Raw genomic sequence first — 275,711 nt, forward strand, 5'->3', positions numbered from 1 at the left:
GAGCTCCCACACACCTAGGTTTGTTGGGAGAGTAGTATGGGTGAGGCCACTAATCCTGCACATTTGGCAGCTCACCCTTGTTCAGTTGAGTGGTGGAGCTTATTTGCTCCATTTTATAGATGAGAGAGCTGAGAATCAGGGTCACTCAGCAGGAATTTGAAGAACTGTCTCCTGACTCCAGGACCACAATTTCTCTCAGAAATTGCTTCAGGTCCCACCATCTAAGGGGGCAGAGGATAAGGTGGTTATCCCACAAGGCCAGCTGTGTGTCCTTCTGAACTTTGGCTGGGAAGAAGTTAATCCTGGCCTTTGTGCTGGGAGGAGCCTATGCTGACCAGAGGCTCCCCCACCCCCACCTTTGCTGGAGAGGATTGAGAGGTCTGCCCTCTGCATGACTAGCTCTTTCCGGACTGGGCTTCCTCAGCCCCAGTTTTACTTAACAGCATTAAGGAGTGAGACTGGGCTTGACTCACTGGCCTCTGAGTAGGCCCAGGATCATGGGGTCACTGAACTGGGGGCATCCCTGACATTCAGCCCGGCCTCGCATGGGAGGAGGTGGGAGGGCTGTGCAATCCTCTTGTTGGGGTTTTTCAGTGAACTGCTCCAACAGAACCTCCCTCTACAGGGAGGAGGGGTGTTCAGTGAAGAATCTGGCTTCTGTTTCCACTTGACTCTTCCACTTCCCCAGAAGGAAGGAGAAACACAGCCAGGCCTTGGCGCTGTGCTCTTATTTGCCATGTCCTCCACTCTTTAAATTTCCACTTCTCTGGACAACTTTCCAAACCTTCTATGGGAGAACAGGTAGGGGCTAGAAGGCCAGCTGTTCCCAGGCTGAGGGCAGGAGCCACTGAACCCTGAATTACAGGAAAACTCAAAATGTGCCATCCCTGGCCAGCTGCCTGAGGCTAGGGCCCTTCCTGTCTCCAGCAGGACTGGTGAACTCTCAGTTTGGGCAGAGTGCTCTGCTGGACATGCCTGTCCAGGGCCCTGCCTCTCATGCCATATCCACAGAGGGCAGTACTAGTAGTAGTAGCTACCATTAATTAAGCACAGACGCTGTGCATATAGAGTTTCTAATTCTTTTAAGCTCTGTGAATTGGGCACTATCTTATCCTCATTTTATAGATAAGGAGACAGAGATTCAGAGAGCCTCAGTGATTTGGTCAAGGGCACACAGTCTAATAAGGAATGAGCTTGGGCTTTTGATTCCAGATCTGGTGCTGACCCCAAGACTTGCACTCTCTCTCTGTCCCAGGGTGGACATTATGGACATACACATCAGCTAACTTACTAGACATGTGCTATGGCCAGGCACTGTGGCCTGGGCTTCAAGGGCTTGAGAAGAGACGGCCTTTTGGCTCAGGTGTGCTGTGGATAAGGGAGGTGCTGACCCAGAGTTGAGAGAGGTTGAGGGAGCTTGGGTGGTAGAGAAAGCTTTGCCTGGGAGGTATCACTTGAACTCGTCTTTGAAGGGTCTGAGTTGTCCCCTAGTGGACATTCCAGAATGAGGAAGCAGAAGGATAAACAGCTGTGGTGTGACCTGGGGTCAGGAAACTATGGAGGAGTACTGAGGCCCTGCTGAGGGGACAGGCCTGCCTGTCCCCCTCCTTGATACTCATCATCAAAGGAATTTAACTCAGCTTGAGTCTTCTCCTTGCATGTGGGGACCCAGGGGAGGGAGAGGAGCAGCCATCCTGCCTCAGATGCCCAGAGAACCAGTTCCCCTTGCCTGCTGTGGAGGGGCTGTGTGGGCTCTGGACAGGGCAGGCCACCAGATGAGGGCAAAGTCCAGCTGCAGGAGAAGCTGTCAGGACAGGGAGGGGTCAGGTGTAAGTGTCCATGTGTACCTGTGCACCTGCCCCTGGAGAGAAGGATGTAAATCCTGGTTCACATTTCTGGAACATTTCCTGTGAGCCTGGTATGCTTCTGGTACTGGGCACTCAGCAGTGAGCAAAGATAGGAGTCCCTGCATTCCAGTGGAGAAGATGGGTGGTAAACACAGACCAGTAGGGCTGGGGGGTAGTCGTGCACATGCTCAGCACATGCAAGGCCCTGGGTTCCATCCCCAGCACTGCAAAAACAAACAAATGAATGAAGCAACAACCATGGCTGGGGTTGTGGCTCAGTGACAGAGTGCTTGCCTCGTATATGTGATGCCCTGGGTTCGATCCTCCCACATAAAGATAAATAAACAAAATAAAGATTTTGTGCCCATGTATAACTAAAAAAAAATTAAAAAACAAAAACCAAAACAAACAACAACAACAAAAAAAACTGAACAAAAAACACAGACCAGGGCTTGGTAGAGTGCTTGCCTTGCATGCACACGGCCCTGGGCTCGATCCCCAGCACCATACACGTGTGCGCGTGCATGCGCGTGTGCGCGCGCACACACACACACACACATACACACACACAAAAAAAAACACAGACCAATGAAGATTTCACACATCAGGGGTGTCAAGTGCTGTGAAGCATAAAGCAGGGAAAGGGATGGGGAGAGGATTGGTCAGGAAAGGCCTCTTCACAGGGACGTTTGCATAGAGACCAGAATGGAGGAGTGAGGGAACCAACAGAGCAAGGGCCCTGGGATTGGAGTGTGCTTGATGTGTCCAAGGACAAGAGACCAGTGGGTTGGAGTGGAGGATTCCAACAAGGGAAGAGGAGGACTTGTGGGCCATGTGGAAACTTTGACCCTGACTGGCTGAGCTGAAAGCCACTGGAGGTTTGGAGCACTGGGGAGATGCGGTCAGACTTTTAACAGGATCCCTGTGACTGCTGTGTGGAGAATAGACTTGGGACCAGGACAGGAGGAGGTCAGAACTCTGTGAAGAGATTATGGCTTGGACAGGGGACCTAGAGGTAGTTGACCAGCAGGCAGATACTGGCTGGATTTGGAAGGAAGAGCCCACATATTTGTTGATGGTTTGAATGTTGATGGGGAAGAAGGCTGAGCTGTCCATAGTCATTGGCTAGATGGTTCCTTAGCTCTTTGGGTCTCATGACACCTCTCTCCCCAGCCAAAGGCCCCTGGTAGCAGCTGCATTTGCATTTAGCAGTCCCAGCCCAGCTTAGGGGGAAGCCCACAAGGCCTTGGGGCCCACAAGGCTTTGTCTCTTCCTGGAATGGGACTGTGGACAGAGCTCTCAGAGTTTTAGTCTTTCCATAATAGAGTCATCCCCGCAGCTCTTGGTAGACATGTGATGATTAAAGGAGATGATGTCTGCAGGGTGCCACATGGGCCACTGCCAGCTCCTGCTGGTCTGGCCAACAGCAGGACATGAGCAAAGCCAGCCTCCTTCACCCCAGACCCTTGCTTTCTACCCCTTTGTGGACCTGCCATTAACTTGGGCATCCATAAGAGCTGCTTGACTGGGAACCTCACCCCCAACCCCAGCCAGCAGCCATCTCCAGGGCAATAGCCACTCAGGCTATCTTTTTTCTTTCTTTCTTTCTTTCTTTCTTTTTTAGTTGTTAATGGACCCTTATTTTATTTATTTATATGTGGTGCTGAGAATCGAACCCAGTGCCTCACACATGCCAGGCAAGTGCTCTACCGCTGAGCTACAACCCCAGCCCTCAAGGCTGTCTTTCTTTGGAGAGGAGGCAGAACAGGAATGACTGCTGACCCTCATGCAGTGGCTATTGTGTCAGGGATGCTCTAGGCCATTGCATTGAATGGGTCATTTACTTTTTACAGTAAAAAGTAGGTGCTGTTTTTTTGGGGGGCTGGGGCTGTGGCTCAATTGGTAGCGCGCTAGTCTGGCATGCGTGCAGCCCAGGTTCGATCCTCAGCACCACATACAAACAAAGATGTTGTGTCCGCCGAAAACTAAAAAAAAAAAAAAAATAAAAAAAAATTTTAAAAAAGTAGGTGCTGTTTTTAATCCCATTTTACAGAGAAGGAAACTGAGACACTGAGAGATGAAGTGGCTAGGAAGGTGGGAATTCAAAGTTTGACCCTTCTGTGGGCTTGAAGTCCAGTCCTCATTTGGCTTCACTGGTTTCCCCCACTTTGTCCTGGGTTATGGACCCCCTGGTCACCCTACCATATACACTGTGGCCATTTCTGAAGGAATGCAGAGCTACCCAGCATGCACAGCCATTTCTGCTCTTCCCCTTAGCTCCGAGAGGACTTGGAGAATCCACACTGCCCAGAAAGGTGGGTCCTTTCTGGGTATAGGTGAGACTTGTCCCCTAGTCAGTTCACACAGCACGGCTCTGTGGAACCAGCTCTAGCTCTAGACACTTTGGCCCAGCCCTCTGAATAAGGTTGGGGGTCAGAAAGGGAAAGGATAGAAGACACAGGTGGTGGGGTGGGCATCTGTCAAGCACTCAGCCCACGGTGCTGGGCTGCTCTAGACACTTCTCAGGCCTCGTTGTCTCCCTGGATGTCCAGCCAGTCCAGGGTCTGGACAGGTTTGTGCACTTTGCATGTGTGGCAGCTGCAGCTTACACAACAAGTAAGTGGCATTCATCGTGTCACAGACTTGCCTTGGCCAGGAAATGCCCATTGGGAGCTGCCGTCTGTCAAGCTACAGACAGGTGGTAGGACCTCTGGACTGTGGCTGGAGGGCTGACAAGGACTTCATCTGTGCCCTTGCCACTTAAGACTTTTGGAAATGAGGAACTGGGGTGGGTGGGTGGGAAGGGGGCTCACCATCTTGGCACCTTTCCCTCATGCATGGAGAGCGGGTAGTGTGGGAGATCAATCCTGGCACATCCCCGAGGGCCTGTGCAGGGAGCAATCCCCAGCTCTCTACCCCTTCCCAAGGTGGGAATCCGCCTTTGCCTAGAGCTGGAATAACTTGGCTTCCATATGATGAGGGAACCAGACTGAGAAGTTTGAGAGCTTGCCCTGGGTCACTCAGCAAGTGAATAGTAGAGTTATTAGGTTCTTTAAAAAATATTTATTTTTTAGTTGTAGTTGGACACAGTACCTTCATTTTATATATTACGTGGTGCTGAGGATCAAACCTAGGGCCCCTCATATGCTATGCGAGTGCTCTACTGCTGAGCCACACCCCCAGCCCCAGTTTTGTTTGTTTGATTTGTACTGGGGATCTAACCCATGGGCACTTAACCACTGAGCCCATCCTCAGCCCTTTTTATTTTTTATTTGAAACAGTGTTACTAAGTTGCTGAGGCTGGCTTTGAACTTGCAGTCCTTCTGCCTCAGGCTTCAGAGTTGCTGAGATTACAGGTGCCCGCCATTATGGCTCACTTAGAGTTCAACTTTGAACCCAGGCTGTTGAGGGTTTCCCCCACCCCGGGGAGGGGGGGCAGTGGGGGGGTATTGAACTCAGGGGCCACTTGACCACTGAGCCACATCCCCAGCCCTGTTTTGTATTTTATTTAGAAACAGGGTCTTAGTTGCTTAGTGCTTCCCTTTTGCTGAGTCTGGCTTTAAACTCCTGATCCTCCTGCCTCAGCCTCCTGAGCCGCTGGGATTAAGGGTGATTCTTATCACACATTCCTGAGTGTATCCCACCTGCTCCTGCCATTTTCCTCTTGCATGAAGGGTCTTGCCAGCTACTTGAACATCTGGCCCTCAGTATCTTCTCTTCTGAACATAAATTGGAATTCTTGTGTGGTATGTTTATGGAAGCTGAGCTATTAAGGCTTGAGAAGAGAGGGGAGAAGGCAGACAGAGAGGGAGGAAATACAGAACATGAAATTTACTGATGTAACAAGTTTTAGGTGTACATCAGGAGGATTAAGTATATTATTGTTGCCTTTTAAAAATGGATAAGGCCCCAAGTTAAATCCCCAGTATCAAAATAAAATAAAATAAAAACAAAAATAAATAAAAATCCATCTGAACTAGACATGGTGCCAGTGGTGCACACTTGTAATCCCAGCAGTTTCAGAGGCTGAGGCAGGCAGATTGCAAGTCCAGGGTCAGTCTGGGCAACTTAGCAAGACCCTCAGCAATTTAGCAAGACCCTGTCTCAGAATAAAAAATAAAAAGGGCTGGGGCTGTAGCTCAGTGACAGAGTGCTTGAGGTACCAGGTCGATCCTTAGCACTGCATATAACTAAACAACAACAACAATAGACAAACAAACAAATAAATAAATAAAGGCATTCTCTCCATCTACAACTACCCAAAAAGAAAAAAAAAAAAAACAACCGAGGGGCTGAGGGTGTAAGTAACAGTGGTAGAGTAAGGACTTAGCATGCTTGAGGCCCTGGGCTTGATCTTCAGTAAAACACATACGCGCGCGCGCGCACACACACACACACACACTCACACTCACTCTTTGACCGAGGAAATGGCCTCACAAAGATCACAGGTTTAGGAAGGGGGAAGTCCAGGCTTTGAACCCAAGTCTCAGGGTCCATTCTTTTCCTTTCTTTCTTTCTCTTTTTCTTTTTTTTGGGGGGGGGGGGCTGGGGATGGGACCCAGGGGCTCAGGTGTGCTAGGCAAGTGCTGTACCACTGAGCTATCTCCCCAGTCCCAGTCCATTCCTTTTTCCAGGATATTGGCTGCTGCCTGAGTCTGTTGCCCAGCCAAAACCCTGTTGTAAGCTGAACTGTAACTAGCATGTCCTGGAGAGACGGTCTGGGAAGGGCCTTGAGGCCTGTACCCATCCATTCCCTTTGCCTCAAGAGCTGCAGTAACTTGAATAACCCCTGCACCTGACTTGCCCATCCCCGCCCAGTCTAGGGCAACTGGAACCTCTGAGTCCTTGCTGCCTGCCTCCGTCCCCCCTCCCCACGCCTAACAGTTCAGCTTCCACACCCACAGTGTCAAGTGTGCAGCTGTCCCAGGCTGACTGCTTCACGCCACAAGTGCTGTTCCTCTCCTGACACCTCTGAAGGTGCTTGGGAGGGGGGGCAGCTCCCAGGGGCTGGGTGGCAGCCCTGCCATCTCCGTCCTCACAGCTCTCACTCTTGCCTCCCTGTGGTAGTGCATGTGCCAGCCTCTGCCCTCTGACGGAGGTCTGGAAACAGCCAGAGAAGCAGCGCTTGGGGAACTGATGGGGCTGTTTTCAGGCCAAGGCATGTTTCACTCTCTAGCCTGGTGAGCTCAAGGGCTTTTTTTTTTTTTTTTTTAATATTTTTTAGTGTTGATGGACCTTTATTTTATTCATTTATTTATATGCGGTGCTGAGAATTGAACCCAGTGCCTCACACATGTGAGGCAAGCACTCTACTACTGAGCCACAACCCCAGCCCCTCAAAGGCTTTTTGAAGTCATGTGAATGAGCCACACTTTCACACTGCAACCTGGGGACTCTGCAGCCACCGTCACTCACAGCAGTCCTTTTTGGTTTGTTTCTTTAATTTTGGTGCTGGTGATTGAATTTAGGGCCTTGCGTATGCTGTACACATGCTCTACCACTGAGTTACACTCCCAGCAGTCAGGTTTTTATGTTTTACATACTGAGGTTCTGAGTTAAAAAAAAAAAAAAAAGTAAGTTTCTCTTGATTAAAAAAAGGAATTTAAGCTGGGCGCTGTAGCGCACGCCTGTAAGCCCTGCGGCTGGGGGAAGCAGAGGCAGGAGGATCCCGAGTTCAAAGCCAACCTCAGCAATTTGGCAGGTGCTAAGCAACTCAGTGAGAGTTGCTTAATAAACTCTAATAAAATACAAAATAGGGCTGGGGATGGGACTCAGTGTGCCCCTGAGTTCATCCCCGGTACCCCCCTTCTCCCCTAAAAAAAGGAGTATATAAACCACTCAGAATCAGTGACTACCTAAGATCAGGTGCAGGTCTCTTAATTTGGGACCCAGGCTCTCTGTCGACTTGGAGCTGCTTGGTGAGGAGGCTGATTTGGAACCCCTTCAGCTGACTCTTGGCCACTCCCCCTCCCGCTGAGCCCAGGGCCTGGTCCTGTGCGCCCTAGCTGCTTCAGCGCTCCTGGATCCCAGCACCTCTGCTCTAAGCCTCGTCTTATCTCTCGCCCAGGGACTTCTGGGTGTGTGAGTGTCAGTGTGGTTGCCACTCCAAGTGAGTCTCACATCTAAGTATTGTGCCACCCAAGTCCTGTGCTCAGGGAGGGAGGCGGAAACCAGGATGAGCTGGGGAAGGAGGTAGGGAGGGGCACGGATAGAGGTGATGGGGGTGGAAGCACCAGTCCTAAGGGTAGAGAGGTGGAGAGGAAAAATCCCAGACAGACATGCGGGACATCCCATCTGTGGGCTCTGGACACCCTCATACATTCCTGGCGGGAATGCATGCTGCAAAGGGAATTTGGCAGCAGCCTAACAAGACCACACACGCAGCTTGACCCAGCAATTCCACTTCCAGGAATCTGTCCTGAAGATACACTTCCAGCAACAGGGAAATAACTACATACTATGTTTTTCATTGTAGTGTTTCTGATCGTTACATATCTAAATGTTTCTTCATAGGAGGTGGATTGGCTCAAATGTGGCTCATCACAAATAAAGTACTAGGGCTGGAGAGGTAGCTCAATGTGTACAAGGTCATGCTCCAGCACTAAGAGAGAAAAAAGGGTACTTAACAACTTTATAAACTAGGAAGATCTCTATAGGGAGATATAATAGGGAGTGATTTCTAAGATATATTGTTAAGTGAAAAAAACAAACAAACAAACAAAAAAAACCCAAAACAGCATCTGTGACAGGCCACTGTATATATAAGAAAGATACAAGATATATATATATATATAAAGAAATACAGGAGTGTAAATCAAGATACTAAATAAGGGCCCTGGGTTCAATCCCTAGCACCATAAAAAAAAAAGGACACTTAAAGAGAAATTACTATTATGATTGAAATCTGTCCCCTGCCCCCCCTCCTTGCAAAAAAGGATACATCAAAGTGCTGTCCCCTGAACTTCAGAATGTGACCATTGTCTGGAAATGGGTTCATTGCAGATTTTTTTTTTTTTTAAAGAGAGAGTGAGATAGGAGAGAGAGAGAGAGAGAGAGAGAATTTTTAATATTTATTTTTTAGTTCTCGGCGGACACAACATCTTTGTTGGTATGTGGTGCTGAGGATCGAACCCGGGCCGCACGCACACCAGGCAAGTGCGCTACCGCTTGAGCCACATCCCCAGCCCTCATTGCAGATTTATGAGTTAAGCTGAGCTCATGCTGGAGTGGGGTGGGCCCCTAATCCAATAGGACTAGTGTCCCTATAAGAAGACAGCCATGTGAAGAAGGTGCAGTGGAAGCATCATGTGACAGCAGCCTAGAGTTACACAGCTGCAGGGCAAGGAATGCCAGAGGTTGCTGGCGACAGCCGGACCCGGGAAGAGGCAAAAAAATCAGAGGGGAGTATGGCTCTGGCTTGGTTTTGAACTTTAGCTTCCAGAACTATGAGAAAGAAAAATGGTTTTTTCTTCTTTTGGTATTGGCAGTTGAGTCCAGGGGTATTTTACCACCGAACTACCTCTCTAGTCCTTTTTATGTTTTGGTACTGGGGATTAAATTCAGGGGCACTCATCCACTGAGCCACATCCCAGTCCTATTTTTTTTTTTTTTTTAATTTAGAGACAGGATTTCACTGAGTTGCTTTGTGCTTCACCATTGCTGAGCTGGCTTTGAACTCGGGATCCTCCTGCCTCAGCCTCCTGAGCCGCTGGAATTACTGGCATGCATTACCATGTCTGGCCCTCTCTAGTCATTTTTATTTTTAATCTTGAGGCAGGGTCTTGCTGAGTTGCTGAGTTCATGCCAAATTGCTGAGGCTGGTCTCAAACTTGTGATCCTCCTGTCTTAGCCTCCAGAGTTGCTGCGATACAGGCATGGACTACCAGCAAATTGGTACATCAAGGACGCTATGCCTGGGGGCCACACAGCAGGGAGGGGGTGCTCTGGAGCTCCTTTTCTCTTAGGATTTATAAGAGCCCTATGGTTGCACAGGATGTTAAGGAATCCCTGTGGGCTTTGGTGGTCTTATCTGTAAAATAGAAGGAACCATCCTTCTCTGTGTGGGCATGGACACCATGGTAGAAGTTCAGGCTTTGGGCAGCAGAACACTGGGCTTACCTTGGAAATGGCAGGCTCTCGCTCTCTGTAGGCTTTTCTCTGTTCCTTTCTGCTGCATAGCAAGGAGCTGAGGGCCAGGAGCCCCTCTGGAGTGTTTGTTTATTCAGCAGTAGTTATGAACTACTACATGCATTGTGTTGAGTACCAGGGAGACCGCAGTGACCATGTCACCCACCCCCGAGGTTTATAGAAGTTCTACTAAGAGAAAGGGTGAACCATAAACTAGAACAGCAGAGATTCCAGACAATGAGGAGTTGGCTGAGGAGGTTAAAGCAGTGTGACATACTGTGCTCTAAGTGGGGAGGGACGCTGAGCCGAGGGCCTTTGAGCTGCCTTTGGAAGAGCTGTGGAAGAATATTCCAGACAATGGAGAGAGTCAGATCCTGGGGCCGGAGGCAAATCAGGGCTGCCACATTGAGGGATTTGAAAGAAGGCCATGTTGTGGTGGTGGTAGTGAGATGGGGCTCCCTGGTAAGAGCTGGGCAGAGGCTACCCCCAGAGGGACTGATGAGGAGAGGGCCTGCCGTCCCATGAGTGGCAGGAGCCCTGGGGTGGTGCTTTGTAAAGCTTCCTTTGGCCACAGTGTGGGGAAGGGGTGGTTAAGGGGTGCAAGAGCAGCCACCGGTGGGAGGTGATGAAAGTTGGGCCTGGGGTGGCGCTGAGCGGGTGGAGTTGGAGAGAAGGTCCAAGATGTCCACAGAGCGCGCGCACACACACACACACACACACACACACACACACACACACTCTGCTGAGTCCCTCCCAGTTGCCATGGATTAGTGGTGGAGGGGAGGGCTGGCTGCTGGGAGGGAAAGTGGCTTTGTGCTGGGAAAACAAAGAACAGAGCCTGGGGCCTCTTCTGCTGGGGGTGGTGTAGGCCAAGAGGCTATTGACAGGACCAGAGGCTGACCACCAAGCTGGGCTTGGCAGGAACAGGCTGTGTCCCTGGGCATCTGGGAGTGGGTAGGTGCCCAGCTGAGGAGCCCCAGGGCCCTCCAGGGTGAACCATGGGGCTGCTGGGCTCTTGGCATTGAGGGCAAAGAAGGGCAGAGAGTAGGATGGATGCTCACTGCCCTCCCCAGCCTGGGAAGCCGGACCCATGGAGGGAATTTGAGCAGAGACTGTCCTGGATTGTGGGGTTGGGATAGGGTGGGGTGCCAGATGTTTTTGGAACAAATGAGGGCCCAGGGGATGTATGTGGCCTTCAAGACCCTGACAGCCACTTCCCTCTTTCCTAGCCCTGCTGCTGAGGCCCTGCCTTCCCCACCCCAACGTGGGGCCACCAGGATGAGCACACGACCCGGGGAACTGACTCGTGACTTGGAGCGTAGCCTGCCAGCCGTGGCTTCCCTGGGCTCATCATTGTCCCATAGCCAAAGCCTCTCATCACACTTCCTCCCACCACCTCCAGAGAAGCGCAGGGCCATCTCTGATGTCCGCCGCACCTTCTGCCTCTTTGTCACCTTTGACCTGCTTTTTATCTCCCTGCTGTGGATTATCGAGCTGAACGTGAGTAGGGGCAACGCTGGAGGGACAAGCTATGTTTGGGGGTCACCCCGGCGCAGTTCAGCATCTACTGCGTGGGGGGATTGTCTCTTCCATGGGGTTGATTATCCGGGTCTAGTGAAGAACAGGAGACAAGAACAGTTGCTGTCATCTGCATGAAGAAAACAGGGTTATGACCGGCTGAGTCTTTTGGCTGCTGCTGCTCAACAAGTATGCGAAGGAGGGGGTTGAACAGACCCACTGGGTGCTGAGCTGGGCGCTTGGCTCTGCACCATGCTGCCCCCTAGTGGAAGTGGAGGACAACCAGAGCTGGCTGAGCCCATGAAACTTTCTTGTCTTCTTTCTGCCCTACTTTATTGTCTGGCTCTAATTCATTCATTCATTCAGAGAACATTTTTTGAGTTCCTGCTCTGCCCAGGCATTGTGCTAAAAGCAGAGGGACAGTGGGAAGGAAAACAGTAAAACTCTTGAGTTCCTCATGGCTCTGGTTTTGGTGAGATGCCACCTCGTGCTTGGAGACAGAACTGTCTCACCCCACCCCACACAGTGCTCGCCACAGTCTAGCTGGTGGCGGGGCCTCATCTGACCTCAGCACTGAGAGCAGGGTGTCCCAGGCCTGGTCTCACCCCAGCTCCTCCTCTGTTCACCGTGACCTCAGCCCCTTGGGGCCTCCCTCTGCTTTCCTCTGCAGCGTGGGCAGAGGTTCTGAGTGGCAGTAGCCCGGTCTTAACTTGGGTGATAGGAAAGCAAAGCCTCTTCTTTTTCCTCTCCTCTTCTTTCCCCTTTTCTTCTTTCCTCCCTTTCTGCCTCCCTCCCTCCCTCCCTCCCTTCCTTCCTTGGTCTCACTGTGTTGTCCAGGCTGGCCTTGAGCTTGTGGGCTCAAGTGGTCCTCCTGCCTCAGCCTCCTGAGTAGCTGGGACAGTAGGCGCACACCACCAGACTGGCTGACAGTGCCTTTCTTTATAGAAGTGGAGTTTGGGGAAGGGGCTGGCATAGGTGTAGAGACAACAAGTTTTATTTGGGGCATGTTGGTCTGAAAAGAAAGGCAGGGCTCAGGGCAGGTGTCTGTCCTTTGTGCACTGGAGATGAGATGGCACTGTCAGCTGCCACGGAGGGCCCTGGGACATCTTTTTTTTTTTAATATTTATTTATTTTTTCTTAGTTCTCGGCGGACACAACATCTTTGTTTGTATGTGGTGCTGAGGATCGAATCCGGGCCGCATGCACGCCAGGCGAGCGCGCTACCGCTTGAGCCACATCCCCAGCCCGCTGGGACATCTTAACAATGAAAAAACTGAGACCCAGCAAGGTCCAGGGCCTTTTGCAGAGCTTCTGAGTGCTCAGAATCCTTCCTTTCAAAGGTTCCAACTAATACAAAGCAAAGAAGAAAATTCACACACAGCCTACGTTCAATCCAGATTTTATAACTGGAGAAGGGGCTGAAAATTTTTTGATAATTTTTCTTTTGAGATTATTTGGCTGTCAGGTGAGAAGACTCAGCAGTCCTCATGTGTACTTGAGATTCCTACAAAGAGAATCCAACCACAAATTGTTTTCAAATGTAATGAAAATGCCAGAATACTGAATTTAACTCTTTGTAGAATCCCTGTAATGTTTCCCCTGGATGACACTTAATGAAAATTTTATTAATTTTCAGTTTTATAGTTCTATCTTGGTATTTTGGACTGTATATATTTTCAGTTCTCTAGCAGACTGTGTTGTCCAGTGGGCACAAGGACCCCTGTTGGGTTGTATGACCAGCAGAGAGACTGGCAAAGCAGGGAGTGAAACATGATTATTGAGTCCTGATCTGGGTGGTGCTGGTGGGTCCCCACGCTGTGTGTGACTGAGGGACCTGGTCCGGCATTTAGAGCCACAGAGACTGCAAAGGGTAGGAGGGGCTGTGGAGCCCAAGGGCAGGAAGAAGAGGGCAGGGCTGGGTGCCAGACTGGTACTCTTCGGGTAGGCCAAAGGAGAGGTGATGTCAGATTTCATGAGGCCCAGGTGGTCTTGGGGTAGAACCACATGGTGGGGATTGGAGGGGCATTCAGATGTCAGTGTATGTCCATCAGCATTCAGACTGCTGTCCCTCTTCCTAGCCCCAGGATTTCCTGGAAGCTTTGTAAAGATTCCTGGTATTCAGCCTCAGATTCACACTGAGGCCTGATTGTCAATGTCTTTAATAAGCCCCCTAAATCCATATTATCTGCCAGAGGCCAGAAGCCCCAGTCTAGGTGACTGTGAAGGGTCGTCCTCAGTGGGGTCCCTGGGCTCCATTCCCTGGGGTCACCTCAGACCCCCTCCTATCCAGGAGTGCTGGCACCCCCATTCTTCAGAGGACTCACACCTCAGTCTGGTTCCCAGTGTCCATACAGCCCTTCACCTTCCACACCCCTGACATTGAAGTCTCAGGGTTCCTGGTGAAAATGAGGCAGTGAGGTGCCTTCGGCTGATTTCCTTCTTTCTACCACACACTCAGTTTTATCAGGGGACTTGGCTCCCATCCTCCGTCTTTGGGGTAGAGACAGGAGCGAGGACAAGTCTTCTGACTCCCCACACCATCTTCTCTGGCACGTTGATAGATTTTGTCCATTAAGCCCAAACCTAATCAATTGATTTGCTACCTGGGGCTCTGTCTGACACCACCACCCACCCTCGCCCCCACCACCCACCTCAGCCCCCATCACCTCAGATGGATTGTTGGCTGGGAAGGTGGAGCACCACAGTGCTGGCAGGAAAATGGAATTACATGAGAGCAGACTCCCAGCACCTCCCTGCACTGCTCCAAGGCCATCAGACCTGCCGCCCTAGGCCAGCGCACTGGAACCCAGCCTTGCCCGGCTGCGCTGCCTTGCTCCTGGAGGAATAGTATTGGTACCTCTGGCTGAGCTCCCTTGGTGCTTTGGGAACCCCTTTGGGTGGTGGCTTAGCCTTTTTGGCCTCTTCTCCAGGTCCCCCAGCCCCTCCTACCTCCCCCTTCTGGGAGGTGGGGGCAGCCCCGGGGGCTCGGCTCTGCCCACAGAGCTCTTCCTGTCTTCCTCCCCCAGACCAACACAGGCATCCGCAAGAACCTGGAGCAGGAGATCATCCACTACAACTTTAAGACATCCTTCTTTGACATCTTTGTGAGTGGCTTTGGGAGACCCCAGGGCCCTGGGGGCAGAGGGAGCAGTGAGGTGCCTTCGGCTGGTCCCCTTCTTTCTGCCACACACCCAGTCTAATCAGGAGACTTGGCCCCCATCCTCCGTCTTCCAGAAGTGGGGCCCACCTTCAGAGAGCCCCAGTGGGATGAGGGAGACAGGATCCCTTCCAAAATCGCATCCAAATTGTCTCAAAGAAATGCTGAGCAGGCTGGGGGCAGTTCACCCTGCAGCTGGGTGGGGATGCAGCTTGCCTCTGATGGTCTGGTGCCCTCCTCGGTCAGGTCCTGGCCTTCTTCCGCTTCTCTGGACTACTCCTGGGCTATGCTGTGCTGCGGCTCCGCCACTGGTGGGTGATTGCGGTAAGATGCCACTTTGCCACCACCTGGGGGCAGGGGCTGGGATGGGGGAGGACTCACCCCCAGCCTCTGTCTTCCCTCTTGACCTCTTTCCTTCTCTCCTGTCAGGTCACTACACTGGTCTCCAGTGCCTTCCTCATTGTCAAGGTTATCCTCTCTGAGGTCAGTGGCTCAGTGGGCTTCTCCTAAGAAAGGGCCCTTTCTTTGGCTTTGGGTGTCTGCCTCTGTTGTCAGGGTTGGAATGAGGGGGACTCCTGTCTTTTGATATTTCCAAGGAATCAGCCTCTGCTTCCTGCACTTATCCCCCCACCCCAGAAACCAAAGTTCTTCCTACAGCCTAACCCTGGTATGTCCTGCTGCAGACCCAATTAATCCATCTCAGAGGCATGTGCCACAGAGGGTATCCAAGCATAAGGTGCCGGGAATGGGGTGTATGATACCAGAGTTGGTGGCTCTAGGAAGGGGCCCTGGGTTTAAGGCGACCCCCGCCCCCCCGCCGCTGTGGAACTCAGCCCCCTCCTTCCACCTTAGCTGCTCAGCAAAGGTGCATTTGGCTACCTGCTTCCCATCGTCTCCTTTGTCCTTGCCTGGTTGGAGACCTGGTTCCTTGACTTCAAAGTTCTACCCCAGGAGGCTGAGGAGAAGCGATGTGAGTCCTGGGGGACAGAGTGAGGGCAGTGAGGGTAAGCCCAGCCCTAAGGGAGGAGAGTTTCAGGAATGAGAGTGAGTTCTGAGCCATTTGCCTCCTAGGAGCAGCTCTAGTGCCTGGGTGGGGAGAGGGGACCCCAGGCTGCTTCTGCATGACTGTCCTTGGTCTGGGATGATGGCTGCCCATGTCTGCTCCCCCAGGGTATCTTGCTGCCCAGGCTGCTGTTGCACGTGGACCCCTGCTGTTCTCTGGCGCACTGTCTGAGGGCCAGTTCTACTCACCCCCAGAATCCTTTGCAGGTGAGGGCTGGTGGGTGGGGAGCTTACAGGGAGGGGCTGTGTGAGGTGAGGGTGGGCTGGGCCTGTTCTTTCTGTTCTTCCCTCAGGCTCCCTGGGGAAAGCCAGCAACCTCTCCCCCACATCCCTGCACTTCAGGTCCCTGAGCCCTACCCCCTCCCACACTCCCCACCCCCTGCCATTGTCATCTGTGCTTGTTTTCCACAGGGTCTGACAACGAATCAGATGAGGAAGTCACTGGGAAGAAAAGTTTCTCTGCCCAGGTATTTGGCTGCCTACCCTGAGCCTCCTCAGAGTGTGCACCTGAAGGGGCCAGCGCTGGCCTCAGCCAGGTGGACCTCAGGACTGCTTCTTGGGCCAGACAAGCCCCCTGGTGTGCCCCATGCCACAGGGGACCAAGGAGGAGCTGGCACAGCCACAGGCCTCAGGAAGCCCCCAAGACCCCTGGGAGAGCAGCCCAGACCCCATGTCTAACTGGATCAGGCCCCCATCTGACCCCTTCCTGCCTCTCACTCCTGACCAGGAGCGAGAGTACCTCCTCCAGGGGAAGGAGGCCACTGCCGTGGTGGACCAGATCCTGGCCCAGGAGGAGAACTGGAAGTTTGAGAAGAATAATGTAAGAAGCCCCTTTGCCACCTGCCCCTCCTGTGTGTGTTAGAGTTTTCACTCCTTTCCTGAGGCCCAAGCCATATATTTGAGGGTTGCATGGGTTGGAGTCCTATTCCTGCCCCGAGAGGGGGCCCAGGCTGGATCTGACACTTCCTGTCTCCCCATGTGGGAGCCTCAGTCCTCACTCCCTGCTGCTCTGAGCCCTCAGCTCCCACTTTGATGGGGAAGCCAGGCTCTGCCCTGTGTCCGGTGTTTTGTTTCATGATCAAAACAACATTATCTACAAAGATTGCACAGAGCTTAGAAAACAGGGAAACATGCCCCAGTCCCTCTCTCTCTAGCCAGTCCCTCTGGCAGCCCTTGTTGGCTTAGAGATGTGGTTCTTCATGGTCACAGCTGTAGCTGGACTCCTGTCCTTCAACTTAAGATCAGAAGCTTTCCTCAGAACCACCATTTAAAAAAATTTTTTTTTTAGTTGTTGATGAACCTTTATTTTATTTTATTTATTTTTATGTGGTGCTGAGAATTGAACCCAGTACCTCACACATGCCAGGTAAGCGCTCTACCACTGAGCCACAGCCCTGGCCCAGAACCACCATTTTTTAATGGCTGCTCAGATAGCCCCCAAATCCTGGTGAAAACCTGTCCTGCCTGTCACTCATTCATGCCACAACCCACCCCAAGCTCCTCCCTACCACCCTTCTGTCCCTGCCGCAGGAGTATGGGGACACTGTGTACACCATCGAGGTTCCCTTTCATGGCAAGACCTTCATCCTGAAGGTGAGTGAAGGGAGGAGGATCCTGGAGCCTCCTGTTCCATCTGGGGCTTTAGGAAGGGGCTGAGGGACCCCCCTGTAGCACCCCCACCACAGAGAAGGGCTGGTGTGCCCGAGCCCTTCTGACACCATCCGCCTCCACCTGTCCTGCCCAGACCTTCCTGCCCTGTCCTGCGGAGCTGGTGTACCAAGAGGTGATTCTGCAGCCCGAGAGGATGGTGCTGTGGAACAAGACGGTGACTGCCTGCCAGGTCAGCCCTGCCTCCCCACATGTGTCAGGGCCCAGCCATATCCTAGAGTGACCATTAACAATAAGGAGACGTGGCTTCCCCTCTGTAAAATGCAGTGATGGTCTTAGTGCCTCCTGGGCCAGGGCAGGAGGTGGGAAGCAGGAGTATGCTCGTGGAGTGCCCAGCCCAGGGCCCACAAAGGGTGATGGCTTTTAGTCCTGGGTCCCAGGCAGGGAGGAGGCTGGTTTAGGAGGTTCCTGACATGTGGACTGTCCCTGGGGCTTTCCTGGCATGGGCTATACCTCATGTCCCCCTGATGGGCCCTCAGATCCTGCAGCGGGTGGAAGACAACACCCTTGTTTCCTACGACGTGTCTGCAGGGGCTGCAGGCGGTGTGGTCTCTCCCAGGTGAGTGTCCCCACACCCTCTTCTCACAGTCAGGCCTCCTTGGGCTCTGTTTTTGTTTTGTTTTTTGTTTTTTGTACTGGACATTGAACTCAGGGCACTTGACTACTGACCCACATCCCCAGTCCTATTTTGTATTTTATTTAGAGACAGGGTCTCACTGAGTTGCTTAGTGCCTCGCTTTTTGCTGAGGCTGGGTTTGAACTTGTGATCCTCCTGCCTCAGCCTCCCTAGTTTCTGGTATTGCAGGCGTGTGCCACCATGCCCAGCTCTCCTTGAGCTCTGTGCCCCCAGTTCTAACCTTCCCTCCCCCAGGGACTTTGTGAATGTCCGGCGCATAGAGCGGCGCAGAGACCGGTACCTCTCATCAGGAATTGCCACCACACACTGTGCTAAGCCTCCAACGCACAAATACGTCAGGTGAGCCAGGGCCTTGCCTGGGATCATCCCGCAGCCCCTCTCCTGGAAGCAGTGAGCAGCACAGGGTACAGTGTGTGCAGCTGGGCACATTCTCCTGCTGAGGTCGTGTTCCTGCTCCCTGTCCCGCCAGGCCTTGCCCCTCCCAGCCCCTAATCCTGTTAATCTTGCTGACTGGAACCAGGCCACCAGGCTGGAGGGACATGTGTGGTGGGCAGCTGGCTGGGAGAGATCAGGGTGGGAACTAGTCCAGGAAGCAGGGCTGGGAGCCATGGGGTTGCTCTGGAGCTGGCTTCTGGGCTTCATCTTCCTGCCTCAGGAGACTCGGGTCCCCCGAGGGTCCCTTTCCTCCTCCTCCTCCCCCATCCCCTTAGCCTCACCGTTCTCTTGGACTGTGCAGGAGTCCCCTCAGAGGAAGAGGAGTGGGGTCTTCCTGTGCCTGTCCCAGGCTTCCTTCTGCTTCTCCCCACCCTCTAACCCCGACTGCAAAGCCGCGGGCCTCCTGTGGGTCTCACGCTCCCCACAGAACGCTGTTCTTGGAATGTGAGATTGGGGCTCTCGGCCCTGCGAGGGACTTGCTGGGTGAAGGGCAAGCTCATTTCCACTCTGGGTGCCAACTCCCTTATCTCTGGAGTGGGCCTAATCGTGCTCGGTGGCCTGAGGGAGAATGAAAGGCCATCAGAGGTGAACTGGGTCCCAGCCCTGATGGCCTCCTGGGAAGGCGCCCTCTTCTGGAGGCTGATGGCACACGTGCTCCCTGAGTTGGGCAGGGGTGAGGAGTGGCACCCTTTCACAGCCAGAGCTGACCTCACTCACATCCCTGGGCAGAGCTGGTGAGGGCTGAAAAGATAGCGAGCTCTCTGCCATTGGGGTGTACAAGCACCAGCAACTATTGGAGGAGCAGCACGGAGTGGGTGGCACTGACGGCTGATACCCCAGCTTCTGGACACCAGGTGTGAGCCTGCTGAGACAGGGTGCAGTTCCTGGACCAGCATCTGCACTCCCTCTTCCACCCCAATGCAAGCTGGGCCTGGAGCAGACAGTGAGGTGGGCAGGGGCCTTGCTGGCTCCCGTGTGCCCCTCCCTCAGTGATAACTCTGTCCTCAGGGGAGAGAATGGTCCTGGGGGCTTCGTCGTGCTCAAATCAGCCAGCAACCCTCGAGTCTGCACTTTTGTCTGGATTCTTAACACAGATCTCAAGGTGGGCACCCGGGGCTATGAGTCAGGCCTGTGGGGTGGAGGGGACGCTGCTCCTGGCTTGGTTGCTGAGTGACCTTGAGGGCTCTCTGCCTTGCTCAGGGGCCCCTACTCAGCCCACTTCGTGACTTGAGGATTGGGGCAGGGTCCAGATGGTGTTCTAGCCTCGAGTTGCAGGAGGACACGGGCCTTCCCCATCTTACCTCTGATCCTGAGGCCCTGAAGTGGGGTGGCTGGCTGCCAGCCCAGACCCACCAGCTCTGTTTGTGTGGCTGCTGCCAAGCTCCAGCACAGCGTGTTCTTCCCACCAGGAGTGTGGGGAGCAGGGCCCAGGCAGGATCCCAGAGCTGCACCTGCATTCTGGCCAGAGCACTCCTCCCGGTGCCAGCTTGAGGGGGAGGCCCTGCTAAGGATGAGCCATGGTGTGACTTCTTCCTGCCTCCCCCAGGGTCGCCTGCCCCGGTACCTCATCCACCAGAGTCTTGCAGCCACCATGTTTGAATTTGCCTTTCACCTGCGGCAGCGCATTGGAGAGTTGGGGGCCCGGGTGTGAACATGCCCTTCTTCTACCCTGCAGGTCGGGGTACTGCCGCCACAGCCTCCAGAGCTAGAAAGGGGGCCTGGTTGGGCTTTCCATGGCCCACAGAGAACCTGGCCCCAAGCAGTGGGTAGCACTTTGGTCCCAAGCTACTTCCCTGCCCTGAGCCGCACTGTCTGGAACCACGGTCCTGAGCAGGTGTGGGGTGGAGCATGTGGACTCGGGGGGCTGCTGGCTGAAGAAGTGGGGTCTGTCCTGCTGATGTTTACATGACATCCCTGCCCTCTGGAGAAGTTGCCATCCCGGACTTTGCCAGGGGCAGAGCTGGGATGGAAGCTCAGACTTGGTTTCAGAGGGCCAGCGCCCCGGGGAAGACAGAGCAAGGCAGAGCAGCCTGTCACCAGTGTTAAGGTGAAGGAGCCTTCATCTGCCTCCTTTGTTATCAAGGTTTTTTAGAGTTATTTAAAGGGTCTGGGACCTTTTTCCATATGCACCTGTGGAGGAGTGGGGGCAAGTGAGGGGGCGGTGGGTGCTGGTAGTGAATTTCTGCCTTTCCCAGGTTGTCCCCCTCTCCCCAGGCCTCCTTGGGGACCTTTGTAATTTGAGCCAATTAAACACATGAATGAAAAAAAAAAGGCCCTTTCTGCTTCTGCTGCCTTGTCCTGGGCCTGGGTCTCCTCACTCATGAGTCTATCAAAGAGCAGCCCTTGGATGGGGAAGGAGTGGGTCACTAGCATGCAGCAAGGCCACCCGTCATGAGCTCACCCAGGAGGAGCAAGCCCTGGCTGGTTCAGCCCAGCTGGTATGTTGGAGGAGAGCAGTGTCCCCTGGGCCAGGGTTAGAGGTGGAAGAGCCACCATCAGCATCATAGCAGGTCTTGATTGTCCTGGGTCTGGAGTCCAGGGGGTCCTTTAGGTGGGCCCTGGGCTTCAGGGTCCCTGAGGCACCTCTGAGATCCCAGGACCCTGGGACCCTTGGGTTCCACTCTCCCCCCAACACACACTAGAACAGCTTGGAACTGGGCCTTACCCTCCTCCTGGCCTCCTCCCACCCGACCCCTGCTGTCCTCTGAATGGTTCATTTTGTTCTGAGCCAGGTGATCCTATCTTGGTCCCAGGAACAGGTGTATGACCCTGGGCAAATCTACCTCTGAGCCTCCATTTCCCACTTGATAGTAATGGAAGCAGCAGCAGGATCGGGAGATTAGATGTGCAGAATCGGTGTAGTGCCTCAGCAGTCAGCATGTAGGTCTGTGACCGGCCCAGCTGGGAGCTCTGCTATCTCCACTGGTCCCCATCCTCAGCTCCTGTCACTACCTCTTCCAGGGCCTTTGCTTGCTCCGCTCTGTGATTCCCTTGTTCCTCATGCCTCCATGCCCTGGACACCAGCTTCTTGTACCATGAGTTGCTCCCTGGGGTGCTGGGCAGCAGATTTATCTTTCTCCCCACGAATGACTGCTGGTCCCACCCCCAGGCTCTTCTGGCCATCCTGTTATAGCCAGAGAACAGGGAAAGTGAGACCCAGAGGGGACAGGGACTGGGCCATAGTCACATAGCCTGTTTATGACTGACTTGGGACTGTAGCCAGGTCTTCTGACTGCTCCTCCTCAGAGCCCCCGTGTTCCCACTTCACCCCATTCCTCCTTGCATGGGTGTCAGAGGTAGAATTGAGGGCCACATGCCCCCTCCACCCTGACTGGATCTGCTTAGAGAGACCATTCTCTAACCACTGACCACAAGGAAGGAAAACCCTGACAGAGGTCCATGCTGCAGGACTCCAGGTGTGGGGGTGGCATTCACTCCCCTTGCTGATAATATATGGTGGTTGGGAACCAGAACTTTGGTGCACTGTCCCTCCTGGTCCAGGGGACCCAGCTGAGGATGTGCCCTTGAGCCCAGGAGAGGAGAAAGTGGGGGTGGGGGGGACCTGGCAGTCTTGGAACAGAGCGAGGGGCATCAGTCCCTGCTCTCTCCTGCTCTGTTTACAGACAAGTGCTGTCCTCCCTGGGCAAGGGGAACAGGCGGGGCAGAGGGCAATGCCAAGGTAGCACGAGGCTGGGCATGTGCCTGGTTTGAGACAGTGTCTGCAGAGTGTCAGATGCTTGGCGGTGCTGATCTGAAGACCCCTGCGCCCACCAGAGCACCTTGTTCCCTTCAGAAACTAACCTCTGACCTGGGGGCAGCCAGAGTCCAAAAGCCCCAACCCCTGTCCTAGACTCAGAGCCCCCCCCCCACCAGTGAGCCTTGGCTCTGCTTATAGCATCTGACGCCAGAGGGGCCAAAAATAGCCCCCAGAGAAGGGGAGAAGGAGACTATTTAAAGGACGTGGGAGGTGAGGAGCAGAGCGTAGGGAGCAAGAAGTGATCATGGCCACTTCAGAGCTGTGCTGCCAGGTGTCCGAGGAGAACCGCGAGCGCCGAGAGGCCTTCTGGGCTGAGTGGAAGGATCTGACTCTGTCCACACGGCCCGAGGAGGGGTGAGTGTGGGTCCGCTGGGAGTCCTGCCTCTGTGTCCCAAAGCCTCCTCCCCAAGTCCTATGAGGCCAGAGCACAAACCCCTGAAATTTCTGGGGGTGGGGCAAGAAGAGTGCCTACTGGGAAGAGCAGAGTGGAATCGCCCCTCCTGCCCTGGTCCTGGCAGCCCCAGGGAGCCCCCTACACAGCCCGTGTGACTGAAAGACAGCAGCTTGCAGGAGCTCACTGCCCCTCCCCTCTGCTTCCAGTTGCTCCCTGCATGAGGAGGATACGCAGCGGCATGAGACCTACCATCGGCAGGGGCAGTGCCAGGCGCTGGTGCAGCGCTCCCCCTGGCTGGTGATGCGTATGGGCATCCTGGGCCGCGGGCTGCAAGAGTACCAGCTGCCCTACCAGCGGGTGCTACCCCTGCCCATCTTCACACCCACCAAGGTGGGGGCTGCCAAGGAGGAGCGCGAGGAAACTCCTGTGCAGCTGCGGGAGCTGCTGGCACTGGAGACGGCCCTGGGTGGCCAGTGCCTGGAGCGCCAGGATGTGGCCGAGATCACCAAGCAGCTGCCCCCTGTGGTGCCCGTCAGCAAGCCTGGGACCCTTCGTCGTACCCTGTCCCGCTCCATGTCCCAGGAAGCACAGAGAGGCTGAGAGGGACTGTGACTCAGACTCCACTGTGCCTACCCTGGGCTGGGCCCTTCCTGGCTAGGACTGTGGAGGGGAGCTGCTGGCCATGGATGCTTTGTAGTTTGCCCAGAGTTGGGGGCTATGGGAAGAGGGAGCCAGAGGCCTGGATGCCTGGGTCCCCTGAGTTCCCAAAGGGAGGGGAGCAAAGACAGTGGGCACTAAGGTTGGAGAGCTGGGCGCCAGCACAGTCTAGCACCCTCAGCACCAGGAAAAGGGATAAGGGATGCTGGTGAAGGCAAGAGGTCCCTGGGAGCAGTGACCCGGGTCCAGGTTTCAGCTTTGGAGGAGGACTAGGACAAGTGTGAGCGGAATGCTCTGGGATGGAGACGGAGAAGACTGGAGGGAGGGGAACGTGAAGAGGGCAGAGGCAGGGCGGGGCCCCCAGCACCCTCTGTTAGCGCTGCAATAAATGCTCAACCATGTTCCAGTCTCATCTCTTTCCTGTGGTTGTGGGGGCCAGTCCATCGATGTCCCCTTCATGCCCCCAGCACTTCTGGGACCAGGCTGTACCTCTGAACTAAATATGGTAAAGCCTGTGGATACACCCCATGCTTTGGGGTGGGGTGCAGGGCAGAACTGTAAACAGAGTTGCCGTCTGTCCAGTCCCCTTCCTGTGCCCTAACTCCACTGCCCAGTCCTGGCTTCCGAATTCAGTCCCTGGCACTGGGCAGTGCCCAGCATGCCAGCTGGCATCAGGGTTTGTTTAAATGATATCTCGTGGCGAACATGGAGGAGGCTAGCACCAGGACTGTCTTTGGCTGTGCCTCAGAGTGTGGATGGGGTCAGTGACCTCAAGGCCACTCAGCTGCAAATCCAGACAGAATCAATCCTGCCTGGGGTCAGGTGTGCCACCCTCCCTGACCTGAGTGGGTTTTATGGGAGGGGTTACAGGGGTCAGGTTCCTGTCTATGACCCCTGCAGCTGTCATGATGACTCATATCCCAACCTAGCTGTCTGACCCAACAAGGAGACTTTCCCCCTTGGGACAAGAAGAGAGCCCAGAGGAGGCCTGGATCAAGGGAGGCCAGAGGCTGATCTTGGCAGAGACCACTAGCCTACCCTGGGTAGAGGTGCACCTTTCTGATCCAGAGAAGTCCAGTTTCAGAAAGACCATGCACATGGAGAGAGTGGAACTGGCTTCTCACTTGGGGGGTAGGAGGGAAGACTGTAGCATCTTGCGGGCTGGATACCTGGAGCACCAAGTAGGACTTGCAGTCCTGGCTTGGCCAGAGTCCCAGAAGGAGCTAGAGTATGGGCTGGAAGAGGGGTCCAAGACCCCAGACCCACAGGAAACTGAACACGTGGGCTGCGCCCCCTAGTGGCCAGGTGGCTCGAAGAATGCTCCACGTGTCACTGCACTGACCTGTGTTCTCTGTCCCGGGAAGCAGCGGGAACATCCCGAATCTTTTGTCCTTAGCCCCCAGATAAGGAGCTCGGATCCCTGGGGCCCATTATTTCGCCTGCTAAGTTCATTATCCCCGCTCGCTTCCCCTATCGCTGCTGCCATCGGACGGGAAGGGCAGAACCTGACTCTGGGGCCCCGGGCAACGAGGCAGAGACTGGAACGGACAGTCCTTTCTAGAGGTGGGGAGGGGCACTGGAGAACAGAGATGGGATAGTGGCCTGGAGGAGGGATGGGAGTCAGGGTGACATTAATAAGGAAAGGGTGAGGGTTAGAAGGGGTGTCCTAGAGGAAGGGGAGCCAGGTAGGAGTCTGGGACCTTCCTAAAGGTGGGGATTTGGGGCAGGAGCAATTCCAAACCTTAGAAAAAAGGGATGGGGACTGGGGATGTAGCTCAGTTGGCAGAGTGCTTGACCCACCTGTACAAGGCCCTGGGTTCAATCCCCAGCACAAAAAAAAAAAAAAAAAAAAAAAAAAAAAAAAAAAAAAAAAAGAAAGAAAGAAAGAAAGAAAGAAAAAGAAAAAGAAAAAAGAAGGGATGGGATGCCAGGCAAAGGGGTGAATGGCTGCAGGGAGCTGGAGCTGGTGAAGAGAGGAGATGCGGCTGTGGGACAGGGGGTCGGGAGTCGAGGTAGGGTGCAGGACTGGGACCCGGGCAGGTGAGGCCAAGGGTGGAGGGCTGCGGGAACAAGTGTGGAGCAAGGGTGGGGCAGGAACTGATGTTCCAGCGGTCGCCCCCACACCACCGGCTTGTCTGCTGCTTCGACACTAACTGAGATGGATGGGGTGGCCACCACCAGGCGCGCATGGCCCGGGGCGGCTCATGGCTCAGCCCCCGCCCCCGCAGTGGAGGGGTCGGGCGGGGGTCCGGGGGTAGATAAAGGGGCCGCCAGACCGACGGGGGACAAGGCGGGCAGTGGGGACTGGGGAAAGGGACATAATTCAAACTTTGGGTAATTCAAACCAGCAGTATGAGCCAAGCAGACCGGAGCCACACAGCAGGTACCGACTGGGATCCCGGCCGGGCTGCGGTCGCCTCGGCCTACCAGCGCTTCGAGCCCGGAGCCTACCTGCGCAACAACTATACTCCCCCTCGAGGGGACCTGAGTAGCCCGGACGGTGTCGGGCCTTGGAAGCTGCGCTGCTTGGCGCAAACCTTCGCCACAGGTGAGTGCCAGGACACTGAGGCACCCCGGACACTGGAGTCCTGGGGACCTGTCATCAAGAAAGGGAAAGGAAAGAGAGGGAGGAAGGGAACCAACCAAATAGGGACCAAGAAACTGAGATAGGTAATAGGTACAAGAAGAGAAAGAGGGCCTAATGCGCGGTGGCCCTGCCTGTGGTCCCAATTACTGGGGATTCTGAGGCAGAGAAACCCTTAAGCCAAGGAGTACTAGACGACACAGTGAGAACCCGTCCTTTATTTTAATTTTTTAACAAGTGCAGAGAGAAGAGAAAGAGCAGCGCTACAGGAGAGAAGAGAGGTGGAAAGAGAAGGTGCGGGGTGGGTGAAAATGCTCCGAGTCAGTTGGGGAATGTAGGAGAGACTGAGATGAAGGCAGATACAGGGGAGGAAAAAAAATGGAGAAAATGCCTGGTGCAGGTCTGTAATTCCAGTGCCTGGAGGCTGAGGCAAGAGGATGGCAAGTTCAAAGTCAGCCTCAGCAATTTAGCAGACCCTGTCTCTAAATATTTTTGTAAAAAAGGCCGGAGATGTTGCTCAGTGGTTAAGCACCCCTGGGTTCAATCCCTGGTACTGATAAGAAAAAAAAAAAAAAAAAAAAAAAAGCAGGAAGAAGTCATTGAAGAGGGAGAGAAAAGCCACCTGTCTCAGGATTGTCCCTGGTAATCCTCATTGGGGATGTAGGTTTCTAGATGTGGAACCTGAGTTTCAAAGAAGCCAAGTTCCTTTTCCAAGGTAAATCAGTGAGTGCTTAGACCCGGGACAGCCCTGTTCAGTCTAACTGCAGAGGCAATGCGTCTTCCACAGAGACCCTCTTATCCAGGTGGAAGAGCTCAGGAGAGGGAGGGAGAAGCAGGTGAGACAGGGTTGTCTAAGGCAGAGGATGCCTGCCTTATGGTGCCTGGGCAGACCTGGCACAAGACCCTTTTCCTCTACTGCCCTCCCAGGTGAGGTGGCTGGCCACACCCTCATTGATATTGGTTCAGGACCTACCATATATCAGCTGCTCAGTGCCTGCGCCCACTTTGAAGACATTACCATGACAGATTTCCTGGAGGTCAACCGTCAAGAGCTGGGGCTCTGGCTGCGCGAGGAGCCAGGGGCTTTCAACTGGAGCGTGTACAGCCAGCACGTCTGCCTCATTGAGGGAAAGGGGTAAGGGCTGGAGGTGGGGGCAGGCCTTCCCATGGAGTGGCTGGAGGGGAGCAGCAGAGACTGAATGGGGCAGTCCTGAGCCTTGCTTGTGCCCCCTGCACAGTGAGTCCTGGCAGGAGAAGGAGCGCCAGCTACGAGCCAGAGTGAAGCGGGTCCTGCCCATTGATGTGCACCAACCCCAGCCCCTGGGCATTGCCAGCCTGGCGCCTCTGCCTGCTGATGCCCTAGTCTCTGCCTTCTGCCTGGAAGCTGTGAGTCCAGACCTTTCCAGCTTTCAGCGGGCCCTGGACCACATCACTACTCTGCTCAGGCCTGGGGGACACCTCCTCCTCATTGGGGCCCTAGAGGAGTCATGGTACCTGGCTGGGAAGGCCAGGCTGGCAGTGGTGCCTGTGCGTGAGGAGGAGGTGAGGGAGGCCCTGGTGCTCAGTGGCTATGAGGTACGGGACCTTCGCACCTACATCATGCCTACCCACCTCCGGACAGGCGTGGATGATGTCAAGGGCATCTTCTTTGCCTGGGCCCAGAAGAAGGTGGGGGTGGAGGTGTGAGCGTCCAGTGTGCCCAATGCCCTGTGGTCCTCTCCTACCAGATTCCCTTATTACTTGTGTGGCACCTAATAAAGAAATCATTCCCTGCAGTCAAGTGTCAGTACCATCTGTGACTTTCTTGGGAAGCAACAAGGGTGCAGAGTTCTCTTCTGAGTATAGGGGTGTGGGAGGCATCAACCCTAGCCTTTCTTCTTTTCCAGAAGTTTCCATGAAGGTAGCTTTCTGTACTACTCATTCTTCCTAAACTAGGGAAGGCCTAGCTCAGGGGAGCTCATTTGGTACCTGTTGTATGCCAGGCTCTTGTATCTGTCATGTCATTCAGTCATTGCATTCAGTGGTGGACCCTGTTAGCCTATTTCCAGGTGAAGCTCAGAGAGGTTAAGTAACAAGAAGTAGTGGAGCCTGCAGACCCAAAGCTGAAAAGCAGGGAGACAAGATTGCCAGGGTGCTGGGTGTGAATGGCGAGTATTACAATCCAGGCCTGGGATGTGAGAAAGAAAAAAACAGTGCCAGCTCCCTCCCCCAGGATGGACTTGAACCCTGCCCAGCTCTGCATCTGGTCCCTACCATTCCCACCCCCAATGCCTAGGTAGAGATCCCACCTCTGTCTACTGCCTCCAGCCAGCTCTTCCTTCCTTCCAGCCTACCCTATGCACACAAATGAACTGAAAAAGGGAGGGTGAGGGGAACTGGTTTATTAAGCATCATCCTCACTACCATCCTGCCTTCAAATAGTTTTTAGTATCAAAAGAGCCTCACATGGGCCACCTAAGTTTCTGAGATTAGAGTCTTAGCATAGCTCCCTATGCTAGGGAGCAGAGATAGAGCAAAACAACAGTATTCTGGCTTCAATTGCAGACTGCCTTCAGGATGGAAAGTTTCTGAAGCCACATACCCTATCCTTGTGGGGCAAGGGAGTGCCAGGGCTGCTGGCAGTTGCTAGGGGTCACCTTTATAAGGACACAAGCATAGTGTGGTTCCTGCCTTCCCTGGGGTCACCCTGGAATAGTGAGTGCCTCTGGGGATGGCAGAAACCAGACTCGGCCACAGTTCTCTTCCCTTGTCCCTAGAATTCACAGTGCAACCCCCCCCACACACACCAAAGTCCAGGCTGTGGCAAAGGGGCTAGAGCAGGGAACTGGGGAGGAAAGGCCAAACGTGCTAGGTGAGGAGACAGGGAGACTGAAGAAGGCCCAGGATCCCCATTTTCCTTCTTCACTCTGCTCCCAGGAGCTAGTACTGATCTTAAATTATGAGGGGGCCCTGTGAGGTTTGGAGGGGAATGGCAAAGGGGGCACTGGACAGGCAGGCATACAGCCTGGACCCCCAGACTCCACTCAGAGCATGTACACATCCTGGCTGAGGCCTTGGGCAGAGCTGGTGATTGGTGATGGTGACTTGATTCCCATCCTGCTCCCAATTCCCAGCACTGCATGGCACGTTCACTCGCATTTACACTCATCTCAAACACACCCACAAGCACACTCACACTCAATCTATGCATATTCCCCAAACCCACACATACCTAGCTGCCCTCGAACAGGCACAAACACTCTATACTACACACTCAGGCCCGAGTGCAGTAGCTTGTGCACAGGCATGCTGTCTCTTACACACATGCAGAGCCACGCTTGCTACCCAGTCACCTCTGTACTTGGCCTGCCCATGCTCTCCTATACATTCACACATAAGCTCCCAACCAGAAAGCATCAGATTCTTGTCCTGGGCCCTCTGGTGTCCTGGCTCAGAGGGATGTGTGGTGAGGTCTCCTGGGAGCCTGGCTGGGGCAAAAGTCAGGGTGAAACCCCTCCCCAGTCCCAATCCCAGCAGGTTAGTCCCTCTGCATCCCTCCTGGAACTTAAGACTGGCCTTAAAACCAGGTAGCCAAAGAGCAGGCCTCTAGCACCACCTAGTGGTGCCCCAAAGCAGGGTACCAATAATAGAAAGGGACCCCACTGGATCCCTAAAGGCCTTCCTCTCAGTGGAACTCAGAACACAGTTCTACCCCAGTTCAGCTTCAGGAACCAGAGGGGCTGCCCATTCTGTGACCCCAGATGATAGGTTTGAGGCCATCCCTAGGGCAGGCTCCAAGCCCTGTGAGGGCCAGTAAAGGGTGGGCAGCTACATGATTCTGGGCCCCACTCCTCATGTCCAAGTTCAAGAAACTAAAAGGAGAAAACAAATCATCTGAAGGTGGGAGGGGGAAGGAGGAGCCAGTAAGGAAAGGACCAGACGACTCCAAGTGTCTTCAGGCCAGCTTGAACTTGGCTTCTGATTCCTTCAGCAGGTACAGGCTGTCGTCTTCCAGGAAGCTGCGGGCCAAGGGAGGAGCCCACTAAAGAACCCAGCTCTAAAGCTCCCTGGGCAAGGGGGGTGAGCGCAGGCAAGCGGGAAGGGGTGAGAGGGTACATGGGGTCCCCAGTCTCTTCTAGGACCTGTCAAGGGACTGGGCACAAGGAAGGCAAACACCGGGCAAGGGATGGCACCAACCTGAAAAAGAGGATGTGAACAGGAATGGTGCTGATGTGCCAGATGGCATGGGCGTCCAGGACCCAGAAGAAGGGTGGGAAGTCGAGCAGCTCCAGCAGGGACAGCCCCTGCAGCAGCAAGACCACCACCACGCACTTTCGCACATGCGGCAGCCTCCGGTGGTTCCGTAGGCACCAGGTCAGCCACCACACCACATTCACCAGACCTGGGTGCCACAGGCAGGACAGGCTCACTCTCTGGGCCTCTCCCTCAGGCCACCCCTCCCATGCTCTCTGACCCTGGGACCATCCTCAGATACTCCTCCCAGCCTCCCCTCTCTCCCACTTCAAATTCTCTCCCTTCCTCCCTGCAAGTCTCTCTCCAGAACCTTCTCTTTTCTGAAGAGAGAAGGGCCACCCACCATGCCCACCCCAAAGTCCTGCAGATGGCCCAACCCAATGCCTCAGTTCTGTCTCACCGAAAGCCACGTTAGCCGCCAGGTTGTAGCCATAGTCAAAGTGCACGAGGCTCAAGTAGGAGACATGTGTGGTCAGCAGCAGCAGCAGGAAGGCCCGGAAGGCTCTGGCCACGGCTGGGTACTGCAACCCCACGGTCCTGCCCACCACCCAGAGCTGCTTAGGTGGTGGCAGGTGGCCCATGACCAGAGCAGCCCTCCCTGAAGTTCTCCTCCCCCAACATCAGTGAGTTCACTAAAGCTACTGCCCTTTCCCCCACCAAAACAGGCTGCTGGGGCAGAACTCCACCCACCCCACCCCCGGGGCTTTGGCCAAGTGCTGCAGCTCCCTGTGAGGAGCCAGGGCACCCAGTCCTCTGCAGAACCCCCATCCAGGACAGCAGGGATGTGTGGGAGACCAAAGAAGGCAGCCCTGGGGCAGCACCCCCCTTTTTGACCCCGGTCCTGAGTCTGTCCCTGCAGCCACCAACACAGGCATACCTGACGCAGCACAAGTAGACTGAGTGGAGGATGACAGTGGAGGCACAGAAGTAGTCCATTTTCTGAGGACAAGGGGAGCCCATGAGTGCTGCTGGAGACTGAACAGCTTTGTGGCCCAGATGAGCCACTGTGGGTGGAGGAAGGGAGGGGACAGGGCCTGACCTTGCAGCCAGAGGGGTCTCTTCTCCTGCTCCTTCTGCCTATTGCTGTTTCACTGTGGAGGTGACAGACTGACCCTTGTGCTCACAGCCTACAGTGTGCTGCTCAGCAGCGGGCTCTGCCAGACTGTGGGGCAGGAGAACCTACCATCAACGCCCAGTGCCTGGGTCTGTTAGCTGTGCGCTCTACCCTGACTGCAGCCCCTCACTCACCAGGTGGCCCTGAGCAAATGATTTCGCGTCCCAAGGCTCAGCTGCCTCATGGTTAGAGCTAACCATCAGACCTACCTCACCAGGCTGGGAAGCTCAAGTGTGTTCTAGAATGCCCAGCCGAGGGCAGCTGCACTCCCGAGCCCTGCTCTGCCACCCCCCGGGCTCTTGGGGACAGTCCCATGCAGGAGAGGGAAATGGGGGCTCTCACCTCTGTGAGGTCGGTGTCCCTGGTGTGGAAGACTGTGGACCAAAACCAAGCATTGAGGGACACCTGAGGACGGAAGGGCCAATGAACATGTTGCCCCAAGGTTGGGGAGACCCCAGGGTGCCTCTCCACCTCATCTTTAGGAAGGGGCTTTGGGGGCAAGAAATGTGCTTTCCCATGCCCCTGGAAAAACAAACTTGTGTCCCCCATCCAGGCCCAGCCCAGTCCCCTCAGGTCAACTCCCCATCATCCCCAGCCCCTAAGGCCATGGAGGAGGGGTTGGGGGGCTGCAGCCTCCACATGTTCTAGCCTGGCCTGGGAACCAGTTCTGGCAGAGCCAAGATCCTTGGTTACTCAATCACTAAGACAACAGGCCCCAGGGGCCTCGCCTCCTCCCCCAACTGCCAGGTGATGACAGCCCCACCCCGGCCCAGGGGAGCTGGTGACCTCAGCCTCTGGGGGCGGGAATGAGGTGGGTGGGGTGGAAAAGGCTTGAGCCAGCTTGGGGCGTGCCCCAAAAGCAAGCAAGGCAGGGAGATCCAGCAGATCCCACTGGGCCCAGTCCTAGGACCAGGACTCCAGTGGCAGCCTAGCCCAGCTTCCTCCTGGCTGGGCCGGCCTGACTTGCCAGACCAGAGCTGCTCTTAAGACCTGGGCGGAGCAGGGCAGGAATGAAGGGGCTGCAGTGGGCAAGGTCCAGGGGAATATCTGAGGCCTTCTTCCTGGAAATTAAATGCATTGAGAGAGTAAGAATCATCCTGTAAATGAGCCCCAGGTCTTCTGGGAGGTGGTGCTGGCACTTTCTTCGGGGAGGGGTGGGCTGAGAAGCTACAAATAGCAGCAGGGAAGCCAGGGACAGACAGTCCCAGGAAGAAAGAGCAGGGGCCAGGCCTGGCCTGCCCCGGAGCTGGGGAGGGGTGTCCAGGGTGGGCCCGGCCTGCCGGACATGGAAAAGGCTGCGCACTTAGGTGCCAGGACAACTGGCCAGGCAGAGGGCAGAGGGAGCAAGGGAAGAAGCCTCTCTGTGGGGCCTGACAGGCCTGGGGAGTGGAGGAGGGTGGGGGGACCCAGGGGGAGGCAGGGCAGGGCTCAGTGGCAAAGCCGTCAGGCACCCTCATGCTGCCAGGCTGCAGAGGCCCAAGGCAACTCCCATTCCTCTCCCCCAGGCCCAAGATCTCCCCTGGGACTTGTCACCAGCTGGCTTGAGTGGTCTTCAGAGCCTTCCTGCCCTGAGGGAAGGCCATTCTGCCCCTTCCACCAGCCTCGAGGCTCCTCCCCAGGGACAACATGGAGGCACAGTCTGGAGCTAGGAAGTGAGTCTACCCCTGGTGGCTTCTTTGGACATTCCCCCAGAGTCTGTGGGGTGTATAGTCAATGTGGGGAGAGGAGCAGGCCCTGGGCTGGACACAAGGCCTAGGTAGTCAGGCAGACCAGGCACAGGGAGATCCTTAGAAAGGACAGTGTCCCTGGAACCAGTGTGGGGAGGAGGAGGGGAAGACAGCTAGGACTGGCAGCCAGCCAGGCCTCCTTGTCACCCACAACAGGAAGGGGGAGGTGACAAGAGGACTGAGCTAAGTGGCGGTTGGAACACTGAAAGCAGGGGTGGAAGTGCATTGGCCAAGCTTCAGCTCCACACAGGGCAGGGCTGCTGGGTCCCTTGTCCACCTGCCTCCCCAGGGTGCCTTCCACTTACAGAGACCCACCTGAAGCTTGGACTCTGCACCCCTGAGATGGCCCTTTTCCCCTGGGAGTGTCCCATATGGGGCTCCTCTTCTGACCCTTCCCTCAGACTTGGGAAGCTGTGTCATTAACAATGCAGCCCCTAGAGCCAGACTGCCAGGGTTCAAATCCTGGCTCTGCATTTTCTGTGTGTCCTTAGGCAAGTTATTTAGCCTTGCTGTGCCTCAGTTGTCTCATCTGTAAAATGGGAATAATATCAGTGTAGATCAGGATTGAGTGAGCACCTGTACAAACACAGCATGCAGCACGGTGTCCAGGATGGGGTTTAAAGCCTTAGTTGCTATTTTCTTTACCGGTGGGCCAGCATGGAACTCTCACAGCTCTCCCATAACCCAAAGGCCACCGAGAACAAGTCTGCCTCTCAATCTCCCACCAGGCTAAGGTGGTCTAGGCTGAGAAACTGGTCTCCCCTGCTGCTAGCCCACCCCCACAGGTGCAGGCCAGAGACAGAAAAGTACAGTCTTTACAATGAGACAGACTCTGAGCTCAAGTACTGCTCCAGCCCCTAAACAACTGTGTTTTGTTTTGTTGGATTTTGTTTTTTGGGATAGGGACTCACTATGTTGCCCAGACTGGCCTCGAACTCCTGGGCTCAAGCGATCCTCCTGCTTCAGCTTCCCTAGGAGCTGGGAGGACAGGTGTGTGCCTCCTGCCCAGCTTACCTATGTGTTCTTCGACAAGTAACTGAGCTTCAGCTATTTGTTCACCTAGGAAATGGGGTTAGAAACAGCACTTCCTCCACAGGAGGGCTGTGAGGACGATGTCACAAAGGCCTGGCACGGAGCAGCCACTCCAGAAAGGGCCACTACTATCACTGCTGGCCTACGGCGGGGATTCCATAAATGTCCATGTCCTGCATCACGTACAGGCAGACCCCCACCACGCATTCCCATTCTCCTTTCCTCAAGGGTCACAAAATTCAAGGTTAGACTATGGGGCAGAAGAAGCCCCATGGATCCCAGACTGTAGATGTCTCAGCTATGAGAAGAGCCCCTTGGGGTCCCTGCTCCTGAGCCACAATCCCACCAGTATGGACCTAACAGATCCTGTTTCTCTTCAGAGTTTGTAATCAAGACACAAGCAAAAGGGACAGATGGATGTGGAAGCAAGGGACAGTCCCAAGATACAAATATACCACTACTCCCAGGCTTCTCGGCCAGGCCCTAGTGGGATGGGAGGGGGCAGACAGTGTAACTGGCCAGGAGGGTGATGGCTGGGCCCACAGCACTAAGAACTCTGTGCAAACACTGAGAAAAGGAGGCAGCCAGGGGCAGGGAGCCAGTGTGGGTGGGGATGAGGGGGACAGGAAAAGCTGGTGGGGGGAGCAGGAGGCTGTTTCAGTCTGTTGGAAAATAAGAAAATTGAGACAAAAATATCACAGCCGTGAAACTGGTTGGATGCCAAGTGAGCCAGATCTGTCAGGAATTCGACCCCAGTGCTAAGCCCCAGTGCTAGGGGCTGTCATTGACACCGTAGTGGTGGGGACAAGTGAGTCTTTAAATAGCTCTGTGTCTCAGAAGTGGGGGAGGTAGAATGTTAAATATGATGCCTACTGCCCCCACCACCGAGGCCACAGTGTCTCGCTCCATGCCTCAGGCAAGACAAGCCTGTCCCAGCTCACTCCTGAGAGATAGAGGCTTTTTCCAAAGAATTCCTTGATTTTCTGTTCCACTGACTTATCTGATGGTCAGGAAGTCCTTCCTGAAGTCTACCATCATTTTGCTATATCCTCAGCCTATCTTTTCTCATAGTTTCCTCAACAGGGATGATATAATCAGAGACAGACTGGATTCCCTGCCATTCTTCGTTTCACTCTTGTACGTGGGGGCTTTTCCCCACTAGATGAAGGGATGAAAAATTGGTTTACCCTTCTAATTTTGGCAAAGAGCCAGGGCCCCCTGCTCTGTGAAGTCCAAGGGCCACAGTGTACAGAGCTTTGGTGGGCTCCTCAGCTCTGCCCGGCTGCTGCCCAGCCCAAGCCCAAGCCTACAGGGGAATCCTGTGGCTGCCTTATGTTTTTTAAAAAATATTTATTTTTTTAGTTGTAGATGGACATAATGCCATTTATTTATTTATTTATTTGTGGTGCTGGGGATCGAACCCAGGGCTTCACACGTGGTAGGCAAGCTCACTGCCACTGAGCTACAGCCCCAGCCCAGGGGCTGCCTGATACAGCTTTGGCACAAGAGTTTCCTTGTCTCCCAGAGAAAAAGCCTGAGACACCCCTCCTGCAAGACTAACCTGGAGTAGGTGAGGGGCCTTCCCACCTGCAACCAACAGAAATCAGGGGCCCCACTCACTCCAGAAGACCCAGCCAAGGACAAAGTCCATTGTCACACCCTCTGAACGGCTTGGGATCCCTCCCTCCTGCAGAAACACACACAGGCTCAAGATCAAATGTAAAATCCAACTAGATCATCAAAGTGGTACGGGTTCTGAGGATGTGCCCCTTGAGGGCCTGGGGGTGGCATGAGAAGGACCCCAAACTCAGAATCCCATATTCTGTAGGGTACCCTCTCCCACCTCAACGTCCCTGGGGTCCTTTTCTAAGTGTCCTTGGTCACAATGGACTGCAGGGTATCCTTGGGAGGGGTGATCCCTTGCTAAGATGGAAGCTGAGCTGCTGATACCACTGAGACAAAAGACCCAAGAAACAAGGAGATCAAGACCAGAGTTGTGACGTGACTAGTGGTTTCTGGCACATTTTAGGCAGCCAAGGGCTGGGACCTTCTGAGGATCCCTCAGACCTGGGCCCTATCATGCAGGCTTTGAGCACTGCTCAGAGTGTTCAGGCACAGCTGTCCCACGTTCTCCAAGAGAGAAGGAGGCAAAGAGGAGATACAGGCAGTGAGCCCAGACAAGCGGTGTCCCTGAAGAATCCCAAGGGAAAGGGGACAGGTGTAATCTCCTCACTTCCTACTTTCCTGGCCAAGACCAAATTCCCTTCCCTGTGACAGGCCTACACAGGAAGTGGTGGCTCTATCTCACCCATGCCCAAAACCATGTGTGCCAAGCCCCTGCCTAAAGCAGAAGCTCTACCCCCACCTGGCATTTGGCCCTCTCTGCTCCATTTCATCTCCCTCTGTTCCTCTTCCCACAGCCACACTGCAGCCAAGCTGACCAATCCAAGCTTGCCTCTAGGTCCCATGTGTCATTCCTGAGCCCCTAGCTAGGAATTCTGGAAATGCCTGAATCCTATCTCCTCTCCCCCAGTGTGTCTGTGTCTAAGGCCTACCAGGCTTGCAAATTCCCAATGACACCTCACCCCCTCCCTGGGCTTCCCTGGCACCAACCAGAGGATGGGATCTCTCTGGCTCCTGGGTTCAGCCTGTGTCCTGCCACCAGGGATGGCTGGATCTGTACTCACACTATGCTCGGCTCCCTGGGGCAGGGGCTTCAGCCCCACAAGTGCGAATTCCTGCCTCTGCCCATGTTGACCAGTGCTCAACCAACATTCCTCACAGGACATGCTGGCAGCCAAGGAGAGGTGCTGAGCCCTCAGGCCCTGGAGTCAGACAGTGCTGGAGGCTACTCATTGCCACTGACTTGGTCGCTCTCACTCAGGCACAACTTTCCCACCTCTGAGAGTTACTCAGAGCTCAAGTGTGCACTACAAGGATCACAGGAGAGATGTGTGTGAAGTGTTTATGGAACAGGGCTTGTGTTCTACAATCCTTAATGATTGTTATTAATATTTGTTGAAAAGGAAGTAAAAGGGAGGCCCAGGATCTCCCAGAAATTTTAACAGCCTCCTGTGTGCCCATCTCCTAGGTCTTGGGCTCAGCCTGGACTTTTCAGCATGCCCACACTATCCTCAGGTCCTCGGGCCACCAGACCCTCAGTTCTCACCTGTCTGTCCAGCATCATTCAGGAGAGTACACTACTCTTTCCTTCTTGACCTGTCCTGGGGCTCCCCAATCCCATAATCTCCAAGTTTTCTGCCTTTCCTCTGGCCACCCCTGTCTCCATTTGCTGGTTCATCCTCCTCTATCCAGCCATTGAGTTTTGGGCTCCTCAGGTCTCCGCCTTAGACTCCTTCTCTTCTCACTGTCTCATTCCCTTTTGTGGCCTTACCCATACTAAGCAGCTTCAGTCACTAAAGCAGAGGGTCAACCTCAACTCCCTCCCTCTGTTCCTCTTCCCTCAGCCACACTGCAGCCAAGCTGACCAACCCAAGCTTCCTCGTAGGTCCCATGTGTCATTCCCGAGCCCCTAGCTAGGAATGCTGGGAATGCCTGCATCCTATCCTCTCCCACCACGTGTCTGTGTCTAAGCCCTGCCAGGCTTATCCACGGCCAAGAAGGTGAGAGTGTGGACTCTGGAGGAGACGCTGGACTCTGCCCTGGCTCATGACCCAGTGCTGGCTCCTTGCCCTCTGCAGCCCTCGCTTCCCTCATCTGTAAACTGGGGATAAGATTATCATCTACACCTTTTAATTCTGTTATGGGATGAACAAGGTTAATATTTATAAAATGGTTAGAATGGTGCCTAGCATACAGTAAGAGCTATATGTGTGTTTGTTAAATAAAATTTTAAAAAGTCTTAGCCGGGGCTGGGGTTATGGCTCAGTGGTAGATGGTCGCCTCAAACGTGCAAAGTCCTGCGTTGGATCCTCAGCACCACATATAAATAAATAAAGTAAAGGTATTGTGTCTAACTATAACTACAAAAAAAAAAAAAAAAAAAAGTCTTAGCCGGCTGTGGTGGTGCATGCCTGAAATCCCAGTGGCTGGGGAGGCAAAGGCAGGAGGATCGTCAGTTCAAAGTCAGCCTCAGCAATTTAGTGAGGCTCTAAGCAACTCAGTGAGACGCTGTCTCTAATAAAATACAAAATAGATGGGGATGTGGCTCAGTGGTCAAGTGCCCCTGAGTTCAATCCCTGGTAACCCCCACAAAAAAGTTATTATTAATGTCACCTCCAAAACATAGCTAAAATGTACTTCTCAAAAAAAAAAATTAAAAAAAAATAAAATAAAATGTACTTCTCCTTAACGCCTAAGACCAGAACACCCCTCTAGTCCAGTGACCGGGCATGTGCTAATGTTCCCACTGGCCCCCAGCATCCACCTCACCCTCCAATCTGTCCTCCACACAGTAGACAAAACAAGGTTTCCAAAGGACAAAGCTATTCTGAGATCATTTCTCTCCCCACCCTCACTCAAAATCCCTTAGCAAGCCAAGCATGGTGGAGCACATCTGCAATCCCAGAGACTTTGGAGGCTAAGGCAGGAGGATCACAGTGTGAGGCCAGCTTCAGGAATTTGGAGAGACGTTGGCTCAAAATAAAAACAAAAATAAAAAAGGGCTGGAGGTATATCTCAGTGGTAAACTCTTTAGTTCAATCTCCAACACAAAAATTGAATGAATGAATGAATGAATGAAAGAAAATCCCTTGGTGCTTCCTGACACTTTGAGAGTTGAGATCTAAAGTGTTAGGCTCTCCAGGGGCTGGCTTGGCCACTGCCCACCTGCATACCTGTCTTATACCAGATGCCTCCTGACTGCCTGAACATTAGGTCTTCTGGTCTTTCAGGCCCTGCACTGATCCTCATTCTCTCCTGTCTATGCACATTCTGTCTTCTGTTCACATTTTTTTTAAATATCCTTTTGCCGGGCGCAATAACACACATCTGTATTTCCAATTGGCTGGGGAAACTGAGGCAGGAGGATCATTAGATCAAAGCCAGCCTCAGCAAGAGCAAAGGCACTAAGGAAATCAGTAAGACCCTGTCTCTAAATAAAATACAAAATAGGGCTGGGGATGTGGCTCCATAGTTGGGTGCCACTGAGTTCAACCCCCAGTACCCCCCAAAAAATTTTTTATAGCTGTTGATAGTCCTTTATTTTATTTATTTATTTTTATGTGGTGCTGAGGATCGAACCCAGTGCCTCACACATGCTAGGCAAGTGCTCTCCCACTGAGCAACACCCCCAGCCCTCTTCTGCTCAAATTTACCTAGTAACTTTCACTCATCATTCCCATCTTTCCTCCCATTCCCTTCCTCAGGGAAGCCTTCTGACTGCTCTGTGCTAGTCCTGCCCCTTTCACATACCCTACAGCTCTTTTTCTTGGGAGTGGCGGTACCGAGGATTGAACTCAGGGGCACTCAACCACTGAGCCATATCCCCAGGTCTATTTTGTATTTTATTAAGAGACAGGGTCTCACTGAGTTGCTTAGGGCCTCGATAAATTGCTGAGGCTGGCTTTGAACTCGCGAAACTCCTGCCTCAGCCTCCCAAGCTGCTGGGATTACAGGTATGCGTCACTGTACTCAGCTTACTTTAAGTTTTGAGACAAGGTCTTGCTAAATTGCCCAGTAGGCCTTGAACTTTTGATGCTCCTGCCTCTGCCTCCCTGGTAGCTGGGTTTCTAGGCATGCACCACTGTGCCCAGCTTCCACTGCATCTTTTCATCACTGTACTTTTAAATTCAATTGTATGATTGTGTGATTAGTACCATAGGGCAGGAACCTATCTTTTTTAATATACTTTTGGATCCCCAGCACCCAACAAAGTGCCTGGCACATACATAGTACATGCTAAATATGTGAATGAGTGGTGGCTTTGATGGCATGAAGGTGAGTGAGAACTTTTTCCTTAAGGTCTAGCAGGGAGGCTCTGATCTAGAGACAATCACTGCAATATCTTACTTTTGACCCCATCCCAAGGTTGTCACAGTTCACATCTGTGCTTTAGTCCATTTTTTTCACACAGTTCCAGGCCCTGGATACTTGTTCTTCAAAGAGTAGCCTCACCATGAGGCTGAGAGCCCTTCTGTATTTGGATGGTACACACCTTGGATATACTAAGACCAGGGTGAGCTCCAGAAAGAGTGCTATAGCTGCTACTGCCTACAACCTGGGCTGGAACTGGGATCACTCCAAGTTCCCCAGAGTGGACCTCTGCAAAGCCCATGGTCCCAGCCTTCTCCCTGCTGCCCGTCTCTCTTCTGTGCTCATAAACTGCCCTACTGGGTCTTTTAGTGGCTTCTTCTGAGGACAAGAAAAATGTTTCTTTCTTCCTTCCTTTCCAAACAGCCTTCTAGACTGTTCTAAAAAGGTAAAGCTTGACTCAGCACCTTCCCGTCTTTCTCACTAGGGCTGACCCCCACCCCCCCATAGTTGCAACTTCAGCCCTGGAAACAGAGGAGAAGCTGGCTGGGCGGAAGCCCTGTCAGGTGTCAGTGGGAATCTCAGAGTTCCTCCTTCCTAGATGAAGTGTGCAGCAGGCATCCCGCCAGGTTACCTACCCAGGCGAAGGCCACACAGGTGTGGTACATAGGAGAGGAGGCTGGCACGGAAGTGCGGTAGCGGCAGAGCATCATCAGACTGGCCAAGCCATTGAGGAAAGAGGCCAGGGCAGAAGCTGGCTCTTGGAAGAACAGGAACCGGGAGAAAGGCCACTGAAAAAGGAGCAGAAGGAGGGGACCTGAGGGGCAGGCAACCCAATCTTTTTTATTTGGGGGAGGGCTCTGGGGATGGAATTCAGGACCTCAAGCATTCTAGACATGTGCTCTACTACTGATCTACATCCTCAGTCTTTTTTCTTTTTCCCTTTTGGTACTCTGGATTGAACCCATGGGCACTTACCACAGAGCACAACCTCAGTGGTACTTTGGAGACAGGTTCTCACTAAGTTGCCAAGGCTAGCCTTGTATGTGCAATTCTCCTGATTCAGCCTCCTGAGTCACTGGGATTATAGGTAAGTGCTACTGTACCTAGTTTCAATCAATCTTTTCTTGACACGCTGCATCTATAGGTCTTAGTTCTGAATTTTAGTCAAAGCCTCTGATTCTCTCCAGGTCAATTCTTCTCTCCAGTCCCTGGCTAAGGATAGGATCCCCTATCCCGGACAACATGCACAACTCTGTCAGCCCCATCTCTGGGGATACCAGTGGGATGACTTATGGCATAGCGGAAACAGTACAGACCTACTATCCAGAAAAAGGTCCCAATCCCTCCTCTGCTACTGACCCAGTGCTCTGAGTATCACCTTACTCTGTGGCAAATTGGGGAGAATAATTTCTGTTAACCTCAACAAGTTAGAATGAGATAATACTGGATCAAAAGACACCAGAAAAAAATTGCCTCACTGGGCAATCTGAGGGATATTACTATTGATCCAGATATGTATTGGAGAAACATGTCATAGTGGGGCAAGGAATTTATCCTTGAAGCAAGATGGGCACCTCAAGAAGTTGGAGGCTCCAAAGCTTCTCAGGTCTTGTTACTCAATATTCAGAAGCAAGACACATTGGTCCCATCAGATGCTATGAAAACAAACAGATTCTGAGAACAGGTACCTGCCTTAAATACATATCTGTCACCCATACCTCAAATAGCTTAGACAATGTTGGCCAACTTCAGAGCATCTTACTCCCACCATATAATTGCCATATCCTTCCCTGACCCTCCAACTCACCTTGCCATGGAACTGAGGCACTCTGTGACCATACTGGAGGTACATGTCAACAGTGACCCACATACATTCATACTTACAGTCGTCATGACAAGTCCAACCTGAAACAGACAAATTTGGTTTGTGTACTCTCCAGCCCAGGGAGGTGTAGAGGAGGTGTGAATGGAGTCCAAGCACAAATGCAGGCCAAGAGGGCCTGCAGGTTGGAGAGAACCAGAAGAAATTCCAAAATTATAGCTTCCCACTTGGAGAGAAGAGAGATAGTGGACACAAGGGCCAGGGGTGTGTATATATGTAACTGTAATCTAGGGTTGGGTATGCAGTGAGAAAATAGAGATATTTCATCTCCTTTTGTCCAAGATGGAGATCTTGGCATCTGATGGCCTTATCTACAGAGAATTGGGCTTATGTCTGACCTACCTCAACAAGGGATTTACTTTTATTTACCAGGGAGGAGTCCTTGCTGTCTTGTCCCTGCTATGAAAATAAACCCAAATCCTTCACCCTGACCTGAGGTCCTAAACCATCTTTCCATCTTTACTGCCACTACTCCTTTTCATGCTCCTTGCTCCCTGGGTAATCCAAGCTGCTGCCCAGGTCTTCCCAGGACACTCACTTTCTCTATTCCCTCTGTCTAGAATAGAAAGGCGTAGAAAAGAAGACAGGCTTGTGGTCAAATAAGTCAGAACTGGAAACTATTTACCACCCATATGACCTCAGGCTGGGTATTTAACTTCCACATCTAGGATTAGAGAAACTACTTCAAAGGGTTGTGGTGAAAGTTAACTGACCTATTGTGACATCTGTCACATGTAGTTTGTTGGTTCCTTGCCCAATACAGTCATGGGTGTAAATTTAATGTAAATATCTGGAAGACCCTCTTCCACAAAATATTCCCAGATAATCCCTTCCCCACCCCCTCAGAGCCAGAATTCCTTCTTTCCTCTCCCAAATACATCTAATGCTTAATTTAAAGGTCCTTTAGGACCTTCTCTGTTTGGGAAGGCTAATGTCCCCAAGGACTGAAAGCTCCAAAGATTAAAAGACTTTGGTCTGATTACTGTGTCATTCAGGGCCTTGTATGCAGTTAGTACTTAATAAATAACGGGTCTGACTTAGTAAACATAAAGTAAAAGCTTGTGGGAAAGTCAGACAGCTGATGAGACCCCCATAACCCTGAAGCCAATCACACTTACAAGAGACCAGAAGGGGAAACTAAGGGTCAAAGATCGCAGAACAACTAGGGTGTTATGGGCGGGGCCACGACCAAATGGGCGGGGCTTATGGTGGGTGGGGCTTACCTGCCAGAATCATGTAGATTGGCTGGCGGGAGCGGAAGTGCTTCAGTGCGCCCCCCGAGCAGTTCCGCTCCTCGCACCGAAGCACGCAGTCGCGGTACACCGGCTCGCGGTCGCCCTGAGAGCCGCTTGCTAGCGCGGCTGCTCCGGCTAGTAGCACCAGCCGCGCCGCGCGGCCGGCCATACTGTCACTCTGGCTGGCCTCCGAGGGAGGAACTTAAGAGCCTGTGACGCCTTCACTTCCGGAGTAACCGGAAGTACCTGTCATCTCCGTTTTACTCTACGCTGATGTCCGCCTACATTAAATGAAGGTTCCCGGATTTTTTGTGGGCGCCTGCCCCGCCCCTCGTCCCATAGCTATCTGCATATATTGAATCGAGAGTTAAGGGAAAGGGGACTCCTGGTGGGTTCAGGAGTGATTTTTTTTCCTCCTCTAGGGGCTCTTTTTGTTTGAAATAGGGCTAATTCTGTCACCAGCCCTGTTGGATTTCAGTTCCCAAATGTACCTGGCACTGTTTACTTACTTCTCTCCATCTCTTCTGGCACCACCTTGGTTAAAGACGTTATCATTTGTCCTTGAGACAGCTGCAGTAGCCCCTCAAAGCGTTTCCTTGTCTAATTTTGCATCCTCCAATCTGAGATCCATTTCTAAAACTCAAATTTGATCACGTCATTTTCCTTCTTAGAGTTCTTTACTAGTTTCCCATGATTGCCTTCAGGATAATAAAATACAAACTTCACAAGCCTTGCATAATCTGGCTCCTGCCCTCTGGACTTCACTTTTTGGCTTCAGATCTTCTTCAAAGAGCCATGTTTCTCAAGTCTGTCTTTGTTTTATTTGTATCACTCTCTCACTCTTGCTTACCCTTCCATTGTTAATTCAAACACCAACTCCTAGGGTGATTGTTAACACCTGGAGGGTGATACAATGGTCTGTTTTGCCCACAAGGGAGGAATAGGGTATTTCTCCTGTTTTGTTCTTTTGTTGTTGTTGTTGTTTTGTTTTTGTTTTTTGTTTTGTTTTGTTTTGGGCATGGGGAATTGAACCACTCTCTCAACCACTGAACCACATCCCCAGCCCTATTTTGTATTTGGAGACAGGGTCCCACTGAATTGCTTAGCGCCTCGCTTTTGCTGAGGCTGGCTTTGAACTCGCCATGCTCCTGCTTCAGCTTCTCCAGCCGCTGAGATTTCAGGTGTGTGCCACCTGCCCATCTGCCTCTCCTGTTTTGCTTACTACTCTACCTCCAGCACTAGCATAAAATTAGACTTAAGGAATTAGTGCACTTTCTTTTAATGAATGAACAACATAACACTGGTTACTTAAATCAGGAGCTGTGAAATCACCAGCATGCTTATACACTGAAATAGAATAACTGTAATATTTGAGGAAAAAATTAAGGGGGACCATTGGAAATAGGATGCTTGCTTTGGTAACTCCTCATACCTCCCTCAACGACCACCAGCACCCACTCACTCAAGCAAATCTCATTGAAGCATTGAAGTCAGGTAGCTAATGATTGCCTTTTCTCCTCCCCCATTCTTTGATTCCTTGTCAGATTGTTCCTTTGTATCCTGGAGAGGGAGTTAGGATTGGGGAGGTAGTGGAATAAGCAAGAAGTTAACATCTGCCTCCATTCATTCAGTCACCTAGCAAACATATCCTGAGTCCTTAGCTCTAGCACTATGCCACTAAGTAAAGCCAGGACACACAATTCACGTTTTATTTTCTGTGGATGGCACTTTTTCAAGTTAATATGACTTGAATAATGTGCCCTGGAGCTAAGTACCTAGTTGATACTAACTGGGAAGCTGAAATGAATAAAACAATTGCTCAGCCCTTCATTAGCTGATTGGAAACAATCAAGTGCCACTACTTCTTTGCATTTGACCTATTAGCCCTTTCATAACAATTTTTTCATTTTGTCCTTACAGTGTTGGGATGAATATTTTTATGAAGATCCTCATTTAAAAATGAGGACATTTGGGATCAAAGAGGATGAAGTCTTGTCAAATAAGTATTCTTCCTTTGAGAAAACTTGTATGCACAGACATGACTCTTTCAAAACTTTTAAGTTTCAACTTTTTTTTTTTTTTCAAACGCAGGACCTTGCACATTCTAGGCAGGTTCTGTACAACTGAGCTACATCCCAGCTCTTCAGGTTCCAAATTTGAAAGTCTCATCCTATATTATATTAAATATATTGAAATGTGGCAATATCTCATATTAAATAAAAATTATAGTTGAGTTACTGTTAATAACTTAAATATTGCTACACTTATATACATTTGATAAATATTAATTTTCGTAGCATATTTTGAGCTAACAGTGAAAATTTGTTCAGAATCCAAGTGCTTCATAGACCCCTGAGTACCTATATGCTTATGTGCTTGACAGAGAACACAATCCTCTTAAAGACATCTGTACTGTTGTCCTGTTGGGAGATAGGGTTGTTAAACAAAATTGTGGGAGGCCATTGTTTGGACTGTGCCCCTGCACTGGGGCCCAGCAGAAGAGATCAAAATGGAGTTATTTGTGCTAAATGCCACATAATCATTAGAGAAGTAGCTAGATGGCAAAACAGATCAGCTGTTCTGGAGAACAGAAAATTTCTAAGTGAGTGTAATAAGGAATTCCCCGCTGCCTTAATCCTTACAAAAGAAGTAACCTGATATGAACTGGGGCTATAGCTCAGTGTAAAATACTTGCCTAGCTCACTTGAAGCCCTAGCTGGATTCAATTTCCAACACACAGTCAAAAAAAGTCATCTGATGCCAGGGATGGTGGCACATACCTGTAATCTCAGCAGCTCAGGAGGCTGATGCAGGAGAATTGAGAGTTCAAAGCCAGCCTCAGCAACAGCAAGGCACAGAGCAACTCAGTGAGACCCTGTCTCTAAATAAAATACAAAATAGGGCTGGGGATGTGGCTCAATGGTCTAGTGCTCCTGAATTCAATCCCCAGTACCAAAACAAACAAACAAAAAACCAATTAACTTTTCCCCTACTGTTCTGTTCCCTTGTTCCTGCCTTAAAAACCCACTCTCCCAGTATTGCCCAGTGGAAGACTTCATTCTGTGTTGTAGAATGGAGGCTGCTCCAATCATGAACCATGAATGAAAATCAATTAGAAGCCAGGCGAGGTGATGCATGCCTGTAATCTCAGCAGCTCCAGAAGCTGAGGCAGGAGGATTGCAGGTTCAAAGCCAAACTCAGCAACTTAGTGAGGCTGTAAACAACCTAGTGAGACCCTGTCTCAAAAATAAATAAATAAATAAATAAATTAAAGAGCTGGGGATGTAGCTCAGTGGTTCAATCCCTGGTACAAAGAAAATAAAAGAAATGGTTCCCAGTACAGACAAAGCAAGTCACTCAGTATGGTAAGGGCTCAATGGCAAGCTGACCATGTCCTTAGAGCAAACACTGGTGATTATTTACCATGAGGGTTCCTTATTCATCAAATATTTATTAAGGTTTGTAATGTGCAACACTCTGGAGACAGAATGATCAACAAGGCTCTGTTCATTCTCATAGAGGAGGGACACAAACAAGTATCAGACAAAAGACCAAGATAATGCCATTGCTAAGGGAAGAACACATTGTACGACCACTCAGTAGGATAATTTGGCACTATCAGACTGGAAAATATGAACACTCTGTAACCCAGCAATTTCACTCCCAGGTATACCTACACAAGTGCAAATACTGTAAGTACAAAGCTAGTTGTGGCAGCACTTGTCATTTTGGAATAACAAAAATAATAATAATGAAATGCCCATTGATAGGGAATTAATTTCTTTCAATTAATGCTGAATAGAAATCAATAGAAATGTACTGGCATGGAAAAATCTTCTCTCTCTCTCTCTCTCTCTCTCTCTACACACACACACACACACACACACACACACACACACACACGGGATTGAACCTGAGGGTGGTTTACCACTGAGTTCCATCCCCAGCCCTTTTAATTTTTTATTTTGAGAAAAGTTCTCACTAAGTTTTTGAGGGCCTTGCTAAGTTGCTAAGGCTGACCTTGAACTGTGATCCTCCTGCCTCAACCTCCAGAGATGCTAGGATTACAGGTATGCACCATTGTGCTTGGCTCGCAGTATTTTTAATAAGCACAAAAAGGTGCAGAACTATATATATATACACACACACACATATACACACATTACTCATCATAAAAGAATATATGCTTGTTATTTTAGGGAATATATCTAGAAAGATATATAAGAGGGGCTGGGGATGTGGCTCAAGCGGTAGCGCGCTCACCTGGCATGCGTGCGGCCCGGGTTCGATCCTCAGCACCACATACAAACAAAGATGTTGTGTCCACCAAAATAAAAAATAATTATTAAAAATTCTCTCTCTCTCTGTCTCTCTCTCTCTCCTCACTCTCTCTTTAAAAAAAAATACAAAAATAAAGATGTTGTGTCCACTGAAAACTGAAAAATAAATATTAAAAAAAATCTCTCTCTCTCTCTTTAAAAAAAAAAAGAAAGATATATAAGAAAGTAGAAATAATTATTGTCTTTGGGCAGAAATAGAACTGTGTGTCTGAGTAACAGGGAGGTGAAAGACACTTTTTATCCTCAAATTATTAAAATTTTGTATCAGTGATCTGCATATATCTTCAGTTAAAAATAAAGAGCCAGGTGTGGTGGTGCATGCTTGTAATCTCAGCAGCTCAGGAGACTGAGGCAATTTAGCGAGGCCCTAAGCAACTCAGAGAGACCCTGTATATAAATAAAATACAAAAAAGGCTGGGTATTTTAGTTCAGTAGTAGTTCAGTGCCCTGGGATTCAATCCCCAGTACCAATAAATAAATAACTACAGAAAGAAAGAAAGAGAGAGCTTGGGATGTAGCTCAGAGGTAGAGTGCCTGCTTAGAATGTGTGAGACTCTGGGTTCTATCCCCAGTACTAGGGGAATAAAAGAAAGAAAAAAAAGATGTAAAAATAAGTTTTATGGATGGACAAGTATTAGGTGACATATGATGGCTAATAGGATAGTGACAGCAGGGAGAGGAGGGCCTGGGGAGGGAGGGAAAGACTACTTTGAATTGCATGACCATAGAAGATCTTTTGAGCTGAAACCCGAATGACCAGAAAGAACCAGCCCTGCAAAGCCCGGGGGCAGTTACCTCTAGGTTGAGGGAACAGTCAGTGCAAAGGCCCTAAGGCAGGAACAAGCTTGGCATCTTTGAAAAACAGAAAAGAAGCTTAGGTGGCTGTAATGCTGTGAGATTGAAGCAGCAGCCAGGGACCAGGCTCTGTCTGATCCCATAGATTCATGGAGACTGCAGGCAATGAAAGGCCATTTGAGGAGTATTTCACCCTAGGGGGAATTACATGATCTGATTTAGGTTTAATATATTTATTTGGCTTAGACTAGCCAGTGGTAGAGGTAGAAAAAGCATCAGTGTATTGAAAGAGAGTCGGTAGATCTCCAGGAATGATTGGGTATAAAGGGCAAGGAAACAGAAGGATCAACAAGGTGCGTTTAGTGAGTGAAATCATCTGAAACTGGAATTGTCCCCCAAATCAGGATCGTGTGATTGCCATAGCTGTATGCTTCTGAAAGTTTCTTAGTCTTGTCTTTCTAAAACCAAAAGCCAGAGGCAAGAGTGTCCTCATTCATACCCCAGTGGTCTATACCTCTAGCAACAGGAAAGGTGAGCTTGTGGTCCTGAAGGGCCTAGTGGAGCAATGGAGTGGGAAGACTCAGAGCTCATGAAACAAGGAATCTGGAATCCAGAAAGGGATGGCTCAATGAGCCTTTCAAGGGATAAGCATGGAGGTTGAAGGGATCACTACCCCCACACCAAATCCTAAAGCATTAACCAGAAGCTGTGAACAGTAGCAATGGCTAATGGGATAGTGACAGCAGGGAGGGGAGGGCCTGGGGAGGGAGGGGAAGGCTACTTTGAATTGTACTCAGTAGTGTCAAGCCCCTTTTACTCAGGAGGCAAGAGGATTGCTTTGTGTTCATGAGTTTGAGACCAATCTGGGAAACGGAAACCTTTCCTCAAAACAACCGAAGCAGGAAAATTTCTTAAGCCCATGAGTTTGAGAGGGTCTGGGCAAAATAGTACTCTAGGTACCACCCACATCTCATTAGGGAAATATCACTTCTCACTAATGGCCTGCATCTTTGAAATGCTTCAGTGTGAGGGCCATGGTTAGGGAACACAATCTTGCTAAATTTGGTGAGACTGGCCTCAAACTTGCCATAATCCTGCCTCAGCCTCAAGTAGCTGGGATTACAGGCATGTGCCACCATGCCCAGCTTGGACCATTGTTCTGATCATAAACTTCTGAATTACTCCCCTTTGGTCCCAGGGAAGCCTTATGCCTATTCTGGGGGATTCCTTCAAGTAACTAATCCGTACACACACACCCCCAGTCTCAAGGTCTGTGGGGTAGGCCCCAGTTTATGGACTGGACCTCGGACTCTGGACTGGACCATCGCATCCCTTTTTCTTTTTGTTCGTAGTCCTCTGACCCCAGGCTGGCTGGCGAGGTACGCAGAGGGGAAGAGACTCTAAACACACACAAACACACACACACACACACACAGGTCTCCTATGCCCCCCAGCCTAAGAGGCTGGTCAATGATTGACTGACATTTTACAGGCTGCTGGTTTCAGACCCTGGTAACCCTTAGAGGTCACCTCCATAAACCAGAGCCCCTTGCTGCCTCTTCCGTTCAGTGGCCACCTCCACTGCCTGCAGTTTTGGTACCTGTGGCGAAGCTCATGCATCTGCCTTCTAAGTCTGGGTTTGAGGGCCCCTGTCCCACGGCCACCCCTCCCTCTGTAGCCCCGTCTCCCAGCCTCCCAGGCCTCTCGCTGGGCTCTCCTCACACAACTCTGCAGTTCCAACAATCCCCCTTTTCTCCCCGAGGCTCCCCCCTCGGTCTTTGTCCCTCAGACATCCTCTTTCCTTGGCTCTCCTGCCAGGCCTGGCTGGAAGGACCGTTGAGGAAAGAATCAAATCAGTAGCGCCCACCCTGCCCCCCTTCCTCTTCTCTTGTCAAACACCAGACAAGGTTTTTCCCTCTTCCTCCCGGGCTTCTGAATGCGCTCTTTCTCTCTGCGCGGACCGGCCCTCCCGAGCCTCCTCCCGAGCCTCCTCCCCGGGGCGTGAGTTCTGACCCCAGCCCCGCCCCTCCCGCCCCGCCCCGGCCTCGGCCCCGCCCTCCCTCAACCCACTAGGATGGAGCGTAGTCCGCCTGCGCTGGTTCTTCCTGGGATCTGGGATCTCTCCTGGAATCTCTCCTGGGATCTGAGATCTCTCCTCGGCGTGGGGCAGGGAGTGAAGGGAGGGAGGAGAAGAGATGTTTGTTGATGGAGGGGCCCTGATGGCTTTTTGGAGGGGCCACCTCTGACTTCCTTACAAGGGCCTGGGGAAAGGGTGGGCTCATGGTACCCTTGATTCTTGGATCATGAGGATAATGAGTGGAAACCAAAGCTTCCGTGGCTCAGTTCCCAGCTCTGCCTGGAAAAGTTCCTTTACCTTTTGGAATCTCAGGGTTCCTCTTCTGCCAAGTGGGAAAGGAGTGCCTCCTCTGGAACTTCACAGATTCGGTGAAATGAGTGATGTGGCTCTAGGACAGAGTGGCACAAAGTAGGGGCCAGTAAAGGACAGCATCCACAACAGCTTTCCCATCTGGATGAGCCCTTCCTAACCAGAGGACATGGGAGGGATGGGGTCTGGCGGGGAAGAGACACCTCTAATTTTGACCCTAGCATTGGATATTTTCTCTAAAGCCATAGGTACACTTGCCTAGGCACAAACCCTCCAGGGTATGGCCAGCAAGTGAATATGGGAACCAGGTCACTGAATCCTCTCCCCCCAAAAAACTTAGAAGTTGCAGGTCCTGGAGACCTGTGGATTAGGACCTGGGTTGAACAATGGGGTAAGGGCAAGGGCTGGGGTTTGATGGATTCTTAACTTCTCTTGTTGGCCTGAAGATGTTCTGGACAAATAGCTTAACTCTTTTGAGGCCCAGTTTCCCCAGTCCTTACCCTAACCCTACAACTACCCCCAAGAGAATAAGGATATTGATGGCTATCCCACAGGTACAGCAGTATTTCTTGAATGTTCTTGACAATAATCCAGGGAATAAATATATCATCACACAGAACACACATACAATACTACACCTGAAGGGGGAAGATAACTCAGTGATAAAGCACTTGCCTAGCAGGCATGAGGCCATGGGTTCAATCCCCATCACCACATTAAAAACAACAACAGCAACAAAACTACACCTGACTCTTAGGACAGGTGGTATGTTTGGATCTTTTCTATTCCTTTCTCTTTTTCTTTTCTTGTTTTTCTTTTTGCAATGTTGGAGACCAAATCCAGGATCTTGCACATTCTAGACAAATGATCCACCACTGACCTATAACCCCATACCTCATTCTGTTTCTTTTTTTTAATATTTATTTTTAGTTTTCGGTGGACACAAGATCTTTATTTTATTTTTATGTGGTGCTGAGAATCAAACCCAGCGCCCCGCGCATGCCAGGTGAGTGCGTTACTGCTTGAGCCACATCCCCAGCCCCTCATTCTGTTTCTTAAAAAAAAAAAAAGAAAGAAAAAAAGACTCCACTCGATAGTCTAAATTGGTAAGAAAGGGTAAACTTTGGGCCCTCATTTGCATATGTGTCTAACTTTGTATTCCTTTTCTTAAATAGAGTCCCTCAAATTCTATAAACTTCAGGCCCCACAAAACCTGGATCTGCCATAGTATATAATTAAATATGGGATCATATATTGAGCAATTCTTGTGTGCCAACTTCTGTGCTGAGTGCTTCAGCAGCATTATCACCTTTAACCCCTAGCACAGTATGCCAGATCCTATATTATAGATAATCAAACTGAGAACCAGAGAAGCTCAGTAATTTGCCCAGGTCACACAGCTGCCAAGTAATGTAGTCAAGACTTGAACCCAGGTCATCTGGATACCAGAACCCCCTATTCTGTGGAACAACTCCCCTACTGTGGAAGTGCCTACAGAGAACTGTGCTCAGTAAGGCTGGGTGTGATGATGCCCAGCTGTAATCCCAGCAGCTCAGGAGGCTGAGGCAGGAGAATCTCAAGTTCAAAGCCAGTCTTAGCAACTTAGCAAGGCCCTAAGTAACTTGCTTTTACTGGGGCTGACTTTGAACTTCTGCCTCAGTCTCCTGAGCTGCTGGGATTACAGGCATGCCCCACTGTGCCTGGCTCTATAATCCCTTCTTGACCAGTACAGGTGTGTTCTTGGCTACAGCATTCCAACTAGCATTGCCAGATTTAGCAAATAAAAGTAAGGATGTCCAGTGAAATTTGAATTTCAGATAAACAATGACTAATTTGTTAGTATAAACATGTCCCATGCAATATGTTGTTGGAATTTTCAACAAAAATAGGCCTTCTCTCCAACCCCTCCCTACCACCAGGTCTTAGGAAAAGGGTCAGGGACTCAAAGTGGAATTAACAAGCTAATAAAAGGTAAGGAGCTGAGAAGAAACTTTGAACGAATTGGGTGCTTAGTGCCCCCATAAAGAAACCGGAAAGATGTTCTTGGAAGGATTGAGATAGAAGCCTCTCCAATCTGTCTCCTCCCAGATTTGTAGACCCCTTCAATATCATGCTTTTTTGACTGGAGAAACCCAAAAGATTTGAGAAGCTATCTCAGGGAGTCCTGGAAGACACAGTTAGACACAACACATGCCCTCCTTGACTGTCGATTTTACTTGAGAATGTAGTGGAGAAATCATTATTTGATATTAAAACAAATAGGCATGTGATGGAGTAGGATGCAAACTCCCCAGGAATGTTTAAGATAAAAACCTGAGGTTTCAAAGGGTCAAGGATGGCAGCCTGGAGAATTTGACCCAGACTCCACGGGAGGACGAGGATCACCCTCGTCTGCTTTTAGGGCTTCTCCACGGAAATGGGTGAGAACTGCAGGCAACCCAGGCGACTGAGCGCTGGGAGGGACGCACCCAGGCCTGCGCCGAGAGGGAGAAAGTGAAGCTGGGAGTTGCCACTCCCAGACTTGTTGGAATGCAGTTGGAGGGGTGGGGGGGCGAGCCGGGAGCGCGCTGCTCCCAATCACGGGCAGCGAAGGAGGTGGAGGAGGAGGGCAGCTTGAGGAAGTACAGCATGAAGTTGTGGAGCTGAGATTCCCCTCTACCGGGACCCTAGAGCCGGAGAGCCCCGCGAGCAGCTCGCGCCCCAGCCCAGGCCGCCTTTCCGGGCCGCGCGCCCGGCCCTTGCCCCCGCCGCACCCCGCACCCGCAGCCCGGTGCAGCCCGAGCCATGGGGCCGGAGCCGCAGTGAGCACCATGGAGCTGGCGGCCTGGTGCCGCTGGGGGCTCCTCCTCGCCCTCCTGCCCCCCGGAGCCGCGGGCACCCAAGGTGGGTCTGGTGTGGGGAGGGGACGGACCGGCCATCGGCCCTGCAGCCAGAGCCCCCGCCGACGGCCGAGGCGGGCAGAGCCGCCCGGCGACTGTGCGACCGTGCGACCGTGCGGGCACTCGGAGCCTAGGGGCCCACGGCCGAGAGGGGGCGGAGAAGGTGGGGCGGGGGTCGGTCACGCTGAAGCGGCGCCGGACAGCCGATTGTAGGGACCCGAGCTTTCGCGACTCGGAGAGGGCGCCGGGAGCTTGTCAGGAAAGTTCTCTGAGATTGTTCAGAAAGTTTTCCTCCAGAGGGTTTTTGCGTGGGGAGTGTGTGTGCGTGAGAGAGAGAGAGAGAGAGAGAGAGAGAGAGAGAGAGAGGGAGGGAGGGAGTGTGTGTGTGTGTGTGTGTGTGTGTGTGCATGCGTGCTGTGTGTTCCCCCTTCGGAGCCCCCGGACGCTTTCTCAAAGCTTTTCCAGTTGGCAGCCTCGCCTCGGGACTGGACTGGGCTGGATTCCTCGGGGGTCCCCGCTGCCCTGCCCCTCCCCCTCCCCGCCCCCCTTCAGTCCATTGGGTTTAGTTACTCAAGCTTCAGGCAGGGTCGGGAGAAGGGGGGCAGTGGGGAAAGGAACCTGTCCTGCCAAGCGGGGAGGAGGGGTGGCCGGTAGGCTGCAGAGTCGCCTCATGTTGGGGTCTGGGTTGGGGGGAGGGGCAGGCATTTGTTTTGAACAACTTTTTTGTGTGTGTGTGTGTGTGTGTGTGTGTGTGTGTGCTGGGGATGGTACCCAGGACCTCCAGCATGTTAGGCAAACGCCTTATCACTGAGTTTTGAACAAATTTTCTTAGGGCCAGCTTTGGGACTGCGTGCTTTGGGACTTTTGGAGAGTGTGGGCAAAGGAGGGTGGTGGTGGGGGTTTCCTGGTTTCTAGCTTAGTTAGAGAGGGAGAGGTTTAAGGAAGGGATTCCTGGGTGGTTGAGGGAAGGGAAGTTAAAAGAAATAAGGCCAGATGGGAGTGAATAGGGGGCTGGGTTGTGCCGCTGCCTCTTCCTTCATACTGCATGTGGAGGGGTGATCCCTGCAGTGTGTGTCTCCTGACCCATCCATCCATCTGTACCTGTAATGATAAAAGCTGACATACTCTGGGCTGGGTCTGCTCTGCCAGGCATCATGCATGGTGTTTTGCGTGCATTCCCTTCTTTAGTCCTGGGAACAAACTTAGAGTAGAAATCCTGTTAGTATCCCATTTTTCAGGTGAAAACCTGGACTGAAAGAGGTTAAGTAGCAACCAGTAAGTGGTGGGGCCCAGACTGGACTCAAGCAGGGTAACCAGACATTCTAGATCACAATTATTAATCCACCTGGAACACTGGGGGACACCGCTCACTGAATCACTGGGTCATGGGAAAGGGAAAAAAAAAAGAGGGTGTTCTGGGAGCAATGGGTAGTCTCCGTAGATCAGAGAATCTGGGGAGGGGGTGGGTGTCATCAAGCTTCGTGTTGCCCCAGTGGCCATGTCATTGTGTGTTTGAGGCTGCTCTGCGTGTCTACCCTGAGTTGTGTGGTGTGATTGTTTGTGTGTGTCTGGCTTTGTGTTGCCAAACAGCAGTCTCCCTGCTGACTTGGGGACACAAGCTGAACTCTGCCCTCTCCAGGAACTCCCTCAAGGTGCTGGGCCAGATCTGTTGTAAACAACGGGAGGTGGCCCTTCACCTCCTTGCCTAGGAAAAAGAAGGCTCCTCTCAAGGGAGCCCATCCTTCCCCTCCCTGTTTCCCAGGCAGCATCTTCACCTCTGACCTTCTGATGAGAAGGGTGAGGCCAGCCTGGCTGTGCCCTCCTCACCTTAGCCTGGGAGTGGAGCTGGCAGGGAGTGGCCTGGTGCTGCAGAGGTGGGATCTGAGGGCTGGGTTCTCTTCGCTGGGGCCTTCTCCTGTCTTCACCCCTCAAAATGCACAGAGACAGAGTGTGATGTGCAGGTGGAGCACCCGGATATATCCCAGGGCTGGAAGTTAGGGCTGGAGTGACAGGAAAGGCCCAGAAGTTTGGGATTTTGCTGGGATCTTTCTTTGAGGTCAAAGTTTTGGAAATTGCAGCCAAAACATCTTTTTACTCTTGTAGAGCTCATTTATATCTTAATTCCAGTATGGTTCTTCTAACAGTTATATGTTTCTTCTTTTTACTATATGTAGGGAAAGTACTTATTTTTTAATATTCAGGGAAAAACAGCTGAAAAGAGAAGATAAAATATGAAAAGATAAAATATATCACATTCCTAAGTCAAGTAGAAAGCACTTCTTCTTTTGATTTGGGATTACCCATATCCTGCTGTATTGAATGACCCTCTCTTGCCTCTTTTTGCCTTTTAAAAAAGGTACAGTGTGTTTCCTATAAGCCAGATGTAATCCAGAGCTGTTTTCATTTGATCTCTATAACATATGGTGAAGTAGGTGCAAGATGAAGTGGAGTTCAGAGAAATGAAGAGACTTATCCAAGGCTCTTCAGCTATCCAATAATGTCCAGGGCATTTTTGGACTCTCATGAGGAGGCATTGAGAGTTGGTTAAAGTCTTATTTCACTCAACAGGAATGGTTTGAGTAAAGTCTTGGGGCCACCAGGCAGCGCATGGGACAAGAGTGCTACCATGTTACTCAGAAGTGTGGCCTTCCCACCCACTTATCCCGGCTGTAGACTGAGAGGGCCTGAGGGTCTCTCCTGACTGAGTAGTCCTCTCCCTTCCTGTGTGGCCCATGCCTGCTTTCCTCTTGAGCCCTCCCATTCTGGCCAGTGATGGAGGTCCGTAGAGGGCAGAGGCCAGGGGGCACAGACATGCCTGTGGGCAAGGGAGGCAGCTGGAGTGGAAGTGTGAGGGGCCAGTGTGAGGCTGGGCTGGGGAGCTGTTACAAGGTCCCGGGTAGGTGTGCCTGCCCCTAGGTGATGGAGCGAGCTGGAAAGAGAACCCCTCCCTGCCTCTACCTGTGGGAAACCCATCTGGAGTGACACTTCCATCTTTTGCTAGGTCACCCATTATCCCCAGCCCTGGGAAGAGAGCCCAAGTAGGGGCAGGGCATGTGTGCTCTCAGGAGGAGTGGGAGAATTATTATAGCTAATGTTTGTGTTGCCCCAGTTCTGTTTACAAAGCCTTGTCATGTTTACAGACTGCTTCTGGATTTATCCTCTCTTTTAATCTCATGGACCTTCTCTGAGGGAGTAAGAGTTGTTAGGGCCAAGTTTAGGTCCGTAAATATTCACTGAGTGGCGACTAAATGGAGGCACTGCTGGGGGTAGAGATGACTGATTTGGCTTCTGCCCTGGAGGTCTAGAGATGTGCTCAAGGTCACACAATGAATGGTCCAGCTAGGGTTTTTGCTCCAAAGACCCTGAGCCCAGGCCTTAGCCTGATACCATGCTCTGTACTCCAGGTGTGTGTGGCAGGTGAGTCCTGGAGACACTTGAGTGGGCTCTGGCCTTGAGGGCTAGGGAGAGAGGAGCTTTGGCAACACCCATAGTTTCCTGGTAGTGTTGATGGAGATGGAAGGACGCTTTGACTTTTGTGCTGTAAGCAAGAGGAGCAGCTGGGGCTGATGGCCATGGGGAGAATTCACTGGAGAACTAGGGCTGGGGCCAAGCTGTGACCACCAAAGTCCAGCAGGAGGGACATGGACTGTAACCAGACAGAGGGATGAATACTGTGACCTCAGTGGTCCCTTTTGCTTTGCCCACTCTGGACATATTCATTGATTCATTTGGCAGCGCTCACTTATGGGTCCTGCCCTGGCTTTGGACTGGTCCTGCCTCAGTCTTTGCCCCAGAAAGTTGGAGGATGGGGCTCCTGAGAGGCAGATACCCTAGGGACAAAGAGCACCCTGTGTGGATTTAGGACCATCTGGCCCCCAAGAAAATCAATGAAGGCAGAATGGCTATGGGGACCTTGGTGAGGACTGGGGCTGGGGATACTGGTTGGGAGGTGGAGAGTCAGGTGGAAGGTGTCCAGCAGACCTTTTTGACCTCTCCTCATGGCTCAGGAGGGGGCTTGGTGGGCGTGTCAACCTCCAACTCCCTGTGTGTAGGTCTCAAGGGTACCAATTTTACCACCTGTCTGCAATCGCTTTTTAAGTCTTACTCAAATCAGCCACAAATCAGGTAAACAAACTGCCTGGTGGGGCGGGGCTCCCATTCTTTCTGACCTGCTGCCCAGCCCAGCCACCCTGCCCTGCTTGGTGCTCGGGTGTGTTGATTGGTAGCATCGGGAGAGTTGGTGTGTGTTTACGTTTGTGTGGGGTGTGGTGCTTTATTTGTGTGTGCAGTTAGGCTTAATGGCAGGGTCTAAGGCAGACAGACCTGAGTTCGAATCCTACCTCTGTCACTCACAAGCTTTATGACCTGACCTTGGGAGGATGTAATCCCTGTCCACCTGTTTTCTTCTTGGCAAAATAGGGATGCTAGCCCTAGTCTCTGGAGGATGAGGAGGCTCCACTGAGTTTCTGCTGAGCACACAGTAGGAGCTCAGCTCAGTTGCCTGTGGTGGTTGTCACTGTTGTTTTCCTGTTGCTTGGCTGCCACAGCTGGTATCCCTTGGAGGCTGCAGAGAACCACAGGGGTGAACTGTTGCAGCGGGTGGGTCCCTGTCCCCAGCTTGGCCAGGGCCTGGGGTCTGGGCCTAGAGACAGCTGCGCCTATAAAGCAGCTGAAGCCGCAAGGCCGGGGGAGGTCCTGGCAGCAGTGCGTTATTTTGGGCCTGGCCTGCCACCCCCAGCTCCTGTTTCTCTTGGGAGCCTAGTGGGGGGAGGGCCTGAGGAAGGGGAGTGGGAATAAGTGGGTGTGGCGTGGAGTGGGGAGGCCTGACAGTCTCTCTCCTCATCTGGGAGGCGGACCCTGGAGCTCTATTTTGGGGCCCTCCCCCTCCTTCCTCTTTGTTTCCTTTTCTATCTGCCCGGGAGCCATGCCAGTAGGGACCACTCTGGGTGTTACTGAGAGGCCACCAGTCTGTGGCCGTTGGCACAGGTGGAAAACCTGGGGACTTGCCCTCCAACCTCACCCAGCTCTCTGGAGGCAGGTGGATATCTTTTCACCACCTAGCATTTGACCTTAGGCTCCAAGTCGCTGGGAGAGCAGGTCCCCTGGCGTCAGCACCTGTAGCTGGTTATTGTGCTGTCCTTTGAATCTGCACGAGTCCCTGGGAGGTAGAGCAGCAATTGACAGGAATTCTGGGCATCAGGCACCTGTGGGCCTGTGTGTCCAAGGGTGCCCTCCCCCTCCTGCTCCCCAGCCTCCTGGGCAAGACGCACCAGGTGATTCATCTTCTCACCAGAGCAGAAAAACAAGTTGAACTGGGCACTTCAATCTCCCCCCCTGCTGGCAGGCCTGGTCCTAACTGCTGCCCAGAGCCCCCTCACAGGCTGATTTACACTTCTAGCACACCTGGGCTTGGTAGATGCTTCTGATCTCAAGGACACGAGGCCGAGATGCAGGTGGGTGAGGTGTGGCAGTTCATCCCGATGCCCCTTGGCAGACGGTTGGTGCTGGGCAGGTACACAGGGCTGACGTAGTGCCCTTGTGGCAGAAGTTTCGTGGCATAGGTTGTGCCAACTGGTTCTGGAGCTTTGCCCTGAGGAGGTGCCAAGGGTGAGGGTGCTGGCGTAGGAAGCTGTGGAACATGCTTCACTCTGGCCCATGATCTGCAGCTGGATCCCTTAGCTGGGCTCTGAGACTTTCTTCCTCTGCATGGGGGAATTCCAGAGGTCCCTGCAGTGATGACCAGGCCCCTGGGTGCCCAATGTTCCAGCTATGACTCCAGTTTACTCTCCTTCCCCACTTGCTGGGTTGATTGTGGGGGCCACTACCCCTTGCCAGGAGGTGGGCATGTGGGTGTGTTGGAATGGCTTGGAGAAGGGCAGGGGGTATCCAGAGGGTCCATGATTCATCGTCACTTCTTGGGGGATTTTTACCCCTTGGCCCTGAGTTGTGCCTTTGGGACAAAGGAAAGCTTTCTTTGCCAGTTGACACCCTGTATTGGCAGCAAGCCCTACAGGGCTGACACACTGGGGCCCCTCTGGATGCTCAGGGAGGCCCAGCCAGAAGGACCATCGTCCCAAATTTCCCTATTCTTCCCCAACACGAAAGCTTTCTTCTGCTGCGGATCCTGTAGGTGCAAGGAGGTGGGAGGAGGGGGCCAGTCAACCATGCTTTCTTCCTGTCAGAGCTGGCCTGACTCCACAGAGTGGGTGTGGAGGAGGTGGCCAGGTCAGAAGTCACTGGGCAGAGTCCTGACCCACCTCCTCTCTCCCACCAGTGTGCACGGGCACAGACATGAAGCTGCGGCTCCCGGCCAGTCCTGAGACCCACCTCGACATGCTCCGCCACCTCTACCAGGGTTGTCAGGTGGTGCAGGGTAACTTGGAACTGACCTACCTGCCCGCTAATGCCAGCCTCTCCTTCCTGCAGGTGAGGCCTATGGGCAGAGCAGCCAGGCCCACCGGGTGGGGCTGAACCTTCTGCTTATTGGTGGGTGGTAGAAGAGGGGATCCTTTCTACTGCAAAACTGCAAAACTGGTTGACTCCCTCTGTAATGGGACTGGCCATGGACATCTCTGAGTGAGATGCAATTCTGTTTCTGCTAAATTTTGTGACATCTTGCCAGAAGATCACTTCCCCCGCCAGCTGTCCTTCCAACCGTTGTTGTCCCTCTCCTGCCTAGAGTGGTAGAAAGGGTTGGTAGAGATATGCTTCCCAGGTCCCATTCTGTCACTGACCAGGAATGTGAATGTGGTCTAGACTTCTTAGCTTCACTAGGTCTCAATTTCCCTATCTGTATATTGGGACCAATAGGCATTCCAGGGGACCCATTGTGAAGGTCACAGAGAAATGTCTGTGGAAAGGTTATGAGCAGGAGAGAGGAGACCAGCCCGCTGTGTCCACGGGTCCTGCAGGGGAGCGGGGCTGCATGTGCACTAGATGGCAGACATCACTTATCTAGGCCTTCCCTTTTATAGAAGAAGATACTGAGATGCAGAGCAAGTGTGCAGACCTTGTTCACCTCTTACAAAACGCCCCCATCCCCAGCATTATCTTTCTAGATCATCCAAGAATCTGGCGAGGCCAGGTGAGGAGCGGCCTCCATCTCCATTTCCTGCCTGAGGGAGCAGACCTGCTCAATGGCTGGGGACCTTGCCAAAGATCCCAGAGCAGCCCCAGGGGTCCCAGGGGGATAGCAGTGGTCCAGGGCCAGGCCACCTCATCCCCCACCCTGCCCTGTTCCCTCCCAGGACATCCAGGAGGTGCAGGGCTACATGCTCATTGCTCACAACCAAGTGAGGCGAGTCCCTCTGCAGAGGCTGCGGATTGTACGAGGCACCCAACTCTTCGAGGACAGCTATGCCTTGGCGGTGTTAGACAATGGAGACCCTCTGGACAGTGCCACCCCTGCTCCGGGGGCTTTTCCTGGAGGGCTGCGGGAGCTGCAGCTTCGAAGCCTCACAGGTAGCCCTCGCCATCATTGAAGTCTCTTGGTTTTGGGGAGCAGGGCCACTGCTAGCCACAGAGAGGGTCTGTGTGAATTACAAGTAATGTCCCCTCTGGGTGGAGGCAGGCAGAGGCTGGGAAGGAGCCCTGTGAAGATTGGAAATAGGGTTGCCGTGTGGCTTCCTGGCAGAGCGCTTGTCTAGAACTGGGAGGTTCCGGTTCCGTTCCCGCACCACATGCACAAAACAACAGACAGACAGATTTCCTTTCTTTCTAGTAAGTCGCAGCAGCTTGCTCCAGCATGCACAATTTAATCGTTAGAATGCAGCCTAGGTTTTTGCCCCCACTTGACTCAGTACAAGTATGCAGTCAGCAATTTATGGAATTCTAGGTGATGGCCCTGGAGGTGACAGTGTCCCAACCTCTGGATGCCAGGTTTTTCATGCGGGATACAGTAATCTTGTGAATCTTGCTACTAATCCATCATTGCTAGTCTCATTTTACAGAGGAGTAAACTGAGGCAAACAGAGAATAAATGACTTGCTCAGGGTTATACAGCAAGTTATTGGTTAATCTGGGTTCCAGCCTCTTATTTTTTTGTGGTGCTGGGGATCAAACCCAGGATCTTGCATGTGCTGAGTTGTTGTTCTACCATTGAGCTGCACCCTCAAACCCCTTTTTTACTGCCAAGAGGTGTGCAAGGGTGAGGGGAAAGGAAAGGAGAGCGCTCATACCCATGGGAACATCTGGACCCCACCCATCTGCTCACTCCCGCCTGGTCGCCTGGTCTCAGGTTGTTCGGGTGGGGGGCAGGGCTGTCGGGGGGGTGTCGGCAGGCCTGAAAGATGCTAAAGATGTCTTTCTGCTTTCCGGGGAGCCAGGGGGTTGTTTAAGAGGCCTGCGCCCTTCAGAAGGCAGGAGGCCCCACAGGAGGACAGAGGTGACCCATGAGAATACGGTCCACTGATTATTGCCTACCCCACAGAGATCCTGAAGGGAGGGGTCTTGATCCAGCGGAACCCCCAGCTCTGCTACCAGGACACGATTTTGTGGAAGGACATCTTCCACAAGAACAACCAGCTGGCACTTACGGTGATAGATACCAACCGCTCACGGGCTTGTAAGTCACATCCCTCCCTCCTTGCCTGTGTCCTTCCCTACCTGTGGCCTCTTCTCTGACAGCCCACCCAACCCCAAACTCCTGACCTACAGCCACACCCCTGCCTTGACCTCCCCATTTCCCCCTTCTCGGGCCCTCCTGCTGTTCCTGTGTCTCTTAGTCTCTGTCTTACCCTCTCCCCTGGGTTTCCCACGTGGCACATCCCACCTCCTGTCTCTGTGGCTGTGTCTCTCCGATCTCTTGCTGCACCCCATCTCCTGCTACCTCTCTCTGGTTCTCTCCTAGGCCAACCCTGTTCTCCAGCCTGTAAAGCGAACCACTGCTGGGGAGAAGGTTCCCAGGACTGTCAGAGCTGTGAGTCTTGGGGAGGCCTAGCGTCTGGGGCGGGGTGGGAAAACAGGTGACATGGGAGAGGTGGGATAACAGGTCCCTGGTGACTTCCCTGGAACAGGAAGTCTCCCCAGAAGGTGATACTGGTGAGGATTGGTGTCAGGGCCACTGCATGGCCCTCATCCTGTCCTTTGCCCAACAGTGACACGCACCATTTGTGCCAGTGGCTGTGCCCGCTGCAAGGGCACGCTGCCCACCGACTGCTGCCACGAGCAGTGTGCTGCCGGCTGCACGGGCCCCAAGCATTCGGACTGCCTGGTATGTGCCTTTCTGCTTGGTGCCCATCGTGCCTCCTCACTAAGATGCAAGAGGGTGGGCACTTTGCCCTTTTTTCCCCGGTTGCCCCTGGCACACTGGGGAAACCGCTCAGTGACAGCCCGCTGCTTGTCCCCATCAGGCTTGCCTCCACTTCAACCATAGTGGCATCTGTGAGCTTCACTGCCCAGCCCTGGTCACTTACAACACAGACACCTTTGAATCCATGCCCAACCCTGAGGGCCGTTATACCTTTGGCGCCAGCTGTGTGACCACCTGTCCCTGTGAGTGCTGGGAGAAAAGCATGGTTCAATTATTTGGCTGGAGGATGGTGTATGTGAATGGGAATGGATTGGGAGTACTGTGTGCCCTTGCTTTGGAGGGCTGGTCATCTGGTTCTTTTAACAGCTATGGAGGAGGAGGCAGCAAAGACAGGCAGTTGAGAGCCAGACTTGGGAGCCAGACTGTTGGGTTTGAAATCTGGCCCTCCCGCTTACAAGGCATGTGGCTCACCGGGCCTTAGTTTCCTCATCTGTAAAATGGGGCAATAATAGTCCCAACCTCCTAAGAGTTGAGTGAGTTAATATTTTTCAAGCATTTAGAACACTGCCTAAAAGCTAGTTTAAGCATTTCTAATGGTCAGTTTTTATTTTATGGTCTGCAAAGATCAGGGTTTTATTTAATAGCAACTCTGTTCACTGATGGACATTTAGGGATTGGGCTTGAACCTGGGGAATCTCTTTCCTCATCTTGTGGGAGACTGTAGTGGGCCTTTAGGTCCAGGCTGCACCTCCTTTTGGTGGGTGAGAGGACAAGGTGTGGAGCCAGACCATTTGGGCTCCAGTCCTGGCTCTTCTGCTTACTAGCACAATGACTTTGAATAATTTACATAATTCTGTGCTTTGGTTTCCTTTTTGGCAAAAATGAAAATATAACTGCTGATCACATACAGTTGTTATAAGAGTAGATGAATGTCAAGTGCTCAGACATATAGTAAGGGAATTTAAGTATTGGTTGATAGTACTCTTGTACCTGGGCACAGTGACACTGCTCATGAAAGGAATAGGGCACATGGATACATGTTTCTGATCTCTGCAGACAACTACCTCTCTACGGATGTGGGATCCTGCACCCTGGTCTGCCCTCTGAACAACCAAGAAGTGACAGGGGAGGACGGGACCCAGCGGTGTGAGAAATGCAGCAAGCCCTGTGCTCGAGGTACCCAACCCCTGCTCCCAGACCAGCTGTGATTCCTGTCCCTGTGCATACCCAGCCTGGTCCAGCCTACTCTGTTCTACTATTCCTTGGGCCCTTCTGGGACCTGGTCCTTTTTTCCCACTGACTCTGCTCCTGGCCCTCCCTATATCAGTCCCCCAAGTTTCCCCGTGCCTCCTGCCTATGTGGGGAAAGGATCTGGGGGCCCAGGTGTGGACTGCAGTCAGGACCTGGTGCTCCACGTGGAGATGACCCAGCCCCTTCACCACCTGCCCCCTACTCCTGCAGTGTGCTATGGTCTGGGCATGGAGCACCTGCGGGCGGCGAGGGCAGTGACCAGTGCCAATATCCAGGAGTTTGCTGGCTGCAAGAAGATCTTTGGGAGCCTGGCATTTTTGCCAGAGAGCTTTGATGGGTAAGGGTGGGCACAATGGCCTAGGCAGTGTCAGGGCAGATACCTCATCCCGAGTACCCAGCTGTAGCAGCAGCCTCTCTGAGGAATGGAGGGAGACAGAGGTGGGGAGCCAGGAAGGCAAAGGAGGCAGCTGGGGGACCAGTAGGAGCTGGGAGGTGGAGGGGTATCTTTGCCAGTGATATGTTATCCATGAACATGGGCTTGTATGGAGATCAAGCCATCCAGGTAAGTATAATTCCCCAAGTTTATAGCAGCTTTATTCATAATAGCCTCAAATTGGAAATGATCCAAATGAATGTCAGTAGGTGGATGAATAAACCAACGGTGATACTGCCATACAGTGCAGTCCTGCACAAAGCAAAAAGAAATGAACCTCCTGTACCCACAGCGTGAGTGGATCTCAAAAAACATGTTAAGCAGAAGAGGCCAGAATCACATAGGCTCCACACTGTATGATTCTCTTTATGGACAGATAAAACCACTCTGGTGAGCTGGGATGACACATGCCTATAATCCCAGCAGCTTGGGAGGCTGAGGCACGAGGAGCTCAAGTTCAAGGCCAGCTTCGGCAACTTAGCAAGACCCTCAGCAACTTAGCAAGACCCTGTCTCAAAAGAGGGCTAGTGATGTGGCTCAGCTTTAAAGCACCCCTGGGTTCAATCCCCAGTATCTGGGGTGGGGGTTGGGGTAACCACTCTGTTGAGAAGATTAGTGGTTGCCCCAGGGCAGAGGCCTGGAAAGGGACACTAGGACTATTTCTTTTTTAAATTTTATTTATTTGTATGTGGTGCTGAGAATCGAACCCAGTGCCTCACACATGCTAGGCAAGTGTGCTACCACTGAGCTAGAGTCCCAGCCCGCTTACTAGGGCTATTTCTGAGGAGGTGGAAATGTACTGAATATCGATTGTGATAGATACATGGGTGAATGCAATTGCCAACAGTCATCACACGGGACACTAAAAATCTGCATGTTATTGTATGTAAATTATACTTTAATTAAAAATAATATTCAAAAAGAAGAAAATACCCTTCCAAAGTTTCCTTTACTTCTATTCCCCATCCCAGAGAGAACCACTATCAGTTGTGTTCATCTGAGCACTTGTATCTTTGTAGACAGATATACAGAGAAACAGTTTTGTGGCTGAGCTGGGAGGGTGGATTATTTAAATGGGAGCATGTTGTGAGCAACCGTGTGCCTTTGCTTTGGAGAACTGCTCAGTTTGCGTCGTACTGCCTGCTTCTTTTAACAACTACGGAGCAGGTGGCAGCAAAGACAGGCAGCTGAGAACCTGGACTTGGGAGGCTGACTGGTTTGAAACCAGGCTCTACCACTGTTTAATCTTGCACTTATTAGTCTTGTTGCTGGGCCTTAGTTTCCTCATCCGCACAATGGGGTCAATAATAGTACCGACATCCTAAGGTGGTTATAAAGTCTGAGTTAGAATTGGTTACACTCAGAACAGTGCCTGCAGATGCTAAACACTCCCAGGTTTTCATTCTGTAGTCTGCGGATATGAGGGTTTATTTAACCGCACCCCTCTTTATTGATGGACACTTAGGTCATTTTCAGTTTTTGTTCATTCAAACAGTTCTGCCTTGTGTCTACCTCTGACAACAGAGGCCAGTATCTCTCTGGGCCACATTCCTAGATGTAAGATTTTTAGATCAAAAGATACAAATATTGTTTTGATAGGTGCTGCCAAACTAGGGGCTGGGCTCTGATGCCCAGAATGGGAACAGCTGGGTTCAGTGGGTAAAGGGGTTAAGCAAAGGTGTTGGTGGGCGGTAGAGAGTGGGGTGGCTGGACCCTCTCTGGGTTCATGCCCGCCTGCTTCCTGGTCCTGCTGATTTCCTCCTGATCCTTCCAGGGATCCTGCCTCCAACACGGCCGCTCTACAACCTGAGCAGCTCAAAGTGTTTGAGACCCTGGAGGAGATCACAGGTGGGCTCTGGATGTCTGCATCCTGCTCCGTGGGGGTTGTGGGGGGGCTCTCTCCCTGTCCCCACACCTCTAGCCTCACCCTCTGCCTGCAGGTTACCTGTACATCTCAGCGTGGCCAGACAGCCTGCCTGACCTCAGTGTCTTCCAGAACCTGCGAGTCATCCGGGGACGAGTTCTGCATGAGTGAGCACTGGGAGAGTGGGGAGGGCCCTCTGTGAGAAGCTCTGAGCATGGGGGGGCCTCCTGTTCCCCAGGGACACTGCAGTAGCCTTTCACAGGAGTTCGCAGGGTGTGCTGGAGGCAGGCGGAAGGCATGGGCAGCCCTTGCTGACCTGGAAGGGGTGGGGGTCAGGTGCCCCTGCATCTGAGTGCCCCTCCTCCCATAGTGGCGCCTACTCATTGACCCTGCAAGGGCTGGGCATCAGCTGGCTGGGACTGCGTTCACTGAGGGAGCTGGGCAGCGGGCTGGCCCTCATTCACCGCAACACCCGCCTCTGCTTTGTGCACACGGTGCCCTGGGACCAGCTCTTTCGGAACCCCCACCAGGCCCTGCTCCACAGTGGCAACCGGCCGGAGAATGAGTGTGGTGAGACTGGGAGCCCAGCACTGGGGGCCCCTGGCTGGCTTGACCTCTTGCCTTAGCTTCTCACTGGGTTCTGCCACGCTGCCTTGGCATCATGCCCTCCCCTTCCCTCTGTTTGTGGACTCTTAGGACTCTTCTTGCATTGCCCAGCACCTGTCCCCACCCCTTCAGCCCAGAGCCACATCAACAGTCCCCTCTGACTCCTTTCTCCTCACTGCAGCGGGTGAGGGCCTGTCCTGCTACCCACTGTGTGCCAATGGGCACTGCTGGGGGCCAGGGCCCACCCAGTGTGTCAACTGCAGCCAGTTCCTTCGGGGCCAAGAGTGCGTGGAGGGATGCCGAGTCCTGCAGGGGTATGTGGGGTGAAGGAAGGGGAAGCTGGAGGGATGCACAGGTTTCTCTCAGACCCACTCATCATTCATCCCTTCTCTCAGGCTCCCCAGGGAGTATGAGAGTGACAGGCACTGTCTACCATGCCACCCCGAGTGTCAGCCCCAGAATGGCTCAGTGACCTGCTTTGGATTGGTGAGGTGCTGGTTGGCTTAGAGCTGGGAAGGGGTATCGACAGGAACGTGGCAGATTGGGGAGAAGCCTCAGGGTGTGTTGTCTAGTAAAATCTCCCTGGAGAGTGCGCAGGACTCAGACCTGGACGGCAGGAGGGCCAAAGGTCAGGAAAGCTGGAATGTGGGGACTGCCAGGCTGGGGCTGCCCCTTCAGACTGTGAGCCTAGGACCTTTCAGATGGTGACAAGGTCCCAGGGAGGCCTGTGTTCTTGGATGTGGCTTGCTAAGGAGATTAGACCTGTGTGCCCTGGCATCAGATTCCCTGGATTCGAATCCAGGCCCTGCTTCCAACCTTGCTTTTCTCATTTATGAAGTGATTGTTGTAATGGTACCTACCTGGTGGGGGTGTGATGAGAGCAAAATTAAATAGGGTTGGCACAGCACCTAGGCACTGAAGAGGCTTTCTACATAACAGTGATCATCGTCACTCGCTTTACACCTTGGATAACTCATGGCCCTCTCTGGGCACCTTCAGTTTCTCTGCTGAAACCCCTGCTTGGGATCAAGCTTTGAAGGAGGGTCCACAAGACTGAGTGAAGAGTAGGGAGACAAGTACTGCTGAGTGGCCACAAAGGGGACCTATGGGACTGATCCTGCTGCCCACAAACCTTTTCTCCCCATCCAGAAGGCTGACCAGTGTGTGGCCTGTGCCCACTACAAGGACCCTCCCTCCTGTGTGGCTCGCTGCCCCAGTGGTGTTAAAGCTGATGTCTCCTACATGCCCATCTGGAAGTTCCCGGATGAGGAGGGCATGTGCCAGCCCTGCCCAATCAACTGCACTCACTCGTGAGTCTGGGACCTTTTCTGCGGAAAGGAGGGCTTTCACTGCAGGGGCCTCTCTGGGGTTCTTTTTTGAAAAGGGGAACAACTCTACCTTCACTCACTCAGACTTAATTTAAACTAACACATGAGAAATTAATGAAGGTTGCTAGCAGATCTATCCTCTGTTACTAATTTGGAGCTTGCGCATGGTGGTGCATACTTGTAATTCCAGAAACTCAGGAGGCTGAGGCAGGAGGATGGCAAGTTCAAAGCCAGCTTCAGCAACTTAGCAAGGCCCTAAGCAACTCAGGGAGACCCTGTCTCAAAATAAAAAGGGCTGGTGATGTGGCTCAGTGGTTAAGCACCACGGGGTTAAATTCCTGTACATACATACATACATACAAAAATAAATAAATAAATGAAATTATAATGATTTGGAATATTTCCCCCCATCTTTTTTTTTCTCCCATACTGGGGCTCCAATCCAGGGCTCCATGCATGCTAGGTATGTATTCTACCTCTGAGCTACACCTCCAGCCTGTTTATCTGTGTATAGTCTAACACATTTCTTTTTCAAATTGGGATCATAGACCATACTATTATTTTCAATTTTTTTTTTAAATAGCATCTTGCAATGTTTTCCTGTGTTCTAAACATGCACTTTCACTCTCCAGCCAGCTTCCCTCCCTGGGGGGAACCACTGGATTGACTTCTCTGTGTATATTCTTCCAGACTTTTTCAACATTCTTTTTTTTTTTTTTTTTTTTTTAAGAGAGAGTGAGAGACAGAGAGAGAGAGAGTTAGAGAGATTTTTTTTTTAATATTTATTTTTTAGTTTTCGGCAGGCACAACATCTTTGTTTGTATGTGGTGCTGAGGATCGAACCCGGGCCGCATGCATGCCAGGCTAGCGCGCTACCACTTGAGCCACATCCCCAGCCCATTTCAACATTCTTCGATTGAATCATGTAAAATTGTTCTTTGTGGGGCTGGGATGTAGCTCTATCCCCAACATCAAAAGAAAAAAAAGAAAGAAAGAAAGAAAAAAGGATCACTGTGTAAATTCAAAATGGTCATTTTGTGTGCATTTTTTAAAGCATTACACATTTTTTTCTAAATTTTTTCATACCTTTATTTTATTTATTTATTTTTATGTGGTGCTGAGGATCAAACTCAGGGCCTCGCATGTGCAAGGCGAGCGCTCTACCGCTGAGCCACAATCCAAACCCTTATGTGCATTTCTTAATGTAAATGGACCACACTCTGCATATTATTCTGAATTTTGGTTTCTTCCTTATTTCATGCATCCTTTCTTATGAATTCAAATAGATTTATCTTCTTTTTTAAAGCAACTCACACTCTAGCATGGACATAATTTAACCCTGTCCTTATTTTTAGCTTACTTATTCTTTTTTTTTTTCAATAGCTTATTGCAATTCAGCTCCATGTGTGGAGGAACATCCTGTGCATGCCCCCTAGCACGCTGCTATTGGCATTTTTAGGGTGCATACTGACAGGTGGCACTGCTGATTGATTGGTTGGTGTTGGGGATTGAACCCAGGGCTTTGTGCATGCTGAGCACATGTGTGCTTTTACCACTGAATTAATTATCCTTATTTTTTAATAGGCATTGCCAGATTAGTCTCAGAAGTTGTGTAGTTTACCCTGAGATTCTTTCATAGAAGGAATAGTTGAGCTTTCAGGCTCAATGCTCCTCTGGTTGCTCCCCACTCCTATGCATCACAGGGAGGTGCAGGGGAGCCAGGATGTGGGTTCCCAATCTGGAGAAGGAATCACCTTGTGGGGTGATTCCTTGAGCTGGTGACCTTGAGCCCAGTTTCTGCCTTTGTCAAAAAGGGGATAATAACCAGCCACATCCACCCCAGGAGGCTGGTTCCCTGAGTTGTTGATGGGACTCTCTTTTCTGCAGCTGCGTGGACCTGGATGACAAAGGCTGCCCAGCTGAGCAGAGAGCCAGGTGGGCCTGGTCCCCAGGAGGTACCACTGTTGTCCCCGGGGGTGGGGGGTCACTGCTGCAGAGAGGGATCACCTGACAAATTCCTTTCCATCACATTCTTACACTGTTGAGCCTTCTTTCAATAAGTGGATGGAGGACCTGGTCGGGATGCTAGGGGTGGTGTGCTGCAGGGAAAGGGGGCTAATATACCCAGTATATTATGTATACCTTCCACCCTGGAGTAGCTTGATATCTTTTGAGGGACACGGGCCAAGTTCAACTCCCTGGAATTCAACTTAGATTGAGGAGGAATTAGCAAATTCATAACTGGGGGCAGTGGGAGTCTCCGAGGAGTAGGTGGCATTTGAGCCAGACCTTGAAAGAGGGGCAGGCATTTCCCTTGCATTTGGGTGGAAAGCCTGGGGAAGAGGTGTCAGGGAAATCTAGAGTTGATCAAAGGTTCTGGTGTGGTTGGCTGCTGAGTGCAGTCATGTTAGGGCCAGATCTGGAGGGCAGGCGCCTTGTCCCCCAAGCCACAGGACTTGATTGTCTGGACAGTGGGGAGCTTTGGAAAGAAGAAAAACAGACTGAAGTATGTCTTAGGCAATCATTTGTCCAAGATGCAAACATTCATTAGAGGTTTGCCATGTGTCAGGCCCTGTGCTGGGTGACAGGGGAGGGGGAGACAAGAATGTCAGGTAAACACCCATCTTTCTCTATCCAGGATGAGCTGAGTCTTAACAGATGAAATGGTGATCCTGGCAGTAGGAACAGCATGTGTAAATGCTGGGGGGTGTGGAAAATTATAACCTGAGGTGAAAAAATTGTCTAGAACACTAGGATCACTGGGTACACATTCCTGGCCCCACCCTATGCAACAATCAGAATCTCTGGGGGTGGGACTCCAGAATTATGAATATTAACAAGTTCCTTGGTGAGTTTTCTGCCATGAAGTTTTAGAGCCCTGAGTTAGAGCCAAGGACAAGAGCACAGGGGATAGGGAGATGGGGATGTCTGGTGCTGCAAGTGTTCACAGGGGTTTGGACTTTATTATGGAGGCAATAGGGAGCCAAGACGGGTTGCACAGTAGGAAAGAGAGGGTCAGAGCCTGTGGGTCACCCTTTCCAAATGCCAGAGAACTTTATGTCTTTCCATGGAGTCCCTTCAAACCCCCGCCCCATACTGGCCCCCCAACCCCTGACCTTGGCTTCTGTCCCCAGCCCTGTGACATCTATCATTGCTGCTGTGGTGGGCATTCTGCTGTTCGTGGTCATGGGACTCGTCTTTGGGATCCTAATCAAGCGAAGGCGACAGAAGATTCGGAAATACACGATGCGGAGGCTGCTGCAGGAAACCGAGGTGAGGCAGGCCGAGGACCTCCCAGCCAACCTGGGGTCTGCAGCCCAGTCCCAGCACTGACCCACCACCCCTCACCCAGCTGGTGGAGCCGCTGACACCCAGTGGAGCCATGCCCAACCAGGCTCAGATGCGAATCCTGAAAGAGACAGAGCTAAGGAAGGTGAAAGTTCTTGGATCCGGAGCTTTTGGCACAGTCTACAAGGTCAGGGGCCCAGCCAGGGTCTGGGTGGGTGGATCTGGAGAATGGGGCTGTGTTTGGAGGGGTGTAGTCAGGAGTTCTGATATGGAATGGGGGTGACAGCCGAGAACCTGGGCAGTGCTATCTGGGAGGGGGGGTGGGCCAAGCCAGAGGGCGGGAAAGGTATTCAGAGCACAGGGACCACAGTCCTCACTTACACTCTCTTCTTGCTGCATAGGGCATCTGGATCCCTGATGGGGAGAATGTGAAAATCCCTGTGGCCATCAAAGTGTTGAGGGAAAACACATCTCCCAAAGCCAACAAGGAAATCTTGGATGTAAGCCCCTCCACTCTGTCCTGCAAGAATCTGTGAGGGACCTTCTGGCTGTAGGGCTGGGGAGTCGTTCCCTCTTCACTGGGATTGGAGTGGGTGGGATCTCTAAAGCCTGACTAACCCCAGTCTGTAGACCCCAGCTGTGGTTTGTGATGGACGGGGTGGGGTAGGGCAAGGTGTGAGGGTCCCTAGCTATACCCTCACCCTTTGCGAGGGAAAGATGGTGGCTGGGGGTTTGTGCCCTCTCAGTGTGCCCTTCCTCCCAGGAAGCATATGTGATGGCTGGTGTGGGCTCCCCCTATGTGTCCCGACTCCTGGGCATCTGCCTGACATCCACGGTACAACTGGTGACCCAGCTTATGCCCTATGGCTGCCTCCTGGACCATGTCCGAGAACACCGTGGTCGCCTGGGCTCCCAGGACCTGCTGAACTGGTGTGTGCAGATTGCCAAGGTGTGCACTTGGAGCCGGGCTCGGCGGGCCCCTTGGAAGCAAACCCTTCTCTCCACAGAGCGAGGCTGGGAAGCATCCTGGCAGTGTGGCCAGGGTGAGGCCTGACCCCAAGATCCACCCTTCCAGGGGATGAGCTACCTGGAGGATGTGCGGCTCGTGCATAGGGACCTAGCTGCCCGGAATGTGCTGGTCAAGAGTCCCAACCATGTGAAGATTACAGATTTTGGGTTGGCTCGGCTGTTGGACATTGATGAGACAGAGTACCATGCCGATGGGGGCAAGGTCAGAGGAGGGAGCAGAGCAAGGCAGGGCAGAGTGGGATCTGCCCCACCCCCAAAACTGCGAGAAGGGCTACCTCCCCCACACCCAGCTGAAGGACTTCCTCTTCCGCTCTCTCAGGTGCCCATCAAGTGGATGGCGTTGGAGTCCATTCTTCGTCGGCGGTTCACCCATCAGAGTGATGTGTGGAGCTACGGTGTGCCGTGGGAACAGCAGGGAGGGCTGGATGAGGAGCCATGGAGGGGTGGGGGGAGGCTGGTGGAAGGATAAGACACAGTTTGAGGAGGGAGGGAGAAGAGCTAACTGTGCCCCACCCTGCAGGGTCTGTGCCCATCCAGTTTGTGGAAAGACTGGGTAGACCCTGTCTGTTGGTATCCTGTCCCACTCTCCTTGCCATGAAACCAGGCTCCTGGGCAGAGCCTCTGGGCTCCTTACACTAAAGCTCCCTCTGATCCCCTCCTCCTGATGCCTGTCTCTGTCCTAGGTGTCACTGTGTGGGAGCTGATGACTTTTGGGGCCAAACCCTATGATGGGATCCCAGCCCGGGAGATCCCTGACCTACTGGAGAAAGGGGAGCGGCTGCCCCAGCCTCCCATCTGCACCATTGATGTCTACATGATCATGGTCAAATGTGTGTAGTGGGGCTGTGCTGGCTGCATGGAGGAAGGGTGGGAAGTCCTGGGTGGAGGGGACCAACAAGAGGCTTGGAGGGGACCAAAAGCAGCATGTGAATGGACCTAGGAGCCCTGGTGTACTTGAAGGAGACTCAAAACCATCTGGTATCCTATTCACAGTGGAAGTTCTGAGTGCTATAAAGGAAGAGCTAGCCAAAGACATATGCAAAATTAAAAAGGAAGGAAACCAGTAGAAATGCCCCAAGGTTCTGCTTCTCTACCATGTGAGGGGCTTTGGGCTTCTTTGGGAGTCGTCTAGGTCAGAGTGGAGAGGGGGTGGGAGAAGAGACGCAGCTAGGGAGGGCTGAATGAGAGCCATGTGGGGTGGGGGGAGGCTGCATGATGAACTCCCTCATACCCCAGGTTGGATGATCGACTCTGAATGTCGGCCAAGATTCCGGGAGCTGGTGGCTGAATTCTCCCGTATGGCCAGGGATCCCCAGCGCTTTGTGGTCATCCAGGTACTGGGTGTTCCTGCCTCTCCCTACCTCTGACGAAGAGCTCCCTCCTTTCCACAGAGGGGAAAAAAGGCACAGGAGGCCTGGGCACTGGGCTTTCCTGGGAGGCCATGCTCTGGGTTGGTGAGGAGCTGCACTCTCTCTCCTTCCTCCCTAGAATGAGGACTTGGGTCCAGCCAGCCCCTTGGACAGCACCTTCTACCGCTCGCTGCTGGAGGATGATGACATGGGGGACTTGGTGGATGCTGAGGAGTATCTGGTACCCCAACAGGGCTTCTTCTGCCCAGACCCTGCCCCAGGTGCTGGAGGCACAGCTCACCGCAGGCACCGAAGCTCATCCACCAGGGTCAGTGCCCTTGGTCCCACTGGTGACTGTTTACCTCTCCCACTCTAATGGACCAGGGTCCTTTTCTCTAATGTTTCCCGACCTTCACCTCTCATGGAGACCTTATTGTCCCTAAGGAGGATTCTTGCTGCATCCCATCCCCTTCTTTCCATCATGACTATCATACCCCAAAAGTGACCTGTTTTCCTCCTGTGATACTGTCACCTCCCATAGAGTCTCCCTCCCAGGCCCAGGAGTGAACCCCATCGTAACTTTCTCTCTTGTCCCCAGAGTGGTGGTGGTGAGCTGACACTGGGGCTGGAGCCCTCTGAAGAAGACCCCCCAAGGTCTCCTCTGGCTCCCTCAGAAGGGGCTGGCTCTGATGTGTTTGATGGTGACCTGGGAATAGGGGCAGCCAAGGGGTTGCAGAGCCTCCCCACACACGACCCCAACCCTCTACAGCGGTACAGTGAGGACCCCACAGTACCCCTGCCCCCCGAGACTGATGGCTACGTTGCTCCCTTGACCTGCAGCCCCCAGCCTGGTATGGAATCCAAGCTCAAGCTCAGAGATGTGGAGGTGGGGGAGCTGGGGACCTTCAGGCAGGGCTGGCTGGGGGGACAGTGATAGTGGCTGGGATACCTGGTTCCTTTCTTTAACAAGTCCTCTTCTCTTGCCCTTTCAGAATATGTGAACCAGCCAGAGGTTCGGCCACAGCCCCCCTCACCCTTAGAGGGTCCTCTGCCTCCTGTCTGCCCTGCTGGTGCCACTCTGGAAAGACCCAAGACTCTCTCCCCTGGGAAAAATGGGGTTGTCAAAGACGTTTTTGCCTTTGGGGGTACTGTGGAGAACCCTGAGTACTTGGCACCCAGAGGAGGTGCTGCCCCTCAGCCCCATCCTCCTCCTGCCTTCAGCCCAGCCTTTGACAACCTCTATTACTGGGACCAGGACTCATCAGAGCGGGGATCTCCGCCTGGCACCTTTGAAGGGACTCCAACAGCAGAGAACCCTGAGTACCTGGGCCTGGATGTGCCAGTGTGAGCCAGGGCCTAGTCTGCTGAGGCCCTGTTGTGCTCTCAGGGAGTGGGAAGGCCTGACTTGGGCCATGTCGTCATGAAACCCTCTGACCATGTGTAGAGGAAACTGCCATGCCAGGAATGTGTCCTAAAGAACCTTCCTTCCTGTTTGAATTCCCCAGGCAGCTGAGAGGGACCCAGCCTGGTTGGACATGGAGGCAGCACTGGGGATTTTGGAGCCCTGCCCCACCAGACTTTAGGGTCCAATGGATATCAAGGCCACAGTCTCCTCACCAGAGGCTGTGACCCAGCCTGGCCCTCTTCTTCCAGATCTTTCCTACTGAAGAATCAAGAGCAAGAGAGAAGCTGGCCCTAGGAGGGAAGAGGCCCCAAGGGAGTCTCTGAGAACAAGACATTGGGAGACTGTCCCTGAGACCTAGTGCTATGCTCCAGGAGGAAGGGAGCTATACTAGCGTCCAGACCAATCCTTGTACAGAGTGCTTTTTTGTTATGTTTTTACTTGTTTTTCCCCCCTTCAGTACCAAGAATCGAACACAGGTCCTGGCACATGCTAGGCAAGCACTCTACCACCGAGCTATACCCCAGCCCTTGTTTTTACTTGTTTTTTAAAGATGAATTAAGGAACCAGAGGGAGAGTGGGTGTTGTGTGGAAAGGGGAGGGAGGTGTCCCTGGGGTTTGGGGAAAGATGTCTCTTCTCCATTTTCTCCATTTCATTTGCAAATAGATTTTGGAAAAGAGCTGAGCCCCAGCCTATGTCTGGGGGTGAATCTATGCTCAACTCTATTGTTCACCTTATAGGCAACTCTCTTTCAAGAGTGTGTGGGAAGAATCTTCCCTAAACTTGAACGGCTTGGGTTTGGGTTGGGGGGGATTGGGAAGTTAGGAAACTCATCTAAGAGCCCTTTGACAACCAGATAATTCTTGTTTGAACAAACTCATTCCTAAGGCTACCTACTAGACTAAGGTCATTTCCTCCCTGTGGGGAAGGAGAGTTGGGGGTAGGAAGCGGAAAGAAGTGGGAGTGTCTACTGTGTGGCTCTTTTTCTTTGCTGTTGGCTAAAAAAGGGGTTTATTGAACCAAGAAGCAGTTGTTCAGCAAAAGCCCACGCATCAGGTAGTGTCAAGGCCAGGCTGACCTTTGCCCCCCCACCCCTAACCCTAGAATGGACACATAAACACACACTAGTTGGCACAAGTGTTCATAGTGCCTCTTTATTGCCAACTGCTGACACTGCCCAGGGCTTGGGGAATAAATTAGATGTACTGTGGCATCTGACAGGTATTGCCAAGTTGGGGAGGAAACCGGGCTTTTGTGGACACTGATTCTGAGAAGCGGGTATTAGGGTGGATGTGAAATATCCACAGAGAGCATCCCTTTCTTACACCCAAGACCACAGAAGTTTCTATTCCCTTCTGTTGCCCAAAGGGGCAAAGTGGAGGCCAGGGCCTCTTAGCTACCAGGAGCTAAGTGAGGGGAAAGAGGCAGGGGTTGTTCCCAGTAGGACCAAAGGAAACCAAGGTCTGGATCCCAGAACACAGCAGGAACCCAGAACTGTGCAGTCACAGGATGATGCATGGAGGACGGCTGTTGGTGATCTTTTCTAAGGGTTCTCCATTACTGGCTCTTCGGATGGCCTCAATGAGCTAGAGAGTAGAGATGTGGAATAGACGATGCACTTATGGGGCAGGATGCCCCAGGGTCCTCCCAAGACTGCAAATACTCACATCTTTCTCATAAGGAAAGCCCCCATTCTCCAGCTTGGAGAACACCAGCTGTCCATTGATCTCAATCTCAAAGGCTCCTGGTACGAAATAAAGGCATGAATGAATGGTATGCTGAGAACAGGCAAAAAGTCAGGGGAGACCCTCCACATTCCTTAGACTCCTCACAGGCTCCTTCATGTTCCCCCATCAGAGACATTTGTAGCTCCTTAATCCAATCCTCAACTGGGTGTCAACTCAATGGAACCTAGAGGAGGCCTCAACTGTGTGTCCTTTCACCACTTAATGAAGGGCTCCCTACACTCCAAAGCCACACTATTGCAGTCTAACAGGTTACTCCTTATAGGCCTCATCCGTGGCGCCCTCACCTATGCAAGCAGAGGCATGGTGGTTGGACATTTTTACGATGTGCAAAACACTGCTGGGCACTTCATATAAAGCAGTCAATGTCAGAGCTAGAAAGTAGGAGAGCTGGGGTTTAGAACACAGACTGACTCAGCAGGTGTTCTTCGGACCTCACCTGTCCCCCCCAATCGCGACTCAATCTCAATGCCCGGATACTCTTCCTTCACAGCACTCGCCAGCTCGAGGTACGTCGCTTCGAAGCCGCAGGGTTCACTGGGGAGAAGAGACATAGGGTGGACTGGGGTTTCGGGGGAGGGGCTTCCCATGGACCCACCTCCGTCCGGCCTCGGGGACAGAGAGGGGCCCTTCCAGCCGGACTGCTCACCAGTATTCCACCACGATGCGGACCCCACTGCCCGGTTCGACTTCCCCAGGAGGGGGCGCTACGGACACTTGCCCCGAATCCCCGCTCATCGCTGCCGGCTCTGCTCCGGCCGCTGCTTCCGGGTGTGACGCGATGCCGCGAGCACGTGACGGGGCGTGGCCGCGGGGCGTGGCGGGACTGCGCTTTGCGTCTGGGCGCCCCTTGCGGGCTACGGCTAGTGCTACGTACAGGTTCTGTACTGCGGCGCGCAGAACTGGAGTCCCTGGGCCCTCGAGTGCGGGTCTTGCCCCGCACCAAGGGTCCGCCGGACTTCATGGCCCTGCTTAATCTGATGAATTTAGGCTGCAAAGCGCTTTCCAGTTTATAAAAGGGCAAGCATTCTGGGGATGGAGATGGAGTGACTGATGGTTTGTAATAGTTGCCATTTTTCGCTGGTCTGCTGCTGGCATTTTAAAACGCCCCATGGTCACACGCTCAAGTTCTTTGGACTTTGAAGCATTAACGCCGTTCTTTTTCCAATATTTTGCGACTACCTCTTTCCTTCACTTCGGGAGCGGGAAGGTGCCAGCTTCTGGGTCTATGTCTCCATCACTTGCACCCAGTTCCTGCACATCCCCTGTCTCATCCCGGCTCCTCACTAGAGGATTGGCATCATCTTTTCCATTTTGCAGCTTGAGAAGCGGAGGCTGTCTAAGTCCTGGCTGCCTCTTCCCCTCTCTGGAGCATCATGATAGTATCCTAGCAAGTCACCCACTTCAGTGTCCCTTTAAACTGCCCCCCCCCCGCTTTCGCTTTTTAAACAATTCAGTGATTTGTATGGTTGTGCAACTATTGCCACAGTCCAGTTACAAAATATTTCCATCAGCCTAATAAGGTCCCCTCTGCTTGTTTGCCATCATTTCAGTTCCCAACTCCAGTCATAGGCAACCACTAATCTGCTTTCTAAACTTCCCTTTCCTGGATATTTCTTACGAAGCTAATCATACAATGTGTAGTCTTTTGCTTCTGGCTTCTTTCACGCTGTAAAATATTTATCAAGGATCACCATCCTACATGCAGTAGGTCCTTTTCCACTGCTGAATAGTATTCCATTCCATGGATGAAGTACATTTTATTTATTTCCCAGTTGATGGACATTTGGGTTTCCAGTCTGTTTTGAATAAAACATGCAGGTGTGTTTGTATGGATGTGTATTTTCATTTTATTTCATTTCCTAGGAGTAGAATTACTGGATTCTATGGTTAAGCTTATGTTTAAGTTTTTAAGAAATTGCCAAACTGTTTTTCAAAGTGGCTGTACCACTTTACATTACCACCACCAATACAATATACAAGGATTTTTTCTCTATATCCTCATCAATACTTGTCTGTCTCTTTGACTAACTATTTTAGTGAGTGAGAGGTGGTATATTACTGTGGTTTTAATTTGCATTTCTAATCTTTTCGTGCAATTATTAACCATGCATATATATTATTTGAAGAAATATCTATTCAGATATTTTGCCCATTTTTAATTGGGTTATGTATCTCTTTATTTTTGACATGTAAGATATATATATATATATATATATATATATATATATATATATATATCTTACCAGGGATTGAAAAAAATATATATGGGGGTACTAGGGATTGAACCCAGGGGCCCTTTTTAATTTTTATTTTGAAACCGGGTCTCACTAAGTTGTGTAGGACCTCATTAAGTTTCTGAGGCTGGTCTTGAATTTGTGATCCTCCTGCCTCAGCATCCCTAGCTGCTGGGATTGCAGGTGTGCAACACCACACCAGTTTCTTTATATATTTTTGATACAAAGTCTTTAATGAGATAACTTGATTTTCTGGTAGTTTCTCCAAGTCTTTGACTAGCTAGCTTCCCTATCTCATCCTTATGCTGGGGATCAAACTCAGAGCCTCACTTATGCTACACAAGCATTGTACAACTGAGCTTCACCCCAACCCTTTTTACCCCACATGATGTTTTTTTCTTTCTTTCTTTTTTTAATGATGTTTTTAAAAAGTGCAATATTTTCTTTTTTTGGAACTGGGGGATTGGACAGAGGGGTACTCAACATTGGGCTACATGCTCACCCTCCCTTTTTTGAGACAAGTTCTCATTTTATCTAGATAAAATGGCATCATGTTTCAGCTCTTACATTTAGGTGTATGGTATATTTAGAGTTAACATTTGTGTATCCGGTGAGATAAATATATCTAATTCATCTCTTGGCATATGGTTATTCAATTGCCACAGCACTATTTATTGAAAAGACTCTTTTATAGCCAGGTGCAGTGGCATGTGCCTATAGTCCCAACCACTGAGGAAACTAAGGCAGGAGGATACCTTGAGTTCAAGATTAGCCTGGGCAATACAGCAAGATTCTGTCTCAAAAAAGAAAAGTTAAAAAAAAAAAAAAAGGATAGGGGCTGGAGCAGGGTAGCTCAGTGACAGAGCAGTTACCTAGCACCCGCAGGCCCTGGGTTCCAGCCCCATCATTTTCCTCCCCCAAAGACTATCTCTTCCCCTATCAAATTGTCTTGGCACCTTTGCCAAATATCTATTGGCCAGGCACGGATTGTGGCACACGCCTGTAATCCCAGCGACACGGGAGGCTAAAGTAGGAGGACTGCTAGTTTGAGAATAGTCTTAGTGACTTACCAAGATCCTCAGCAATTTAGTGAGAACCTGTCTCAAAAAAAAAAAAAAAAAGAAAAGAAAAGTAAAAAGGGGGGCTGGGGATATGGCTCAAGTGGTAGCGCACTCGCCTGGCATGCGTGAGGCACTGGGTCGATCCTCAGCACTACATAAAAAAAATAAAATAAAGATATTGTGTCCACCTACAGCTAAAAAATAAATATTAAAAAAAAAGAAAAAGGAAAAAGGGCTGGGGATATGGATTAGTGGTAAAGTGCCCCTAAGTTTAATCCTGAGTACCCAAATGATGATGATGATGATGATGATGATGATAATAATAATAAAACAAAAATTTATTGACTGGAATTGTAAGAGCTTATATGTGAACTCTCAGTTCTGTTCCATTGATCTATGCAGAAGATTCCTGACTTGCCACAATTTGCTTTACGATTTTTCAACTTTACAATGTTGTGAATGTTATAAGGATTCAGTAGAAACTGGACTCATGCTTGGTAGGGTAGGTGTATTAAATGCATTTTTAACTCAAGATATTTTCAGTTTATGTTTGGTTTATTGAGATATAACCCCATTATAAGCCAAGGAACATTTGCAAATCTATTTTTTTTCTTTTTTTTTTTTTTTGGTGGTGCTGGGTATTGAACCCAGGGCCTTGTGAATGCTAGGCAAGCACTCTACCAACTGAGCTATATCCCCAGTCTGTTGTTTTTTTCCTTTTATTTAAAAAATTCAGGGGCTGGGGTTGTGGCTCAGCGGTAGAGGGCTCACCTAGCGCTGTGAGTCCCTGGGTTTAATCCTCAACACCACATAAGAATAAAGGTTTTGACAACTACAACTACAAATTTTTTTTTAAATTCAGATATGAATTTTACATCCTTTTAGTGGATCTTTCTGTGACAAACACACATAATTGTGCTTCCATCATCATAGCTCAGTGACCTCGCACGAGTCCCTGTGTCACCAACTACCAACACCTTTCCCTCCTCCCTAATCCCAGATCTGCTTTCTGTCCTTACAGTTCTATCTCCTCCAGAAAGCCACAGAAGTGCCGTCCTATAGCTCTCAGCCCTCTGAGTCTGGCTGCCTTCCCAACCCATCCTTCAACACCCAGAGCGATCTTTTCAAAATGTAAGTAAACCTGACCAGTGTTTTTGTCCTCTACTCAGGCCCAGATGGAACCTGCAGGGGCTGGCTTCTACCCACCACTCTTGCCAATCCGGACAAACAGGACAGATAGCTCTCAGACCTGGTTTGCAGAACAGCCACCTGAGGGCTTGTCAATACCACACATTCCTGGGACTCTGCCCCAGAGATTGAGATTTAGTAGCTGGAGAGGCCCAGTGATCTGTTTTTCACAGAAACCTGGAGACATGGAGGCCAGTGGTCTCAGGCTACCCTTTCAGAAGCACAGCTGCTTTCTCCACCCCTGCTCAGCTTCCTTGTGTGGCCTCTTTCCCTTCTCTCCTGACCACCTCCCTCTCTGCTTTTGCATGTGGTGTCCCCTCCTGCCAGAGGCTTTGGCCCTTCTTTTCTGCCCAATTGTCATTTCCACAAAGAGCTTCTTGATTTCTTTTTTTTTTTTTTAAAGAGAAAGTGAGGGAGGAGAGAGAGAGAGAGAGAGAGAGAGAGAGAGAGAGAGAGAGAATTTTTTTTAATATTTATTATCTTTGTTGGTATGTGGTGCTGAGGATCGAACCCGGGCCGCATGCATGCCAGGCGAGCGAGCTACCGCTTGAGCCACATCCCCAGCCCTGTTTGATTTCTTGATTATCAAAGGTCTTCCAAACTGGGTTGCAGGAGGCTAAGGGTGGGGTCTGTTTTCTTTGCTCACCTCTGTACTCTTTATCCTCTGAACCAAGCATGGGGCTGACATATGGTAGGTACTTAAACAGCGGATTACATGAGTGAGTGAACTGTCTACCTTTTTTCCAATTGCTCCTTGGTCCAGGTGCCCTTGCGGCTCCCTCACCCCATTTAGTGTCCCACTCAGACTGGTTTTTCAAGGAAAACTCAGTTTTAAGAAAGCAGGCTGAAGCCACTCCTCCATGCTCCCCCAGGGCAGACCTCTTATCACCGTGGATTGTTTGTTTTCTCAACTGTAATCAACACGGAGCTGGCAGGTAGCCCCTGCCATGGACGGTGGCTCTCTCCTGTGTTTGTCCAAGGCTGAATGAGAAAGCGAAGAGTATTACTCTCTCAGAAGTTGCCTGCGTGCTGGGGTCAGAGCTTTCTACAGATCACCGTGGCCCCTCCTGCTATGTGACCCTGCCTGACCCTTTGGATTAAAAAATAAATAAATAAAAGATGAGACCTGGACTTTGTTCAGAGGGAGGGCATACTCTGGGTACCTCTAAGGGTACCTCTTGGGTGGCCAAGCTAGCTGGAGGTCAAGGGGCAGGACCGGTTGCGGGACACCCCTCTGGCTGGTTTCTCTTTCTCAGAGTGCCCTTTGTCCTCCCCACAGCTGCTGATGGGCTCCCTAGCAAGGCCAATGAACTGACCAGTATTGGGAAGGGGCGTGAGGAAGAGTGAGCGGGGCCGTTTCCCCTTATCTTCCAGTCCCCAAAACCTTTCTCCCAGGTAGACACGTCTCTTGAACTTCGCTCTCCAGGCTGTTTTGTTCGACCGTCTTCCCCGCCTCTCCTCAGGTACCTGCACCCTCCCCTGGCACCTGCTGCCGGGCTGGGAAGGACAAAAACAACTCCAGTCGGCACCGCGTCGGGAGTCTCCGCCCCTCCTCCTCGGCTTCCTCCTCCCGGCGCCTCCCCGGCCCCGCCCCCACCTGCCCAGGATAATTTTAGTTTCCCTGGGCCTGGAATCTGGACACGCCGAGCTCCCGCCTCCTCCCCGACTCCCACGTCCAGGGTCGGGACCCTCTCCTAGCACCTGTAGAGAAGCCGGAGTGGTTTTGAATTCAGGTCCCTGGGGTCCCTAGACAGAGGCAGACTTTGACCTGGTGTCCTGCTGCCGCTGCTGGGGCTCGTTCAGGTAAGCGGATCGAGATCTGTCTCAGGACAGCCTGCTCCTAATACCCCCCACCCCGCTCCCCAGCAACACCAGGGCCTCAGGCTGTGCCCGTTTCATTCCGAGCTGGCTGGCTGCCCAGGTGGGTGGACAGACGGCCGCCTGGCTCTCCCCCTCTCGTTCCCCGCTTGGTGATGTCAGGCCAGGGGCGGGGGCAAGGGAGAAGGACAGGTAGTTAAGGGCCTGAACGTCTCCCTCCCCAAACCGGTGGCTCCAGCCAGGTGTTCCGACGCCCAGGGTCCAGGTAAGGACCAAAGTGGGCACTTCATCTTGGTGGTGGGATGCAGGGCAGGTCTGGGCTCAGCATGGGAAGACTCTGTCACCTGCTGTGTTTCCTCCCATCCGTCCCCAACCCCCCTTTTTCATTTCCCGCCCTCCGCATTCCCTCCTTCCCTCCCCGCCAAATACACACACAAGCCAATTGATGCGGATGGGATGTGAGATCTCAGAGTGGCTCCTCTAGGAGGCTTGCTTTCCCGCTGAAACTAGCCCTTCCCCGCTTACCGAGAAGGAGCTAGAAAGGGGTCCCGGTACCAAGGTTGCCCTCATGCCCTTGCTCACCCCAATTTACCTCAATTTGTGTATTCCCAAGTCTCTACTAAGATGCTTCCGCGGGCGGGGTGGGGGGCACCTTCGAATTTGGAAGGATTAGTAAAGAAGAGGTATTTTTCCGAAGTACTGGAGTTCCATCTCTGCTCACTGTATTCCCTGGTCGGGAACACAGCGTGTGGCTTTGATGAAACGTGGGGCCGGGCCCAGGGGTCCCTCCTGGCTTCGGAATGAAGCGGTGGATGCTGGGGGGTTTACAGTGCAGTGGGGCCTGTGGAGGGTGTGTGTGTTGGGGGCAGGTGGTCTTGTTTGATGAGACTGGGGAAAGACCCAGGTTGGGGTCTGATTCTCTATGGCGGGTTGGGGACAGAGAATGTACCTGTGGACTAGGTGGAAGTTCCCCCCAATCCCTCTGTCCCCCAGGAATGCCCTCTGGGTCTGCCAGGCCTGGACTCTGCTTTACCTTTTCCCGCAGATATCCTGCTGTGTGCGTGTTGGAGGAGGGGGACCTCCCTGAAGGCAAAATAATGATTAACTCCCCAGGGGACTGTCTTGCGTTTGTCCCAAATTAAACTTTAAAAGAGCTGCCCCCCCCTTCTCATTGGGTGTTTTTTTTTCCCTGAGAGTCAGTGGGCGGGGCCTCAGTGTCCTGGCCTCGCCCTCAACTCTGGGTCACCTAGGGGTTTCCCACCTCCTTACCAGGGCCCCGCATCCCCCTCCCCCCAGGTTAAGCCCCACCCCCAAGTAAATCCCTAAGGGATGGCCTGCTGGGCTAGGCCTGACCCCGACCTCCTGCCTCTCGGCCCCAGCCTCAGCCCGCCAGCCCCTATCTCCACCCTGGGAAGCCTGGAAGGTGGCCTTGTTTTCTTTCTCTTTGCTTTCTTTCTTCTCGTTTTTAAATGTTTTCAGTTGTAGATGGACACAGTATTTTTATTTTATTTATTTTTATGTGATGCTGAGAATGGAACCCAGTGCCTCACACATGCTAGGCCAGTGCTCTACCACCGAGCTACAACCCAGTGGCCTTGTTTTCTGTTTGCCCTAAACACTGGGCCTGGACACCCGCCCTTGGGGCCAGCCAGGTGGGGCAGGATTCAGGAAGTAAACACGGGGCGGTAGGGAGGGTAGGGAGGAGGGTGGGGCTGGAGCCGCTGGGGCAGGAGAGGCCGTTGGGGAAGCCCTGCTTTGGACTTGCAGTGTTGAGAGGACAAATTGATTTTGGGGACCGGACTCTCCAACAAGCTTTGCTGAGGCCCCAGTTAGAAAGTCTTGGGAAGGGGCCTCCTTCTCCCACCTGATCTCTCCCCTCCTCCTTTTAATATTTGTTATAGTAGATGGAAACAATACCTTTATTTTTTATTTTTATGGGGTGCTGAGGATCGAACCCAGTGCCTCACAGGTGGTAGGCAAGCAAGCGCTCTGCCCCTGAGCCAGGCTCCAGACCACACCTCATCTCTTTGATCAGGACTGTCCCACTTCTCCCCAGCCTTGGGAGGGTCTGTAGGGCTGGGTGGAGGGATTCCTAACCTGGAGGTCGCCCTGCCCCACCATGTATGTACCCCTTCCTCACTGTTGGTCCTGCTTTGGGGAAGGGGCAGCCCGGCAGCACCTCCTCTAGTCCTTTAAATGAGAGGTTAGAGGGATGGGGGTGGGGCCCCCGAGTGTTGGTGCTCAAGTGTTGGTGCTCTGGTGACCTGGATGGTTGGTGTTTCTTACCCTTCCTGGTCCTGGTAGGACCCATAGCGCACCAACTTTCCCAGGCTCTTTGAGGACCTTTCGCCCATCTGCCAGTCTGTCCTCTTGGATATTTTGACTTTCCACTCCTGCTCCCATGGTAACCCCGGGATGTGTTAGGAGGAACCTCATTCCCAGGATGATGCGGAAAAGCCCCTGGGCCAGATATGACCTCCTAAGTCCTATGGGTGTGCCAGCTGTGAAATGAGAAACTTTCGGGCCCTAGACCCAGGGTAGGAAACTCTGGGTGCCCCTCGGGGTGGAGGTAGAGGGCTACACAAGGAGATGAGCTCCATTCCAGACAGGCTTCAGGAATCCAGGCCGGGCATTTCCTCTCTCCTTCCTGGGCAAGTGGGCTTGTGACTGGGTGGTGGTTTGGGACGGAGGTGGGCAGATTGCTGCAGTCCCACCTGGACTGGAGGTAAGCCAAGGGTGGGGAGGAGGAGGTGACGTCAGAGGAGCCTCAGGCCGGCATCCTTCTTCTCCCGATCCTGTTCCTTCCCAGGGCCTCCCCCATCCTCCAAAGCTACCTGTAGATTGTGTGTGTGTGGGGGGGGGGCGGGGGGCTGGGTTGTTTGTGTTCCTCTTAAGCCAGGAAGTTGTGTGGATGAGTCAAGGTTGAATGTAGAGCCTGCAGCAGTGCTGTCCCGCCCGCCTTGACTCACCTGTCCCCCAATGTCCCTCATGCCCTCACTAAAGGGTCAGGTGCCTGCCCTATGGAGGTGGCAATCCTGGGTGCCCCCCAAAGCATCATGGTACTGGCCCAGTGTCTGGAGAGCAAGCAGGGGGCTGGGGCTGGTGCTTTCTCTTGGTCTCTACTCAGCCCATGGGGTCTGTGGTTTCTGTTGGAGAGGTGGGGCAGTACTGCCTCTACCCCTAGGGGCATCTTTGCCCTTCCCTTCCTGTCCTTACTTGTCCTGGGTGTCCTTAACACCTGTGGGTGCTAAAACATGGATAAGACTCTGGCTCAGCCTGGGAGGGGCCATGCTGGATGCCCTCAGACCAGTGGTGGATAAGACAGGTGCATAGTAGTTGTTGCCAAGGCCCAGTGCTGAGAGGGAGCCATTGAGTCTGAATGTGGAAAATCCAGGAAGACTTCTCAGAGGACGTGGCTCTAGCATTGGGGATTCAGGAAAGAGTTGGGCCCGTTGAGGGGTCTGTGGAGGGCACACAGGCTTAGGGGCTACTGGGGCAAGGGCCCCCAACTAGACCTTCCCCTCCCACCACTGCTGAGCCCTCCTGGTTCCTGTCTTTCTCCACCTCCTTCTTCCTTTCTGTGGATCACTCATCACTTGATGTTGCCACAACAGGCTTGGCAACTGGGTCTGGCAGGGGAAGTGCTGGAAAAACCCAGGGCAGAGCCCTGCACAGTGAGTGTCCCACACTTGGAGGTAGAAGGGTGGCCTTTGCCCTGACTCTGAGAGCTGACAGTGTGGGTTGTGGAGTTGGTCGCTGTTACCAGGCGTGTAACAAGTGGGACCCTCTTAGCTCTTCTACTGAGTGACTCTGGCTGGAAGAGCACTGGATTTGGAGTCTAAACACCTGTCCTCAGGGGCATGAATGCTTCCTTCTCAGGGCCTCAGGGCCTCCTTTAATAAATCGGGTTCATTCTATCCTTCTCTGAGGGCTCTCGGGAACTCCATTTAGAGGGGGAGCAATGCAGCTCAGAGGGCAACTGCCAGCTCTGTGAGGTCCCCAGGCCTGTGTTCTCTTGGCCCCTCTCCCCAGGACAAGGCTTTCAAGCAGCTGGAATCAGTCCACCTCCCTTAGATGTCATGGAGCTGGATCTCTCCCCACCTCAGCTCAGCAGCTCCCCAGAAGACCTGTGCCCAACCCCTGGCACCCCGCCTGGAACTCCCCCGCCCCAGGATGCCCCTCTGTCTGGGGAGGTGAAGAGGTCCCAGCCTCTGCCCATCCCGACCAGCAGGTACAGTGGGGCGAGATGGGGCTGGGGAGGGCCTGGGGGGGACATCAGCACCTGAGGCTTCCCTCCCCGCACTTGCTGCAGGAGACTCCCAGAGGAGGAGCGGCAGGCAACCTCTCTCCCCTCCATCCCCAACCCCTTCCCTGAGCTCTGCAGTCCTCCCTCAAAGACCCCCATTCTCGGGGGGCCCTCCAGTGCAAGGGGACTGCTACCACGAGATGCTAGCTGCCCTCACGTGAGTTCTGGGAAAGGCAAGGCAAGGCAGGGCTGGGGGGTGCCCTGGACCCGGGGTGGATTTAGCATCTCTTTGGTGGAGCGGGGGGCATCTTGGTCAGGGGTCCCGCCCTTTGCCCCTGCCTCAAGTCAACTGCAGTTCCTGGGGTGCAGGTGGTGAAGGTGTACAGTGAGGACGGGGCCTGCCGCTCGGTGGAGGTGGCGGCAGGCGCCACGGCTCGCCACGTGTGTGAAATGCTGGTGCAGCGAGCGCATGCCCTCAGCGACGAGCACTGGGGGCTGGTGGAGTGCCACCCCTGTCTAGCCCTGGGTGAGTTGGGGTGCAGGGAGCCCACAAGCCGGGCTACAGTGCCTCACATCTGGGGCCCGTCCTGGCTCCCCTGGGCGGCTCGGTTAATCTCCACTAACCCCTGCCTTTTGCCCTTGACCCCAGAGCGGGGTCTGGAGGACCACGAGTCTGTGGTGGAAGTGCAGGCGACCTGGCCCGTGGGTGGAGACAGCCGCTTCATCTTCCGGAAAAACTTCGCCAAGTACGAACTGTTCAAGAGCCCCCCAGTGAGTGTGTGCGAGGGGACTCTGGGCGCTGGAACACCCCGATCCTCAACCTGGGCCCTTGGGCCCTGATTCCTGCTCCCTTTCTCCCCCAGCACTCCCTGTTCCCAGAAAAGATGGTCTCCAGCTGTCTCGATGCCCACACTGGCGCATCCCATGAAGACCTCATCCAGGTGAGGGGGCCCCCCACTTTGCCACGTATTCCCAAGTCCCCCCAAATCGCCCAATGTTTCTTTCCCCTTTACCTGACTGTGGACAAGTCACTGTCCTTACCTGTGTGTCACTTTTTCATCGACTAAGTGGGAGGATCCCTGCAGACAGAGCCCCTTCCTACAAGGCCCCAGGGCAGGGAAGGAGAGGGGAGCCCTCACCCTGTGGTCTCTCCTCAGAACTTCCTGAATGCCGGCAGCTTCCCCGAGATCCAGGGCTTCCTGCAGCTGAGGGGCTCAGGTCGCAAGCTGTGGAAACGCTTCTTCTGCTTCCTGCGCCGGTCTGGCCTCTATTACTCCACCAAGGGCACCTCCAAGGTGAGGCCATGAGGGTGCCAGTCCCAGCCCCTCACTACTCACTCCCTCCTCCTCCAGGCCTTGGATCCTCAGCTGCTTCTCCTTCCCTTCCAAGCTGACTGCCTCCTGTTCATGGCCTCCTGCCCTGCCCCTGCTCAGCTGACTTACCCCAGGAGGTGACAGTAGAAAAGGCAGGGGAACCTGAGTTCAAGTCAGGCTTTGCCTTCTATTTGCTAGTGGGACCTCGGGTACTTCCCTGCCCCTCTCTGATCCTGAAATCTCACCTGGCTTGGGGACAGTAATAGGGAGATGGGATCTACCTGTACCAAGTTCTGCTTAATTCATACTCAGGATCCAAGGCACCTACAATATGTGGCAGATGTGAATGAGTCCAATGTCTATGTGGTGACCCAGGGCCGAAAACTCTACGGGATGCCCACGGACTTTGGCTTCTGTGTCAAGGTGATGACCCTAGCCTGGACCTGGGGTGTGTGTGTGGGGGGCTGCTTAGACACCAGGACCCTACCTGGGGCCTCTGAGCTCCATCTTGGGTACCCACACACTTTTCCCTGTAACCTACACTTCTGGAGACTCCTTGGGTGTCCCATGGGACATCTGAGGACAGACATCTAGTTCCAAAGGCAGATATGGGACCAGTCTATTTTCTCTCCCCACAGCCCAACAAGCTTCGGAATGGCCACAAGGGGCTTCGCATCTTCTGCAGTGAGGATGAGCAGAGCCGCACCTGCTGGCTGTCTGCCTTCCGTCTCTTCAAGGTTGGACCCTGGGACTGTAGGGGGCTGGTCCTGCCTGAGGGGTCCCTAGTATGAGGAAGGAGTCCTAGTGCTGCCCTCTGGAAGTCTCCTGAATGAGGAGAGGGCATGACCACCTTGGTCTTTGAGAACTCGAGTGTGGCTTTAGGAGGCTTCTAGCCAAAAGCAGAAACAGCCCTGCTCCTGAGGAGTCCCCGTCTGGGAGGTGTCACAGCCAGCTCTCAGGCCCCCCGACCTCCACCCTCTTTTGTTCCTGCCCTTAGTATGGGATGCAGCTGTATAAGAATTATCAGCAGGCCCAGTCTCGCCACCTGCGTCCATCCTATTTGGGTTCCCCGCCCTTGGTGAGTGTACCCAGGGGCACTGGATGGGGGTGGGCATCCAGGTCCTGGTCCAGGGCAGTTGTTCTGACCCGTCCCCTCCCCATCCTGTCCCATCTCCAGAGGAGTGTCTCGGATAATACCCTGGTGGCTATGGACTTCTCCGGCCATGCTGGGCGAGTCATCGAGAACCCCCGGGAAGCTCTGAGTGCAGCCCTGGAGGAGGCCCAGGCCTGGAGGGTGAGGGGCCTGCATGCATCTGCATGTTTGTGGAGAAGGGGACCCTTCTCCACGGGGGTTTCCATGGAGTGAGAAGGAAGAAGAGAGGGACCCAGGAGATACCTCAGATGGGGGGTGCCAGGTTGCACTCCCAACCATGCCCTGACTCCCCATGTCCCCTCTACTGCAGAAGAAGACAAACCACCGCCTCAGCCTGCCCACCCCATGCTCAGGCACGAGCCTCAGTGCAGGTGGGTGATGACCCTGAGTTCCCAGGGATGGGGGGGCCGCCTCAGCTTCTCTGAGCATTCCTGGTGGAATGGGGATCCCCTTCCTTGAGTGACAGCCCGTCTGCTTCCCCCCACTCCAGCCATCCACCGCACCCAGCCCTGGTTCCATGGACGCATTTCCCGTGAGGAGAGCCAGCGGCTCATTGGGCAGCAGGGCCTGGTGGATGGGTAAGGGGCAGGGGTTGAGTGGGGTGACAGATCTAGGGGATCACAGACCCTGGGATCACAGACCCTGGGGCAAGGCAGCAACCACGGGTGCTCAGGGATGCTGCTCTATTTCTGACAGCCTGTTCCTGGTCCGGGAGAGTCAGCGAAACCCACAGGGCTTTGTCCTGTCCTTGTGCCACCTGAAGAAAGTCAAGCACTATCTCATCCTGCCGGTGAGGAGCCCCCCTTGTCCCTGGATTCCTGCAGTGGGGAACACAGGACTCCCGGCAACCTGTCCTCATCAGCTTCCCGTAGGAAGTTCCCAGCTCCCAGGGTGCCTCCTTTTTCCCTGCACAAAAAAACGGGGGCCTCAACTGTCTGGCCCAGGACACAGGCAGCTCCTCAAGCCTTGTGCCCTCCCTGAGCTTTTGCCTCTGTGCTGTGCCCAGAGCGAGGACGAGGGCTGCCTCTACTTCAGCATGGACGATGGCCAGACCCGCTTCACGGACCTGCTGCAGCTCGTGGAGTTCCACCAGCTGAACCGTGGCATCCTGCCATGCCTGCTGCGCCTCTGCTGCACCCGCGTGGCCTTCTGACGGCCACGCGAGCCCAAGCCTGTACGGCCCAGCATCAGGCGACCCGCCATACCTGCCACCCCTCCACTCAAGTGGACTCAGAGGGTGCGGATGATGGACAATCCAGGGGCTTCCCCATTCCGGCTTCCCGGTTTCTTTACCTCCCTCAGGCAGAAGATGCCCCCACCTCATACACCCTCCATCCCTCTCCCCAAGGGGAGGCCCTTGGTGGCCCTCTCCCTTTGTGGAGCTCCTGGGGCACTGCTCCAGGGCAGGGCATTCTGAGAGAAATGGGGAGAGCCCAGCTGGTCTCATGCCCTGCACTTTATACAGACTGAGAGGCCAGTCAGTCCTCTGTGTTTTCTACTAGTGACAATAAAGATTATTTTTTGATACACCTATGAGTTCTGTCTGGCAAGACCTGGCTAGTTGGTGTCGGGAAGGGACCAGAAGAAGCATGCACCAGTGATGGCCTTGGTGAAGGTGTCAGGTGGGCAGAGGCCACACCCTGGCCTCTCTGGATGTTTCTCAAGGGAAGTTGGGGGCAGGGGTCCATGTGATTCTCTGAGAGTCTCTGTGCCTAGCATGGAGCCTGGCATACACTGGGTGCCCAATAATTGCTAGTTAAGTGAGTGAATGGACTTCAAGGGAGGACTATCATGCAGGTTAGATACCTTGACAGAGCATAGAACTAGAGGTGTCCCTCACAGGGCCTGGGAGCTGGAAATGGGTTCACAGCACCCTTGTCTTGGGCTGGGAGGACAGCGAGTCTTGACAACTGAACGTGCAGCACCAGGGCCTGGACAACGGCTCCATGACTTCCCTCCTCTCTGCTGCCAATGACTCCCCCACCCCCAACCAACCCCAGATCTGCTTTCTGTCCCTACAGTTCCACCCCCTCCAGAAAGCAGTCCTACGCCCTCAGCCCTCGGAAGGGAGTCTGGCTCCCTTCTCCAACCCATCCTTCAACACCCAGAGTGATCTTTCCAAAATGTAACCCTGCCAACTGTGCAGCCAGTCTATGTGTTTGTGCAAGGGTTTTATAGCTGGAGCTCTCACCTGATGGGAACTTCATAATAAGCACATCCGACTGGCAACACCTGAAACTGCTGCTCAAATCTCAGCCACACCCTCCTTCGGGGCAAGGGAGCCCCAAACAGGCATTCTTTTTTTTTTTTGGGGGGGGGTACTGGGGATTGAACTCAGGGGCACTCGACCCCTGAGCCACATCCCCAGCCCTATTTTAGAGACAGGGTCTCACTGAGTTGTTTGGCACCTCACTTTTGCTGAGGCTGGCTTTGAACTTGAGATCCTCCTGCCACAGCCTCCCGAGCCACTGGGATTACATGCATCCAAGCAGGCATTCTTTCTGCCACAAAATCAAATCTGAATCTGATTTCTTGGATCCATTACTAGTTTACAAGAAATACAAGGACCAGAGGAACATGTGAAATGACACATGGGGATACAATTACCAAAATCTGGATTGGGACACTCCATAAAGCGGATAACCTAATTTTTTCTTCAACAATAACAACAACAAGATTACAAGAAAAAGCAAAGATGGGGAATCTCTAGATTCCAAGAAATTCAGATACATGTCAACCAAATGTGATGTGTTGACCTTATTTGATTCAAATCCAGACTAACTGCAAAGTATTCGTGAGCAGTTGGGGGAAATTTGAACTCTGATGAGATATTTGATGATATTAAGGAATAAGGTTAAGTGATAATGGTGCTTTTTTTTCTTTCTTTCTTTCAGTCTTTAAGAGACTTGTGCTGAAGTTCTATAGGTGAAGTGACATGATAGCTTTATTTTTAAAATAATCCAGAGGTGAGGGGGGCGGATGTGGGTCTAGTTTTGGGTTGGCCATGAGTTGATAGTGGTTGAAGCTGGCTGATAAGCACATGGGGCTTTGTGAAGTTATCCCCTGTGCTTTTGTGTATGCTTGAGAATTCTGCAATTGTGGGCCTGGGGATGTAGCTCAGTGGTAGGGTGCTTTCCTGCATGTGTGAGGCCCTGGGTTCAATCTCCAATGCAGCCAAAAAAAAATTCCATAATTGTTTTTTAAGTGGAGAGCCTTTCCCCAAGTCTTTGAGATGGGTTGGGTGTTAGATGGGAAGACTCTCTTTTATAGGTGAGAATAGTCCCTCCCTAGCCCCATCACCTCTTTGTCCTGGTTGAAGTCCTGGCTCTCTCTCTCTCTCCCATGAACTGGGATTTGGGGAAGGACAATGAGAACCAGAAATTCAACCTGGCTCTGGGCACATGCTGCCCCTGTGTGGTTGACTTGCAGATGGAACTCTTCAGCCACAGTGGGGGCATTTGTGGCCTCCAGTGGACGAGGCCCCTGGCAAGCCCCTTCCTTCTCTGCAGGTTTGGTCTCTGAAGTCAGGTTGTCCTGAGGGGATCTTGAGAAGGTCCAGCCACCGTACTGGGCCTCTGGGCCAGGCTTGACAGCCCTGGAAGCCACTTGTGATCAAGGCACCCCATCCCTGGCTAATCTCAAGCTGGGGAGCTTGGAGCCAGGCCTGGCAGACAGAAGGGCAGAGAGACCCCATTCACTCTCCAGCTTGAAACCTACTGGGGATCTATCAATTACAGGAAGGGGCAAATTTTGCTTCTTTTTAGCAGGATTTGAGGTAGGGAACAGTGTCACCTTTCACCTGCCCTGGTTTCCAGAACCATCCCTATCACTGGTTGCTCCTGGGGCATTAAAGTGCCCAGGGCCACTTCTGAGGTATGGGTGCCAGGGTTCCAGGCTGGAGTAACAGTTGAAGTGAGCCTCTTCTTAAGTTTACCCAGGGGTTTAGTTGCACAAAAAGGATCCAGTGCCCCTTAACTGCACAAGGAACTGCAAAGGGAACTATCGCCATCTATCTTAGCTGGTGACTTAATGCTGGGTTCACAAAATCTGACTATTCCAAGAACTCAACAAAATGACAAAGAAAGCACTCAACCACACAGAAATACCTTTTTCAATATTCCGGAAATGGCTCTGTGATCTTAAGAGTCCTTGAAAAGAGAGAGAGCCATTGGAATTCTTTATTCTTATACAAGGAACACACAAAGGGAGGTTCCATGGAACACTCTATCCCCAAAAGGGCAAAGGGGTAGGATTACAAAGGAACAGGTGAGTATACTCAACCCCTCTGGGTGCCACCTGCTCCTAGGGCCATGCCTTGTTATCTCAGCAAGGGAAAAGCCCGAGTTACGAGTCACAAGTCATGGCTCTACCATACCAGACTACATTGATCTTTCTGATCCCTGTGGTGCATGAGAACTTAAAGGTGCATGAATGTGGAGTGGCTCCCCACAGGGACAAAGCCCTTCTATGAAAATCGTTAATCACAGTCTGTGTGAGATTGATGCATGGAAGCACATCAAATGGGAAACTGAGGCTTGAAGAGACAGTGACCCATCTGCAGTCACAGAAGAAGTTAGGGAAAGTCAGCCTGGGTTGCAGCTATTGAGGTCCCTTCCCTGCCCTTTGTTGTTTGCCCCCTCCCTTCTCATACTGGCCACTGTGAGGGACCTCGGCTGCTGGAGTCCTTAGAAGTGGTGGCATTTGGTGCAGAGCTGGACACTGGAGACTGGCAGCTGGACATCTTGGTGAGTGACTGAGGATTCTGGCTTCTTGGAGGAGATGCAGCAATGGAGGGTGTGGGAGTCTGAGGCCCCTTGAACCAGCTCCCAGAAGGACTCTGGGCCAGAAAGCCTAGTTCTGAGGCTGTGGGAAGCCTGCTGCTCCACCTGCAAAGAGACTGCAGCATGACCTACAGAGGCTGAACGGCAGAAGGGACTGTCAAGAGCAGAGGCAGTGCTGGCTGGTGAAAGCTTGGTTCTGAGGAGATCCAGACTGGTGGGAAGAAAGCAGGATTTTCTTGCTTTTTTTCCTAGTGGGAAAAGCAGAGGCTTGGACCTCTGTCTTTTTAAAATTAATCCATTGGCTTTGATCATAAAAAATGTGCATGCTTATTAAATAACATTCTAGAGACCAGAAAAAGAATCTGGGGAAAAAAAATGGAAAGTCCCCAACACCCCCCCCCCCCATGCTTGGAGGAGCCAGGTATTGAAAGAGGGTGATGTAGAGCCCACATCCAGGGAGCTGGCCCTAAGTGGCCTGTAGTGCCTTAGAGACACCAGCTTCTTGGGACTAGTGTGGTTCATGTGAGCCTAGAGCCAGGAACATGGCCATCCCTGGCAGCACCATGGGCCTCTACCAGAGGTCCTATCTGGAGGCTGTGGGAGACTCTGTCCCTAACTTCTGTGACTACAGATGGGTCACTCACTCACTCTACCTGGTCAAATGTAGATGGCAGGGAGGCCTAGTGTCTATTTTCTGGGCTCTAGAATGGGATTCTAGGGGAGCCCACCTCCCTGGGCAGGACATCCAGAAAAAGCTTTGACTAGTTCCTGCCCTCCCTCCTCCCAAGATACCACATGCCATTTAAGGAAATCAGCACAAAAGGCAGAAAAAGGAGGTTCAGGGGCTGGGGCTGGGGCTCAGTGGTAGAGCACTTGCCTAGCATGTGTGAGACACTGGGTTCGATTCTTAGCACCGCATACAAATAAATAAAATAAAAATTCCATCAACAACTAATAAAGATATTTAAAAAAAAAAGAAAGAAAAAAGGTTCAAGGAAGATCAGGGTTGCACTGGGCAGGGGTCTGGGGCAAAGACTGCTTTCCTGTCCTGTGCTGTCTGCAGACTCCCAGCTCTGGGGTCTTGCACAGTGGCCAAGCTGAGTTGGGGAGTTGGGAGAAGAGGTTAAAAAAAAGAAAAGTGGATCTTGGGGGAATTGGATAATGCAGACTGGACTCTACAACTCAAGAAATGGGTGATCCTCCATACAGGAAGGGGGTTTGGAAAAGTGAGGGTGCCACCTGGGCTCTGTAGGTCCCATGCTCTACCAGACCCTAATGGGGTCTGAAATTCACCCCTATTGGTTGAACTATGGTGGCACCTTGCAGGGCTGCATCTACCTCAAGAAAGGAACAAGTTATTCTTTGTTGGGCACTTGGTGGGGAGGGTTAATTGGAGATGTGTTGTTGTGGCAGGCAGTCTGTTCTTCCTTGGATTGGGTTTATCTGGAATGGTCGGGATAAGACTGAATCCACCCTCTTAGGACCACCATGGATCCCCTTAGAGTGTCAGTAGTGAAAATGGGCCCCGTGACCATGAAGTCAGAAAGGAAGTTGTATGCAGGGATATAGCAGGTTGCCTGCACTCCACATATGGTTGGCCAATGGCGGTGTACGTCCACATTTAATCCATTTGCATGGCCTGGGTCAGATCTTCCAAGACAAAGCAGAAGTGGGATTCCTATTGGGCTCTATCCCAAAGTTTCAAAGGATTCCAATGTTCTCCTCTTTCCTTAGCCTTTGCCCACCCCTGCCCTCTTACACCCATCAGTCCCTATACAGGTCCCTCATCTTCGAGTTCCCTCGTCCTAAGCTGAATTACCAGCCCCACAAATCTAAGGGATAAGCTTGGTGAGTAGGGGGCGGAAGGGATGACCCATCAGGTGAGGCTGGAGTAGGAGGGAGGACACACCTGCGCACTCATCCCTTCAGCTTCCCGAGCACTTGCGCAAAACAATCTGCGCCCACCTTCTGCTCGCAAAATCGGTCCGAACGCGGATGCTCCCCGCTCACGCCCGCGCTGTTTAGAGCTCTGCGGGGCAAGAGCCCTGCTACGGTCTGTCGGTCCTTCGGACGGCCTGAGGGGGCTTGCGTGGGTCACAGCCACGAACCTATCGCGGTGCGGAAGGCAGCCTTTTCCTTCGCGGGATGGAGGGCTGGGTGCGGGCCCCTACACACCAGGTGGTGGGGGGAAGTGTGGCACCACCTCCAGCCTCGCCAGGCAGCTCCCTGCGCCCTGCCCTCGACGGCTCCGGAGCTGGCCCAGCCGCGCGGCTTCAGTGACACCCAGCGGCCGTGTGGTGAAGTGCGGGCGCGGCGTCCTCCGCTCCGGGCGCTGGGGCCGGCCTCCCGAGGTTCCCGGTGGTGGTTAGGAGTGGGCACCCCCAGGAGAGGCCGCGTTCTGCAGCGGCTGCCCGCGGGTCACTTCCCCTTCCCCTCCCCCGTTTCCTCCCCTGCACTCGCCGGAGCGCCGGGAGATCCTGCCCTGCTGCAGTGTCCGGAAGGGCGGGGCGGGGCGCAGCAGCGGCGCTGGGCTGTGACCCCGAGTGGTTTCACTTCTGGATCCCGCTCCGGTGGTGATGGAGAGTACCTGGCCAGGGGCAGCGGGGGGACACGCGGGCAGGCCAGGTCCAGCGCTCGGAACCCCCGGGATGTCACGCGACCCACGCCTTCCTCGGTTTTCCACCCCCCTGGGTTCCACCGCGCTGACCCCCCTCCCAGCTGCCGCTCCGCCCTCGTAGCCGCCGCCCCCGCTGGGGCTGCAGACCCCCGGAGAGGCCCTGAGCAGCGTGGGCGTCAGCAGGAGCGAGCTGTGAAGCCGCAGGCCGGGGGTTAGGCTGCGGGCTGCTGAGACGCCCGAGCTGTTTCTCAGAAGTGCAGCTGCCCCGCCCCTCACACCCCCTCTGCTCCCACCTCGCGTCGCACCCCTTTCCCTCTTCGCCCCGCTGTGCTTTCCTCTCCCAGACCCCCAACCCGGGAATCTGCGTCTGGTCCACGCGGAATCAAAAGAATCCTGGAAAGGGTGCTGGGCTCTGCAGAGCTTCCTACAATTCCACAGGTGAGGGGACAGGAGCCTGATACCTCTCTGTCCCCCACCCCTATGGGCCAGAATTGAAATTTCATAGTACAGTTGAGAAAGTGACCTCTTCAGAAAATCACAGGCCGCCACCACCAGCAACTTCGCGGCACCTCTTTTCCAGGTTCTGAGGCTGGTGGGCAGAGAAGGGAGAGGGAACAAATCCTCAGGCGCTTTGGTCTGATTTCTGGAGTTCGCAGGAAGTTATGGAGCCAGGGAGAGCAATGAGGTTGAGGCTGAGTTTAGAGTCCCACCTGAAAGGTCTTTAAAAGACCTCTGACTACAAGGATGCCCAAAGAGGAAAAGCAAAGTGTTCTGGGCAACCAGAGAGCAGCAAGGCTGAGATTGGAACCCAGTAGCTCAGGTACTCACAGGAGTCAGGCTATCTTGCTGGGGACTTCAGAGTGTTGGTGGATTCACTCTGTATTTACCCCTCCCCAGGAGTCTGTGTGGGGAGGCTGAGAATGTAATTCCAGTGGGGGTGGGATTGGAATTGTGCTAGTGGCAGGACAAGCCTGGGGGAGGAGGTGGCACCTACTCCCCTGGTTCCCATCCACCAGCCACCCCAGGGCTGTGGTTTATTTGACTAGGTAGCTCTTCTGGCCCCAGGGGCTGGGGGGCTGAGAAGGGAGGTGAGGTGATGGGAAAGGGCTGTTCTGGGGCTTCCTGCCCCCTCACTTCCAGAGCAGGGGGGCAGGTTACATCACCCACAGGCCCTCTAACCTCCATTCTTTCCACTGCAGTGCTCTGTCCTTGGGTATGTGCATGTTATTCTGGGGGAAGGTCTGTTATTTTGGGGGCAGGGAGACAGCTGCCTACTTCACAGGTCAAGATAGAGTTAAAAACAAAACCACAGCAAACTCAACACCCCATGTCCTTCAGGGACTTTCCATGACACCTTCCTTCCCCTCTGCCCCAAGTCAGGGAGTACCTCCCCAGAGGGCCTCCCCACCCCAGGTGCAGTGGCTTTTGGCTTTTATGCAAACAACTGTCTGACCTGGGAATGCTCCACAGCTAGAACTTCTGGCCTGGGCCATCCACAAACTCCAGAAAGTTCCAAGCTCTGGCCTTTCCAGAGCTCTGGCCTCCACTCTTCCTCAGATTCTAAGAAATAGGGAAAAGGGTAGGGAGCTTGGTCCTTTCCCCTGCCTGTCTTTGGGTGGCAGTTGCCTGCAGGTGGAGGTTTGGCCCTGGCAGCATGAGTGACCTGGGGTGTTGAGGGATGGGGGTGGAGGAGAAGGGGCTGCAGGTGTGGGGTGGCTTCCCCTGCCGGGCGGCTCACCACCTCCTAAAGCAACAAACTGGTTCCCAAGAATTAGGAAAGAAAACTCTTCTCAGGCTGGAAGGAAGCAGGGTCTCTTCCCTGTTCCTTGGCAAAAGGGATCAAGGCCTCCCTGTCTTCCTTTTCTCCCTGAGCCGCTTTTGACTGGGGAAGGGAGTGGGGCTGGGGAAGTCCACTTACCATTCTCTCTGAGGCTGACAATCAGCAAGGGAGAGGCCGATTTGAATTATTTAATGTTAAAATACAAAGGCAGGCTGCTCTGCCATTCCCCTCTCCCTGTCCTTGGTGTGGAGTGGGGAGGGAAAACCTGCTGGAGTTCCTCAAAGCAGAAGGGAGGGAGATGGTAGTGCATGCAGGGCCAGGGCATGCTGCCATCAACCTGGCTTACTGATCCCAAACTCCAGAAGGTCCCAAGCTCCAAAACGTCATTCTTCTGCCTCTTCTACAGATGAGGGCAAGCGGGATGGGGATAGTTTAGATGAGGCTGGGCAGAAGGCGGGATCATCTCTCAAACCCTTCTTAAACATTGTCTAAGAGAACAAGACAGGAAGAGGGCCTGATCTTACGCCACTCTCCCAGGAATTTTCTCTCAACACCTTAGGTTTGGTCTTCCAAGTACCTATAGACTTATCATTTTTTGAGACAGGTTCTTCTCACATGTTGCCCAGGCTGATCTGAACTCCTGAGCTCAAGCAATCCTCCTGCTTCAGCCTCCCAGGTAGCTAGGACTTCAGACATGCACACCATCCCTGGCTTATAGACTGTATTTAATGAGGCTGAGTTTAATGACTGCAAATTGAATTTCCCAATTTGGATGTTTATGAGATCTAACAGATGAAAAGGCCAGGACTTGGCTAGTGTTAGGAAGACGCTCTGTTGAGGGAGAACAGGAGGGGCATCAAGTAGCACAGAAAGACACTGTGCTTTCAGTGCATTGATCCTGTCAAGTTTAGGGCCCCCAGCCTCCTTGAGTTCTCTTCCCCAGCTAAGGACCAGTAGAACCAGAACTCTACCATGGGGTCTAGTGCCAGAGCAGGACACCAAGTGCAATCTTAGCAAGTCCTCAGGGGAGATGGTTTATTTTGGTGATCATCCCATTCATCTTGATACCTGGACTTTAAGAAATAGCCAGAGGAGGGCTCAGGATATAACTCAGTAGTTAGAGCTCTTGCCTAGCATGTGTGAGACCCTGTGTTTGATCCCCATTAGGGCCAAAAAAAAAAAAAGGGGGGGGGGAGAGAAATAGCCAGAGGGGCTAAATTAAGGAAATATTCCTTGGGGCAGAATGAAACCCTTCCATTTTCTGACAGCAGCACCCACAAATGACAGGCATGCACCAGGACTAATTTTAAACACACCAGAATTTTTTTTTATTTTTTCAGTGTAAAAAGTGAACACGGTAAAGAAACATTGACAGCACAGCAGGGCTGTTTCATACGCGATGTTGCACTCATGTTCTGCTGGGATCAGCATGGCTAGCTCAAAGCAGGCTTTGGATAGTCCTTTTTTTAATATTTATTTTTTTTTTTGTTTTAGGTGGAAACAATATCTTTATTTTTTATTTTTATGTGGTGCTGAGGATCCAACCCAGTGCCTCATGCATGCTAGGCAAGCACTCTACCACTGAGCCACGACCCCAGCCCCTGTGGACAGTCTTTACAGAGAAGGGGGCACTTTACAGTGCTCCAAATGGTTGGATTCTGGGAAAAACTCCAGAGGAAGGGAAAAAAGCTTCTACTGGGTAGGGGGCATTTCTGAGAAATAAAGATGGGAGGGAGTGGCTGTGAGCACAAGCCAAGTGGAAACTGCTATGCAAGGGCTCCCGGCCGTGCTCCTGGCGGTAAGGCCACTCTGAGCCCCAAACCTCCTGTGTTCCTTCCTCGTCATTCTGCAGACCAGGGTCATGCACAGACCACACGTGTGGTGGCTTTGGCAACCAGACCTTTAAAATAAGCTACGGTTTTTCCAGTAGCCAAAATGATCCTTCCCCAAAGCTCACAGACTGAGAACCTGAGCATGCAAAACCACAGTCTGGGTGAAGACATGTCTACTTTTTAAATGACCTGATAATTCTTTGCAACCCACAGTACTTTGGTTTCTGTGAACCCACAGAAGCTGGCCCACCACGTACGTAGGGCCTTGTCTGCTAACCTGGAAAAGTCCTTTTAAAAATGAGTCATTAGCAATGGGATCAGTCATTTTTAAGGCTGCCCCATTTTCCTAGCATGTTAAAATGTGTGTTCTCAGTCTCTTCAGAAGGGAAAGCAGCAAAACCACACTTAATTCAGAATATGAAACAGGCCCTGTGGATGTATTGCAAGGGCTCGGAAAGAGGCGGCTGGCACTGTGGGGCCACTCTCCAGGCTTCCTGGATTGGGGTCAATGGAGTTGAAGCTCAAAGACAGTGAGGGAGCAAAGCTATTCTAGTTTCCAGGGTGCATCACCATGAAGCATCCATAGCATGTGGTTAACTGACACTGGTTCCAAGGTTCAGCATAGTCTCTACTCTGATGCACTAGAACAATGTGAAGGAAACTGTTACACATCAGTTACCTTCATTTGCAATGAGATTACTATTATGGCTCTAGTAGGGTCTTGGGATATTTTTCATATCTTTAAATCCAGACTCAGTACATATAGCAGAAAATTTACAGTCATCCAACATAACCCATCCCCACCCCTCTGTCCCAAACAAAATAAAACAAAACAAACAAGTAGAACTAACCCATAGACAAAATTACATCAACCTCACAACACCTCTGAAAGGTAGATATTGTGGTGTCCTTACATTTTTAATTAAAACATTAATTTCCAATTTCAAATAACAACATAATCAATGTCAATGTATAAGATAGTCCATTATTATAATATTCAGAGGGAACTTGCATCAAATTTCTTCAAAGTGCAAAAACCTGTTATTGATAGCATGGCTGGGTATAGACTATCTACAGCTTTTGTTACTTTTTGAGCTCACACAAGTTCTGGAAATAAGACTTCTAGACTCAGAATTCTAAGTCCACAGTCCTTAGAGCCAGGAGTACTCAACCCTGGGTTCATTGTTCCTACTCGGGACCATTCCATCCTGTGACCTTACAAAACAGTCCATTTCCTAGAGTGGTCTAGCCTTTGTCCTCATTTTAGGCACTTAAATCCCAAGTCATTTTGCTCATCCTACTTATGTCTATAGAGATTTCCAGAACTATACTTTCTGTATGAACATAAGAATAGTTTTCAATTCTTTGAGGGATAAGAGATATCACTCGTAGTGCTTATCTTTTTTGCTCTTGATGCTGTTTTTTTAGGAGAGAATTTTCACCACTCCCCTTTCTTTTCTTGAGCTCACAAGTCCTCATTCTGAGAGTTTGAGTCCTCAAAGATGTCCAAGCTCTTTCACAAATCTTAAGTGTCCCTGAATTTCCAAAGCTCTACTAGAGATCCATATGCCTTCTCTCAGTAGAGTGCAGCTTAAAGTTAGGCCTTCAGAGAAACATTGTCATGATGGTCTTACTGCCTGCTCTGAGATATGTCTCAGAAATATGCTTGCTTTGTCTATTTTTGTGCTGGGGATGGAACCCAGCACCTTGCTAGGCAAGTGGTCTACCACTGTGCTATATCCCAGGCCAAAAGAACTGCTTTTCCCCTAAAACCTTTAAATCTCATCTTCAACAGAGGGGACAAAGAAGCAGAGGAGGGAAGAGAATAGCCATACAGATGCTACTTGGAAAACAGTTAATAATACGGTGTTTCAATTAGTTAAGATTTTTGCGTTTTCAAACATTTTCCTTTGCAAAAGAAATTTGAGGTCATTTTCTTTCTGGGACCCTGTGAATATGGGCCTAGAAAAATGGTAAGTGCTCCATTTATAAGGTAAGAAATTTTGTCATTGGTAAAGTCAGAAGCTGAGTCAGGAACAGCTCAGAATGGATAGCAAAGCTAAGATTAGCTGGCTTATCAGTGCCACTCAGTGACTTCTTGGAAGAGTGACTTAAGGTATCTACAGACGGGTGGATTTATCAGTACTTCTCTCTCCTCTGGTGGTGGTGGCGAAGGGTGATGGGAGAGACACTTCTGTTTAGTTCTCTGCCAGGAGGAAGGGCCTGTGCAACACTTCAAATTGTGTTAGCATTTGGAGATCCGGTTCTGTTCTTTTTCGATCCTCACCTCAACTCTGCACCTTGGCTGCAAAGGGAGCTTTTTGTTGGTGTGGTTGGTCCCCAGATTGTGGCCTCCTTAGTATGGGGTGGGAGCCTACCTACAGGAGGCTAGTAGGAAAGGAAGGAGAAAGACTAAGCTCCTGCTCAGGGCCTCTACTTAAGAAACCCAATGTGCTTCCTGAAACTGCCCCCAGGACTTCACTGCCCAACAGCGGTGGAAGCAATCCTGACCCTTCTCTCCAGGCGTCTCCCCTCAGCCTCACCCCAGTGAGGGTGGTGTTAGTAAAAGGAGTGCTTGTGCAGAAGGAAGTGTTTCCGTGGGTGGTGGTAACCACTGCATACCACTGGTTTCACCTTCAAGACTTAAGAACATGCAGCTCCACATACACATTTTCTCTGGAGTCAATGGGAACCCACTGAGGCTCAGGATGCTACCTTGGAGGTACAGGCTTTGTGTCACCCCACTCAGAAGAATGCAAGTCATTCAGTGAGTCCATTAGTCATAGGACAAAGGAGGGTCGGACCTGTAGAGACCCCAGGCTGGTAGAATGGGCCTTAGTTTACCATCTTGAGATGCAAAAGTTGGTCTCTTCAGCAGGACTGAACAGTCATCTGGTGGGAATACTTTCCTTCCCCAGCTTTCTTTCCTACTAGTCCCTGCTTCCCAATTCTCTTCTCTTGTCCCCCAAAGAGTCAACAGGATGTGTGATATTTCAAGCATATAATAAGCAGCTCCTCTTTCACAATGGGTATATGTGATCTGGCAGAGCTTGGAGCCGAGTGTTGCAGAAATACAGTGATGTACTGAAGACTACACACCAAAATACACCTAGCCCTTTAGCGGAAAGCTCAAACGTATTGGGAATGTTGCCATGGAATTTCATAACCACCCCTTTTTTCCCCCTGAGACAGACGCCATGCTACAAAGAAGGATAAGCCATTTGTGCAGTCTGAGGTGGAACATTTTAATTACTGGTAGCACATAAATGAGTTGAGTTAGAGCTGAATGCATAAGCCCTTTAGAAATTAAAACACTAATCTACCAGGAATTCGGAATTCTTGGCTCTGGTAGAAATGTTCATAAAGCTGGCTCTTAATTTGTAAATAGGCTCCATGAAGTTGTCCCTGGAAGCAGAATTTATTTTCCCTAACACAAGTTCTTAAAAAAGAAAAAAGAAAAAAGAAAGAAAGAAAGAAAGGCTTTGGCAAGAAGCTGCAGGTGCCAATTTGTGTATACACTTTGGGCAAGATCAAAATACCCTCCTGTTTTTTGTTTCTCCTCACCATCTTCTTCACATTCACAACTGGGGTGGTTTAAGGAAAAAGTTAATGCACTAACATTTTCACACCCAAGAAATCCGAAACACATTTTCATATACAGACTCTTCTACTTAATACTCATATATTAAGAAGTTTAAAGAATAATTTGTGGTTACTGCATAATAACATATAAATTAAGCTGGAAGGAACCATTGAGAAGGTCTAAATCCAACTTATTTTATGGTTGAAGAAACTTTGTTTTAAGAGTTAAATGATTTGTTCAAAGTCACAAACTAATTAGTGGAAAATACAGGGTTAGTAAACAGGTTTGGTGACCCCTAGTCCACTGCTGGTATTACAAATTATCATAGCACTTCTCTTCGATAGCTGGATGACCAGTAATCACAACAAAGATGACTGATAAGTCTGGAGAAGCTATATTAGACTTTCAGGGATTTTCATGGAATACCAGTGGCTCCATTTAAAATGGGGGAAAAGAGAGTCTACACCTGCCTGATCAAGGAGAACCTGTCAGTAGAGGTGCCCCGGCTCACCCCATCTCCAAGTTCAGCTCTGAACTAAATAACCAATATGGCGTCCATCACTGACTCCCCTCCTGAGGGGAGGAGGAGGCTAAGCCTTATGTTTTCGATCCTTGTTTTTGTGTGTGTGTGGGAAAAAAATCATTTTCAAGTTTGCTTTGGGTCTGTCCTCTAATGCTCCATGAAGGGAAATGAACTTTTAGGTAGCTGCTGGGTTCTTTTCCCTGTTGGTGCGCTAAACCATTTCACTTCAGACCCTGCCGCGCCAATCTTGATCAATGGAAATGGATGCCATCATCCTCAGTGGACAACTTTCTGGAGTTTAAATGATGTTTATATTTAAAACCATCAGTTCTTTTGGTACAGAATTTCTCCTGTAGACAACTGGATTAGCCTAAATTGGCTCAGCTTTTCACTGGTGATGAAAGGAGAAAGGGAAGAAGCAAAAGTGTCAACAAATGACCATTTGTTTATGTGATAGGAGATGCGTCTGATGCTCTGAGATCAGGGCCTTTAGTTACTGGTAACAGTTCTTTTCCTTACTCTTGCACTATAACTTGAGATGGGGAGATTATATCCTAACCCTTCAGTCTTGTATTAAGAGCAGAAGGGCAAGGCCAGCTGGTCAGTTCTTCCTCTTCATGGAGTTGGGGAAAAGGATTAAAAGGCTTTTCAATATATGACTGATATATCTCAGAAATAATCTATTGCAGCACAACTGAGGGACTGTTCTGACCGGGAAACAGACTTCAACGGATGGCCTGTTCTATTGCTGCAAAATATGATGACAAAATACTTCTTTGGCTTTTAAATTCCTTAAAATTCAACTGATGGTAAAACAAAGGTTTCACAAAAGTAAAAAGATTTGAAGACAATGTCTGAATGAAGACAGGGTTTCTCTGACTATCCATGTGAAACATGACCCTACTAAAAATGGTGTGGAAAGGAGTGTGGATCTGAGAACAACCTGTTAGAGTAGGGTTATCAGTTTTTAAAAATGAGATTGAATCCTTAGTGCAATTTCTGTACTGATGTTCATTTCAACATGGCTCTGTGTTCTCCTCTCGCTATATGAGACGAGAACTCATATCGATCATGGCTTCGATATCCACACATGTTACACTCAAAAGGGTCACGGAAGCCATGGCAACCCATGTGAATGGTGAACATCACATAATCCAGGAAGAGGACGCGGCAATGGTCACACCGAAACACATCCATCACCTCCCCTTCTTTGTTGATCACTTTGATGGAGTCTCTTGGGCAGATGGGAGGGGGCTTGAGGAGTTCATAAGAGCGGGGGACCTCCTTCAGCAGTGGCATCCCACTGCGGGCCCGGGGAAGGACCATGTGATTTTGTTGATAGATGTGATTCTGGCGTTCTTCGTGGTTGCTGTCAGTGTCCGTAGAGTCATGGCCACTATTGTTGGGGGAGAGGCCTCTTTCAGAAGGCAGATTCTTCTCTGGCAGGTGGATGTTCTTCTTTTCCAACTCTTGGGGGGCACCATTTGGCATCTCAGCCCGGGTGAGGGCTATGGGGTACATGCTGCTGATAACTGGAACCATCTCAGAGGTGGGGGCAGGTGGTGTCTGGACTAAGGGGCGCAGGGCTTCAGCCCCAAGATAGCTGATAGCATTGTTGATGGCTTGGTCCATCATCCGGGTCTGTATCATCTCATTCTCCTTCTCATACATGTAGCTGGAATTATAATTGACATCAAAACAGTGGCGCTTCTCACCTGGAACAAAGGAAAGGAAGGCTTACAAAGGGCATGTAGCCAAGACAGACAGGGATGACATTATTTTCCAGAGTCCTCAAAAAACGAGAAAAGGTATGTTCAAGAACACCCGGCCCTGGTGGCTTGTTTCCACAGAGAGTGGAAGTCTCAAGGGATGCTGTTTGCCAGTTACACATTTGGACAGTCAAAATAAACTCAGCGAGCAAAGGGAGGAGGCGGAGATGTCACCAGGCAGAGGCTGCATCCTGAGGAATGCCCACTGGAAAGAAAAGGAGGAAAAGAGGCTGAAGACACTATGACAGGCTTAGAGGGGAGAGAGCGACCATTGAGCAGGGGCTTGGGCTGCTCAACTTCCATTGTGTGAAGTTGTAAGTGCCCCCAACTCCCAGACTCTCATTTAGCTTATTTTTCTGTTTGTAATGTTAGGGGATGCTCAGTGGTCAGCCGCAGTAGCTTTAAAAATAGCTACAGAGACAGAGAAAATAGCCCCCAAGACTCCGACTTCCTACTCCCTAGTTCACCAGCCACCCACTGGACTCAGATTGAAGTAAAAGAGCTTCAGATGCAGGCAGCCCTACAAATGCCTTCTTAAGGAGTGAACCACATCTTTGTCTCTTTACTAAAATATGCTGTTCTTCTTTACTTGAAAGATGTATCCTAGATACACATGGGATCCTTAGGACCTATCTCACACTTAGCTGAAGACATTTATTTGTTGTGGTCACCCTCTCCCACTTCTAATCATGTCAAACTGCTGAGAAATTCTGAAAATGGAGTGAGTCGCCCGCAGGGCATGTGGGTGTTGTGTGTTAGAAAACAGAGAGAGGCTCTCTGGTCAAGGAGAAGGCAGGGACCGTGTGTGTAGCAGTGGAGGATGTGATGGTACAAGTGGCTTGGAGAGGGAAGAGAGAGCATGGAGGATGAGAGGGGGTGGGCTCAGGCCACTTGGCTGACGTTGGGTTCTTGAGAGATTTGCTGAACCCTCTCCTTTTCTTCTATACCATTTCTAGGCATGTTGATGTTCCAAAATTTGTCCTTAAACAGAAAAGGCTTAAGTAATGAAAGAAAGAAAGTAACACCAGAAGAAAACAAAAAGATCAGGAGAAACAGTTTCTTTTCTTGAGGCATTTCCAATGTAGTGGGAGAGAAATGAGACATGTATATATGAAATTGGAGACAAATTACAGGATAAAAAGTTTGAAAGGGCTGCTTTGCTCTAGGAGAAATTTGATTTTATTTTAAATGTCACAGTTAAGGCATTTAAGCACAGGAGTAACATGTCTTCTGTAACAAGGATTAAAAGGCAACATACAGGCGAAGTCAAGACAGTAAGAATTTCCAAAGTACTTGGGGGAGGGAAAGCATTCTTGGAAAATCTGAATTTTGACAAGGGTCTTGATGAACTGGTAGGATTTAGATTATCTGAGGAATAAGGGAGGACATACTAGTTTGGGAACAGCAGAAATGAAGGCAGGATGGTGGCACTGTGCAGGACACTCTGAGGGAAGAGTGAGAGAGTCTGGCTAAAGATATAGCAAGAAGTGCAAAATAAAGTATCTCTCAAACTGCACTTTCCCCTCACACATGGCACAGAGTAGCATGGACTGTTTGATTCCAACTCCATCAGTTATTATTTGCATGATCTTGTGTGAAATGGACACAGTGATCATAACTACCTTGCTGGGATCACTGGAAAGTGCTGAGAACAGCAACTGGCACACAAAAGACACTTGGTAAATGCCAGGGTTTTAAATATTTTTTTTCCTTTTCCTTAAGTTTGAAACAGTTTGTTTTTTCTTTCTTTTCTCTATTATAAAAAATGTAAAGGGCTGGACACAGTGGTGCATGCCTGTAATCCCAGTGGCTTGGGAGGCTGAGGCAGGAGGATCCGGAGTTCAAAGCCAGCCCCAGCAAAGGCAAGGCATAAAGCAACTCAGTGAGACCCTGTCTCTAAATTTAAAAATCCAGGGCTGGGGATGTGGCTCAAGCGGTAGCGCGCTTGCCTGGCATGCGTGCGACCCGGGTTCGATCCTCAGCACCACATACCAACAAAGATGTTGTGTCCGCCGAGAACTAAAAAATAAATATTAAAAATCCTCTCTCTCTCCTCTCTCACTCTCTCTTTAAAAAAAAAAGATGTTGTGTCCGCCGAAAACTAATATATATATATATATATATATATATATATATAAATAAAATTAAAAATCCAAAATAGGGCTTGGGATGTGGCTCAGTGGTCAAGTGCCCCTGAGTTCAATCCCCAATACCCACCCTAAGTAAATAAATAAATAAGTAAAATGTAAAAAAAAATTAAAGGGAACTTTATATTACTAACAAATGGAAAACTAGAATCTTTGCTGCAAATAGCAGGTGTAACTGTGAAAAACAAAGACAATGTAAGAGCAATTTATTAAATTTTGATTAGGTACTATGAATACTTGGACACTAAGATCCTTTCTCTTGGTTAAAAACAGAGATTGGGTTGGGGTTGTAGCTCAGTGGTAGAGCGCTTGCCTTGCACGTGCGGGACCCTGAGTTCGATCCTTAGCATCACATATAAAAAAAAGTGAAATGGAGGTATTGTGTCCAACTACAACAAAAAAATAAATATTAAAAAAAAAAACAGAGATTACTGGTTCTGTGCATTGGTGCCTGCCTGTAATGCCAGCACTTTGGGAGGCTGAGGCACAAGGATCAAGAGTTCAAAGCCAGCCTCAGCAACTTAGCAAGGCCCTGTCTCTACATAAAAAATTAAAAGGGCTGGGATGTGGCTCAGTGATAAAATACCCCTGGGTTCAATTCTTGGTTTAAAAAAGCCAAAACAAAAAGCAAAAACCCAGAAAGTACCAAGTGAGAGATTAGTATTAAAGACAAATAGGATCTAATTAAATCTAAATATTCTCCTTGGTATAAACAATCTCCTTGGAGATTGAAAGAAATCTAAAAAGAGAATTATTTTCTCAATCAAGGTTTTAAAATGCCCTGTGAGCTTCTTGTCAGTTTACATTGTGTGTGTGTGTATATATATATATATATTTTTTGAGATATATATATATATATATATATTTTTTTTTTTAATATTTCTTTTTTAGTTTTTGATGGGAACATCATCTTAATTTTATTTTTATGTGGTGCTAAGGATCGAACCCAGTGCCCCGTGCATGCCAGGCTAGCGTGCTACTGCTTGAGCCACATCCCCAGCCCTACATTGTATATTTTGGGAAACATTGAAAAATAACAACAAAACAAAATATGGTGGGGCCAAATGACCGGTGTTCTGGTGACCAACCATAGGGTTCTGGGTGACCAACCATAGGGTGTGGATGTGAACAAACAACAAATGGCTGCATGCCCTTGAGGGAGAGAGGCTGCGGTCATTGATAGGGCAATGTGAGAGATGGACCAGAAATTGAAGCCAGAAAGGACAGCTAAAAGACCTACTTGAACCAAATGGATCTGTCCTGTGCCCCACTACCTTAAGGCCAAGCTGATAATTTCCAGACAAAAACCTAAGAGGGAAAAAAAAATATGTGAAGAAAAGTACCCTACCCTGACAACTCAATGAGAAGTGACAGAAAATTATGCCTTTGCCAAAGTAAACAATGGTTCCTATTTTCAAGTCCCAGATTGGATGTACCTTTGTTGAGGCTGACTGGAAGAAAGACACTGCAAGCACAAAAGCCAGCTGAAGTCACAAACGTTCATTCTCTTGAAAGTGACACAAGAGTGATGAACTTTGGTTTCTTAGCTTTTCAGAGTTTTGATGATTTCCCAGTGTGGCCTGCTCTGCCAAACTCCCTAAATACCAGGATTCCTCTTGAATCTCTCTCTTTCTTTTTTTTTTTTCCCACCTAACAGAGAGGCTCCAGAAAGTTTCCCGGGTGGGGCGTATCACAAACTATTTTCATCCTTTCTCCCAGGAGTCTGCTTTTTTTACCCAGGCCTACAATTTCACAATCTATACCACCTGCGGCATATATCAGAACACAAGATGAGTGCTGAAGCTGCAAGAGGCAAAACATTAAGAGGAAAATAACCCCCTGGATGAGTGGAAATATGTGACTGAGTTCTGTGGTTAATGCAGACCATTGTTCATTGTTAAGAGGGGAGGGCTCAGATCTTCACGTGCAGCTTGCAATCATCGGATCCCCTCATCTACAAGTTACCGTAACTTGAGCAGTGCAGATGATTATCAGTCACCTGTAGACACGATGACTCAATGTGTATGAAACTCTGAAGGGGTAAGCTACAGTAATTGAAAAGCCAACAGCTCACGTTTCTTTAGTAACACACTCATAAAAAAGGTTAGTCAAACCACAAGAGTATAACTGCTTCCAAAGCTGCTCAGAGCCTCTAGTCCAGCTTCTAGTCAAAATCACACCACACCTTTGAATGATTCATGATACCAGCTTCAGGCTGAATAGAGGTTTTCTTCCAACGAAAATACAAAGGGTAACAGTGAGTCCCAAGTTTAGAAACTCAGGCTGCCTGGTTGGGCCATTTCCTCCCCATGATTCTTTTTTTTTCTTTAGTACTGGAGATTAAGCACAGGGCCTAGCACATGCTAGGCAAGTGCTCCAGCCCTTTTAATTTTTTTTCCTTTGAGACAGGGTCTTGCTAAGTTGCCCACAGTGGACTCAAACTTGCAGTCCTCCTGCCTCAGTCTTCTTAGTTGCTGGGATTTATAGCCATGTGCCACCACGCCTGGCCCCTGGTGATTCTTTCTAAAGGTGTCAAGCTCTGGTATCCAGGCTTTGGTAACTCTAAACTGAGTAATCCCCAGGCATGAATTGATGCAATGTAGTGAGGGCATATGGTTGTTGGCTTCTAACTGCCATCTTAGAAATGGAGAATCAGACTGAGCATGTGGATTCAGACTTCTGTATTCAGAGTTGATGGTCAAGTTCTACTACCTAATCCATTTACTTCTGGCCCTTAGGCTTCACGGTACCCAACAGGGTACCTTAATGAATACAATAACATAGTTATATTTTTTTTTGTTTTTTTTTTTTGTTTTTTGGTGGTACTGAGGATTGAACCCAGGGCCTTGTGAATGTGAGGCAAGCACTCTACTGACTGAGCTATATCCTCAGCCCCAACAATAGCTACTTTTAATTAAAGTCTTACTGTATACACAGTGCTGTACTAGATTCTCTGTACTCTCATTTTATCACCCTTTAGGGGTTGATACCTTTTAATCTGTGGATTATTATCTTTTAATCAGATGAAGAACCAAAGGCATGAACAGGTTGATTCACTTTTCAAGGCTGCCCAATTTTGGTGAATAGAGAACTGGGATGCAATCCAAGAGTTCACGTCTTAGCTCGTGTTGCAGTATTAACTCCTGTTTCCCTACACTTGCCCATGAGGTCCAGTCACATCACTGGCAGCAACTTCAGATGCTCTGCTGGGGACCACATTTTGTGGCTGTAGAAGTCACTGCTGGGGTGGTTCCCACAGCAGCAGGAGAGGGGGTTACTGGCAGCAACTGTAGTTTTTCCCCACATGGACCAGTGCATACATTCAAAGTGTTCCTTGATGCATAGAGTTGTGATGTCCATCAAATGCTTAATGGAATGCCTGGCATACACTAAGCACTCAAAAACTGACAGACCTATTATTATTGTTGTTGCTATTATTATTTGCTTAGCACCATGTTGATGCTTTGAGGAATACAAACATAACTGCAATTCAGTAGATGGGATGCAGCATTTACACAATTTCATTTCAAGACAGCATCCCTAAAGCTAGCCAAATGATAGAAAAAAGAAGAAGGTGGCCAAGACAGTGGAGGGAGAAAACTATAGACTGCTTTTCAAATACACTACATACAACATGAAGCAAATATAAATCTATTCTTTTCTTTATGCTTTGTAATCAGAGGCAGTAGTGGTGATGGTGCTGGAGACTGTCTTTGTATGTAAGAAGAGAACAGCACCGGAGTGGGCAGAGGACCAGTGGTGGGTGGGTGTGGACAATGCATTTTTTTTTTTTTTTGGTACCGGGGATTGAACTCAGAAATGCTTTACATACCGAATCATTTTTATTTTTATTTTTTATTTGGAGATAGTTTCTCCTCCTGCCTTATCCTCCCAAGTCACTGGGAGGATAAGGCAGGCAAGTGCTACCATACCCAGCTTGACAATGTATACTTGTGTGTGTGTGTATATGTGTTGGGGATCAAATCCAGTGTCTCACACATGCCAGGCAAGTATTCTTCCACAGAGCCACATCCCCATGCCTAACAATGTGTACTTTTAAGGGCAGCTTCCAGGCAGGACATCCAGACCAAGAGCCTGGAAAGAACTAATAGGCACAAGTGGGAAAGAAGCAAGGTGCAGTGGCACACACCTATAATCCCAGCGACTCTGAATGCTAAGGCCAGGGGATTACAAGTGTGAGGTCAACCTCAGCAATTTAACAGGACCCTGTCTCAAAATTAAAAAAAAAAATAAATAAAAAAAAGGGGCTAGGAGTGTAGCTCAGTGCTAGACAGCCCCCAGGGAGGAGGAAGAGAAGGAGAGGAGGAGGAGGAGGAGGAGGAGGAGGAGGAGGAGGAGGAGGAGGAGGAGGAAAGGAGGAAGAAGAAGAAGGGAAAAGAGTACAGAGAAGTGGGGTATGTCCCTGTGGCTAAAGCAAAGGCCTAGCAGTTAGCTGAAATGATGAAATTAGAAAAGGTAAACTAGAGACAGATTGTGGGAGGCTCAGACAGTTTGTGGAAGGCCTGACCCAGTGGGATGGATTTTATTTCACTGTTGGAGCATTGAGAGTTATTTTTAAAGAAGGAGGTAAAATGACTTGGCCTTCAGAAAAATAACACAAGTCCAATACAGTCACCATGATGAGGTAATGGGAAATACTCAGGTTTTCTTTTCTTTCTTTCTTTCTTTCTTTCTTTCTTTCTTTCTTTCTTTCTTTCTTTCTTTCTTTCTTTCTTTCTTTCTTTCTTTCTTTTTTCAGTACTAGAGATTGAACCTAGGGCCTCACACATGCTAGGCAAGCACCCTACCATTGAGCTACACCCCAAGCCCTTAGGTTTTCTTTAAGTGTTTAAAGTTTTTCAAGTCACTTTAATGTGTTTGCTGTTACTACATATAATTTCCCACATGTGTTCTCACTTATTGTTACTGCAAGCACATGTCAAATATAAATAAATAAAGAAAAAAGAAAAAAGTCAGGTAAAAAGAAATGGAATATCCAACAGTTGTGATAGTTCTGGTCTCAACAGAAATGAGACTAAAATTACTAACACTCTTCTAGGAGGAGAACAGAACAAGCAGCAGCAGGAGGAAGAGCAAGAACAGAAAACCTGTGAGGGTGGCAGTGACGAGACTTGAGCTGGGGACCACATTTTGTGGCTGTAGAAGTCACTGTCCTTCATAAGATAGCACGAGGTAGTTGGATGTCATCTTTCCTGACAGAGTCACGGGAGAAGATAGTCCTTTTCTCAAGCAGACATACTGTCAGGACAGATCAACTGCCATCTTCTAGGGGTCTCCCTTTACCAACTTTCAATGAGTTGAAAGTTGGCTCACTAAGGCCCCCACCGGCACACAACATGCAATGCTCTGTGACCCCTCAAGGAAGGCTGCGGATATGACATCCCATAGACTCAGGTTTGGCCCTGCTATGCTACCATCAGCTGTGTCTCCCCAACTCTTTGGTCCCCCCTCCCTCCTGGGTCAAACAGCAGGTTCCTAATACTTCTAAACGGCGATGATACTGTAATGCTTATGGAACAATGGACATCAAGCTTTTGGGAAGGAGTGGAAGGGGGTTCTGCTTTTAGACACAGGTATTAAAACTGCTTCCTGTTGCTCTGCTAACCAAAGCAAGTAATTTCTCATTAGTCACTTCGCAGGGAGAATCAGTGGTGTTTGCTAAAGTGTCAAAACCTCACTAACAAACACATTTACCATGGCTGAGGGAGAGCTTTATCCATGCTCTTTTCAACATGAAAAATTTAATAAACTAATACATAAAACTTTTTAAAATAAGGAGATGCTGTGGTAGTGCCTGTAGTCTGAATCATATATCTGTTTGGGGGGAAAGAATGAAAACAAGGAAGAAGGAAATGCAGACATGTAGTCATTTTCCTCTTCCCTCCAGGATAGAAATCTGGCCTCCATTTTGAGCCAAGTACTTAAGATTGGCCTAATTTGGAGTCTAGCCAAGCAAATTCATAATAGGACAACAACAGTGAGAGAAAGGCAATCTCCTGGAAGGGTTAGGAGGCTAAAAGTAAGCTCCTGGTGTCCTTTCAAAAGAACTAAACTGTTCTGATGTCATAAAGATGCTGTTTTCTGAAGGATGTGTGTCAATGTATTTCCTATTAGACACAAAGTGATACAAGATTTCTTGAGGATTTCTCTTTTTAAGTTTTAATTTTCTCTTGGTTGGGCAATTTGATTTTATTCTTACCTGATAATAATAGAGTTTTCATGTTTCCAAACATACTTAAGACTTAATCTAATAGGTCCCTCTTCTTCAGATCATCTCTTAATAGATAAAAAAATGCTACCTACTGGTAATCATCTCTAGCCTGCTGGGAAAGTTGCAGGCTGACCTGATGGTATAATTTCACCTTTGCCCTCACAGTTCAACAGGTCGAGGAAGCCGAGGCTGGTCTGAGAGCAGTGCAGCCGTCAGCAAGGATTAAAAGGGGTGACTCATTCTGGCTTCACACCTCCCCCATTGCCATTTCCCTGGCAGCTGAGCATTTTCAGAAAATGGTGCCTTGGAGAGGAAATGTAGGAGAGGGAAGAGGGGAAAAATTAGTCCCACGTGTTCTATGTCACTCCATCTCTGACACTGCATAGATAATGTTCTTTTCCCTTCCTGTGACATCACTGTTTTTTGTCACAAAGGCTATTTCAATTAAATGATTCAGGGGGTTCTCCAGAAAAAAAATATCTCTCAAACAATAGTTTAGGATATAAATTAATGCTAGAAGATTAGAACAGTGCTCAGGAACAAGAACACCATGTATCTGACAGGAGTCTGATAAATAAAGGACATAAGAACAAACAAATAAGAGATACCTGGGTGCCCTGAGTAAAATATATGAATGGTGAGTTAGTACTACTGTTTTTCTTTTCTTTTTTTAGATTATCAGATTAAATAATATCTTCCTAAATTTTTCTTTTCAAACTTTAAAGGCTGGGAGTATAGTTCTGGGATAGAGCATTTACCTAGCATGCTCGAGGCCCTGGGTTCAATCCCCAACACCGTGAAAAACACAACAACAACAACAAAATTCCAACAAAACACCTTCAAACATGAGATATGGTTCATGACATGAACCCCCATCTATATAGGAAAGAAATTACCTGAGGTCATACACAGGCCCTATAATACAAAGTGGTATTCCTAAATGTTGTCTTAGATTTCTTCTCTAAGTCATGCCACAGACTTGTAGATGAGAGAGGCCTTCATGATCATTTCATTACCTATTCGGTCTTTCCATTTCACAGATGAGTGAACAGCAAGGTTATGTGATTTATCTAAGTATACACAGTTAAGAAATGATAGGTCTAGAATGGAGCCTGGGTCTTCTGACTTCTAATCTGGCTTTTCTGATTGATCTGTATCAGAATTTACCAACCAACCAACAATGTCCCCAGTTATTCTGGGACCTGAAGCCCTGAACTTGTCACCTAAGCTGAAATCAACAGCTCACTTTACTCAGTTTCTGATTCTAGCACTGAGTAGAAATCAGCACCTTCACAGCAGCATCTCCTGTGAGACTGGAGGTGAAGGAGCAAAAACGCTACCTGTCAAATGGTGAGAAACAAACGGGATGGATCCCTGAGATGACGAGCAGAACCCTGTGGACCCCACACAGGAAACAAGCTGTGTTTTTTAACCCATGAAAATACCAAAGCAGGCTGAAGCTGTTGTTCAGTGGCAGAGCGCTCACCTGGCATGTGTGAGGCACTGGGTTCGATCCTTAGCACCACATAAAAATAAATAAAGGCCTGCTGTCCACCTACAACTAATAAAAAAAATTTTAAAAAAGAAAATACCAAAGCAACTTTTATTTTAGTAAATAGGGCTTTAGCTCAACAATACATTTAGGGCAGCTATGAGAACTAGGCGCCCTCTCTCAAATTTTAGTTCTCTTGGATCAACAGGCATTGGCTAAAACTGGATTAAAATTAAGATGCTTTACATGGGGTTTCCTTGCTTACTTCTCCCCCAAGTCCCTCTCCATACCAGCTTCAGCCATTACTGGAGTTAAAAACTTTCCCCAAATTAAAATACACTCATGCCAGTAGAAAAACAATTCAAGCTTTCTTTTATATGGCAGTTGGAAATTCCTCACATAAGGTCAAAAGACAAACAGGCAATGATTTAAGACAATGACTTGAACTCACAACTGAATTTCCTCTGACATTTCTCACTAAGGGGAGAGAAAGCAGTAAGGAGGAGGGAGTCTCCCTAAACTGGAATACACCAAATTTTTTAAAAAAATATGTTTTGGTTGTCAGTAGACATTTATTTTTATTTATTTTTGTGCAGTGCTGAGAATCAAATCTAGTGCCTCACATACGCTAGGCAAGCACTCTACCACTGAGCCACAATCCAGCCCTGGAATATACCAACTTTAATATGGCAATTTATTCTCAAAGTGATTAAAATTGTACAAAACCTTTTAATTAATAAAAATAAAATAAGCAGCAACACCAAGTCAGATTATTTTGAAATATATGGGTTCTTTCAGTATACTCTACAATTCACATAAAATGCTTGTAAAAATCTAGTCAGATTGAAAAACCAGGCAGGCACTTGTCTCCATAAAAGTTACTGAAAAGAATAAACGTGAAAGGACTGAAGTAGGAAATCAACAGCAGCAAGCAGCTTTGGAGAAGATATTGTCAGGTTTCTAAAATATTTTTGTGTTGAAGAAGGTCTATTTTCGTGTGATAACTATTTTTGTTCAATATCACCAACTTTCAATTTGTAACAAAACTGATATATTCAATTCAGCCATCTACTTCCCAACTACATATCTATTTTAAATATCATGTATACAGGAACATCTGGAGGAGTCCAGCAAAATATCCCTGCCATTTGGAAGTTCTAACACTTTAATGAACATAAATATTTCTCAGTTGTTTCATTCTGTTGTAGTTTTTGACAATGTGAAAATCAATGGCATAAAAATTAATTTCAGTAAGACAAGTGATTAAATCAAGCCATGTTATTTAAATCTATGTTGCCCAGTCACTTTCCCTTAAAATTCAAGAAAATATGACAATATGTTTCAGAGAATGAACAAAGTTTGAGCATGCAAGCAGAACCAACTTATAACATATAATTACAAAAATGCTATCTTGAACATCTTGCTGGTGTAAGTTGCATAAACTCATGCAACATATGTCATTCAGAGTGAAGAGGAAGGAACAGCATTTTAAACACCACCTCCATTTAGGAAACTGGATACCAAATGCTCCCATCTTCTGTTGATAAGATTCTTCAGTTAATATCTTTTATTCTATTTTCTAGAGCCATCCAAATGAATCAGACCAAATAAAAGTGTACAATGGAAAATAAGTACCTTGTTTTAACAGAGGTTAAATTAGAAGGGCTTGTGTTAGTAAGCATCTATATGTTATCTCATTCAAACTATCTGCTAACAGCAGCAGGAAAAAGATTTGTATTCTTACCAATGAATTTCTGAGGCATTGAGCTTTTTCGTTTTGCCACATTGCTTGCTAATCTGTCCAGAACGAGAGCTCTTTCACTTCCCATCTCTGCTTTGATGTGTCTTGCCTCCGCACTTGCTGGTTTGGAGAAAAATAAGAGGGAAAAGAACACGCTGGTAAATGGGGAGAAAACAAAATCAGCTGGTGTCTATGGTCTGTTGTCGTTACCTGTTATTACTGCTCAGATTTCTGCCGGGGGTACTTGGCGTGGTCAGTGAGGCCGCCACCAGGGCACATTCAAATTTTGCAGTCTTATGCTGAGATGGGAAAGCCCTACCCATCCCCAACCAGTACCTTCATTAGCAAGAGGAAGTATTGAAGAAACAGCCTGGACGTGGTTGGTTACAAAAAGATAGATGGAGATCTTCTAACCCCCATCAGTCTTCTTTCCGATTCTGAGTAACTGCGTGTGACACCTGCACACTGATATAATTCTTCTTAACAACTTTGAAAAAAAAATGGTGCCCCAGATTTACTGCTCTGTTTATGTTAACAGCACTTTTGAAAATAGACACACTCACCCAAATAGCAAGAAATCTACTCAGTGATTTGTGTATTGAAATTCTGAGTGTTTTTTTTTCCTCTTTTTTTCTCAGCATTCTCCTCTCAGTTTCTTTCAAATTCTATTTCTCTGGGCTCTGCATGATCTATTTCATATGCTCTTCCCATTTCAAAACTGTCTCAAGTTAAAATTTCCCTGAACCCCACTGCTTTATTGAAATTCAAGAAAATTTTCTATAATGAATTTCTATTATATTTCTAATGAAAAAATGTAAATAAAAACTGCTAAGAATGTGGGATAATTGCCCATCCATAAATAGACATTTGAATGATATAGGCCTGCATTTCCAGCTCTGGATGCACAGCATGATCATCTGAAGCACGGGTAAGAAATATCTATGTCGACCCCTCCCCAGATTAACACGATCAGGTGCTCTGGAAGAGAGGTCTAGGCAACAGCATTTTCAAAGCTTCCCAGATGATTTTAAAATGCATCCAGAATTACATACCACCAGAAGAGTATATAAGTAGTACCTATATTTAATTTACTAAAACTAAACTGGAATAAATATAATTTACCTTGGTACAGCAGGATTACCCAAGAAGACCTCATGTGTAAGGTTCAGAGATACTAGCATCTTTAAATATAAAGCTTAAAACTTTTGCACATGAGTCTAGCCTGAGCCAAAGAGTAGCAAACTATTGCAATTAAAAGCTAGATAGTAGATATTTTAAAAATTGTCTTTGTCGGGGCTGGAGTTGTGGCTCAGTGGTAGAGCACTTGCCTGGCATGTGTGAGGCCCTTAGTTCAATCCTCAGCACTGTATATAAATAAATAGAATAAAAAAATCCATTTACAACTAAAAATTACTTTTTAAAAAATTATCTCTGTCCTATATTCTTGGGTGAGTCTCTGCCCTATGTCCCTTTAAACATGCAAAATCCCTGTATGAAAACAGGTTTCTGGCTGCATTTGGCCAGAAGGCCATAGCTTACCCACCTCTGCCACACACTGAAGTATTGTGATAGTGTAAGCATTTCTCTCTGTTTTACCTAAGCATTTCAGGAAATCCAAACTAAAAAGAAGTATCCATACATCTCTAATGTGTCTAAAGAAGAAGATATTAAAATTAGTTTAAGGGACTAGAGTAAAAAGCAAGTGATGACTGCAGAATGGAATCTCCTACCCAACCCTGTGCCTAAATAGAGAGATTCGGGAACCATCAGGGCCTGTTCTGTAGTTGAAGAGTACAGTGTGTTTGCAGTGTGAAGAGATTTTCAGTTGTAGATGGACACAATACCTTTATTTTATTTGTTTTTGTTTTTTAATTTTTAATGTGTGCCAGGGAAGAGATTTTGATACACATAAATAATGTCACAAATTCCATGGTCTATCAGACATTCAGGACCACAAATGGACATATCCAGAGAGAAAACTGGCTCCCTTTACAGTCAGTGAATTACAGGGAAAGATCTTCAGGGCAAGACTGTCAAGCATGGCTACAGTAAGAACCTAAACAAAATTAGAAAAAGAATTATTGTTCATTTTATTATTGGCATTAAAAATAAACTCTAGGAGCTGGGGTTGTGGCTCAGTGGTGGAGCGCTCACCTAGCAAGTGTGAGGCGCTAGTTCACTCCTCAGTACCATGTAAAAAAAATAAATAAATAAAATAGAGGTATTGTGTCCAGCTACAACTTAAAAAAAAATTTTAAAAATTAACTCCATGCCAGTCATTACACAAGACATTATAAAGCTCAGTGCTTTGTTTTGTTTTGTTTTGTTTTTAAATTCAGGAATAAGAGGAAATCTGACTCAAAAAAGAATAAAGGAAGAGACTGGTGGCAATGACAATATTTAACTGGGCTATGTGAGTTTCTTGTCAAAAATAGGTCCAGGCTCTAAAGAAATAAATCTCCAGTCTATGCTATTAACAACTGTGTATGTAAATGAAACAATAAGGGTCAGAATAAGGGGCCTGGGCAGCTAGCTTCTGAACTAGTGGCAGAGTAGTTGGTCTTTAGCACTTGGGCACAGGACACTGCTATTGAGTGAAGTGGATCGATTCTGTCCGGCCTGGGGATAAGTTTAAATGACCAAACAGGAAACTATTATATATACTATTTCCTTTCACACAAACCACCACCAGATGTGGCAGTACCCAAAGCCCCAAAAGCAGAAAGATGAAAGCCAAAGCCTGGAATTTGAAGTAAGTCCCTGCTGTTGTCACAAAGAGATGTTTCCTTAGAAGCAGAGGAGAAGCTCCTCAGTTTGTGCTTTGATTAGGAACCTTCGTTCTGGTTTGAGCAATTCTAAGAGGATTAAATCCAAGTAAAACTGCTTGCTACCCTGTATTTGTTATAAAAAATGAAATGAGAATGAAGATCAGTACTTTGGGAATGTTTACCCATCACTCCCACTGTACCACTGTTCTTATAGGCCCCTGGCCAGATCACTGCCTAGGACTTACCCCAAGCATTATTCTGCCTGCCTCATCTCCCCATTTGCCTCTCAGCAGTCACTGCCTACATTTTACCAGAGTCACTATCAATGATAACAAGAAACTTTCTGAGGACACGTAATCAACATCCTTTACATTGGGGAGGGTGCTGAAATGTGGACACATTGACCTAAATAACCGTAATTAGGGCATGTCACTAAATGGCAACCTTCTGAGATAACATCACCTTATATTCCTGGTTACCCACCAAGCTGCTCTTAACAGTCATTTCCAGATAAATCTTACTCTGTAAGTTGTGACCAAATGCCTGACATTTAAGAAAATTAAATTCCAGAGTGTTCATGGGTGGATAGATAATTTAAGGCATGGTTAGAGACTTCTCCATTTCCACAACTCTGAAAGAAATCCTCTGAAACTAATCTAGGATCCCCCATCCCATTCACTTGCACCCTCTCTCTGAATTGCTCACTTAATATAGCACCTCTAAGATCCCAACCCTCAGTGTACACTGGAATACACACTGGGGATCCAGTTCCTTCACAAAGTTAGCTATTTTCTAACTGGCAAGTTAGGCAACAGCACATTTTCAACTGAATATGGTGTGCTATCATTTTTTTCCCTAAGTGTCAAGTCTTTTGCCTTGAAATTGTCGGACAGCTGATTCACAGAACCACCACATGAGCACCCTTTAAGAACACAAAGAAATACTTTGGAGCTGGACCATCTCTTTGGGATTACACAGGGCAGTACAGTGCACTGAAAATACAAACAAAAGAGGGCTATTGGCTTTTGGTCCTCTGCTCCAACTTCAGGACCCAACTATTTATAGAGTCTAGACCTGCTATCTCACCATATCACCTCTTAGAAATGTAAGTGAAGGGAAATCAGTTTGGCAAGAAAGTAAGGGAACAAGATAATGGGTTTAAATGACGAAATAGGAAATCCGTTCCTGGGTGGTATTTGGTGGTTTAATGTTGCAAGTGGTGGGTGTGGGGAATATGGGATGATAGCAAGGAACAGTTTGCACACTTGGTTCTCAAATGCGCATAGAAGGAGTAGAAGAGCAACTCTGGATCAATTAATTTCCCTTTATCTCACTTGCCTACTATATAGTGTGGATATAATAATTTTCATTTGCAAAGCGATTTTGAAGACACGTTGAAAAACAAATAGTAAAATGTGACATAAAAATCACCACCTTTATTCACTGCATAAGCTTTTATAGTTTGATTGTTAGTTAACTGTTTCCATGATGCAATTTCTATATCAAAGTGATTAGAGATTTAACTATATAACGGTGTTGTGCTTTTGTTTTTGTTCAAAATCAGTCATTAGGTCTTTAAGTGTTAAATGGAGCTTAAATAAGAGGCATTGCTTCCTGTCTCTTCTATGGTGTGGTCAGTCTCATAGAGAGTGGAACAAAGGGGTGCTATTGTGCAATAAGAATTGTCTAACAAGAGATTACTATCAAAGGCTGAGGCAGGTTCTGACAAAAAATGTTACATAAAACTGTTGCCTTTTTGAGTAAGGAAAATGAATACAACTCATGAGATATCAATTGGAAAATAGGCAAGTTTTTAAGAACTTTGTTCTTTGTTCTGCTATAGTGGTAAAAACACAAATTTATTCTGAAATCCTCATGTTTGCACCAGCTCTTTTGGAACAAGGACAGTGAAGATGGAAAGTCTGACTTATGGATTCATCCATAAAGGTAATTATTCGATTACTTTAAAAATCTTAAAGTAATCTGGAACTCATTGTTACACAAAAATATGTATGAGTCCAAGTATTCAATTTGTGTGGAATGAGATTCATTTGAATCTCCATACCAATTATTGGTCCCTTGAATTAGAGATGGAGCTAATAAGAAAATCAAGTCTAGGGCTGGGGATGTGGCTCAAGCGGTAGTGTGCTCGCCTGGCATGCACGGGGCACTGGGTTTGATCCTCAGCACCACATAAAACTAAAATAAAGATGTTGTATCCACCGAAAATTAAAAAATAAATATTAAAAAATTCTCTCTCTCTCTCTCTCTCTCTCTCTCTCCTAAAAAAAAAAAAAAATCAAAGCAAGTCTATGGTCTTCCAGATTTTTTTTTTCTTCTGGCCATATATACTCTATTAAGACAACAGAACTGGACTATTTTGATGGCGTCACTTTGATGTCCAGTATAGAAACTTGGGCTGAAGTAGCAATAACTTAGGTATCTCTATCAGGCCTCTGCATTGTATCAAGAGATCAGTTTATTATTGGGTTGTGAATTCTTCCAGAGTAAGGGCTCAGCTTTTACTCAATCTTACAAGAAATTCTGACACTAAACTCAACAAATGTTGTCTGGATAAAATAAAATGATTAGTAAGGCCAGTTCTGTTGCCCAATACCTACACAGTCTTTTCGAGCTTGGTAAAGCTTTTTCATCCATCTGCTTCCACAAAAGCCTGCTTCCTTGTGGAGGCAGCTTTGTCCCTGGGCTTAGCTCTCCTACTATGCTGCACTTCAATATTTATTTATTTACTTATTTATTTATAGTACTGGCCATGGAACCCAGGGCCTCACACATGTTAGACGAGTGCATTCCCACTGAGCTACGCCTTCAGCTTTTTTTTTTTTCAAGACAAAAATCATGCTAAAAGCCTAGGCTGACCTTGAACTTGTGATTCTCCTGCATCAGCCTCTCAAGTGGCTGATATGACAGGTGTGCACCACTGTACCTGGCCACTGCACTTCAATTTAAATAAGCACTTGATGTGTGAGTGTTGTACCCATAGTAGCCATGAAACATCATCACTTTAGAGGTAAGGGATGAAGGCATAAGATGTACAGCATTAGTTAGGCTCAGAATGGAATAGTCTGTCTATACCATGATCCCAATTTTAAGACAGAAACAGAAATGGAAACCATATAGGAAGTACTATCAACAATTAAAGGATTGCTTCTGCTGGATGAAACATTCTTTATTATTTTCAATCTCAGATTTAAATATCAGGAGATATTTAAAACATAAAAGATAGAGTAATACTTTATTGATATTCAGTATTTATATTTAAGCTGTGACTTTATACATTTTGTCACCTGAAACCACCTTTGTACATATTTGTTTAAAAAAGTTAGAACTTGCTGACTTGGTTAACCCTTTATTTTTTTTGCTGAGACTTAAAAGTATGTTGCACGCATCCATCAAACCACTCTATGAAATGCAAATTAATCTCTGCATTTCGGCATTTCCTGAATCACCAAATACCACTGAAGATAGATAAAATATTTCTTATGAGACTTTTCCTTATTTCAAATTTCTAGTTGTGAGGATGGAAAGTAAGATAGTGGCTTACCGCAAAATCAATAATTTTGTAGTTATTGTATGTAGAACATAATTTACTGATTCCCCCCCTACTTCCAAGAGAATCAAGACATACACATATACATATGTGTGTCTATTACTATGTGTTACTGTGTTTCTTTGGCTAACCAGATAATATTTAAGCTTTTAAAAATAGAGAAAATCAGGGGCTGGGATGTGGCTCAGTGGTAGAGTGCTCACCTAGCACGTGTGAGGCCCTGGGTTCGATCCTCAGCACCACATATAAAATAAATAAGTAAAATAAAGGTATTGTGTCAACTACAACTTAAAAATAGAGAAAATAAAACCAAAAAGTGGAACTCCCCACCAAATGTCCATTAAGTAATGAATGTATAAACAGAATGTGGGCAAATCCATGTAATAGAATAATATTGAATCATAAAAAAGGAATGAAGCACTAGTACATACCTCAACATGGATAAACCTCAAAAATGTCACACTAAGTGGAAGAAACCAGACATAAAGGGGCACATATTGTATAATTCCATTTATATGAAATGTTCAGAATAAGCAAATTTATAGAGGCAGAAAGTAGATTAGTGTTGCCAGAGGGGGTGGGAAGTGACGGCTGGTGGTTACAGGGTTTCTTTTGGGGATGATGAAATGTTCTGGAATTGGGGTGACAGTTGTACACCTTTGTAAATATACTGAAAGCTATGAAATTGTTTGATTTAAAAAGCTGAATTTTATAGTATGTGAATTGTATCCCAAATTAAAAAAATAAACATAGCCAATCACAAAAGCAACTGAGGCTCTAGGGATTTTTAGGTTATTCACTGAACTTTGACAAGTCTCAATTTCTAAAATGAGGATTAGATGTTCTCTTTTGTCCTTCTAACTTTAGATACTATAGATTCAATTTGGATTTTTTTAACTTGGGAATTTCTCATAGTAAGTGATTTGCCCATTGTCTGAAATATAGAAGTGCAAGTAATGATGGCCTACATCTGTCCTTGGGCAAATACTGCCTAACATTAAGTATGTTGCTTAATCTAAGTTTTAGGTTTTTTTTTTTTTTTTTTTTTTTTAAAGAGTAAACATTTCTTTTCAGAAATAAGGAGGAAATCCAACTCCTTGATAAAACCAAAGATGCCATCAGGATAAAAAGCAGAAGCAGTACACACCAACGGAATTCAGTTGGCCAGCTCCCTGTACCATAAAATAGGCTTTATCTAAAACAAGAGTTTCCTCTCACTGTACAAGGGCAGTTTAGAAACTCATGGTTTCTACTCCATTATTCCTGAGTTTCGCATTTATTTCTGTCATATTTTTGTAATCTTTCTGCTTTAGATTGTTCAAATTATTCAACTGCAGCTACTTCTGTCAAACACCAACTCCCATGAGGGGATCTGTACCTTTGTTCCCATAATCCAATAAAACATCTTTACCCCAAGTCGGAGACCAGGCTGATAGTTAACTGGATAGGACAAGGACAACTTCAGAGATGCCATACAAAAAAATTTCAGCTGTTTCAACCAAAGAATAAAAAAGGAAATGCAGCCATAATTGACATGTAGAAAGACATCTAGTGTTCACCAGTAGACATCTAATTTAAATCACTGAATAAAATAGGAAATCCCTAAATCCAAATATAAACATCACAATAAATCATATGAGCAGGCAAAAATGTGACTTATAGGCCCTATGCAAAGAAAATCCTTGTGGTTTTAACCAACTCTTCCCTAGCCACTCCCCAATTGCCACTTCAGTTAGTTGACAACTCCATTCTTCATCAACCTGTTAGGAAATCCTGTTAGCTCTGCCTTTTATACACACACACACACACACACACACACACACACACACACACACATCTCATCAATTTTACCACGACCAAGACACAATTTTCTTTGGTTTGAATTCTTGCAATGGTACTCTCCAATTTTTAATCTTGCCCCAAATACAATCTATTCTTAATGATGAGTTACAGTGATTCTTTTCAAATGAGATGTCTAATGATGTCAACTCTCTGGCTTTAAAACCCTCTAGAGATTTCACTGAGAGTAAAAGCCAAAATGAGGTCTGATAGGATCTGGTTTCCCATTTCCTCTCTGGCTTCATGTTCCATTACTCATTCTGTTCCAGTCATATAGGACTGTTTACACTTTAAATTTGAGCCCCAGGGCCTTTGCACTTGCTATTCCCTAGTTATCTACAGGGCTCACTCCTCATGCCCTTAAGCCTATTAAAATGTTTTTTTGTTGAAGTCTTCCCTGACTCACTTTCTCTGCTCATTACTTCATTTTTCTCAATAGCACTTATTACCTTCCAACCTTCTAATTTATAGTTTGCTTACTTTATTCATAATCTGTCTGTTCCCATCCAAAGACAAACTCCATGAGAGCAGGGTGTTTGGGGAGTTTTATTTACTATCACATCTCACCACCTAAAAGGGCAGATACTCACAAAATGTGTGCAGCGTGAGCATTGTGGAACTCACCAGTGTCGCCCAGGTCAGAGCTCTGAAGAAATGTACGGCAGCGCTCCTTGTGCTCCTCAAGGGAACTTCTCTGCTTGTAACTCCTACCGCAAAACTCACATTTATAGGGTTTCTCCACTGAAAGGAGAGCACAAGGGCAATCAGCGACCTTCAGGAGTCTCCGCGGCTCCCTAAAGATGGCAGACTACAAGAGCTTCACCAGAAAGTGAGAGTGCTAATTGGAGTCAGTGTATTGGGGTGCTTTTGAATCTATATTAGTTTTACATTCAGCAAGCTGTAATAGGTTATGGACTATGGTTGATTCTTATGTCAAAGTACTCTTCAAAAAGATCCTCTCCTGTCTCAGAGAAAAGGATTTGGATTTAATAATCACCATTGAGCATAGTGTTTGGCTCCAGGTTAAATCTCATTCTTCTTGTTTGACAAAAATAGGGCCCTTTTATTCCTCAAGAAGGTTAGTGTGGTGTAAGAAGGAAATGGGAAGGGATCCCTTATTTTGTGATGTCCATTTGGCTCTAAGTATAGACTGTGATAGCTTTTGGGAGTTAGCCATTCGGCTAGAAACTCTAGAACATCAACATGTTTGGATAAATTTATCTCACCCTTGTCAAGTGGCACAGCAAAGTCTGGGTTAACCAATACAAACTGAACTAATTAACTAAGGATAATTTTAATTAATAGAATTAAGATTTATTGTAACAATGACCTCATTTAAAATTTTAAGATAAAGCAGAAGTTTCCTCAAAAGTTCACCTACCATCTAATTTAGGTAAATTTATCCTTCCAACTCCCCCCAAATACTTTATTGCTTGACGTATATAAGTAATAAACTCTCTGCGCAAGCCTGGCTTTTCTGACTTGTTGATAAAATGTACCTGAAGAATTTTTCAGTTTTAGGGACTGAAATTTTAATTTTCTTTCCATTTGTGGTGTTGGGGCTTGAACTCAGGAATTCATGTATGCTAGGTAAGTGCTCTACCTCTGACTTACACCCCAGCCCTAAAATTTATATTTATATTTTTATTTTTTAAATATTTATTTTTTAGTTATAGGTGGACACAACATCTTTATTTTATTTTTATGTGGTGCTGAGGATCAGACCCAGTGCCTCACGCATGCTAGGTGACTGCTCTACCTTTGAGCCACACCCCCAGCCCCCTAAAATTTTTATTTTTTAACTCTTCTTCCTCTCCTTAAAGCAGAGGCATTAGAATTTAAAGTGCTATAAGATTTTTATGAAATCCCAGACTAAAATAAAATGCAGGTTTGCTAAAGCTAAAAAGTTAAGCTCTAAAATCTGTCTTACAAATGCCTATTATTATTATTTCTTTTATGTAAAAGGCAACAGAAAAGAACTTTTCTAAATTTTGAATGAACCTCACCCTTAGTGCACTACTTTGAAAAATAAGCTGTAAAAGAAAGAAACCTTCCCTGCCACTTATGACCTCTCAGGAGGGGTTTTGTTGGGTTGACTTGTTTAATCCTAGTCTCTCAATTGTGACAAGTTTTGAGGTCGGGGCTGGGTTTTAGTCGAAGCAGTAGATTCAGATTGACATAAAAACAAACCTTTTTTTTTCAATTAAAATTTTGTTAGATAACATCAAGAACATCAGGTCCCAAATTTGAAAATAAACCTAGTCTTATTTTTCTAAGAAGGAAATTCTAAAGGTTGAAAAAATGTATTGTTTTGCCTGGTCAAAATAAGGAGTAAAAACATTTAAGAGAGCAGATGGCTTTTTATGAATTTTTATTGCTGCCCATCTCTTAGAAATTAGAAATAAGTAGGCTGAATGATGGGAAAGTTGGGTGTAAGAAACTTAGCCAAGAATGGCCAAAAAGGATCCCTCAACAATGATTGACACTTGGTTTACAGGTTTTATTTTTTCTTTAAAAAAATTTTAAAATACTTTTAAAACTATACATTCATTTGTCCAGTTTTCTGAAGAGAATGTGTGTATGTTTGTGTGTGTGTGTGTGTGTGTGTGTGTGTGTGTTTGTTTATGTGTGAGGAAAATAATCTTTTAATAAAGTTTACCATAAGAAAATACTGATGGTTCTAAATTTCTTATAGAATTTAAGGCATTTTTCCAGGGCAGGCTCTTCCTGTCTGACTGTGGTTCTCCAGGGGTGTAAGGATGTTGAGGAGATCATCTCTACTGAGGCAGACGGAGAGCAATTAATGCCTTAATGGAAGTGCAATTAGCCCTAGAGGTCTGCTGTTGTAACCCTTCAGAACTGGAATGACAGATTAAAGTCTCCACACTTAACTCTTTCTAGCTTCCACAGTTACTAGACATGGAATGTTCATTTCCCTCACTTACCAGAATGTGTCCTAAGATGCCCCGTGAGCGCATCTCTTCTTTGGCATGCGTAGTTGCAGAGGTGACACTTAAAAGGTTTTTCCCCTGTGTGCAGTTTAATGTGGCGGAGGAGGTTACCTTTCTGAGTAAAAGATGCCCCACACTGATTACACTGGAACGGGCGTTCACCTTTAAAGGAGACAAAAAAAAAAAAAAAAATTCTGCTCACCAGGCAAGTGGAAAAGCACATGCACATATTAGATGCCTATGGGAAAAGCTCATCTTCTAGACAGTTCTGTCCACACTGGGATCACTTGGGAGCTGCATTTCCAGACAAACAAGATTACTTATGAAATCTTCCCTCCGGAAGAAATGAAGCACCCATTTAGGATGGTATTGTCTTGTCTTGAATCAGAGCAAAGAAACAAGGGTAGCTTGCAGAGTTTTCTAGATGTAAACTTTTATATTACTTAGCATTCCTTTTAATATAATTTCCTTTGAAATAAGACAGACATAAGCCCCAATAAGGTGTTGAGGATTGAGAGGCTCTTTTTTGAAGTATTCATATCAGATGTCAGATGGGATCTATTGGCTCAATGGGACTGTCATTTGCAAGTTTTCCTATAGACTGCCTGTTTACTATCTGAAGATACAGTCTTTATAAAAACTTATAATAAAAACCGTGTCCTGGGCTGGGGTTGTGGCTCAGTGGTAGAATGCTTGCCTAGCACGTGTGGGCCACTGGGTTCAATCCTCAGCACCACATAAAAATTAAATAAATAGGAGCTGGAGTTGTAGCTCAGTGGTTGAGTGCTTGTCTAGCATGCATGAGGCACTGGGTTCGATCCTTAGCACGTAAAAAAGAAATAAAAATAAAGACATTGTGTCCATCTACAACTAAAACAATTTTAAATAAAGTTTTTTTTAAAAAGCTATGTCCTTTTATCTACCACATTAAACCCAAAACAGTAAGGAGATCTGCTTTTACCGAAGTATTATGCAAAAATATACAGATATCATCTAAGAAGCAAATCACACAATTCAACTCCTTACTTACTAATGGAAGAAAAAGCATTTGGTTGACCTAGAACACTGTGCTCTCTATAGGCTTCTTTTTTTCTTCTTTTTGTAGCATTTGCAATATGTTTGCCAAATGCACAATGAAGCAGGAGGGAGAGATACATCAAAATTACAGCTAAGATCACTGGAAGTAATCCAAAGCCCCAAATCCTACCACTTCATTCCTTGAGCGGCTGTGTTAGGACAGTTTTCAGAATTATGGAAAAAAGAGACTATTTACCAGTATGGCTCCTCTTATGAACCATTAAGACATTGAAGCTAATGCAGGATAATCCACACACATCGCAGTTCATCTTTCCACTGGTTGGCCTGCCACTATCATATGAGACAACATGTCTCTCCAGCTTAATATTTTCATACTCATTATATTCTCTTGCATAGCTGTAAGGAATTTCAGGCTCTTCTGCATTTCCCAAGGGCTCTGGCTTTAAAACATTCTCATCTCTTTCACTGTATTCATCTTTCTCTTTCATCGAATCATCTGCAGGGGAGAAAATGCAAGACATGAACAATGACTGCATTTGAAGCTATGAAAGCAGTTCAGAAAGCAGAGACCCACAACTGACAATTAAATACCAAAAGGAGGGCTGGGGATGTGGCTCAAGCGGTAGCGCGCTCGCCTGGCATGCGTGCGGCCCGGGTTCGATCCTCAGCACCACGTACAAACAGAGATGTTGTGTCCGCCGGAAAAAAAAAACTAAAATAAATAAATAAATTCTCTCTCTCTCTCTCTCTCTCTCTCTCTCTCTCTCCCCCCTCTCCTCTCTCTTTAAAGTAAATAAATAAATAAATACCAAAAGGAGCTAACATAACATTGTACATCTACAAATGCCATTAAGATGATTACTCATTATTTCAATTCAGAACCACAATCTTTGGGAAACACAAATACTCACACACGTAAAAATAGATGACAGTGGTTTAGCTATCCAGAAAATTAGAAACAATAAGTTTTTGCCATAACTGCTCTAAGGGACAATGAAACAAACATTTTGAGCAACCTGTCTCCAATACTAGGGGAGAAGAAAAGCTATGAGATTTAGTACCTTTTTTGGTGGCTGTAGTTAAAAAGGAATGGTGATGTGCTCTTAGGTTTCAAGGAGAAAATATCATTTTAATCCTTCAGACAAATCCAACTTATGAGATGTGAGCCACTATGAGAACTAAATAGTTAGCACCGTTTTTTTTCTAATTTTGAGCCACACATCCCTTTCCATGCACATGAACTGCTAAAACACATTTTATCTCCTTATCTCTCTTGGGACTGATAAAGACACAAAACTAAGAGTAAAGGAAGCTGTCAGTGCTAGTGAAATAGTGTTGAGAAAGATAAAAGGAGAAGTAATTCTTAAGTACAACCTAAGGAGCCACTTCTATTGACATAAGTGTAGGAGATCATTCTAAGCAAAGGAAGGGACACCCAGACCCAAGGCAAGAAGGAATAGGCTTAAGAACTGGAGAGGAGAGGAGGGTCTGGCTCCAGTGAGCTGGCTGACCAAGTACCATCTTAAAAATGGCTGTCACACTCTTAAAGTGAAGAATGTAGGAAACAGAGAAGGGAAATTTATGTGCCAGCACCAACAAAACCTAAATATTTGCCTGACAAGGTAACAGGTGTTTTTAAGGGATTTTTCATATATATATGTATGCTATAGAAATACTTTCTGCTTTAAACATTGTTTCTTGGAAATTGGAAGTTGTACTTCCCTGTGAGGAATCACAAGTCAATGGAATTTAAGGCTAACAGGGAAAGAAGAGGTCAACTAATCCGACCCTCTTGTTTCTCAGATGAGAACATCTGGGAGCAGAGGTTTCCAGTGATCTGTCTGAGCTCACACAGCCAGGTAGTAGCAGATATGTGACTGAAATGTGAAACTTAATCCAGACCTATCAATTACTTGGATATGACCTCACACACTAGATATAAAAGGTCTAAGTGGCATCCTACCAACTATGCCATGCCCTCCCTTCACTGGAGTAGATGTTAAACCCAAACACTCTGAAAAAAAAAAGATATTTTTAAAAAGCACACTCCTTCCAAAACACATCAGTAAGTGTTGCTCCTGTTGCCACACAGGAGGAAGTACAGCTGCAGCTGGGCCTGGCTTGCTACCTTCTACCCAAGTTTCAATTTTCACTTCTATCAAGGTTACCTTTCATCTGTATTAACTGTGTTTGCTTAATAGAGCAAGACAGGGCTTAACCACCACCAGCAGAACCCTGGCTGCAGCCCTGTTTCACTGCTTACCACAGTCCACGGTTCACAGCTCTCGCTCTTTGGCAGAGGCAGGGCTGCAGGATAAGCTTGCCGTGTTCCACATTTGCCTGTCCTATGATCTGGGTTGCATATGAATTGACACCTATGTCCTGCTTGGAAAGGGGTTCATTTTCTTCTTCCTCTGGATGGGTCTTGCCTGCTTTCAGATGGAGTGTTTCCTTAAGTGGTTTTGTTTAAAAAAAAATTTTTTTTGAAGAGAAGGATGCACCTGAGACTTGTACCCTCCTTTCTTCCTCCATCACTCCAGCTGTGGGTGATATCCCACCAAAGCTTGAGTGCTCTTCAGTTTGCATGTAGGCGTTTAAAAGAACCTCAACGGAAAACTTTAGCTACTGAAAACCATAAACAGCAGAGTGAAAGGGCCAGCAGAGAAGGATCCTTTTCATCTTGGTTAGAAAATGTAAATATGACTACACTCAGGCCACTCCATGGTCAGTGAACATTAAAAAATAGCAAGATCAAGGGGTGGTCTTTCTAAAAACAGAACAGAAGAGAGCTGCTCCTTTTCTCAGGGTTTTGGTCAGCCTGGCCTGGAACTCAATACTACTTCAACTTGGTTCAAGGTCAGACCTTAGATTTATGTCCTTTATGACTTAGCTGTGGAGCAAGAAAGACAGTATTTGAGACTAGGACCTGTCATAGGGAAAGCATAAGAGTCACACGGACAAGGCATTAACTAGGGAAGTCCTTTGGAGTACTGGACCAAAAAAGTTCCTGGTATAGTTGCTCCTTGACCAGTTTTAGATAAATGACCTGCATGACCTCTCTATAGGTGAAGGTAAACAACTGCATGTTAGAACAAATTAGAATCTAAGGTATGAATAGGATTTCTGAGAGATTACTGGGCTTAGCATTCAGACTCCAAATATATCCACTGAAACATCCAGGAAAGACACTAGACTGCTCTAATGAAGAGATTCACTCCATTCCTTGGGAGGAAGACTTGTTGGAGCAAAGGAAAGAAGGAAACTCTACTTAGTTTTCCTAGAAAATGCTGATGAACATGTCTAAAGTCAAACTTGTTATCTTTGACTCCAAACTTCCTTCTGACTTGTGACTGACTTATTTTTACAAATGGCATCTCCCCTCTTTCAGTCTTCAAACTATGGAATCCTTTCCTTTTCCCTCTTTACATCAAGTTTGTCTTAAGATCTGTCAACTCCATATCCTCAGGCTCCCTAGGTGCCACCTCCTCTTTTCATTCTGTTTGCAATTTAGTTTTTAGCCTTCCATCACGTCATGCCCAAACATACCCTCTCTCAACATTCTTTTCTTTCTTTAAAAAATATTTTTTAAAGTTGTAGGTGTACACAATACCTTTATTTTATTTATTTTTTTATGTGATGAGGATCAAATCCAGTGCCTCACACACACTAAGGAAGCACTCTACCACTGAGCAACAACCCCAACCCTCAACATTCCTTTTTAGTCAGATTTACTACGAGGTTATTTATGTTTACTGCCTGTATGGCCTCAAAACTGACAAAATCCCCTGGAATCTGGCTTCTGCCACCATAATTCACTGAATCTGCTTCCCTGAAGATTACCGATAATCTCCTGATTTCTAAATCCAGTGCTTTTTTTCTATGCTATTCCTCCTGACTTCTTGGTAGTCCTTGACACCACTGGCCACCATTTCTTGTTCTTCTATATTTCAATTTCTTCAATGAAATCGTACCTCCCCTTGCTTCCTGATTGCTTCTTTCTACCTCTTTTTCCTCCCTCTGCCTCCTACCTACTTCCCTAATCCTCTGTTTTCTTCCCTCTATACACCTCTCCTATGGTAATTTCATCCATCCATAAAGCTCCAACTAGCATCTTTTTATTTTTTTTTTTAGTTGTAGATGCACACAAAACCTTTACTTTATTAATTTTTATGTGGTGCTGACGATTGAACCCAGTTCCTCACATGTGCCAGCCTAGTGCTCTACCACTGAGCCATAACTCTAACCCTCCAATGAACATCTTAAATAATTAGTTCCCAAATATATATCTCTGGGTGTAAACTCTCCCTGTCTTCAGTCTTCTATTTTCACATTTCCAAAGTTATCTTCGTTATCTTCCCAGTTTTTCAGACTACAATTCTTAGAGTCATCCTTCTTTTTTCTTGTTTGCACCCCATTTTCAATCACTCATTGGTTCTCTTTGTACCCAATCTTCAATCTGTGCCCCATTCACTATTCCCTGTGCCCACTGTCATAATTCTCAGACCCTCTTGCCTTTCCCACAACCCATGGTCTCCACATTGTTCTCCTTTCTCCTTTCCAGATCACCTTGTATATTACCACAAGGTTGCCCTTCCTAAACTATAGCTCTGGTAATATTCTCACCCTGTCAAAATTTAACAAATTTTAACCAAACTAAACAACTTCTAAGTCTTCTTCGTTTTGCTTATATCATTTTTCACTGCCTAAAGGTCTTTCCCTAGCATTGCCACAGGTCCGAGTCCCACACATCTTCTAAGGCCAAACTCTCTCCCTTCTAAGTATGTCTTCTCCAATCTTCCCACCTGGAAAACAACAGGTTTCTTCTTTTAAGTTTACTTATAAAACGACTTCATCTCCCCTATGGACATGTAAGCTTGCTGAAGGCAGAAGCTATGTAAGCCATGTACAGGTACCTCAGTATTCCCTATGACTTTGCTTAACCTGTACCTATTGAAAGCAGTGGTTGCTTAATATGGTGGTATGGTAGTCCCAGTTACTTGGGAGGCTGAGTCTGGAGGATCACTTGAGCTAGGAGTTTGAGGTCAGCCTGGATAACATAGTGAGACACCCAACTCAAAACAAACACGTAAATAAACAAAAGACCAGAGGTTATATGGTTTTAAAACAGAAATTTTAGGGCTTCTACCATAGATCTATAAATCTGAGTGAGGGAACTGGAAGTATGCATTTCAAAACATGTTTTCTAGGTAAATCTGTATACAAAGGAGTTTGAGAACTGCTGTTATGGAGTTTGACCCAGTGCCCTGATAAAGTAGACATCCAATAAATTCTTGGTACCTAAATATACTATTACATTAGCCTCCTAGCTGGCCTACAGTATATGTAACCTCTGTTATGCTGTATCCTATTTGCCAGATTAATTGTCCTGTGGCAATGAAACCCTTCTTAGAAACTTTCAATGATTTCATTTTAAAGAGAGAGAGAGAGAGAGAGAGAGAGAGAGAGAGAGAGAGAGAGAGAGAGAGAATTTTAATATTTATTTATTTATTTTTAGTTTTCGGCAGACACAACATCTCTGTTTGTATGTGGTGCTGAGGATCAAACCCGGGCCGCACGCATGCCAGGCGAGCGCGCTACCGCTTGAGCCACATCCCCAGCCTGATTTCATCTTGTTTACAGAATAAAGTCCAAACTCCTTAGCAAGGCTAGTCCAGAACCTGCCTCACACCTACCTGATCATCTCATTACACTTGAACTTCGCTACTCAGAGTAAAGTTCTTGGATCCAGCATCCCTTGGGAGATTGTTAGAAATGCAGATGCTCAGACCTCAGTCCAGACCTACTAGATCAGAATTTGTAGTTTAACAAGATACTCAAGGGTTCTTCTGCACAGTTTGAGAAAGACAACAGCAATCTGACTAATCATGGTCCCAAGCCTGTTCTCCAGCCTATCCCACACCTCAGATGTCCTTCCACCACACCAATGATCTATTCACATCCCAGAAGGAGATTAAATGCCACTTCTTCCATGCAATCTTCCTTGATATCCTTGACCAGAAGAAAATTCTTCTTTTTCTTTGTTTCATACAAATTATCTATTCACATTCCAGAAGGAGATTAAATGCCACTTCTTCCATGCAATCTTCCTTGATATCCTTGACCAGAAGAAAATTCTTCTTTTTCTTTGTTTCATACACCTGTTTCATTCAGCTTTAAATTTAGCATGATGCAATTAACATCTACACATCTATCTTTGTATAGTAGGCATGTTCATAACATGTTACATGTAAACCCAATAACACTGTTCCATTGATTTATATTATATGCTCAGAGATGTTTATCATCATTTTTCACTGATTTTCAGTTGTCAGGGACTAGCAGCTCCTGAAGTATTTAATAAATACGGAAAATCATAAAGATCTGGCAACAAATACCCAAATATACTTGAGAAACGGCCTCACTGTATACTGAAGTCATAAAGTGAATGGACCTTTTGTCATGTGAATAATCCCCCATTTTGTTTTTGCAAATTCTAACCTTCTTAGTATATGTGTCAGGTTTCTTAGACATACAATTAAATTAATGATTTAAAAAGACCACCTAGAATCTTCAAAGACACCAGCAAAATTTTATTTATTTATTTTTTTTTGGGGGGGGAGTAAAATTTTATTTCTTAAATCAGGTGGTGGTTTCAAGGATGCCTGTTTTGTTATTATTATATAAACTGTACATGTAATTATATGTGTCTTTTTATATGAATGATCTATTTCATAATAAAAATGTTAAAGGCTTTCTAAGTAAATTTTTTATAATTGAACTTGTGGGGAAAAGAACATAGCAAACCACAAATTGCTGATAAAGGTAATTGCTACACATTCCCAGAGGAGGGAAAAGATGTCTAAATTGAATCTAACCCTTAGGAAACTAGATTAAACTAAACTTCTTTCTAAAGGAGCTGCTCTGGGGTACAATTGTTCCCATCTTTGTCTATGTTCAGAAGGCCTCTTAGGAAGATGACACACACTAACACACACACCCCCCAGAGAGAATTTTGTAGGCTGAAGAACAAAGGTCTGGCTCATGGGGGCTGATGCACATGGTTTCATTTCCTGGGGTGATGGTTATCACATGAAAGGCTTGCACTCCAGAGTAGACATTTTTGGTTTCACCTGAGACATTGCAAAAACAATGGGTCCTGGAAAGGATCCAACATCTAAATCCTTCAGGGGCAATAGCAGTCTCAGCCAACTGTGCCTCAGTTTGTTTTTACAGGCACATAAAATGCTCAGTTGGAGAGAAGAACCTATCAAAGTCACAAACAGAACAGGCAACTTGGGTGCCTTGGAGACCACGTTATTAGGAACTTCCTCATGTTAAAAAGTAGGTTCCAAATTTCCTTCCTAAACTATAGGATCTCAGAATCCAACTCTGAGAAGAACTGAGTTCGAAGTAATAGCCTCAAGTTTGCCAGTGATACTGCGAGAAGGGACAGAACAAGTCAGAGGCTGTTAGGGAAGACACAAACGGGTGATGTTGTTTAAGTGTTTTACAAGGATCGGGGGTCATAACCATGAAATCCTCAGCACATGCAAAAGTCAACTGGATAACAAAGAAGCTTAATCATCTTAATGTGGCATTTTAATGATGCCACTGATTTGCTATGCCAATTCAGAGATAATGAGGCCCTAATGCTACAGATGTTCAGCCAGGCTAAAAGAAAGGGGGGTGGGCTTTTTGAGCATGCCATTTTCTAACTATCCAATTAAACAAATTGTGAAAGCATCTAAATAGTTTACCAGGTTTTGACAGCTGTTAATAGGATTTAGAAGCTTGAAGCATTAAAGAGCAAAATGGGAGATATATGTATTGTAGGTATTTAGCCTACGGAGTTTGTTGCTATCATCCAATCCAGCACAAACAGATGAACTACAACAGATTCCCTTATAAAATTAATACACGTACTTCTTTCTCACAATGGCCTCTTTGTATTAGGAACGAAAACACTGAAATCGTGGGTCATTTTCATTTTCTAATTCACACTTTTATGGATAAGTAATGAGAGACAAAAACCTGCAATATTTTTATTTTTTTTTTAAAGTTGTAGTTGGACACAATACCTTTATTTTATTTATTTATTTTTATGTGGTGCTAAGGACCGAACCCAGTGCCTCAAAAGAGCTAGGCAAGTGCTCTACCACTGAGCCACAACCCCAGCCCTAAAAACCTACAATATTTTGAGAACTAAAAAATAAAGTTTCAGAATTTCTTTACTAGTAAAATTATAAAGTTTCAATGGAAACTTTTGATTATTAATTTATAGGATCCATTATGGTTTCTTCTTTCTCTTTTAAAGCTTAAAATGATGGACAGTTATTAACTTTAAAAATGCCTCTTTTAAAAAAAATTCTTAGTTGTTGATTGACCTTTATTTATTTACTTATATGTGGTGCTGAGGATCGAACCCAGGGCCTCGCATGTGCTAGGCGAGCACTCTACGGCTGAGCCACAACCCCAGACCCTAAAAATGCCTCTTTTAAAATTAGGAAAAGGGCTGGGGATATAGCTCAGTTGATAGAGTGCTTGCCTATCAAGCACAAGATCCTTGGTTCAATCACCATACACCCCACACACCCACACACACACACACACACACACACACACACACAAAAGAAAAAGAAAAAAAGGAAAAAGTGATTCAGACTAACAAGAGATAAAATACTAATATTTCAATAGCAAAAAAATGATAGATTTGAGTAATATGTGGTTGGTTTAAGTTCTCATTAAAACATGTTCTCATCAAACTTTTAAATTCACCCATATAGAATCTACACTGGTAATCACTTCAAATGTAAGAGCATTATCATGAAAACAAAAAGTTTCAGTTGCAAAGGACTTCCTTCAATTTTACTGACATAAATCTTTGTATTATTATCTGATTATCAAATAGGTCATTCATTGGCATAATAATACAAACAATTTTGTTCAATAAACAATTAATTGCTTCCCTGTTAGAACAAGAGGAGATTCACCACTTTTAACAACAGGAGTACACCACTCAGCAGTAGGTGAGGTTCCTGTTGGTCAGTTGAGCTAAACTCCTCAAATGTCATGGAACCAGTGCAGTTCTTTATCTAAAACTGTTGGAAGAAGTGGAGAACATGATGTAAGAAAGTTCTTTCCAAACCATAAAGCAGTCTACAAATATAAAGTTCATGCTGTCAATTATAGAGATTAACTTTTTCTATTATTTTACTATGAATTATATGACTTTGTGTTTGTATTTCTGGAAAAAAAAACCCTGCTATTCATCAAAAATAGTTGATAAAATACCCTAAAGAGGTTGAGGTTTTATATGTTAAAGAGTAAAGATAGACTAAAGTATGCACCGGGTAGAAATCTCATTCATAAATACACAAGAAAAAGCTTCCTTTTCATGTAAACATGAACTATTGACTCTATCTTTCTTAAAATTAATTTAAAATTCAAAGCATTTATAATATAATTCTTTGAAAACCTGTCATCCATATATAATTAAATTGGCTAAAAATGTTCTGACTGTCACCATATCAAACTCAGGACCACAGGTAAAAGGAAGGAATGAAATGTCTTCCATATACAGAGCCAAAGAAGGTCTTGGTGTATCTAGTGTTTGTTATGTTATGTGATAATTACATATATATTTCACATAAAAACTAGAAGTATTTTCAAGCCAGAGATGAGCTTTTAATGATATTTGTGTCCCCAGAACCTATCAGAGGGATAAATTACTTTGAAAATTGAATGAACTAATGAGTGAACTTCTGGGGCAGCTTAAACCAATTTACTGATGATAACCAGGCCAAGGAAGGAAGAAGTAGTAAACGAATGAGGACAATATGGCCCTATTGGTCTACAACAATCTGAAGCTGATATGCAGCATGTAGATTTTCTCTTTTAGAATACATGAGAAGAGGCCTTAGTCCCATGTGATGGTCAGTTTTGCAGCTGATATCTTTGCTCTCTGTCTGGCTCCTGCCACTCCTACTCTATCCCTTTGCAACAATAATGCACTACTTCTTGATCCTCTTCCCTTAGCTCCATTCTTCACTGGTTATCTTCCTTCCTTGCTTATTTATTTTCTCTGTTTACTCCTCTGTCTCCTAGATGTGAATGATCTCCAGGGGTCTATTTCTTGAAACTTTCACCTCTTCACTTTACCATCTCTCTCCTGATCCAACTTTTTATGGTGGATGATTCCCAAGTCCATTTCTAAAAGATCCTTCCTTCTAAGCCCCGGGCATATACATCCAATCACTTCCTGGATTTCCTACACTTGGTTCATACTCCAACAAGCTGCAAACTAGCTCATTATTTTTCTTCTTCTTCCTTTCCAAAACTACTCCCCCTGTAACATGCCCATTTTCCATCCACATAGTGCTATTCAATGTCAGTGTTTGCATTTTGTTCTACTTGTATCGTCAACATTTACTACTGTGCTTGGTACAGAGCTCAGGGACTGCTCCCCAAGTAGAAGGAAGGAAGGAAAAAAAATTTGAGAAGGAAGGAAGGAAGCAATGAACAATGACTTTGTTCTTTGCCTCAAGTACAAAATTAGGGTTGATTGTGTTTTTAAAAATCACACAGACTGCAATTTTGCCTAAAGCTAGCACATTAGCTCAGAGTAGAGGGAAACGATAAATTGTATTTCTAACTAAAGGTATTCCAATCAGACCCAAATTATATAAAGAGTTCTTAAAGGAGAGGGAAATGAATATAAAGATTAAAAATTAGATGATTCTTATTTTTTCTAATATGAAATTAATTAAATTTTTAAAAATACCAAAAATAATATAAAAATTACCATCTGTAATGTATTATTATTTGGACTTTTGGCTCTCTCTGTTTCCTTCCCTCCACTGGTTTTCAAATAATGGGATTAGAGCACTGAGAAATATTGGAGAGACTCAATACTACTGTCTTCTCCTAGGTGAATGTATAACATTAAAAGCGCACAAGGGAATAAGCTATCTTGTCACTGGAACATGTTCATCCCTGGGGGTGAAGCACAGCAACTGCTTAACAGCTGCCCAGTCATACACTTTAAGGCTGCAAGCAAAACTGCATCCTAGCTCAACCAGAAACTGTGGAGGAAATATTGTCTAGCAGAATAAAACTAGAATGGAATCCAGCCAAGAAACTGGAGAACATGTCCCTTCTATTTCGAATGGTAATTCCAAATGATCACAAATAGGTTTCTATTAATCAGATTCAAATAATGGAGTAGGTATTGATAATTACAGGGAAGGGACAATATGGAATTTAGCTCTTTTTTTTTTCCTACTAAAATCTAAATCTTTGCAGTAACTACTTAGGTGACTTGAACAAGTCACTTGACTTCTATGAATTTCCTCATTTGGGCAAAGATAATATCTATACCTCACAGGGTTGTCACAATAATGAAATTAAGCAAAATAATGTATGTAAAGGTACTAGCATAGTAGCTGACACATAATCTTTATGACATTGAGTTAGACAAGGTCTAAGATTTCTTAGATATGACACCAAAAGCATGATTCATCTTACAACTCAATAATAAGACAAATAACCCAATTAAAAACACAGAAAAGATTTGGACTGACATTTCACCAAAGAAATTATACATATGGACAATAGGCCAATGAGAAGACACTTGACGTCATCAGTAATTAGAGAAATGCAAATTAAAACCACAATGAGATATTCCTTCACACCCACTAGAACGGTCATTACCAAAAAGACACACAACGATGAGTGCTGGCAAGGATATGGAGAAAATGGTGTACTCTCCTATGTTGCTGGGGGGATATAAAATGGTGCAGCCGTTTGGAAAACAGTTTGGCAAGTGGTAGGCAGCCTTCTAAATGGCATCCAGTGATCTCTGCTTCCTAGTTCATACATGGTGTGATCTTCCCTTGAGTGTGGGCTGGACCTAGGTGACTTGCTTCTGATGGCAAAAAGCGATGGGAGGCGTCACTTCTGTGATTAGGCTATAAAAGACTGTGAGTTGGATCTTGTTCATCATCACTCCTTGTGTGCTTCTCTGAGAAGTAAGCTAGACAGGTTATATGAAATGGAAGGCAACATGTGGCCAACCTCAAAGTCTCACAACCCTCAAGACTGAATCCTGACTGACCATGAGTGAGTTTGGAGCTGACCCTTCCCTAGTCAAGCCCTTGTATGAGACCACAGTTAAGTTCAGTGCCATAACTGCAGGCTTGGGAGGGACTGTGAAGCAGAGGACCCAGAGACAATGTGCCTGTATTCCTGAGATCATACATTTATATTGTTTTAAGCTGCTAAGGATTGGAGTAATTTCTTACACACCAATTGATAACTAATATAGGCAGTTTCTTATAAAATTAAAAAAATTTACCATACAACCCTGCAATTCTACTTTGAGGTATCTACTCAAAAAAAAAAAAAATGAAAACATACATTCACACAAAGACTTGTATGTAAATGTTCATAGCAGCATTATTCATAAAAGCTGAAAAATGTAAACAATCTGAATGTCCATCAGCCAGCCACCTGATAAATAAAATTTACTGTATTAATACAATGGAATAAACTACTCAGAAACAAACTCCTGATACACACAGAAACATGGATGAACTTCAAAGAAGTTGAAGAAGCAACTTCTAAGCAAAAGAAGCCAGAAGTAAAAGGTTATGTATGGTATCATACCATTTATATAAAATGTCCAGAAATGAATATCTATAGAGACAAAAATCACATTAGCAATTGTCTGGGACTGGAAGTAAGATTAGAAGTTGACCACAAACAGCTACAAGAGGTTTTTAGGGTTATGGAAATATTCTAAAACATGGGGGTAGTTGCACAACTCTGTTAAGTTTATCAAAAAAAGTCAATGAACTGAACACTTAAGCAAGGTATGAAAATTATAACAAGATGAATGTTGTTTTTTTAAAAAGAATAAATATATACAGATTAAAAAAATAAAAATAAGCCAACAGCTAGCTATCCTCTATTGACACTACCTCAAAGGGAAGATTTGTAACTACACATTTATCAGCTACTACAAAGAAGATCATGACAAATGTATGTGTTTTTTTTTAAGCTATGACCAACCCCACAAATCTTAAAAGACTATCTTTTAGGAATTTAGGAACTAGTATATAGCTCAGTTATGGAGCACTTGCTTAGTACAAGGGAGGCATTGGGTTTGATCTCCAGCAACACACACACACACACACACACACACACACTCTCTCTCTCTCTCTCTCTCTCTCTCTCTCTCTCTCTCTCTCACCGAAAGACTAACTCCTCTTTGTTTTCATGCAGATGATTTCATGTTCTCTTAAATGAAATTAACAAAAATAAATGGTTAGGGGGCTGGGTTGCAGATCAGTAGTAGAGTACCTGCCTGGCATGTGTGAGGCACTGGGTTCGATCCTCAGCACTGCATAAAAATAAATAAAGATAATATGTCCATCTACAACTAAAAAAATATTTAAAAAAGAATAAATGGTTAAAAAAAACACAAGATGCATCTCCTACTTGGCAGTAGGAAAGGAGGCTAAAACAATTAATTATAAAATAGTTGGACTGACAGGATACTATTGTACTTAGTAATTTTATTATCAATTTCAGATACATACCTAACCACTGATTTTTGCTTTTTCTAAATTGTGCTATAATCCACAAGTATACAGATTTTCAAACTGTGGGTTACTTCTTTGTCATATTTTATGCTTCATTGACTATACTGTCTCAATTCCTATTCTGTTAATAACTTAATGAACTTTGCTAGGCTATAATTATCAATTAGTTAATGAGTGCATCTCTGACCTGCAAGTCAGCAGTGGTATAAATGCATATGGAGGAGTGCTCTGAGGGTTCATTCAAGGATGTGAGGACTTAAATTTCTCATAAATCAAAAGAAAAAAAAATAAAGAATTATCTTTCCTATATGGTCTCAGAGAAAGAACTAGCACAACCTGAAAGACTAGAAAATCAAGCTGATGGTGAGTAAGGGAGAGGTCATATAAAAATGCCAGAGATGGCTTTGGGCTCCAAGCAATAAAGGAGGTAATAAAAGACCATTAAGTTGTTTCCAAATTCGGGTGGGTAGGAAGTATGGTTACAAGCATGGACTGACTTAAGTTCATCAAAAGCCTTTCATATTTTCTCTAGGGCTGCTCTGAATTTACTCAAGGGGTAACAAAGGATAACAAAGGCATATCTGGGATTTCTGCTTCTGTAGACGCAGGTGCAGAAAAGCCTGGTTCTAACAAATCTTGTCAATGTCTTTAATGCCACCAGACTGACGAATATAGTGAAATATCTGTCACGATCCCATTTTTACTTTTTCAGTTGACATAATTAACAAATCTATTAAGGGTAAGGTCACAAATTATTTTTAATTATTAAACCATGGGTCTCCATATGTTACTGTTTAGACAGCATCACCCACTGCAGAATACAGTCTTCAAAACTGTCATTCCTGCAATCTCAAATCTAGATCCAACTGCAGTCAGTTAAAGCAGATTTCAACCAGGCAGCTAAATGAGAAAACATCTGGACCTACCAGTCAAACTGAGAAAGGTCACATGTTAAATCCAGATAATCTTGTTTATTGCTGTTTGAAGGTTATACACCAAGGGCTGGATTACCAGGGTCCTCCTTTAGGCCTGGCTTTGACATCTTCATTCATCTGCTGTGTGTGTGTGACACTTTAAAATCCAAAGCCTTAAAACTACTGTATTGTTAGTCACTTCCAAATGTAATTTTACTATCTCTGAGCCCAAATACTCTGTCAACCAATTGTTGGACTTCTGATTAAATGTGGGAAGAAACCGCATAATAGAACTGTCAAGGGTGAACATCTAGCATTTTAAAAACTGTTTTCAGAGACTGGGGATGCAGCTCAGTGGTACAGCACTTGCCTAGCAAGCCTGAGGCCCTGAGTTCAATACCCAGCACTAAAATTAAAAACAAAAAAACAGCAGGACACAGTGGTGCACAACGCCTCAAGAGGCTGAGGCCGGAAAATCATGAGTTCAAAGCCAGCCTCAGCAGGCACTTAGCCACTCAGCAAGACCCTTTTTCTAAATAAAATATTTTAAAAAGTTGGGGAGGGCTGGGGTTGTAGCTCAGTGGTACAGCACTTGCCTCTCGTGCATGAGGCCCTGGGTTGGATCCTTAGCACCATGTAAAAATAAATAAATAAAAATAAAGATATTGTGTCCATCTACAACTAAAAAAATTATTTAAAAGGGGAGGGCTGGGGATGTGGCTCAGTGGTTGAACACCCCAAGTTCAATTCCCAGTACCAAAAAAATACCAACAAACAACAACAAAAAACTGTTTCAAGTTTACATTTAGCATTTTTCTATCCATGAAGCCACCTGCAACTTTTCCATCAAAATTAAGAAAAAAGAGCCTGGTGCAGTGGTGTATGACTATAATACCAGCTACTTAAGAGGCTGAAGCAGGCAGATCCCAAGTTATAGGCCAGCCTGGGCAACTTAGTGACACTGTCTCAAAATAAAAGGACTGAGAATGTAGCTCAGCAGTACAGTGCTTGCTTAGCATTTGTGAAGCCCCCTAATACCAGCAAAAAGTAAGTAAAATTTAAAGAATTAAATTAAAAGATTGCTCTAGGACAGGTTTCAGGATGGTGATAAAGAAAGGGGAGCAGGTTTATCTTATGTTTTTTTCATAATTAGTGAATATTATTCTATATACGCACAGAGCTAAACCAAAATTGTTTATGTTGGAAGCAGTTCCACATGCCAATAAATACAAAACCATCATGAACACAGTGAAGTCAAGAGCCTTAAGACCTGCTTTGGTTAGATCTTTTAATCTCTTATGGGTTGTGGACTTCTGGGAAAACTGTACTCTTGGCCCAGAAAAATGTACACATGCCTGCAAACACAAAATTTAAAGGCTGTAAATAAGCCTTTAAATTACAGGTGCCTCTAGGATATTCTTTGTGTACTATAAGATAACAGTTGGCAAAATAAAACTTTTGACTTAAGTACCCTCAAAAAGAAATTTGAAAGGGCTCAGCAGATTAGTAAGGCACTTAGCAACTCAGCAAGACCCTTTTTCTAAATAAAATATTTAAAAAGGCTGGGGAGGGCTGGGGTTGTAGCTCAGTGGTCCATCGCTTGCTGGTACATGTGAGGCACTGAGTTTGATCCTCAGCACCACATAAAAAATAAATAAATAAAATAAAGGTATTGTGCCTATTTACAACTAAAAAAAATTGTAAAAAGAAATAAATTTGAGGGGCTGGGGCTGTGGCTCAGTGGTAGAGCGCTTGCCTAGCATGTGTGAGGCACTGGGTTCGATTCTCAGCACCACATATATGCAATTAAGTAAATAATAAAGGTCCATCAATAACTAATAAAAATATTTTTAAAAAAGAAATAAATTTGAAGTCTTATATTTCTCCTTTACATAAAATAGACATTAAGAAAATATTAGGGTGAAATTCCCATTTTCATTATAAGTTTACTTTTAAAAATAGATAATTGTTGGAGATGGGGTTGTAGCTCAGTGGTACAGCACTTGCCTAGCATGTGTGAGACCCTGGGTTTGATTCCCAGAACCACATAAAACTAAATAAACAAAATAAAGGTAAAAAAATAGATAATTATTTATTGTAAATAATGAAGGTTTAAATTGTTACTACATACTTTCAGATGTATCTGATGAAACATAAATTACTGCAATTTCATTTACTCCATCATAAATTAACAAATACATAAATTAGCTTTTAAAAAACTAAGGAATTTTCTCTTTCAACTTCTATTTCCAGTTCACTTTACCCATAGAGTCTTATCCCAATACACTACTCTTACATTCTCAGCTCTTCTATTGCTCAGTCTGTCTCTCTCCAACCAAAAAGAAGAAGAAGAAGAGAGTAAGGCTATTTTTGTTACCATGAAGTGCAATATGTCAAAAAAAATTCCTTCTGGATCAAATTATTAGAATCAACTGATTAAAACAATCATGGTATATTATAATTATATATATACATATACATATATATACACGTGTGTGTATATATTATATATATAATTTTTTATTTGTTGATAGTGTTCATTTTATTTATTTATTTATGTGCAGTACTGAGAATTGAACCCAATGCCTCACACATGCTAGGCAAGTGCTCTACCACTGAGCCATAACACCAGCCCAAGATTATATTTGCTAAGACAGAAATATTGATGCAGGAAGAAACATCATGACCAATGCCACAAAGTAAGAAGCCCAGAAATTACTCGCTTATTATACAGGGAATTTGAAGAGGGGGTACCTGTGATTGAACTCAGGGGCACTCTACACTGAGCCAAATCCCCAGCCCTATTTTGTATTTTATTTAGAGACAAGGTCTCACTGAGTTGCTTAGCGCCTTGCTTTTGCTGAGGCTGGCTTTGAACTTATGATCTTCCTGCCTCAGCCTCCCGAGCTGCTGGGATTACAGGTGTGGGCCACCACACCCAGCTATAATTCTTGATCAATAATTATCAAATATAAAAAGTAAAGTTTGGGGGGAATGTATCTCTCTCTTTCTCTCTCTCTTAGTTGTAGTTGGACACAATACTGCTATTTCTTTTATTTTTATGTGGTGCTGAGGATCGAACCCAGGGCCCCACAGGTGCAAGGCAAGCGCTCTACTGCTGAGCCACAACCCCAGCCCCCTCCCCCCGCCCTGGAATCTCTTAATGAGAAGATAAAGGATAATTTGCGAAAGTCTGATTAAAGAAATTATTGAGCTGACCCTTTGTTTGGCATCCTGAAATTACTTGCACTGTAGAGATGGGTGAGGGATGTGCCTTTCTTTAATGAAGTAGAAAAGGATCACTGCAAAAGAGAAGATGGGGAAAAAAATGGCAGTGGCTTCTAGGGCAGATCAGTTTTAGGAAGAGAACATACTGAAGTTGAGAACCTGGAAATTAATTCTCTTAAAATAATCCACATGCATTCAATCCTTGAAAAACCTTCCCAGTGTTTAAAGAACACAGTTTAAAAAAAAAATCCCATTGCCAAAATGTACTTAAATGCTCTCCTTCACTTTATTTGATTAATCAACAATTGTTTAGTGAGCACTTGTGGACAAGGTAAGGAATAAATGGACAAATCGATGGTTGGATGGAAAGGCAGAAAGAAAAGGGAACAAAACATTTGCTATCTGCTCAGAACTTTGGCGTAAAAGAATATGTCCAAAAAAGATTGTCCTTGCCATGTCTTTGGGACACAATAAAGTATAATAAGACCTGTCACAACACAAATGTACAAATTTGGCTATAACAGGATTGATGACTGCCTGCAGTTATCCACCCCACTCCCTTCTCAGATAAGACGAAGCTGAAGTTCTTAGTGCTGTGGAAGTGGGCAGGAAGTAACAGCTTCATGATCCTTCGGAACTTTTAAAGTTTAATGCATGTCAACTTCGTCCACTGTACACTTCACAGTGGTTGTTTTGTGCTTTTCCTAACAGCACAATTGCTATATTTCATTAACTTTACAATAATATGATCCCCATATTTTGTAAGATAAAATTTCTGGATCCTATCTACTATAGGGAGATCAGGGGATTTCATGTACTCTTCTCATCTCCAACACTATTCTCTTTTACGCAAATTACCCTACCCCCCAAAAAAGCCCCTGCTGGGTTTACAAATTATTAGGGAAAAAAAACCAAATTTATAAGCCAGGACAGGTTTTTGTTCAGTCCTCAGGTCAGTGGTGTGCTGGCAAATGCTTACCAACCAACACAGTGAGTAGGGAGGGTTTTGTTGATTTCAGTGGTATAAACAATCCACCATGGCCAATTTCAAGCTACCAGTGTAAAGTCAGCCAGATCACAAAATTCTTTTTTTTTTTTTAAAGAGAGAGTGAGAGAGGAAAGAGAGAGAATTTTTTTAATATTTATTTTTTAGTTCTCGGCGGACACAACATCTTTGTTGGTATGTGGTGCTGAGGATCGAACCCGGGCCGTACGCATGCCAGGCGAGCGCGCTACCGCTTGAGCCACATCCCCAGCCCCAGATCACAAAATTCTTGAAATTAATTAACTAATTAATTTATACCAGGGATTAAACCCAGGGGTGCTTAACCATTGAGCCACATTCCCAGCCCTTTTAAAATATTTTTTTTAGAGACAGGGTCTTACTGAGTTGCTCAGACCCTCACTAAGTTGCTGAGGCTGATTTAGAACTCTTGATCTTCCTGCCTCAGCCTCATGACTTGCTGGGATTTATAGGCATTTGCCGTCGTGCCTGGCAAATTCCTGAAAATTTAACAAGTAACAGTGAGCTGGCTCTGGCACACCACAGGGGCTATCCTTTTCCCCCTGCAGGGTCCCTGCTTCATGTAGCTATCAAACTGCACAGGGTCCATGATGGCCCAGTCACCACGGCTGGTGCCAAACCTTGTATGAGCTCAGGACCAATGGCAAGAGTGGCTGCTGTGGGAGTCAGCACGCTCCTCTGTGTGTTTCATGAGTCTGCTATCCCTACTGGAAGGAGGCACCAAACGACAGCTCCACAGAAGGAAAATGAGAAGGGGAAACTTCCCAAGGATCCAGTAAGGACAATGGGAGGACCCATTTTCCTTTAATTATTTCGACTGTTTATCTTCTTTTGCAGATACCAAATGCACACCTACACATTCCTCTTACTTCACTGTGCTACACTGTCTGGTTTAAAAAAAAAAAAATCCAGAGATGTGTTTTGTTAAAAAGTTTCAAGGAGGGCTGGGGATGTGGCTCAAGCGGTAGCACGCTCGCCTGGCATGCATGCTGCCCGGGTTCGATCCTCAGCACCACATACCAACAAAGATGTTGTGTCCGCCGAGAACTAAAAACTAAATATTAAAAAATTCTCTCTCTCTCTCTCTCTCTCTCCCTCTCCTCTCTCTAAAAAAAAAAAAAAGTTTCAAGGAGACACGGTCTCGGTTTTATTACCAAAAGAACCACTGTGTGACACAGTGGAAGCTCTAACACTCTGCCCAGTGCCAGCACATAAAGAAATCCCCTGTGAGTGAACTTGTGCAGCAATGCGCTGCTGATTTTGTAAGATAACCCCTGCATCCCATGAGTGACAGGCTTGATCTGGGCTTGAGAGATGTAATATTTTGATAAAAAACGGCACTTCCTTTTGAAGCATGTATTTGCGTGTGCTAAGCCATACCGCGGAACCTCAATGAGCGCAAGGCGAGGCTGATTCGGTCTCTCCCAGCTCGCTCCAGCCAACCTCCTTCACACATCTATTGTAGCAGCAATTAGCATCCATGAACCACAAATGTGGCTTGCTTTTTTCCCCTTTCAGCTGCATCAAAGTAGTGAGTACTTCTTATACTCACACAACAGTTGTACACCTCAAAAGGGATCGAGACTGTGCCACGGAAAGCTACTGAAGATGAGTGCCGTTTCCTAAGGGGGAAGTTCCTTAATCCAAACATCTCTACAGCATAAGGTGTCACAATTAGAGAAATTTTAAGGCCTTTCAATAAATTATCAAATTTGACTTTTCTTGGGGAACCTGGCAAGATCAATAACTCTAAGAGGAAAGAAGAAACCAAACAAAAACACTAAACACCACAGTACTATTAATTAAAAAGAGATCTCTTTCATGATGGGCATCATGTATATTTAATATTCAGTTATAAAGTCGGGAGACAAGGGTTTGGTGTGTTGATAGTGTCCTGCCAAAAATCATGTCTGCCTGGAATCTCAGAATGTGATTGTATTCAGAAACAGGGTCATTATAGATGTAATTAGTTAAGATTACACTATAATCTTCTCCATGAGGCCTTCTTACAGTATCCCAGCTCCTCCAGTGTAGTCTCAGAGGTGAGTTTTTGGATTACACTATAATCTTAACTAATTATAGTTAATATTAGGCTGGATTAGGCTGGGTCCTAAATCCAATGACTGTCATCTTTATAAGAGGAGAGGACATACAGAGAAACACAGGGAAGAGGGCCATGTGTGAACAGCAGCAGAGATTGGAGTGAGGCTCCCAAAAGCAAGAAAAATCAAGGACTCCCAGAAGCTAGAAAGCTTTCCCCGGAGCCTTCAGAGGGAGCATCATTCCTCAGAATGGAGAGAGAAGAAGTTCATGTTGCTTTAAGCTACTTGATGTGTAGTAATTTGTTATGGAAGCCCTGGGAAACTAACACAACAGGTAAATGTGCAACATAGGCAGGGTAAATGGCTGCTATCCATGGGTACTGAGGGATGCTGTATTTTTTCTGCCCCGAGAGCAGCTCTAGAATGAATAGCTAGTCTAAGTAGGAAGAGGACTGCTGAAAAATGGGGCCAGTCGAATGTTAACTGCAGAGAGCTGGCAGCCAAATTTATATTCCCTAAATATTCAAGGAGAGAAATCAATGCCCTTGGCAAATGCACATAGAATCACAGCCTCATAACATACATGCTCATGACAGGCCCTTTCCATTCATTTTCTAAGTGGGAAATGGCAAAGATGGGAATCCAGTGTCAGAGGAGGAAAGACTGAAAGATAAAGCTGTGAAAGTTCTACTTCAGTCTTCCACTCTTAAGTCCATGTCTTTACTTTTCTTTCTTTATTTAATTTATATATGACAGTGGAATGCATTACAATTCTTATTACACATATAGAGCACAATTTTTCATAGCTCTGGTTGTATACAAAGTATATTCACACCAATTCGTGTCTTCATACCTGTACTTTGGATAATAATGATCACGTTCCACCATCATTAATAACCCCCTGCCCCTTCCCTTCCCCTCCCACCCCTCTTCCCTATCTAGAGTTCGTCTATTCCTCCCATGCTCCCCCTCCCTACTCAACTATAAGTCAGTCACCTTATATCAGAGAAAACATTTGGCATTTGTTTTTTGGGGGATTGGCTAGCTTCACTTAGCTTTATCTTCTCTAACTTCATCCATTTACCTGCAAATGCCATGATTTTTCTCCAGGCCTTTGTTGAGCTGGCACTCCACCACCTTGCACCTCATCTCTACCTGCTCATATCCCTGGGTACAGTAGTGTTAAACACATCTCACCTCTAGCCCTGATCTTTAGAGGCTTTGATTTTACTGTGTTCCTTTGAGATCACAGGCCACATATAAGCCATAGGGATATTCTTTCTAATGACATGTTTTAATATTGCTTTAGCTTCTGTTTTTGACATCAAAGTATCGTGCTGACATTTTAGATTCAAGAAGAAGGTCCTAAAATCCTTTATATTCAGTGAAGTGCTTGCTATACTCCCAGCATTCATTGGATGCTAAACAAAAATAAAGACTTGGGGATCCCTGGGCTTTTTCCTACTGCTCAAGTTCAGTCTGAAGACAGCTGCAGTTGGACACTAAGGAGAAGTAATAATTGTTCATAGGTGTCAATGACAAAGCTGGAAAAAGGACTCTGAACCTCTTCACTCCCAGTGTTTTTTCAATCTAGTTGAATTATACTGCTTCATTGGAAAGCATTTTCAGAAAGATGTAAATGTGGAATATTAAGGTTCTTTTTTTCAAAAAGTTTGTAATGTAATGTAGTAAAATCTTGTCATATACAAACAATACCAGATAGAATATAACTAGGTATGTAAACAAGTACTAATAGAACATATTCCCAAAACTCAGCTCTGAGACTACACTGGGGGAGTTGGGATACTGTAAGAAGGCCTCATGGAGAAACAAACTTGAGTTCATGTAACTATTACCGTACATTATCCTTATGGACTTAAGTTTTCAGGAAGAAAGGAGGAATCAACTAAGTGGTAATACAACATTTAATCCACATATGGTTTTATTCCTAATTAATTTGTGTAAACTGCAGGGAAAGAAAGCTCAACTACATGTGCATGTGATGAGCAGAGCTGTTAAGAGCAGATATATAATAAAACTAATAAAAATAATATATAACACTATTATCTTAAAAATTACACACACATATATATATATAATTACATACATATATATATGTATGTAATTTTTAAGATAACAGTTTTAGAGTACCCACTGATGCCTCTTTAAGATATTTGTATGAATGCTGTTCCTTTCAAGGACCAAAAGCTTTCTTAACTCATCATATAATTAAAGTATACACTAGGCCAGGAGTAATAAAATTATGGTCTGCAGGTTGGCTCACTGTTTTTATTAATATTTATTTTTTAGTTGTAATTGGACACAATACCTTTATTTCACTTATTTATTTTTATATCATGCAGAGGATCAAACCCAGGGTCTTGCACGTGTGAGGCGAACGCTCTACCGCTGAGCCACAACCCCAGGCCCTAGCTGTCTGTTTTTGTAAATAAAATTTTATTGCTACGCAACTATGCCCATTCATTTTATGTATCTTCTTTGGTTGCTTTACACTATAATGGCAGAGTTGAAGAGCTGTAATACAGATTGTGTGGCTCACACATTCTAAGATATTTACTATCTGTCCCTTTACAGAAAAAGTGTGCCAATCCCTACACAAGGTTCCTAGCACTATATTTTTTAAATATATAATAATATTTGTGGAGTGGGAAACAAGTGAATTTATGCTAAATATTAACATCTACAATTTTTCTGAGTATTTTTATTTTGTTTTACAAATAATTCTAATTGGATAAAGACTTTTTCCCCCTAAAAATTAGTCTGTCTTTCCAAAAGAGAAAAGATAGAATGTTTCCATCAGGGCCTGAAATTTTCTGTAAAGTAACTAAGAGCTGGAAACTTGTAAACATGTACATGACATTTAATTTTTTTAAGATGTAAATTAAACATTACAATTATTCTGAATTTAAAGCACCCTAGACAGGTTAGTTTCTAAAAACTTTCAAAGGACATCTTTAAAAATGCTTCTGTTAAATTTAAAATCGAACAGGATTCTCTAAAGCATGTTTTCTATATTTGTTATTACAATTTAGCTAAATTTCTCTAATTACTTATAAAAGTATAATCCTAACACCAGTCTTTTTTTTTCCCTTTTGGTACTGGGGGTTAAACCCAGTACCAAAGTTAAGCAACCATTAAGCCATGTCCCCAGCCCTTTTTATTTAGAGACAGGGTCTCCCAAATTGCTTAAGATCTTGCTAAATTGCCTAGGCTAGCCTTGAACTTAAATCCTCTTGCCTCAGCCTCCAGAGTCACTGGGATTACATGTGTGTGCCACCACACCCAGCCTAACTCCAGTCTGTATGTGCCATTGAACTGCATGTGGCAGAAGTATCTTATTATGCAATGCGTATATCTTCTACCAGCCAATGCTACTTTTCAATTCTATTGCTTCCATAATTTAATGTGTATAATTTGAACACATTGATCATATTGCATCTGTTTTAAAAGCAGGACTCTGTAATCACTTTTTCCAAAGGTGTATAGCCTAAATTAAGAGTCAATATTAATATTACAGTAATAAATTTGGAAGTTAATCATGAAAGAATGGAATAATCCATTTCAATAATCAGACTAGACTAAAGTAGGCCTATTCATTTCTTTCTGAGTCTTTAGAGGAAAGAACTGTTTCTTCTCTCTTCCCCAAATTATTTGGGATGACTGATCATGTTTTCTAGTGTTTACCAAGAACAGCATGACACTTCCAGATCCTTAGCAACTGGAAAAAATAATTTCTACACACAGATGTCCCATTAATCTATTGACACGTTGTTGGAAGTAAGGTGATAGAAATGGCATAGACTGCTACAATAATCAAAGAGAATCCACACTGAATGGATCACAGAGAATGAATCTCCCTCTTAACTCTTCTCCTTAGTAATATCCAGAGCAGATTCAGAATGAGCAGAGGCCTACAGTCTACAGTATAGTTACTAAAGAGGTGCTACATCTCCTGGGGTTTTATAATATTTATTTAAATTCCTATTTTGAATGAAAATTACCTGGTTTCTTGTTTATAGTGAGGTATTCAATCTCATTCACCCCCAACTACTTGAAAAAAACAAAATCTATAGGCTACTTCTGCACTTAGAGCAAAATCTAACACAAAATGATAATTTCCCAGACCGATGGTTGTATAGGGATCACTATTTCAATACAAACTTAATGGTGCTGCCTACCAGAACTCAGAAGCCCTAACTCAGAAAGATGGAAGTCAAGGCACAGCTACCATTTGCCTCATTCTGAGTGTGACTCCATGGATGTCACCTTCAAGAAGCTGCATGAAACTGAAACATCATATGTCTTTCCTCAGCACAAATGACCACATCCTGTGCCAGGCAGCAATTTTCTGTCTCTGTGGTTAAAAACTGGTACAAATTAATGTATAGCTCGGCAGAGCTGGAATGTTAGTTGAAGCTGTGATTTGAATCTCAGAAATTTTAGATAAAGAACTCCATTTCTTGGTCTTAAGCAATCAAAGTAAAAGAAAAAAGACTCTGAGAAGACATTTTCTTTTCTTTCTCTAAGAAACACACATATATATGCAAATATAATTAACCCAGGACTTTCATTTAGTCACTTACTCAACAAATATTTATTGCACACTTACTTATGGGACAAGAACTGTTCTTGGTGTTGCACGTATCTGGCAGTGAAAAAGACAGTCCAAAATGCAAGGTCAATTAAGGATGGAAGGAGACAAATAATAAATGAACAAATAAATCTATGATAAGTGCCATGCAGAGAATTAGAATAGGGTACTGGGTTAAAATAGTAACTGGGTGATAACAGAAACCCTCTCTGAAGAAATGATATTTAAAATGAGATCTTAGTGACATTTATAAAGTAATAATGATTAAATTTATTGACCTAATTACCAGCATATAATGTGAGCAATGTAAACATAAACATAGTGCTTAAAATTCACACAAAAAACCTGAAAGTAAGTATTCCATAATGCCTTGGATGGTACAATAGAGGTGGATTTTTTTTTTCTTTCTACTTCAATGAACTTTCCAATTTTGGTATTAATAGAAAAGTATATTTGGCCTTTGCTCCTGTTCCCAGTTCTGGGCACAGAGCTCCTAAAACTCTTGCAATTTCCTTTGTTGGAGAAGTATCTTTCTTAATCCTAACAAGCCTCTCTCAATAGCACCTGGGTTTATGCTAATGACTAACTTAGGTTGGGGCCCTTAGATAGCTTCAGGATGAAACTGGTAACCAAAAAGATAAGTAATTCGATGGTTGGAACCTTCAGCCCCAAACTCCAGGAAGGCAGGGGGCTGGAGATTGAACTCTATAAAAATTCTGAACAATAAAGGGAGCTTTCAGGTTGGGGAACCCAGAGAAGAGCTGGGAAGGTGATATGCCTGAAGAGGGATCCCCATCTACCTTGTCTTATGCAGCTCTTCTATTTGGCTGTTCTGAGTTGTATCATTTATAATAAACCAACAATAGTAAGTAAAGTGATTTCCTGAGTTCTATGAGTCATTCTAGCAAATCATCATTTCTGGAGTGGGGAGAGTATTTGTGGGAACCTCTAAATTTGCCCAGGTTGTACAGAGGTATGGGTAACCTAGAGACTTGGTACTTAAAATCAATGTCTGAAATAGGGATAATTATGTGGGATTTAGCCCTTAACTTATGGCGTCTGCTTTAAGTCTGGGAATTAATATTGAAATTGAATTGAATTGTGGGACATCCATCAAATGAACTATTGTCTGAAGAACAAACTGGTTGTTCATGTTGACAAACATTCCAGAATTGGTTTTAGGAGCTGGATTTGCTAGCCCAGTGTTGACGCAAAGAAACATGTGGTTTGGAATGAAAAAGGATAGGGGATATGGAAACATTGATCACTGGGGGCCATATGGTCACTCGTGGTATGGAGCAGCAGCTACTAATGGTAAAAATTATCAGTGGAATTTAGAAATGGACCCAACTCCTGAGGAATTGGTTCACTGGATGCATTAGGAAATGCCAACTAATAGGGTAAAAGTGAAATATGTAATCCTTTCTTTATCTATAATAGCTAAAGTGAAAGAAAAAGAGAGCATTGGGTCAGATTTTGACACTAGACCAAACTCAGGTTCCAGTTGCCCTGAGCTTTGGATATTAGATTCAAAGCTGCACCCAAAGGGGAATATTTAGAAATACTTATTGGGAACAATAGAAAAACTCATAAGATCTTTAGACACCAAGAGAGTGATCCAGATAAGAGAGGGGAAAACCAAAGAAAGTACTGAAACCAGAGGATATAGTATAAAAGACTATTTTATAAATCAGTATCATTATCTTTCTGAAGAACCCTTACAAAAATGGATTGTGAGAAAAACTAATTTACAGGCAGTATGTTGGGTTTTTGTTTTCAGGTTTTGTTTTTCTTTGTGGTGCTGGGGATTGAACCTAGGTCCTGGTGTGTGCCAAGTATGTGCTTTAACATTGAGCTGCAGTCCCTGCTCTGTATCTTCGTTTTTAAATGCTGATGAGTGGAAGAGCATGTTTGGGTTGATGTAGTATCCAGAGCTCACTATGGAACAATCACAGATGGCTACACATAGTCTAGACAATACTTTATTCCTGAGGGAACCACCTGTCTAGCTTTCAATAAAGCTACATTATTTACATAAACTCAGGTGCTATTGAAAGCCATTGTAAGGTCTATTTACTCCAATAAGTGTGTCCAACTCCCCCTACAAAAGTTAAATGGAACATCCCAGATGAAAAAACTGATATGTTTCACAGTTGTGGAACTGGATTTATAATAATTAGGGTATTTACTTGCTGAATATGCCCATTCCCCAAGTCATGATAAATGCCAACATTAAGACGGTATCTAAGAATGTACATATTGGCTATGGTATGGTTAAGTTAGTACAGCCACAGAGAAAATGAGAATGAAGTTTAGAAGGAAAAAGTTTATTATACTCAGTATATGTCATACAGGGTGTAGCACTAGTGTAGTCAGGAAGAAAAAAGAGGAAAGAAAGCTTTAGGCCACAGCTTTCATTGAGGTTTCTGTAGGAGGGCAAGGCAGGACAAGGTAAGCAGCTTAGATAGGTCTGTGTATGTGCGTGTATGTGTGTGTGTGTGTGTGTGTGTGTGTGTGTGTGTGTTGCTAGGAATTAAACCTAGGGGTGCTCTATTGCTGATTTACACGCCTAGTCCTTGCATTTTTTTTTTTTTTAAATTTTGAGGCAGGGTCTTGCTAAATTGCCCAGATTGACCTTGAATTTTTGATCCTACTGCATCAACCTCCAGAGCACTGGGATTATAGACATGGGCTACCACACTGGCTAGGATAGGCTATTTGAATAATCTTATTAGACTTGGGAGGATAGGGATGGTTTCTAGTTGGCAGGTACCAGAACTTAGGATGATTTAGAGCCGGGAAAATATTGGCTTGGTGTGTGAAAGGTAGATAAGGAGATAAATTGGGTTATAGTTTCAGGACTGGTTGGTTTGCATATATGAAAAGCATGATCCTAGATGAGACTTTTACTACATCTAAGAATTGCCTATCCTTGGGAGGAACAGGTCTATTAGGCCCTCAAATTACAAAGCATCAAAAACACAAATAATAAGAAAATAGAGTATAATTAATTGACCTCATGATGAATGTATGTCAAGTAGACAAATACAGATGCTAAGAAAATGCAGTTGGTACAGGGGGACACCCCAGATTACTTTACTGAAAAACTGAGCCACAGTTCAAGAAGCCTTTCTGAATTTTCTGTCTTAGTTTCTCCTCATAGGTCTTACAGATACCAATAATAATGTTAGATTGATTAATAAGAAAATGGGGGAGAGCCAAAGGACTCATCCCATCAAAGTTGATGTTTATTAAGAAGTAAGCTGTGGGCTGGGATTGTGGCTCAGTGGTAGAGCACTTGCCTGGCATGTATGAGGAAATGGGTTCGATTCTCAGCACCACATAAAAATAAATAAATATCCATCAACAACTAACAAAATATTTTAAAAAATTAGTAAGCTGAACTAAGGAAATCTTCATGGGGTGAAAAAAAAGAGGTAAATAAGAGGGGGAGAATCAAGGAACTCATTTCTAGCAGGGTGTTATTAAGAAGTGTGTTAGGGGATGGGGATGTGGCTCAAGCGATAGCGTGCTCGCCTGGCATGCGTGCGGCCCGGGTTCGATCATCAGCACCACATACAAACAAAGATGTTGTGTCCGCTGATAACTAAAAAAAATAAGTATTAAAATTCTCTCTCTCTCTCTAAAAAAAAAGAAAGAAATGTGTTAAATAAAACACACATCGATGGTTGAAACAAGGTCTTAACAGAGACTATTTAAAGTTGGGTGGACAAAAAGGAACCCCTGTTGGTCTTCCTGCATTGAAGGGCCCCAAACAAATTCACTTTATTTGCTCCAGTTGGGGAAAAAAATTGAAGCCAGAAGACAAAGATGATAATGAGAAATCTAACCTTAATTGCTTGGGGCAATAGGCAGATTAATCATGACAAATATTGAAAAAGGGCCCTAATAGTTGCCAATGCCTATAATCCCAGAAACTTGGAAGGCTGAGACAAGAGGGTCACAAGTTAAAAGCCAGCCTCAGCAGATCAGTAAGACCCTGTCTCTAAGTAAAAAAACAAAACAGAGGTGCAAATGTAGTAAAGCATCCCTGAGTTCAATTCCCAGTACAACAACAACAACAAAAAAGCAGGGGAACCCAACTGCACCCTAGGGACCTAAAAGCCCTTTTGCACAAGAGAAGATAAAATGGTCGAGAGAGAGAGAAGTTGTTTCTGGGACTCCGTGACATGGAAGCTTCATATATTATGGTACGAAAACTTACTGGCAAAGCCCTAACACAGATTTACACTAGATTAGAGAATATAGAAATATGAGAGTTGAGAGGGTTAAGGTGGAGATTTAGATGAAAAGGAAATTCTCCAAACATCGATGGAAACTGCCACTATATTTGAAGGACAAAAAATAATCTTAAACCCTAAGATACCCATGATGTCTTGGGTGATATCACAGAAATGCTCTAATGGGGAGGGCCATGCACAGAAGAGTTCTATCATAAAATGGAAATGGTTTCTTCAGGGTGATGCTACCTGGGAATTGAAGGAAGAAATTCACAAGCATCAAGCCTCTTCTCCCATTTAGAACTATGTGAGAAGTTGTCAGATTCTAGTGACACTCAGTCAGTACCCTATAAAGTAGCCCTTGACTGATCAACAAATTGCTGCTTGGTTTTAGATGGCAGTTCTAAGGAAAAGGGACAACAACATCTTTGGAATACACTTCTCTGATTGAAGAAGGTGACAGCAAATCAGTTTGATGGGCTGAATTACTTTTGTTTTCCAAGCAGTCATGGAAGAACTGAACAATATAAGTACCTTTGTTTCTACTGAGTCATGGGTAATGGTCAGTGCCTGGTCATATGGCAAAGCAAAAGGGAATGGAAAATTGGCTTATTAAGGGAATTCCTGTATGAGGCACAGACTTATGGAAATCACTATGACAGAGAGAAGGAGAAATAATAGCTGAGGGCAAAGAAATGAACAAATGGGTTATGTAGCAAGTTCTCTGAGTTATCCGAGCAATTTATTGAGCCTGGGGGTGGGGCAGTGGGAACCCTCAAGTTTGCAGATAAATCAGACAGAAGTGTAAGTAACACCTGGGAACCCAATACTTGAAACTGGCATCCAAGTGGGGACAGTCTTGTGGGACTGAGCCCTTAGCCCACAGGGCCTGTGCCAACTCTGGGAGTTAGTACCAGAATTGAATTGAATTGAATTGTTGAACACCCAATTATTATATGGAGAATAGGAGAACTGGCTGTTGTGTTGGAAAACACCAAGACAGACTTTCTATAATGAATATGTACTACTTTAAAATGGAAAAGAGTACAATAAACATTTTTTAAATAAAGTTAATATAACTTGCTGATATACTAAATGCAAATACTTGTGAAACAAACAAATCAGAATCACTTCTAACTAAACCCACAAATGCAACTTTCCCTTGGAGAGCTAATTTCTCCTTCAAACTAACCTTTGACCATATTAAAACCATTAGATTTAAGCCGTACACTATGGCTCACCTCCTGTATCTTCATCTTCATTGGTTGGGGCTTCTGCACTGTCCACATTTTCTACTTCATGAGGTTTGGTTAAATTGTAGTCACTCAAAACTGTTGGACTTTCTAAAAAACAAAAAGAGTTCTAAGTATGTGATAAACTTTAAAGAATTTTTATGAATATATATTAAGTACATGTCATTTCATGTTCAGCTTTACAGAATCCTTTAGTAATAAACAGTATGCCTTCACATATATCTAAGTGGGACCTGTGTGAAAACTTTTCAAGTGGAGAACTACACATGGGGTTCATGGCACCTTCCAATACATGCAAGTATCTTTAACATTTCTTCCACCAAAGTTCAAAATCACTCATGTTCTTTCTGGACAGAAATTTTTTTCTTCATTCGTATCTCATGATATTCAGCAGAATGCCATTGCTATTTATGTCCAACTATCAATATGCAGTAATGAGAAAGATTGAACTTGGAAACACTGATATGATCTTGGGAAAAATGTTGTTTTGAACTTTTAATAAATTCTGACAAGGCTATAGATATGAACAAGTCATCATGCCTATCCTACCTCCAAGGAACTTATACTTTGCAGATATGGATAAGAGAAGCCTTCAACCATAATGGAAGGCAGACTCAGATACAGGGTGGAAGGAAACAAAGTGTAGTGGGAGTTCATAAAGGAAAGAGAGCAGGCACGATGAAAGTATTCTTAAATAAATAGAAAGCTTGGTAAACATCAAGTTTAAGGGAAATATAATTTTGTTACAATAAATACCGATAATACTAGATGTAAGAGAAAAGGAATACTGTATCTGGAATTATTTTCACATGTAAGCTTAACAAAGAGCTTAACAAAAAGATGATAGCAGAGGTAATGAACTGAGGGCTGGGGTTGTGGCTCTGTGGTAGAGCACTTGCGTGGCACACGTGAGGCACTGGGTTCAATCCTCAGCACCAAATAAAAAATAAATAAATATGTCTGGGGTTGTGGCTCAATGGTAGAACGCTTGCCTCGCACCTGTGAGGAACTGGGTTTGATCTTCAGCACCACATAAAAATAAATAAATAAACAAAATAAAGGTATTGTGACCATCTACAACTATAAAAATATTAAATAAATAAATAAAGGTTTTGTGTCCACCTACAACAAAAAATATTTTTTAATAATAAGTAATGAACTGATAAATTACTTTCTATCAAACTCCTTCCTAGGATTCCATAAAATATTTACTGAATACCTATTATTGCAACAAATAATTAAAGACACTGAATCCTGTGGCATTTAAGCTGGGGCAAAATAAGAGAGGTAACTAGAAAATCTACAGAGGCATGATGAAACTCATGGTGCAGGATATGTACTGGAATGTACATGTAAAACAGAAACACATTTCATAAAGTCCATGATGAAGAGGCTCTGAAAATGTTGTAATCATGGACTAATTTTTTTGATTTATGAATACCTAAGAGTCTAATTTCTGCATATTATAATGTGTATTCTATAAAAGTGGTCACTTTTCTCAAGCTTGAAATGACTAACATACAGTAGGCTCTTGATCAATTAATGCAAGGTTCATGTTCAATTAAATATGAGATTATAGCTCACAATTATACAAAACACTTAAGTAATACATTTTGTAATATACCATAAATTTTGATTCAAGCAAAGTGAGTTAATTGATGGAGAAATCATAGAAGTATTTTTAGGAAATAAATTATTTTAAATGTTTATAGTTTATCCTAGAGAAGGGGGTCAATGAACTATAGCCCAAAGGCCATGTGTGACTCTGGCCTGTTTCTATACGGGTTAAGGAAGCAGGAATGGTTTTTACATTTTTTTTTCACTAATTAAAAAAATTTTTTTAGTTGTAGATGGACACAATACCTTTGTTTTATTTATTTATTTTTATGTGGTGCTGAGGATCAAACCCCACACATGCAAGGCACGTGGTCTACCACTGAGCTACGAACCCAGCCCGGTTTTTATATTTTTAAAGAGTAGTAAAAATACAAAGAAGAATATGGGACAGAGACTACAAGTGGCCTGAAAGTCTAAATTATTTACAATCTAGCATTTTACAAAAACAAAACAAACAAAAAAACTGTTCTACAGTAAAACACAAGTCATTCAAAGTTAAGTTACCATAACATTCAACAAAAGTTGTCTTTATCAAGATCAACCAGTTGAAAAATTTTAAAAAGGAAAAGAAAAACCCAGTATTCAATATTAGGCAGAGTGCTGTTAGGCTCTATTTTGCAAAAGAATTCATATGATCTAAATGAATGAGTTACTTTTTTTATAAGCAAAAGCTACTTTTTATTTTTTGTTTTGTTTCGTTTTGGTACCAGGGATTGAACCCAGGGACACTTATTCATTGAGCCACATCCCCAGCCCTTTTTATTTTTTTATTTTGAGGCAGGGTCTTTCCAAGTTCCTTAGGGCCTCACTAAGTTGCTGAGTCTGGCTTTGAACTTGCAAAGTTTTGCCTCAGCCTCTCTAGCCAATGTGCCATTAAGTCAGGCTGACAACAGTATTTTTACTATAACCAGAATAAGAACACTCCTCTTTCTTTGGTATTATCAGCAAAGGTATGTTTTTAGAAAGGAAAGACCCATGTTACCTGAGGGCGCAGGCTGCTCCTGCGTGTTTTTCAGTTCCACATTTGATTGTATATCTGAAAAGAAAGATTATAAATAAATGGATAGGGTACACTGACACAGATTTCAGCATTCCAAATTTAATAAGGATCCCATTTTGAAAACTTAGCGGCAGAATTCCTCTTTCAGATCAGGACTACACTTCCTCTAAGCTCTCCTTAAAAGTGCTTCAAGGAGAAGGAAATGAATTATTGATGCAGCAATGTTACTCTGAGAACTTTCTCCCAGAAGTTACTTATACAAGAACAGTGTGCAAAATGCAGAGCCCAATAGAGACAATCCAGATATCCTATTCTTCCTCCCAATATTTTATTATAAATATTTTCAAACATACAGATAGAAAAGTTAAAATAATTACACAGTGAATATGCATTACCCGCTGACTAGATTTTATAATAGTATTATGCTATTTTTTGCTTTTTCATATATTTTTCTCCTATCCATTATTTTACTCCATCTATCAGTTCATCTTACTTTTTTGAAGCATTTTGAAAGAAGTGGTAGATATTGGCATATTTCACATCTAAGACTTTAGCATGTATACTATTAACAACTAGAGTTCCATATTTATTTATAAGTTTTTTTTAAGGTAAAAGTTAAATAGAGATGGGTGTGGTGGCACATGCCTGTTATCCCAGTGACTGGGCTAAGGCAGAAGGACCACAAGTTCAAGGCCAACCTCAATAACTTAGCAAGGCCCTAAGTAACTGAAGGAGAACCTGTCTCAAAATAAAGCAATAAAAAGACTGGGAATGTGGCTCAGTGGAATGTGACTCTGGGTTCAATACCTAGTATTAAAAAAAATTATAGCAAAATGCATTTTTTTTTTTTTTGGTACCAGGGATTGAACTTAGGGGCATCTGACCACTGAACCATATCCCCAGCCTTCTTTTGCCCTATTTATTTAGAGACAGGTATTTTTTCTTTTTTCGCTACTGGTGATTGTACTCAAGGGCACTCAAGGGCACCACTAAAGCACATCTCCAGCCTTATTTTGTATTTTCTTTAGAGACAGGGTCTCACTGAGTTGCTTAGTGCCTCGCCTTTGCTGAGACTGGCTTTGAACTCAGGATCCTTCTGCCTCAGCCTCTCAAGCTGCTGCGATATCAGGCGTGTGCCAACACACCAGGCTCATAGATCTTTTTTATTTTTTAGTTGTAGTTGGACACAATACCTTTATTTTACTTATTTATTTTTATGTGGTGCTGAGGATCGAACCCAGGGTCTGGCACATGCGAAGCAAGCGCTGTACCGCTGAGCCACAACCCCAGCCGAGGCTCATAGGTCTTAAGTATACCATTTAATGATGTTTTTAAAGGCATATTCTTGTGTAATGCAAATCCCAGTCAAGATACAGAACATTATCATCATCCCATGTCCCTTCCTAGTCCCCACCCACATACTCCAGAGACAACTACTGTTTGTTTGTTTTTTTTTCATTATAGATTATAGTTTATTCTAAAACTTTTTAAAAATGGGATCAGACAGACACATGGTATAAATTATTTTGTCTGAGGCTTCTTTTACTCAACATAAAGTTTCTGAGATATATCCCTTCTGGGGTGTTTATCAGTACTTCACTCTTTTTATTATTAAGTAGTATTTCACTAAATGAATATGCCAGTTTGTTTATCCATTCTCCTATTGAGGGACACTTAGACTGTTTCCAGTTTTGGCTACTATGAGTAAAACTATTCTTTTTCTTTTTAAAAACAATATACTCTTAAATTTTAGAAGAGTAACAGAAAATCGTGAAGATGGTGCAGAGTTCCCACATACATCATTCTCAGTTTTCTCTATCATCATGTAACATCTTATATTAGTACGGTACAACTAATGAAAAAATACCAAAACATTTTTATTATCTGTATTCAGATTTCCTTAATTGTCCTCTGAAGTTCTTTCCCTGTCCCAGGATCCCACATTACATTAGTCATAGTGTTTTGGGCTCCTGTTGGTTCTCAGACTTTACTCTTGAGGAGTACTGCTCAGGTATTTTGTAGAATGTGCTTCAAATGGGATTTGTTTGTTTTTCTCATGATTAGACTCGGGTATGTTCATCCTTGTCAAAGTCTTTCTGTGGCCATATGCTTTCCTATCTCTTGAGTAAATACTCAGGTATGGAACCACTGGGTCATAGAGCAGGCAAATTTAGTTTTAATAGAAACTGCCAGAACCAGTTTAAATATGGTTGTATCATTAGCAAGAATGATGCTCTGTATCCTTGCCAATATTTGGTTAACATCAGAATTTTAAAATTAGAGTCATTCTGGTAGATGTATATTGGTATTCTATTTTCATCTGAATTTATATTTCCCTGAAGAACCAAAAATATTGAATATCTTTCCATGTGCTTATTTATACATTTTTCTTTTTGAAGTATCTGTTCAAGTCTCTTGCTCATTTTTATTAGTTTGTATTTTCATTATTTTATAGGAGTTCTTTGCATATAACTAATACCAATCCTTTGTCAAATATATGATTTCGTACTATTTTCTTCCAGTATATAAATTACTTATTCATTATTTTAATGGTATTTTATTCCCTAGTGTTGGAAATTAAGTCCAGGGCCTCAGAAATGCTTGGCAAGCACTCTGCTACAACCCTAGTTCCTTTAATAGTATCTTTTGATATTCAAAAGTTTGAAATTTTGAAGTACAATGTATCCATTTTAAAACAGATATTTCTTCCTGTTTCTTATTTAAAAAAAACTAAAACTTAAAATTAGTTTTTAGTGGTTGTTTGGTATCTTCAATATACATTATCAGTTTTACATCTTCCTTTCCAATTTTTATATGTTTAATTTCTTTCTAGCTTTATTACACTGGCTAGAATTCTAGAATTCCTAGCAAAAGTGAATAGAAGTGCTGAGAGGGGTCATCCTTGCTCGGTTTTCAATTTTATGGTGGAAATGTTCAGTATTTCATCATAAATTATAATTTTAACTGTAAGTTTTGCACAGAGCTCAAGAAGTTCCCATCTATTCTTAATTTGCTAAGAAGGCTTTTTGTTCTGTCTTTATAATGAACAAATATTGAAATCTGTCAAATACTTTTTATGTATCTATTGAAATGATATGTTTTTTCTGCATCTATTCTGTCAATTTGAATGAATTACAAACTCTGGGATAAATTCCTTGGATTACATCCCTTGTACTTCTGGGACAAACCTCTGATATAGTTTCTGCTTTGTGTATTTCTACATCTAATTATTAGCCTGTTAAGGATTTATTTACAGTCTACTAAGAATTTGTGTATTATGTTCATGAATGATTTGGACTTATAATTTTATTTCTTTCTTTAATGTGTTCATTAGATTTTGGTATCAGAATTTTTTTTTATCATTCTCTCCTCCTTTATTTTCTGAAAGAATGGTATGAGATTTATTTCCTCCTTAAATATCTGGTAAAATTCAATTGTTTAATTGTGATACTATTTGGGCTTGGAGTTTTCTTTATTTTTTCTTTCTTTTTTTTTAAACACAGGGTCTTGCAAAATCACCAAGTCTGGCCTTGAACTTGCAATCTTTCTGATTTCCACCTCCCAAATAGTTGAGGTAACAAGCCTGGACAACCATATCTACCTGGAATTTTCTTTTGATAATAATTTCAATTTCTTGAATTGATACAAACAATTCATATTTTTAAATGCCATTTTGCATTAGTTTCAGTAAGTTTTATTTTTCAAAGAATTTGTCTACTTTACCTAAATTGTCAAATTTATTTGTGTAAGATTGTGACATTTCCTTGTTATTCTTTTAATATCTGTAAGATTTGTAGTTGTTTTCCTTTTTGATATTGATAATTTGTATTCTCTTTTTCTTTGTTAGTGTAGCTAGAGGTTTATCAAGTTTTTAAAAAATCTCTTCTAAGAAACAATTTCTGAGTCGGTTAATTTTCTCTATTGTTTGTCGTTTTTTAATTGATTTCTTCTTTTTTTGCCAACATTCATAATATCTTTATATTTAGGAATTACTCATTTTTGATTTTTTCTTTTTATCTTTATTATTTTCTTCCTTCTACTTACTTTGGGTTTAATTTACTCTTCCTTTTCCAGCATCTTAAAATGAAACTTTTGTAAACAGTTTTATCCCTGCCCTCTTTTCTAATTATTATTATTATTTCAGCACTAGGTATTGAACCCAGGGTTGCTTTACCACTGAGCTACACCCTGATCCCTTCTTACATTTTATTTTGAGACAGGGTCTCGCTACACTGTTCAGTCTGGTTTCAAACTGCTGATCTTCATGCTTCAGCCTCCTGAGTAGCTGGAATTACAGGTGTGTGCCATGGCACCTTGTAGGAAGGACAACTTTTTTTTTAGTTTTCATTTATTTGGAGATTATTTTGCTTTCAGCCTTATAGGAAACTTTTGTTAAATATAGAACCCTAGGTTGGCAGTTTTTTGGGTTTTGCTTTGTTTTTTTTTTAGTTCTTTAAAGATGTCATTTCACTGAATTCTAACCTCTTTCGTTTCTGAGGAGAAGTCACTGATGTTTTGAGGTGTTTCTTTCTTATTCACAATGCATTCTTTTTTTTTTTTTTCCTGAATGCTTTCAAGATTTCCTCTTTATTTCTGGTCTTCAGCCATTTAACTATAATATTTACAGCTAGATGTATTTTTATTTGCATTTATCCTAGGTTCACTGAACTTGTTAATCTATAAAGTTAAGTTTTTCATCAAATTTGGAAAATTATCAGTCATTAGTTCTTCAAACACTTTTTCTGCCCATCCTCTCACTCCTTTCCCTCTATGACATCAATGAATGTAAGTTAGACCTTTTCATATGTTCCCAAAATTCCCTGAGAATGTTCATTCCCCCACCATTTGAATAATTTCTATTATTATAGCTTCAATTTCACTTACTCTTTCTTCTGTCATCTTAATTTGTAGTAAAGACTATCTGATGAATTTTTTATCTCAGATATTGTAATTTTAATTCTAGACTTTTTATTATAGTTTCTCTGCTGAGATTTCCTATTTGTTAATTCATTATAAACATATTTTCCTTTACATCTTTGAATATTACTGCCAGTTCCAATAGGTATGTCATCTTGAAGTTACTCATCATTCATTTCCTTCTCTCTAGAAGAAGGGTCTCATTTTCTTGCTTCTTTATATGACCTAATAATTTTGGATTGTATCCTGGATATTTTCTATGAAGAAATTCTGAAATCTGTTATGTTCCTCTGAACTGTATAGGAGTTTTTTTTTTTCTTTTCTTTTCTTTTTGTGTGTATGTTGGTAATGAAGATTGAACCTAAGGACATTCTATCAGTGAGCTAAATCCCCAGTCATTTTTATTTTTTATTTTGAAATAGGCTTCTAACTAAGTTGCCCAGACTGGCCTCAAACTTGTGATCCTCCTACCTCGGCATCCAGAGTCACTGGGATTACAGGTGTGTACTACATTACCTGATTTGGGAGTTTTTATTTGTTTTACTTTGGGGGATGCTGGAGATTGCATGGGGGATTCAATTCAGGGGCACTCGACAACTAAGTCACATCCCCATCCCTATTTTTTTTTTTTTTTATTTTCTTTAGAGACAGGGTCTCACTGAGTTACTTAGGGCCTCGCTAAATTGCTGAGGCTGGCTTTGAACTCGCAAAACTCCCAGCTAGGCCTCCTAAGCCACTGGGATTATAGGCGTGCGCCACCGCACCTGGCTTTGTTTGTTTTACTTTTCTAAGAATGTGGTTAACCTGCCTGGGCTCAGACTCAAATTCTGTCTCACCTGTGGTAAGTGGCAGTTAGGATGACCAAATGTCCCATTTTCCCTGTATTGAGTTCTCCACAATATAAAACTGTGATAGTCTTGAGGCAACTCGGATGTGTTGGTCACTTACAGAAAAACATAAATTTCTATTTAGTCATTTTAGCCTCAGAAGGGCTACTTAGATTGTGATCCTACTAATATCAGATAAAATATATGGTCAAAGATCAGCCAGATAATTCATATACAAAGTAGTCCTATCTAGCTTTCTCCTTTTCTCTAGCTTTTTTTAGGATTCTCCCCTCACTTCTCAATGATGTGTTGCCATGGTTTTTTAAGCCAGAAAGACTAGTTTTTCTATCCAGTTTTAGTCACTCAGTCTTCTCAGAGCACACTGCTTAAGATGGCCAGCATGGAGTTTGGGCAGTCTGAATGAGGCAAAGTGGGTTTCCACATGGAGGGACAGACAGCATGGGATATCAGAGCCCCAATAGGGTAAGAACGGCCTTCAAGCAGGAAAACTGCCTGATTTGGAGTGCTGGAGTCTGAGAAGGGTGGAGAGAACTTCCAAGTTAAGGGACCGCTTACCAAGGAGAATCATAAGATGAGCACAGCAAGGACATCTATGCAGTGGGGCAGTCTGGTGTTGTGTTTTAGAAACTGAACAGAACAAGCAGGATGCGTGATCCAGAGGGTGATGACTGGCAGCATAAAGTCCAAATGGAGTGAAGAGAACTTCCATGTATGAGAGTGCTCCAATTCGAAGTGTCAGAATTTGAGTGGGGTTAAGAGGGCATCCATAGTAGAGGTACTCTTGTGTGTGGATGTCAGACAAAACAGCTGAAGAGTGTGTCCACAGAGTGATGATCATAGTGTGAGATGTCAGATCCAAATTAGGCAAGAAGAGCACTGGTACTATTGAGATAGTAGTAGCAATAGATGATTGGCTGTATAAAGAGGGAAGGCTCAAATATGTAAATATAATGCAAAAAACAAGAGTCAGGTTTTACCTTTATCAGAGATAAAAGTTACAAATGTGGAAGCCTGTAGTACTATATTGGAGTTGGCAGTATTGGCATGAAGGGATATAAAATATAGATGTAAATGTATGTATATGGATACACATCAATATCGTAGTCCCTCGCCTTATTCCCTGGGAGCATCTGAGAACAGGGACACACTCCTATAGCTTCTAACACTCAGATACTAACTTTTAAATATCATTTTTTAACTTAAGGGAGCCAGGCTCCTTGGAGATGGCTAGTTCCAGGGAATTCCAGGGTTGGGGCAGAGAAAGTACAAGATGAATATAATATTTTACTGTACCAGAAAGCAAGGAGGAGTTCACAGAATAAAGAAAATATCTTAGGAGGATACTTCAAAGTGTTTGTCCCCTCCAAATACCTATTAATTACAAAGGTAAAAGAGTAACCATACAATCGGGGCTGGGGATGTGGCTCAAGCCGTAGCGCGCTTGCCTAGCATGAGTGCAGCCCGGGTTCAATCCTCAGCACCACATACAAACAAAGATGTTGTGTCCGCCAAAAAAAACTAAAAAATAAATATTAAAATTCTCTCTCTCTCTCTCTCTCTCTCTCTCTCAAAAAAAAAAAAAAAAAAAAAAAGTAAGAGTAACCATACAATGGAGAAGACTGGTAGGCAAACTATTTGAGCAAAGCTACATGAGATCGTCCAATAATGGGACAAATGAAAATGATGTGCCACCTGATGATAAGTGGAACACAGAATCACATTTGTGATATTCCTGCCAAATATATGTAACATGAATCAAGCCATGAAGAACTAGACAAACTCCAATTGAGAGAGTTTACACAGCAACTGGCTTGTAATCCTCAAGCATTGAGGTCAGAAAGATTGAGGAACTGTTCGAGGTTGAAGGACAGTAAAGAGACATGCCAACCAAGTGCAATGTGTGAATCAGAACTGAACCTTCATTGTTGGAAAGAATTTGGAAAAATAGATGTTACCTCCTTTCGGGAAGTGGGGGCATGCCTACAATTTTGTCCAGGATAAGTTAGTCCTATCTATATAGTATTTAATGACTCAGTGATTTTGTTCCTGGGAATGCATCCTAAGGAAACAAGCCTACTTGTGCAGAAACTTGCACATGCACACACTTACATACACAGAATGCTTATTGCAGCCTTATTTCTAAAAACAAAAAAGAAAAGAAAAACAACTGGAAATGACCTAAATAGCCGTTAAGAAGACAATATTATAGAATTTCTGCAGTCATCCAAATGAATGGTGTAGATCTAACTCAGATAAAAGTCTATGATATATTTTTACAGGGAAAAAATATAAGATGTAAAAATATGTGTAATTTCATTCCATTTATCTGAAAAATGCACATTGGTTTTTACGTGTTTGCATAGCTGCAGAAAAATTCTAGAAGGCTAAACTGCAACATTACTTCTGTAGAAGAGGAGATGTTGAGTTGGAAGATAGAGAATGTTCTTTAATTTCCCACATATTCTGTTCTTTTGAATTGTTACAAGAAACATATACACTTTATGACTTTAGAAATAAATATTTAAAGAACAAAAAAAAAGAACATTATAGAAACAGCTGGAGAGGACTGGCTAGGGTCTGGGGATTGAATGGTAGTAATGCATCAGTATTGATTTCCTGGGTTTGATGGTTTTACTGTGGTTATGCAGGAGAAGGCAGGACATATACTTTCAAGTATTTGAAAGTGATAGGGATCATGTCAGCAAATTACTCTCAAAATTTCCGGAAAAAAATAGTTTTTTTTGGTACCAATCTGCAACTTTTCTGTAAGTTTGATAGTGTTTTTAAGTTGAAAAAGCTAACTGTGAAACTTTCAACTTCACACTGAAAGGATTCTTAACAGGAAAAAAAACAAAGAAAGAAAGAAAACTAGTTCAAAGGTTTCACATGAGCAACCGTCATGTGGGAACATCTTTTAGTTAAACATAGCAAGATAGTTTTTAAGACGGTGACCTACAGGCAAAAGGTGCTGGTCTTTTGAACCTTTTAAACTGACAATGACATTTAAATAGCTCTCAATAATATTTGTTCAAGTGTCCTGTGTGTATTGCAAATAATACCAGAAGCAACTGAGTATAGCTTCTAAGAGAAAAAGGAGATTCTGAGTAGCTTTACATTCACAACTTCAAAGAGACAGTAATACCATCTAAATAAGACCACATACATGTTCTTCTTGGGTATTGAAAAATACTTAAAATACAAGGACAAAATACACTGGGGTCCATCTCCCCCTTAAACTTAAAGGCCTTTATAAGAACATGAAGCCTATCCAAAGACAGTGGTGGATGGATGGTAAAGGAATTCCCAACCAAAGATCAGAAACTTGTTGCATATTCTTACATGCAACAAAAGTTTTATAATTTTTAATTTATCATTTTGGAATTTCTTTAAACTTAACCCCCAAATTAAAGACAGACATAAGAGTTTCCATTTGATGGGGTCTACTTGGGTCTTTTTAATGTGTAGACAGTCAGCATAGCTTTAAAATATTTTCTGAAAGAATACTCTAGAAAGCTAAAGTAGAAAAGAACCCCATATGGGCTGGGGTTGTAGCTCAGCTGTAGAGCACTCACCTAGCACATGCGAAGCACTGGATTTGATCCTCAGCAACACATAAAAATAAATAAAGTAAAGGTATTTTGTCTATCTACAACTAAAAAAATATTTTCTTAAAAAAAAAGGATCCTCATATTCACAAAGAAGATTACATTGTGGAGAGAGAAAGTAGGGTGATTGCTATCTGTATGTTTTTTTTTTTTTTGCTGGGGAGTAATGAAAATGTTCTAAAATTATCTGTTAGTGATAATTGCAACATCTGTGAAAGTTAAGATTCATTGAATTGTATACTTTAAATAAGTAAATTGTATAGTATATGAAATATCTCAATAAAACTGTCACAAAACAAACAACAACAGGATTCTTATAGGGCTATCGATAGATATAAAGTTCCCTGTACTGATGTGTGTATATATTTGGTGCCCATAGGTTAATTTTGTTGAAATATAAATCTCATTGATCTTCTACATTACTCCTATTACCTGAACACGTAAAGCATGTTCCTGCCTCGGGCCTTTGCATTTATCTTTCCCTCTAACTGTAATGCTCTCCCCTACTCCAGCATCCAAAAAAAAAAAAAAGCCCACCTGTCTCACTTCTCCCTTCAAACAGGTGTCTGCTAAAAAGTCATATTATCCAACCAATTTTACCACATATCCTCTACCATATCACATTATCCAACTAACTTTACCACATTGTCTTCTACTGTAGACATCCTATCCTTAAGTCACCCTACTCTGCCCCTATCTTTCCCCTTGTTTTAAAATTTCTTAATTATCACCATTTTTGTTTTTTAGACAGGTTCTTACACAATTGTTCAGGCTGGCCTCAAACTTGCAATCCTCTTGCCTCAGCCTCCTGAGTCACTGGGATAACAGGCCTGCACCACCATGCCCGACCACTGTTCATTGTCTAATGTCTTTCCCTACAAGAATGTAAATTCCCTGTGAACAGAGATGTTGTCTGTTATAACTGTATCTTCAGCCCTCAAAAGAGTGCCCACTCATGATGGGCACTCAATAACATCTGTTAAATGCATGCATGAATTTTTACATCTTTACTGTTGATCCCTGTGAATGCTATGGATCAAGCAAGGTTTGGCAAACTATGGCTTGCGCCTGTTTTTGTACAGCCTGTGAACTAAAAATGGTTTTTATATTTTTAAATGGTTCAAAATAATCAGAAGAATGTATATTTTATGAAACTTGAACATTATATGAAATTTAAATTTCAGTGTCCATCAATAAGTTTTAAGCCAAAGCCATTCATTTGCATACTGTCTGTGGCTGTTTGTGTACAACAGCAGAGTTGAGTAGTTGAAACAGAGGCTATGTGACCTGCAAAGCCTGAAATATTTATTATTTGGTCCTTTACAGAAAAAAATGTGCAGAGTCCTGCTCTAAATTTGTTACTTCTAATAATGCACTGTCCAGTACAGTAGCCACTAACTAACTACATGTGGGTATATAAGTTTAATTTTAAATTGATTAAAATTTAAAATTTGGTGTCTTGGTCTCACCAGCCACATTTCAAGCACTCAGCAGAACTCCAGTGGATACTGAACTATACAGTACATATAAACAACATCTCCATCATCACACAAAGTTCTTCTAAACAGCATTGCTCTAAATTCTGGAACCTCTTGATGCTGCTTGAGAAACCACTGCAAAGTTACTTAAAACAGTTACTGGATTAGTACAGCATTATTCACAAGAGCCAAGATATGGAATTAACCTAAGCATCTATCATTGAATAAATGAATAAAGAAAATGTGGGCTGGGGATGTGGCTCAAGCGGTAGCGCGCTCGCCTGGCATGCGTGCGGCCCGGGTTCGATCCTCAGCACCACATACCAACAAAGATGTTGTGTCCGCCGAGAACTAAAAAAAATAAAAAATATTAAAAATTAAAAAAAAAAAAAAGAAAATGTGGTAAATATACACAATGGAATACTATTCAGCCTTGCTGGGGGTGTGACTCAGTGGTAGGGCGCTTGTTTGCCTAGCATGCATGAGGCCTTGGTTCCATCTCCAGCACCATTTTTAAAAAATCTAATATAACTAATAAGTAAATATAGTAAGTCAAGGGAATACTATTCACCTTAAAAAGGAAATTCTGTCATTTGTGACAATGTGGATGAACCCAGAGGACATTATGTTAAGTGAAATAAGCCTAACAGGCAAATACTACATGATCTCACTTTACTTATTTGTGGAATCTAAAAGAATAAAACACATAGAAGTAGAGTAGTAGTTTCCAGAGGCTGAGGAGGGTGTAAAGATAGGGAGATGTTGGACAAAAATACAAAGTTTCAGTTTTACAGGAGGAATAAGTTTTTGAAACCTATTGTATAGCAGGTTACTACAATTAATAATATATTAGAAATGCTAAGAGAGTAAACTTCAAATGTTTCACAACAAAAATATGTAGTAATATACTTAAAAATAAGAAGTAATTATATGCTAATTAGCTTGATTTAATCATCCCACATTGTATACATATATTGAAACATCATATTGTATCTCCCAGATGTATAAAATTCTAATCTGTCAAATATAACATTAATAAAAACAAAAGACAAGCTAGAAATTAGAAAGTAAAAAATAATAATAATAAACTAACAATTCTGGATCAAGACAAAATAAGAAAATCAAACTGTGTAAAACTTAAATATCAAACAAAACTTTAAAAACTATACCAGAAACAGCTTAACAATGACTATTTTCTATTCTTAATTTCAAAACCCTGCAATTGGAGTTTCAGGAAAAAGTTGTGATTTTTCATTAATGTAGTAATCAAAAGAAATAAAACATTTAGACAACACCTTTCACACCAAGCACTTTACAAATTTCACTGATTTAAAATTAATGTGAGGGCTGGGAATGTAGCTAAGTGGTAGAGCATTTGTATAGCATGTATGAAGCCTGGGTTTGTTTCCAAGGAAGGAAGGAAGGAAGGAAACAAACAAAGGAAGGAGGGAAAAACAAAGAGGGAAGGGTGGGAAGGAAGGAAGAAAGGTAGTTAGGTTGGTTGACTTTACAGAGGGCAATCTACCACATAATGAAAAAACATTTGGATAAATTTTTTTTAAATGTACTTACATGTATGTGTATGAATATATACTAAATATCATGTTTTCATCAGGATTTTTTTGGTGTTATTAGATACAACCATTTATTACCTCATTTAAAAGCCAAAATTGTAATACAGCAGAAAATCCTAGTTAACAATCATTCATAAAATATCATTTACCTTTCTGCTCTTTTCTTGATAGGATTTACCCTTTACTTAAACCATAAGTATTTTCTATTCACACTTCACCTTCTTGTAAAGGACATAATTATTCTATTACTGAGATAGGTGACAAATATGTTGGATAGTAAAGTTAAAAGTTACTTATTTTGTAGCATTCCACAATTATTAGATATTCCTAACTGTACTAGTGATCTTGAATTGGTTTCTATTAGTATCGAAACAAGCCTTTGTCACATTCTTACTGAAAGATGAAATTTCAAATTTGTTTCCATCCCTTCACATTCTCTTTTAACTGACACTATACTGCATGATACCACCTAAAAAATTTCACTTGTTAGAAATTTAGATACCAGAGATTCTAACATTTCTAACATTTCATGGCTGCAGAATTAAAGGGGATGGTTTGCAAATAAAATTTAAATTTGGAACTAGCAGTAGACCAGTTGAGATTTTGTCAAAGCTCACATGTGAATATTTTACCTTTAGCTCTAATATAAATTATCTATTAATAAAATCAAATATTTAATTAGCAGCAACATTTGTGACCACATTTCTACTCAAGTAATTACAAATTTGCCTTTATTTCTGATACTATTAATTAATAATTACTATAAATACTAGCTAACAAAATTCTCTTAGCTTCAGAGATCAGATTTCTACTCTTTGGTCTGTTTTCCCCACAGAAAATCTAGACTCTACAGGAAAACAAAAAGACGAATTTCAGAGAGAATCCTGTACTGAATTTGCCAGCTGCAGGCAAAGTCTGACAGGTGCCAGGAAGCTATCTCAGAATGCTGATTTTTTTTTTTTAATCTTCACAACAGTAAACTGACTCCCTTATCTCCATGTCTCTTTTTGTTTAAAAAAGTTTCTGAAATCTAAAATGTCCACTTTTATTTTTTCACTAAATCTTTGGAGTCTGAGGCACTGTCAAGAATGTTTTCACTATTGCAACATTAATACATGGGACTATAAACAAGGCAGAAGAGTGTCAGCTACCATTTCTGAAAAGTTCTTTACCTATTCTCTTGATTACCACCACAGATAATAATTCCTGGAATTCTATTACCATAAGAACAGCTCTGTAAAATGAAATTGATCCTTATAACTGATGATGTCAGAATATTAGAATTGGAAATCCCTATCTCTCACCATCTCAAAGTGGATCAAGGATCTAGGAATTAAACCAGAGGCTCTCCATCTAATAGAAGAAAAAGTAGCCCTAATCTTCATCATGTGGGATTAGGCCCCAACTTCCTTAATAAGACTCCTATAGTGCAAGAATTAAAACCAAGAATCAATAAATGGAAACTCAAAGTTTCTTCTCAAAAAAAAAAAAAACCCAATCTGTGAGGTGAATAGAGAGCCTACATCTTGGGAGCAAATTTTTACCCCTCACACATCAGATAGAGCACTAATCTGTAGGGTATATAAAGAAATCAAAAAGCTAAACACCAGAAAAACAAATAACCCAATCAATAAATGGGCCAAGGACATGAACAGACACTTCTCAGAAGAGGATATTCAATCAAAACAAATATATGAAAAAATGTTCATCATCCCTAGCAATCAGAGAAATGCAAATCAAAACTACTCTAAGATACCATCTCACTTCAATCAGAATGGCAGCTATTATGAAGACAAATAATAATAAGTGTTGGCGAGGATGTGGGGGAAAAGGCACACTCCCACATTGCTGGTGGGACTGAAAACTGGTGCAGCCGATATGGCAAACAGTATGGAGATTCCTTGGAAAATTGGGAATGGAACCTCCATTTGACCCAGCTATCCCTCTTCTCGGTCTATACCCAAAGGACTTAAAAACAGCATACTACAGGGACACAGCCACATCTATGTTTATAGCAGTACAATTCACAATAGCTAAACTGTGGAACCAACCTAGATGCCCTTCAGTAGATGAATGAATTAAAAAATGTGGTATATATATATATACACAATGGAATATTACTCAGCAATAAAAGAGAATAAAATCATGGCATTTGCAGATAAATGGATGTGGCTGGAGAAGATAATGCTAAGTGAAGTTAGCCAATCCCAAAAAAACAAATGGCAAATGTTTTCTCTGATATAAGGTAACTGACTCATAATGGGGTAGGGAGAGGGAGCATGAGAGGAATAGATGACCTCTAGATAGGGCAGAGGGGAAGGGAGGGGGCAGGGGATTAGCAATGATGGTGGAATGTGATGGACATAATTAACCAAAATACATGTATGAAGATATGAATTGGTGTGAACATACTTTATATACAGAGATATGAAAAATTGTGTTCTATATGTGTAATAAGAATTGTGATGCATTCTGCTGTCATGTATTTAAAAATAAATGCAATTTTAAAAAAGAATATTATAATTGGAATGGATATGTTAACTAGTTTTCCACTCCTTCTCTTGTACCTCATTCTTACATTTCCTTTAATTTCTCCTACTGTACAACCTCTGCTTAGACATTTCCAATGCAGAAGTTATTCTTTTCCACTTCATAGCAACTCTAGAGGATTTTTTTTAAGTTCTTTAAATGCAGCTGAAATGTCCACTTCAGGTCCTAGTAGAGCTTTCTGAAAACACACAAGATATTACTGATGCCACCTTTTGGCTCCCTGACCATGGCGAGGGCTTTCTTTTGAACATGTTTTTGTTTGCATGTGGTCTTTCAAAAACATGACATCAAGTACTCAGCCTAGTAGTGCATGGAGATTTTTTTTTTTTTAGTCTTGTAGCATTGCTAAAAGATAACCAAATGTAATGGCATTTATTATTTCCCCATTTTAAAGACAAGATCCAAGACACACAGAATGACCATAAAAAGGGTCAAATCAAGTAATTGTGTAGGAATGGGATTCCTCTTGAGTTTCGTTGTCGTTGCACAGAATATAAATTATGTTTTAAATGCCTTCCTACATAGATTGTAGATCTTAGAATACCAAAAATAGAAGAGATTTTAGATTCAATTAATTTCAAATATCTCAGTTGACTAATTCTGTGTATTATTGTGGATTGAAGGGAAAGGAAGATTTTTTTTTTTTTTTTTACGTGAGAGAAATCTCTCCAACCACAAAAATATTTTCTTCCCTACTTCCTTGGACTAAGGTAAAAGGTTAAGAAATATTAATATTATTTGTATAAGGACACCAGATCAAATAGCCCACATTAGCCTTCCTGTTCTTCCTACCCTATCCTTGTATATAAAGCATTCCATTTTCCCTTGGATTAAGTGTCTAATGAGAAATTGTAGACTGTGGGGCATAGATGAATTGTTGACAACTGTAGCTAAAACAACAAACTCAATATCTTTTTCCATGAGAAGTCAGTTACCCTAACATTGTAAAGTTCTGGTGTGTGTGTGTGTGTGTGTGTGTGTGTGTGTGTGTGTGTGTATCATGTAGAGAGAAAAGGAAGAATGGGCATTTTATGTCAGTGTTACTTAAAAGAAAAAATGTTTGTGCTAAAATAATTGAATCCATCAAATTCAAATTAAGACTTTTTATTTTATAACTGTAAAATGTCTAGTTTTTGTTACAAAATAATTAGGGTCAAAATAGAATCTATAATTTAAAGTGTGTAATTGACCTAAATGTAAAAATTTAAACAATCAAGGGCTGGGGTTGTGGCTCAGTGGTAGAGTTCTCACCTAGCAAATGCGGGGCCCTGGGTTCAATCCTTAACACCACATAAAAATAAATAAATAAAGGTATTGTGTCCAACTACAACTAAAAAATAATTTAAAAATTTTAAACAATTAAAATTCTAGAGGAATACCTAAAAGGATATTTTCATGTCCTTGGGGCAAGCAAAGATTTCTTAAACAGGACACAAAAGCACTTAATCACACACAAAAAAATAATTGATAAGTTAGTCAGTAAGATTAGGAATTCTATTATTCATCAAATATATTAATAAGCAAGTCATAGACTAGGAGAAAATACTTTCAATACACAACTGAAAAAGTATATGTCTCCAAAATGTATTTTTAAAATGCTTACAAAATCAGTAAGAAAAGAGACAATCAATTAAAACAACATTGACAACAAAACTTAAATAACCAGAAAAGAATACATCCAAATGGCCAATAAACACAGGAAAAGATACTCAATGTCATTACTCATCAGGAAAATGCAAATTAAAATCACAAGGAAGTATCACTACATACCTACCACAATGGTTAAAATTAAAAAGACAACAATAGTAAGTGTTGACAAGATGAGGACCTGGTCCAACTACTTTGAAAACTACAGCAGTATGTATCAAAGTTGAACATATACCTACCTTTTGACCCAGAAATGCTAGTTCTAGATGTAGATTCAAGAGGCATGAATGTATATGTCCACCAAAAGACACATATAAGAATGTTTATACCATAGCTAAACACTTGAAACAATCAAATGTCCAACAGCAGAGACATAATAAATTGTGCACATTCACGTATTCAATAACAACACAGATGCATCTCAAAATCTGTTAAGGAAAAGAAGCCAGATGTTTTTAAAAAAAGTACATACTTATCTAATTCCATTTATATGGAATTTAAGAAAACTAATCTATGATGGTAGAAGTCTGAAGTGTTTAATTGGGAGCAAAAGGAGATATTAACAATAAATAGACACAAGGAATCCTTCTGGGAGATGGTCCATACCTTGATTTTGAAGGTTGTATATAAGTTAAAAAAAAATCAATCCATATATGTTAAAACATACTTTATTGTAAATGTTATTAATTTTTAAAAAATCTATTGAGCACAAATGGCAATGTCTTCCCACTTTGGAGAACAGTTTCTTATGGTTCTGTCACAGAATCTTTATTATATCTGTACTAATCACCCACTGAATGGGCTCCATATAGCTTAAAAATTCTCATAGTGAGGACAGTGATTTATATGCTTTGGTTTTATACAGTTTGAGTGTCTCCGAAGGGCCCATGTGTTGGAAACTTGGTGCTCAAGGAAGTGGTACTGAGAGACAGTGGAACCTAGTAGAAGGTCCGTCCTTGAGTCATCAAGGGCACTGCTCTGAAAAGGGATTAAAGCAGTTCTCATGCAAGTCCTAGGTAGCTCTAGCCATACCCTCTGTCCCACTTTTGGTAGTTCTGGAGGGAGGATTATAAAAACGAGTAAGCCTGACCTCTCCCCTCTTTTCTGCTTCCTAGTTTGAGATGTGTTCACTTGCTCATATACGTACTCCTACCATGATGTGATACCACCTACTACCTTCCCAGAGGCTTAACCAATGGGGCTCCATAATCTTGAACTTTAACCCTCCAAACTGTGAGCTAAATAAACCTCTTTTCTTCACAATGTAGCCTGCCTTGTGTATTTCATTATAGTAATACAAAATTAACTTATACATGTCATGTGGTAATTAAATATAAAGTTATTTTCAGTGATAGTTCATTCCAGAATCTCCCTGAGAATTGGAATTTCAAAATCTGTTTTTATTTTACTCTTTTTTTTCCCAATACCCTTATAACTACAGAAGTATGTATGCCACTTATCTACAGAAAACAAAACAAAACAAATAAACAAAAAACCTCTTGATCCACATTTCCCTCCAACAGCAGCCCCATTAATTTGTTCACCTTATAGCTGAATTTCTGGGGGAAAACAGTCCATTATCAACATTTCTACTTCCTCTATTCCCATTTCTGTTTTAACCACTTTAATTTGGTTTCTTAACCATCACTCCACAGAAACCACTTTTGTCAAGGTCACTACAAAGTCTTTTGTGGCCAAAACCAGCCCACACTTTTGGTCCTCATCTTGCTTAATTTTTCAGTCATGTTCAACATAACTGACCACTTACTTCTTAATGAATATCCTTTCTTGAATTCCGTTACACCACACTCTCCTGGTTTCCCCACTGTCTCACTGATTGCTTTCTCTTTTGCTATTCTGCCTCCTGTACCTGACCAAATGTGGAATTTCTCAGGGCTCTATCTTGATCCCCCTCTCTTTAAGTGATTTCCATTCATTCTCTTGGTTTTAAATATCTTCTATGTGGGCTGGGGTTGTGGTTCAGTGGTGGAACACTTGCCTAGCATGTGTGAGGCACTGGGTTTGATCCCCAGCACCCCATAAAAATAAACAAATAAAATAAAGGTATTTTATTACAACTAAAAAATTTTTTTCTTAAATATCATCTATGTGCTGAGGATAACCAAATTCCTAAATCTAACCTCTTTCCTTTAGAAGTCACCAACCCTTCCCTCTAACATTAGTCCCCATATTAGTGTTCTTTTTATTTCCTTCATAGCACTTAGCATAATTTTAATTAATTCAGTTATTACTCATTTTTGTGTCTATCTTCTTTACTTAACTAAATTCCACTAGGACCAATGCTTATTCATCACTGTATTTCCTATATTTTGCATATATGGCACAAAAAGACATTCAATAAATATTTTTAAATAAAGAATGCATAAAGCTTTCTGACTTTTTGAATTATACTGTGTAATAAATGTTGTAGTACAAAATTAGTCAAAATTAAATATCATAAAGCTTTCATTGTTAAACTACCTTTGAAAATATAAACAATAAAAACCATGTGCTGGGCTGGGGATGTGGCTCAAGCGGTAGGGCGCTCGCCTGGCATGCGTGCGGCCCGGGTTCGATCCTCAGTACCACATACAAACAAAGATGTTGTGCCCGCCGAAAACTAAAAAATAAAGATTAAAAAATTCTCTCTCTCTCTGTCTCTCTCTCTGTCTCTCACTCTCTCTTTAAAAAAAAAAAAGTTGTTGGATTTGAGTGAAAGAAAATAATATTAAAAAAAAAACATGTGCTAAACCCACATATGAAGATGATCCATCACTGATGCCACCTGTGCTGAGTGTTGATAGGTTTCACTGATACTGTTCAAACCATGGGCAATGCTTATCAAACTTTAATGTGCAAATCCTGATTCAGTAAGTCTTGTCTGAGTTTTTGCATTTGCAACAATTGTTAGGTTAGTGTTACAATTGATGCTGATGCTGCTGTCCACAGGCCATATTTAGATTAGCAAGGCTCTAAAGAATACTAACAAAGGACTTTTTAACTAAACTGAACATTTGCTGGACCCTAACTTCATGTCTAATATTATTCTAGGTGATTTCATATACATTATCTTATTTAAACTGTGTCTAGTCTCTTATAGTATAGGAAACTCTTATTTACCCAAAACAGTGGTTCTCAACTTTACCAAGACCCATCTTTTAGAAAACAGTATCTTATAATATGTTTTACTATTGTGAATTAAATATTGCCTACCAACACATGTCCATTAAAAAAAATAAGGCCCCAATTATAAAGATGAAATGAATGAAAATCAAATAATAAAACATACATATTTCAAAATATAAATTTATCAGCACAATTATTTTAGAAGACAGTTGATCATGATTTAAAAAGAAATTTTATGCCCTTCTTATTTATTTCTAGGATGAGGGGAGGATAACATTTTTTGCTTTCTTATGTGACTCTCTTTGAAAATGTGCAGTATGAATTCCTTAAAAATAAAATTTTTACCCTTCAAAGGAAAAAAAATGAATAAGACAGTTGAATGTATCTGTTGAATAACTGTGAATGAAATATCCAAATGCAGAAGTATACAAATTGCACCAGCAATGGTAAAAGTATTGGTTCTGGCTGGGCATGGTCTGCCTGTAATCCCAGGGACTTAAGAGGCTGAAGAAGGAGGATCACAAGTTCAAGGCCAGCCTCAGCAAGACCCTGTCTCAAAATAAAAAATAAAAAGGGCTGGGGATGTAGCTCAGTGGTAATGAACTCTAGGGTTCAATCCCCACTATCAAAAATAATAATAATAAAAATAATAAAGTATTGGTTCTGAACTAAACAAACAAAAGTACATAAATAAATCACCCTCCTTCAATGTACCTACCTGGTAGTTGAAATCCTAGACAAATTAGAGTTTACTAAAACCATGCAAAAATGCTTCATGTTTAGGGGCTGGGGTTGTGGCTCAGTGGTAGATTGCTTGCTGGCATGCGTGGAGATATGAGTTGGATCAGAGCAAGAGTCTAGTAGTCATCAGACTCAAAATGTCACTAAGTTTCAGCAAAGGAACAAAATCTTCCTAGGATGAGGGGTGGCTTTCTAAAGGAGATGGTATTTGGGATAGTCCATAATGAATGGGTGAAAATTTCAATTGGCTATTAACACTGGGAAGCCAGGAGATTAAATTGATTTGAAGAGTAAATTAGTTCATTTTGGGATTTGTTAAAATGGAAGAACAGGATTAGAAAAATATGAAGTCGGTGTTCAAGGAACCACAACCAGTTTAGAATAACAACACTGAGGATGAGGGATTCAGCTGGAACAGTTTCCAAAGGCTACACTGTGGAGCATCTTCAATGCTCAACTAAAGAATACTTAAAATAGGCTTTGAGTAGGGGATTAACTTGATATTTATGTGGATCATTCTGGCACCAATACTCAAAATAAATCAAGAGAGGAAAGCCTAGATAAGGTTATCAGTAGGAAAACAAAACAAAACAAAACAAAAAAAAAACATGCAATGATCTGAATCAGCAGACCATTCTATGGAACTCTAGGATTCCAGAGGGTCACCACAGGTGCTGATCTTTGGCAGAGGAAATGCAAGCCTAGCAGTAGTCTCTTGCTTCCTCCCCTCTCTCTCTGGAACACCACACATGCATCTGTGCCGTATAAGATTCTGGTGTAAGAGAGTGTTTCATTGCTAAAAACAAATTTTGTTTTGTTTTTTTGTCTAATCCCAATTCTTGTTTAATTATCATGTCCTCAAAGCCATCATACAATCAACAAGTATCATGGAATATAATAGTAGCTATAAGATCTATAGACACTAGATGAATTTTTTTTTTAAGAAAGAGAGAGAGAGAGAGAGAGAGATTTTTAATTTTTTTTTTTTTTTAGTTTTCGGCGGACACAACATCTTTGTTTGTATGTGGTGCTGAGGATCGAACTCGGGCTGCAGGCATGCCAGGCGAGCGCGCTACCGCTTGAGCCACATCCCCAGCCCCTAGATGAATTTTTAATATCAACTGGTTCAATCATTATTTGTCCTACTGTATAGACTATATCCCCCTCCCCAAATCAGATTTAAAATTTCTAGCTATTTAGGTTTGGGGCAATTAGGATGTTATGTTATTGATGTTTGCAATGGTTATCTATGGAGTCCTTTGAGAAACTCCAAATTCCTTTCAATGAGATGTGCATACCATGCTGTTGGCTTGGCATAGTTGGAAGCTATGTACTTGCTTGGGACTTCTGGTTTCTTCTACTAATTTGAGTTTTATATACATTATCCCACTTAATCTTTATTTTATTTTATTTTTTTAATGCAGTGCTGAGGATCAAACCCAGTGCCTCACACATGCCAGGCAAGTGTTCTATCACTGAGCCACAGCCTCAGCCCCCACTTAATCTTTATAGAAGCTACAACATTTACAAATTATCACATATTATTATGTTCTTTCAGGGTGATTCACAAATAGTCAAAAACAGCTGGTTACATTCATAAATGCCAAGAGTCTATTTTATAGTGAATTTTTGTTTGTCAGATTTACAATTTTATTTCTATAATGCATGAAAAATGTTAAAATGCTATCTCATCCCAATTCTTTCATCTACTCACAAAAATATTCTCATTAATTCTGGGGGGGTTTGCTTTACAGTAGCAAGCAGAAGTATGTTGATTAGGATGGTTCATAAATCCTTTTGTTCTGCTAAAATGACTTGCAAACCAAAAAATGTAGTGGACCAGTAGTTTATACCAGTTATGAATAATTTCTCTCTCTCTTAGCCCCCTTGAATTTATTGGCACATCATTACTTTAGACAAATATTTCTTGTAAGCTATTGGCCCATCTATTTCTCAAACTTTGAAAGGTATAGCATAATATCTACAGTACCAAAATGGAGCTAAGAAGATTCATGTAACAAAAGTTGTTGTTTAGCTCTAGGGACCAGAGGTTTAATTTCATTGAGTCATACATTCTGTCGAACTTGCTGAATCTTAGCCATGCTGACTTTCAAAGACTGTTTAGCAGGAAAGTGACAGTTTTGATACTAGTAGTTTAAAACCTTTATAGAAGAGGCATTTTGTTTTTTCAAATGAAATCTTAAATGGATTTACCATAAATAAACAGATAAAGCATATAATATACATAATAACTATTAAAAAGTCAAACTATGAGAACAAAAAGACTTTAAATAAACAAAAACTAGAAACTTTGAGTTATGGATGAAAACTGCAGCTATATCCATCAGTTTCAGGGATGTGTGTATAGCTCAGCATGAGAGTACTTGCCTAGCATGCATGAGGCCCTAGGTTCAATCCCCAGCACCACACAAAAAAGGTTTAGATTTATCCATCAGTTTCAACACATTTATCAGTTCTGTATTTTGTCTTATTTGCAAATATGGAACAAATTGAAGATGCACACATATAAAAAAATTTACCACTTAAAAGTGCTTCACCTTGCCTGGGGATGTAGTGGTATAGTAGAGCTCTTGCCTAGCATGTGTGAGGCACTGGGTTTAATTCTCAACACCCCATATAAATAAATAAAATAAAGGTCCATTGACAACTTAAAAAATATTATTTCAGAATTCTTTTGTGTGTGTGATGCTGGGGATCAAATCATGCATGCTGGGCAAGTGCTCTGAAATTAAGCTACATCCCAGGCCCAGAATAATTTTTAATTAAACAATTTTCAGACATGTGGGGAAAAAAGGTAAGTAAACTTTGAAAGTTGAATCACTGAATATATTTAACATACATAATTCTGAATGAATATTGAACACAAAAATCAGATAAGAACTCAACCCTATAATAAATACTTAAAAGATTTATAATATATATAATCAGGATGTTCTTGTTTGTGAGCAAGTGATTATACTGATAATAAAAGCATGTTCCAAGCACCTGAATTGAGCTTTTACTGAGCTAGATTATTACATATATGAAACAGGAGAATTGGTAGTATTCTTAGTTAAATTATTTTATATGAGCAAATATACACAAGAGAGAAAAGATCAGTAAGAATCCACAATCTTACTCAAGCCACATTTATAAAATTTTACTCTTTCCAGAGTTGGCAAAAAAAAGTCCTATTTTAAGGTCAGAAGATAAATTTATACATTGATAGTTTTCAATGCATTAAAATGGAAATGTCATGTGAAAATCAAATGAAAATTTAAATCAAGTTAGGCTCTAAAGCACATCTGTGAGACGAGCTACCGTGTATACAGGCATATAATCAACTATTAATGAGTGTAAGAAGTTGAGGTCAACTGATTGTTGATTACAGAGATAAAGACAGATGACAGCAAAAAGGATTAGTTGTTAAATATTATCAAAATTTATTTCAGTTTTCAGACAGGAAGAAATTAATTTCTATTAGTAATGTACCTCCATATCTATAAGCAATGTTTATAGGTAGGTGAGGGTGATATTTTGTTCATTTCCTCAGATTCTGTATGTCTACTTTGATGGGAAATTATTCTGATATACCAAAAATTAATATTCTCTCAAATAGACATCACTTCTCACATGAACTGCTAATCCCTAACCATTCATCCCTAACCTCATGTGACTTGTAGAAGTCAAAATGCAGGAGCAGGGGCTGGAGTTGTGGATCAGCAGTAGAGCACTTGCCTCACACATGTGAGGCACTGGTTCAATTCTCAGCACTACATAAAAATAAGTAAATAAAATAAAAGTCCATCAACAACTAAAAAAATAAAATAAAATGCAGGAGTACTTAAAATATTCTGTAAAATCAGTCAGGCTATGTGTATAAGGTATATGTGAAACATATATGAATTTCTTGTTTAGACTTTGGTCCCATTCCTAAGGTATCTCATTATGTATGTGTCATATTCCAAGATAAAAGAATTGTAATCTCAGCAACTCAGGATGCTGAGACAAGAGGATCACAAATTCAAAGCCAGCCTCAGCAATTTAGCAAGACCCTAAGCAATTTAGTGAGACTTGGTCTCAAAATAAAAAGTTAAAAGGGCTGGGGATATGGCTCAGTGGTTGAGCGCCCCTGGGCTTAATTCCCCAGTATATACCCCACATCTGGCCAAAATGTTTCAGATTTTGGATTAGAGATGCTCAACCTGCAATGTATTTAAAAAGTATCCCTGGAAAACTTGATGCTGATTTTGTGGGCCATCTATATCTTACTAATTTATTTTAATGAATTAATATGTGATCCTTAAATCTGCTTATGTAAATTTAATAGCTGATATTTGGTTTTAAGTGACAATGTAGTAAAAAAATCAGTAACATTTTTGTTTTTAAGCTTTTTACAGTTATCTTATTTAAGTACTTTAAAAAATTACTGAGTATGTGATAAAGAATCTCTAGCACCGATATCCTATTCAAAAAATTATTTAGACAATGCATTATGATAAACATAATGAAAATTATTTTACAGCTTTATTTTCCTAATTGAATGCAACAAACTCTGAGGGATCTTCTATGCACCAGCAACTGTTCCTAGCACTGAGCATACAAAAATAAAACAGTCCATGCCCTCCCTCCAGAAGCCTAAAGACCAGAGGAAAAATAAATGCTTAAATCAATAAATAATTTTAATACAATGTGGTAGAGGTAGACACAGAAGGGAGAGGCTCTTAACCTAAGTGAAGGGAGATGAGGGACTGGATAGAAGGCACAGGGGAAATCATCAAAAGAAGGACATCATGATGATGCCTGAGCAGAGTCTTGAAAGATGTGCAGGCACTACCAGATAGAGAATGGGGTGAAAATATCAACAAGTCATAAAAGTGTGAAATAGCATATTAAATCATAGGAAACACAAATCGAAATTTTGAAAAATTGTGTTCTACCAGCACCTAATGGCCTTATGTGATTGTGGTTCCATAAAACTTTGCCATTTCAACCTCTATATGCTTATAGTAGGGGGCAAGTAAACACCATTTGCAGGTTATATCCATCTATAACATGGAAAGGGACCTGAAAATGAAAAATGGCTACCACAAAAAATCTATGTGTCAAAAGCAGAAGCTAATAACAAGACAGAGAGAGAGAGAGAGAGAGAGAGAAAATAAAACTGCACAATAACCTAGAAACATTTAGTGTAGGGTTATTCAGTTCTACATAGTTTAAAACTCCCTGTGAGAACAAACTGTATAACAATACATTCTTAACAGACGAAGGACCTAGAGTCACTGAGATAATGTCATTTGTTATGGACCTTGTTTATAAGGCAGAAGGCTGTACAATAAATATACTCAGAAAGATCCAATATTATTAAAATAAAATCCACCAAGAAAGCTACCAATCATTACCTGTGAAAGTCATCCTGTGGGCCATATCATTTCCCAATCATACCAAATATAAGAGATTATAACACAAATATTAAAATTTAGAGATACATAAAGAGTCTTTGGATAGAAAATATTTAGGGTCACATATTGTGAGAAAAGAAAAAGGCTATCAAGCCTGGTTTATTACATGCATTAACTCTTTTCATTTTTACATGACAAGATTTCTATTTCAAAAGCATATTTCATCCAATATCTTCAAACATAAAAAGTTTCAATAAAAATAAATGTCTGGGGCTGGGGTTGTGGCTCAGTGATACAGCGCTTGCCTGGCATGGGTGAGGCAATGAGTTCAATTCTCAGCACCACATATAAATAAATAAAATAAAGGTCCATTGACAACTAAAAAATATTTTTAAATAAATAAACAAATTTCTGTTGGTGAAGTAAAATATTAATTAATGAAAAGCTATTTTATATACTAAAAGAATGGACCATATAGTCTTACACTTTACGATAAACTACAGTATATTAATTCAACCCTCAAATTAGGCAGAAAATAAAGGTAATCCATAAAATATTCTACTTCCTTACATTGCCAAGAAAGGTATGTGCTATAGGTCAAATGCTATTCTTAGACTGAACCCAAAATATCAAGATATAAAAATATTTAAATGTCAAAAACATGAGACAGATTAGTCAATCTTGGGTGACTATAGTGAAACTAGATGCTTTACTACATCAACTACTCTGTTCTCAAGGACCTGCTGTTAGAATAGCTAAACACATCATCATATTTTATTTTTTTATTAAATGTTTAAGTTTTTGCAGTAAGCATACTATACACCATCTATGTCTATGGACCTATAGATTTAATCTAAAGTCATCTAAATTCATAACCTTTTAAAACCACTGATCCATATTCTCTTTTTTCACTTACAGTCTATATATTCTGAATTAAATTTTACACATTCCTTTCCTCTTCAGAAAATCTTTATCAGGTTTACCTAAAAGTCTGCTAGGACACCAGTATTCTAAAACACACCATGTAGTTTAGGTTCTTTATTTCACATTGAATAAATGAATTCAGCAATAACATTTATAGAGAAACACTCCAGTTTCTATGGATTTACACAATTTTATATATTTATTCTTGATAAATGATATGATTAAAACTAGGAAAAACTGTGGTGGAGTACTGATTTATAACTTCACAAAAATAATTATTTGTAATAATTAAAGCATGAGAGCTTTTAAAATTCTTTTTCCCATAGAATACAGCAACCCAACTTTTTTTTTTTTAACTGTTCTTGGCCAATGAAACCTTTACATGCTAAAAATTACACTTCATAAACCATTATTTAAATGTTCATAGTGCAAAAGTTTTTAAGTAATTTTCTAAACCTTGATATCAAAAATTAAAAGCATAAAGAAATTTTCACAAGAAAACATTTGAAGCATTATTCAATAATGATTATTTAAGAGTTTTTATTTAATAAATAATTCTGTTCATTGAATTATATCATTTGGCATTTGTTTAGAGAAAAAATGTTTATGTGGACCAAGGCAGTAAAAAAGTTTCATAAGCAAATCCATGTACTGGATTTGATGACTTAGGACTGTATTATTACACTTAATCATATTGTGAAACAAAGCTTTACCATATTTATCTATGTCCCAAAGTATATAATCATATTTTCATAATTTCACATGCTCTAGAATAAAGCTGCCAAAGATCAAGGTTCATTGTCAATAAGAGATCCTTTGATTATTATGAAGAAAATATCCATGATTTACCAAAATAACTTACAATTAGTTGTGTCAGTATTTCAGTTTTAAACAGAATAAATACTTTTTAAAATTCTCCTTTTCTATATAAGCCTCTTCCCCCAAGTTGAGACACATCTGCCATTTTCAAACTTTTGGTGAAAAGACTATTGAAGAGTCTACAATAGCAGTGTGTAATTTTCGTTACCCCAAGGAAGTACTTACTATTTTTTTTTTTTTTTAAAGCAGGAAGGATACTTTTATGACTTCCAAGTCAATTCAAATGAAACTCTTAATGTGAACCTGATCTGTGCTTTGGGTAAAATAAGGGTTCATTAGAAGATAGAATTCCAAATAAACTTCAAGTGACAATAACTTTAAAATGGACCTTTTCCATATAATAGAAAAAAAAAAAAGTAGTCTCTGTACTCAGAACAAGTCACTCCGATCAGCCTAATTACAATGGACATTGAGACCAAGGACGAAGAAGAAACGTCCCAAAGCTCTATTCTACCCCAAGTTTGTTGCTAATTCAGGGACGACCCATAAATGTTCTTCCTCTGCAAACTTAGCATTGACCCCTCGAGTCTGACAACCCATAAGAAACAAATGCGAAGATAACTTTTCAAAGTTGGGGGAGGGAATGTATGAGAACTGACACTCTTTGCCCTCTGAAATACTTCACATTTACTTTTGACAAAATAAATAACTGGAAGCAAAACCGAGATTCAGAAGGAACTTTGCCGCGTGCACTGGTAGAGCTCCTCAAAGACCCCTCAAGAAAAGTGTGCTGGGGGCTCACCTTCCATGTCGCCGCCGGGCTCCGCTGGTCTGCAGCAGCCGCTTTGGCCGCCCGGCCGCTCCACGTGCTCCTGCCGTCGCCGGGACGCAGCACGCAGCTGGCGGGAGATTCCTGACTCGGGGAGTCCCCCGGGATCTGGCCGCCGCGTCGGCGCAGATTGAAGGGGCCCCCGGAGCCAGCGACCCGGTGGTGCGCTGGGTTACAGCGGCGCTGGCTGGCGGTGACTTTAAAAGACGCTCGAGTTCACCACCGAGCGCCGTAGGTTTCCGCACCTTCAGCCGGTTTTGAACGACAAACCCGAGGAACCCCCGGTAGCATGGAAGTAGCACATCTGTGAATGTCTCAGAACGTCTATTTTTGAAGGATAACGGACGAGAGAGTAAAGTCACATGGAGAGGGTGTCTGCTTTGCTTTCTTGGCCAGCTCAAGTTCACAGAGGTTGTGTCTTAAATTGAAAGACTCAAATTTATTTATTTATTTTTGCCTAGATGCAGGGATGATAGCTTGAAAAAACCCTCATTGAGAACTTTGTTTTCCTTTCTGGGAGCTATTTGGTTTGTTTGCCATTACTCATAAAATACTTATACATATTTATTTTCTACTACCCTGCCTCCTCCTAAATAGGAAACTTTCAAAAATACATATATAATGTATCAGAAAACTAAGTAAAGAAAGTGAAGAGGGGAGTGGTGAGATAGTAAAATTAACTGAAAGATGTTAGTTCACAGAGATACCACTCAATATTTTTCCCCAACATCCTCCCCACTTTATAGATATAAAGCATATATCTGACTGTAGGGAGAAGAAAAGGGAAGTTTCCTTTTTCCTTTTCCTCTCCCTTAGAGTAGTAATGTGTTCCACTGTTGCATATTAAGAATGCCGTTATGGAAAATAATAAAACTTTAAAAATAAAAGGTAACTTTAACCACTCACCAAGATCTTAAGGGACATTATTTAGGTGAGTACTAACAATGATCCCCAATGTGTTGAGTGGACAATATACAAATGATTCCACTGCCATCCTTGGTAGAAAATCATATTGTTGGAATATACAAATATATTTGAGGGCTGGGGTTGTGGCTCAGAGGTAGAGCCTTGCCTACCATGCGTAAGGCACTGGGTTCAATTCTCAGCATCACAGAAAAAATAAAATAAGGATATTGTGTCCACCTATAACTAAAAAAAATAAATATTAAAAATATATTTGAGACTTAAAGTTGAGGATTTTTACATTAGCTAACCATATCAAAAGAAACTCATGTTTAGGAGTTAAAATATACATACTGTATGCTTATGAATTTGTTTAAATAGCCCCCCTTGGGGCTGGGGATGTGGCTCAAGTGGTAGCGCGCTCGCCTGGCATGCGTGCGGCCCGGGTTCGATCCTCAGCACCACATACAAACAAAGATGTTGTGCCCGCCGAAAACTGAAAAATAAAGATTAAAAAAGAAATTCTCTCTCTCTCTCTCTCTCACACTCTCTCTTTAAAAAAAAAAAAGAAATTTAAAAAAAGTTTAAAAAATAAATAAATAAATAGCCCCTTGGTATAGATGGTCTGCACTATTTATATATTTTTAATTTTTTAAAACTAAGCATCTAACTCGTACTTGCTTTAACATCACAGCATCACAGTAGCATCTCTATAGCTATGAGTTGGAGTTCTGCAGGATAATATCAATTTCAGAGAAATACTCTAAACACTAGGTTTAATTTTAGTACTGAAAGGGGAAATTTGTTGTTTGTTAGTTTCTAAAAGCAAAAAATAGCACATCAAAATTAGCAGAAGAGGAACTGTAAACTTTCACAGGGATGGTGTCAGGATGAATTGTTATTTGGTTATTAAAAAGTTACAAAGAAACTTTTATTATCATCTATAACAGTTTTCTTGCTATCTAACAATGGAATGCACGGCTACTCTGTAAACATTTAGTTAAGTATTGAGTATTTTAGACTCTACAGTATATTTAAAGGATAAAAAATGGATAAAATAATTTATGTAGCTACTGCATCCTCAAGGTGGAGCATAAATCCCACTCTTTAAGTGTAGCCTGCACACAGTGTCTTCTTTCCAAAAATTACAGAAAGGGGAAAGGGAGTAACTTAAAAAAAAAAGAACATTTTTAGTTGTAGGTGGATACAATACCTTTATTTTATTTTTATGTGGTGCTAAGGATTAAACCCAGTGCCTCACACATGCTAGGCAAGTGCTCTACCTCTGAGCCATACCCCAGCCCAGGGGGTAATTTTTTAGTGGAAAAAACTGACAAAACCCTACCTTTGCCAGGCAATCAAGGTTAACATCAACAGTGGTAAGGCAGGTTACAGTATGTACCCTTGATAAGATGTAATGTCACATAATTTTACCTCTGTGGTCTTCCTCTCAAAACCCCACAATCCTAGTCTAATAAGAAAAATATCAGACAATTTCTAATAGAGGCTTTCTACAAAATACTTGATCACTTAAGTCCAGGTCATGGTCATCAAAAACAAGGAAAGTCTGAGAAACTGTCATAGCAAAGGGAAATCTAAGGGGACATGACACTGAATGAAGTGTGAGATCCTGAATGGGCCCCTGGATCAGAAACACTGAGGTTAAAAACTAAGGATATCTGAATCAACCATAAACTTCAGTTAATAGTAATGTATTGATTTATTGTGTGGAAATATACTATACTAATGGAAGATGTCAAATAACAGGAAAAACTGGGTGAGGATCCATGAAAATCCTACACTATCTTTGCAATTTTTCGGTAAATGGAAAACCTCTAAGTTTATTTTAAAAGAGTGGATGGGTACTTTCAACAGACAACTAGCACACATTTGAAGAAGACTTAGCAGAGCCACCCTGTATTGCATGGGTATCACAAAATCAATTACTTTATGGTAAGTGGCAAGTCAGTAAAACACTATAGATATATAATGTTTGATTAAAACTGGAATGACAAACTTCTAGGGAACCGAATACCTAAATTTGTCTTCATCATCATCACCTTAAAAAGGGAAGAGTTGAGACTAAACCATGAATCTAGACAGGGCAACTGACAATGGGTGGATCTGACTCATTGAATCACATTTCATGGCTTAGTCTATGTAGGCAAAATTAACAGTGACTAAAAACGAAATTACTGACAAAGGTTGCTCCTGGACCGTCTGAGAGAGTCCAAATACTGACTCGGCTCTAGGGAAATAAAACTGAAAACTCTTGATCTCACCCAAAATAACCATTCTGCACCCTGTCTGAACCTTGGGCTCTCTACCTACTCAAAACCACTACTGAGGGTGACGTCCCGCTGCTAAGAAGTAGACAACACATAGGGCCTTTCGGGCCACAAACCTAGTAGGCAAGAAGGAACCATGGACGACGTGGGTGCCATCTGTGGTGACACTCTGGTATTGACTTATCATCCATCCCCTCCGGAAAAGCACAGTGGGCTCGTGACTTTCAAATTGGGCCCATTTTCTTAAAGTTACTCCCCAATTAATGGGCTGACTCCACACCATCGCCCACTTGAAGCTGAAAACCAAGAGTCAACTTTACTATGTACGGAAAGGCCTGGAGGCGCCTTGGTGCACTAGTGTTTCTTCCAGGTCTTGGTTTTGTGGACAGAAAGCAGTTAGGGAAACACTGGTAGTGATTTTGAAGGAGACTGGTCGCAGAGTTGCAAACGCAGTTCATGGGGAAAGGGGCACATGAAATTCCCACGCGGGACGCTGTTTTTTTTTTTGTGTGTGTGTGTGTGTGTGTGTGTGTGAGAAATTAATTCTCCCAAGCTTCTCCCTTCCTCTGGTCCTCATGTGATGGTCCTCGGGCCCACGTGTTCTTTTGGAGAGCACCTCAGTCCTTAGTCTACGGAAATCCCCAGCCCGCAGAGCCCTGAGTTCGTTTTCCTCGCTCTCTTCTTCGCTTGGGGGCCGAGAGCGCGGGAAAATGGCGCCGACACGAGGCGCGAAGGGCAGCACGACGGCCGCCGCCGCGCGTGCGCCAGGGGCGGGGCGCTCTCCTTCAGCTCACTCGCCCCGCCCCGCGCGCGCGCTTGGAGCACGCACGCGCCTTCCGGTGGGGGCTGCCTCCGCTGTAGCGACGGACGGGTAGAGTCGGCGACCCCGGCGGTTTGCTCCGCTGTGTGGGGGAGCGATGGGAAGGTACTGGGCAGGGGTTGAGGTAGGAAGGAGCCCACCTGTCGACGCCTCCCGCCACTTTAGCCCCTGAGCCGTGATGCGAGCGTGGGCCCTTCTCTCCGCGGTGCTCTGGTACCTCACAGGAGGTGTGGATTGTCCCACCGTGCCCCCAAGTCTGCCCGAGATTCCCGGCCCTGCCTCCTCGGTTTCGCCCTACCCTGTCCCACTCTGAGCCCTGGCTCCTTTTCTAACTAAAAAGTCAGTGGTTTCTTTCCTCCGCAGTTGGATGCCAGCGTTCATCCTTACTCAATAAAAAAGGCTTCGTTTTTGGCAAGATAGGACACCCAGGTAATAAGGACCTCTTCTCACGGACGGCCTTTCAGAAAAGTCCAGGATGCCATGGACCTGCTAGGGTTGTTCCCCCAGAGGAAAAGGGTGCGAACGTGCGCTGTGCATCTGCCCTGTGCCCTGCAGTTCATGAAGATTGCATCTTTTCATCCTGAACAGCGACCCTAGCTAGTTGTATCGCCTTGCCTAGAGCCGCACAGCTCTTAAGGAGCCAGGATTCAACGCAGATCTCTTGTTGTGATGGCAACTCACTTCCAAATGGTTCTGCTGCTTTGCAACGTGGGAGCCCCACCCACAGGGGTGATTTCCTGGGCTGGAAGTCGCTCTGTGTGAAAGTCTGTCGTCCCTCCCCTTGTTAAGTAGATCTCCTATTCATCCATTAAGAGTCAACTCAAATGTTATTCACTGTGGTGTAACTTTACCATACTCCCCAAGGAAAGCTAGTCACCCAGCTACTTTTAGATAACTGGGCCTGATCACAGTATGTCATGTTTGAACCCTCTCCCTCAACACCACCACTGCCACCAAATTGTAGGATAATGCCTTTGTATATTCAGGGCCTGGCATTCAATAGGCTTTAAAATTAATATCTTGGGACAGTATTCCAAGCATACCATCATATTATCTGAATCAGAATTCGTAATTGCTGCAGGGCCTGGTGGCACACGCCTGTGATTAGGAGACTGGGGCAGGAGGATCATGAATTCATAGACAACCTCAGCAACCTAACAAGACCTGTCTCTAAATAAAGTATAAAAAGAGTTTGGGGATGTGGCTCAGTGGTTAAGCGCACCTGGGTTCCATTCCCAATACAAAAGAAAAGCAAAAGAAACAAGCAAAAAACATAATTGCAGAACACTGTCCTAGAATGCCTCCTATGGGCTTAATTATTGTGCCCAACAAAGGAAATTTACAGTGGAATACCAGGTGTCCCTTAGAAAGAATAATTATCTTTAAAATAATTTTGCAGTGAATTCAAGGCTTTCTCTGGACTTTAAATTGATTCCATTATCCCTTAAAAAAATTATGATTTTAGCCCAGTATGGTGGTGCACGTTGAGGCAGAACGTTCACAAATTCAAAGCCAGCCTCAGCAACTTAGCAAGGCCCTAAGCAACTTAGGGAGACACTGTCTCAAAACAAAACAAAACAAAAAAAATGGGCTGGGGATATGGCTTAGTGGTTAATCGCCTCTGGGTTCAATCCCTGGTACTGCACCCCTAGCCCTGAAAAATTTGAGCAGCCATATGTGGTGATCCATGTGTGCTGTAATCCCAGCACTGAAGAGACTGAGGCAGGAGGGTTACAAGTTCAAGCCCAGCCTGGACAATTTAGCAAGACCCTGTCTCAAAAGTAAAAAGGACTGGGGATGTAGCTCAGTGGTAGAGAGCCCTGAGTTCAATCCACAGTGCCCTAAAAAATTTTTAAGATTTCAGTGAGTTCTGAACTTGTACATCCAAATGACTTTCTAAATGTCTTATGTACATAGAATAAGAATATCATGGCCCTAACAGTCTATAGAGTTGTTAAAACTTAACCATGAGAAGCAAGGAGAAATTCAGACTACCATCCTAAATGCTATAATCACTGATTTTTTATTTTTTTGGTACTGGGATTGAACCCAAGGGTGGTGGTTAACCACTGAGCCACATCCCCAGCCCTTTTTTATATTTTATTTAAAGACAGAGTCTCACTGAGTTGCTAAGTGCCTAGCTAATCTGCTGAGACTGCCTTTGAACTCTCAATCCTAATTTCTTAGCCTCCCAAATTGCTGGGATTACAGGCCTGCGCCACTGTGCCAACTTTATAATCATTGATTTTTAAAAGTCTGAAACCACCAGGCATGGAAGCCCACACCTGTAATTCTACAGCTCAGGAGGGTGAAGCAGGAGGATGGCAAGTTCAAAGCCAGTCTCAGCAACTTAGTAAGGCCCTAAGCAATTTAGGGAGATACTGTCTCAAATTAAAAAAAAAAAAAAAAAAAAAAAAACTTAAGAAAGAACAAATTAGTATCCTTGGTATGAGTGTATTTTGTAGTTTTGCTATGTAATGTAGTTATACATTATTTTATTTTGTCACAGTGAAAATATATGTAAAATTACATCAAAATAGCCCAGTCCTTATCTGTATGGATTTGAATCGTGCTAATACAGAAACAGTGGATCCCACCTACTTATGGATTGGGCCAAAGGAAAAGACATTAACAGGTAAATTATTTGATTTTAATATAATTTTAATGATGTGAACATTGTTTTTAAAAAGCACTGTCATTTATTGAAAAGAACAAATTTAGTTTTGACTGCAGTTTTTACCTTGCCCTACACTTGGATAAATAGTGTTATATGTTAGTCTATGCCTTAATTTCTCCAAAATCTGAAACAGTATTTTTTTTCTTATTTTTTCATGGTGTTGGAAATTGAATCCAGGGCCTTATACATGCTAGGAAATGCTCTTTCACTAAGTTACATCAACAGCCCTTGAAGCAGTTAATTTTGTATCTTACTTCTGAGCTATATTCATTCAAATATCTTTATTTTATCTTTGTACCACCAGTAAAATGAGATGAGATATTTAATAGGTAATTTTTCATGATGTTAGAAGAGTGCCTTGGGATATAAGTATTATTAATTAATTTGGCTTATGTGAAGAAATTATATTTCATTTACTGAATTACTGGCATAAACTAATTGAAACTAGATGCTAAGAAGTGAATCAAAGTAAACCAATATACATTTCATTTCAAAAGTGTACTTATGTGGCTTTTCATAGAGTAATATGATAGAATTAAGATTTTGTTAGATTCTTGGAGTTGAAATAATCCATTAGTTTTTTTAAATGTCTGTGTCTATTTGTAACCCAAATTTACTAAATAACTTTTGAATTGTTATCTGTTAAATAACCAAATAATTTACTATTTCTGCGTAGACAATAGTCGAATAAGTATAACAGAAACGGGAAAGCTAATGGTGAGAGATTTTCTGGAGCCTTTGTCTGGACTTTATTCATGTACTCTTTCTTATAAGACTGTCAAAGCAGAAACCCAAGAAGAAACTACAGTAAAGAGGAGATATGAATTTATGATCTTTGGTGAGAATGAGCACATTTTAATTTATATATTTAGTTTGAATCAGAATTATAAGATTTCTTCATTTAGTGAAAATGAATCTGGTATAGGTAATCATTATGATTTATGGATATTTTGAGGTGTGTTTAATTAGGTAAACTCAAATTAACAAGTTTGTCCTAAATAACTCTCTTTTAACTCCCTACTTTCTACTACCTGTGTATGTAAGTACAAACTACTTTATCCAGGTATTTTTCCAGGTAATTTAAAAACTGATATTCAATTCTATAACAGCAGTGATACTTTCTGCAAATGAAGACCCTCCCCAAAAGCAATCTTTTTTTTTTTCTTGATGCTCTTATCTATATAGGCAACCCACAGAAGCCATTTTTCTTCTTCTAAGTAGATAAATATCAGATGAAAATAACTTTTTTTCAGTAAAATTATTAGTTTTATATGTTTTGTGAGGATAAATTGTTAAAGCGTTTTACTAGATAAGGTTTCTATGTTTATTTGCAATATTGATGGGATTTAATATTACATGTTATTTGAAAAATGTTTGATAGAACAATTAATGCTAGGCACAATTGTTTTCATTCTCATCTTTTTTCAAAGCCTATCGGGAACCTGATTATTCATATCAGATGGCTGTACGTTTTACTACAAAGTCCTGTGTAGGAAGATATAATGATCTGCTCTTTAGAGTGCTGAGGAAAATCTTGGATAATTTGATCTCTGATTTGTTGTGCCATGTCGTGGAACCATCATATAAATGCCATTTTGTTAAAATTCCAGAACATAGCCTTTTACATGAGCTGTTCATAGCTTTTCGAGGTAAAAACAAATTTTAAAACATTTCTTTAATTTTATGAGTTTAGTCCTGAATGATTAATTATTGCATGATATGAAATATCTTATAAATAATGGGTTTAAAATATTTGTTAAACACTAAAATATATTGTTGCCTGGTTATGGTTTTAAAAATTAGCATACAAGTTATTTACCTTCAAATATGATATATTTTTGCTTGTAATTTAGAAGTCAATATCAATTAATTATCATAGCATTTAATTATATAATATTTTATTTGTAACTTCTTATAGAATTTTTAATTGTATTTTTGAGCCTTTAATAACAGGGAGTAACCAAACACAGGCTTTTTTTTCCTATTTTTAAAAAAAATTTTTTGCTTGTAGATGGACACAATACCTTTATTTTTATTTATTTATTTTGATGTGCTGAGGCTCAAACCCAGCGCCTCCCACTGAGCACAAACCCAGCCCATTTTTTTTCCCTTGTAGTTACTTCCATTAGCCCCCAGATGGAGTAAAGTCATAATGTATAAATTATTCAAATTGTACATCTAACTTTACTACTAGGACTAGATAGCTAGATGAAGTGAACATGTGCTTGCATACTAAATAAAGTGCTTGGGGCTTTATTGAAATGTTTGGAACTGTTTAGAATCCTTTTGTGAACCTATCATGTTTTCCTCCCCAGTTGATCCTTTTGCTCCAGGGTGGAAAAGTGCATGCAATGATAGTGTTGACTGTGAAGATATCACTAATCGTAATATCCTCAAGGTGAGAAATTTATCACAAGGAAAAAGAACTTGAACAGTCAGTAAAGCTATTTAAAAATTTTGTAAGCCTGGCACAGTGGTATATGCTGGTAATCCCAGTTACATGAGAGGCTGAAGAAGGAGGATCTCAAGTTCAAGGATCTCAAGTTTAAGGCCAGCCTCAACATTTAGAGAGGCCCTTAGCTTTGGCAACTTACTGAGGCCCTGTCTCAAAAAAACAAAGTTGAGGATGTAGTTCAGTGGTATAGTGCCTCTGGGTTCAAGCCCCAGTACTGGAAAAAAATATATAATATGTGTGTGTGTATTTATTCATGTTGTGAATGTTTATCCTTAGTAAAAACATTTGTAAGAAATATATTTAAATTATTATTTTAAAATATATATGTAGTTGAGTGGGGTAGCTCATACCTATAATCCCAGCAATTTAGGAGGCTGAGGCAGGAAGATCACAAGTTTGAGGCCAGCCTCAGCAATTTAGCAAGGCCCTAAGAAACTTAGAAAGACCCTGTCTCAAAATAAAAACAAAAAAGGCTGGGCATGGTGGTGCACACCTGTAATCCCAGCAACTCAGGAAGCTGAGGTGGGAGGATAGCAAGTTTGAGGTCCTAAGCAACTTAATGAGAACCTATCCCCAAAAATAAAAAGAGCTGGTATGTAGCTCAGTGGTAAAGAGCCCTTGAACTAAAACCCCGGTACCAAATAAGTAAATAGATAACTAAATAAGTAACATTTTTTTAAAGAGTAAAAAATTAAAAAGACCAAGGATGTAGCTCAGTGGTGAAGCACCCCTGGCTTCAATCTCCACTACTAAAACAAAAACAAAATACACCAGCCAGACACAATGCCACAAATAACTCAGAAGGCTGAGGCAAGTTTAAGGCCACCCTCAACAATTTAGAGAAGCCCTTAGTGAGATCCTGTCTCAAATAAAAATAAAAAGGGTTGGTGATGTAGCTCAGTGGTTAAGTGCCCCTAGATTCAATCCCCAGTACAAAACCAAAACAACAACAACAAAGCAAATATAATGTAGTAATGACTTTTGGTTTCAATGTTTTTAAACTGACATTGAGATTCTTGGCTATTTCAAAAGGTTATTATTTTTTAGAGTGGCACATCTGGAATATTATGTAGTTTCCAGAATAATATGCATTTTATCTATAATTGAAGGATTGATCCCTGGTTTTTTTCCCCAAAAGATGATTAAGAGTGAAGATTGAAGAATAACCTCACAATCTAGGTTAAACCAGTAGTTCTTCCAAAATTGTATCTGTTCTAGTCATAACAGCTCTCATTTTCTCTGCCATCCTCAGAGACTAAGGACATAGTCTTAAAAATCCCATTCTCTTGGTCTAGTTCCTAAGCCTATACCATTCTTGGTCTAATTCCTATATCATTAACGTTGTGTATGACTTATGGGACATAACTCCATTAATATTAGTTATTAAACTCTGTACTCAAGAAATAATACAAAATTTACATTATTAGTTTGTGATGCTGGTTAGAGAGAATTCTTTGTTTCCATTTTACATTGTTCTAGGTTTTTCATATGAGCAAATAGAATTAGAAATAATGAACTCCCAGTTATCTACATAAGGAATGGATATGTTACAAGTAATTCAAAACAAGAAAGTTTGTTTGTTTTTGCAGTACTGGGAATTTGAACCCAGGGGCACTCTACCACTGAGCTACATCTCTACCCCTTATTTTTTTATTTTGAAACAGTCTCACTGAATTGCCCAAATTGGCCTTGAACTTTTGATCCTCCTCCCTCAGCCTCTGAATCGCTGGTATTATAGGTGTGTGCCAACAGGTTCCTGGTTAATTTAAGTTTGTTTTTTTTTTAACTTTATTTTTTCTTAACCATTTTACACATGAATTTACAATAGTTGATAAGGTTAAGACTAGACTAATTTTAGACTTTTTAGTCTTATACAACTTTTTTTGGAATTCACCTGTTGTACAAAGCATGGAATGTTTATGCTACTTTTTTTTTCATTTATTGTGTACAATTTTTTTTATTGGTTGTTCACAACATTACAAAGCTCTTGACATATCATATTTCATACATTAGATTGAAGTGGGTTATGAACCCCCAATTTTACCCCAAATGCAGATTGCAGAATCACATCAGTTACACATCCACAATTTTACATAATGCCCATTAGTAATTGTTGTATTCTGCTACCTTTCCTATCCCCTACTATACCCCCTCCCCTCCCCTCCCATCTTCTCTCTCTACCCCATCTACTGTAATTCATTTCTCTCCTTGTTTATTTTCCCATTCCCCTCACAACCTCTTATATGTAATTTTGTATAGCAATGAGGGTCTCCCTTCATTTCCAATTTCCCTTTTCTCTCCCTTTCCCTCCCATCTCATGTCTCTGTTTAATGTTAATCTTTTCTTCCTGCTCTTCCTCCCTGCTCTGTTCATAGTTGCTCTCATTATATCAAAGAAGACATTTGGTATTTGTTTTTTAGGGATTGGCTAGCTTCACTAAGCATAATCTGCTCTAGTGCCATCCATTTCCCTGCAAATTCTATGATTTTTGTCATTTTTATTGCTGCATAGTACTCCATTGTGTATAGATGCCACATTTTTTTTATCCATTCATCTATTGAAGGGCATCTGGGTTGGTTCCACAGTCTGGCTATTGTGAATTGTGCTGCTAGGAACATCGATGTGGCAGTATCCCTGTAGCATGCTCTTTTAAGGTCTTCAGGGAATAGTCCGAGAAGGGCAATAGCAGGGTCAAATGGTGGTTCCATTCCCAGCTTTCCCAGGAATCTCCAAACTGCTTTCCAAATTGGCCGCACCAATTTGCAGTCCCACCAGCAATGTACAAGTGTACCCTTTTCTCCACATCCTCGCCAGCACTTGTTGTTGTTTGACTTCATAGTGGCTCCAATCTTACTGGAGTGAGATGGTATCTTAGGGTGGTTTTGATTTGCATTTCTCTGACTGCTAGAGATGGTGAGCATTTTTTCATGTACTTGTTGATTGATTGTATGTCCTCCTCTGAGAAGTGTCTGTTCAGGTCCTTGGCCCATTTGTTGATTGGGTTATTTGTTATCTTATTGTCTAATTTTTTGAGTTCTTTGTATACTCTGGATATTAGGGCTCTATCTGAAGTGTGAGGAGTAAAAATTTGTTCCCAGGATGTAGGCTCCCTATTTACCTCTCTTATTGTTTCTCTTGCTGAGAAAAAACTTTTTAGTTTAAGTAAGTCCCATTTGTTGATTCTTGTTATTAACTCTTGTGCTATGGGTGTCCTATTAAGGAATTTGGAGCCCGACCCCACCATATGTACATCGGAGCCAACTTTTTCTTCTATCAGACGCAGAGTCTCTGATTTGATATCAAGCTCCTTGATCCATTTTGAGTTAACTTTTGTGCATGGCGAGAGAAAGGGATTCAGTTTCATTTTGTTGCATATGGATTTCCAGTTTTCCCAACACCATTTGTTGAAGATGCTATCCTTCCTCCATTGCATGCTTTTAGCCCCTTTATCAAATATAAGATAGTTGTAACTTTGTGGATTAGTCTCTGTGTCCTCTATTCTATACCATTGGTCCACCCGCCTGTTTTGGTACCAGTACCATGCTGTTTTTGTCACTATTGCTCTGTAATATAGTTTGAAATCTGGTATCGCTATACCGCCTGATTCACACTTCCTGCTTAGAATTGCTTTTGCTATTCTGGGTCTTTTATTTTTCCATATGAATTTCATGATTGCTTTATCTATTTCTACAAGAAATGCCGTTGGGATTTTGATTGGCATTGCATTAAACCTATAGAGAACTTTTGGTAATATCGCCATTTTGATGATGTTAGTTCTGCCTATCCATGAACAGGGTATATTTTTCCATCTTCTAAGATCTTCTTCTACTTCTCTCTTTAGGGTTCTGTAGTTTTCATTGTATAAATCTTTCACCTATTTTGTTAGGTTGATTCCCAAGTATTTTTTTTTTTGAGGATATTGTGAATGGAGTGTTTTTCCTCATTTCCGTTTCAGAAGTTTTGTCGCTGATAATACAGAAATGCCTTTGATTTATGCGTGTTGATTTTATATCCTGCCACTTTGCTGAATTCATTTATTAGTTCTAGTAGTTTCTTTGTAGACCCTTTTGGGTCTTCTAGGTATAGAATCATGTCATCTGCAAATAGTGATAATTTAAGTTCTTCTTTTCCTATTTTTATACCTTTAATTTCTTTCGTCTGTCTAATTGCTCTGGCCAGTGTTTCGAGAACTATATTGAATAGAAGTGGTGATAGAGGGCATCCCTGTCTTGTTCCAGATTTTAGAGGGAATGCCTTTAACTTTTGTCCATTCAGAATGATGCTAGCCTGAGGCTTAGCATAGATAGCTTTTACAATGTCAAGGTAAGTTCCTGTTATCCCTAGTTTTTCTAATGTTTTGAACATAAAGGGATGCTGTACTTTGTCGAATGCTTTCTCTGCGTCTATGGAGATGATCATATGGTTCTTATCTTTAAGTCTATTGATGTGGTGAATAACATTTATTGATTTCCGTATATTGAACCATCCTTGCATCCCAGGGATGAATCCTACTTGATCATGGTGCACAATTTTTTTGATGTGTTTTTGTATTCGATTCGCCAGAATTTTATTGAGGATTTTTGCATCTAGGTTCATTAGAGATATTGGTCTGTAGTTTTCTTTCTTTGAGGTGTCTTTGTCTGGTTTCAGAATCAGGGTGATGTTGGCCTCATAGAATGAATTTGGAAGAGCTCCCTGTTTTTCTATTTCCTGAAATAACTTGAAAAGTATTGGTATTAATTCTTCTTTAAAGGTTTTGTAAAACTCCACTGTATACCCATCTGGTCCTGGGCTTTTCTTGGTTGGTAGTCTTTTGATGGCTTCTTCAATTTCATCCATTGATATTGGTCTGTTCAAATTGTGTGTATCCTCCTGACTCAGTCTGGGCAAATCATATGACTTAAGAAATTTATCGATGTCTTCACTATCTTCTATTTTATTGGAATATAGGTTTTCAAAATAATTTCTAATTGTCTTCTGTATTTCTGTAGCATCTGTTGTGATATTGCCTTTTTCATCCCGTATGTTAGTAATTTGAGTTCTCTCTCTTCTTCTCTTCGTTAGCATGGCTAAAGGTCTGTCGATCTTATTTATTTTTTCGAAGAACCAACTTTTAGTTTTGTTAATTTTTTCAATAGTTTCTTTTGTTTCAATTTCATTGATTTCCGCTCTGATTTTAATTATTTCTTGCCTTCTGCTACATTTGCTGTTGTTTTGCTCTTCCTTTTCTAGGGCTTTGAGATGAAGTGTGAGCTCATTTATTTGTTGGTTTTTTCTTTTTTTGAGGAATGACCACCAGGCGATGAATTTTCCTCTTAAAACTGCTTTCATTGTGTTCCATAGATTCCGATATGTTGTGTCTGTATTTTCATTTATCTCTAAGAATTTTTTGATTTCCTCCTTTATGTCTTCTGTAACCCATTGATCATTCAGTAACATATTGTTCATTTTCCATGTGATGTAGGATTTTTCCTTCCTTCTTTTATCATTGATTTCCAGTTTCATTCCATTATGATCAGATAAAATGCAAGGTATTATCTCCACCCCTTTATATTTACTGAGGGTTGCCCTATGGCATAATATATGGTCTATTTTTGAGAAGGATCCATGTGCTGCTGAGAAAAAAGTATATCCATTTGATGATGGTTGACATATTCTATATATGTCAGTTAAGTCTAGGTTATTGATTGTGATATTGAGTTCTATAGTTTCTTTATTCAACTTTTGTTTGGAGGATCTGTCCAATGGTGAGAGAGGTGTGTTGAAGTCACCCATAATTATTGTGTTGTGGTCTATTTGATTCTTGAACTTGAGGAGAATTTGTTTTATGAATGTCGCAGCACCATTATTTGGTGCATAAATATTGATAATTGTTATGTCTTGTTGGTGAATGGTTCCTTTTAACAGTATATAATGTCCTTCTTTATCCCTTTTGATTAACTTAGTCTTGAAGTCGATTTTATTCGATATGAGGATGGCCACCCCTGCTTGCTTACGAGGACCGTGTGCATGGTATATTTTTTCCCATCCTTTCACCTTCAGCCTGTGTATGTCTTTTCCAATCAGCTGTGTCTCCTGGAGGCAGCATATTGTTGGATTTGTTTTTTTAATCCATGATACCAGCCTATGTCGCTTTATTAGAGAGTTTAAGCCATTAACATTCAGAGTTACTATTGATATATGGTTTGTACTTCCATCCATGTTTGATTATTTATCCTTTTTTTAACAAATTTAGTTTGTTTCTCCATGATTATCTTTCCCCTCGCCCTCTGTCTTTACCAAGGCACTTCCTACTGATGGTTTTGGTTATTGTTTTTCATTTCTTCCTCGTGTAGTGTTTTGCTCAAAATGCTTTGCAATGCTGCAAATTCTTTTAACTTTTGTTTATCATGAAAGATTTTTATTTCGTTGTCATACCTGAAGCTTAATTTTGCTGGATACAGAATTCTTGGTTGGCATCCATTGTCTTACAGTGTTTGAAATACATTGTTCCATGACCTTCTTGCTTTCAGTGTCTGTGATGAAAAATCCGTTGTTAACCTTATTGGTTTACCCCTGAATGTAATCTGTCTCCTTTCTCTTGTAGCTTTTAATATTTTCTCTTTGTTCTGTATATTGGATATCTTCATAACAATGTGTCTTGGCGTTGGTCTACTGTGATTTTGTGTGCTTGGTGTCCTGTATGCATCTTCAATTTGTATATCTATTTCCTTTTTTATTTCTGGAAAGTTTTCTGTAATTATTTCATTCAGCAGGTTACTCATTCCCTTGGTTTGAATCTCTGTACCTTCTTCTATCCCGATGACTCGTAAGTTTGGTTTTTTTATGTTATCCCATAACTCTTGGATGTTTTTCTCGTGATTTTTTACCAGCCTTTCTGAGTTGGCTAGACTCTTTTCAAGATGATATATTTTGTCTTCATTATCTGACGTTCTGGCTTCTACTTGCTCCACTCTGTTAGTGATACTCTCAATTGAGTTTTTAATTTGGTTTATCGTTTTCTTCATTTCTAGAATTATTGTTTGATTATTTTTTATAATCTCTATCTCCTGATAAAGATGCTTAACTTCTTCTTTTATCTGTTTATGTAATTCATTCTCAATGTGTTCTTTCGCTGCTTGAATTTGCTGTCTTGTATTGTATCCTCTTTAAGGTTCCATTCCATCTGTCTAAGGTGTTCCTTGAGTTCTTTATATGACCATTTTTCTGATGACTCTAGGTCCTCCTGAATATTTAGGCCGTCCTGCATTGTTTGTACTCCCTTTCTTCCTTGCTTTTTGAAGCTGCTCATGTTACTTCTTGTTCTGTTTGACTGATGAGTTACTGTTTACTCCTATAAATTTATTAGATGCTTGGGAGGAAAGGTATTAGAAGGGAAGGGAAGAAGTCACTAAAGAGAATGAGAGTAAGCAAGTAGAATTCAAGGAAGGGGGATAAGATAATTGAAAAGAAATGAAAAGACAAAAGAAGAAAAAAATAGGAAATAAAAAAAGAAAAAAAATTTTTTTAAATAATTTAAAAAATTAAAATTAGAAGAAAAAAATTTAAAAAAAAATTGTAAAAAAAATTTAAAAAAACAACAAGAATAATGAAAATGAAAGAAAAACCCAAATCAAAAAAAAAGAGAAAAGAAAAAAAGAAAAAAAAAACTAATAAATGCAGTCTTAGAGTTTGATTAACTTCTCTTCCAGTAGGTGGGGCTGTGCCCACCAGGCCAAGTTTCTCCTGTCAATACACGGGAACCAATCACTGTGCAGCAGCTCCTCCTCCCAGACTGGGCGAGTCTCCAATCCTGAGTGCCTAGGGCCTCCTCATGTGTCTAGTCACTTCCCACTTTTCCTCTAGCCAGGCCCCTCTCACGGGTGCCGCTCACCACAATACTGGCTACACGCCAGGTCTGCTGCTCCCGGGAGCCCTGTTTTCATGAACGACTGGGCATACTCTCCCAGTTTGCCATTCCCTCAGACCCTAAGTTTGTAGAGCTTGGGGCTGAGAATCCTCAGCGAATTTTACTTGCCCTCCGGTAGCCACGCCCCCAGTAGCTGGTGCAAGAGACCTCAGCTGTCAGCACTGGTGGGAGCGGTAGTTCCGCGCCGCAGGTCCCACGCCACCTCTGATTCCCTTGGTCTGGCTATCGCGCTCATGGGAGAGCTGGGAGGGGCCCTTACGGGAGAGCTGGGAGGGGCCCTTAAGGTTTCCCGGATGTGTGGAGAGGGAAGGCTAGGGAATTACACACCTGTAGCCGCAGGTTTCAATGAAGTTGTCTCCTCTGCCGCAGTCTGATGACGTCAGTTCTCTGCCATGGTGGTATCTCTTGCAAATGGCGACAGTTCGTTTCCCTTTGCCGGGCGACCAATGCAACGGGTGGGTCCTGACTGTCTCTCCCAAGCCCCGTTTCAAACCTGTGGCCACTACCTATGAAGGCTCGGTAGGCATTTACCTCCGTAGGATGAGAAGGGCTGACCAGTTGTTTCAGCCGGATGGATTAGTGCTGAGTCACAGCTGTTTGCGGGAAGCAGGCGAACGGGGAGCTTGAATTCAGCCAATCCGGGCTCAGTGCGTGTTCTGAGAGGCCCAGACTGTTCGCCCCAGATCCACGTCAGCTCAGCATTGCCTAGTGATCATTTTGTTATTCAGTTGTAGTGTCAACACCCAGCAGAGCTGGCTCTCTTGGAACAGACCTAAGTTCCAGCGAAGCATTTCAGGAGCCCAGAGGGAAAGATATCCAAAGGCACTCTTTTTATGCTATTTTTAATTGCCTCTGATACAGCAGAACAAATTGGATCATGGTGTAGTAATTGTATTTTTCTCTTATACTTTTAAATCTTAGGCAAGAGACAGAATAGAAGAATTTTTTCGGAGCCAAGCGTATACTTTCTATCATCGCCTTAATAACACTGTACCAGCTATGCATTTTGTGGACCACAGTTTTCAAGTAGTACGAATGGATAGCTGTCGACCAGGCTTTGGAAAAGATGAAGGTCTACACAGCAATTGTGCTAGCTGTTGTGGTAATTATAAAATATAAATATCTACATATCTAGGTTATATAGTCAGAAGAATAGATAAATAATTATATTAGGATTATTTATTTGAATCTTTTTTTGTACCAGGATTGAACCCAGGAGTGCTTTACCACTGAGCCACATCTCCAGCCCTCTTTGTTATTTTTAGACAGGGTTTCACTAAGTTGCTTAAAGCCTTGACAAATTGCTGAGGCTGACCTCAAACTTGTGAGCTTCCTGCCTCAGCCTCCAGAGTCGCTGGAATTACAGGTGTGGGCCTGATATATACAGCTGATTTGAATCTACACCAATTCTCTTTCAGAAACATATTTACCTAAAGGGAAGTAAAAAGTCAAGGCCCAAATTTTCTAAATACAATTATATTAATGTATATTAATTCTTCCTAATATACTCTTGTATTACAAAACATTTCTATAGTGTTGATTTAAGATACTGTACTATGAAAGAAAACCACATGGTTTTGCCTAGAAAACATAGAAATAGGAACTAGAAAACTGGAAAAAGGAACTCATAGATGGGGCACTGCAAATACTGTAAAATGCCAGTACTAAAGGAAAAAATAGGGTTCTTAAATCTTTAAGATTGTCATATTGGGCTGGGGTTGTGGCTCAGTGGTAGAGCGCTCGCCTAAAATGTGGGAGGCTCTGGGTTCGATCCTCAGCACCACATAAAAATAAATAAGTAAAATAAAGGCATTGTGTCCAACTACAACTAAAAAATAAATAAACAAAAGATCATATTACAATTTTATTGGCTGAACAAGTGTATTATAGATATAGAAATGGTATGATATTGAAGGCAGATTTATATTATTGATATAAAATATCTGTAAGTTATAATGCTCTCTTCCATGTGTTTTCTTTTGCAGTGGTTTGTAGCCCTGGGAATTTCAGTCCTGATGTTGATGTTACTTGTCAGATATGTGCTTCTACCCAGGTATATGGAGCTAAGTCTTGCCCAGAAGCTTCAAACAAAAACCAGCCGGGCAATGACTAGAGGTGGAAGCTTTGTTACTTGCTTGCAGAAGTGGGGGACATAAGATGATTTGTTCACATCACAGAGCATCATAGATAGCTCTATGAAATAAGATCAGTAAGACCAAAACATTGTATAACATACATTGTAGAAACAAAAAAATAATAATTGGCATGGCATTTCTAAGAAATCATTTAATCCAGTATCTCCAGTGTACAAAGGACAGTTCAAATATTAGTGGATGATTTTTAATGAAATATGTTTTGTTGTTTACAAACAATCTGTTGCTCTGTACCTAAGACTATATTGAGGTCAAGAAGAGTAGCAAAGTATAACATAATAAAATTTTTATATTGTCTGTATATTAATTTGTTTGAAATCACTCTTATGTAAAGGCATGTATATAACCTTTGTAATTAGAACCAAAATATTACTTATTTTAGTCATTTTGCTTTTATTTTATAATTAATAGACTTAATTTTGTAGTATAGGCTTTGATTTACAGAATAATTGAGCATAGAGTTTCTTATTACCATTTACCAGAATAATCGAGCAGGAATTCCTTATTACCATCCCATATCCTCCTCCTTCCTCACACAGTTTCATCTGTTATCAACATACTGCATTTATGTATCAAATTTGTTGCAATGGATGAACCAATATTAATACATTATTATTAACTGTAGTCAGTGGTTTACATTAAAGTATCAATATTTGTGTTGTAGGTTTTCCCAATTGCATAATTAGGTATTCACCATTACAGTTTCATACAGAATACTTTCACCATCCTTAAAATTCACTATGCTTTACCCTTTCTCCCTGAGTCCTTGGCAACCTTTGATCCTCTTACTGTCTCTATAGTTTTGCCTTTTCCAAAATGTCACATAGTGTGTCGACTTTTCATATTGACTTCTAATCAGTAAGCAGTATGCAGTTAAGGATTCCCCCATGTCTTTTCATGACTTGAAAGCTCCTTTTATTGCTGAATAATATTCTACTGTATGGGATATATCATAGTGTGTTTATCCAGTCACCCATGAAGGAAATTTTGGCTGCTTCCAGTTTTTGGTAACTATAAATAAAGCTATTATAAACATTTGTGTGCAGGTTTTCGTTTGGACATACATTTCAACAACTGGGTTAATACCTAGGAGTATGATTACTGGCTTATATATGACTGTGTATAGTTTTGTAAGAAACTGCCAAACTGTCTCCCAAAGTAATTTATCATTTTGCATTCCCACCAGCAATGAATAAGTATCCCTGTCATTCCTCCTCCCTAGAAGCATTTGGTATTGTTAGTTTTTTGGATTTGGGACATTCTAATAATGGGTAGAGTGGTATTTCATTGTTGGTTTAATTTCCAGATTCCCTAATGATATCTGATGTTTAGCATCTTTTCATATGGTTGTCTGCCCTCTGGATATCTTCTTTAGTTAAGTGTCTATTTAGATTTTTTGTCCATTTTTTGTTGGGTAGTTGTTAATCCTCTTATTTTTGAGTTCTAAGAGTTCTTTGTACATTTTGGATACAAGCTTTACTGTATTAGATATATGTTTACAAAGATTTTCTCCCATTCTGTGGCTTCTTTGTCCTTTTAACAGTGTCTTTCACAGAACAAAAGTTTTTATTTTTATTTTTGTTTTTTAGTTGTAGATGGACACTATATTTTATTTATTTATTTTTATGTGGTGCTGAGGATTGAACCCAGTGCTCACATGTGCTAGATGAGCGCTCTGCACTGAGCTACAACCCCAGGCCTAGAAGAAAAGTTGTTTTTGTTGTTGTTGTTTTTAGTTGTAGTTGGACACAATATCTTTATTTTATTTTTTTTTAATTTTTTAATATTTATTTTTTAGTTTTCAGCGGACACAACATCTTTGTTTGTATGTGGTGCTGAGGATCGAACCCGGGCCGCATGCATGCCAGGCAAGCGCGCTACCACTTGAGCCACATCCCCAGCCCTTTATTTTATTTATTTATTTTTATGTGGTGCTGAGGATCGAACCCAGCACCTCGCACGTGCAAGGTAAGCACTCCATTGCTGAGCCACAGCCTCAGCCCTTGGAACAAAAGGGTTTTTTTTTTTTTTTTGCTGTTTTTTGTTTTTAATATTTATTTACTAGTAATAGGTGGACACAATCTCTTTATTTTCATAGGGTGCTAAGGATCAAACCCAGTGCCTCTCGAATGCTAGGTGAGCACTACCTCTGAGCCACAACCCCAGCCCACAAAGTTTTCAATAAAACTTTTAATTGCTACTTTTTTCCAACATGAGTTGTACTTTTGGTGGTCATATCAGGAACTCATTCACAAAACTCAAAGTCACATAAATTTTCTCCTATTATCTTCTAGAAGTTATGAAGTTTTGTATTTTTTATTTATGTCTAAGATCCATTTTGAGTTGATTTTTGTGAATTATGTAATTTTTGTGTCTAGATTCATTTTTTTTGTGTGTATGGAAATCTACTTGTTTCAGCACTACTTGTTGAATACACTCTTTCCTTCCTCCACTGAATTGTCTTTGCTCCTTTGTCAAAAATCAGTTGCCTGGCTAGGTGGGGTGGTGCACACCTGTAATCCCAGCAGCTTGTGAGGCTGAGACAGGAGGATCTCAAGTTCAGAGCCAGCCTCAGCAAAAAGTGAGGTGCTAAGCAACCCAGTGAGATCTAGCCTCTAAAAAAATACAAAATAGGGCTGGGGATATAGCTCAGTGGTTGAGTGCTTCTGAGTTCAATCCCTGGTCCCCCCACCCCCCCAAAAAAAAAGATCAGTTGCCTAAGCCAGGAGTAGTGGCACACTCCTATAATCCCAGCAATTTGAGAGGCTGAGGCAGGAAGATCACAAATTCAAGGTCAGCCTCAGAAATTTAGCAAGACCTTGTATCAAAATCAAAAATAAAATGGGCTGGAGATATAGCTCAGTGGTAAAATGCCCCTTGGTTCAATTCCCAATACTGTAATAAAAATTATTTTTGTACTTACGATCATGAGATATATTGCTCTGTTTCACTTCCTGTAATATCTTCCTCTGGGTTTAGTATTATGCTAGCCTCATTTCACTTTTTGGAAAGAGATTATAGAAAATAATATCATTTCTCCCTTAAATGTTTGATGAAAATTCACCATTAAAACTATCCAGGCCCAGAAGGGATATATCTCAGTGGCAGAATGCTTGCCTAGCATGCCATGAGTTCAGTCCGCACTATATCAAAAAGATAAACTATCTGAACCTGAATGTTTTCTGCCTTGGAAAGCTATGCATTCATTGCTGTAATTTCCCATTAAGCACTGTATTTCCTGAATTCTACAAGTTTTTATAAGTTGTATTTTCATCTTAATTTGATTAAAATATTTCAAAATTTTTATTGAGATTTCTATGACCCAAGTGTTATTTAGAAGTGTGTTGTATAATCTCCAAATATTTAAAAAATTTCAAGCTATATTTTTCTCACTTTTAGTTCAATGCCATTTGGTCTGGTAGCAATTTTATATGATTTCTATTCTTCTAAATTTTTTCAGAATTTATGTTCCAGAATATGGTCTGTCTTGAGGGGAATGTGTACTTTGCTGTTGTTGGATGGATATTTGTAAATGTAAATTAGTTTCAGTTGATGGATGATGCTGTTCAGTTCAGCTGTATCCTTACTGATTTTCACCTGCTGGATCTGTCCACTACTAATAGACAAGTGTTGACATCTCCAAGTATAGTGGTGAATTCATCTATTTCTCTTTACAGTTCTATTCCTCTTTGCCTCAACAAATTTTTTCTTTCTGGGGTACTGGGGATTGAACTCAGGGGCACTCAATCACCGAGCCACATCCTCAGCCCTCTTTTGTGTTTTATTTATTAGAGACAGGGTCTCACTGAGTTACTTAATGCCCTGCTTTTGCTGAGGCTGGCTTTGAACTCATGATCCTCTTGCCTCAGCCTCCCGAGCTGCTGGGATTATAGGTGTTTGTCACTGTGCCTGGCTGCCTCACAAATTTTGACATTGTTGATAGGTGTCTACACATTAAAAATTCTTTCACCTTCTTGGAGTATTGATCTCTTCCTTTATCATTGTATAATACCCCTCATTATCCTTGATAATTTTCCCAGTTCAAGAGTATTCTTTGTTTAAAATTAATGTAGCTACTGCATCTTTCCTTCGTCTATTGTTAGCATGGTACATCCTTTTCTTTCCTTAATTTTTACAGAAAATGATACCCAGATGCTGCAAAATCTGCTATTCTGAATGACAACTTCTATTAAGGTAGTGATACTTTGATTTATTTTCTTTCTGAACAGGCTTTGTTCCCTGCATAACTGTAACGGATTGCTAATTAATAATGATAAATATGTTTGAATACTTTCTCCACCAAGTATTGGAGACTAAATTTTACCGGTACTGTTTTTTGTGTCCTGCAGTGGTTTTCCGATTATGTTATATATTTACATTTTTGCTGCTTAGACAGTTTATTCTAGCTTAGAGATGTTTTCTACTTCTATGGGGTGTTAATGCTACTTTTATGCATAATTTCTTTCTTTTTAATATTTATTTTTTAGTTTTTTTAGGTGGATACAATATCTTTATTTTATTCTTATGTGGTGCTGAGAATCGAACCCAGCGCCTCACATATGCCAGGCAAGCACACTACCACTTGAGCCACATCCCCAGCCCAGATGCATAATTTCAAATTCACTAAGGAAAGCCTTTTCTTTTGAAGAGATGTATATATGATTTCAAGATGGTCATGGCTTTCTTAATTCTAGGCAAATGAATTCCAGTCATTTGGGGTCATGATATATACTCAATGAGGTTTTTAAAAATGCAACTGAAGGGGCTGGTGTTGTGGCTTAGAGGTAGAGCACTCGCCTAGCATTCAATCCTAGCACCGCATAAAAATAAAATAAAGATGTTGTATCCACTTATAACTAAGAAGGAAATATTTTTTGAAAATGCAATATCAACTATTTGAGATCGTTCTGTTGACTAATTAGCACTTCACTTAGATTTATGGTTGCCTTGTAAATAATCTTTATAAAATAGTTCACAGAATGACTGCCTAAACCTTAGGCATAGATTATATTTTATGAGATGATACTTCAACTCTTAACTAGAACAAAGTTTCTTTTTAAATGATCACTATTATCATTTGTGTTTTTTCCCTAAAACTTCCAGGTTTTTTAATGTTAAAAAGTATGAAATTACACATGTATTTATATTTTCATATAAAATCTCAACACCTTTGTGCTATTGTATCTTACTTTTGAATCATATTTTTGAGTAACTTTCATAGAGTTTATTAGTAAGTTCAGGCACTATAGTAATGGTAATAGTTGTTCTTCTGTGGGTAGATTTTTCTCAGAAAATATATTTCAGGGACTGGGGTTGTAGCTCAGCGGTAGAGCGCTCTCCTAGCATGTGTGAGTCCTGGGTTTGATCCTCAGCACCACACAAAAATAAATAAAATAAAGGTATTGTGTCCAACTACAATGAAAAAATAAATATTAAAAAAAAAGAAAATACATTTCAGGTACTTCTTTCTTATTTAACATCTTTGCAGAGATTTCTGTTAGTCACTTTGGTATGGACTGCTGAACCATGAAAACATTTTAAAAAACAAGCCGTCATCCTTTCTGACTCAAACAAATGTCTATACTATAATCAAAACATTAATAACATAAAAGATGGGAGACTTTTTTCTGTTCACATTTCACTTGAGCCCTCAAACCAACACTGGGAGTAGTGGAGTCGGGGAAGGATCTTGTTTTGAGATCATTTGAGTTTTTGTTTTTTCTCTCTCTCTCTTTTTTTTTTTTTTTTTTTTAATTTTTGGTACTGGGGTTTGAACCAGGAACACTTAACCACTGAACCACATCACCAGCTCTTTTTATTTTTTATTTTGAGACAGGGTCTCACTAAGTTGCTTATAGCCTCACTAAGTTGTTGAGGCAGACTTTGAATTTTTGATCCTTCTGCCTCAACCTTCTTGCTGGAATTACAGGCATATGCCACCATGCCTGGCTTGTTTGGTTTTTTTAATTTCTTTTTCTTTTTCTTTTTTTTAAGAAAAGTATGCAGTGTGGTCTTGTTCTGTTTTACTTGTTTTTATTTTTAATTAAGACCAGGGAATAATAAAAAACATAATTCACTTGTATCTGTTCTGGATGTTGAGAGGAAATAGACGCTAAGAAAGAAAGTGAAAAGGAAAAAGGGAAAGTGACAAAGAAACAAAGATGAAACTCAGTCCTCCAAAACATCTTAGCAAATACTCTTCGCTTATAAAATCAAGCACATATTTTCAAGAAGTGATTTTGTTCCCAACGCAGCAATAATTGATTCAAGGTAGGGTATCTTAGATATTACAAAATGCCTCTCCAAAGGGTCACATTGCATAAGCACATACTTAGTATATCTCTGGTATTAAAATTTCATGAGGAGCTAGGTGCAGTGGCCCATGCCTGTAATCCCAGTGGCTCCAGAGGCTGAAGAGTATCTCAAGTTCAAAGCCAGCCTCAATAAAAAGCAAGGCATTAAGCAACTTGTCTCTAAATAAAATACAAAATAGGGCTGGGGATATGGCTCAGTGATTGAGTGCCCCTGAGTTCAATCCCCAATATAAAAAAAAAAAAAATTTCATGAAGAGAGGGGGGAAATGTCCAAAAAGACCTGAAGGGGAACAATAAAGGGATTTAAAATGTTGAGAAACACTCATAAAAATATTAAATTCCAAAATTGGTATTCAAGACCTTCTACAGTCTGGTTCTAGTTCATCTTTTTAGTTGACTCCTTCATTTCCACCTTGGCAGAAAGGTTGGACTAGATCTCAAGATCTCTTCTAGCTCTAAGAGTCTGAATCTTCTCAGTTTGAACACGTTCTTCTAACCAGACTCATCTTGCTGCCTACTAGACAGACTGTGCTCATTCCTTAAATGCAGAAGATCCTTCCTTCTTTGATTCCACTTTATTCAAAGCATTTCTGCCCACATGGATCACTTTCTTCCTTAAATTTATGGCCCCTCACTGCTGATTTTAGCACACACTCTTTTGTTATCATGTACATTTTAAAACTTCTTTCCTCATTTGTAATGCAATTACATTTGTAAATGTAATAAAGAAATTGTATTAAAATAATACCTAAAACCTCTTCTAACCTTGATCTAGGTTTATTCTCTTGTCCATCTTCTGTATCCTTTCTCCCTTCCTCCACCATTAAATAATAAACTCTTTATGAGCAGGCACTTCCTCATACTATCTTTGAATCCCCCCTTACATTATTATGCACAAAATAGCTACAATAATTAGTTGAAGTAATTTGAGTCTTAATTTAGAGTAACTTTTGGTTACACTCTTCTTGCTGTTTATTTTGAACCCTGATAATGTATATCCCCTAATACATTGATTCACACTCTTTTCCCTTCTCTGATCCTAATCCAAAGTAATCTGTTTTAAATATCATAATAGCAGAATAAATAGTGTGTGTTGAATTACTGGTGGGTAAATTCATTAGTAATAAATTTGTCTCATTAGAACAGAAAAGCCCTGAAATGGCAACAAAGTTGTCTTCTGACTCATTCAATGGAACAAATGGAAGTTGTAATAGCATCACTGTGATTTGCTACTGAAAAAGTCCCATACTACTCCTCTATCTTGATTCTATGAGTATGAATTTGTGGCACTCAGAATTCACACTTCAAATGACTGTCTCTACCAGAAGAATCACTATTGAATAGAATTTTATTCTATAAACTGTTATAAATATTTTCCAACGTTGGTGAATTATTAATAATAAACTAAGGAAATTTGATTTTACCATTTGCTTGATTTAACAACCATTTTGGCATATATGTTATGTTAATAGCATTATTAACAGGTGCAGGTACCATACATATTGGGAATGTTTCTTTTTGAAATAGCTAAAAACATTAGTGAATTTGTCTAGATAATACATTTGGTAAAAATTTTCTGGTCATATAAGAAATATTAACTTATTAAAGTAAAAAAAAACCTGATTACATAAACTTTTTAGGGTATAAACAATTTTGATATAACAGATTTGAGCTGCATTTTTTAAATGTTTATTTTTTATTTTTTACATATACATGACAGTAGAGTGTATTTTGACATAGATACATGGAGTATAACTTATTCTAATTATCCCATTCTTGTGGTTGTACATTGATCACATAAACTTTTAATAACATAATTTTCTAAACATTTATCCTATCAAATTTTATCAGTGTTATTATTATTTGGGAATTTTATATCTATCTATATTTATATTTATATATAAAATATATATTTATATATACCTATAAAATATAATATAGCTTTTTTCTATGTTTATGTACCTTTCCTATCCCTTCTTCCCATCCCAAGTTTTTAATCATTTAATTTTTCCATTAAAGGTGTCATGTGTACCTTTTGCAAATAAGATTTCTTATGAGAGTCTCTGTAGGCACTGGACATACTGATCTTAGGCTTTCTTATCAATTATTAGGTAGACTATTCATAAATTCTTAGCAAAATGTGCCCACCTATTTTTCTGTTTATAAACCTACTCAGTCTTTCTAGAAGAAAGGATGTTCAAATGCAACTTAAGCTATTTTTTTTTCTGCAGAGTTGCTTCAGTTGCTGATCATGTGCTTTTACATTTCCTTTTCACTTCATTCTTAGGGTTTTTTTGTTTACTTCAGATTTAAAAAAAAATTGTAAGATGTTTAAAGCCTCTTATAATTCATTTTCCCTCCATTCTCCAAGAAAAAAAAAATACTACTCTGAAATCAGTGGATATCCTTCACATCCCAAGTTTTTAATCATTTAATTTTTCCATTAAAGGTGTCATGTGTACCTTTTGCAACTTTCTTTTTTACCCAGTTTTTTCATTTTTTGTTTTTGCACTGCTGGGGTCAAACCTAGGGCCTCCTGCATGCTGAGCAAGCATTCTTTACTGAACTTCACTTACACCCCACCCCCACCCCCTGCCCTTATTCAAATTTTTTGTTTTGTTTTTTTGTACTGGAGATTGAACCCAGGGCACTTAACCACTGAGCCACATCCCTAGCCATTTTTTTGCTATTTTATTTAGATCAAGGTCTTGCTAAGTTGCTTAGGGTCTTGCTAAGTTGCTGAGGCTGGCTTTAAATTCATGATCCTCCTGCCTCAGCCTCCCAAACCTCTGGGATTACAGTGAGTGCCATCACATCTGGCCTCCTTATTCAATATTTTTAAAAAACATTTTTGTGTTAATACATTTAGATTTAGCTCCATTCCTCTTCTACTTCACTAAATTAATACAGCAAAAATTTATTATTTCCCATCATTTGTTAACATTGTAGGTTTGTGCACCAGTCAAGTTCAATCTAGAGACAGGAAACAGTAATTTAACCTGAGGGAGTTTAACAAGGAATTGTCAAATATACAAGAGATTGAAATAACGAGGAATTTAACTAGCAAGATTTAGTTAAAGGGAGGCTGGGGATGTAGCTCAGTAGTAGAACGCTTGCCTAGCAAGTTGAGGTACTGAACATATTGATCTTAGGGCTAGGGAGATAGCACTACATGCTACTCCCTGATTCAAATAATATACTGCATCCTGTCAAACAATCTTTTCCTTTCAGGGTTTTGCCTCCCAACTAACAACTGTGACAGAATTTTTTTTTTTGGGGGGGGGCAGTCAGGGATTGAACTCAGGGGCACTCAACCACTTGAGGGCACTTGATTCTCAACACCTCATAAAAATAAAAAAATAAAGGTATTGTGGGACTGGGGTTGTGGCTCACTGGTAGAGCGCTCACCTAGCACATGCAAGACATTGGGTTCAATCCTCAGCACCACATAAAAATAAATAAAAAATAAAGGTATAAAAAATAAAGGTATCATGTCCATTTACAACTAGAAAAAAATTTTAAATTTAGTTAAGAGAACTCTAAAGAATATAGGAATAGGGCTGTGGATACAGCTCAGTTCGTAAAGTGCTTGCCTTGCATGTCCAAGTCCCTGGGTTCAATCCCCAGCACCACAAAAAAAAAAAAAAAAAATATATATATATATATATATATATATATATATATATATATATATATATATATATATATATTAGCAGATAGGAGGAGCAACTACTACTACTAGCCCTAAATTAGAATGTCGAAACAAGAGTTATCAGCCCCTAGGCCTGAGTCCCACTCAGGAAGAGTACAGTCATAGGTCACTAGATGGAAGAAAAGTCACTGTGGTGTTAAAAGTTCTGGAACTAGACAGAGACCCCATCCTATAGTTTGCCAAGGAAAGCTGTTCATGGGGAAGTTGTCACTAGAGACACTCTACTACAAAACCACACAAGGAGGAGAGGTTGTCAGTGAAGCTGCTGACCACAGACCTGAAAAATTTGAACACGCTGCCAGTCTGCCATAACAACATCCTGAACCAAGAAGAAAATTACTCCCACCTTCTGCAATGGCTCTCCAGCATCCTCTTCTGACAAAGTTTATTATTGTTCTAACTGCAAAGAAAATTTATTTAAAAGGCCCAGATCCATTTTCACAAAAAAGGCAAAAAGATGTATTTGGAGCTGGCAATAAATTTATAATTGTCACAGTTCAACCCTAGTCAACTTCCACATGCACCTTTACATACACAATTCAACTCTTACATGTGGATAAAACAAATTTTTATTTCTACCTAATAAGATACATAATATTCATCTTGCAAATACTTTCCATTTCCCAAAACAAGATACATAGTCCCAGCAGTCATTATTTCTATGACTGGCTATATCAATGACTCCTTAAATTCAGTCACCATACCACTTAATGTTACACTACCTAAAGAAATTATAAAATTATCACCCAACAATTTGTATATAAAATAAAACAGCAAAGGAGAAAAAAGAAAGTGGGAAGTATATTAAAGGTATAACTATAACAGAGAAAATATGCAAAGCTTCTTTGTTTCTAATGGTCATAGCTATGACTTCCCTCTTCAGCTACTTGTTCCATAGTTTTAGTTGCTCTGGGTTTTTATGTAGTGGAGTGACTGAAACCTTAATTCCCAAAAGATCTGAGTCCTCATTGTTCTGCCTGACCACCTCCCACTTTTCTAGGATTGCTATGTTTTCCATTAACCTTTACTATTGAGTATGGAAGAACTAAGGCACTCCAGAGAATCTCCTGGGTTTCAAACATGGTCCTTCATCTCTTGTGTAGCAACCCAATTTTCCCTTGGTAGTCAGGTTCTATCATGCCAGTCAGTGAATGAACACCCTTTCTATACCCCCCACCTTTCCCCCCTGCTTGTTGGTTCGGTGGCATATGGAGACCAGAAGTTCCAGGTGGTAGTCTCATCTTCCAAATCAGGAAAGAACCATTGTTGTGTCCCTTGGTAGAAAGATCCCCTTCCGTTGGGAACAAAAGATCTCCACATCAGCAGAATTCAAAGTTGTCAGCAAAGAAAGCAAAACTTTTGCAAGTGGGTCATTATGTATAATAGTAAAAGTGGTTCACTCCCATGTCTACCCTTTGATTCCTGGACTATTCTGGGTCTAAGGGAGGTAGCACTACATGCTGGTCTCTGAATATATTGCATCCTGTCAAACAATCTTTTCCTTTCAGGATTTTGTCTCCCAACTGGCATTGTGACTGAGATTTTTTGGGGGTGGGGGCGGTGCCAGGGATTGAACTCAGGGGCACTCAACCACTGAGCCATATCCCCAGCCCTATTTTGTATTTTATTTAGAGACAGAGTCTCACTTAGTTGCTTAGCACCTCACTTTTGCTGAGGCTGGCTTTGAACTCACTATCTTCCTGCCTCAGCCTCCTGAGCTGCTGGGATTACAAGCATGCACCACCGTGCCTTGCTGTGACTGAGATTTGAGTAAGCCATTTCACCTTTCAGTAGGGTGATGGGGTATAGGCTAAGACCCACTAATTCCATGCTTATGAGCCCAGGACTTCATTTCCTTTGCTATGAAGCGAGTTCCTTAACCAAACTCAATGTTGTGTATACTGCCACAGTGTACACAGTGTGATGGCAGGGTCCACAGATGACAAAACTAGCTGAAGCATTCCCAACAGAGAGGGCAAATCCACATCCAGAACATGTGTCTATTCCAGTGAGGGTGAATCTCTTTGACTATTGTTTGGACAGTTTTATTTTGTCAGCATTTAAAAACGTAGGCACACAAGTTAATGAATAAAGTTATCAGCCAGGTATAGTGGCACATGCTTGTAATCCCAGCAACCCAGGAGGATGAGACAGGAGGGTCACAAGTTCGAGGCCAGTCTTCGCAATTTAGTGAGACCCTATCTCAAAATTTTTAAAAAGAGGGGCCAGGGAGGTGGCTCATTGTAAAGCACTCCTGGGTTCAATCCCCAGTTTAAAAGAAAAAATTTAAAAAGGAAGGGGAGGCCGAGAGGAAGTTATCCTGAGTGCATTATTCCTTTTGATTTATAAGCACATGTCTCAATTTGAAACAGCAAAATTTTATTAAAACAAGAGAACCACTTAATGCTAGAATTGTGAAGGAAAGTTCTATCCCCTTAAAAACTAAATGTCGGGGCTGGGGAAGTGGCTCAAGTGGTAGTACGCTCGCCTGGTATGCGTGCGGCCCGGGTTAGATCCTCAGCACCACATACCAACAAAGATGTTGTGTCCGCCGAAAACTAAAAAAAAAAAATATTAAAATTCTCTCTCTCACTCTCTCTTAAAAAAAAAAAAAAGGCACTCAGAATATTCTTTACTTCTGGGCTGGGGATGTGGCTCAAGCGGTAGCATACTCGCCTGGCATGCGTGCGGCCCGGGTTCAATCCTCAGCACCACATACAAACAAAGATGTTGTGTCCGCCGAGAACTAAAAAACAAACAAACAAACAAAAAAAACTAAATGTCTTCTTCTTGAAGGTAGAACTAACATGAGAACCATCCTAGAGAGAAAGATGCCTAGAGTATTCAAAAGGAAAAGTTGCACATGCTCCCAAAAAAAAAACTGACACATACATGTATAGCACTATGTGCCAGGAACTGTTCTGTATTCAGGGTATTAATTCAATAATTCTCATATTCATCACAGGAGGTAGATACTCACGTTTTATAGATGTGGAAAGAGATACACATAGTTGAGTCATTTGCCCAAAGTCATCCAACTACTAGGTAGTAGAGTTGGCACTGGTTGTCTCTGGAATCTAGGCTTTTAATTACTAACTAATCTATCATTGTTTTATCTTAACAGGTAATAATTATTCCTAACATTTTACATGAGCTCTAAAACAAAGCAGTTCAATGGAAAAGTGCCTGTTGAGCAATTAAGGTATCACAAAATGCAAAGTTTAACCAAATACAGTGAGGGGACACTAACATTATAAGTCAAAGGGTGTACTAGTGTTGATTGTGTGTCAAAACTGCCCTCCTCCTTCCTGGGGTTATCCTGCTTTGAATTTTCTTTCCCTCTTCTTAGAAAACTCCCACAGAATATAAACACTGCTCTTCCTAAATTTTTTTTTCCTAAGTCAGGAAGCTATTTTCACCTTTTATATCTTATTTTTCATCCTCCAGTTTCCTTTCCTTTCAGACTGTGGCCACATTTGCATGTTAAGTGCATTCACCCTTGGCAAGTGTCGATACCCTGCAGCACAGGCATCTGATAAACATTTCTCAGGGCCTTCTTGTCTTCTTCCTCCTTCTGTGTTTCATAAGTTTCTACGGTTCCTCGGAAGGAAGAACACAGATAAACTGACAGATTAGTATGATTACCTTTACCTCTGGGTGGAAAAAAAAAGCTTAATAGTCAAAACCTGATCTCAAGAAAAAATGCTTTTAAAGTAACAATAATGGAGAAAAACATTTACATATCTCTGGCAGTTTGTACAGATGTTAGTGGCCTAGAGAGGAAATTATATTCTAGATCTCACTGCAGCAAGCTGTTTATTTCACCAGGAACCAGTTCCTCAGAATTGAAAATCAAGTAGTCAAAGAACTTTTGTGTTTTTCACTGACACAGTATTTTAACTGTCAGGAAGCAATATAATTTGAGACAGCTATTACACAGTAATGAATGTAGGTAGGTCTGAAGACCCATGAAGTCCCAGGAAACATTGTTGGTGTCAAAATACACTTCTAGAGTAGTAGTTATGACAATTGCTAGATATGAGCTCAACTATGAGGGGGAATTTGGACAAACAGATACTATATTATCATCTGAGATGATCCCAGGGCAACACATCAATATCTGATATCAGAATCTGGAAGCAAAAAAAGAGCTATGAAGGTGTTTGGAAAACAAAGAAGATAAGGGAATGGGAAGCAAAAAATGGGGGTGAGGGTATTTAACACCAACTACTGAACAGAAAAGATTGCAAACAGTGCTGAGAGTAGAGAAAGCACACCTCAGTCCATATTGGCTGCAGGTCCTTTTCTGCAGATGTTGATCACACAGCTTTGACTGAAGGACTCTAGTTCCGCTCCTGACCTTACCTCTTTTCTGAGGAAGTTTCCTGGAGTATGGCTCATGCAAAGGAGTCAATCAAGTTTTAGAATCCAGAGGAAAGAAAGACTAAATTGAAACTAGAAATATGTGCATGTGTCTGCCTCTTTCTTCCTTAGGGCTCAGCTTTGGTGGTGATTGTTTGAGATAGGATGTCACTCTGTTACCCAGGCTGGCATCCAACTCCTGAGTTCAAGCCATCCTCCTGACTCAGCCTAAGTAGCGGGGACTGTAGGTGCACACCACTGCACCCAGTTCATCCAGTGGTTTCGTTTGTTTGCTTGAGACAGGCTCTCACTGTGTTGCCAGGACTGGCCTCCAACTCATGATTCTCCTGCCTCTGCCTCCCTGGTAGCTGGGCATATAAGCATGCACCACCACACCTCGCTTATCCAATAGTTTTTAAAGAATTTTCAAAGGCCTGTTTCTCTTGAATGAAAGCAGACAAGGAAAAAAAGTCTCAGCCTGTGAGAGAAGTACCTGCACTTTCTGATTCTAGTCTTGGCCCCATCATTTTCTAGTATATCTTTGATAGGCACAGGCGGTAGCTCAGTGGTAGGATGCTTGCCTAGCATGTGCAAGGCTCTGGGATCAATCCCCAGTACCAAAAAAAATCACTAGCATATCTTTGACTATTTTCTCATTCCTGCTGTCCATACAGCACAGTATTATCCTATTTAATTAAGTATCATTGTAAACTAGATGGCAGCTTCTCTAACCTTTGGAGTCTCTGACTCTTGGAGACCCAGATAGACTTAAGGGAAGATTTCAGAAGGCAGATAGAGGAGGAATTTACATTGCTACAAAACACAAAACTTTCAATATATCAGTTAAGCATTGCCATTTTTTTAAACTCTTTTACTGCAAAATACATCATGGATGCAGAAAAGTGCATCCATGATGTATTTTAACAAATTATCAGAAAGACACCTGAGGGACTGGGGTTGTGGTTCAGTGGTAGAACACTTGCCTGACACATCTGAGGCACTGGGTTTGATCCTCAGCACCACATAAAAATAAATAAAATAAAAGTATCTATCCACAACTAAAAAAAATATTTAAAAAAGAGACACCTGAGTTACCTACCACCCAGGTGAAGAAGTAAATATCACAAGCATCCTTGGCACCTGCTTTTCAATGTGCCTCTTCGTAATAATATCATCTCTCCTCCAAAGAGAATGCTTTTCTAAAAAGAATTTCCTTACTTTTCTTGGAATTTAACCACGAAAGTGTGGCTCTCTAAACAATATGGTTTTCTCTATTTTGAACATTATGTGGAGAAAATCATATTGGATGTATTCTTTTGTGCCTTCATTATTTCTAAAGATCAACCTCACATAACTTTAGTTCATTTACATTTTTTTGTTGTATAGTATTTCATTGTAGAATACACCCATTCTACTATTAGTGAACATTCAACTTGTTTCCAGTCTGGGGCTGTTAGGACATCCTACTAAAAATTTTTAAAAGCATATTCCGTTTGATGCACATGTGTTGAAGTTTCTCCAGGGTTTATAAATGGAAGTCAAGATTCTGGATAAATCTTCCATTTGTAATACCAAACTGTTATTCAAAGTGGTTATTTATATAAATACTTATTTATTTTGTTTGCAAGTTCCCATTGGTCCAGGTACTCACCAACATCTATTACCATCAGACTTTAAAATTTCACTAATATGATGAGGGAGCAATGACATCTCATAGGGGTATTGATTTGTATTTTTCTGATTAGTAGGTGAGGTTGAACATTAGTTCATATGTTTTTGTTTTGTTTTTCTTTTTTAAAAATATTTTTTTAGTTGTAGTTGGACACAATATCTTTATTTTATTTATTTTTATGTGGTGCTGAGGATTGAACCCAGTGCCTTGCACATGCTAGGTGAGCACTCCACTGCTGAGCCACAACCCCAACCCTGTTTTGTTTTTCTTTTTGCAGTGCTGGGATTGGAACCCAGAGCCTTAAATCTGCTAAGCAAGCACTCCATCACTGAGCTTCTCTAACCTTTGGAGTCTCTGGGTTCCATCCCCCAACCCAGTTTGTTAGCCATTTGGATTTTCTTTTTTGGAAAGTGCTTGCTATAATTTGAATGTATTCCCCAAAAAGCAGGTATTGGAAACATTGGAAACTTAAATCACCAGTGCAACAGTGTTAAGAGGTAAGACCTTTTTTTTCTTTTTCTTTTTTTTTTTTTTTTGGTACTGGGGATTGAACCCAGGGCACTTAACCACTGAGCCACATCCCTAGCCCTTTTTTATATTTTATTTAGAGACAGGGTCTCGCTGAGTTGCTTAATGTCTTGCTAAATTGCTGAGACTGGCTTTGAACTCACAATCCTCCTGCTTCAGCCTCCCAAGTTGCTGGGATTATAGGCATGTGCCATGGTACCTGGCAGAGGTAAGACTTTTGACAGATGATTAGGCCACGAGGGCTTCATCTTTACAAATGAATTACCACTATAAAAGGGCTTAATGCTGGGAGTTCTGTCTCTTGCTCTCTCACACTTCCTCTTTGCCGTCCATCTTCCACCATGGGGGGACACAGCAGAAGGCTCTCTGTCAGATGCAGTGCTTTGATATTGGATTTCCCAGCTTCTAGAACTATGAGAAATAAATTTCTTTTCCTTATAAATTACCCAGTCTGTGGTATTATTACAGCATCACAAAATGGACTAAATGGAGCTGTTGAAATCTCTGACATGTTTTTCTAATTAGTAATCTTTTCTTTACTGATTTGTCTGAGCTCCTTAATATTCTGGATAGTAGTCCTCTGAAAGGTGCATGTGTTATAAATATCTTCTCCCACCCTATGGTTTATCTTTTTGCCCTCCTTGTGATATATTTTGATGAAAACAGGTTTTAATGTGAATACAGTTATAGTTTTGCCTTTCACATTTAGATCTGAGGGATGTGGGGGTTTGGGGTTTGAGCTGCTGGGATTACAGGCATGAGCTATCTGTCCTGACTCACATTTAGATCTAAAATCCATCAGGAGTTAATTTTTATGTACTCAGGGTGACAAGGATCCAATTTCGTTTTTAACTCTGTAGTTGTTCAGTTTTCCTGGCACCATTTATTGAAAAGTCTAGCCTTTCCCATTAATCTTCAGGATTATTCTCTCAGATATTTCTGAGGTCTCTATCATTATGTTTTTCTATTTGTCTATCCCTTCTCTAATACACACTAAAATATTATAGCTTTTATAATCTGCCTTGTCCTTTTTCAAGAATACCATGGTTATTTTTGATCCTTTGCATTTTAGAATCAGCTTATTAAGCTACACACACACACACACACACACACACACACACACACACACACAACTGCTGGGATTTTGATTGGAATTGCACTGAATCCATAAATTGATCTCAGAAGAGTTGATATTTTTACATTATTCCTTCAGTATCATATTTATTCTTTTGTTTAAGGCTTTGTAAGTTTTATTTTGTTATTCATTATTCATATTTTATTATTTATGCATGTTGGATAGGTATGTATGCATTTATTTATTTATTTAGTGATACTGGGGATTGAACCCACAGGCTCTTTGCTATTGAGTTATATTCCCAGCCATTTTTATTTTTATTTTGAGACAGAGTCTGACTAAATGGCTAAGGCTGTCCTTGAATTTGTGACCCTCCTGCCTCACCCTCCTGAATAGTTAAGATTACCACTATGCCCAGTGGTCTCCCATAACAATGTATTAGAGTTCTTTCAAAATGTTTGCTTGATATTTTCCTAGGTATTTTATAATTTGGGTGCTATTACAATTGGTACTTTTGAATTTCATTTTGTGTTTGTAGCAGACCTAAATACAATTGGTCCATTAACATTGATTTTAGCAAATTATTAAATTTTCTTATTTTCACAATTTATGTGTAAATCTTCTGGATTTTTTGATGTACGCATTAAATCAACTGCAATTAATTTAATCTTTTTTCTTTTTACTTTATGAATATAGGATTGTTCATGCTTTCTATTTCTTTTTGGATCAGTTTTGGGAAATTACATTTTCTAGGATATTGCCCATTTGATCTAAAATTTCAAATTTCTTGGCATAAAGCTATTGCTAATATTCTCCTATCCTTTAAATGCATATAGTATCTGTAGGACTGTCTCCTTTTCATTCTTGAAATTGATGATATATGTGCCTTATCTCCCTTTCTCACTTTTTGTCATTCTTATCAGAGATCTGTCAATTTTGTTAGTCATTTCAAAGATCTAATGTCTGTCCTTACTGATCCTCTGAGTGTTTCTTATCTATTTATTAATTTGTGCTGTTTTCCGTTTTTTGTTTTTATACCGGAGATTGAACCCAGGGATGTTTAACCACTGGGCCACATCCCCAGCCCTTTTTTATATTTTATTTAGCGACAGGGTCTCACTGAGTTGCTTAGGGTCTCGCTAAATTGCTGAAGCTGGCTTTAAACTTGAGGTCCTCCTTCCTCAGCTTCCCAAGTTGCTGGGATTACAAGTGTGTACCACCACACTAGTCCTCCTTCTCTTTTCTTTGGATTTATTTTATTATTGGTGGTTTTATTTTGTTTGTGTTTCTTGACATGGATACTACACACTTTCATTTTTAAGCTTTATTTTATTTTTAATTAACACATAATTATGTGGTACATTGTGATGCTTTTTATACGTTGTGATGTCAAATCAGGGTATCTAGCATATCCATCACCTCAGACATTTACATTTGTCTGTGATGAGAAAATTCAAAATCCTGTCTTCTAGCTCCTTGGAAATACATAATACAGTATTGTTAACTATAGTTATCCTACTGTTCAATAGAACACCAGTACTTACTGCTCCTATCTAGCAGTAATTTTGTATCTGTTGACAATCTCTCCCATTCTTCCTCCTCCCTCCTCTCCTAGTTTCTGGTAACACTATAGGTATGTTTAAAAAAAAAAAAAAAAAAAGCTCAACATCTGGGCACAGGCCTGTAATCCCAGCAGCTCAGGAGGCTGAGAAAGGAGGACTGTTCAAAGCTAGCCTTAGCATCAATCCCTGGTACCAAAAAAAAAAAAAAAAAAAAAAAAAAAAAAAAAAAAAAAACTCAACATTTTTAAGTATTAGGAAAATGCAAATCAAACCACAATGAACTCTCACCTTCCCCAAATTAGAACGTCTGTTACCAAAAAGACAAAAAATAACAAATGTTGGCATGGATATTGAGAAACAGAACTCTCATACATTGCTAGTGGTAATGTAAATTAGTTATTATAGAAAACATTCTCCCCACAAGTCTCTGGGTTCTACCCTCCCCAATCCATCCTTATGCTACTACCACCAGCATCCTGTCACCAACAGCACTTCTTTAAAATATGCAGATGGGCCAGGTGTGGGGGCACATACCTGTAATCCCATTTATTTATTGATCTATCTACCTACCTATCTATCATCTATTTACTGGGGGTTGAACCCAGTGGCACTTTACCAATGAGCCACATCCTCAGTTCTTTTTATTTTTTACTCTGAAACAGGGTATCATGGGCTGAGGATATAGCTCAGTTGGTAGAGTGCTTGTCTTGCATGCACAAGGCCCTGGGTTCAATCCCCAGCTCCAAAAAAGAAAAGAAACAGGGTCTCACTAAATTTGCTGAGGGTGTAAGTTGCCAAGGCTAGCCTCAAACTTATGATTCTCCTGCCTCAGTCTCTTGGGTCTCTATGGCAAAGACCTGGCCACATTCCTTAATACTGAGCCCATAGCAGACAGTGAACCATCATGGCACTCCTTCCTGAGAAGGCTGGAGAGCCTTGTGCTCTCTCAACATAGTGGCAAGCACTGTTACTGCTAATCAGTAAGTCTTGGCACTTAAGAGTGCCAGCTGCCATCCTAGCACTAACTATTTTCCACCTCTCTCTTGCCCATAGGCAAGCTACAGAGCCTAAAAACTCATCTCAAATTGTCCTGGTATCTGTATACGCAGGAGATTGCCAAAACAACTGCATGAACATGCACTGGCAGAGAACTATGGAGTAAAAAAGGACTGTATCTTGGGACTTCTAGGTCCCTTGAGAACACAGGCATGACCCTGGCCTTCCACCCAGGCTGTATTACCGGTCCTTCAACTGGGCCAGGATCCCATTTTGCAGTGCCTTAGCCACAAACTGCTGCTGCTCCTCAGACAGCTTTGGAGGGAAGAAAATATGTCAGTTGGTATAAAGGAGAGGTACCAGTAGGTCCAGGCTTCAGTGGCTGATCAGGCCAACATTCACCAGGAGGAGGTTCTAAGAGCCTCTGGGATGCTCCAGTTATGGCTCCTGCTTCCCTCTTAACTTGCAGGAGGTCATAGACTACATCAAGGAAGAAGGGGATGCAGTCCTCAAAGTCTGGCCTAGGGAAGACAGCTAAGTGAAGGGTGACCCCTCATAAAGTGTAGAGAGCACTGTGCACCCCTCTCCTCCTAAGACTAGGTTCCCCCACAGTTCTCTCTGTTCAGCAGTTCCTCCACATTCAGCCAGACCCTACCTCACCTATCAAGGCATCCAAGACTTCCTGAATGGCTTCTGCACACACTTCTACTAAGTGCCCAGCAATATTGAAAAGGCTGCTTATGAGAGGATCTGGTGGACTGCCCATCTACAGCCCACTAGAGCTTAGGACCTCAGACCCCTGGGGGCAGCGGGTGGGGGAGATAAGCACAGTCCTGCTGTAGAAGATTGTCCTCATTGTGACAACTGCCATCCCTACAGACCCTCTCTTTCTCCCTAGTTCTTCCTTAGGGCCCCTTATTCTTTGTTCCAGATCCTGCAGACACCTTCCTTGCTGAGGTACTTAGTGATCTTAGCACCATATTTCGCTCCTTCCCAGTCAGATCCCAGAGGCCTCTCACAATATCCTACACTTTCTCCTTCATGTTTCTAGAATCTTCCAAACTCAATTCTTTCCTGTAGAGGTAAAATTTATGAACCTGTTCCACCCCCATGAGACCCCATTTTTGTCTGCCTTTCCCTTAAAGACCATCTCCCTGTGTTTTTCTTTCTCTTAGTCTTGTCCTGTTAAAATGAACCATCCTTCTTTCCAGACACCCACCATCATTGCCTCCCACTTATCTTGGCTTCCATTTCCCTAGTTTGCCCCCAGTTTAGTCCCAACCCAAAGTTCTCCACTTTCAGGAAACCAAAACTTGCTTCTTTAGTTTTTGCCATCAAAATGCAGTCCTCAGACTACTAGGAGTAAGGAGGATTTAAAATTATCGAGGAAGTTAGCTGGGCACCAAGGCACATGTCTACAATCCCAGATGCTCATGAAGCTGAGGTAAGAAGGTCACAAGTTCATGGTCAGTCTAAGCAACTAAGTGGGACCCTATCTCAAAATAAAAAGTAAAAAGGAGTTCTGATGTAACTGAGTGGTAGAGTGCACCTTGGTTCAATCCCCAGTACCACAAAAATAAATAAAAGAGGAAGTTAAATAGTGACTCTCAACTTTGTTCATGAGCACTTGGGAAATTATTACAGACCCCTATTCTCAGGCCACACCTCAGACCAGTCAAATCAGAGTTAATGGAGTTAATACTCAGATATCATTAGTTGAAAAGTCCCTCCCCCAGGTACTTTCAAGATATAACCAATGAGCCGGGCACAGTGGCACATGCCTGTAATCCCAGAGTCTTGAGAGGCTGAGGCAAGAAGATTACAAGTTTGAAAGCAGCCTTGGCAATTTAGTGAAGCCCTAAGAAGCTTAGCATGAACTTGGTTCCCTTATTCTGAATGTGCATCCTGGTCTGGGGATGTGATTCAGTGGTTAACAGCCCCCCCCCTCAGTGTTCAATCCCTGGTAGGAAGGAAGGAAGGAAGGAAGGAAGGAAGGAAGGAAGGAAGGAAGGAAGGAAGGGAAAGAAGGGAAAGAAAAACAAAAAGAAAATACAACCAATGAGAACCATTATGTTTAGAGGAGACACATGCAACCTCCACACTAGAGTTAAACCTTAACCCAAATCCCCATGCCACCACTCAGTTGACCCTACCCACCTGGAAGTCTTGGCCAGTTGGGCCCATGGGTGGATGGGTACAACCACCCTGAACTCACTGGGCTATCATCCTTACCTAAACTTGATGAACCACCACCCTTCTCTGCAAAGAAGAATTTTAGAGACTCTTCAGTTCATCTCTAGTGTCCTATAGACATTGTTCTCCCAGGGATGAAACTTCTACTCCTGGAGCCAGAACCCTCACTGTCCATGCCATCGAGCCTGCATTCTCATCATTGTGTGTAAACAGCAAAGCTGTATCTGCAGACCCCTTGCCCAGATGATTGAAGAAGCATCCAAGGCCCAAAGAGGGGGCAACGTGTCCTCACTCACCCAGACCTCTATCTTTATCTCTTCCCAAGACTTCTTTGGCAATACAATCCTGCTGGGATCCAGGAAAAAAAAACAGAAATGGTTCCACAGGAAGCACATTTAGAATCACAGGAATCTTCTGGCCTAGCCCCTTCATTTTAACGTCAGGAAAACCATGACTTAGAGGCTGTGGAGTTAGGGAGGGGCAGAGCAGGACTAGACCTAAGCCAACTCCAGTCCTGTGCCCTCTTCACAGCCAGTGCTGGCTTGTGTGGACTAGCCAGGTAATGCATCTGTGCTGCCTGGGCCAACAGGCCTTCAGCAAGGGTACTTAGCAAGTCAGGTTGTCCTGGCAGCAGTCTGGAAGCCCAAGGCCAACATTCCACCCAGATTTCTTCTCCAACAGGCAGATTTTCCCCTTTACTATGGTTCCCACCTCTGGGTACATTTCACTACATTCTCAGCCTTAACAACTATACAACTCAAAGTTATTTGTTGTCCTCTGTTTAAAAATGATATCCTTGGGGCCGGGGTTGTGGCTCAGCGGTAGTGTGCTTGCCTAGCATGTGTGATGCACTGGGTTCGATTCTCAGCACCACATACAAATAAATAAAATAAAGGTCCATTAACAACTAAAAAATGTTTTTAAAAAAATGATATCCTTGCCCATTCTGGAATGATGAACATGAGGCCCAGCACCTCACTCACCCTTGTTTGTCTTGCCCCAGAAATTAATAGCTAAACTAGCACAAGAAAGGCAGAGAGGGAAAGTAAGGAAGAAGCGGTGGGGGTGGAGGGAGGACCAGTTTTCTCCCCGTAAATTCCTTCTTTCCAGTCCCTCCCAATACCCACACCTTGCCCTCAAACTCCCCTCCTCCCCCCCTAAAAAAAAAAGAAAAAAAAAACAGGATAAACCCCACTACTACTGGGAGACTGATCTGGGAGCTACCACATCTAGGAAAGGGCTGGTGGTGTGATCAATCTCAGTCCTTCTCAATCCTGAGTCAAGGATTCCTCTTCCCTGGAGCTGTCCCCACATCTCCAGGCTCACCAGCTGCCCAGCCCAGGCTGATACAGAGCCTGACTCAATCTATCCCCACCCCATTGGGGTGTTCAGGGACCCCAGCCTGCTCCCACCAGGCCTTGCATACTCATTCTCTCCTTGTCCACAAAAGGAACTGGTTTTATTTATTTTTTTTACTATTATTTTTTAGTTGTAGATGGCCACAATATCTTTATTTTGTTTATTTATTTTTTATTTCTATGTGGTGTTGGGGATCAAACCCAGTGCCTCACACATGCTAGGCAAGTGCTCTACAGCTCAGCCCCAGCCCCAGCCCACAAAATAAGCTGTTTTATTCAATAGTCCACGATCTGCTCCCGGAGGATAGTCACTTCCCTGAAGTGCTGGGGAAAAGGAGCTCACACTGATGGATCTCTAGTTACTCAGTTATAACACAGTTATCTTGCCTGGTCTTCAAAAAATTCCTGTGAGGTAGACATTTTTATCTCCATTTTACAGATGAGGGCTGAGGCTCTGAAAGGCAAGTATGTGAGTCAGTAGCCTGGCTAAAAAAAGTGGCAGAGCTGAAGTTGAACCTGTGTTTGACACCAAACTTATGCTCTTCCCTCTGTCCATTCAACAAATGCTTTGTTCTGGGCACTGTGGCTCTGCCCTCCTGCCTCCTGGAAAGGAAGAAAGACATTGAGCAAGAAACAAAACACCTGTGTAATTAAGAACCGTGGGGAACACTGTGGAAAATGAAAAGAGGCCATCCGAGTGAGGGGAGGGAACTTGACCCCTTGCTTGGGGCAAGAAGGCCAAAGAGCAGCCGGAACAGCTCAGGGAGGTCTGAAGCAAGAGCTAAGAGCCAGCATCCCCTTGAGCTGCAGTGGGTGGGCCATGGCTGGTTCTCTCACCCCCTCTCCCAGGATCTTAACCTTGTTTTCATAGCTGAAAAAGAATTTCCAGGTCAGGCTTCAAATGTTATATTGCTGCTCTCCTTTGAAGGTTTTCCTCCTCTTCTGTCTCTAGAGTTTCTGACTTCAGGAACAGGTCTTCTTTTCTATTAATTTTTTTGGAATGAGAGGGGTAGTTTCTCCTTCAGCTTCCTGGAGACAGACTGGGGGTGAGGGGTGAGAGTTCAGAACCTCAGGCCCCACCTCCCACTGACACCCCTCCCCAACCATCAGCTACTTCCTATCTGAAGTTAGAAAACTGGAACACAGCACCCATCATAGCTGGCTTTACCCACTGTGGATGGGAAGTGGGGATGCAAAGTGGGAAGAGAACTCACTAGTGTTGACAGTAGCTTCTGCACATCATCATCAACAGTGAGATATTCCAGAGGAAGCACATTTAACCCTCGCCACACACTTATGGTGTGGGCAGAATCACATCCATTTTTCATATGAAGAAATTGAGGCTTAGTGATGGGTTGTGGATGGTTCAGGGTCACACAGCAGTAAGTGTAGAGCTGGGATTCAAACCCAGGTCTGTGTGAGTCCAAAGCACATGCTTTTCCCATGACACTGATCTGGGCGTCTTGCAAGTAGGCACCCCCTTCTCTGAGAAGGGTTTCCAGCTCCTTACATTGGTCCCTGGAGCCCACCTGGCTATACTGCCTGCCTGCCCTTGGGCTCCTGAGGCATCTCTGATTTCATAAGGAAATTCACGTTAACTTAAAATAGCTTGATGGACCTTCTATTATTTGCAACCAAAGAAAGCCATGCATCACTGCCTCTGATGATCTTCCCCTGCCTATCTAGTGTCCCCATGTATAAAGATCATACACCCTCACCCTAGAAAAAAACAGGCATCCCAGAAAAAAACTGAGCTCCCTTAGAAAAACCCTGGAGCCTGCCCCCAGCATTGTTATGGTAAGCAGGGGGAGTTCAAGGGACCAATGAAAGCTCACTGAGGTCCCTAAAAAAGGGAAAGACACCTTCTCAGGGAGAGCTATCCTGGAGAACTGTGGGCTCCTTCCCCTGAACTCCTCCTCCATCACTAGCAATTCCAGCTGGGTAAGAAAAGACCAACACCCCCAGCACAGAACTGTTGCTGAGGGTGAAGCTGGTGATGTCCCCTTAAGTCAGGAAGCACATGCCCTCCAGCTAGCAGAACCTCCAGGGCATTTGATTGGTGCCAGCTGTGGGTGGGGTGGTGGCACTTTCTGTGCAAGAAATGTTCTGCAAGCGGTGTTTTGATTTTACTGTACGCTTTACTTCAGCTCTTTTGTTGAGCACCTGCTGTGTGCTGGGGGTAAATACCGAGAGGTGAGTAAAGTCAGTCCCTTGTCATGAGTTGCTTCCAGTGCAATGAGGAAGGAGGACATGGAACCATGGGCTTGCTCAAAAGAGCAAATCAAGCATAAAATGCTGGCTCTGCCACTCAGTACAAAAGAGCAAGGAGTGGCCTCTTAATACCAGCAGAGGAATTTATCACCCCTGAGGGTAGCAGGGATGGGCGGGAATGGGGGACACCAGAAGAAGGCTGTGTAGAGGTTACTCCTGGAGAAATGAGCAGAGAAGAGGAAGTGGGTTTGAGTGAGGAGTGGGTTGATGCGTGCCAGGATGGGGTGTGAGAGGCTATACCAGCCAGGGTGGCGCATGGATGCCCTTGGTGCCTAGAATGGGCTTCTGCCCTTTTCCCTTCTCACTGCTGACCAACTCCAGCCTCATTTGTTCTCAAGAGATTCCAGAAATTTCTGGTGTATACACTTCTTCACCATCTTGGTTTTCTGTTTGTGGGATCCCCCAGAAGCCACCTGCAATTATTTCTCCTTTGGATAATTTCACTATCAACTTCAAGTCCTTGTCCATTATTTGTAACTCAACTTCTTCTTTGTACCAGGAGTTGAACCCAGGGGACTCAGCCACTGAGACACATCCCCAGCCCCATTTTGTATTTTATTTAGAGACAGGGTCTCAGTGAGTTGCTTAGTGCCTTGACATTGCTGAGGCTGGCTGTGAACTCACGATCCTCCAGCCTCTGGAGCTGCTGGGATAACAGGAGTGTTACTGTGCCAGCTAATTCAACCTTTGGACCTGGAAAGACAAGGGCAAAGGTCTCACTAAAAAAGCTGACCCCAAAAACCTTTCTCTGGAACACCCTCACATAGTGCCAGGTTTGGCCCACCTCAAGTAAATTACCTGACCTCAAGTAAATTACCTGACCTTCTCAAATTTGCTTCCTCATCTATAGCTGAATATTAACAATATGTACTTCCTTCACTTAGGGAAATTAAATAATACAGGTAGCCTTTAACAAAGTGCTTAGCACACATTCCAGGGAGCTAGTCTTATTTATTTGAGAGGCTGAAGTGAGACAAGGAAAAATAAAGCTAAAAAAGTAGGAGCCTTTGCCAATTGGAAAATAAAAATTAAGCAGAATTAAATCCCAGGCATTTGTATGAACCATGCAGATGGAAAGTGAGGCAACTCTGGAATGTTGCCCACCTGCATGGGTTCTGCCCCAACTGATCAGGGCTAATCACGGCACTGATGCTGAGTCAGCAGCCCTGTCAGGGTTAGTGAAGGAGCCAAGGGCCATTCTCTGAGGCCTCCCAAGTATAAACCTGCAGAGGAAGGAGAGCCCCAGCTGATGGGTTTGGAGAACAGGGCTGGATTTCCAGAAAAAAAAAAAATGCATTTGGAACTGGTGGAAACAGACAGGAACAGTACCTGAAATCAACCCTACACATATGACACAGTAATATCTCAGGGCCCATTTGTTTCTTGAGTGATATAAAAATTTGCATGTACTTTGTCAGAGAGAAAAATAATAAAATTTTATATGCCCAAAGAGTACATTATGGAGAAGTGGAGCAGGGAAGAATAAATTTAAAGTAAAAAACTTGACAAATACTTCTTTAGCCAGGGAATCAAAGTCAATATCAACAGTGATAAGGCATGTTAATACTATGTACCCCCAATATAATGTGATAAGAACAGTACTTTACCATGGTCTTCCTCCTCCAAATCCATACCTACAGTTGAACATGAAGAAAAAATGAGAAAAATTCCAATAAAGGGACATCCTACAATACATCCAACCGAACCGGTACTACTCAAAACTGTGAAGGTCATCAAAAACAAGGAAATCTGAGAAACCGTCAGAATCAAGAGGAGTCAAAGTGCTGGGCACAAAAGTGCACACCTGTAATCCCAGTGACTGGCTGAGGCAGGATGATGACAAGTTCAAGGCCAGCCTTAGCAACTTATCAAGGGCCTAAGCAACTGAGCAAGATCCTTCCTGTCTCAAAATTAAATATTAAAAAAAAAAGAAATTGAAGACTAAGGATGTATGTATTTCAGGGGTAAAGTGCTCCTGAGTTCAATCCATAGCACCAAATGAGAGAGAGAGAGAGAGAAAGAGAGAAAGAGAAAGAGAGAGAGAGAGAGAGAGAGAGAGAGAGAGACCAAAAACAACATGACAACTAAATGTAATATGGGGTCCTAAAATAGAAAAAGGACATTAAGTAAAAACTAAAATAATCTGAAGTAAGGATTTTAGTTAGTAAAAAACAATAACAAAAAAAAAATGTGCACACTTTAACCATACCAACAGCACCATAGAGTTGAAATACAAATATATTTTTGAAAAGAGAGCAGGCCAACTTGCCGAAAATGAATTCATAAGACTATTCAATATCATTGCAAGGATTTTTTCAGTTTGGTTTCACCTCTGCCCCTGAATTTTGTATGCAAACAGATAGGCTTTTCTTTTTTTGTTTTTTTATTTTGGTTCTTTGTTGTTTGGTTTTTTTTGTTTTGTTTTGTTTTGTTTTGAGAGACACAAAGATTTATTTAGGAGAGCACAGATATTCAAGGGAGAATGTGAGCCATCGCCAGAGAAAGAGACAGCACCAAATAGGTTCCTTGAAGCAAGACCCTGTCTCAAAATAAAAAGAGATGGGATGTAATTCAGTGGTAAAGTGTACCTGGGTTCCAAACCAATACCAAAACAAAACAAAAAGCATAAGGAGAGCTCAGCTAATTTAAAAGACATTAAGTAAATGTCTACTTCCCCTTCTCCCCTCCCCCATGCAGCTCTTTGGTGTGTTTCTTAAATTGGGGTGTGCAGACGTGATATACAAATCAGCTGATTGGCTTGGCTGATGGCAGTAGGGAATTTAGAATGGAGTAGGGCAGTCAAGACTCTCTGCCTCATCCATCTCCTACTGACCTGGGAGCCCAGCTCCAACTGTCACATGATGCTTCACCCTCCTGCAGTCTGTACTGCAAGATGAGGTCTGTTCTGTAGTAGTGCCATCCCCAGGGGCTCCTCTTCTCCCTCATCAGAGAGAAGCAGTGGAATCTGCCAGCATCTAGGATGCTTCTGATAACAATCATATCCTCTCCAGCATCCACCTCATCCAGTCACATTTCTGTGACATCCTCAAATACACTAAGCATTGTGCCTGGACCAACTGGCTAAAGGAAGCTAATTTCAGTTTGCGGGAGCAGGGTACGGTTTAGGTATTTAAATCTTCTACCTTCGGCAGATTGGAATCAAGGAAGAACCAAAGTTTCCAGACAAGTAGGACCTGGAATGGTTTACCTTCCCCGTTTTTAAAAGGAATGATAAATAAGAGTAAAAACACAGATCCCAGATTCTCCTCTCCCCGGTGGAACTCATCTGGAGGAAGGATGGAGTAGGATTACCCCAAACAAGCAAAGTGAGACCCATTTTTTGCATCTCTCATAGCAGAGTTACCCCCTGTTCCAAGGGGCATGAAGACTGGAAAAGGAAGCCCCTTCATCCCCCAGCCAAACTGTCACCAATGTGACAGAGGAACCAGGAAGAGATAAGGGACAGAGCATCTAGACTTCACATGACCAGCCCTAGCTGGCTGTTTCTTCCCCTGGCTTTGATTCCTGGCCTCCTTTCCTTGCTGTATTCTACAAGGAAGTTGGGATGGGTACTCCTTAGCAACCATTTGTGATTAAGTTGTCCTCAGAAGGAAACAAAGCTTCCCTAGATTCGCTTCCCATCCTACTTCTGGCCACCTTCCCCTCAGTCCCTGCTGCCTGACCCAGCACCTACTTACTGCTCCTTTTCTGCCCCAGCCCCCATTGTGGAAGCCAACTCTCAACTTACTCCCAACCTGGGAATTCTTCTAGGTGTTTGGAAAGAGTGACCAGGACTACAGGCCTAACTCAAAGGCTACCAACCTTCTCTCTTGTCCTCAGCTGCTCACCAAAAGTGGAAATTATCAGAATTCCCTGTCGGATCTCTACATAACTCCTGGCCTCAGAGTCTCAGGAAGATATAAAATATTTCAAAGTTCTCCAGGTGGAGCACTTCTGGGAAGGATGGGTAGGGCTACATGCCCCACCTCCTGGGCCTTTAGATAAGCCTCATAAGCCATAGCTGGGTTGGAGGCAAATTAAACCAAAACCTCTTCATTTCTTTCGGACCCAAGCAGTAGATGGGAGATCCTGATAGATATCCCAGGTGAGTTTGAGCCAGAGAATGGTATAGAACAAGACAGCCTGAGCTGTGCTGCTATCCAGTGAGTTAGAATAGAAAAATGGAGGGCTGGGGATATAGCTCAATTAGTAGAATGCTTGCCTTGCATGCACAAGGCCGTGGGTTCAATCCCCAGCACCACCAAAAAAGAATAGAGAAATGGCATATGGGTGGATATTAACCAAGTGTCAGCAAGCAACGCATGGGTGTCAGGGACATGACAGTGACCTAGGAACCAGCATATCCAAATGCCACACTATGGTGGGCAGCAATGAAGACCCCCAAAGAACAGCAGTCAACACCTGCAAAGAACAGGCTGGGCCAGTATGAACTCAGCCTCCCCACCTACCACATACCCCGAGAACCCTCTCAGGGAGATGCAGGTCCTCCTTATCTGGATGCCACCTACTCTTCTTCATCGACTTCCTTCTCCCTCGCCCCTGTGTCTTCCCTCAGCTATAACCACCTATGTGAATCCAGACTGAATTCTGGTCTCTGCACCCCTCATTTCTGAAAGAACATTTAAAGAAAATGGTGACAATTAATCATATGGCTCACAACAGAAGCCATATGATTAAGAAGCATTATACAACAGAGGAAGAAAATTGAAACTTAAGAGAAATACTTGGAGGAGGCCACACAGCAAGTGACAGCACTCAGATTGGAACAGAGGTCACTGTTGATGTTCCCTGAACCTTGCCCCAACTGCACTCTTTCCAGCCATGGAAGCAACCCAGGCAGTCCCATTCCCAGGACTGGGCCCAGTAGCTGCATTTCTCCTCCCACTGCCGTGTGGCCCCACTTGGGGAGTGGGACGATGTCTGGCGTTGGGCAAAGATCCTGCACTCTTCCAGACCCCCACTTCAAGGATGCCATGAAGCAGGACCAAGACTGGAAGAGCCAGGCTGCTGGGGGGAGGTCCTCCCTCCTGTCTGGGACTTTGCACCTGTCCTGGGAGTAGGAGATAATGCGGCACAGACACCCTGAAAAGCCATGTCCTCAGGAGATAAGGACTCCTCCTTCTCGAGGCTATATGAGCCTCAAAAGTCCTGGAGTTACCTCTTCCCTTCCCACTTATGCTCAGAGACTAGGAAAGACCTTGGAAGAATGGAGAGGGATGGGGAATTTCAGAGGGAAGGGCTGTCCCTCTCACCCCCACCACTCCAGTTGTAAAACCATGCCTGGACTGACCCTCTCCCTGGTCACTGAAGGGCCCCTGCCTATGAAGTCAGAGGTGCATGGCCTAATGGGGCCTAAGAAAAACCAGCAGTCCCAGAGTCCCCACCACTGTGTCAGCAGGAGCTGCTGCCCCCTCCCCCAGGGCCCTCCAGGAAACAGAGGCCAGACACAGAGGAAACAGGAACATATTGCCCTTTATTTGCGTTTCTCAGAATACTGTACAAAGGGAGTAAAAATCCTATTCACACTTTGCTTAGAAAGATTTAAGGTGAAAGTTCCCTGTGATACTTGGGGTGGGGATGGGATAGGAGGCAGAAAACAGGATGAGTGAACTCTCCTCCTCCCTCAGGCCCCCCAGCAGAAGGCTCAGGCACTCACACCTTTTCAATGTAACATGCTCCCAGTAGGACTGGGGAGGGGAGAAGGCGCCTCCTCTCTAACCAGCCCCACCTGTCTCCCTCCTTGGATTGAGACAGTGGCTGAGCCACCACCCTGCCTGACCCTTCAGCCCACCACCAAGTGGAGGTGGTTTCAGAGCCCCACGTGTACCTGTCCCTCAAAAGGCCCTGCACGGCACCAGTCTAAACAGGGAGGTCACAAGGTGAGGGACTATGGAAGGGCCCCACTGTCCACTGTTTCTGTTGCAGCTTCCTCACACCCAGAGGACAGTGTCAAACTGTACCTGTGCTCACAATGACATAGCCTCTTCCACCCAAGTCCGCCCCTCACGCCAGTCCAGGAGTTTCAAACCCACAGCCACTTCCCTAACCTCTCCCCAAGACCATTCTGTGGGTGAGGAGGAGGTAGGACTAGCTTCTACCCACTCCCCTTTTACAACACATGTCCACTACTGCTGAGGCCCATTCTTCTAAGACTCGGATCACTACCCCACCCTTACCCACCACTGCCCTCTCCCCAACCTCCACTGGGACCAGATGGCAAAGCCCTGGCCCTTTGCCTCCGGAACCAGGCCATGTATGCCCCACCACCACCTCCCCTCACCCTCCCCGCTCCCATCCAGCACCCAGAGTAGGGTGCGGGAGAGCCACCAAAAGCTTGGGACTAGGATCAGACAGCTCTCTACCCAGAGGGGTGAGGTATTGTCACACACTTGCTTCCATAGATACAAAAATACACTGTCGTCCTATAAACGAAACAATCCAGAAGCCGTACCTTCCTCTGCTCCCTCACAGGGGTTAAAGTGCTTTGGCTGCCTGAGGGTAAACAAGCAAGCAGGGATTTCTCCCTTGCCTCCTGTCCCAACCCTGGAGATCTAGGTCCATGTTCAGCCTGGGAGCCCAGCCCTTCCATGACCACCCCATGGAGTCTATTCAAAAGGCAAAAGGAAAGAATCAAAAAATCAGAATGGGTTAGAGCCCAGGGGTCCACCCCAACCCACTACAAGCTACTCCAAGTCGGCTACTGGGGAAGCAAGGGGGAACTAGGCCCAGAGGCGTGATCCCCATCTCCGGCAGTGTCCAGAGGCTCCTTGTCTTCAGCATCACAGCAAACGCCTTCCACCCCTCCCCTGCCACCCCAGGCTAGGGAAGGGGCTGCACCCTCAGTACTTATTGATGCCAAAAATGCGGACTCCATGGAGCTGGGGCAGCTTAGGGATGAGAACGCTCATCAGAGACACAGTGTTGAGGATGAAATGGATCTGGTCGTACTTGGTGTAGAAGCTGGTTAGGAAGTACCTGGAGGAAAAGGTTAGGGAGAGAGATGAAAAAATGGAGGTCACCTCCTCCCTCAGAATTCCGACCACTAAGGAGTTATAGGAGGTGTCTCCACACCAGAAGTGGAATGGCAAGATCTCCCAGGCTACTGCGGCCCCTATTAACTCAGCCCCCTCCTGCACCCAGGCCTGTGGGCCAATGTCTTTCCAACTGAGAAAAGAGGGCCAGGGAGGCCCAGGCCTGAGTGCAGTGTAAGACCCAGGGATCTTTCGCCTTCCCTTCTGTTTATTCCTACATCAAGGGCCAGAGTTGGGGAGGGGTTTAGGTCTGGCTGGCCCCAGGCTCCCCCAGGCCTTGTCCTGCCTGCTGGTGTCCTCACTAGTGAAGGCACTCACAGCACAATGGGCGTGATGGTCAAGAACTTCCGAGAAGCCGTGAACTGGACCCCGTAGTCCATCTGCTCCCAGTGGGTCAGCAACCTCGCTTTGCCCTGGTCTGGGGTCTCGAAGGGTGTCCCTTTCACTGTGTGCAGGAAGATGTACATGCCCTGGAGAGGGGTGCCTTCGTTAGAAGATACAAAAGGCCAAAGGGCCCCCAGCTTAGCTCCTCGACCCAGTCACAGAAGTAGTTCCAGGTGATCTGCAGCCTCCCCCTGTTGGGCAGGGGGATATGGGCTGGAGGCCAAGATGGAGCAGCTGGGAGACTGGCATAACAAGAGGACTCCAGGGGGAGAGGGCAGGCCTGGCATGAAGAGACTGAAAGGAAGAGAAGTTAGTTGCAGAAAAGGCATAGAGATGCTACCTTCCGGCCCAGGTAGAGCCTCCACGAGCCAGAAAGGAGGGGCAGGCTGAGGGGGACTGAACCCCTGCCTGTTCACCAAAGGAGTAAGAGGCAATGACTGCTAAGGGGCAAAGGAGGACCGGAGTGAGGGGTGGCATGAGATCCTAACTTGGGGAAGGAGCCTTTCTGCTCCAGGCTAGGCTCTAGGATTCCTGGGTGCTGGGGATACTTCAAAGCCCTTGGTTCAGTTCTCAGTAGCCAACTTCCAAATCCACAAGCCACCCCATCCAGGAGATGTAGACAACTCTGCAGATTTGATTCTTCTTATAGGTGTGTACAGAGCTGAAACCCAGGAGGAGGAGTGGGATGGAAAGGTAAGAGGTAGGCCTGGGCGCTGGCAACAGCTGTTGTCAGGTCATCACCCTGCTACCCAGCCCACGTTTGGCAGATTCCTTCTATTCCTCAGCCCCATCAAAGAGCAGCACATATGGTCAGATGCAGGTTCTCACCATGTTGTGGATGAGGTTGGTGAGGGTCCAGACGACAGGGACACTCACGAAGGGGATGCTCAGCAGCACGACATGAAGAAGCCCAATGGCGAGCACGTAGGAGAGCCAGATGCCACGGCTGTTCATCACCCGCGTATTGGGGTTCACTTCACTGTGTGCTGTGCCCACATTCATCCTGACACCCCTCTCCGCTGCTGCTCTGCAAACAAGCAGCACAGGTGAGACAGGCCACACCACTTCCTCTGCCCCCTCACACCCTCTGGATCTTCCTTCCCTGAGAACTCCATATAGTCTCACTGCTTTGGTTCACAAGAATGGAGGCTAGAAAAAAGTTTATGTGCACTTGGCTCTAGTCATTTCCTGCTGCTGGGGTGGGAGTAAAACTGGGCTGTCCTATGCATCATCCCATCAGGACAGTGCCCTATAAGTGCCTGGGGACAGATCATCAAAAGATATTCAGGTCCAGAGCAGAGAAATCAATGCCCATCCCCTGCTACTGCACTTCCATGAGGGTCCCCTTCCTACTAGGGGGAGAAAAGAGGCCTGCCCCCTAGAATTCTCCCTCAGTATAATTCCTGCTGGCTCTGTCTCAACTGAGGGCCTGAGGAGACCTCTCCAACCCTTCCACAGAAGTAAAAGAAGGTGAGGCCTGTGGGTGAAGTACTTTGAGGTCACTATTCCCACCCACCCCTAATTTTCCAATCATAGATCTCCCCAAAGTTTACCCAGGAGGACTGAAGGAGAAAGAGGGTGGGAGGAGAAAATAGCATTAAGAGACAACATTTGCTCAGATCTGGAAGGCTCCTTTTTGGTGACACAAAACTATACACCCAGACATTTTATCCATTTGGCAGACACTCAGGCTAACCCTTGGGATGCCAGCCATTCTGGTGTCAAATCTCCAGGGCCCTTTACCCCACCAAAATTCTCCCTCAGCATGATTCCTGCTGGTTCTGACTCACTGAGGGCCTCAGTAGACCTCTCCTATTCTAAGCCCTTCCTACAGGAGTAAAAGAAGGCAAGCCCTGTGGGCACAAGCAGTAGTGGATGAAGTACTTTGGGGTCACTGTTCCTATCCACCCTAATTCTTCGATCCTAGATCCAAACTTTGGCCCAGGAAGACTAACAGAGGAGAAAGAGAGGGGAAGGAAGGATACAGAGAATGGCCAACATCTATAGTTCCCACAGGCAGCTGGAAGCCAACCTCCCAAGGACACGAAATCGTACCAGTGACCTCCTTCCTGCCTTTTTCCTTCTCTGCCCCAGCCATCCTCATCTCAACCTCCGTTCTCAGCACCTGTTTCCAGGTATTAACACTGTCCTTTCCCCTGCCCAGTCCCAGTGTTAGAAGCCCTGCAACAGGAGGAACCAGAAGGCTGCCCTTGATGCCCAGGAAATAGTGATCCCTATCTAGAGTGGGCAGAGGGGAGAAAAGAAGGCAGGAGGGGGAAGATCTGCCGCTTGTCCAGAGCCTGGTTGTCCCCAGACCCCTGAGGGTCCTATGACTAGCAGAAGGTGGGAACAAAAGTTACCTGTGTACTGCTCACCTCCTTATCTAAAGTAGGATCTTGCCTGCTAAAGACCCCAAAGTCATCATCATGGTAGCAGCCCCAAATTTCCTGGTAATACAAAAAGGAGTCCCAGATGGAGATATTCTAGAAGTGCCCAGAAGACCACCTCTATCACCCCATTGGGCCAACCCCCTCAAACTCAGAAACTACAACTCCTGGCAGGATCCTAGCCAAGCTTGCACAAGACCCAATATCCTCATGGGTTAGTTCCTTACTTACAGAACAATGAGAGCAAGTTTCCTCTTCTTAAAACTCAAAGCTTTCAAAGCTTACAAACACAGTTTCCCAACAAGTAAACATTGTCAACCTCTTCTCCCTATTTCTCCACTTCTGGGAGAAGGATCAGTTGATTACTAATGGAAATGACATGTACCCGCAGACACCAAAGTTCCAAGAGTGCGTTCTGGCTGCCAGATTTTTTCTTAGTTTATGAATTGCTAATATCTATTTTTTGGGGGAAGGGGGTGGTGGTCTGATAGGGTTTATTTCAGGGTACAGGCCTGATAGGGTTTACTTCAGGGTAAACGCTGGGGTACACACTGATGGAAGTGATGCTCCTGGGGCCCATTGGCCCAGCCCATTAAGCTGGATAATTGAGCCTAACAGAAACCCAAGGAACTAGAAAATCCATTGTTTACCTTCCCAGAGCCTTGGGACTTCAGTTACCCTAACACAGCCCTTGGGATACCTACTACACAAAAGCCTCCACCTGGGACAGGGGCTGTGTCTGTCTAAGAAGTGAGGCCTCTGAAGGACTTACCACTATGGAGAGGGAAAAAGCTCTCCAGAAACTGTTGGCCATTCCTTCATAAGTCAGACCTCCAGGGCTGTAGGTGCAGAAAGACTTCTAGCCCTCCCTAGCATTTTGTCCAGAAGTGAGAAAAGCCTTGCTGGATCCCAAATCATAAGGCTCTACTCCCTCTTCTGTCTAACAGTGCATCCAACAAAGCCCAATGAGTCTGGGAGGAACCTTGATCTAGGTCCTAGATAACACCTTGGGAAGCTTCTTTCTTAAGCCTGAACACTAGGTGCCCTGAGAGCAGGAAACCCTATCAGACCACCACCCCCTTCCCCCAAAAAATAGACATTAGCAATTCATAAACTAAGAAAAAATCTGGCAGCCAGAACGCACTCTTGGGACTTTGGTGTCTGTGGGTACATGTCACCTCCATTAGTAATCAACTGATCCTTCTCCCAGAAGTGGAAAAATAGGGAGAAGAGGTTGACAAAGGCAGACAGGTCCCCAGCAGCTGAGGCTCTAAAGTTTTGCTGCCATAGCTGGCAGGTGGCTGCCATCACCGGCCCCTGATGTGGTTTCATAACCTGCCTCAAACCAGAGCCTGCAGCAACTCTGTTCTGTTAACCACTTTTTTGCTGGAAGTTCTTTTCCCCTCCCCCTTGGCTCCACACAGGGACATCCCGGCCCAACCAGTCTGTCAGACACTCACGTCAAGGCCAGAGTGCGCCCCAGGGCAGCCACTAGGTAAGTGTTTCCCATTTCCTCCCCCAGGTAAAAGCAATCCTTTAAACAGCAAGCCTCCTGCCTTGTGGATGATGAGCCCAAATATCCAGGCTTGTACCCTGAGGACCCCAAAGGAAAGTCCGTGGCAGCACACCACATAGCTCTATCACTCCACCCACCCACAACTTGCAGGACCAAAGTGGCTCACCTCTCGCTCTGGTCCAGCCTCCCAGACTCGAGGGGTTAGTGGGAGTGGAAAGAAAGGGAACCCTCTCCAACCCGGGGGCAGGGAGGAGCGAGGAGGCGGAGTCCTCACTATTGTTGGGGTTTTCGGAGTGGGACTTCTGGCACGAGGGCCTCCCGCTTTGCTTTCCAGCTAGGGACCTGACACTCGGAGCCTAGCAGGGTCCGGGGCCCCACCCCCAATCTGCATGCGTTCACCAAGCGAAAACCTTTATCCCCGAAGTCCAGCCTCTCCCCGCCCCCCACCCCAGCCGAAACACTCCTCCCCAAAGTCCTACCCCCGGCCTCCTACTCCTACTTTCCTCCTCCGGCACCTCCTCGTGTGATGCAGCCGCCTCCACCCCCAACCACCCTACCCCGATCTCCAGTCCGCGGCGCCCCTCCAACAGCCCCCAACTTATCTGTTGCCCCTCCTCTAGCCCTAGGCCTTCGGATTCCGCCACCCGAAGCTACCGGTCCGAACTCACCGTGCGGAGCGGGAGGTCGAGGGCCCGGGAGGGGTGCCCGGGAACAGGGGCCGCAGCTGCTTCAGCAGCTGTAACAAACAGCGGCGGCAGCACCCCGCTGGCAGCTCCGGCCGAATCAGCGCCTCGCGCCGGCCCCCGCGACGTCACCGCCGCGCGCCGGCCTCCCGGTGCCTCCTGGGAATCGTAGTTTTTCTCCGGCTCCCGTTCCCGTTCCCGCTCCAGCCACTCTAGGGCCGCACCGCCAAACGTTTTGCGGCGACGCTAGAGTGAAATCAGATGGTATTAGTTCGGCGCATAAAGACCCCAGCTTTTGCGCCTGTGCCCTTCAAGCGTGATTTACTCTTGTCTCTTTTTATTTTGCTTTGTTTTTTTTTTTTTTTTACAATACTGGAAATTTAATTCAAGGGCGCTCTACCACTGAGCTACACCCCCAGCCCTTATTATTTTTATTTATTTATTTATTTTGAGACAGAGGCTCCCCAAGTTGCCCAGGCTGGTCTCGAACTTTCGGTCCTCCAGCCTCAGGCTCCCGGGTAACTGGGATTGCAGTAGTACGCCGTCACGTCCTGCTCCCTACCCCAATTTTTCTAACGAGAAAACCCAGAGCTTTAAGTAACTTGCAGTAGAACTCCGTTGGGAAAGACTGACCCACGTGCAGCGGTTTTACCACTACACCTCACTGCTTGTGCTCCGGCCCCAGAAGCCCCCCCCCCCCCCCGAAACTGAGTAGCTCGGCCTTTTGCCCTGCCGTATTTGTTCCCTGGGTTAAGGGTCTGTAGGGCAGAGAGCAGAGCCTGTCCAAACCCTGCCTACTTGACAAGTGACATTTGATCCAGGCTGGCCTGAGCCCTGCTGCATCCTGGGTCACTTCAGGCATCAGAATAAGCCACGTGTCATAGAAAGATTCTTTGATGAATAGTTAGGAGCCTGAGTTACTGTCAGCCTGTGTGGCTTTGGGTGGGAAGCTGTGGTCTGCAATTTTCATGTCTGCATGCTCTCAAGGCAAAGGCTCAGATTTTACAGCCAGGTAGACATGGTGTAGGCATTCCTTTATCGGCAGTGTGATCCTAGGCAATTACTTAATTTGTCTTCACCTCTATTTCCATATTCATGAAACCCTACCTCCAAGGTTGTTGTGTGAATTCAAAAGAATGTATGTTAAACACCTATCATATTGTAGGAAGTTGAACTAAATAAAAGGTTTTTAAGGTCTCCTGGGTCACTCCCACTCTCCATGCAACAAGACGGCCTTGTCTGGGTAATTTCCACTCCCCCACCCAGCTCCTCTCTAAGTCCGCACGGCTCAGCAGGGCTGGAAGAGCAAGATCAGATGATGTCATGGCATGCCAACCTGGCTGGCTAGACATGCACCCTGAACTGAATGTGTGGGGACAAGAAGAGGGCTGGCCCAGGAAAGCTGGGGGGCACTTTCTTCAGATCACCAACACCTTCTCAGGGGGCTACTAGAAAGCAATTGTAACAAAGCTGGAGTGGGACCCCCAGAGGCACCTAAGCGGGCATCAAGCTGCAGAACTGGCAGCTCCTCAAATATTTCCAGGGTCAATGACCCAAGAGTACTCATCCCAGGATCTAAATAATCAGCCCAGATGGTGAAAAACTGTCTTGTGTCCCAGGAAGTGCCTCCCGGTTGGTGGAGGCCCTTTCCTTAATATTCATCCCGCTATAGACAGTTGTCCTCACAGAAACTTGCCTGCCCTTGAGGCAACAACAATATCTCTGTTCTGTCCAAAGTGAGCCTGCTTGACTTTTCTGACTTTTTTCTGGGTTTCTTCCATCCTCCGTCAAGTCCATCCAACTGTGGATCTTTGCTAGTTTCCTCATATCTCTGTGAAGTTCAATGACCATACAGAGTCCCCATCTCCAACAAGGCTCTGACTAATGCAGAGTCAACGGAAAGATCACTGCACATGTCATAGCCTATTAATAACTCCTGTTATCAAGGGGTTTTTTTCACAATGGGAATGAACAGAATTCTGACTCACTCTGGTTTTGTGGTATATTGTGGATCACTTTATGCTTTATTTAGCCAGAGTCCTGTCATCATATTTCTCCTCTAACTCTTTGCCCTTATAATTACTGTGTCTTCACCAAACATCCTGAGCATCATTCAAGAATGAGTGACAGCACTATTATGTGGTGCCAGGGAACACACAAACCCTTGGACAAACAATTGGCACTCTGTGCCAAGAAGCTGAAAAATTTTCATGCCTTGGAAAGAAAAAATTGTTCACACTTCTGGCAGCACATTCTAAGGAAGCCATTGCATGTACAGGAAAAGATGCAATGTGTGAAGATGTCCATTCCAGAAATATTTATAGTAGTGGGAGACTGGAAGCAGCCTAAGTACCCAGGAAAAGGTTATGGTCAGGCTGGGGATGTAGCTAAATGGTAGAGTGCTCGCCTGGAAGTGCAAGCTGTGGGTCTGATCCCCAGCACTGGAAAAAAAAAAAAAAGTCATGGTATGTCCAACTATATGGATATGAAGCCATTTAGTATATGATTGTGAAAACTCTGGCAGTATGAGAAATTGTTTGCTAGGTTATATGAAAAGATAAGGGTCAGGCACTGTGGCAAACATCTGTAATTCTAGCAGCTGGGGAGGCTGAGGAAGGAGGATGGCGAATTCAAAGCCAGCCTCAGCAAAAGCAAGACACTAAGAAACTCAGTGAGACCTGGTCTCTAAATAAAATACAAAATAGGGCTGGGGATGTGGCTCAGTGGTTGAGTGCCCCTGAGTTCAATCCCTGGTACTCCCCCCCCAAAAAAAAAATAATAAGGATACAGAATATCATAAACTTTTCCCAGAGATGTAATTAGCAAAGGGAAACTCTCTTAAATAAGATAGGAAGTTTAAAGGGGGGGGGGCTTATAGATTAAAATAAATTAAACGGTATATAAACCAAAAGCCTTATTTGGATCCTGGTTCAAACAAACAAAAAAAAACTTTAAAAAAAAGATTTTATTTAAATATCAAGGGAATTTGAATGCTGACTAGGTATTTGATGATAAATTATACATTTTAGGACATGATATGGTCCTGCAGAAAGGTGTTTTTAAATTTAAAAATTCACCTTATCTTTTAGAGATATATAGTAAATTATTTGTAGTTGAAATGATACAATAACTGAATTGGCTCCAGAATAATCTGGGAAATAAACAAACAGATCATAAGGTGATAATTATGGAAACTAGGTGATAAGTACATGAGGTTCCTTATATTATTTTCTGTATTTTTTTATTTTTAAAAAGATAAAAAGATAATAAAAAGATTTTCTACACATGCATATACATTGATGATCAAGATAAGCAAAATTAGGACTGGGGTTGTGGCTCAGTAGTAGAGCACTTGCCTAGCACATGTGAGGCACTGAGTTTGATCCTCAGCACCACGTAAAAAATAATTGAGTGAAATAAAGGTATTGTGTCCAACTATAAAATAAATATTTTTTAAATAAATAAATAAATAACATAACATAAAGTTATAAATAAAAGTAAAAACCATAATCTAAAAAATAAAGACAATAATTAAAACTAGAGCTGGTAAGATCCTGGCACCAGGTTCAATTCCCAGCTCCTCTAGTTAATGCTGTGTTACGTTAGGCAACTTACAAAAGCTGTCTGGGCTTCAGTTACTTCCTTTATAAATGGAGATGATGACAATCATAATACATGCCTCATGTTGTAAAGATTAAATGGATCAATTAACATGAAATGCTTAGAACAATTCCTGGTACATAGTTAAATGCTCCATAGGTGTTGCCTTTTAACAATTCATTCCATATTTGAATGATTTGGGAGCCTCTACTAGGCTATGGAAATGCAACAAAATGAAAACAGACCTTGTATTAGGGATTCAGGGCGATCTTTTTCATTCTCTAGTTTCGGACTTTGTGTAATGTGATATTACTTTTAAATGTTTTATGAAATGTGTTTTTAAAACAGAGCCAGCTGCGGTTACAGGCTCTCCCTGCCTTCTGGGAGCTGCTTAGTGTGCAGAGGTAGACACACGTTACCCAGCTTTCCCGGTTCGGGTGGCCAGACAGTCCCCAGTGGGCAGAGATGGCCCTTGCAGGCAGGCAGCAAGATAAACAGGGAGCAAATTCTCTGAAAGAGGGCAGAAGCCAGACGGCAGGGCACCAAGAAGAGGAGTGCCTTGCCCTAAGTCCTGGGGAAGAGAATACCACTCCTCCCCTCCTACCACCTCCTGTCCTCGACCTCCTCTCCACTGCTTCCTACAGGGCAGGTGTTGAGGTCTGCCCAGAGCAAGGAAGGCAAGGGTGTTGGTTCCAATGACAGTTGTGTTGTTTTGTTTGGGGAAGGGGCACCCCAAGCTTATGGAGGATGTGGGGATGGATGCCAAACAGAACAAGGAGAATCAAGTGACCCTCCTGAGGACTACTAAGCAGGGGAGAAGCCAGAAGAGGTGCAGTGGGCACAGGTCGTGTCTCCAGGGGGCACTCCATCATGACTCCCTCACCCAGCCCTGTGGTTGGCCATTTGGGGCTGCAGAGGAAAAGGGCTGAGCCAACACTTGGGAACCAGCACCTCCCCTCTCTGGGAACAAAGTGTGGGGAGGTAACTGCAGGAACCCTTCAATCTGCATATTCCCTGATATGGAGAATTGAATAAAATAGTTCTTAAAACTGGAACTATGCCTGGCTTGGTAGAGCAAGCCTGTAATCCCAGCTGCTAGGGAGGCTGCAGCAGGAGGATGGCAAGTTTGAGGACAGCCTTGGCAACTTACTGAGACCATGTCTCAAAATAAAAAGGGCTGGGGATGTAGTTCAGTGGTAGAGCACTTGACTAGGATGTGTAAGGTCCCGGGTATTACAATCCCAATATTGCAATAAAAAAAAAAAAAGAAAATGGAAACTATTACAGAGCAAAAGTACAGTGGAATGCTGGGTGCGGTGGCTCACACTTGTTAAAAAAAAAAAAAAAGTACAATGGATATAAAGTCAATAGATTTAAGACAAGACCCTCTAGCACTCTTCCAATTGAGTTTCTACTGCTAGCAGGTCTCACCCATCTGGAAATGCAGACCACCTTCTTCCCCTGATGGAAGCCAGCTCTTACAGACATAATTATAACAAACATTATTCAGTGTTTGCTGTGTTCCAGGCACAGGATAAAGAGCTTTATATGTACAAACTCTGTTACAGCCAGCTTCCCATGCTAGCTGCTCCTTCTGGGTCTTCCTCACATTTGCGTTTCCTGCACTGAGCAGATCTTAGCAAATGTTAGCTGAAGTGCATTTTCTGAATATACACCCCAGATTGCAACCACTCGGAGCTACTTACCTTGCTCTCTCTCTCTCTCTCTGTTGCCTCAACCTGTAATGTTTTCCTCTTGGTCTTTCCATCTAGTAACCCCCTATTCATTCCTCAAAGCCTAGCTCAGCTGTTACCCTCTCCAAGGTCCAGGCAGAGCCCACTGTTCCATCCTCTGGGCTCCTGGGACACTTGCAAACCTCAGCTAGACCTCACCGCTAGGTGAGGCTAGTGGCTGTATTTGTATACATACTAGTCCATTCCTATTGTATGGGGGATATTTAATTATCTCTGCATCCCAATGCCTAAGAGACCCTGGTGTTCAGATGTGTGTTGAGCAAATGAGAAAGTACATTGAAGGGTGGGAGCTTGAGATGTCTATACTTTGTCCTTTTCTACAAGGAATAAGAATAGCAAAGACCTTTCTGCCCATCCCCCTTAAACTGCCCAGTAGTCTGGCATTAGATGGGTCATGAGAGGGAAAGTAACTACCCACCTTCTTTCCTTTCAATTACCCCTTCCATGCAGAAGGTCTCCAACATCAGTGGGACAGAAGACTGAGAGGATTACTTTCCTGGCCCTGAACTCGGGAGCCAGAGCCCTGCCCTGCCTCAGCCTCTCCTCTCCCTACCACGGTGAACACACTAAGCATCAGGCTAGAAGGGATCTCAGAGTCTGTGAGGTCCAGAGAACTGAAGCCCAAGGGGACTGAAGAAGGATGTGCCCAGTAACATAAATGTCAGGCGGTCTTGGCCTGCCCAAGGGTGTTCCCATATACTCCACAGGCCATAGCAAGGCATAGAATGCCACACTTATGGTTCCTCCCCTGCCATGGCTTCCACTTGGGCCCTTATCATCTCCCACCTGGACTGTTACTATCTCTGGTCTTCCTTCCACCAACATGTCCTGCACACAACCAGCAAAGTGATCCAAATATCAAATCTAATTCAAAACCTCTTCCATCCATTAGCGCTGCAAATGTCTCAATTCTTATTTGGTATACAAGCCCACAAATATCTGGTCCATTTCCACTTCTTTAGCCTTTGCCACCAGCTGCTCCACCCGCTCTACAGTCTGGAAATTAAGCTGTTTCTGCTTCCCCACTCAGCCTCCTTTTAATTTTTTTTTGAGAATTTTTTTTTAATATTTATTTTTTAGTTCTCAGCAGACACAACATCTTTGTTTGTATGTGGTGCTGAGGATCGAACCCAGGCTGCATGCATGCCAAACGAGCGCGCTACCGCTTGAGCCACATCCCCAGCCCACCACTCAGCCTCCTTTAACCCAGCCTTGAAGACCAGCTCAAAGGTCACTCCTTAGTGAAGCTTTGCATGATACCCTAGGAAAACTAGTGTACCAGTGAGAAAAACCCAAAAGAAGCAATGATTCTTCCCCTAGGTGAAATCTAATGAATTACCTGAAGAACTGCTTAAAACCCCCATCATCAGACACATGCCAGACCTCAGATGCATCCTTGTGGTGGACCCTGGCATCCAGGGTGTGAATTTTTTATACCTTTATTTTATTTATTTATTTATTATGTGGTACTGAGGATCAAACCCAGCACCTCACACATGCTAGGCAAGTGCTCCACTGCTGAGCCCCAGCCCCAGCCCCCAGGCATCATTTTCAAAGACTTCTAATGTGCAGCCAAATTGAAGTAGAAACTTACCTTTCTCACATAATGAATTGAAAGGTAGGTTGTAGCTGGTGTTATTTGAGTGATGTCCTGGCCATCATTTCAGTGATGATCTTGATTCTTCCTTCCTGCTTTATTGCCTTGTGATCATGAGATTACTAGAATTGACCCTCTTTGTTAAAGTAGGGAGAAGAGCAGGGTCTAGTCCTATCCTCTCTTGTTAGCAAGTCAAAGACTGTCCTAGAGATCCTTTCAGCCAAACTCCTATTTAGATGTCATTGACCAGAATTGGGTCACCTCCAGTTGTCAAAGGAAGTTAGAAAAGTGGGCTGTAACAGGATCCCTGATACCCGAAGGACCAATCAGTTTTAATCATCAGGGATTGAGTACATAGCTCCTCCCAAATCATGTGTGTTACCACAGAAGAAGGTAAAGAATGGGATACCATGTGGGCATCCAGCAGGTTCTGCCGCATTACTTCTCTCTGTGTGCTTCAAAGCTCCTTGTATGCACAGCAGTTCTGGCCATGTGTCAATGCATGGAGACATGCATTGGCATGTCTACATCTCTTCTAGACCAACAGTTCTCAACTTAGAAATACTTGCGAAGACTAGTGCTCAGACCATCCACGGAGATTGTAAATTTTTAAATATTTTTTTTAGTTGTAGTTGGATACAATACCTTTATTTTATTTATTTTTATTTGGTGCTGAGAATCAAACCCAGCGCCTCGCCTCACACGTGCTAGGCGAGTTCTCTACACTGAGCCACAACCCCAGATCCCCCACATTGTAATCTTAATTACAGATGAATCCCAGATGAATCCTCTGCATAACTGATTCTAAGATGCAGGATGAGTTTCAAGAACCTCTGCTACAGACCAGCACCTTGAGAACACGTCTGTATCTTCTTCAACTAGCACAGTACTTGGAACACAGGGCTCTCAAGAACTCCTCACTGAATGAGTGAACAAAAGAATGAATGTCAGAAAAATTTCTGCCAAGCCCCAGCCTTCAGTGTGTACCATGATAACTATGGGTCCTGCCTCCCTTCAGATCTCCCCTTTTTTTTTTTTTTTTTTTTTGAGCCCTGCACTCAGCCTCCTTTAATGAACCATAACCACAGCCCCAGGTAGCCCCTTCCATGTGCATAGATTGCCTGCCTCTCCCCCAGCTGCTGTTCTGGGTAGCCCAGTCCCACTCTTGCTTGGCAGCTGTCTTAGTCTGAGAAGGAGATAACTCTCCATCAATGACCAGGGTCTACTGTTATGCCTTAGCTAACCCCTCTGCTCAGTATGAGAAAGCAGCAGGAAGGGAAGGGTTTCACAGCTTCCTATTCCACATTTAGCTACAATCCCAAAATGGACACCCAAGTATTCAGTGGAAGTGTGCCCAGCTTAACTAACAAGAAACCTTACAGAGAAAATGTTTGCTTCTCCTGCCCAAATGTAGAAAATGTATTTGTATCTGATTCCTTAGATGAATATGAGCCTGAGAGATGCTGAGAGATGCCTCCATTGATTCCATAACAATGAGTCAGGGATAAGTAGATCCCCAGAGGTGACATAATGTGGTATTCTACCATCTGATTCTGACCCCATCATGCTTCTGAAACTGTTCATTCCAAGTTAACCCACAGGGTCGGTCTCTCTCTCTCTCTCTCTCTCTCTCTCTCTCTCTCTTCTCTCTCTTCTCTCTCTCTTCTCCCCCCCCCTCTCTCTTCTCTCTCTCTCTCTCTCCTTCCTGGTTTCCATGTCTTGTGTTGCTTTCCTCCACTACACCATTCACCCATAATGTTCTGCCTCACCCTGAGCCCAGAGAAGACCAGGTCAAAGATGAAGAGAGCTCAGACCAGCATGGAAGAAGCACTAAAGCAGAGAAGTTTCCAATTCTTGGACTACTGATCCATATTTAGAAGCTTTCCTCTGTCATACCTTTCTGCCATGATGTTCTGCCTCACCTGAGAGCCAGAGCAATGGAGTGGATCGATAATGGACTGAACCTCTGAAACCATGTTGTGTCCAAAGAAGAGGGGATACTCCTGACAATGGAACAAGACCAAGTTCATGCAGGAGATTCCCCAATGAAAGAGAATCCTAATCTGAAATAGGTGGAATGGTAGGTCCTACCCACAAACAGCCACATAACTCGGGAGAAGCTGGACACTCCTCATGCCTTGATAAGTAGAAATCATTAAAAAATAACTGTTTCTTTATGGGTCTGCCATTCCACTTGGAGAAATGAACCAGGCAGAGTCAAGCGGATTGCTGAATGCCTAATAATGCCCTGATAAAATGTACAAAATAAAGTACTACTCTGGAATGCAAGTCATTCCACACACAAAACAGCTATTACTTTTCAGGTAGTTCTTGACCTTTCAGGCTTTCTACTGAGAACTCATCAGAATAAAACTAAATTATTAGTTTTATTATGTTAACTTCTAATGACATTTCAAATGGTTTGGGGACTGCTGAAGAGAAATGGAAAAGTCTCTTAATCTGAAAATACCTGAATTACAGCTTCTTTTTTTAAAAAACCTTTACATTCTCATATGAGTAAAAAACACAATAATATATGTCATTCATTTTATATTATTTGATATATTTGGGGGGCAAGGTACCAGGGATTGAACCCAGAGGTACTTAACCACTGAGCCACATCCCCATCCCTTTTGGGGTTTTTGGTTTTGTTTTTGTTTTGAGATAGGGTCTCAATAAGTTGCTAAGGCTGGCTTTGAACTTGTCATTCTCTGGCTTCAGCCTCCTGCTGGGATTTAGGCATGCACCATCAAACCCAGCCTTTGATATATATATTTTTTTTAATTGTGTGATTTAAAATGTAAAACATTTACATTAGCAATATAATTCATGTGAAACAGTATTCAAAATATTAGCATATTAATATACTATCTGTTAGAAAGATGAAGCACAAAAGTGAGGCTTATAAAAAGTTTTTAACAACATGGAAATGCTAAAAGTATAGTGTTAAAAATTTTAAATGGCAAAACAAACTGGTGTTTATGCAATTTGATCTCAATATGTAAAACAGGTGTATGGTAAAATTAAAAAACACATACAGAAAAACAAAAGTTAACCCACAGGGCTAACTTCATTCATGAGCAGGCAACCTGCGAAGTGGCAGGAGGCCCTGTCCTGTGCTCAGAAGGCGCCACACTCTGCTGACACTTTCTTGAAATACTTAAGTTTTTGAACAAAGGGCCCCATATTTTCATTTTGCACAGTGTATGATCCTGGTCACCCATAATCTCTTAACAAAATCCAACCAAGTTTTCCTCTTCAAAGGTCTGCACAGCGTCTGATTTCATCTTCCTTTGAGCAGTATCCCCCTTTTTAGTCTTTGTGACACCCCACACTACGGTTCTCTTCCACCTTTCAGACCTAGTGGGAGAGTCAAGGTTCCTGCAGGTATCATCAGGGACCAAAAGACAAAGACACAGGGTATTAGCAAGTGCAGCATAGAGGTAAGAGAGGTGCCAGTGGAATGGGAAGTGGTTGGAAAATGAATCAGGAATCTTAACTATGGTCAAGTTATAAGGCCACTGACTTACTGTGAGACTCTGGTCACATTCTGGGTCTCACTTTACCTATCTGTAACCTAAGAGGGTTCAACCATATGGTCCCTTCCTTTGAGCTCCATGAGGCTCCAAATCCAGCAGCAAACTGGGGATGGAGAGGGTAGAATGGTACCACACAAAGTGAGGCTGTGGAGTGGCCAAGAGAGTCGATGTAGTTGAACTTGAAGGTCATGGGAATTACAGAAGGAAAAATCACCATGAGCTAAGGGATTTGATGGGTCATTCACATACATATTCATCTCCATGACCCCCTGTCACTCCTGCCCCTGCAGAACACAAGAGATGAGGTGGAGAGGGAAAACTTGTCCTGGGTGCTAAAATCATGAAGGCAGACCATAGTGTGTTCTGGAAAACAGTGATTGTAACAATTAGCATCTGCACAGTGCTTCACAGAGCTCCCTCATGTCCAATTCACCTGGTGGATCCTCTCACCCTGCAGCAGTATCCTCATTTGCAAATGCAGACATGAGGACTTGGAGATACTGTGCCCAGTGTGTCTTCTGGCTTTGAACCCTTCCTTCCCAAAGTGCCAACCTGGGAGGCCAGGGCCCCAGCACATGGAGAAAACTTGATTCTGTTACAATCCAGAACATAAAGTTAGCTGGAAACCTCCTGGGCCATTTGATCAGACTTCAGGCAGCTTTAAGAACCCCTTCCAGCCGCGGTGGCACACACCTGTAATCCCAGCAGCTCAGCAGGTGCAGGTAGGAGAATGTCAAGTTCAAAGCCAGCCTCAGCAAGAGCGAGGCGCTAAACAACTCAGTGAGAGCCTGTCTCTAAATAAAATACAAAATAGAGCTGAGGATGTGGTTCAGTGGTTTAGTACCCCTGAGTTCAATCCCGGGTACCAAATAATAATAATAATAATAATCCTTTCCAGCTGACATTGTGGTTTTTGCCTGTAATCTCAGATACTCTGGAGGCTGAAGCAGGAGCATTTCAAGTTGGAGGCCAGGCTGGACAACTTAGGGAAGCCCTGGATTCAATCCCCAGTACCGCCCCCCCAAAAAAAAAATTCCTTCCAACTCCTAGAGGGACCAGACCATCAACCCACCCCAAGAACAAAAGAAAAATTAATCACAGCGCCCCCTGGTAGGCAAAAGGGTTAACAATGTGAAAAGCCAGTTTAGGTCCTCTGAAGAGGTATAGGGAGGTTTGCTTATCATGAAAGACTGTGGAAGAATGTCCATAAGTTGTGGAGAGTAGAGAAGAGCAGTGGCAGGAATGGAGTTGGAGGATACATGTTGCTGGAGGCAATGGATGTAAGATGGGGCCCTCCCACTTCTGACCTCCGAGACTGCCAAGCAAGCAGTCCTTCTGTCTGGCCAGGCTCAAGTCAAGGTTCTGGGAGGTAACCTTAGCACTGCCTGGGAGAGAATTAATGGGAGATGGCAATGATAAGGACTTGGGAGGGGATACCCAAGGCAGGGAGTGGACTTGGGACCTGGTCTCCCACAGCTGAGTTCATCAAGGTCCAGGATCTGCTCTCCCTTGGCATCACCTGGCCAGGTCATGGCTCAGGTATCCGACACCTGTGGCCCAGAGTCACATGCAAGGAAACCCAATACACTTGGGCCCCAGGCCCCAGCTTCCAGCTGCTATGAGCAAACAGGTCTTCTGAAGGAGGGAGCGGGTCTCCAAGCCCAGCAGCAGGGAGGCTACTTCCTGGAAGAGGACAGCACAGGGAAGGACTCTGCCACCAACAGGGGTGAGAGGCAGGGAGGAGGAGGGAGAGGCGGAGGGAGGATAAACAGAGCTGAGGCCAGTAGAGGGGTGGATGCTTCTGGAAAAGGGTTTGATGGGCATAGAAGGTAAGGCCAGAGTAGTCATCGAGCTTAGCTTACCTAGTCAAATCAAGTCTAGCTGCATGCTCTGAAGTCCTATCATTAACCTATCCTCCTTGCCTCCTTCACATGAATGCCAACCAGATGTTCTGACACCTGCCGGGCTCACCTAGCTGTCGCCTAGGTAGGTAGGAGAAAAGTCGTTATTCCAACAAGGAAATCAATACCCAGGCAGAAGAAGAAACTTAGAAACCCCCAGACTCATACCAACAGGGCCTTGGACCAAAAGACTTCATAGATTAACCCTTCCAGGATCAACAAATCCTAAGTCTCTATCCAAATAGCCCTATTGAGATGTCCTAGATCAAGAAAGAACCCAAGAAGAAAGTAAGAAAGTCACCCAGGCTGAGAGAGCTTCCAAATGGCCCCAATCCAAAGACACTCCACAGAGGGACATCAGGAAGAAAGAGCTGGCAGTGGGAATGGAATTTTCTTTGCTCTTCCTTCATGTGATCTTTTCTTCCCCAGATCCTACTCCACTCCAGGACTATGCCAATCTGTGGCCATGCTCCCACCAGCTGTTCGCCTCCTGCCCCTCCTACTGGTGATAGGCACAGGGGGTCCTGTGCCCAGACCCCGGTCACCTCCCCAGGGCTGCTACATGGCAGAGGAAGCTGGTGAGAGGACATTCCGCTGCAGCCAGGCAGGCTTGAGTGCTGTGCCCACGGGCATCCCCAATGACACCCGCAAGCTCTTCCTGGATGCCAACCAGCTGGCATCACTGCCAGCTGGTGCCTTCCAGCACCTGTCCATCCTGGAAGAGCTGGATCTGTCCCATAATGCCCTTGCCCACCTCTCAGGGGCTGCTTTCCAGGGTCTGGCAGGCACTCTACGCCACCTCGACCTCTCTGCCAACCAGTTGGTCTCGGTGCCTGTGGAGGCCTTTGTGGGGCTGCAGATCCAAGTGAACCTGTCTGCCAACCCATGGCGCTGTGACTGTGCCCTCCAGGAAGTGCTCAGGCAGGTGAGGCTGGCCCCAGGCACTGGGACAGGCATCGTGTGCGGCCCAGGAGCCCGACCAGACCTTGTAGGGCAGGAGTTCCTGCTGCTGGCTGGGGAAGAAGAGCTGTGTGGGACAGGGCGGGGAGGGGCTCGGAGGAGCACTGACGTGGCCCTGCTGGTCACCATGGGGGGCTGGCTGACACTGGTGGTGGCTTATCTGGTCCACTATGTGTGGCAGAACCAGGATGAGACCCGGCGCCCTCTCAAAAGAGTCCCTGTGCTGCAAGTACGCTCTGAGGACTCCTCCACCCTCAGCACGGTGGTCTGATAAGCAGAAGCAGTCCTATGCTCTCCCTCTTCCTTTCTGCTCCACCCTCTTTCCTGTCTCCCCTAAATACCTGATATCTCCCCCACACCCCGTCTCTCTCTCTTTCCCCGTACCAACACCATACTTGGTACCTGGATTTTTACATGCCTCCTCTGTGCCTGGATTGTGCTAGACTCCTAGAACGCAAAGCTCCCAGGTCTGTGGTTGGGATTGGGGCTGACAGAACAGAGCATGACCCCAGGTGGTCTATGCTAACTCAAGGATAGGTGCAGACAGCCACCATGAAAGTGGGAGCCTGGGCCTGGCTCTGGGTCACCTCAGAGGTGTCACTATAGATACGTGTGAACTGATACTTAGGGAATGAGGAGGAGTTGGGGCAAAAAAGAGGGAGGGGCCTTGGTGCAAGTTCATGTATAAAGGCAAGGAAGATGCGAAACAACTGGAGTATCCAGGCAGCAGCAACCCCTACCTGGGGCTGGGAGAAAGGGTTCAAAGAGGAGTGAGGGGACTATGGACCAAACTGGAGGTGAGGACAGAAAGACAGGGTACATATCACCTGATTGAGGCTCCTGTGGGCTCCTCCTCTCTGCTCCCTCTGCCTCTACTGAAAAACTCCCTCTTTCTTCTTGCCTCTCTTGTTCCTGGTCTCCTTTCCCTGTGCCCTCTATTGGGGATCCCTTGGTTCAGGAACCTTGCTTTCCCAAAGACTCCCATCTTTCTGCTCTTTCCTCTATATTTATACACTGATGTGTTCCCTGAGCCCTTTCCCTTGGGGGAAAGGTGGTCTCCTCTAGGCGGGGGTGGGTGACTGCAGAGCTGGGGGCAAAGAGGAGATCCCAGAACATCACTGGGCAATAAAGTCCATTTTATGAATGCCCCAATCTCTTTCTTATTGTATTTGATTTGTTTGTCTGTTTATATACTTATTTATTTTTGTGGAACTGGAGATTGAACCCAGGAGCACTCTACCACTAAGCTACATCCCCATCCCTTTATTTATTTATTTATTTTTTTTTTTTTGAGACAGGGTCTCACTAAGTTGCCCAGGCTGGTCTCTAATTTGCAATCCTCCTGCCTCAGCCTCCTGAACAGCTGTAATTACAACACTGTGCCTGGCTCCTTATTGTTCATTTTTTTGAAATGTGTGAACTATCAGTAAGGAATGAGAATTGGAGGGGTGTTGAGCTTTTCTCCACCCCCTTTACCTCCCCTGTGATGGGGGTGCTCTGATTGGGCTGAATGCCAACTTCCTCTCTCCCCTCCTGCCTCCCAGCTCCTGATACCAGAGTCCAACTGTTAGGGAAGCCAAGGCATATGAATGAAGCATGATGGAACTGGAAGAGCGGAGGATGAGAGGGAGCCTCCAGGGAGGACCAGCAGGGAGGAGGGAGAGAGGGCAGTGCCCAGACACTAGTTATCAATGAGCAGTCTCCAACTTGCTGGCCTCCCTAGGACCAAGAAGGGGTCAGGGGAACTGTTACCCTCTTGGCAATCTGTCTTTTCTCTCAGAGTGTGAGCAGAATGCAGAGATAAACCAGGTGTATGCAAAGTTAATAAAAGAACTCCCTGGTAGGATACAGGGGTCAGGGGGGAAATCAAGTTGGGAAAAGGAGGGAGCATATGATATATCACTAATACCACACAGACCTCTTAAGAAACCCAAGAGGGTCAACACTGTCTCCAGTTGGATAATCCTCCATTCAGGATTATCCACCCATGGGAACTCTATGGAAGAAAGCTATTTTGGGAAGCTCATGCAAGCCCAAATAGGAAGTAAAGATAGGAATCACTGAATAGGGTTCCCCAGACACTGGGGCAGCGGGTAGTCACTCAAAGAGTGGCAGAGAGAAATCCATTACCTCCCCTGATCTCACCGCCCCATCCTGCCTTCTCTGTCTCCTTTCTTGCCCTTCCCTATCTGTGTTTTATTTGTTTGTTTATTTTTGGTTCATGGGATTAAACCCAGAATGAGCTACATTCCCAGCCTTTTTCAATTTTATTTCCAGACAGAGTTTTGCTAAGTTGCCCAGGCTGGCCTCAAAATTTCCGCCCTCTACAAATCCTTCACCCATTTTGTTTAATTCCTCTAAATTTATTTTGTATTCATTTTAAGCTATTGCAAATAGCACTTTTTTCTTTCATTATCTAATTATTTATTGTCTGTAAAAAATATATATATTTGATTTTTGAAAAAGAAAAAAAAAAGAACTAAGAAGTGAAGTCAGAGAAAACTCAGGAAACCGTTGGTGATCTTAGCCAGTGGAAATTCACCAGAATGGTGGAGTCACAATCCAAATGGGAGTGAACCAAAACCTAAAAGGGAAATTAGGAAATGAGGAACATTAGATTTTGAAAAATATGATGGAAATGAAAGTGTGAAGAATTTTGGGAGGTAGGGTACAGATGCGCCATAGCCAGAGACAGAAAAAAAGGTTAAAGTTTTTTTTCTTTTTCTTTTTTTTTTTTTTCTGAAAGAAGTGGAGAAAGAGAATCAAAGGTTTAGAAGCTGAGAAAGAAAGAACAAAAACAGTGAATCCTCCTTAATGAAATATATTTTGTCCTTATATGTATGAGTTTGTTGGGATGAACCCTACTACTATGTATAACCATAAAACTCTAATAAAAAAAATTGATCTTCTTTCCTCAGTCTCCCAAGTAACTGGGATTACAGGCGTATGCCACTGTGCTAACCCTCCCCTACCTTTCTATCCCTCCCCTCTAGATCACTGAGACCCTCCCCATCACAGCCACTCCAAGTCTGAACTCCTGACTTCATTTAGGAAGCCCCAGCTTGATTCATCCCAGAAAAACCTGGGATCCACCCCCATCATCTTTTCTCAGCCAACCTGGGCCTCCCTGTGTCCAGGGATGCTCAGGGATGACGAGTTCTTTCCATTATGAGGTAAGGGAATTTTCAGGCTCCAGTTTAACTAGCCATCCTGGCTACACCTTGGCCTGGGCCCTGGAATCCTGACCCCATCCCTAGCAAAAGCACCATCAGTCCCTCCCCTGCCACTCTCACAGAATGTCCCACTCTGCTCACCCAATCAGGTTGGGGCTTGGCTCCCTGGGTTCTAGAAAATAGGGGTTGCATAGGTAGAGAGGTAGGGAACAGCCATACCCCAAATCTCTATTAGTGATGCCCATTCCTGGAGCCACATTTGACTCTCTTTCATTCTGAGCACTGAGACTGCATCTTTAAGTCTGCAGAGAGCCAGCTTGGGCTCCCCCTACCCTGACACCTAACCCCTACTGTCAGGGTAGGAAAGGATTCAGGGAAGGGAGCTTTGCCTGTAACCCAGCTCAGGAGGGATCTTAGAGCCAGGGCATCCAGAACCCTGGATAAATGTTCCACCAGTTCCCCCCTGGCTCCCCTCCAGTTCCAACTCCTTTCCTTCTCTAGAGCTAGAGCAGCAGGAATGGCAGAGGGAGTATAAGGGGAACAGAGATGGGGGGCTAGGGAGGTTGTGACAGAGTTGGCTCCCCTCCCCAGGAGAGAACCCTTCACCCAGCCATTTGGGAACCATGAGTCAAAACTTGGAAAGAAGAAGATGCCAGAAGCTATAACTTCAGCCCAGCCTACCACTGGGTAGAGAGGCGCTTGCCTGGAACAACAGTTACTAAACCCCAGGGCCCCTCCCTTAGCTCCTGGCCTCTGCCTTGGGCAGGCAAGGAGGAGTGGCATCACTGGCTTTACCCCCATCCTCATCTCTGACAGGAATCTGAGAGAACATTGGGCCCCCGTGAGCCTGAATGGCCTCATTGATGTTGTTCACTTCTGACCCTTCTGCCTGGTAGAGAGGAAGAGAGTGTGCTCCGTCAAGACCAACCTCTCCCAAAGGGAGGTATACTGAATCCCAGAACAAAGCCACCAGCTACCAAGAAAGCTCAGCCAGCTGCCCAAGCCCTGCTGTGAGGCAAGAATGAGGTAGCTTAGAACAAGCATGGACAAGTAGCATCCTGAGCCCTCCCAGCCTTCCACTGCCAGCTTCTTTATGCCCTATGCTGCCAAAGCATGCAGCCCACCCCACCTTCAGAGACCTTCCCCCCACCCACCTACCCACCCCTGTCTGAGGGAGAGTGAAATCAATCCTGAACTTCAGGAAACTGAGATAGTCCCAGACTCAAGACTGAATAAGTGCTTATAAAGCCTCATTAGCTATGAAGGGAGATGGGTGAGAGTAAGCCAGCACCCTGGGTTACTGGGTTACTGGAGTGAGGGTCTGTAGCCAAAGATGCGCAGGATATAAGAAAGAATCAAACTAGAGCTCCCAAAGCCCCTGATCCTCTGGAGCACACTCATGCCCTCTCCAAGGCAATGTGATGAGGAAGATGTAGGGAGAGAAGGGTGTGGCCTGGGGTGCAGCTGAGATGGAAAGAGGTCCTACCCACTCCAGATCTCTTAGTCCAGCCTTTTGCCACCTACCACAGGAAGCTCAAGAGGCTGTGGGAATGCTTGAAGGAGGCCAGGTTGGAGAAAGGGGCAAGGCTGGAAGGGGAGCCCCTGAACTGTCCCTGCTGCTAAGGGACTCAGGTTGGGATCTCCAAGGTGCTTCTCTGCCCATGCCACCTGTGCATTTTCCCCACTCCTTCCCTCACACCCTCCATCCTCCCCTGCATTCCTCCATAGTGGCACTTTTCTTTTCTAAGGGCTTTACTATCTATCATTTCACATGCACCCTGTGAGGAAGGTTAAGTTGCTTTGCAACCCTCATTTCAGAGGGTTTAGGAAACTATACTTGGAAAACTCCAGCTCCTTTGCCAAGGTCACAAGCTGCTGCTTGAGGAGTCTGTGAGTCATGCTGGACCATTCTGCGTTTCCAGACTCCCGGTTGGCACTCACTCCTTGCAGCTCTGCTGCCAACAGAGTTCTCCCCTGCTCCCCCAAGGTTCTTTCTTCCATCTTTACCTTCCTCTTCCTGTCCTTTTGGTTGGCTGCTGTCTTCCTCCTGGACTGTTTCACCATCATCAATCTATCTTGGGAGCCCCCTTGGCCTTTCCTCTCTAGCTGCAATCACTGGAGAGAACAAGGTACTAGAATAAGGAAGCTTGTGGCCTTCCATTCCATTCTAGGTTCTGTCTCCCAAACCAGATTCTCCCTCCCCATCCTAGGCCCCTCTCACCCCCTACTCCACAGCCCCTTCTCTGTGGCTGCCTAAGGTGTGCATCTTCCATTCTCTTCGCCCCTATCCCAGGAGACCCCATCTGGAGTGGAGGTGGCCTTGAATGGCAAGAAAGTGTCAGTGATTTCCAGTGCCCCATTTCTGACCCTCCCAGGCATACCTCTCCCCTCCCCCATGTCATGATGTGATGGGGCTGGGGAAGAATAGACCAAGACTTAGGATGTTAGAAGGACCCAAAGATCCCCTTCCTAAGCCTAAGACACCTGTCAAGTCAGGATCTGAAGATCAGAGTCATTTCTCAAGACCTTGGGGTGATGGTGGGTGAGATGCAGGGGGTCCCTCAGACTGGCAGGGAGTGATGATGACAGGAATCCTAGTCACAGGTTTCTTGGGCTCTTTTTGATGCATCTGTCCGCCCCATACCCTCCCCTCAGCCTCCATCACCATGCTCTAGGAAAGTTGAAGCTAAACCCACCCAGGCTGCACTGAGGTGCAGGGGTATGCTTCTATCCCGCGACTCTCAGAGCTTGTGCTTCTGTCTGTCAATCTATCCGTGGCAGTTACTCCAGGTGACAGGGTGTGTCCCTCTCCCTCTACAGAATCCTCAATGCCCGTCTGAAAACCTTGTAAGGAGTTGAGCTCTGCACCCCACGCCAGACCCTGCTCTGGCCAGGGGTGTCTGAGAAAGGAAGCTTAAGCCCCGCAAACGGATCTCCGTGCCTGGGAGCGAAGGACCTGCTGGGTGAAGACATATTGAGGTGTGTGGAAGAAGGATAGAGTCCGAGTCACCACTATCATGTATCCAATGCTCAGTCTTTCAAGCGCTGCTGGCTGAAGTCGAGGACTAGCTGTGGTGCGAAAAGGATAGACCCCTGCGCCGACCGCCAGTGTCGGGAAGGGCTTACTGCTGCGCCCGGCAACCGGCTGCAGGAGCTGGCAAGCGCAGTGAGCAAAGGGGCTGGGTAGAGTAGAGTAGACCGGCTGCACACAGCAGAGCCAGGGTATTGACTGTAGCCGGGGGCGGAGCTAGGTGGTGATTGAAGAGCTCAGAAGACAGGAGGCGGGGCTTAAGACCTCTGAGGGGCGGGGCTGAGCGGGGAAGGCAGGACTAGGCGGGGCATAAAACGACTGGGGGTGGGGCTCGACGGTGCAAGCAAGACCACGCGAGCGCCAGGCGGGTCCCAAGAAGGCTGGGGATGGAGGGCGGGCGTAGGTGGTGGCGGCAGGACTAAGGAGGCGAGAGGCGTGGCTTAAGAGGATAGGGGCGGGGCTTAAGAGCCTGGGGTCGGCGCTCCGTCGCCCGGGGCCGAACTGTACAGCCAGCTGCCAGGCCTGCGTGGTGAAACTGTCGGGAGGTGGAGCAGGGTGGTGACAGCAGGGCTACCAGGGGCGCAAGGCGGGGCTTATCGTAGCTGGGGGTGGGGCTGATCGTCCAGGGGCGGGGCTACCGGCGGGGCGGGGGCAGCGGTGGACTGAATGGGGCGTGGCCGGCCTTGCTCACCTGGGGCATTTCAGTCCATGCCTCCTCCGAGAAGCCTTTCTTTTTCTTTCGTTTTTTCTTTTTTCTTTTTCTTTTTTTTTATTTTTTAGTTGTTGATGGACCTTTATTTTATTTATATGTGGTGCTGAAGATCGAACCCAGTGCCTCGCACATCTAGGCAAGCGCTCTACAACTGAGCCCCAGCCCCAGCCAGAGAGAAGCCTTTTTTATCCTGAGGGAAATACTGGGCCCTTGCCCCGAAGGAATGCCCACTTCCCTTCCTCAGGAAGCTCCCTATATTTAACTGGGGGACCTTACATAACTCGTCACACCCCATCTCTCTGCCAGGTGATCAGGCCCTGGATGTTAACGAGACAGTGGTTCTGGGAGAGTGAAGCAGAAACAGTCTTAAACGGCTGCAAGAGACTTGTAGCATATTCAACTCCATGCTGACAGGGAACATTGTTCACCTGCTGGGGCATTGCCTGGTAAGAGTCCAGTGAAGGCAGTCTCTGATGTACTGGCTTACCATTAGATAGCATGGTACCAAGCACGAACCTATCACATAACGTACGGGTCCCAGTACAAAATGAAAATGCAGAGCCCATTATTAAACAATAATTGAGAATTATTATTCAATGGGATGGGGTTGTGGCTCAGTGGTAGAGCACTTGCCTAGCAAGTGCGAGGCCCTGGGTTCGATCCTAAGCACCACATCAAAATAAATAAATAAATAAATAAATAAAGGTATTGTGTCCATCGACAACTAAAAAATAAATATTAAAAAAAATTGTTATTCAAGCTGGGCCCAGTGACACAGGTCTTTAATCCAAGTAACTCTGGAGGCTGACGCAGGAGGATCACAAGTTCAAGGCCAGCCTTAGCAACTTGGTGAGGCCCTAAGCAACTTAGCGAGACTTTAAAAAATTTAAAAAAAAAAAAAAGTGTGGGAATGTAGCTCAATGGTAAAATGTCCCAAATTTAATTCCCAGTGCCGGCTCCCCCCAAAAAATATTCAAGATGGCAGCAGCAGAGCATTAAAGCAAGCATGAACCTGTGCCACTGCTTAAGTTGCAAGCCTATGAAGCCTGCCCTGGTACCAAGTGACAGGGTGCAAACCCTATTGTCCTCTTTGCCAGGGGAAAGGTGAAACCACCTGTCTCCCCTCCTCCTCCTCACCCCCTCTTTTTTACAAGATATCTTTCCAGGAATCTCCTATCATCCTGTGCTGGAGGGGAAAGGGTGAATCAGCTGCCTACTGTCACTTACATACATGCTCATAGGGCCGAGCTCCCCAAACCACCTTACTATCCCCTGCCTCCTGGGGAGATGACATGCACCTGGTCCCTCACACCAGCAGTTGCTGGCCATGTCTGTGGAGAAAGAGACCATTCTCCAACAGACAAGCTGGTGTGACATCTGGGGTTGCAGGGTGAACCTGGGGGTGGCAACTGGGACAAAATTGAGTTGATTTCATCCAGCTCCATTCCCTCACTCACGATTGAGCGCTCTCAGGCCCTAAAAGCATGAGGGACTTTCATGAGGGTCACACTTCAGGCTCCTAGTAGAGCTCTCTACAGAACGTAGGTATCTCAGTACTTAATCCTTGCCCATTTCTGCTCAACTCTAGCACGAACAGGTTGGAGACAAGGGGAAGGGAGGAGTGGCAAGCATGGAGATAGAGGCTGAAATTTAAAATGTCATTGCAGACTTTCTCTGAAGTTGGTAGCTCTCCCAATGCAAAGTATTTTGTGATGTTTTTCTCTACGGTGAAGATGAAGCCCATCCTGGACCAATATTTCTTCCAAAGGGAGACAGTTCCCTTCTGTCTTCTCTGTAAGCTACTCAGGGGCTTCTGGAGGGAGGAGTTGGTGACTAGGCCCTGATGGAACTTTGTGGCCTTGTCATACAAGGAGACAGACTCCTCTACACCTGGGAGTCAAAAGCCTGTCACTGTTCTGTGTTCTGTATGCCATCGTCTCCATATTTTAGGTGCTGGCCAACAATTCCTAGCTCTCCAGATATTTTTTCCACTAAAGATCCTCAACTCTGGGGGCTGAGGATGTGGCTCAAGCGGTAGCGCACTCGCCTGGCATGCGCGGCACTGGGTTCGATCCTCAGCACCACATACAAATAAAGATGTGTCTGCTGAAAACTAAAAAAAAATAAATATTAAAAAATTCTCTCTCTCTCTCTCTCTCTCTTTAAAAAAAAAAAAAAAAGATCCCCAACTCTGGCTAAGAAATATAGAATGAATGAGGCTTGGGACAGGCCTGGAGGAGCTGGTAAAAAAAAAAAAAAAAAAGGAGCTTTGACTCCAAACTTGCCTTAGATATGAAGGTTCCATCTAGGACCGGGTCTTTTTTTAGCAAGGGTCAGGGATGACATACATCAAGAGGGCTACAAGATAGACGAGAGCTCAGACTCCTACTCCTGCCACATCCATCAACAGGGGCTCAGGAAGAGTTGGGGTGCTGGATGATCAGTTGACAGAGGAAACTTATCTGGGTTCAGGCTACCACTGGCAGTGTGATCCTTGGCTGAATGAGCCCAATGGGCAAGGAAATTGGCAGTGGGGAGTGGAGTCAGGGCTGACCCCTTGAAGTTTGACACTAAACTTGATGCACATCAAGCTGAACATTAATATCTACTCAACTAGGAGTTTGGGGGTGTCTTGAGCTCCAAAGCTGATTTAGTAATTCAGGAAGAAAGCTCAACATTTTTAGGGGATAAGGAAAGAATGTGAGGGGCTGGGTTTGCAGCTCAGTGATAGCATGCTTGCACAAAGCCCATGCTTGATCCCCAGTGCTGCAAAAAGAAGAACAAAGAAAACAGTGTGGGAGTTTTTCTCTGTTCAGATTGGAAGGAACATTTGTGGAAATATAGCTCACAATCTGTGATCTGCACACCAAAAGTTCCAGCCTCCCATATGAGATATAAAACACAGCACCCTGTGAGCATTCTTCCTACCCCTCCACCAGACAGTCACATCCCCATTCTAACCCATCTTCATCTCCAGCTTTTCCACCTCATTTTTCTCAGAGAAGGTCAGTAAATATATATGTATGAGGGGTCACTGCTATAAATTCTCCAGGCATCCCATTTTATACAAGGGGTTCCCCTATCCTACAAGTGTGTTCCTGATTCTCCTCAGCCCTTAATCCACAGAATTGCAGCTTATTCCCATTCTTGCCTGTGTCAGTCAGTGGCTTCCACCTATCTATCACCATCTATCCTTCTCTCTTTCCCTTTTTGGCCCTTTCCATAAGGAAAAATCAACCACAATAAAAAGAAAAAATGAGTAAGGAAATAAGGCCCTGGGCTGGGGATGTGGCTCAAGCTGTAGTGCGCTTGCCTGGCGTGCGTGCGGCCCGGGTTCGATCCTCAGCACCAAATACCAACAAAGATGTTGTGTCCGTCGAGAACTAAAAAATAAATATTAAAAAAATTCTCTAAAAAAAATAAATAAAATAAAAAGGAAATAAGGCCCTGTCCCAATGTGTGTCTGCTGAGCACATTCTGGATCAGACAGACATTAAGATCTCCAAAGAGGGGCTGGGGTTGTGGCTCAGTGGTAGAGCACGCGCCTTGCACGGGTGAGGCACTGGGTTTGATCCTCAACACCACATAAAAATAAAGGTATTGTGTCCATCTACAACAAAAAAAATATTTTTAAAAAATATTTCCAAAGAGCAGGTGGGGCTTCCTGCATAAATTAAGGCAATTATTCTCTTTCAGAGTCCCGCACAAATTTTAAGCAACCCCACACAAATCATAAACTTGGTCCTCCTCCTATCACTTACCTTAATTGGCCACCAGAGGGAGATGAAGAGCAAAGCAAAGCCGGCCACCTGCCTCAGCACCATGCACAACTCCCCACCCTGCATGGGCCAGTTTCAGCATTAGTCACTTTTAATTGACCTAAAGAGTTCTTACAGGGCTGGGGATGTGGTTCAAGCGGTAGCGCGCTCGCCTGGCATGCGTGCGGCCCAGGTTCGATCCTCAGCACCACATACAAACAAAGATGTTGTGTCTGCTGAAAACTAAAAAATAAATATTAAAAAAATTCTCTCTCTCTCCTCTCACTCTCTCTTTAAAAAAAAAAAAGTTTTAAAAAAAGAGTTCTTACAGATTCGTCACTTTTTTAATTTAATTTTTTTAATACTGGGGATTGAACCTATGACGTTGCCCGAGATTTATCAAACTTAAATCTCTTACAGTGCAATTTAAACTAAGCACTGGGAGTACAGATCAGTGGTAGAGCAGTTGCTTAGTCTGCATGAGGCCCTGGGTTTAATCACTAGTGGAGGGAGAGAGGGAGGGAGGGGTAGAGAGAGAGAGAAGGAAGGGAGAAAGGAACATCCCACAGACTTTTGTCTGACCTCACAAGCCTTTGTATCTTCTCTCTTCCTTGAATCTTGTAAACCCCGTGCTTAGAACATCACCAGGCAGTTTCGTGGAATAGTGCAATGGGGTGGAGTGGGGGTGGAGGTGGGACAAGGAGAATGAGGACAGGTTGGAGAGATCAGAGTGGACAAAGGAAGGCAAGAGATATGAAAGGAGCAAGACTTGTGGGCCAGAGGAGAAAAAGTCAGCTAGGTGGATTTTTTGAGTTCTTAGAGCAGAAACACACATGACTTTCCTAAACCAGTGTTCTCCAAATCTTTAGAAAATGAGCTAGATCTTGACCTTCAGCCCCTGGAAGAAGATAGACGTTAGGAAGAAAATCGCAAAAGTCTGGCAGAGGCAAAAGTGGGTTGGCAAGAAGGCAGAGAATGGTGCTTCCTTCCCTAGGGCTGATTACGGGACAGAAGACTGCACAGCCCCAGGGCTTTATGCTGGATTGCAAGTGTCTTATCGATGCAGTGATTCAAAGAGACAGAAATCCAGAAAGAACCAGGTTAATAGAGAGACAGATGGAAAGTATATAACATATGTGGAGAGCAAGCTACGCTCTGCTCTGAGTTAATCCATGATGTATAGAACAGCAGTTTTCAGGCTGTTCCTAAAACTTTGTAACTCCATTTTGTAAAGCAGTAGTTCACCATAAGCTACTCCATTTTGAGTTTAAGTGCTGAGGTGTAATGTCTCTATATCTTGTTTATACAAATAAACAACAACCACTATCTGCCTGACACAACCACAAGGCATAAATAGATAAATAAATTAGTCATGCTAATAAGAATGACCACCTGTGAACTTATCGAATTAATCAAAAGCATGTGGATGCATGGGTGTTATCACGCTCATATCGGAGATACCAGACAACCAAAAGAAACAATCACCTCATCCGAGACCCATAAAAGGAGAACCACCCCAAGAGTAGACACAGTGGCACCTTGACCTCATCCTCTGGTCACTCGTTACCAGCTTTCTCCAGGAAAATTGTCACAGTGACAAACCTCCAAGTCTCTGTCCTTGGGTTTTAGCAGCATTCAGTTTCTCCTGTCCCAGATGACCACACAAGTCCCACTCCATTCTGACGTCTCAAACTGACATTCCAAGGTGACACTGTGAAACTGCTGTCCCTCTGAATCTTGGCCTAAAATAAGTTTTAACAACTCTGAGCCATGAATAATTTCTTTGGCTGACTATCTA

General features: G+C 44.5%; 11 protein-coding genes across 28 annotated transcripts in view; 7 read left to right on the forward strand and 4 right to left on the reverse strand.

The window, feature by feature from the left end:
* Positions 1-22,270, forward strand: part of STARD3 (StAR related lipid transfer domain containing 3) — a 25,332-nt gene extending 3,062 nt beyond the window's left edge. The window contains exons 2-15 of one of the 4 annotated variants that reach the window (XM_081271276.1): positions 11,204-11,474; positions 14,519-14,596; positions 14,896-14,973; positions 15,079-15,132; positions 15,502-15,619; positions 15,820-15,918; positions 16,123-16,178; positions 16,439-16,531; positions 17,242-17,304; positions 17,456-17,551; positions 17,859-17,938; positions 18,251-18,355; positions 19,460-19,553; positions 19,861-22,270. In XM_081271276.1, coding sequence (XP_081127402.1) covers positions 11,253-11,474; positions 14,519-14,596; positions 14,896-14,973; positions 15,079-15,132; positions 15,502-15,619; positions 15,820-15,918; positions 16,123-16,178; positions 16,439-16,531; positions 17,242-17,304; positions 17,456-17,551; positions 17,859-17,938; positions 18,251-18,355; positions 19,460-19,553; positions 19,861-19,959 — 1,335 coding nt within the window. In that variant the 5' untranslated portion in view covers positions 11,204-11,252 and the 3' untranslated portion in view covers positions 19,960-22,270. Of the gene's footprint in view, positions 1-11,203; positions 11,475-14,518; positions 14,597-14,895; positions 15,133-15,501; positions 15,620-15,819; positions 15,919-16,122; positions 16,179-16,438; positions 16,532-17,241; positions 17,305-17,455; positions 17,552-17,858; positions 17,939-18,250; positions 18,356-19,459; positions 19,554-19,860 lie in introns of all 4 variants that reach the window. The other 3 variants (XM_081271275.1, XM_081271274.1, XM_081271277.1) reach the window with 3 other exon arrangements.
* Positions 22,271-22,403: 133 nt separating this feature from the next.
* On the forward strand, positions 22,404-23,660 carry TCAP (titin-cap). Its single transcript, XM_081271305.1, has 2 exons — positions 22,404-22,562; positions 22,809-23,660. The coding sequence occupies exons 1-2, from the start codon at positions 22,453-22,455 to the stop codon at positions 23,200-23,202; spliced, it is 504 nt and encodes a 167-aa protein (XP_081127431.1). The 5' UTR covers positions 22,404-22,452; the 3' UTR covers positions 23,203-23,660.
* Positions 23,661-23,703: 43 nt separating this feature from the next.
* Positions 23,704-29,844, forward strand: PNMT (phenylethanolamine N-methyltransferase). 5 transcript variants are annotated; one of them, XM_081271300.1, is made up of 4 exons: positions 23,704-23,764; positions 25,611-25,807; positions 26,771-26,978; positions 27,082-29,844. In XM_081271300.1, exons 2-4 carry the CDS (start codon positions 25,612-25,614, stop codon positions 27,527-27,529), a joined length of 852 nt encoding a protein of 283 aa, XP_081127426.1. In that variant the 5' UTR covers positions 23,704-23,764; position 25,611; the 3' UTR covers positions 27,530-29,844. The 5 variants fall into 5 exon arrangements, with proteins under 5 accessions (XP_081127426.1, XP_081127423.1, XP_081127424.1 ...); XM_081271297.1 differs by lacking the exon at positions 23,704-23,764 and adding an exon at positions 23,806-24,822 and having other exon boundaries at positions 25,608-25,807; XM_081271298.1 differs by lacking the exon at positions 23,704-23,764 and adding an exon at positions 23,806-24,822.
* Positions 29,705-43,209, reverse strand: PGAP3 (post-GPI attachment to proteins phospholipase 3). 5 transcript variants are annotated; one of them, XM_081271296.1, is made up of 8 exons: positions 42,989-43,206; positions 41,691-41,788; positions 40,519-40,740; positions 31,533-31,595; positions 30,954-31,015; positions 30,477-30,613; positions 30,020-30,224; positions 29,705-29,841 (listed from the first exon to the last, which is right to left on the reverse strand). In XM_081271296.1, exons 1-8 carry the CDS (start codon positions 43,167-43,169, stop codon positions 29,778-29,780), a joined length of 1,032 nt encoding a protein of 343 aa, XP_081127422.1. In that variant the 5' UTR covers positions 43,170-43,206; the 3' UTR covers positions 29,705-29,777. The 5 variants fall into 5 exon arrangements, 4 of the variants coding, with proteins under 4 accessions (XP_081127422.1, XP_081127419.1, XP_081127420.1 ...); XM_081271293.1 differs by having other exon boundaries at positions 40,519-40,671; positions 42,989-43,205; XM_081271294.1 differs by lacking the exons at positions 29,705-29,841; positions 30,020-30,224; positions 30,477-30,613 and adding an exon at positions 31,116-31,167 and having other exon boundaries at positions 30,956-31,015; positions 40,519-40,671; positions 42,989-43,209.
* A 9,837-nt stretch (positions 43,210-53,046) lies between these two features.
* ERBB2 (erb-b2 receptor tyrosine kinase 2) lies at positions 53,047-75,794 on the forward strand. The gene is made up of 27 exons (XM_081272329.1): positions 53,047-53,404; positions 59,675-59,826; positions 60,648-60,861; positions 61,829-61,963; positions 62,249-62,317; positions 62,496-62,611; positions 62,751-62,892; positions 63,707-63,826; positions 64,112-64,238; positions 66,109-66,182; positions 66,275-66,365; positions 66,569-66,768; positions 66,986-67,118; positions 67,200-67,290; positions 67,954-68,114; positions 70,020-70,067; positions 71,267-71,405; positions 71,485-71,607; positions 71,822-71,920; positions 72,184-72,369; positions 72,496-72,651; positions 72,769-72,844; positions 73,133-73,279; positions 73,686-73,783; positions 73,938-74,126; positions 74,397-74,649; positions 74,791-75,794. Exons 1-27 carry the CDS (start codon positions 53,332-53,334, stop codon positions 75,144-75,146), a joined length of 3,768 nt encoding a protein of 1,255 aa, XP_081128455.1. The 5' UTR covers positions 53,047-53,331; the 3' UTR covers positions 75,147-75,794.
* A 545-nt stretch (positions 75,795-76,339) lies between these two features.
* MIEN1 (migration and invasion enhancer 1) lies at positions 76,340-77,742 on the reverse strand. The gene is made up of 4 exons (XM_081272330.1): positions 77,596-77,742; positions 77,386-77,483; positions 76,869-76,945; positions 76,340-76,787 (listed from the first exon to the last, which is right to left on the reverse strand). Exons 1-4 carry the CDS (start codon positions 77,682-77,684, stop codon positions 76,704-76,706), a joined length of 348 nt encoding a protein of 115 aa, XP_081128456.1. The 5' UTR covers positions 77,685-77,742; the 3' UTR covers positions 76,340-76,703.
* A 5,330-nt stretch (positions 77,743-83,072) lies between these two features.
* On the forward strand, positions 83,073-91,260 carry GRB7 (growth factor receptor bound protein 7). Its single transcript, XM_081271963.1, has 15 exons — positions 83,073-83,235; positions 87,283-87,481; positions 87,563-87,713; positions 87,866-88,022; positions 88,146-88,267; positions 88,360-88,437; positions 88,654-88,791; positions 89,122-89,232; positions 89,448-89,546; positions 89,807-89,887; positions 89,987-90,103; positions 90,273-90,333; positions 90,453-90,540; positions 90,659-90,752; positions 90,969-91,260. The coding sequence occupies exons 2-15, from the start codon at positions 87,330-87,332 to the stop codon at positions 91,113-91,115; spliced, it is 1,596 nt and encodes a 531-aa protein (XP_081128089.1). The 5' UTR covers positions 83,073-83,235; positions 87,283-87,329; the 3' UTR covers positions 91,116-91,260.
* A 14,272-nt stretch (positions 91,261-105,532) lies between these two features.
* Positions 105,533-192,767, reverse strand: IKZF3 (IKAROS family zinc finger 3). 3 transcript variants are annotated; one of them, XM_081272565.1, is made up of 8 exons: positions 192,592-192,767; positions 164,141-164,194; positions 161,530-161,631; positions 130,862-131,122; positions 129,583-129,750; positions 127,262-127,378; positions 118,463-118,579; positions 105,533-106,793 (listed from the first exon to the last, which is right to left on the reverse strand). In XM_081272565.1, exons 1-8 carry the CDS (start codon positions 192,596-192,598, stop codon positions 106,090-106,092), a joined length of 1,530 nt encoding a protein of 509 aa, XP_081128691.1. In that variant the 5' UTR covers positions 192,599-192,767; the 3' UTR covers positions 105,533-106,089. The 3 variants fall into 3 exon arrangements, with proteins under 3 accessions (XP_081128691.1, XP_081128692.1, XP_081128693.1); XM_081272566.1 differs by lacking the exons at positions 127,262-127,378; positions 129,583-129,750; positions 130,862-131,122; ... (1 more) ...; positions 164,141-164,194; positions 192,592-192,767 and adding an exon at positions 118,796-118,909; XM_081272567.1 differs by lacking the exons at positions 127,262-127,378; positions 129,583-129,750; positions 130,862-131,122; ... (1 more) ...; positions 164,141-164,194; positions 192,592-192,767 and adding an exon at positions 118,670-118,709.
* A 4,040-nt stretch (positions 192,768-196,807) lies between these two features.
* ZPBP2 (zona pellucida binding protein 2) lies at positions 196,808-211,783 on the forward strand (the record flags this gene model as incomplete). Of its 2 annotated transcripts, XM_081272825.1 has the most annotated exons (8): positions 196,808-196,856; positions 196,993-197,058; positions 199,139-199,264; positions 199,983-200,144; positions 200,737-200,955; positions 201,622-201,704; positions 210,592-210,772; positions 211,656-211,783. In XM_081272825.1, 8 exons carry the CDS (start codon positions 196,808-196,810, stop codon positions 211,781-211,783), a joined length of 1,014 nt encoding a protein of 337 aa, XP_081128951.1. The 2 variants fall into 2 exon arrangements, with proteins under 2 accessions (XP_081128951.1, XP_081128952.1); XM_081272826.1 differs by lacking the exon at positions 196,993-197,058 and having other exon boundaries at positions 196,829-196,856.
* Positions 211,784-243,341: 31,558 nt separating this feature from the next.
* ORMDL3 (ORMDL sphingolipid biosynthesis regulator 3) lies at positions 243,342-250,033 on the reverse strand. Of its 4 annotated transcripts, none has more exons than XM_081272098.1 (5): positions 249,874-250,023; positions 247,678-247,749; positions 246,131-246,324; positions 245,237-245,388; positions 243,342-244,862 (listed from the first exon to the last, which is right to left on the reverse strand). In XM_081272098.1, exons 3-5 carry the CDS (start codon positions 246,302-246,304, stop codon positions 244,727-244,729), a joined length of 462 nt encoding a protein of 153 aa, XP_081128224.1. In that variant the 5' UTR covers positions 246,305-246,324; positions 247,678-247,749; positions 249,874-250,023; the 3' UTR covers positions 243,342-244,726. The 4 variants fall into 4 exon arrangements, with proteins under 4 accessions (XP_081128224.1, XP_081128223.1, XP_081128222.1 ...); XM_081272097.1 differs by having other exon boundaries at positions 246,131-246,329; XM_081272096.1 differs by lacking the exon at positions 247,678-247,749 and having other exon boundaries at positions 249,874-250,033.
* Positions 250,034-262,700: 12,667 nt separating this feature from the next.
* LRRC3C (leucine rich repeat containing 3C) lies at positions 262,701-263,510 on the forward strand (the record flags this gene model as incomplete). The annotated part of the gene is made up of 1 exon (XM_081271737.1): positions 262,701-263,510. Exon 1 carries the CDS (start codon positions 262,746-262,748, stop codon positions 263,508-263,510), a length of 765 nt encoding a protein of 254 aa, XP_081127863.1. The 5' UTR covers positions 262,701-262,745.
* Positions 263,511-275,711: the final 12,201 nt, after the last annotated feature.

This window comes from Spermophilus citellus (assembly GCF_964194105.1).
Source record: "Spermophilus citellus genome assembly, chromosome: 17".
In the NCBI taxonomy this organism is placed as follows: Eukaryota; Metazoa; Chordata; class Mammalia; order Rodentia; family Sciuridae; genus Spermophilus; species Spermophilus citellus.

Bases quoted from the DNA above. Each gene is read 5' to 3' on its own strand.
- GRB7 (XM_081271963.1), top strand. From the start codon at position 87,330: ATGGAGCTGGATCTCTCCCCACCTCAGCTCAGCAGCTCCCCAGAAGAC. The intron at 88,438-88,653 runs GTGAGGGGGCCC...GTCTCTCCTCAG, and splicing joins CCCATGAAGACCTCATCCAG to AACTTCCTGAATGCCGGCAG. The intron at 88,792-89,121 runs GTGAGGCCATGA...ATTCATACTCAG, and splicing joins CCACCAAGGGCACCTCCAAG to GATCCAAGGCACCTACAATA.
- ERBB2 (XM_081272329.1), top strand. From the start codon at position 53,332: ATGGAGCTGGCGGCCTGGTGCCGCTGGGGGCTCCTCCTCGCCCTCCTG. The intron at 72,370-72,495 runs GTGTGCACTTGG...CCACCCTTCCAG, and splicing joins GGTGTGTGCAGATTGCCAAG to GGGATGAGCTACCTGGAGGA. The intron at 73,784-73,937 runs GTACTGGGTGTT...CTTCCTCCCTAG, and splicing joins AGCGCTTTGTGGTCATCCAG to AATGAGGACTTGGGTCCAGC.
- ORMDL3 (XM_081272096.1), bottom strand. From the start codon at position 246,304: ATGAATGTGGGCACAGCACACAGTGAAGTGAACCCCAATACGCGGGTG. The intron at 245,389-246,130 runs GTGAGAACCTGC...ACCCCTCTCCAG, and splicing joins CCAACCTCATCCACAACATG to GGCATGTACATCTTCCTGCA. The intron at 244,863-245,236 runs GTGAGTGCCTTC...CTTTTCCTCCAG, and splicing joins ACCATCACGCCCATTGTGCT to GTACTTCCTAACCAGCTTCT.
- IKZF3 (XM_081272565.1), bottom strand. The intron at 161,632-164,140 runs GTAACATGGGTC...TTTGTTTTTTAG, and splicing joins GGAGCAGCCTGCGCCCTCAG to AAAGTCCAACAGTTTTGAGT. The intron at 106,794-118,462 runs GTAAGAATACAA...CCTTTGTTCCAG, and splicing joins AATGCCTCAGAAATTCATTG to GTGAGAAGCGCCACTGTTTT.
- MIEN1 (XM_081272330.1), bottom strand. From the start codon at position 77,684: ATGAGCGGGGATTCGGGGCAAGTGTCCGTAGCGCCCCCTCCTGGGGAA. The intron at 77,484-77,595 runs GTGAGCAGTCCG...TCTTCTCCCCAG, and splicing joins CGCATCGTGGTGGAATACTG to TGAACCCTGCGGCTTCGAAG. The intron at 76,946-77,385 runs GTGAGGTCCGAA...ATTTCGTACCAG, and splicing joins GTCGCGATTGGGGGGGACAG to GAGCCTTTGAGATTGAGATC.
- PNMT (XM_081271300.1), top strand. From the start codon at position 25,612: ATGAGCCAAGCAGACCGGAGCCACACAGCAGGTACCGACTGGGATCCC. The intron at 25,808-26,770 runs GTGAGTGCCAGG...CTGCCCTCCCAG, and splicing joins GGCGCAAACCTTCGCCACAG to GTGAGGTGGCTGGCCACACC. The intron at 26,979-27,081 runs GTAAGGGCTGGA...CCCCCTGCACAG, and splicing joins TGCCTCATTGAGGGAAAGGG to TGAGTCCTGGCAGGAGAAGG.
- PGAP3 (XM_081271296.1), bottom strand. From the start codon at position 43,169: ATGGCCGGCCGCGCGGCGCGGCTGGTGCTACTAGCCGGAGCAGCCGCG. The intron at 40,741-41,690 runs GTGAGTTGGAGG...TTCCATCCCCAG, and splicing joins TGCCTCAGTTCCATGGCAAG to AGCCCTCCCCCAAATAAAAA. The intron at 31,596-40,518 runs GTAGGTAACCTG...TTCCGTCCTCAG, and splicing joins CCTGTGTGGCCTTCGCCTGG to GTGTCCCTCAATGCTTGGTT.
- TCAP (XM_081271305.1), top strand. From the start codon at position 22,453: ATGGCCACTTCAGAGCTGTGCTGCCAGGTGTCCGAGGAGAACCGCGAG. The intron at 22,563-22,808 runs GTGAGTGTGGGT...CTCTGCTTCCAG, and splicing joins TCCACACGGCCCGAGGAGGG to TTGCTCCCTGCATGAGGAGG.